The sequence below is a fragment of the Protomyctophum parallelum genome (genome assembly GCF_964188405.1).
Source record: "Protomyctophum parallelum genome assembly, chromosome: 9".
In the NCBI taxonomy this organism is placed as follows: Eukaryota; Metazoa; Chordata; class Actinopteri; order Myctophiformes; family Myctophidae; genus Protomyctophum; species Protomyctophum parallelum.
This window is the reverse complement of record NC_139706.1, coordinates 26,328,264-26,616,621: the sequence shown is the minus strand read 5'-3', so window position 1 is coordinate 26,616,621 and position 288,358 is coordinate 26,328,264. Positions and strand designations below refer to the sequence as shown.

The 288,358-nt window shown below is 41.3% G+C and overlaps 14 protein-coding genes across 21 annotated transcripts; 8 read left to right on the top strand and 6 right to left on the bottom strand.

Annotated features, from left to right (window-relative positions):
- Positions 1–28,688: 28,688 nt before the first annotated feature.
- apbb1 (amyloid beta (A4) precursor protein-binding, family B, member 1 (Fe65)) lies at positions 28,689–40,863 on the bottom strand. The gene is made up of 14 exons (XM_083773678.1): positions 40,715–40,863; positions 39,516–40,161; positions 38,745–38,950; positions 38,589–38,648; positions 37,652–37,728; positions 37,496–37,562; positions 37,180–37,326; positions 35,973–36,100; positions 35,010–35,124; positions 34,799–34,883; positions 33,686–33,766; positions 33,459–33,574; positions 33,135–33,311; positions 28,689–31,525 (listed from the first exon to the last, which is right to left on the bottom strand). The coding sequence occupies exons 2-14, from the start codon at positions 40,129–40,131 to the stop codon at positions 31,370–31,372; spliced, it is 2,031 nt and encodes a 676-aa protein (XP_083629804.1). The 5' UTR covers positions 40,132–40,161; positions 40,715–40,863; the 3' UTR covers positions 28,689–31,369.
- Positions 40,864–46,311: 5,448 nt separating this feature from the next.
- Positions 46,312–65,544, bottom strand: LOC310865108 (scaffold protein ILK). 2 transcript variants are annotated; one of them, XM_083774109.1, is made up of 13 exons: positions 65,414–65,544; positions 64,134–64,383; positions 55,761–55,926; positions 53,228–53,323; positions 53,036–53,132; positions 52,860–52,943; positions 52,506–52,591; positions 52,241–52,350; positions 51,888–52,015; positions 51,571–51,692; positions 51,162–51,261; positions 49,156–49,286; positions 46,312–48,932 (listed from the first exon to the last, which is right to left on the bottom strand). In XM_083774109.1, exons 2-13 carry the CDS (start codon positions 64,220–64,222, stop codon positions 48,783–48,785), a joined length of 1,359 nt encoding a protein of 452 aa, XP_083630235.1. In that variant the 5' UTR covers positions 64,223–64,383; positions 65,414–65,544; the 3' UTR covers positions 46,312–48,782. The 2 variants fall into 2 exon arrangements, with proteins under 2 accessions (XP_083630235.1, XP_083630236.1); XM_083774110.1 differs by having other exon boundaries at positions 65,410–65,533.
- Positions 65,545–66,907: 1,363 nt separating this feature from the next.
- Positions 66,908–69,766, top strand: rrp8 (ribosomal RNA processing 8). The gene is made up of 8 exons (XM_083772912.1): positions 66,908–67,076; positions 67,297–67,417; positions 67,506–67,782; positions 68,006–68,870; positions 68,972–69,101; positions 69,192–69,298; positions 69,393–69,489; positions 69,594–69,766. The coding sequence occupies exons 2-8, from the start codon at positions 67,310–67,312 to the stop codon at positions 69,705–69,707; spliced, it is 1,698 nt and encodes a 565-aa protein (XP_083629038.1). The 5' UTR covers positions 66,908–67,076; positions 67,297–67,309; the 3' UTR covers positions 69,708–69,766.
- A 41,440-nt stretch (positions 69,767–111,206) lies between these two features.
- Positions 111,207–148,474, bottom strand: nectin3a (nectin cell adhesion molecule 3a). Its single transcript, XM_083773501.1, has 6 exons — positions 148,325–148,474; positions 127,618–127,965; positions 121,614–121,913; positions 120,048–120,165; positions 119,596–119,747; positions 111,207–115,560 (listed from the first exon to the last, which is right to left on the bottom strand). Exons 1-6 carry the CDS (start codon positions 148,401–148,403, stop codon positions 114,917–114,919), a joined length of 1,641 nt encoding a protein of 546 aa, XP_083629627.1. The 5' UTR covers positions 148,404–148,474; the 3' UTR covers positions 111,207–114,916.
- Positions 148,475–153,988: 5,514 nt separating this feature from the next.
- diabloa (diablo, IAP-binding mitochondrial protein a) lies at positions 153,989–158,098 on the bottom strand (the record flags this gene model as incomplete). Its single annotated transcript, XM_083772934.1, has 6 exons — positions 153,989–154,664; positions 155,318–155,414; positions 155,636–155,746; positions 157,179–157,304; positions 157,506–157,638; positions 157,962–158,098. 6 exons carry the CDS (start codon positions 158,096–158,098, stop codon positions 154,456–154,458), a joined length of 813 nt encoding a protein of 270 aa, XP_083629060.1. The 3' UTR covers positions 153,989–154,455.
- Positions 158,099–169,310: 11,212 nt separating this feature from the next.
- On the top strand, positions 169,311–179,493 carry p4ha3 (prolyl 4-hydroxylase, alpha polypeptide III). 5 transcript variants are annotated; one of them, XM_083772679.1, is made up of 13 exons: positions 169,311–169,675; positions 170,082–170,236; positions 170,409–170,632; positions 172,161–172,310; positions 172,421–172,472; positions 172,764–172,924; positions 173,079–173,255; positions 175,242–175,306; positions 175,612–175,771; positions 175,886–175,948; positions 176,562–176,630; positions 177,248–177,344; positions 178,157–179,493. In XM_083772679.1, the coding sequence occupies exons 1-13, from the start codon at positions 169,488–169,490 to the stop codon at positions 178,225–178,227; spliced, it is 1,632 nt and encodes a 543-aa protein (XP_083628805.1). In that variant the 5' UTR covers positions 169,311–169,487; the 3' UTR covers positions 178,228–179,493. The 5 variants fall into 5 exon arrangements, 1 of the variants encoding a protein (XP_083628805.1); XR_014569714.1 differs by lacking the exon at positions 178,157–179,493 and having other exon boundaries at positions 175,890–175,948; positions 177,248–177,316; XR_014569715.1 differs by lacking the exons at positions 177,248–177,344; positions 178,157–179,493 and having other exon boundaries at positions 173,079–173,259.
- A 2,849-nt stretch (positions 179,494–182,342) lies between these two features.
- On the top strand, positions 182,343–197,744 carry c2cd3 (C2 domain containing 3 centriole elongation regulator). 3 transcript variants are annotated; one of them, XM_083773675.1, is made up of 33 exons: positions 182,343–182,485; positions 183,488–183,757; positions 183,842–183,999; positions 184,292–184,467; positions 184,597–184,763; positions 184,909–185,038; positions 185,137–185,298; positions 185,567–185,714; positions 185,840–185,925; positions 186,259–186,453; positions 186,563–186,678; positions 186,777–186,895; positions 187,000–187,131; positions 187,215–187,628; positions 187,773–187,924; positions 188,018–188,261; positions 188,659–188,842; positions 188,933–189,116; positions 189,246–189,418; positions 189,520–189,655; positions 189,829–190,097; positions 190,274–190,354; positions 190,465–191,088; positions 191,227–191,556; positions 191,651–191,789; positions 191,891–191,955; positions 192,049–192,254; positions 192,367–192,497; positions 192,607–192,747; positions 192,844–193,037; positions 194,330–195,248; positions 195,623–195,731; positions 197,148–197,744. In XM_083773675.1, exons 1-33 carry the CDS (start codon positions 182,434–182,436, stop codon positions 197,280–197,282), a joined length of 6,741 nt encoding a protein of 2,246 aa, XP_083629801.1. In that variant the 5' UTR covers positions 182,343–182,433; the 3' UTR covers positions 197,283–197,744. The 3 variants fall into 3 exon arrangements, with proteins under 3 accessions (XP_083629801.1, XP_083629800.1, XP_083629802.1); XM_083773674.1 differs by having other exon boundaries at positions 192,601–192,747; XM_083773676.1 differs by lacking the exon at positions 185,137–185,298 and having other exon boundaries at positions 192,601–192,747.
- Positions 197,745–199,262: 1,518 nt separating this feature from the next.
- Positions 199,263–205,650, top strand: LOC310864133 (dicarboxylate carrier UCP2-like). Its single transcript, XM_083772704.1, has 6 exons — positions 199,263–199,425; positions 199,887–200,091; positions 204,050–204,253; positions 204,382–204,483; positions 204,587–204,767; positions 205,117–205,650. Exons 1-6 carry the CDS (start codon positions 199,300–199,302, stop codon positions 205,229–205,231), a joined length of 933 nt encoding a protein of 310 aa, XP_083628830.1. The 5' UTR covers positions 199,263–199,299; the 3' UTR covers positions 205,232–205,650.
- Positions 205,651–212,277: 6,627 nt separating this feature from the next.
- Positions 212,278–217,069, top strand: camkk1b (calcium/calmodulin-dependent protein kinase kinase 1, alpha b). The gene is made up of 16 exons (XM_083773333.1): positions 212,278–212,509; positions 212,620–212,667; positions 212,754–212,807; positions 212,889–212,940; positions 213,044–213,177; positions 213,404–213,440; positions 213,541–213,562; positions 213,709–213,797; positions 214,018–214,217; positions 214,398–214,451; positions 214,541–214,614; positions 214,892–214,979; positions 215,143–215,271; positions 215,352–215,455; positions 215,925–215,957; positions 216,444–217,069. Exons 1-16 carry the CDS (start codon positions 212,309–212,311, stop codon positions 216,520–216,522), a joined length of 1,398 nt encoding a protein of 465 aa, XP_083629459.1. The 5' UTR covers positions 212,278–212,308; the 3' UTR covers positions 216,523–217,069.
- Positions 217,070–219,487: 2,418 nt separating this feature from the next.
- On the top strand, positions 219,488–220,831 carry LOC310864166 (rab GDP dissociation inhibitor beta-like; the record flags this gene model as incomplete). Its single annotated transcript, XM_083772749.1, has 1 exon — positions 219,488–220,831. The coding sequence occupies one exon, from the start codon at positions 219,488–219,490 to the stop codon at positions 220,829–220,831; it is 1,344 nt and encodes a 447-aa protein (XP_083628875.1).
- Positions 220,832–227,650: 6,819 nt separating this feature from the next.
- ywhag2 (3-monooxygenase/tryptophan 5-monooxygenase activation protein, gamma polypeptide 2) lies at positions 227,651–234,328 on the bottom strand. The gene is made up of 2 exons (XM_083772641.1): positions 234,125–234,328; positions 227,651–231,056 (listed from the first exon to the last, which is right to left on the bottom strand). The coding sequence occupies exons 1-2, from the start codon at positions 234,209–234,211 to the stop codon at positions 230,397–230,399; spliced, it is 747 nt and encodes a 248-aa protein (XP_083628767.1). The 5' UTR covers positions 234,212–234,328; the 3' UTR covers positions 227,651–230,396.
- Positions 234,329–246,511: 12,183 nt separating this feature from the next.
- On the bottom strand, positions 246,512–250,515 carry ca4b (carbonic anhydrase IV b; the record flags this gene model as incomplete). Its single annotated transcript, XM_083773193.1, has 7 exons — positions 246,512–246,538; positions 247,478–247,594; positions 247,736–247,848; positions 248,164–248,230; positions 248,672–248,764; positions 249,560–249,699; positions 250,461–250,515. The coding sequence occupies 7 exons, from the start codon at positions 250,513–250,515 to the stop codon at positions 246,512–246,514; spliced, it is 612 nt and encodes a 203-aa protein (XP_083629319.1).
- A 1,612-nt stretch (positions 250,516–252,127) lies between these two features.
- LOC310864021 (dehydrogenase/reductase SDR family member 11-like) lies at positions 252,128–254,746 on the top strand. Its single transcript, XM_083772555.1, has 7 exons — positions 252,128–252,316; positions 252,891–253,100; positions 253,235–253,329; positions 253,576–253,705; positions 254,195–254,287; positions 254,395–254,460; positions 254,597–254,746. The coding sequence occupies exons 1-7, from the start codon at positions 252,185–252,187 to the stop codon at positions 254,636–254,638; spliced, it is 768 nt and encodes a 255-aa protein (XP_083628681.1). The 5' UTR covers positions 252,128–252,184; the 3' UTR covers positions 254,639–254,746.
- Positions 254,747–255,822: 1,076 nt separating this feature from the next.
- Positions 255,823–277,276, top strand: LOC310864315 (transcription elongation factor SPT6-like; the record flags this gene model as incomplete). Its single annotated transcript, XM_083772958.1, has 36 exons — positions 255,823–255,928; positions 256,074–256,247; positions 256,638–256,708; positions 256,804–256,999; positions 257,373–257,457; positions 257,568–257,823; positions 258,022–258,123; positions 258,224–258,337; positions 258,461–258,550; positions 259,287–259,429; positions 261,049–261,194; positions 261,279–261,401; positions 261,674–261,803; positions 261,909–262,059; positions 263,073–263,227; positions 263,989–264,181; positions 265,896–266,041; positions 266,173–266,290; positions 267,527–267,603; positions 267,783–267,918; positions 268,391–268,528; positions 269,542–269,709; positions 269,829–269,956; positions 270,193–270,400; positions 270,726–270,873; positions 272,333–272,475; positions 272,600–272,740; positions 272,890–273,085; positions 273,811–274,049; positions 274,352–274,468; positions 274,646–274,770; positions 275,634–275,746; positions 275,840–275,917; positions 276,310–276,488; positions 276,595–276,797; positions 277,078–277,276. 36 exons carry the CDS (start codon positions 255,823–255,825, stop codon positions 277,265–277,267), a joined length of 5,226 nt encoding a protein of 1,741 aa, XP_083629084.1. The 3' UTR covers positions 277,268–277,276.
- Positions 277,277–288,358: the final 11,082 nt, after the last annotated feature.

The following is a 288,358-nucleotide window of genomic DNA, read 5'->3' as shown; positions in this document are numbered from 1 at the left end:
CTTGCACAATGTTCCTCTCAGCCAATCAGGGAACACGGATGTCTGGCCATGGCTTACACTTGCTACTTAGTTGCAGCTAACATGCCAATATTCTCCAGTCAAATAACATTTTTGCAGTTGCAGCAAACTTATTTTAGTATGCTTGATTTGTAAATAGCTGAGTTTTCAATAATTAACGTTTACACTTTACAAGTCACCAAATGTATAAAAGTAATCCAATAATGGCAAACAAGTACAGTATGTTCCAGTCAACTGTTGTGTCTTTCCATGCCTGCTCCACTGTGAAGTGACAGTAGTGGGGTGTCTGTGGTTTTCCTTGTGGCAAGCTCAGGGAGCAGCTCCAGATGGTAGCTCTATTAGGTGAGGCAGTGGAGCCACCCTGGCAATGTAAATAGCCATGTCAGATGCCCAGTAATTGATATAGATGATTACAGACTCTGTTTCTCCCCGGCTCTCAGGAATAAGGACCAGGAATATCCCACTAATTGTCAGTGAAGGATGCAAACTGCCTGTAGGTCATCATTTTTCCACTAGCAAGGCCCAGTATTCCCTGTAGCCTCTTGAGCTCCAAAACACACTCTTCGGCCCCAGAAACCAAGGTTAATACCGGGACAATGTTTCTGACAGGCTGCAATTACAATAGCACTGTCTACTACTCAAAAAGTACAGTTGGCGGTACAATGCCAAGAGACCCTGATCGTTTTGTCTAAGGATGCCTGGCCGATAATGTTTCTTTTTATCAGACACGGATCAGCAATCCCCTTTTAATCATATCAGCCCATATACACTTCATATCATACTGATAGTTTTTTTGTTTTTATTATACTAAAAAAAAAGAATATATATTTTTTAAGAATACTAGAAAAAAGTATTTTAGGTATAAACATTTCCATTTATATATATTTCTAATTGATCCTTATGTGATATTACTGCTGTGGGACACTGTAATCAACTCCATAATTACCGGTATAAAAGTGACACACTGTGGCAGCTCCAACTACCTGTACTTTTATCAAATGCCCAACTGTAATCTGATCTGATGACTTATTCAGCCATCAACAAGTTGTACAGATACAACTGTTAGGTTTGTAAACCCTAAACATCTTTACTCAGTTTGAAACGGTTTAATATTCTGTTCTGTTTTTTAATTTGCTGGGGAAATGAATTGTGCTTATAAGCAGCAGTGACACTAAATGCAGATTACACCACGTTCCCTCTGATGAAGACTCCGCTCGAGTCTGTTTCATCTGAGTTGTGATTAATTAATTTCACTCCAGCTTGCACAGCATAGACTAGCAGCAACACGAGAGCTAATTTGCTTGGCAAGAGGCAGGTTTATCAGGGCACCACAATGCATGAAATGGAATCATCCCTCAGGGTTTTATTAGTGACATTAACTTATAAAAGTAGCTAAATTATCAAATAAACAGCAAAATAAAGCATATAAAGTACAAGAAAAGAAACATGAACAAATTATTTACATAAAAAAATGTAAAGAATAATAGCCTACTAATAATTATTTTCAAGTGACTTTCATAAATGGGTATGTTACGTTTGAGATGTAACACTTAACATATATACAGAACCCACACACACACACACAACTACCTACTCCTACTGTAGGGCAAAATCCACAACTTTGATGGACTATTGTGTGTATGTGGACCGTGGGGTTGCTTTTTCACAGGGGTTCCTTTTCACAGACATATAACAGAGTAAATAGCTGCAGCCAATTCATTTAACAATCAGTCAATTCGACTTTGGTATGCCAAAGAGCAAGCAGAGAATAGTCAATAGTATTGTCAACATATCCATGTCATATCCAAAAACTAGATCCATTCTCTAAACTAAAGCGTTGCTAATGAGAACAGATAAATTAAGACATGCAGAATTTGTTCAGAGATAAATATCAATATGCATACCATGCTGTACAATGCAAGTAATCCAATTATTTTTTCTATATAAGTATAAGACCTGCCAAGCCATGAGGCCCATAGGGCAGGAGCATATCTCCTGTTTCTGTAGTGTGAGGCAGGTGAGGTGTACAAGTACACCCCCTGGACATGATTCTAGTTAGTATGTCGCAGGCCCCCAATCCAACCCTTGATGCCGAATGCCAAGCAGGGAGGCACTGGGTCGAATTGGTATGACCCGGCCGGGGATCGAACCCCGACCTCCCAGCCCACTGAGATGGTGGTATGTAATATATATACATGCAGTATACATACAGTATAATCTCACCCGTGTTGTCAAACGGATTTCACCATACGGCACTTTTTCTCATTTTGGTATTGCATGCTGACGGGGGACATGCTAATTCATGATTATGTCCTGGTACGCAATGTTAACTGGTGCAATAATTTAAAAAATGTTAAATTTCTGTCCGAATCCAGATATCACGTTTGTGACACTTCACATACATACTTCACATGTATGTCACATGTTACATCACAAGGGTAACATGCCCAATTTGCCCAGTAATGCTGGTAGAGATAGACCACTTCTCTCTTATAGGCTACTAAAGGTTAATGCATGGTTTTGCAGGCTTGATTACAGTAATGCTGTCTATGAAAAGTTTCAAGGGCTAGAACAAAAGGGCATGGAGAAGTAGCTCTTATAGTAAGCCATTATGGCTATTAAGGTCCCTTCTTACATGCTACAAAATAATCCATCCAAAGAAAAAGAAGAAAAAAAAAGATCCCTTCATACTACCAACCAAACTGAGAGACCCGCTTTGCTCTGAATCCACACTGACTGACGCTTCCCTGGGAGCTACCTTTCACTGTCCATCATTCCATCCAGAGAGCTGCCAAAATATGCACAGCGTCCTCTCCATCACTCTCCAGAGGTAAAATGAGCTCTATATTGCATCATCTTTGCATGGTGTGACGAATCCTGCGCAGTGATGGTGTATGGCTGAGCATCAAGAGACTGCACAAGAGAGTATGATGTTTAGCCTCGTTCCCAGCCTTTACTCACCTCCAAGAACGAAAGCCTGGTCACGACCTAAACAGTCTCTTTCTTCCAATCACAACACTTGTTTCATTCACGGAGAATGCAAACAGATTGGTACCGCCTCAACGTAATTCCCTCGGGTGGTACTTCATCTTCATTCCAGTGTTTCCGTCTGTCTGTGTCCAGAGTTAATCTCACATACCGCTGGACCCTTTTTTCAAATGTTATACATTTTTAAATATAAAAAGAAAATCAGCTGATTTCGGACTGAAAACCTTTTGGCATCATACGTCTGAAGATTTGAGGCATGTCGTTCTCATGTGGACCTCAGTCAAGATCTGTATTCAATGTATGCATTTTACTACATAGACACATTTGTATGACTACTGTCTGTATGTACTGTAGTCATACCAATCAGTCTACCATCCTTGGATGGTTTTCATCCAAGGATCATCATTTCACCAGAGGTTGCTTACTTTCCTATACCTGTAAAGCAACGCATCACACAGATCATATTAGCATATTGCTGTATTTTGAATGTCAGCCACTCACTGCACTGACTGCAAGTAACTCCATGTTTCGGAAGACAGTGCAACGTTTTTTGGCTGTCTGACAATTGCAGCACACTTTCAAAAGATTTACTTGACAGTTCGCTTCACTCGGGTGCATCACAAACTAGAAATGCAGCCTACCATATGCAAATTGTTCCCAGTGACAATTCTAAATGGCTTGCTTAAATGGCACAATTCTAAAGAATCTTGTGTACTTGGATATTATCTCTGACATATAATATCTTCTTTTTCAAGTGTGTCTCCCGACTCCCGGAGCACCTCCCCACTATTGGTGTGCGAGACTGTGCGCCCTTACCTCTTGTTTGTTTGAATATTTCTGACAGTAAAATAAAACAAAACTAGACAAATCTTGCTCACCATAACTCCTTTAGTGTGTTTAGTGCACTCATCCTTCCGATAGTAGCAGGTAGAATCTAAACAACAGCCTGCATCTTAGATAGGAGATAGAGTAGGATTAATTTTATGGCGAAGGCTAGGTGAGATCTGTAATCGGTGTATGGTTCTTAGCTGAATCGAGCAAGCTGGCAAGCTCACAGAATTTTTATTTGTAGCATTTTCAAATATTTCACACCAAACCTCGTCTCAATCTCAAGATCACTTTCTCGTTTCCTCTTAGCATCTTCTGGTTCTCAAGAAAATCAGCTTATAAATAAATCGATGATCGATCAATTAGGTGTATTAATTGATTGCATCCCTACCATTAACAGATTTATCATTCAGATCCCTTTCTTTGTCTCTTAGTATCTTATCTACCCATTGGTTTTATACCTGTATATACTGTATGTTGTATGCATTGCTTTGTACTCAAATTATTGTTTTTTTTTATACCTGTGTTTGTATGTTGTTTGTATGTCTGGCCTCGTGGGGAAAGATGGTGGGTGGGTGGGGAGGACTGGGAAAACTGCACATGATCTAACTCTTTGAATCAAATTTACTTAAAAAAAAAGATTTATCATTCAGAAAAATAATGTTATATGCTTAGCTTAACTGAATCCAATTGTTCAGTTGCCAGAAGCGTTGTATAGCAACAGTTCAAGATTTACATTACGATTTTTTAAATGGTTTATTTGGGCTAATAAATGCTCCCTTTAAGCAGACTGGTACACTGACATAGCAATGAGAAAATGGGCTAGTTAGGTGAGATGCTGCTGAGAGAGAAAGGACATAATTACGTTCTCGAATCAATTTTCCAGGAAGAGGAGAGAAAAAAATCAATGTCTGATTATGCAAGAGGACGTCATCTGCTTCCCCGAGATCCAAGTATCAATGAACTGATCTAAAGCATGAGGGATCAATCCATGCTTGATCCATACCACATGCGTGGAAATGGATAAGAGAGCAGTGTAGGAAGAGACATATACAAAGGAATAAATTGCAACTTGATATGTTAATGAGGACAACTTATCTTTACCCCGGAGGACATGAAATCATGTTGGCTTTTATCATCTCATTTGTAATCAATAATTCTGAAATTATCTGTGGAATCACTTGTCTGCTGGGAATCCTTGATATTTAAAAAGCAAATACAGAAAGGGAGAGCTGGGTCTTACATAGAACAGTGTGGTTTAACAAAAATGCTAACTGGTTGCTATTTGTATTGTTATCACTGGTGTATAGAAATGCATAGTTTAAATGTCCTTTTTACTAAATAAATGTATCTATCTTTATCATGAAGACTCAGGTGGGAGTCTGTCTATAACTGAAACAAGAAAACCATACAAGACCAACATTTGAACTTGAGGCTTGAGAGAAGAGCATACAACGAAAGAAATTGCCAGTGACACAAAACTTTGATTATTTATGAATTTCAAGGAAGCATATTTTCTTCTCCCCTCCGAGGTCAAAGGATTAAGATAAATCCTTTCATTTCCAGAGGAGGTGTAACCTGAATGTCATCAGTCTCGCGTTGATCCAGCCTCTAGCGGCCGCATACGGCTGCATATCGCAGTGTAAGAAATTGGTCGAGTCTTGATCAATCACAGAATACTGGAAAGCTCGCCTCAAAACACAGTCATCTCAGGCGTACAGCTGGCGGAACTGCTCAGCCTGGTATTCCTAGACGTAAGCCAAGTAAACCTTATTCCTAACCTTACCCTCAGTAAAACTGTGCCAAAAACCTAACCCTATTCCTAAACTTAACCACAGTAAAACTATGCCTAACCCTTTATTTCTAACCTTATTCTCAGTAAAACAAATACAAGAATACAAGAACCGCACCACCGAGTGGTCGGCGTGAGGTCGGCGGAAAAAACTAGGGCGAGCATTCCGGATACAGAGTCATATAGTCTAGTCTACACCAGTAAGACGCCTGAGGGCGAGATGCGACCTGGTCACGTGCACACATCCGTTCTGTGTGACAGCAGACTGCTTAGGCGAGCGCTGGTGCTTTGGAATGGGGGGTCAGATCAACATATCTGCCTGGGTGACAGCAGACTGCTGGGTGAGTGCTGGTGCTTTGGCATGGGGGGTCAGATCAACATATACGCCTGGGTGACAGCAGACTGCTGGGCGAAAGCTATGGTGCTTTGGAATGGGGGGTCAGATCAACATATTCGCCTGGGTGACAGCAGACTGCTGGGCGAGCGCTGGTGCTTTGGCATGGGGGGTCAGATCAACATATACGCCTGGGTGACAGCAGACTGCTGGGCGAGCGCTGGTGCTTTGGCATGGGGGGGTCAGATCTTAACTTTCGAGCCTATTGAGAACTATAGATTTCACCGGCTGCGGCTGCACTAATAACTTTTGGGCAGGCCTGTCTAGAGTTTAAATGGACAGGTATCAGTCAAAAGGGAGACATCGAAGAGGAAGAAAAAAAAGAAAAAAAGAATCAACATAGATTTTAACATTGAGGACTTTACAGTGTTCCAGACAAGGTGTTTCAGATGTTTAAGTGAGATGAAAGGGCACGTGCACCTGCCAAGGTCCACAGTGTAGCATCTTTGATCCACAAGAGGAGAACATCAAAGACTACTGAGTGCTTTGTCTGGAAACCATCCTATGAAACCACTCACTGCCAAGCACCTACAGTATATCTATGGTATAAAACAGCCAGCTCAACAAGCACCAATCTGTGGTATAAAACACCCAGCTCAACAAGCACCAATCTGTGGTATAAAACACAACTCATGAAGGCGTGAATCAGAGCTTGAGCCACAATGTTTAGTTTTCTTTAATAGTTTATTCATTTAGTCTTTTATGTAAAGTGCTTTGGGTATTTAGAAAAGCTCAAAAGCGCTATATCAATTTGAGCTATTATTATTAGTAGTAGTAGTAGCATTATTATTAGTATTATTAATTACAACAGTTGTACAGTCACTAAAGGCAGCATAACACAAAATTGATCTAGCAGCTGGAAAAAAGAGTACAATCTCACTGCAATTACTATGCAGGGCAAGAGCCTGTGTGAAAAATCAAATAGTCATGTGTGGTATGATGTGTTGCAATAGAGTGTCGCAGTCCCCTTGCAGAAGGACAAGGGCCCAGGAAATAATTCCCCATTCATTTTCCCCATAGACGTTTCAAAAATAATTTATTTAAAGAAGTTTACGCCGCAGACAGTGTTGTGCCCTGCCTTTTTTTCCTTCTTACTAGTTATTTGATCTGCCCAAAACATTGTGTTTATTGTCGTGATTTATCACAACAAGAGCTGGCTTTGTCCATGGTGAAAACATCTTTAGGCTAAATAAATACTTTTTGAAAAGTCTATTGGGAAAATGAACGGGGAATTATTTCCTGGGCCCTCGTCGGGGCGGGACTGCGACGCTCTATAGCCAATACTTTCAACTAGATACTAAACTTGTTATTTCGTATTTGTGCCCACCTCACAAATAAGACCTAGATTGGCACTGGCAGCCATAGCTCCAAACACCTAGCCATTCTCTGTCTATCATAAGCATAGCCTTGTATAATTGTCAGATCGAGTCTCCACTGTACTATAAGCAATAATTGATCAGGACTTTTGAGTACGTTTTTGTGCAGCATCTATGCACTGAATTAAACAGAATGTATTTATCAAAATATAAACAGGCCTACAAAAACCATAACAAACAATTGGATATTATTCTCACTCTCAGTCCCTGTCATTATAGAAAAGTTATTATTTACGGTACTTACCACCAATTTTGCCCCTCACTTAGTCACCAACCATCCACCCAGGTACTCAGATCCAGGTCTGTCAGAATGTGTAACGTCATTGTAGAGTTGACCGAGTGGCCTAGGCTCCAAAAATGAACAAGTTCAGGATTACCGGTTTTCTGATTCTTTATTTCTCTCAAAAATAAGACTGTGGAAAATAGACTTACAAAAACAAAGTTAACTTAAAGCACAACTAAAGACAACACAACATACAGTGACTGCACTAAAGGCTATCCCTTAACTAAGGGCCCTGGCAGCTCTGTCTCTTGGCTGTTAACGCTTTGCCTGCCTGTACTGATTGTCTGTCCCTTGCAGCCTCCCTTTATAGGGAGTGGATCCTACCACAAGTACAGATTCCAATCAACCATCAATTAGCTTTTACAGACATTTCCCATACCACAGGAATAATCTAACTATTAAATAAATGTTGTCCAGCATAATTGAATCACATTTCTAGTTGCCAATATAATCACAAATACTTTAACAACCAGAACACTGTTAAACCCATCATACACACACCCCTTCTCTTCTACAATACTTGGCACGTTCCAACCCTTCTTAACCAAATGGACTGGCCCTGCTCTGATGAGTGCCAGTACTGCAGAAGACAGACAGGTGACAAACATAACATACATTTCAGCTTGGTTCCAATAAACAGTGTTTAAATAAACAGAATGTTTGAACCCCTGAATTCTGTCATTTTTATAATTGAATGTAACAGGTAAAAATCATGTACTACTACCAAACCTCACTTCCCTCTTAGTGTGTATATATATAGGGCACGGGTTGGCCCGTGACAGTCATCATGAAGCTGAAAGAGAGCAATAAAGTGTTTATTCCCTGGATAATAAAACTTAAAGAAATCAATAATTGAAAATGTTATGAGCAAACCTTTTATGGTCATAATAATTAATTAAATTCACCGTAACTTTAAATGTAAATGTTTTCAGTTTGACATGTGGTGCAACGCCATGCTTAATTGTGCTACATTCCCGAGTCTGCCGGTGTAGAGATCTGATCGTGGTCCTGCGCAGAATAGATATTACAAAAATATAGATTCCTCATTGGTCGCTGCAGTTCGTCGTTACCTGTCTGTAATGGGAGGAAGAAGACAAGCGGAATCATGAAGGCACGTGCCTCTGATTGGCCTACCGTGCTTCCGTTTTGCTTCCGCTATATGCTGTGCAAGGAATCTCGGGAAAGCTTGTCAATGCAATCACGACATGCAGTGCAAGACCCACGCTGTAGACGCTATCATTTTATTGTGACGGAAGTTGCAGGATTTTGCTGGAAGTATCGCTCAAGGAAATTACGTTGACGCTTTACAAATCTGTTTACATCTCCGTGAATGAAACAAGTGTTGTGATTGGTCGAAAGAATATTGTATTATGGATGTTCTGACACTTCCGCCAATAGCTTCGCAAAACTAGTCTAGTCGCAAATCTGTCTATACTCTATGGCTAGTCTAGACGGTTCATAATCACTGTACTGTTCTCACTGCACACTATTAGGGCGTTCCACATTTTAGTGGTATAGGAGCGAAATGAATTTAATCCCTTGTTTGAGCCGAATCTGAGTTGCACGTGGTTTGTTGAACTCCCTCTGGTGTGGACTTCGTTGACATTAAGGAAGTATTTAGACACCTACATGGGTATCTTGGTGGTGTAGCAAATCTTTTAGACCAGGCCCATTGCAAGGTGCTGTACTCTGTTGTCAACCCTAAGCCATTCCAGCCTATCAAAATGTGCAGGGGTGAGGTGGGTCCTGGGAGTGAGGCCAAGTAGTAGTATTTTGTGGCTCCAGACAGAATTTTAATACTGTTTGGGCCAATAATGGCCCTTTTGATAATAAAGGTTGCCTACCCCTGGCCCAGTCAATTCCTGATAATGCTCCAGTGATGCGTTGCTCACTGAACTGAAAAATAAAACGGCTGATGACTGTCTCCAGTATAATTGGGCAAATTAATCAATTACATCAATACCAAATTACAACATTCATAATTGATCCCTGGGATAATGCACTATAGATCACCCAAGTGTTCGATGAGAATACCACAATATTCATGTTACACTGAACATAATTATTCAAGAACTAATTAAATCTTGAAGTAGAGGATCAATGCTTGAAGTCGCCATGAGAGCACTATTGATTGAAGGCTACATACCAGAGCTCTTATACCAATGATACAACCTATCTGACAAGACACCAACACCACATTTGATGAATTACTCCTCTGTCAAAACTAATGATACAATTGTGGACACAAGCCACAGCATTACTGTAAATAGTTACCAAACATAACATTTCTATGATATTATTTCCCCTGCTGAATTTGTATATTTGTAGTAGTATATGGGTTTGCTTTCTGATTCCCTTTCAGTCAATAAAACTTTGCTATCTTCATGTAATTAAAAGCAGCAGCATACGAATGTCAGCCTCACTCCTGAAATACTGCCAGTTCTACAAATTATATTTTCTTTATAACAAACTTTTCGGCAGTTGATTGACAGACATAATCATCTGGTATCTCCAATAGCACATTATCAAAAATGTACACCTGGAGCTTGTTGATTTTCTAAGAACAATCTTATTTGATACTGGTTGAAACAACATATTCATAATGTTATTCCACTGTATTTTGAAGAATAGATATGCATGGTGATAATTAAGGCATCTCCATGCCTCCCACTCCAATCGCACTGCCTCCTGCGACCCCTATTACTGCCTCATGCGACCCCTCTCTGCTGTCCATGTCTCACGGCCGGTGGAGAGCATTTTGGCCACACTCCATCTCTTCCCAAATGAGGCCAACAGAGGAAGTGAATCAATGTGTTTTTCCCGTGGTCATAGGAAACAGCTGTCACGCTGTCGGCTGGTACAGAGCTGGCTGACTTAATGCCAGAGACGGCTGGGGGAGTCAGCGGGGAGGACAGAGCTCCCACTCTACATCCATTCATACTAAACCCTCAGTGAATTGTATTTTGCCTCCCAGCAACATCCACAGCACAGACACCAAAAAAACTAAACAAAGCCCTGCTGTGGCAGTGCGTCTTCCTGGCACTGCTCATAATATCTGCACTAATTAAAGGAGTATCACATTTATGTGCCCTAAGATAATAGAAACTGTCATTATAAGCTGTCACACCGGTCCGATGCAAATGTGGGAGATATTGTGAAATTCAACAGTGTCTATACTGTGGTGAAATGGTGCAATATGTCTCCCCAGTCGTATAAGAGAAAGGAAACTTTCCGAAGTCGATAATGATACAGAGGGAATTAAATGGCTCCAAAAGCCACATACAATTAGAAAGTTAAGGGGGGCTGCACAGTACATGTAGAATAATTTAGTTCATCTTTCATTAGCAGGATGCAACCTTATCTCTCAGCACCCCAACCTTATCTCCGCCACTGATAGCATGCATAGAAGGGGCAGAGCCCAAACCCCTCTTTTGAAAAAAGACAACCCCCTTTCTCCTTCACAGACCAACCAAGCCCAAAGCCCCAATCAAATTATACTATACTATAGGATGTTTTTTGTATTGTTTTACTCTCTCTCAGTGTGTGTGTGTGTGTGTGTGTGTGTGTGTGTGTGTGCGCGCGTGCGTGCATGTGTGCATGCGTGCGTGCGTGTGTGAGTCTTTACGTGCGGTGGGAGGTATCCTGCAAGTGATATTGTTGTAGGCCTATGTACAGTATGATGATGGCTATAAATTAGGTGCACAACGCACACTAGGCTATATATCTTCAACCCTTTCCTGTCCTTCCTCCAAAGCTCCACTTTGTTTAAAGTGAGGAGGTGCTATTTGAGATTATGAACTGACTCTTTAGGAGAGAGATGGGCTGGGAGTGACCAGAGAGGCCCAAAAGGTTGTTAACTGAACAACCAGAGAGGAGGAAATCATGGAAATATATGCATGTCACCAAACCAAATGTAATTGTTTTAATTAAAGGCTGGGTGTGAGCAGGCGGGGTGTGTGTATGTGTGTGTGTGTGTGTGTGTGTGTGTGTGTGTGTGTGTGTGTGTGTGTGTGTGTGTGTGTGTGTGTGTGTGTGTGTGTGTGTGTGTGTGTGTGTGTGTGTGTGTGTGTGTGTGTGTGTGTTTGTGTGTGTGTGTGTGTGTGTGTGTGCTGTGTGCAGTGCGTGTGTGCGAGCATGGCGTGCATGTGTGTGTGAGAGGGTGATTGCGTGAATGTGTGTGTGTGTGTGTGTGTGTGTGTGTGTGTGTGTGTGTGTGTGTGTGTGCGTGCGTGCATGCGCGTGTGTGTGAGGGTTTGTGCGTGTGTGGGTGCGTGTGTGTGTGTGTGTGTGAGAGAGAGGGTGCGTGCGTGTGTGTGTGCCTGCATGTGTGGTGTGTGTGTGAGAGGGTGCGTGCGTGTGTGTGTGCCTGCATGTGTGGTGTGTGTGTGTGTGTGTGTGTGTGTGTGTGTGTGTGTGTGTGTGTGTGTGTGTGTGTGTGTGTGTGTGTGTGAGAGGGTGCGTGCGTGTGTGCGTGCATGTGTGAGTAAAGTATGCATTCGGTACATCATACATGCATTGTGCATTTGCTTGCATGTGCAGCTTATTGAAGAGCTGCAGAGGGGACCTCTTCCATATTTATATATCCCCCTGTAAGTGACCTTCCACTGTAAACAAAGCATATTAAACTCAGTAACTCCGAAGAAGCCTAATGAACACATACTGTACAAGTATCACTCTCACCGTGTAATGAATCGATAAAACTCTGTCTTTCATCAAATATTTATTGACGTAATATTCCTGAGCCCTTCAAATTGAAATGACTGTGCTGTGTGGGTATTTGAACAACATGCCTGTGTAATGTTTGACTGCAATAAAAATAGAAAGCTTTAATGGAATATATTAAGTCTATCGACCATCGCTGGCCATGTGGATCATGTTACTACCTAAACTAATATTTTGAGGGAAAATAGTTAGTTTCCTTTATCATTGTGTTGTAAAGATTTTGCAGTATCAGTAAAATACTGTATGCATTATATTTTGCCTGGTTTTGAATCCTGAATGCCACCAAACCTTCTGTCTACAAGCACATTCATCTTTAGGGGATGTGTAATGAGCCACCTACAGATTATATATTCCACATATAACTGTGAATGTGATAATAAATGGCAAAGAGCAGACACCTAGAGCATCAGTGTAGCATGACGGGTGTGAGGTAACACACTCTGAGAACAACTGTAGTCATGAACACTGTAGTAATAGAAAAGCTCTGTGGCCCTTTGAGACCCCATGTCTATTTTACAGGGCTGAGACAAACAGCTGACAGGTCCAGCCTGGAAGTCTCTGGAATCTCAACAGCATTTAAGTAGTGAGTTGTGTGCGTATACCTCCTGGCGCCCCAGACTCTTTCCTCCTACAGCCCTGGTGGAACAAACCTTTACTCTTCTTTCCCTTTGTCAATGCCTCTCTGTCTTTCAGGAAAGCGAACTTATGAAGTTATATAATTTGAACATAGATACATTAGCATGCAATATTATTTTGTGAAGCAACTTTGTATCTAAACAAATAATAGTATGGTTGTGTCTCAAGTTGAGGAGATATAGCTATTAGGCTCCCTCTATTGGTCAGGTCGGTGTCCATCAGCAGCTGATCAGGCCCAGTGGTAGATTAGGAGGGCTGCAGTTAGACTGAGTGTAAAGTGATATAATGACTGATTTATGGTGATTTATTTGACTCTCTATTAAAAGATGATCTAGAATAAAGCAGCCGGCTTACGATTCACTGTGGTGAATGTTGATACTGGGTGTCTTGCTCCATAGGGGTAAACAAATGACATGAAGCCAAAATTCTTTGTGTGTTTTGGTCATTAACAAAAATGTGTTGTATGCCGAAATGGCACAGCCGCACAGCCAGCTTTGGTCTTTGCCCAAAGCTGGCCTGGTACCATGAGCAGTGTGCTTAACAATAACATTGTTGGATCATCTAAATGATACACTGTCCTTGCTTGATTATGATTATACAATACAACTATCCAACAATACCATAATCATGAGGGTTGCAAAATTAAGAGCCAACTTCCGAAACAAATTTCTGTGTGATGAATAATGCATGGGTCAAAGCAGCAAGCCCACATTCATCCATCAGCACAATACAGAAGCAAATAAACAAAGTGATCTGAATATAGCAATGCTTTCATTTCATTTCAGTTCAATCATTCATTGTACATCATGGGCTATAAATGCTGTCCAGAATGCACCAAAATGTGCTTATTCATCCTTTTCATTGATTCAACTATTTTGTGATGCCAGCATTTTTCATTTGGTCAATTTGCATGTGGCTCAAGTATACAATTTCTTAAGAAATGTAGAGAAATGGCAATATTGAATTATGGTTTAGTCATAACTGTTTATATTGGATAGAAATGAGTCAGAGTTTGTTTATCTACTGAAGCTGCAAGATCTGGACAGCGCCAGCGGTTCAACTAAAAACACTGTAGAGCCCACTTAAGCTGTTAGGGAGACCACAAGAAAAGGAGATGTGGGCATTGGCATTCATCTCAGTATGAAGACCATCAACAACATTTCAAATGGCTACTTTTACACAGTCACAAAAAATATATAGCCACTAGTCTATGAGTACTAGATAGGATGACAGTTTTATAATACTTTTTTTGGCAGGTTGTAATTGATGGTTCTGATTTAACCATTATGATGGGAATGCTTTTTTTTTAATAGCAATAACTAAATAATGTAAGACCAAAACCTTAAAATATAATATTTCCAGACCACCAGAAAAATGTAGAATTGTTATGAAAAAGACCCTTTAAAATCCTTTAGTCACCAAGGCAGAAAATACTTTTCCCCAAAAAATAGTAATTTATATGACGCAAGAATCCAGACCACACCATAAATATAATATAGGGTAATTTTAGTGAAGATTATTTTCTCAAGAAATGTGTTGCAGATTCAGATGTACAATTACATAAAATCCATATAGTTTACAGAAATAAACTACACACACACACACACGCGCACACACTAACCTCTGATCACCAGGCTTTACACACGCACGCACGCACGCACGCACGCACGCACGCACACACACACACACACACACACACACACACACACACACACACACACACACACACACACACACACACACACACACACAGGCACGCACACACGGCTAGTCGGCTACCTGCTGGCTGTGAAAGCAAAACACCATACATCATGCTAGTCAGGGAGGAAGCCTGCATATGTGTGACTGTCTTAATTACATGAGCTATATCAGAGATAGTAAACCTAACCACAAGTTGTAGGCCAATCTCAGCTATCACATGTCCAGCATGACCAATACAACTCCATTGACCCTGTGTGTTTCATAAGCTATCATACAGAACAGGCCCTCAAAAGTGAGATTTAAAAAAAAGACTGGACTCTGGAACAGCCCTCCTATATTTAATAGGAGCTACATGAAAACTGGTTCCAGCTCTGGCAAGGAGCTGGAACTCTGCATCTCCCAGTGGGAAAACCAACTACTTCCAATTCCTTACTCTTTGTTTGACCTTTTCTGCCAGGATGAGTGGTGTCTTTTAGAGGGGCAGGAAAGGCAGAAGCTGATGGAGCGGTGTCTTTAATGAGCTGTGCCGGGGCCACTTTCTCTCCGTTTAATTAGGCAATTATGCACCCTCCTGGGGGAGAGGGAGCATTTGGGGTCACAGGGGAGGGGCACAAAGCCACTCTGCCACCCTGTCACAAGCAGCGGTAAGGGAGCTAAATCACAGGTGAGTCCCACACAGACCAAACTCTCATTTGGGAACCATTAGAGGAGTGTCCCATTTGAATTCAGCATTAGGTTCTTTGTCCATCCTCTAAACCCATTTAAATGTCATTATTCTGGCAATTGCTGTTGCTGTTCCACATGGAAATATAAGTCATCAACACATACTGTAGCTGTGGTCTAATGGCAGCATATATGATCTCTCTCTCTCTCTCTCTCTCTCTCTCTCTCTCTCTCTCTCTCTCTCTCTCTCTCTCTCTCTCTCTCTCTCTCTCTCTCTCTCTCTCTCTCTCTCTCTCTCTCTCTCTCTCTCTCTCTCTCTCTCTCTCTCTCTCTCTCTCTCTCTCTCTGCAGAGTGCAGGCACTGACAAAGATTGTGCTTTTCAGAAACGAGGTTGATTGCCCAACCTCTGGACAGATGAACAAAGACTGTTTGAAAGGGTAAAGCTTGAAACACTGCGATATTAAATTCCACCAGTCCCTCATTTCGCACCAGAGAATTCTGATTACAGATTCATTGCCATCTGGTATCCTTGCCTGTCTCTGCCCATTTCTCACTGGTGCCAAAGCAGGTTCCAATTTCTTCTGCACTGAATTGCTTTAACCTCATGTCTGCAGTCCCAAAGGATATGTCGCTACACCCTACAGGCTCAGACAAGCAAGACCTAAAACACAATACAATAGGTTTGAAATACTGAAAGTAGGTGAAGGTTCAGAAACCAGTTCCACTCAAACATACAGTATGACAAGTTGAAAATTGAAAATGTACAATTGATGCAATTGATGCACATTCTAAAATTAATTTAGGATGTATGGGCAGCTTTTGTTTGCACTGTTCGTACATTATTATGTCAGCAGTTGATTTGCTTTGTTTGTGTGAATTGTTTCCTTCAGCCTGTAGGAGATGTGGTGAGATTGGACATACAGGAGTGTCCTGCAGGGGAAAAAAACTACAATTTCAACCAGTAGAACAGAAGCTTGGAGCAATACTATGAGGTTTCAATATTCTTTGTGAAACAACAGATAACATTGTTACAATCATAATGAAAGATAGAAATCACAGAATGCTTCATTGAATTGTTTGTGGTCTCTCTGCCTAGAGGCAAGGTAAGAATGCAGGGGACAATACACTCTGAGAGTGAATATCATATCATATGAGTGTGTTAAATTCACACTCAGGATTTTACTGTGCGCTCTCCACATAATGCTTCTGAAAATCACAGCTGCAGCTTCCCAGTTGACCATAAATCATCATCACTCTCCAATATTTTCCTGCACATATTCATATGCAATTCAGAAAATGAGCGACATCTCCCAGGGAAGCAGTCACCCAGCAGAGAGCTCAGCTGTACATCATTTCTCATTGCGTGGCCGTGTAGTTAAAGCTAGGGAGAGAGAGAGAGAGAGACAGTGCTTTGTCCAGTACAATCTCCCAGTATGAAAACACTCACTCGGCTGACGCCTGGAAGACACACTCTGTATGAGACACAATTAATCCATCATGACACCTTGTTCATTCTCAAGACTGATGATAGTGTAACATCTCAGCGTGCCCTCTTCAGCAGTGAGCAAACACAACTGTGTTTGCTTGAAAGACACCACTCTCATGGGTGAGAACAATGGGAGTTCTCAATAGTTGCCACTTGCCAGAGCTTATCAAGCCAGCTGCCAGGCAAGATATTATATTTAAATTTGCACAGTGGTACTGGTAGTGTGTGTCACGTTAGGCAGTGAAAAGGAGAAGAGAATCTGTGCATTGATAACATTAACAACTGTTTGCCACCCAAATATGTAAGTGCTCTAGTTCTGAAACTCCCTTAACCTCTGGCATTTTACTTTAAAATACTAAATTACTATCCTTTTTCTTCACTGGTGCCATATGAGACTCCAGTGTGTATACTCAGATGGATCATTTCACAGTCTAACAGAAGTGATCCTGCACCTACACCTGTTTTCAGTGAATAATCATTGCTGTAAATGATAAGGTAAATATTTTTCAAATGAGTGCTTATAGATACATTTTACAATTGTATTGTATTTTATTTCATCTTAATTGTATCATGAGACAGTCATTTTTATTGAGGACTAAGGCAGATGTGTGTGGCAGGTATTGCAAATATATGGCTGGGGCATCATGCATTCCTAACTTAAATCGTTCCTGACTTGCATTGTTCCCTACCAGTGCCCATTTACTGTATAAAATGACCCTATTAACCCATGACCCTATTAACATTAATATTATTGTGGGTACTGGCTACTGTACACAGCGACTATTCTGACAAAATAGCGCCCAGGATTACATTAGGTAATTGACACTGGTTGAAAAAATGGGTTGCAAAATCGTGGGATAAAAATTATAAAAAAACTAAAAACATACTCTGAACGCCGCAACATGAAGCCGTATTATGTCAGAACCTTACAGCATCATCATCCAAAATGGTCTGGATGTTCCGGGGACCCCCCGGGGACCCCCACATGGTAACTGTCATTTCTCGACCGTTTCAGACACGGACCGGCTTGCCGGAAACGGACCGGCCCCCTGGCCGCATTTCTGGGGGTATGGATGTCCCAGGGACCCCCCACATGGTAACTCTGTCTTTCACGACCCGCCTAAACCGGGCCAGCCCCCTGGCCGCGTTCCTGTGGGTTTGGATCTTCCGCGGACCCCACGGGGACCCCCACACGGGTGTAATTTTTATTGAATGGACTAGTACGCTACACTATTACAAAGACTACACTATTATCAAAGACATAGTTCTATGTCATTTTATTTAAGTTAGTATATAAGCTCACAATGTTTGATCATTTGATGCTCAACATCCAGGCAAGGAGGCATGAAACTCAGCAGAAAGGCCAGTGCACGCGGACAATGTGAAAACATACTTTGTGTAGTTTGGAATGTTACCAACTTGCCACATATAATTTCTAGAGTGTGTCATGAAAACATTACATGCACCCTACAGCATTTCACATAAACACTATGAACTGCTGTTGTTTTCTGCAGTTTGTGGCAGGTGTCAAAATATAATTTTGTCACCCAAAATGGTGACACACAGTCAATATCATTTTGACCGTCCGTAAGCGTCCCATTGGACAAGCCAAATGGATTAAGTTGCATACAATTCAAAGATGCAATTACATGTACAAGAGGCTTTTACTGTTGGATTCATATAATATTAGATTAATAATTAGGTTTTATATCTAGATGGAAAGGGCTACAGGACAGAACAATAGCCGATAGCTAACAGGGAGAGAGAGCGAGAGCTGTAATGGTGATTAATAATCAAAATCAAAATGTTTTGCATTGCACTGAAACCATTGTGGAATATGAATCACCGAATGCATGAATATCAATTAAAGTGAGATATGATTCAAAAAATAAAACACTAATTTGTTTATCACATCTCTCAATGTTGCAGTGTAATATCCTGGGCATTCACAATAATTCATGAGGGGCTCAGTCTAATCCATTTTGAGCAAAACACCATATGCCAGTTGGTGCACACAAAACCAGAGCACGGGAGGCGGTGAGCCTATGTTTACATTAGATAGATTTGTGTGCGTGTGCATGCGTGTGTGTGTGCATGCTTGCATGGGTGCATGTGTGCATGTTGGGGTGGGGGGGGGGGTCTTTTCACAGCTCAAGGTCATCATTGTCTGGGGCTCTGCTTGGTCTGACTGTTCCTGCTGCTTATTGCTTTCTCACACAAGGCCATGCTGTCTCAGCTTTCTGTCCAACAGAAACAGCAAATGCTGTCCTTGCCCTCTTGACCTCCCAGAGCTCGGTCTGTCAACCCACGTGCACGTGCCCAAGCACCGTGCCGCAGAGCAGTGAGGGGGATTGGAGGAGGAGAGAATCGAAAAAGAGGAGAAAAATAAAAGTTTGATTAGGAAACGAGGGAACAGCAGGAATTGGTCAGCGCGTGAGACTGAAAACAAATGAGAGTTTGAATGGAAGAAGCTAAGCGTAAGAGATTGAAAGGCCTGCACCTCTAAGTTGCACCATATACATCACCTCAGAGGCTAGACACATCCCTTTATATTTATGTTCACCTCTCATCTCTTGGTGGCAGGTCAAAGGCAAAGGCAATTTCCCCTCAGCCTGTGTTCAAGCTGCTCCATTCTTTATGGATAAACTGTACTCTTACAAACACAGAAGTAAGAGCATTCATCACCAATGACTTGAGTTCGTCTGCGGTTATTCCCCTCTCAGTAGAATGTGTTATAGTTGGAAGAAACAAACACCTCTGATTAATAGCTTTCTCCTTGTGCAGCTAAAGACTGCACGGCAGGGCTACTGTGTTAAGAAGGGCGGGAGTTGGGCACACTGCCCAACCTAATTCGCTTACTGCGCACCGGGCACCTCGCCCACCTACAAAAGACACAGAGCCAACTGTCTCATGCTGTCAGACTTTTATCTTGGAGATTCACCATGCTGGGCATGTCAATGAAGATACCACGGGTTCATTGCAAATCTGCTCTCAAGACTCTCCCATGCACACAACTTCAGTCAGAAAGGAAGAGTTATGCTAAAGTCATGGGAAGGAACTTCAATAATTAAGGTAAGCTGTATAGTTTTTCTATACAGAATGATAAGTGTAAATGTGTTAGAGTAGACAAGTGTGAGATTTGTATTGTTTTCTTTCTTTCTTCCATTATACAGAACATAGAGAAATAATGTATTAAAATCAGTGAGCCGCACACACACACACACACACACACACACACACACACACACACACACACACACACGCACACGCACACGCACACGCACACACACACACACACACACACACACACACACACACACACACACACACACACACACACGTTTGCCTCTCTCTTTCTGTCTGTCTGTCTCACTCTCTCTCTTTCACACACAAAATTCTCTCAAACATCACTTCCACTTCAGAGAGATGGAAACAGTAGGGGATGGAAGTAGATGGATTATGATTATTCAGGGGCACCCTTTCTTCTCTTACTCCTCTCCCCACTGATCCTGTGCCATCAGAGGGACTATAAATATTAATAACTGGGCTTTGTTTTAGCAACCTGTATGAAGATCAGAGCAGTAGGCATAGAACAATAGAAGTATCTGGACATGTATTTCTTGCAGACAGACAGGCAGTGTCCTCGGGGGAGGGGAGCCTAAGGGAGAGCCCAGCCCTGTGCCTCAGGCTCACAGTGTGTTCAAGTCAAGGGCAGCTCAAGGGGAGCTGCTAATGTGTGAGACCTGAGTCTTATTCAAATTAGCAACTCAACTGGCAGACAGTGTTGCAGTGAATGTGGCCCAATTCTGATACTGTCCTTATTATAGCCCGACCAATATCAGTCAGATACATCAGGCATTATTCAACTTTTTTGCCAGCTGCTTGAAGTGTCTGGACAACATTTACACGTACCTTTAGTATAGTGACCGTAGTGGACACTTTTTCATGATTGGCTGCCTCTGGGAGATTTGCCCATAAAACCCATACTCTGTTGGCAAAAAGGCCTTTCTGTGTGGAGTCTGCTTGTTCTCCCTGTGTCCCCTAGGATAGGTACCCTCACGAATCCTGGTCTCTAAACTGCCTTCCCCTGGCCAGCCGGGGCGCCTGATGGAGGGGCAAGGAACTGGTTGGAATAGCGTGTTCCTCCCACGCACTACGTCCGGCCAGGGACACTCCCCCCTGTCAGGTGAAAAGAAGCAGCTTGGACTCCTCATGCATAAGGAAGCATGAGGTCTGCCCCCCCAGGTTGGCAGAGGAAGTGTAGCGCCCAGGACTACATTCGATAATTGACACTGGTTGAAAAAATGGGTTGCAAAATCGTGGGATAAAAATCATTAAAAAAACCTTACAGCATCATCATCCAAAAATGTGTTATCTCTCGGTCTCTGTATGGTTCTAATCCTTATACTATTACACACTCATTGAAGTCACAATCACAGAATATGTAGCATACTGAGATAAATGCATAGCCACCTCTGTGAATACAATGATAGATGGGACAGGGAGGGGGGCTCACTCCATTCCAAAAAAACGTCACTGCCCTGCTCAGTCTAAATTCAGTGAAAATGAAAATCGAATACATGGAGGGGACAGGTCAAAATTTGAGTCTCTGCGGTGGTTTTGACCTTCCATTCATCCTAGTGTCTTTCAGTGTATTGGAATAACATGCGTTGCATGTCATGTGACCTCTATTTTCTCATCTTGACCTGTTTGTAAATGCAGGGAGTGTAGGGTCAGCATGCGCTCCGTGCTGGGTTCAGTGTTTTAATGCAGTGCCTAACATATTGTGTTCACACCCGAACGCTGACAGTCCTGCATGAACCAGACCTTCCTGCTTCTGATGGCAAAGACAGTGATTGAAAGCCTGACCAGCTGAGGTTAAGGAGAACGACAAGGGAAACCAAGACAATGGTTTTCCCCCACCATTCAAAAAAAATAAAAACAGCCTCTTGTCTTGCAGCAGAATGGATTACTCTGGTTAATGGGAGTTTGTGATTTACAGCAGACGTTTTCCAACTCCTTTTCAATCTAGAAACAATAAGTGCGACATGGGGCTCATTTCTAGAGGGGACCAAATCGATGATATACAGTAGAATGTGTAGAGACTGGTTTTTATGAGCGGTTGGGTTTGCTCAGCTGTGGGGACATGACTGATGCAAGCCATCCAAGCTAATCCACAGAGCATGCGGTGACATGAGTAGAACATTTTAAGGCTAGGAGGCATGTTTTGATATAGCTTTTTAGGGAGACAGCTACAACAATCGGATTTAGATAGAAAATAAGAATGGGAGATAAAAGTATGGAAAATAAGTAACTTTGCATGTGAGGATTGGGACTCAAAAGCAGACATAGTCTTTAACCAATGTTTGCATTAAACAGGGGGACGTTAAACCTTTTAAAAAGATTATGTTGTGGAAGACAGTTAGGGCATTTTACATATGACATTTTAAGAAAATATGAATGAGTAACTAGTGACCTGTTCCAAGCTTATTCATTATTATTGAATATTTTCACCAAGAAGCTTGGAGCAATTCAGATTTTTGTCAAAGGGAGAGCATTCATTCAGGAGAAGGGTCAGTAATTACGTTTTTCAGCACAAAGAAACATGGGCTTCTGTGTCCCGGCATGTACCAAATCTTCCTCGAAAAGGTTAAAAGTAAAGTACTACAAAGAAAGGGAAAATGGTGAAAAATTGATGACCACATGATTTAATAATTTTTTTGTTCAGATTTGCAGGGTCACAGCACTAACAGGTGCCAGAAGACTGACTACTATACAATGCATTGCATACAAACTGACCCCTCTGGCTGCATAAGGGTCTGTCTGATGAAGCCTCTCTCGAATGCAAGCAAGGTGTGTGCGCTTGCATTTCCTTTTGTGCCACTTGAGAGACCCCCAAGACGACATGTAAACAAGGTCCTCCGCATCTCAGCCCAAGACTCAGGAGTGTGCCTCTGATGCCGGTCTGTGACGGTACGAGCAAAGCTTCACCCATGTCACACTCCAATAGCTCAATTTAAATGGAAATTGGATGAACTGCTTGGAAGTGATCCAACCATCCAGAACAATTAACCCATATTACTGGCAAGCCTTGAAGGAGTCATTTGACTTTAAATGAGTATGAGGGAAAGACAGTGGTATTTAATACTATGGAAAACACAATAGCCCGCAATGCAGAGATCCAGAGCCGAAGAGTTTGATCAATCCTCAAGGGGGCCCGCCCCCCCCCCCCGCAGCCCCGATTAGCACTTTTTAACACCTCTTGGACGGCCGGTGTCTCTCAAGACAGACTGTTGCCTGAGGAACAACAGGGGAGGCGCTGTTTTCCCGAATATTTGACGATGGGATTCTCAGATTGCCGGCGGAGAGGTCCAAAATGTTCGGAATTCCCAGAAAATATGTAATGTAAATGTGAAATGTCCACGAAAATCTTCATGGGGGCCGAAAGGGGCCCTAGGATTCTTCATGGGGGCCATGGCCCCGTGGCCCCCACAGACTCTACGTCGCTGCAGAGATCCAATTCATTTCCTCTGTTGCCAGAGGTTTAATGCCAAACAAAACAAAACAAATATCTTTCTGTGTTATTTTCCCCTTTCTTGAAAACTGCAATGATGGGAGCTTGTATGACAAGATTTTCTTATGTCAAATGGACTCGACAACCTATGTCTTGGACTTTGAGATTGTGCCTTAATTGTTCTAAATGCATTGATGTAGGCCTACATAACACGAGCCCTAAACTTGCCCTGTTCTGATTGGCCGGGGCCAAAAACCTGCCCTCTTCTGATTGGCCTGGCCCAAAAACCTGCCCTCTGCTGATTGGGCGTGCGGACCCTAAACCTGCCCTCTTCTGATTGGCCGGGCCCTAAACCTGCCCTCTTCAGATTGGCCGGGCCAAAAAACCTGCCCTCTTCTGATTGGCCGGGACCATTTGGGACACACCATGCTTACCCCCTGGGCACACTTTAGCGGACAGCCGTGGACAGAAGAAGTTGTGTTTTACGTCATTTCCGAGTTTTTAGACAGCTGGTGGATGGAAATTAAGCTCCACCCCTGCGGCTGACCACCACGGAGGAGAGCGTTTCCGGGAATCTGTCCGTCGCGGCAGTCAGCCGCGGAGGTGGAGCTTCTTTTCCATCCACCAGCTGTCTAAAAACTCGGAAATGACATAAAACACAGCTTCTTCTGTCCGCGGCTGTCCGCTAAAGTGTGCCAAGGGGGTGAGATGGTGCTAATCGGGGTTTTGTAGTTGCTATTTAGTTTTGTTTTAAACAAAACAAATCTTTTTCTGTGTTATTTTCCCCTTTCTTGAAAACTGCAATGATGGGAGCTTGTATGACAAAGATTTTCAACCACATTGTACACCTGTAAACCTACATACAAATTATGTCAAATGGACTCGACAACCTATGTCTTGGACTAAATGCATTGACGTAGGCCTACATAACACGTGCTGAAAAATAAATGGAACTTAACTAATAATGACCTTAGGGGTGGGCAAGGGTGGTGCTAGTATCATCACATGAGGGTATTAATAATACAGTGCAGAAGAAATAGAACATTTAACACCTTATTAGCTTCTCAGGCAGGTCATTCCAGAGTTGAGGAGCCTTAATTGACGCGAAAGACATGAGAACAGGACCAATGAAAAGGCTCTACCAGTGGTGTTAATGAGACAGCAAAAGAGGACAGAATAGCAAAGGTGGCTGGAATCCCCAAAGTCTGCGTGCATGGGACTCCAGTAGTATGGGACTTGTGAGTCCGTCAGGTAAAAGGTGAAATTGTGTCTGCTGCAAAGCTTATAAATTGCACTGCTGGCAGTATTTATCTATGTCTCAGACAACCCTGCTGGGAGATGAGAACGGTGAAATGAGAATCAACAGCATGCTCCTCCTCTCGTCACCTCCCATCAGGTTATTTCATCTGACCCTCTCAACAGTGAAGAGAAAATGATAAATGTAAAGAAACTCAAAAGCTATCTGCCACCACGCTCTGTATTTGATAGCAATGTCAGAGGTCATTTCAATGTATTCTATCCAAACAAAGAGCCTGTATGCAAGATAATATTTAAATATTGTGTGCTTTTCATAAACTATACAGTGTCCGTGGCCACCTCAACCACCTTGAGCGCCAATCGGGTCTAATTCCTCAATTCCACTCAGATCTTGCATATTTCACATCAAACTGAATTAAGGGCTTTTCCACTTCAGCGACGACTGCACTATAATGTAAGACTGCACTGGAGCTATTTTAATCAAGACAATTACACTCCAGCTTTGTATCTGACAGCCACACCATATTACCACGTCTACCAAGTATAGAATGGATGGGACAGTCAGGGGCACGGGTGACGGCTGGATAGGGAGAAGATAGGAACAATGGGAGGTAACAATAACACACAATTTCAAGCTTCATTGTTATTCCTCTCATCTACCTCCCAAGCGACAAGCACGAGTCGCCCAGGATTCTAATCATTCCTGTTGTCAGATTTCTACCCCCCAAGTGAGATCGAGTTGATTACTTGAACAAATTTGCAAAGTAACGATGCAATTTGCTGCAGCATGCCTTCGGAGGGTTGAAATGTGAGATTGGTCGACTCTTTGGAGTCAGGCCCACTGGAGACTGTGGAGTTGTTTCCCTCTCAGAGGCCATGTCTTTGACTGTTTATCGCACTGTTAATGACAACACCTGTAAAGCAATCAACAAGTTAATTTGTGCAGAGGAAAAACGTTGAAAAGCACATTGGATCAAACAGCTAAAAAAGAATCAAGGCTCAGAGGACCTTAGTGAAAATTGGAAATTAAACTCATAATGAACTCACAGGACAGAAAGTGATGCTCTAGAGGCATTATGTATCGCCTGTACTGAAGGAATGTGTCATCGTTAACTAGGGGAAAATATTAGAGGTTGACACTACACAATATGCTGACCATATATGAATTGGGTAAATGTCATCTCAAGTTTCATGATTCAAGATTCCACTGACATTGGTGCATCAAAAATAATATTTATTAGAATGACTATATTAGAAGTCTATATTCTTCATAGTAATAGAGGGAATGTGCATGCATAAAGTGAGTGCATGGCAAGTCGAGCGGCAAAGTGAGTTTAATGTTGTTTAATGTAATCAGATAGGACTTTTCTGTTTGGATGTATGGGCTGATGTATATAGGCCAGAAAGATTTTTTTTTACCACAGAGTACTAGGCGTTCCTGCATAACATATGATTATGTCATGCGCATAGTTCGAGATTTGGACCCTTTTTAAAACAAAACTAGTTGTAGATTAGAAGCCAACAGTCACCAAATAAATATTCACCTAATAGTATAAAATCATATTACAGTAAATAATTTATATAAATAATATTTATCCTGGAGCATAAATCACAGGTTAATGGCTTACTGCATGCTTTAATATATTTTGGATTGTTTATTTTGAGTAGCTGTAATCTTAATAAAGTTTCACATTGTTTTATTGCATTATGGGGAAAACTTAATTTTAACACAATATTCAATTTTCTTATCATGCACCTGTCCTCTTCTGTCCACATCTACCACGTTATCAACAGCTACTGTAGTATTCACCTCTTTTTGTGTTCTGCTGTGTCATTTTGCAAAGGCTTCGTGTAATTGAACTCACAACCTCTAGAGGTTGCTAGAGGCACATGTCTTGTGTTCACACTACACAGTACAATATCTTCGCTATCTTCAGTGAACCTTTGAGGTTGTATTGTATTGTATACCAACATCTTCTGCACCACAGGACGACTATACTAGAGAGAAAAAAATACCTCATATTCATGTTTTGTTTTAATATAAATTAGATTGTAGGATATTAAAGTATTGTTGGTCACAATGAATAGCGCTGAGCTACATGAGCACTATAGTTTACATTTCTGGCAACGCCACTTTTGGATCATATGGGTGGTTTTGGCCTCAACAAATTAAAGGTAATCTGATATCGTTGAGATAATTTGAGATTATAGTCTGTGATTTCAGACAATTTCACATTTTGACTGATACGTTTAACATCCTCTGACCTATAATAAAGGAAATCTCTATGTTCATACATCTCCTGAGTCCTGTGGCCATGTTTGATTTGCTGTGACCTGACCAAAGATTAAAGCTCTGCAGATGCTCATCTAATTAACAAGAAGTACACCACAGACCTCCCAGGTACCCAGGAGTGAGCAAAACCAAACAGTTGCATATATGTAATAGGTGCATACTGCTGAAAGAATGGCAGGAAATGATATGAAGAACAAGAGCTGTTTTGCAATGTGATTCGGCATAAGAAAGCTATGCACGACAGGGATTTCTATCACCTTTCTCAGACCTTGATACTACGTTTAAGATTAAGCTTGTGCTGGCTTCTTTTATCCACCCTGTTCTACTGTAGATAGGTGATTAGATTGAAGGGCCCAGCAGAGGAGATAGAAGTGTCTCCTCTGCACCGAGAGGAAAAGCAATGTTCCACAAGACTAGACATTCATTACTCAAAATAAACCTCCATTACGCAAATGCTGTATGCATAATTAGGCTATAGGAATAATTAGAATTGTGATTATTTTCTCCATGGGCCAACCTATCTAAATTGTGATTGACACCAAGCAAATGTGGAAGACTACCATGCATGCATGGGAATGAATAAATCCTGTCTGACTCGTGCACACACACAAACACAGAAGACTATCTGTGTTTAGCACAATGACAAACATGAGAAAACAGGGACAACAAAGGGGGATTTAGGGTGTGGGTGGCCTATAAATATGTCAGAGCACATAATCCAAAACCCATGTGAGACATATCTGCTGTGTACTGTCACAATAAAACTATCATTCTAGTACATTATCATTCACAAAAACAGTGAACTACTTAATTCAAGAAAATACAGGATTCAGTTAGTTTGGGAAATTCCTGCAGAATGGGCAGTATTCTTGTGTATAAATTATGATTTTTAAGACACTAATGTGAGCAATTACCAGGGCCCGCACCGCGTTGTTCCAAGGAGAACTCTGCTGAATTACCAGGTAATTTGAACAGGTTAATGTTGTTTACCCGGCATGATTCATGTGTTTACCTGAACGCATGCCACACTCACCCCCTTTTACCAAGATGCTACATACATAACAGACTTAGTTGTCAGACTTTGACAAGACTGATCTCTTATCAGCCTAACAGTTGCACAGAAAAGGTAAGGTTTCTGGTCTACGTCTTCTAAAGGAAGCCATTATGGCCAGAGCTTTGATCTATGAGACAGCGGCGCAATCCTGCTTGAAGGGCAGTCTTTATATTTGTGTTGCAATGTAGAGCCCATTACTACCAGTCCGGGATGGCTGAGGATTCCAGTGGATGTGCACCTTTCATCTCCAAAGCCATCGCTCAGGGTAACAGCAAGGATAGATACCATTCCATTTGAACTCAGCAGGTAGGGGCAGCAACACAGGCAAGAATTCAATCGGTGGACTTGGGGTTGTATTTTGCATTTTATTCATGCACTCCTCTGTCAATATATAATGGTACAACCAATGTCAGCAGCTTGAATAAATATGCAGAAGGTGCAGGCAGGTAGCGTCGCTTCTTTTACATTTTAATGGAAAAGGCTGCAAATGACAGATAAAGCTATTGATTGAAAAATGGAAAAAGGATTCCATGATTCCTGAAACATTTGGGAGTGATCTAATCTACAAATGCCCTTTGGAAGCCAATCTTCCAAGAGGTTAGGTATTTGATTCAAATGGCCAAAACAGGCAATTTGTGTCACAGACTCATATTCATAAATGACAAAACTACAGGAAAAATAATCATGATATGTTCACATTTATTGTGCAGACTTTTATATACATACATTTTATACACCTAATTTACATAAAACAGAAATAAATTTATTTGCTAGTGTTCTGTAACTCATTCTGTTCTAGTGATGACAGTTAAACATATCAGATAAAAACATCACATTTCTGAGTGACACAGGTAAGTGAGTTAAAGTGACAACGTATTACTTGTGACAATTCAATTTAGTCTACTATTATCAGTTAGTGTTTACATACTAGCACACATACTATGTAGATAAGCCGTTTGTAAGATTTTACAATATTTAACCATCTCCAGATGGTTATAAAATTGAGAGGAATCAATACATGAAGCTCATCTGTGAAAAACCAGTCCTCAAATTCCTTTCATGACTACAAGGCTTTAAAATGAGTATGTGTAAGACCACCACAGAAGACTACACTGCAGCTTGAAGCTACAGCAGTAAGAATCGTCTCTCCTGAGGGAGGTTAAGCAAGTGACGTGTGTATTGATGGCAGTATTTTCAACATATATATTTTAAATACACATATTTCCCCACTTCGTTTTCATTTCAGTTTTGTGTAATTTGTTTTAATCATATTTCCAACAAAGGATAACATTTTCAAGGATGGCCTGGCAAAAAGTATACAAACAGGACAATTTAATTTAAAATTAAAAAGGGAAACTTGAACAGCTCATTGCTGTTCTAATAAGCAGAGGGAGACAATTCCAAACAACTTATAATGCAGCCAGTCCATGAATGCATCATAAGGACTCAAATCAGTGGTGTTAGTACTTGTTTATACTAGTTATAAAGATACAAGGATCACAGTCAACAAATTTAGGTTGAAACCATGCCAAAATGAATGAATGTTTTTGGCTCTCCAGCCATCTGGCAAGTACTTACACCAGTCTGATTTGATTGGTTTGGATGTTTTAAAAAACAGTTTATTTTAGCAATGGCAAGGAACAATTACATTTGTTTCATTTAAATACATTCCTTTCTGCCAGTGTTTTTAAATGTCTATTGATACATTTGTGAAACCACCAGTACTTTCAATTTGTAGCAAACCACATTTAGGTCTGTTTGCGTATTTGATGTTCTTGTGTAGGTAGCTAGCAGCAATGGCTAAGACAGACTGGCCAAAGAAATGTCCTCTGGGGTTTCTTAAAAGCATACAATGCGCATCATTCATAATGGTAAGAGAGATGAAATTACTATTGTGCTAAATACTTATTACAAATACACACATCGCAAACATAAAATACAGTTTCTCACAAATTCATCTGTGTTCTTTATATATATAAAAAAATTATCTAATGAGCAAATGCGCAACTTGCTTTAGAGTATAGAGTACATTTTAGTGTATGCAAACAATAAAAAATATATTACTTGGTGTGGCCCACAGCAAAATGTGGCAAAAAAAGAAAAGAAAAACTAAAGGAAAATGTAAACTGGACATTTGAGAAGTTCTCTCAAGGTTACCCCTCTCCCACTCCCACAACTGTGAATTAAGGGAGACACCAACTTGCTCTCGCTTCTTTACCCTCAAGCAAGTGACAGGGAAGTATAATCTACTACTGCTATTTTATAATAGATCAACACTGATACCAACTAGAGTGACATGCCTTATAAACAACAACAAACATCAAAGTGGAGTCTCCTCCTTACCACACAGAAGCACATACAGCATCTACTATGATACATTAACAGGTCTTAGCACTACACTGCTGCAAGCAGCAATTAGCCCATTGTTATAACTCTAAGCTAGTAAAACATGCAGCTTGTGGCAAGTTTCTACAGTACAATTCAGTGGTGATGGAAAATGCCTATGTGCAACTCACTCCAGAGTTTGTGATTTCTGTTAATATTACACCCATCAACAGATATCCATTTCTAGTATGGCTGTGGCGTTCAGTAAGCCTTGCACCAAATCCCACCAGACTCTGAGCTAACGTGTGGCAGACCCAATAGCTACTTTTCACCACACAGGAAAAGTTGGATTATTGCACACAAGCACTGAACTTGCAAATGTCCATGCAGAATGTATGGGAAACACCACTACACTCAAATCAGTGGTTGCTCAATGCTCACTATGTGACAAATGATCGCACGCTTCTTTGGAAGACTACAATTGTTTGGGTGTTGGGGACATACAACTATCTGACAGGACACTTCAACAAGACTATTGTGACAACCGAAGTTGGCAAGAATCAAGACAGAGTGAAGGGCAATGATACTCAGAAGTTAGTTACATGATTGAATGGCTTAATACAGTTAAAAAAATGTGTTTGGGTAAGATAATTTTACCATGCTAGATTAATGGTAGTTAGTGATATTACATCCACTTCCGACATTCCTAGAATAGTTTGTTAAAACAAACATAGTTCATAGTCACAGATAAAATAAAAACAGCAGGGTTCGATTACTTGTATTTGAGAGAGCGGCTAAAGAGAATTACAGATATGAGAACAAGAAACGGAAAGAAATCATTGCATTCTCACTTTTTTTCCCTCGGTAACAACTCCATGCACTAGACCAGAGACTAGACAAGTGAAGTGACAGGATAAGGCAAAACAATGAGCCGGAAAGGAGAATTTTAGAGAGAGATAGAGGCGATACATACACGTGAGAGGGGCTGTTGTGATGGAGGTTAGTGCTCATTGAGGTGTGGATTAACATTCTTCCTGCTCAGGGGGACTGAGATCCTGACCTGTAGCTCTTAAAGCTGCCCAGCAGACTCTGCACTCCCTTCTTGACACGGCGAGCCACGGAGTCAGCAGGGGGAGTGGGCAGACAAGAGCCCAGACTGGGGGGTCGCGCATCCAGACACTTCTGGTAACGCAGCTGATACCAGAAATCACACAAACACCAACAGAACACAGATTATTAGCCACTGTAATCTATTATGTCGCAACACCTTGCTCACACATTGTGAGCTTGTAGATCTAATGTAATGTAACGATGAGGGCCTGGTGCTCAAAGAATGTAGGTCAATGGAATCTATGTTAGATAATTTGAGTGAACCTAAAAGGAGTCTATAAGAAGTTCCATGTGCTCCAGTACTGGCCTATTTGAAGGAGGCCGATTACAGTAACAAGATTCAAGGCCAAATACAGGCTTTTTTCAATTTTATCAATTGAAAATATACTGTATAGAGTACAGTTGCTCCGGCTGGCCAGAATGTATTGTTGGCAAATACTGTTATACCTCTAGGTGGGGTGTGTTTTAATAGAATATAGTCACCAACTAACGATTTCTTTATAAAATTAAACCAATTATTCAATTACTAATTCAAGATTATTATTTTTTATTTGGCACATACTCATACTGTACATGTATGAGCAGTGAAATCTTAATGTGGCAGACTCTGCCAGACTAATGTCCATGCACCCCAATGAAGTTGAATCTCTTCTCGTCTTAGGTTATCCATTTTGTAGTATAATAATCTGCGTATCTTCATGGAACAAATAAAAATCTACGGCCAACCCGAAACAAAAAATGCCATTCATGATTTTATCATGCCTAGTTTCTGTACTAGTATTTTACCACAATATATTTACTTGCAGTGCCATGTCATCACTGCACAGTTTTGTATAACAGCATAACACATCAAATGGTATCCGAAGATCCCTGGTTCGCCCCATGGCTCACCTAATCTCAGTGTCCTTGTAACAGAGTGGTCCTCTGTCACTTATTTTGCACAGCATATTGCCATTTTGTACAGTCATGATTTTATTGTTGAATACCGTTTCCTGTTTAGCTGAGATGGCCTCTCAGCCAATGAGTTCCACAACATTAGGGGCAAGTCCAATTTGGGTTATACACTACCTTGGTCGGTAACGAGTAATATAACGGTAAATGGTGAACGGTAATGGTGAATAAACAAACCAGTTGATTAACCTTTACCAATGCCTCTGTACTGTTTCTCCAGCCACTAACACGGTCATTCCAACAGTCCCTGAGCTAGAAACTTACCCCCCCCCCCCCCCCCCAACTGCTCCCTTGGCACTTTATTAACAGCGCCCAATTGTTCGGGTGATTTGAATGCAGAGGACAAATGTATTTGCAAATGTAGTGTGACAGACAAATAACTTAAAAGGCGTGGGGACAAAATTAGGTGGCATGTAAAGAAAATACGGGTGCTCACTGGTGTCTACGATCTAAACATGCAGAGGTCCCTTTTGGGTTATTAGAACCCATTTGTTTACTGGATCAGCGACGTATCTGCACATGAGGGGGGAAGAAAGCTCACCACAATCCAGGTGTAGTCGCCGGCGGGCATGTGCACAAACTAGCATGCGCGTGACAATTTCATGGGACCGGACTCGCTTACGTCAACGCCCCTCAACTTCTCTGAGTATCGGTTGAGCATGCACTGCTCCAGTGCTTGCGGTTATGGTTAGGTTAGGGTTTGAGGTAGGTTGTCGTCGTCGTTACTGACACCTTCACTCACCATGCAGGCAGCCTGTACAGCCTCACTCAGACTGGCAGCGTTTGGGTCACACCAAAACATGTGACAGATGAAATCACTGGGACCCTCAGCCATGATGAAGGCAAAGGTGCGGACGTCCTTCCCCACGCCCATGAAAGACAGGAAACGCACCCTGCATTCCGACAGCACCTCCTCAGTCTGGTAAAATAAGGGGGGGAAAAAGGGGGCGTTAATTTATGGGGGGCGGGGAATAACGGGGAAAAGATGTAATAGGGTTTATGCCCGTCAGAAATGATATGTTGCACATTATGGCCTTGGGAGACACATTATGTAGTGTACAGTTACCTGTCTTGCAAGTATGGTAAGGGTAGCAGGGGCGACATTGACAGAGACAGGAGTCCAGTCCTGTTTATCTTGGCCAGCTATTGCTTTCGCCAGAGCAATGTTGATTGTGTCCATGCCTGAGCAATGCAAAGGGGATAAATACAATTTAAAGAAATTATAGAATGAATCAAATGCAATATATGTTTACACAGTCAAATGAAAGCCTTTCAGATCCATGCAGTACTTACCTACTGGCTTAGCCACGCACTCATTACCAAGGTAGTACACATGGAAATGCTGGAAAAGCTCATTTTTGGGGGCAGGAAACTCTGTGGTAGATCATATAAAAGGATACGTTTGGAAAGTTTTATATAGTATTTACACATTTTAACCACTTATTTTGTTGTACGCCAATAGCAAAAACAGCCAGCCCACAACATATCGCAACCTAGATCTGTTATTTACACCAAAATGTGCATTTATTTTTTGTTTCCCGACATGCTCAGTATAGAGGGTATGCACGTGACATCATCATCATACCAGGAATTGGCAAAAAACTACTTTCTGGACTTAACAGACCGTACATCCAAACAGAAAAGTCATATTTGATTGCATTAAATGACTTTAAACAACATTAAACTCACTTTGCCACTCAATCTGCCATTCACTTTATGCATGCGCATACCCTCTATAGGGACACTAGGGTTAATGTGGTTAAAAATATATACCGGAAATCTAACTTGGTTCCATGCAAGTAATTCCATTTTTTTTGGCTATGCTCGGCTTCTCAGTTAAGCACACGGGTCTGGTTAGCCTATTATGGATTTATGCCGGCAGTGACGTGGCGTGGCACTCCGGCGATCTCCCTAAAGCTCTCCTCAGACCCCGCGGGTTGACAGATAGATATATTTCTTTTAGGTCCTCGGAAACCGTTGGGACCGTCAGAATTGCCACTCGTCACTGTACAGTGTACACTGTAAACAGGGTCAGGAGATCGTATGAGATCGTACGGTCGGACGCTATCCGAGTTACGCCGGCCACAGAGTGAACGACACCAGAGATTTGGTCAATTATAGTATATCGTTGCTGTTGATAGTATATCAAACTGTCTTGCTAAAGCAGCTAACTCCACCACCTCTCCCCCTCTCATGCAAGTAATATATAAAGTCACAACACCAACTTTGATGAGGCACGGAGGCAGTATTGCTTTTTCAAAATATAAGGTTTTCTTCATTTCCTGAACAATGTATATTTTTTTACTTTCTGAAAAATGAACATTTTGGAGTTAAGTGGTTTATTCCCGACAGCAGAGATATAGTATATAGATATTCAACCATGCAGGGATGAAAGCCTTGCCGTACCTTCAATCGGGATGCCCAATGGTTTACAAGGGTCGGAGTTCAGCCTACTCAGACCTGGCTTGGATGCCTTCCTCTCAGTCATTATCTGAGGAGAGGCGGAGTGGAAGAGGTAGAGTTCAGGAAGGGTTCATGCTTAGTGTAAAACACATAGCGTAATTAATTAAAAATGACACAGAAGTAAATTACAAAATACTCAGCATAGGTGGCTGACCTTTGAGCACATCTCATGCAGGCTGGTAGCAATGTTCTTGGCAGGTGAGTCACAACGGAAAACGTGACACTTGAGGACTTGGGTCAGGTTGTCTCGAGCCACGTATGCAAAGTCTCTGCAGTTGAAACGAACACACAAACAAATATATAAAAAGAGCACACACACACACACACACACACACACACACACTGTAGCGACATGAACATCACTTGAATCAAACTAGTACAGAAACAGGCAAATAATAGTACACATGCTAGTACAGGCACAGTAAGCACAATACTCCACTACTAATAACAACAACTGAAGTATACCTTTCCCTGTAAATGACAGCACAATGCAGCATGAAAGAAAAAAAGAGTTAGGTATCAGAAAGGTGGGCAGTTATGGAAAATGTGTACAGGCAGTATTTTGAGGAGCATCTGCAATACTACACATACTCCAGCAGAGAGCAGTAGTGTATCATGGCTGGGGCATGACTGCAACCAAGGATTTCAGAGACTAAAGTGCCTCATAATGACTACTACAGCTGGCTAATACATAGCCTACATTTTAAAGCGAAAATAACCACTGGGTTCAAATTTGCCAGGAGAAAAATACTTTATCCAGCAGTTTATGATAGGCATAAATATATAGTGTAGGCAATTTAATAGGATTAATAAATCTGACTAAATCTGGCTAATACAAACTGTGCCTAATATTTCAGTGCAAGATACAGTACAAGTTCACAACAAACGTTGTCTTTCTGAAAACTTAGGTTAGGATTTGTTTCTTAAATCGTCCTCTGGTCTAAATGGGCTAAACCATGACCATTGAATATTTCTATGACATAGTTACAAAGTGTAACTATTGTAGTGCAAACAAAAATAAAACAGAAAAACATGACTAAATTAGAAAGGAAAGCATTGTGGTCGGACAGTGACTAGCCTTGGTCTCCATTGGACCACATCCTGTGGACACACTGACCTGCCATTGTCTCTTCCCACCCCCCACACCCGGATGCTGGCAATGGGCTGAGCATGCAGCAGTGTTTGGCCTAGTGGGTCAATCAGGTTCATGGTGTCATTCTCCAGCACCATGCGCATATCTTTACCCTGTGAAAATACACACATACACCATTAATAATGAGCATACTATAACATGGTAATCAAATAAATATATACTGTAGCAAGCCCTTCCAAAGATGCTGTTGTAACAATTATTTGGTTATGGATCATTGATATCTTTTGTCCTACACAAACAATTCCCATTGACAATGGAGAATTTTATGGCATAGTGTCTGAGCAAATAGATAAATAGACGTCACGGTGATGTACAATGGGTGTGATTTTTTAAGATATATTTTTCTGCCTTTACCAGTGGAGGAAACGGGGAGAGAGAGAGAGAGACGGTGAGTGACACGCAGCAAAGGTCGGGATCGAACGAACCTGTGACACGCCGCCAGGCTGCATTAGAGCCTATGCTACAGTACTGTATGTGCCTGGACCGCGGGCGCCCCGGATCATTACAATTATTAGCAAAGTCCTGAATCAAACAGTGGTGCATCTAAAAATAAACAATGTATCAGTTTATTTTCTTTATTTTTGAGGGGCGCTAGCCCCTCCTATATACACAGGTTTAATGTTTCCTTAGACAAACATTAAAAACGCCATTTGACTATACAGTTTAATGTTTGTTTTGTCACTAACACAAACACTAACATTAACAATGAACAGAGTTTATCGTTTGTTTTGTCCATGTTTGTTTTGTCCTCGATGTTGTAAGTTGTATGATAAGAGCGCCCCTCACTTCACGCGGGTGTGATTTTTATTTAACATGCCATTATCTAAACAAAATATCTCAAAGCGGCTGAAAAAACATAACTAAATAATGTGATTTACTTAGTAATACTGTTGCTGCATGACCTCAAAAAACCTGGGAAGTAAATTAGGCTTCACGTGGACAGGGTGTGTCAATTCACTTCCTGTGTGGCGTGCAAGGTGTGAATACTGCCTGCAAATCTGCAATGTGGTGACAGCTGAATTGTAAGCGGCATGCAACAATAAAACCCTTGAACCTAAACACTAGCCACCTGCCAGACTCATTTTTGGACTGGCTTGCTCTTTCAGCAGTAAAATAAATAAATAAATAAAAGGTTTTCCATTGCCTACTGAAGGAAAAACACAATCCCTACCTCTCCCCAGATACCAGCTGTGTCATGAAGGTTGTGTTTGTGATAAGACAGCTGCCTGATGCAGTTGTTCACGGCAATACTGCTCTTTCCCGGTGCCAGGTCCTCCTCAGACATCTCCACCCAGCCCAGAGAGCGCACAGCGAAACACTGGAATGGTGTAGACAAGACAATGGAGAGGGGAAAGGGTGAAAACAAGCCAATTAGGAAACAGGTGTAGGAGCAGATGTGTTGACAGGCGGAACAGCCAACAGACTACCCTCTTCCTGTGGGAGTAGTGCATTCAAGTCTGGGCATCTATTAGAACTAGTCTTTATACCTTAGCCTCTAGGTCTGTGCAGAGTGGAGCAAGCTTTTCCTCTTCCTCAGACTGAGAACAGTTGTAGCTAGAATGACAAGAGGATGATGGCATCAAAACATAAAACTTGGTCCGAGAAGCAATATATTATTTAATTTGATATTAACCAATGCCTACTTCAAGTTAATGGATGCATAGCGCAGAGTTGCCCCTTCAAACTCCTTCAGGCTTTGGTCAGAGGCCGCATCACCCTCCTGCAAATATAACACCAAAACGTTAGACAAGGACTTCAAACATAGTGGCAAGCCACTATGTTTTAGTAAAGGATCACAGCAAATAATTAAACTAAGACATATAGCCACTTGCTTTTGAAAACATGATCATAGGCCTAACCAGTGTGTGGAGTTATACAACATGGCCAACAGAAATGATGCACATTGGCTGGAAAAATCTCCCTGATTATTTGTGTATTACTGGCTACATTACAGGCTTAGTGCCTCATAATGTTCCAGGGTTTGTTCAGTGCCTCACAGTGCATTTCTGCTTGAAAAAGAAAAGACATCTAGTTAGGGCCTAAACCTGCATCTGTCCCTTGTGGCCAGCAACATACATAACATTATCAAGAATATTTAGTACCCAGAGCTATAACCTTTGTAGATAGCCTACTTGAAGAGCATCTAGCGTTGACATTTGAAAAAAAAAAAAAGGGGAAAAAAAAGAACGGCATCTTCAAATGCTGCAATTTCCCCTTGGTCGTTCCTTTTACTTTTATAGTAAAGGCAGGCATTAGCAGCAATTTTATTTCTCTCTTTTGGCAGAAAGATTCCTATGAAAGGAAACCGGACTTAAGTTCATCCCATTAATGCCAAAAGGCATCACTACAATAGATGTGTGAAGGGCACTGTCATCCTTAAAATGTGGGTGCATCAGATTATATGAGCAATAATCCTATTGTAAACATATTATATCATTAGAAAAGCTGATGTTTAGCAACCTAAATGCCATCCTTTTGAGCAGAAACAGGACACCCTGGTTTAATGGGTTTTTAATTTACATTGCTCATCTATAAATATCAGCTCACTTGCTTAAGTAAACTAATTCAGTTTCGACTCACCTTCCACATCTCCCCTTCACTAGTTCCATCTTCTGGGTTAGAAAGTTGAAGCCATGATTCCTAGAAATTTTACAAAAAGGTGTTATTACTGCCTTTAGACAGTTTTGTTATTACATTATGATGTATAACATTAGAAGAAAAGTTGTAAGACCTCACCTCAGGTTCGTCACATGGTGTGGTCTCCAAGGACATACTAGAGGACATGATGGAGTCACCAACTTTATCCAGTGGTGAAGGAGGTTCCCACTGGGTGGTGCCAGTGGGTATGTGCCAGTAGTAGGTGCCTGATGTGTCTCGCACCCGCATCCAGCCAGCAGGTAAGTCTGTGTCTGTCTCAAAGGCATTGGAATCCCAGAATGACTCTAAAAACACCAAGAATGTGATGTCACAACTACTGTAAGCATCATCCATTTGGAAGCGATTCCGAGTCATGAGACCCTTGAACTAGAAAAGTCTACCCGTGTCATATCACAAGCACAACTATAAAAAATGTGGACACCAATCAAAACCTAATAGAACGAGGTGGCCACAGCCATTGAGTTCAATGGCGAAGTGGCACCATGATATATTCGGTTGATCAAGCGGATGCTCACACATCAACATATGTAGTTATAGTTGTCATGAATGGTGTCTCGACAGCCCATTATACTTTGTGTGAACAAGATTTTCAGTGGAAAATGACATTTGATGACAAGAGATAATTGTTGAAAAGATCATTAAATGATAAATTAAATGTTACCAGTCAATATCATGGATACCATAACATGTCATCTTTATTCTTGCCTCTGTGGCATAAAATAAAACAAAGCACCTTAGCTTGGCTGATGACGTGTGCAGAGCAACACTCATGCTGTACCACAAAATGTACTTGCTGACTCAATTCAGCATTTGCATGACCTATTATTCTATTCTCCTCCGGCTCCTTACCTCTGTTGCCATTTGGAGAGCTGTCATTTGTGCTGTCCTGAGACAGTGCTGGCCAGTTAGTCTCCTCATCACTTGGGGCTCCATTCACATTGGTGAACAGTAGACAGGCATTCCTCCCCACAACACCTCCATCTCTCTGAGACTCCTGGTCACTCGGGTCTTCTTCTTCCAACTCTTTCTCTCCTGCAGTATCAGTTGACGCCTCTTCGTCTTCTCCTGTTGTTTCCTCCTTCTCTTTGTCATCTTCTTCCCTCTCTTTATTTTCTGTGGCCTCCAGAGTGTCAAGGATGTTCTTGGACTCCTCATCATTGAGGCCTGGGGTTGTTATTACAGTTTTGGTCTTCTCCTCGTTCCCCTGCTGATCTTCCTGAGTAGTGTTCTGATGAGGGAAACCCTCCTTGTTCCCGTTCGTGATATTGCAATTGTGGTCCTGTTCTTGCTGGTTCTCGGCTACTTTCCGCAACTGATTCTGGCCTTCTTTGAGCCATTTGGTATTGTTGCCAGTGGTGTCCTGATCACCCCAATGACTGCTATCGTTCAGTTTGTTCTTCAGCTCTTCATCTTGCCTTTGTTTATTGATTAGATAGGCCGTATCGTCATCATCATGCCCACCCATGGTAACGTTACCATCAAACAGGTTACAGGTCTGAAGGAGAGGAAGATTCATTAGCATTAGCTCAGTGAGTCCGTAGCAGACATCACACAGAGAGAAATAACTTGTTGGGAGTGTGTAACACAGCGATTCAGTAATTGCAGTTATATTAGTCAAGTCAACAACTAAGTCAGTTTAATATGCGCCCTGATCGCATATGAACATTGACTTTGACCATTATTAAATGTCAACAAGACAACCACGAATACAAGCGTCTCTCGTCTCGCAGTAGTGAAGCCGTGGCCCCTTGTTTTGATTTTGAGGTCAGTAGTTATATCTGAGCTATTTCGTCGACCAACTGTATCAAATCATACTTAATTGGCTTAACTGAGCACTAAAAAACAAGATCCAGACAAACAGAACCAACACAATTCCAGTTAGGTAAACAGGGCGGCTTCAGCTAAATAACGGGCACGGTCCGCCATCATCATCATCGTCATTCTAGCTAACGTTAGCTTCTTAGCCCGCTAACTCCGACCTAGAAAATCACAGTAGGCTATTCGAGATATTCTATACTGACACAACAAGTGCATTGGTTTCAACTTACCAACTGTCAGACCCCGTGTTTTTAATATATTTTCGGATATGTCAGCTACATATTTCCATAAATTAAAGGAGGTCGTTTCTTTTTCAGATAGTGTTGCCACTGTTGCTGCTGCTATGGGCTCGTCTAGTAGTGATGGTGATGGAGGATCGACCTGCGTCACAGATCCGTCACAGCCAGCCAGCCCACTTGCCACCGTGGTGGGACAGGACAGCCAGTCACCAGTGGGTGGGAGAGTCGGGAGACTGGGAGTCGTGGGACAGCACTAAGCCAAGAAGACTGTCTGTCTATGTATATACATTTGAATATCTATGATAGATAAGTCAGATTTGAAAAATACATTATGACAGTCTTGATCCAAGGCTAGGACAGCCAGGACAACACAACACACACAAATACATCCAGCCCAAATCAGCTACAAGACACAAATGTCGAAAACATGTAATTGGTGTAGGCTACACCATGTGTGTAGTGTGTATTGTACACAAACAGAATCGAAAAAACGTATTAACAAAATGGCCAATCAACAAATAATATGTTCCAATTAGTTCAACCATCCTTGTTTTTAAACAATAAATGTAGGCTTAATAATCAAATGTCTTTTAAACAATTTAAATGTATAATTAAACAATTAAAGTCTGTAGCGAGAAAAGGCCTTGTGCACACCTACAAGGACAGGTGCGTAGGAGCCGGCAACCAAATGTGAATCATGAGAAGCGTCCCGCACACAGTCTTCACTTTATAGAGCAACAGTTTTATTCAAATGACAACGTTTCGGTCTAAACGACCTTCATGTATCCTGTAGTGATACCTGTATGTGATTAGCCTGGCTAATAGTAAGTGATACCTGTAGTAATGTAGTAGTTAACTGTAGTAGTGTGATACCTGTAGCCAAAACGTTAGTTCCTTTTCCTCACTTATCTCCTCGAGAGGACTTTCTATACATTCCTGCTTTCAAGCGTGCAAATTATTTTTGGAGAGGAGTCTGTCCGGCCTTAAATGTCCCACATCTGGTCTGTTAAAACAACTAACTAGTGCTCTTCTGTATACACGCAGCACACGTCTCTGGAGGAGCCGGTATGTCAAACCTCTATTTAAATATTTACAACAAAACAAATCACACCCGTGTGAACTGAGTGGTGCAACTCCCCCCTCTCTCTCATTAGCAGGCAACAGTGCAGCTGCAGCACTCTCTCTCTCTGTCTGGCACAACAGCGCCCCTATACTGGTAGTCATACTGGTGACTACCAGTATAGGGTATTATGTGTTAGTATGTGACTAACACATAGGTTAACACAGACAGTCACATAGTCAGGTGAACACGGACATTGCTGTTCTTTGGAGTGGTTGCACCACTCAAAAAAAGGCAAGGGCTATGTGGAAAAATGCACACATCTCATAGTCTCAGAGGTCATGTACTCCGAGAAGTTTATTGCGGCCTGTGTGGCAGGGAATTGGGTCTTGAGTCTTGACTCCCGAGTACGAGACAAACAGCGTAATTAGCGGCGTGGCTTGCAGAGGAGCCGTATCAGCTGGCCCTAGAAACCCGGGCAGCCTTCTATTGGAGGCAGAAGGTGGCCGAGGGGTCACTGCACGGAGCCGTCACAGACTGGATGGTGGTCCTCAGGATCCAAGACACCTCCCGCAGACACCTCCCGCATGTTCTACAGTCTTCTGAGAGCTGGCAAGGCCACCGTGTACAAAGACCCCCCTTCCTCCCTCAAGAATGTGACAAACGTACAAAGACCCCCCTTCCTCCCTCAAGAATGTGACAAACGTGCTTGTTAATCCGGTGTCGGATATCCCAGAGAGTTCCGACGAACCCTGTATCACATCATCCAGCATCTCTTTGGGGACGATTGTGCGGTGACTGTCTTGCCCAGTGGACCTTCCCACAAGACTAGGGGCGCGTTCGGAAATAGCGCACTGTGCAATGCAATAATAGGAGAGTGTGCTCCGGTATTTCCGAACACACCCCAGGTCTCCGATGACCTTTCCCCTCTGGGGAACGAGTCTTCCTTCTTGATGGCTAATGAGAAGCTCAACCTCTTCTGGCCTGTCCAATTCCTCAAGCGTGACCTCTGGGAAGAAGTTTTGCAGTTTTTCCAGATTAAATTACGCAATTTCATTCAAGCCATGGGCTCTCCCTGTTCCTTTTTTTTTTTTTTTTTTTGCGGCTTACGCCTTTATTGATTTTTTAAGGGATAGAAAGTAGGCTGACAGGAAACGGGAGAGAGATGGGGGGATGACATGCGGTAAAGGCCGTGTCGGGTCCGGGAGTCGAACCCGCGGCACACCGCGACTGGATCACCAGTCCGGTGCCCAGACCGTTACGCTACGGCCTGGGCCCTCTCCCTGTTCCTTTGAGTGTTTTTTTTTACTTTAAATTTTATCCCACGATTTTGTAACGCATTTTTCACCCCTGTGTCAATTATCTATTCTAATGCGATCCTGGGCTCTACACACCCTCTACCAACCTAGTCCCCATATATAGGGGACATGGGGAGAGCAACGGACTTGAACTCATGCCTCCTTCATGCCTGAGTGTCCAAGTTGCTCCTTTACACCTGACAGGGTGTAGCGCGTACACAGGGTGGTTGGACATTCCTTTTGGAGTCTTGACTCTGAGGAGATATCTGTGTCTTCACTTTCATCCACCAACCCCATGCATACATGACTAAAGTTAAGTTCGTCTTTTAGCAGCCTAATGGGTAATGTAGTTTATGTCTGATGCAAGGTCAATGTCCCAATCTTCTGACCTGCATTTGCTGTGACTTGCATCAGCATCATGATGACAGGAAGTTCTGAGAGCCCATGTTCAGCCCAAGAGGCAAGAACGCCCGTTGTTCCTCATTAGTATGCTTTTCCCATTTCTTCCACTTTTTCCCTCTTCACCTCGTGGCTTGACTTCTTTAGGGAAGAGGAAATAATGGGTCTGCAGCACTGCCTCCCCTTCCATTGCAGATAGGTTGGTTTGACACTACCGGTGCTGTCGGTTGGGGTGGTGCTTCCTCAAATTTCCGTATTCTCAGCCTGATGAGGGATTTTCTTAGGCCCTCGAGCCTTGCATTCATCTCATCCCTGGATTCCACAGGGATTCTCTCTCCCATGTGGACATTGTGGAGATCAACTGGTCTGAGATCTTCTAAAGTGTCACTTTTCACCGGCACATTGTCTGCTGCCTCATTTGCCCTCGCTTCAATAATTGCAGTTACTAGTTCCTCTCTACCATACTTGGACCACACGATTGTCTGAACAGTGTTTATTATCTCCGCTAGCTTTGTCTTGGCTTATCTTAAAAGTGGTTTCGATGTCGGCCTCTTGCTGCTCATCAAGCCTTGCTCCTTCAGCCCAATCCTGACATCTTCATTTGAATCGAGCACTGCTCTGAAACAGTCCGACAGTATATTGAACTCTTTCATTAACTCTGATTGCAGCATGCCGTCTGCTCCCCTTAAAATATGGTTGGCTTGTTTGGTGAAGCGGCTTTTCGCCATGGTCCTCTCCTTTAGTTCCTCAACGTCTTATCCAGCCCATATTCTGCCATCTTTATTTCCTTCTTGTCAACAGCTTTAACCTGGACTGAAGCCTTTAGCTTCGGTCCAGGCTGCTCACAGTTGGTTTACTTTGTTCCACTCCGTTTTCCAACTCAATTCAACTTTTCATGCACAGTTGGCTTCATTTGTTGATTTCTGTCAGGTTGTAAACCTTCGAAAACAGAAAGACAAAGATTAACAACATGGCCAATCAACAAATAATATACTTTAAACAATGTTCCAATTAGTTCAACCATCCTTGTTTTTAAACAATAAATGTAGGCTAAATAATCAAATGTCTTTTAAACAATTTAAATGTATTTTAAACAATTAGTCAAATAACAGGGACAAACGTTTCAGCTATCCAGCCTTCATCAGTGTGGAGTGACTGAATGTAGGTTCCTTTTAAAAAGGAGTGGTGACATAGTGCAGGTGCACAAATCACCGCTAATCACCTCACATCACACAATCAAACAATTAAAGTCAACATTAAGAGGTTGTAGCTCAGCTCTTTTTCAACTAGGTTTTAAACCCTTGATATAGAAAATTATTATTGTCCATATAAATCTTTAACTTTGTCTTATACTTTTGTAAAGTTATACTTCAAAACTTTTCCAACACAAATGAAAACTTCCAAATACAAGCTGAAAACAATACTGCATTGTGTTCCTTCCCCAATCCAAATTAGCAGTTAAACCATACTAAACACATTCGCTTTTAGATCAGGTTTTAACACATTAAGCGGTATTGCAAATATAATGACTGAAAATAAAACATCACCGACCATTGGCCTCCTTGAACTTGCTTCTTGTCTCTGGTTCTTTGTTTGTGAGAATGCTGAGTGCTCCCTCCAGCCTTTTCAGGTGTTCCAGCTTAGGCAAACGAGGAGCCATCTTGCTGGTGCACTCTGGGAGATGTAGTTACCTGAGGTCTGAGGTGTCATGCTCTGACCAAGATTCTTGCTCCATTTCAACAGTTATTTATTTATTTACAGTAGCCTACACATGAATGATCATTTCAATCAAACATGATATCATGTAATTGTGCCGGATTTAACTATAAGCTAATTTCCCAAATTCCTTCTGTAGTCCCACATTAAACCATAGCAACATGATAAAACAGAGAGAACTGCCTAAAAACATTTTTTTCAGAATATCAATTAAATCCAACAAAAAACCCACATACACCAAAGTCTATAGGCTTATTGTTAATATTTTCACAATACAATAGAATATCTAAAGCCTAATTTGAAATATCAACCTTTAAAAAGCATAACAATGGTCATCTAAGACATTTTAACCATTGTTGTGTCTTACAGTACAGTAGTAGTAGAGTGACTGGGAGGCTATTCCATTGTGGCCTAGAATTTCCAAAAGTGGTCGATGGACCTCACAGTCAACGCCGGTCTGACCTATATTGTCACCTCCAGTGTCTCTCTTCCTGTGGATAAAATCACACACTGGAGGAGCCGGCCAGTCCATGTAGACAAAGCTTAAAAAGTGATAATGAAATGGTATGAACCATGGTTTGAAGGTTTCTTTAAGCCAGCCCAGTGCCACAGTGGAAGAGCACAGCAACACATTCATCTTTGCTTACCAGTGACCTTGGAAATGTAATGGGACACAAAGGCACAGTTGGCTTGTTGTCTTACACAATCTGATTCTTGCATGTACACCAACCACATAATAAAACTAGAAATCTGTGCTCAGAACAGCGCATATCTTCGCCAGGCCGGATGGGCCTACTCAGAGCTACAGTACCCGAGGTCCAAGGAAGCCACACTTTTTGCATTTGTAACACGTACCTATGGTTGGAACTCGGAAGGGGAAGCCCTTTTGCAGGCATGCAATATGCCCCTCAATATGCAATTTAAATTGAGTTGATCGCATCCATAATAAGCCATATACCACTTTAATATCCACAACATTATCATGCAGAATTCACACGACCGGGAGGCGGGATGGTTTGGTTGGAGTCTCTATTTTGTGCCAATGTAGCCAATAATCCTCTATTGAATTCCGCATATACAATCACGTTAGACTATCACACAAGGTGCTCATCTTGTTCTTTTTAATATACTTTTATAAATACATTTGTTTAAGACATGCTTGATTTTGGCTTTTACCCCTTGTGTTTCAACACAAACAAGCAAGCTGTTGGAGTCACAGAAACAATGCAAGTAGAAAAAGAGAGGGGGGAAAAGGAAGGAAACAAAGTGACAGTTTGAACAATATTAATGCTACTATGCCTGTTGTGTGTGTAGGTGATCTGAGTGTGAAATATTGGCAGTGTAGCATCTGGCATGGCAAGAACAGAAAGATTAACAAATAGGAGCCTATGCTTATTACATTTATGAAAAAATTAATTAGGACCGGAGTAATCTGAAAACATGTCATGCTCCGTAGAAGTCTGTACAAAACTTTGTTCAGATCTTAGAATAATGGTTGAAAATGGTTGAAAATAATGGATGAATAAGAACATCAAAAGTCACTCTCACTGTCTATTTAACTATGGTCTTGGTGCAAATATACTGTAGATTTGAGTTAATTTAATTACAATTTAAAGACAGGAATTATTGATCATGATTGATTGATATACAAATTTGAAAGCAGCTTTGCCAATGTTACAATAATCAACTTGAACGGAAATATTCTGCTGTAGAAACCAGTTGTTTAGACAAACATTGCATTTTCCACACATCACATAAGATACATAGATAAAATAAAATATACATACAAAGGATTGAAATTTGTCCAGATTGGCAACTATCTGAGAAAACAACCGCCATCTCCTAATCAAATCCAAGCTAATCGTGCAATATTGTAAACATACTTGTGGGATCGACTCATTCATGACCATTTGCTTAATGTTACATTGTTTAGCAATGTTTAAATTAGGGCTGGGACTAACTGATTGAGATTAATTAATTACAGAAACAATAACGCAATTAAAACATTTAACACATTTTAATTGGGCATAGTTTTTGCACCACAGAATCTTTCTCACTGGACGAATTTCAGGCGTACCGATCATACCGGTGAACACAATGGGAGAAGGCGATCAGACAACTTTGCTTGGCCCAGTGGATGGGTAATATATATAGAAAAGAATCTCTCATTGATTCACTCGTATACCAAAATCTGTTTTAATTGACCATAAAGCTTCTCAGGTCGAAGATTTATATGAGAGTGAAATGCGATTAATTAGATTTTGTTTTAAATTGAGAACCAGCCCTAGTTTAAATGCTTGATGTCAGACAGTAGTCAGTTATACTTCCCCTTTGCATATCATTTGGCAAAAATATCAAACACTTTTTCAGAAGACAAGCTTTGGGTTAATACGGCATGTGTTTGTTTTTTATTAAAAGCTTCCATTTTAGGGAGGTCAATTACAGTGTGACCTTTGGATAGTGGGCCCTCTCCAGAAGTACACATAATGAATATGGCCAGGAAGCAGTGACAGGCAGTTATCATGCCCTCCACAGGTTATTCAGTCCCAACCCACATTAATGCTGCAACACATTTTAATGAAAACAGTATTTTAACCAATCTGTATGGAGTACATTAAGATACAACTAGCAGTCGGAGGTGCTCTCAACACTCTTCCATTGAAGAATTAAGACCCTGGTGTTGGGTAGGACGCATACTGGTGTAGTATCCCTGCCAGAAGGTCATAATAAGACCCACATCTCCCCTGTCAAAGTGCAGGGTCTCTTAAATTCTTTAATGAGTGGTAGATGGTGGTTTGGTCAGCCACACAGGAAAACGGTGTTCGAATCCCAGGTGTTACAGTTGCAATTTACTCTCATTAGGAGAATATTTACGGACTGCAATTTTAATGATGGGGTGCCATGATATTTTGCCATCCTAAAACATGAACAGGTATTATAAGGAGGAAGATTAAAAAAAAAAAAAGTGTATAGCATTTGTTAAAATGTAGTTTTTGTTGACAGTGGACACACCCACCAGTTCATTAAGTTTGGCATGTTGATAATGAGTAGTGATCCACCTTGTATGATAAAGGGGGAGGGTTAGGGGAGGGGATGATAATGTGATGTCACTATATCAGTTTTTTTCATTGGCACGTTTGACTGTCAAGGTTTCAGCCTCCGGGAAGAAACCCTAAATACAAAGGGAAGACATCATTGCACATAACCACACCAAGGGGGTTAATGAAGTACTGTCACCCCAAACACATGAAAAACTGGAAAAAAATACAAAAATCACGGCACTCCATCTTTAACACACCTTTTAAGTTTGAGCACCCAATACTTCACTGCTGTGAAGACATCATGTGACAGTGACAAAGATGAAGGAAAAAAATCACATTATTGATAACAAAAATAAACATCATACTTGAATAAAATAAGTGGCTGCTGCCAGAGACAGAAGCTACAGTGGCAATGAGTGCAACGGTAGTGTAAGAATAAGAGTTTAAGGCAATACTGGTAAGCACCACACCACCACATCTGAACGATATCACGAGCGAGATATCTTGGATTCCAAGGGGTTCATTCAAAGAGGGCAGAGGTGTTTTCATTTGTCCTGCATTTTCTCCAGAATAGGTACAATCATGTCAAATTTAGGCCTCTTGGCTGGGTCTTCGTTCATGCATATCTTCATAAGCTTGCAGATGTGGGGCGAAATCCCAGGAGGGATGGTAGGTCTCAGGCCCTCTAAGGCGATCTAAAAGGAAAAACAAACAGATATTAGGCGCTGTAGAGAAAACGACTCAATTTAAATTATACATTTGGAAAATACACATTTGCAAAAATCTGTCTTCACATTGTTTCTGATTTAAGTGTATTGACGGTTTGTAGTAAAAGCTATATCATATCAAGTCTCAAGCGTGAGTATATGCAACACAGTTTAGTACCCCCAGCAGCAATAGACCTGCTCTACAACATACTTTCATGCCTATCTCCATGTTCGACAGGTCAGCGAAAGGCACTTCTCTTGTGACCAACTCCCAGAGGAGCACAGCAAAGCTCCACATGTCAGATGACCGGCGGTTGATCTCCTCAGGCTTCTTCTGGAGGGCTAGACGAAGAGCACCAAATTAACATAACACTAGCAACATGTACATACAAGCAATGTTTTATTTTTTTGTGGCGCAGTTGACACAGGTATAGCATGCATTTAGGAAAAGAGAAGGGAACCCACACACTCATGTCACTTTTTTAACCCAGCACCTCCACGAAGTGATGTGCGTATTTTACTATAGTTTCTATAGCATGTATTTAGACCAAATTCAGGACGCAAAATATTTCAACAATAAATCACATAATACCTCATCATAGTATCATTGGTAATACATTTCCGCTTGGTTCTTTGGGTATAAAGGCCTTGATTACATTCTTCAGTTCTCAGGTTCATTTGTCATTATCCTTGCGTTTCAGTGTAGCACGATGGGATGTCCCAGAATGTTCTTCAATTAAACAAAGAAAACCGAAGGAATTGTTTTTGGAGGCAAGGAAGAATGATTATGATGTATTTTTTCTTACAGGGGTCCATGGATTATTTCCTTATTTTTCTAATGTAGCACGAAATGAGTTGCAATTCCAGGCATCATTTATTCAAACAAGGCATCTTCCATATAGTTACATCAGGTTACCAGCATAACAAAGTCATCTTTCCATAGTATAGCTGCTATACTATGGAAAGATGACTTTTAATGTGCTATACTATAGCACATTAACGCCAGGCCAAGCCTGTCCATCATGGTCTCCTCCGTTCTCTAACTCCAACAAATCTCCCCCCCAACTCTTCTGTGTCCCATCTCTTTATACATCTATAACATGCAGTGGGTGTCACCTTTGTCCCTTTGTGTGTGTGCAGTGGGTGTCACCTTTGTGTGTGTGTGAGTGTGTGTGTGTCAGGGGAAACAGCTAAGTCAAAGACCCCCAGCTGTGACAGGCATTGTAGTATAATACAATGCATAGAAATAAAAAATTAGCCTCCTAGAATGGCTCTGATCAACCAGTATAGCACCAGGTGGTCTTCCTGAGTGATAAACCCTCACAATGTGTTGCCTATAGCAACTTTTAGAGATAACCTGCAGATAGCCTTTAGAGCTTCAGTTCTAGTCGGTCACTTTGGTGAGACACTGGAGTGAGATCAGGGATAAATACAGAGTTAAAGTTATATGTACAATTATGACTAACCATGTAGTTATGAATATGCTATATATGATTCATAATACACCACAATTATAAGTCAGAATTCGGTTTCAATTATTTGATGTTAAAAACCACAACGCAAGCCAGAGAAATGTTGTAGTCATGGGATCAGACCTGAATTTCAACAGCCACATTAAGACAATTAAACTCAACCTGCTATCACCTTCAGAATTCATTAAGGATTAAACGATAGACGACCTGTAAAGACAACGATAGCATTGTCTTTACAAGTCTCCAACTGCAGTTGATTCAGAACGCTGCTGCTCGAGTCCTTACTAATACCAAGAATGTGCCCCAGTTCATAGACTTGCTCCCTGTCTGTTAAAATTGGACAGATCATCATTAAATAATGATCACATTATTTAATCATTTGTTTCAAAATACTACAGTTGGTTTATAAATAATTTGAAATAAATAAATAAAGCATTGAATTTATGCACCAGATATCTGCAACAAATCCCCAAAAACCTCAAGTGTCAGTTATTATTTCATATAATTTTATTCTTTTTTTATCCAATTTTTATTTTTAACTTTTTTATTGGATACTGTAGTATTGTATAATTCATTTGTTTTTCACTGTCTGGTTAATGGAATGTAAAGTTTGAATTGAACTTTTCTTGCCTTGTAGATTGCAATGCATACACTTGAAATACGCTGATGCAGTATAAAGTTCCCTAGATCCTTCTTTTATCTTTGAGTGTTCACTTCAGGTACTGATTTCACGAGCCAGGCCTACCTTCAGGGGCTACCCATGCAGGAGAGTACATCCTGCCAGGACACTGGAAGGAGAACTTTACATCTGCCATGCTGATCCTAGCCGTCATGTCCTCGTCTATCTGCAGACACATGAACAGAAGAGTCTCTTTGACATATAAACAATGTTACTAAGCTGCTCAGGTGGTGCAGGGGCAAAGTAGTACCTGTCCACCACAGCGGAATACCCCCGGAAGAGCCCCTCACTGGCATGTGAGCCAGTAGGGTACGATAGCAATGTCAACACAGAAATGTGTGTTGACGGTTAGTTGCCATATTCATCCACCCGGGTCCGATCGCACTTTATTCAGAGAAGATCTACAGCAACTTAATCGTACCATCATTATCATTACACATCATGCTCAGTATTGCTTTATTAAAAAATGTCTTACCATAACACTCTTGCTGTTGAGATAGTGGCGAGGAATCATAGGTTCAAGTGTGTGCAAGAAGGCCTGTCCACAGGCAATGTCCAGGGCAAACTTCACTGCCTGTGTCTGGTCCACCACAAAATCTGATTGCCGAACAACAAATTCACATGTCATTTATTTGCACTCATTTATTTGCACACATGCTCAATAAGTATTTTAATTATTACTACTCAACAAACAGTGATAAGACCATGTAATGACAAACATTAAGTGCTGCACTGTAATGTTCCAGCCTTGATGATGATTTGACTTTGTGAGCAGAGAATTACAGTACTCACTGGTGCCCTCATGCAGCACGTTGTAGAGCGAACCATAAGGCATCCAGTGTGTGATGATGATGGGGTGAGGGGTGGGTGGAGACTGACATGCTCCCAACATGGGCAGCACATTCGGGTGGGAAAATATCCTGGGATGTGCCAAAGAGGGACCGGGACAGGGGAGAGAGGTCGATGAGACAGAAAGAGGCAAACCCACATCTGATTCCACATAAACAGGAGGCTCCCACGTGAAGAGCAAATCCAACATAAAAATGATGAAATAGGCTTAGATCAATGAAATGCACACAGAGAAATGAATGACAGAGACAATAGAGGACAAAGACACCAAACAGAGTTAAATAGTCAATAATAACCTGAGCTTGGGATACTCCTCATTGAAGTCTCGGCTTTTCCTTGTGGTCCAGTCACGAACTTTTAGCACTTTAACAATTATTTCATTCCCTTGCCAGCGCCCTTGCCACAGCTATGGCAAATAAGTAGTGGACAAGGTTAATTACTAACTAACAAACAACACAAAACAGCTTTGCATTAATACAAACGCGAATTTGAACCGATTCATCCAGTCAGTAATATCAGAACATCACAATGAAACAAAATAAATGAAGAAAAGCTAAATACCTCTCCAGAATGGTTCTCATTTATCTTTGCCACAAGGGAGAGCTGCTTATAGTCAATTCCCGCATGTTTGTTCAAAGTGCCATTGCCTGCAAACACAGGATCCAGACCATATGAGTAATAAATAAAACCCTGGCAAATGCCCCATTCTTTACATGAAATTGAACCTACTACTTATTTAACATATTACTAAATACAGTGGAAATTCACTGTCACTTTAGGAACTGCCACCTCTAGCTATTGAGCACATTTTGAATGCATGTGTGCTGCACTCTACCACTCATCTAAAAACAAGCAATGGAAAGTCGCCAGCTAATATACACATACTACTGTATGTGTTTGTGCATCTGTACTTACGGGGTCGAGTTCTAGTGGTGCCTTTCCAGAATGTGTCCTTAAACGGAATCTTGGTCAAGTTCTGTCCCAATTTTTCTGCTTTCTCTGAGAGGAAATTGGATGCAAGTCAAAATACAAATCAAGGGATTAAGCTCTGAAACCTAAACACTGTAGACAAAACTAGACAATACGAGTACCTTTGAGAAGTTCTCGGAGGTGAGGTTTTGCCTTGTCCATGGGAGTTTCTCCATATTTGTTACAGATGCTTACCTGGGCTCCATTAGTCACCAGGTCCTAAAGGAGAGACATTTCAAGACTGTTCAAATGGCCATCATGGTACTAATCAACTGAAATATGTCCCAGTAATGACCACCAGAGGGTGCACTAACCTCAGCCACCAGATCTTGGCCCCAGAAGCAGGCATAATGCAGTGGTGTATTGCCATGCTCATTGGCAGTATTTGTGTCTGCTTTGCACTGGATAAGCTAAAACACAGAGAAACAATTGTACACAAAACAAGACTGGTCAGATTGTGTTTGGTCTGTATACAGCTATGGAATTATTGCCACCAATGATAAGACCGGATGATGACGTTCTTGTTGCCCGTGATAACATATCCACACTGTGCCATGTCTAATATTAAACTGCATAATGACCAGCAGCAGCAATTTATCCACTTAAGCCCTATATACTTAGTTTACCGGAGTCCCTCAGAGGTCTATACTACTTGATCCCCTCATGTTTCCCTCTACACACCAAATCTCAAAACAACAGACCAACAAGCTCACAACACGCCGCAAATCGTTGTGAGCTTGTAGATCGGCTATCTTCGCAGAATATTCGCCTATTATAACATGCCCAGAACAGTGACAATAGTAGCCTGACACTCGGTCTGATTTTCATTTAGTTTCACTTCATTGACAATAGGGTTTGTGTGGTTAAACAAACAAACTAAAAAATCAGGCTCACACCTTACTATTCAGTGAGACAGGAAAGTTAATAGAAGTTTTCTGAAAAAGACATTTGTGCTACACCAGTAACAAAATGTCATAAACGTATCATTAACCCATTTAACAAGTAAGACGCGCAAACGCGTGAAGCGAACGCAGCTCGTGTGTGTGTGGTTGTGTGTGTGTGTGCTACAGCTGCGCCCTGTGTGTGTGTGTGTGTGTGTGTGTGCGTGCGTGCGTGCCACAGCTGCGCCCTCTGGTGGCGGGCCGGTGGTGTAACAGCGTGACACCACACAGCGTGACACACACACACACAGACACTCAGCCCCTGCTGTCATAGTAAGTGGCTCACTGCGTTCGCAATAATATTGTATTCCATATTGCAGAGTAAACACCCTATATGTCCCAGGGCTATAAATATTACACAGGTACTGTATCTAATGATTTAGACCTCAGTGTCATTGTAACTTTGAATGTTTATAATATTGATTTACAATTAAGTATTCAATGATAAACTGCACTTCAAACAATAGGCATCTGAGCCTAACTCAAATGCACTAATCCTATTTTTATTTAATTCTTACTTTTAAAAGACTTTCCGATTAACTTGGGAGATTGTGTAAATGACTAAATGTTACAAAAAGAAAGAAAGAAAAATGGAACTAGATCTCCACCAGGGCAGGTCAGGTTGTGGCCTCCTGGTGGCGCTATAATAGGCCAATGTGAAAAGGGTGCCATTTCTTCTTACGCCGCAGCCTTGGATGGCATTTGGATGATTTGAGGCATTTTGTTCCAAAAATGTGTTTTGCAAAAATCCACCTGTTGGTGGAGCTATAACAGGGCAATGTGAAAAGGGTGGGATATATTCTGCAGCCTAGTAGGAAAGTCTGTGAAAGATTTCACGTAAATTGCACACTGCAGCTTTTTGTTCAAAACGGGCCAATCCTGCAAACTTTGAAAGCCAATGTTAGCCAATTAGGATGGAATATGAAATATCGGATAGATCAGTCTTGAACACATGACTATAGAGATACTGTGTAACAATTTGCGGGATTTTTTGAAAATCCCGCAAATCGGTTGGCATCCAGGGAGTGTGTGTGCAAAATTTGGCATCAACCGGGTTAACGGTGCCAGAGATTAGCTGGTAACAGACGGACGGTCGGTCGCACACACACACAAACTCACACACGGACACTCACACACACACAAAACATACTCTCTCCCCATGCCTTTGGCCTGGTGGAGACAAAAATACAATGTTTCATAGAATACTGTAATTGTTCTAGACTCTATTTTCCATCACAAGTAGTAACCAAGTTTTATAGCCTCTTTGCGCAACAGTCATCAAAATATTTAATTTATACTCCAGCATTGACAACCTCTGCCAGCACTTCCCTCTTTGTGAAATAACTTATTTAGTTATGAGCTACAAGAACAGACAAGACTTGTTGTTCAGTAGACATCAATTCCAGTTTCATAAGTTCAGAGGTTTCATAAGAGATACTTAAGAGATACCCATTTAGACCTGAGGCCGATTCTAAAATAAATTGCTTCTAATTCAGACAGTTTCCTGAAAAACCTAGTATAAGGTTTGCTCTGCTTACCTTTAGATGACCTTTATGTATTTTAGCGTACTGGACTGGTTAGTATAATATTAAATGAAAGAAATACAGACTTTAGACCAGAGATTTTATTCAATCCATCAGAACGTTGAAGAACGACTTTCGGTTGCCAGAACATAGGTCACAGGTGTATCCTTTTTCAATCATTACCGTCGAGAGGTACAAACACTAATAAGATGGATAATATTCCACTTATCATTAAATAGAGCTAAGCTGATGTGAGAACCTATGAACCTTATAGTCATGCATTCTGATTGGTGATCCTAGATCAGCACACCTCCTCCGCTGGAGGTTGTTACTGTACCTGTGAGGCAGTCTGCACATGCTTTGCGTGTTTGCACGGGTCTCACCTTGCCCACAATGTCACGATGGCCGTGGCTGGAAGCCAGATGCAGAGGCGTGTCATCTCCTCGGTTCATGACGTTAATGCGAGCCCCTCTCATGATGAGCATGTCCACCACACTGGAGCGTCCCTCCCTACAAGCCCAGTGGAGGGGACTGAAGCCATGGTCGTCCCTGTAACAACAAGAGAACACAGCACAGGCTAAACAGAAGCCTAAAACCAAAACAAAGTTACATGCAGTACTTTGCATCTAATGGTGCAGCAAATAACTTTTTTATTTAATTAATTTCATGAAAGGAAATATCACAGCCTCAATACAAATGGTTATTCTCGTTGAGAAAAATAGTACAACAGTTATCTTCCTCCAAGGTGCCTTTCTTTTTCAAAAAAGGAATTGTAGTAAGCCCTTTACAATTCCGAGTAGTACTAGTACAGAATGGCAATGCTCCCAAACGCATAGTCATAAAAGGTGCGATAAGCCTTTAAGTCCATCTGGTTTGAATTAAGGACTGGCCATAATTTATGTATACACACACTGACAGCCTTAAGGTAAGCCGACAAATAGTTAATAGGCTTTAAAGGAGGAGAAATTACCCTTCATAATTAAGTAAACTTTCACAGTAGGGCCACAAAGTACAGCTGTGTAAAAAAAATAAGGAAGGAAGTAGTGGGTGATGTCAGATTAAGTAATCATTCTCTCCTCTGTAAAAAAAAGTATAAATTAAATAAGGAAGCTGTAGCTGAATCAGGTGTATTGTGGAGGATTGAGCAAGTGTGATGCTGCTGGGCTGGGATGTCATTGTAATTCTGTGCAGCTGTCACGGTCATATCACTGAGATGGTGGCCCACTGGCCCTCAATACCTTTTACAGCATACATTCACAAAGGACCATGAGAGATATTATGCTACAGTTAAAAGACCCCGAGATCTGAGTAACAAAGGGAATCAGGAAAAGGGAGTGAAACAAACTAAGGATGATAGATTATCTGCCATCCTTATGGTCCAGAAACGTCCTTCGCCACAGTTACACATGCACACATAACATACATTATACAGTGGTGGAAAGTAATTAACAAAGTACATTTACTTAAGTAGAATTTTGAGGTATTGTTACTTTTGTATTTCCAATACTTTTACTACACTCGGATCCAAATATTGTACTTGTACTCCACTACATTTATTTGAAAACTTGGTTACTACTAAATACTAATAGACAATCTACAAGCTCACAATGCGTTGCGATGCGACACATTGTGATCTTTCAAAAGATTTCTGTACATGTCTAAACTTTATAACCGTGTCTCTCCTCTCCGGAGTAATCCTTATGATTTCTTCCTATGCTAAAAAGAAGGAGTCTGTGTTGTAGAACTGGTGATTTAATAAACAAAGATAATTCAAAGAAACAAATGCGATAAGCCAGGGTTCTAATTCTGTATCAACTGTCTGTAGTAAACAACAAAAATAATATATCTCTTCCTCTGATTAGAGTGACCGCTTCCCTCTACACACGAACTGAAAGTAAACACAACCAATCCCATAATAGTCCCGGTGGGCACGCTCAGCCCGCCAACCCAGTTAAAGGAACAATCCCCCTGTATATAACATAGGGTTACAACTTATGAAATGGGACATTCTGCATAATGAGCACTTAAGTACATTTTGATGCCAATACTTTTGTATTTTACTCAAACAAAATTTGAATACCAGACTTTTACTTTACGTAAAAGGAGTATGTCTACATTTTACTTAAGTAAAACATGAGAGTACTTTTTCCACCTCTGACTGCACATATACTATCCAGCTGCTCTGGACCATTATGTCGTACTAATGATCCTACATTTCTTTGGCTAATGATTCGTTCCCAATACCCTCCTCTCTGCCTGGCTTTTGTCCCACCCGCCACAATCGGAGCCTCTTCAAATCTTTTTCCAAGAGTATAGCTGGAAATTGCTGATGATTCGTCCCAGTTTCCACTCAATCCTGAATTTTGATATGGCTCTCACACAGGCTTACTATTTGTGCACAGTCCTCTGGCCTCCATATTAATGAAGTCATATTTTCCTGTAACAGAGAACTGTGGGGGTATTGTGACATGATAAGGAATCTAAACCCTCTGCCGCCGCCACCAATGCACAGCTTGCATTGATGCAGGCTCACACACATGCATATCCCCAGCAGTGATTCAGTGAGAACAGCCCCTGAGGCCCACAGAGACCCTCAGTTCTGGGACACACGTTCATCTGTGCATCTGGGTGACCTGCTGCAGCAATGTCGGACGAGCCCTGGAGTGCAATTTCCTCCAGGCAGGAACGTGGGGGTCAATGCCTGTCGACTCATTAGTTCAAGGCGAGAAGAGTGAAGGTCTTTTCTTTGCGTAGTAAATATGCCGAAATACAGACTCCATTATGCACAGTCACACACCCTCAAAAATATAAAAGGAAGTTTAACATAGAGCGGTTAGTAGTAGCTAATTAGATAGAAGGCAGTGTTGGTCATAGCTTATGAACGGACTTCAGTGCCTGGGTTTTCACCCTCTCCCCCATCAACTGCATGATTTATTTCAGGCACTCAGATTGGTAGACGGATGAGCCATGCAGAGACCCTATCTGCACTGTGTTTGGGCACTGACCATCACTGTCAGGCCACAGGAGAAAATGAGATGAACAGATTAATATTAGAGATGTCATCCATACAGAATAGCAAAGCAACAAAAATACCATAAACATAAGATGATATGATGAGTCAAGCGTCCCATTACAGAGTTGCATGAATGTCACACGAGCCTACTCAGTAACGCTTAATTTACCCTGTATACTATGTATGATGGTGTTGCTAGGCATAAAATAGCAGATCTACAAGCTCGAAATCGACAGTGATGCGACGGGCTGTGATTATAGATCAGGTACTTTCTGCAAGAGACACAGTCGTGCAACGAAGTATAAATCACGTTTAAGAGACCTTTAACTTTCCAATAAACAAAGCCATGGCTGCTGGATCAGATAGAGGCTGGAGTGTCCAAACAGACCCGAGTCTGACCTGTCCCTCACAGACATAGGGCCCTATATCTTCCACATCGCCTTACCCCTTATCCCAAAACATTGTAGCCATATTATACTATTTTTTTTAAACATTTTAAAATAGTTCAACTAGCCGATTTACATCAACACATTGTGAGCTTTTTGAGCCATTTTAAAATGTTTTTCAAAATAGTAAAACATGGCAAAGAAGTTAAGGGATAAGGGTTAAGGTGGTGTGCAAGATAGGACCCATAATGTTAGAGATGTTGTCCTGGTACAAGCCAAGCCCAGCGGCAACTCCAGTCAGTTCAGTTTTCACACCCAGCAAAATCATAGTGGAAAATGTAATAAATCTCGAATAGTCAAATCAAGATGGTACACCTGCGCGAGATCCTCTCTTGTGCCACACGTCGCATTTTTCTAGCAGTTTTTAGATATGCAATAAAGTTAAAGGTAGGTATACATGAAAACAAAAGGTCCAAGAAGTACTGCTTTGTTTCCCCAGTGGTACAGAAAGCAGACTAACAAGGAAAATAATTCCTACTCTGCATTCAGGTGATTTTTTTAAATAGAGCAGGGTATCAGGGTCTGAAGCGTAGGGCTACTTCCACATTTCCTTCTAGCTTAATTCCAGAAGCTCAACAAAAAGCCATGGACCATGGATAACACACACACACCTAGCCAACAAAAACACTACAGGAAAGAACCCAAAGGAGTTTCCACTATTAGAACACAACCAAAAAAATAAAACAAGTAGGGTATTATGAGGCAAGGAAGAAGGTTGGGCAATGGTCACAGAGATTCGCTACTTAAACACATTTCCATTTATCAGGACAAGACATGTGGCATTATTCAATATGATTCACGGCCTTACTGTTGACCAATTGAGCATACCATAGTTTGTTTGGTCATGGACGAAGCCAAATTGTCCAATATTTTCCATTTATTTCAGTAATACAACTTTCAGAGGGGTGCAGTACGTACGTACGTACGTACGTACGTACGTACGTACGTACAGTAGTTCAGACTAGTCATTGGTCCGACAAACGACAACCCACCTCAAACCCTAACCTAACCATAACCGCGGGAGCAGTCAAAACCGTTATGGTGCTCCCTAAACGAATGTCCCACAGATCTAGTGTTCAGTTAGGTCTCCCTGATGAGGCAGCAGCATTGTACATCTATAATATGGCCACCCTTTTTCCAAACATTACAATGAACTCTTCTCAACCAGGAGGAAATGCTATGGGGAAATGAGTGGTACTATCTAATACCACTGGGAGACGAATACCGGAAACACTAGAGTCAAACAGGGGAATGTGATATGCTCTACTTATACGTTCCTTCAGCTAAAAAGTCCTGACAGTTCACGGTTGTATGCATGCATAGATGCGAATTGTCTGCACCGTCATGGCCACGCAAATCCTCATAATTCTTTAGGTCCTGCCCATTACAATAATTTCCTCCCCCTGTTCCCTTGAGGCCTACGAGTATGTGTTTCTGTTATTCCTTGTTTGGAGATTTAGCATTCCACTACTACTATTCCACAGCATTGTACTACTACTTTGTCCTGGATTCACATTTGTGTCACACAGACAGAAATAAGTAGGCACGGTTGATAGTCAAAATGGTGGATATTGAGACGTCTATGCCTAATAAACAGCAAGGCATGGAATAGAAATGTATATCTTGAATCCTACTGTACTGTAATGTGACTGCAGCAGGGAAAAATGCTAGAGTTGCTGTGTTTACCCCACTGGGAAAGATATATCAACCAGGAAAAGGAACTTGACATGCAATCAGTTAATGGAAAATAATTAGGTCTACACACCCCATAGCAAAACAGAGCAAAACAATGATCATTTGTGCAAATTATTAGAGTGAAAGGGACATTCTAGAAATACTCAAAATTATTGTTGTAATTTGAGCATAATTCTCTCCAAGGCAAAGCAAATGACAATTCAATTAACTTAACCCACAAGAAAGTATTTTCCACAGGATAGATTAGCTTGATCCCGGCATACTGTTCACATTAGAGGTTGGAAAATAATGATTGCTGATCAGAATACTTCTGATTCTAGATGCTGCTGATAGCTAATGATCAAGTCCACATCGCAATGCACTTTCAGGGTGCAATGTAGACTTTTATTCAGAATACTTGGGGACAATGTGGAATAGCAAAGTCCAGGACAAATAACATACAATGAAAAGGTTCCTTTGAAAAAGTAATTATAATAGTTGCAACCTCATTCTGGCCTCTATTCAAGGATAGAGGCCAGATGAGGACTTCACACTATCAAATGTTATATTCTTAATAATAGCCTTATATAAGTCATATATATATATAGCCGGTCATGTTTTACAGCACTCAGTGCGGATTAGTTTCTGCTACCAAGGATACCTTAGGCATGACTGCATGGGATTAGTCTTCATACAGTAGTTCCTCTCCATCTAAAAGTCTTAACCAAAAATATACAACGAAATGCATTCTGTGACCGTAAAAATGGGAACGGTTATGAGCAAATTACAGAAAAACAGGGGACCTTTACCAGCATGATTTTGATTCCACTGAAATTACAAAGTCATGTGTCCATAAGGAAATGGGTTCACATCTCAGGTCAGGATCACATGAGAAATAGGGCAGGGTAGCCGGCACCAGAAATATGTTTAAGAATTATAATTATTTTGTCAAAATACCCATTGTACCTCTGTGTCTCCCTTTTATGCCCCTTATGTTGTTGGTTCTGGGGCCTGATATTGGAGGATTGTCCTTCTTTACTTTACTTATTTACTTTATTTATTATAATTACCAAAAAATATTAAAAATATGCAAAGTAATTAAAAAAACACAGCCCCCTAAAGCATTAGAACGACAATATCAGTCAGCAGAACCAAGAACGTTTGTTGTCAATGAATCTAACATGATTAAAATGCACAATTTAGGCAAGGCATGTCTGATCAAATGAATATCAAATAAAATATCTAAATATTGAATCAAGCAACAACAACAAAAAAAACAATGTAGGCATTAAAATTACTTTAAAATGTCTTTAAAAAGTGGAATACCACTTTAAATACCACAAATGCATGACATGACATGACACTTGGCCTCCCAAGCATAGGTAGTAGTGTTATAGAATTCTCAGCTGAGCATCATTGATGAGTTTATGGAACCACACAACAAAAGCGGCAAACGACAATTCACAGAATGGCTGAGTAATAGTAGCCAGCAGCACATGCTGCGTCTTCAAACTCCTGCTGCCTTCACTACACTGTTAGGAAATCCCAACTGGACTACCTTTTTGTTTGCTATGGCAGTTTTTCAGAGCAGTACATGAAATCTGGGATGTTGTTCAAGTTCACACAGCTGATTCGGGCATAACTTCAAGCCAACTTGGTGGAACAGGGGCCCAAGAAAATACATGTGGACAGTATTTGATTCTAGTGGTCATTGTTGATTAGTTTTCTCAATATGCTGTTCAGCAAGTAAACTGTGATAAACAAGTCACATTAACATTAGATCCATTTTCATATTATACAGACAGGTGACAAATGAAAGGTATATTCAGTGATTTCACTCAAAAAACCTTAGGTTTAGTTTTTGGCTGTGGGACCCAGCCTTTCGTCCAATCAGGATAGAGAGTCAAAAACGAGGTTTTTTGACCCCCAGGGGTTAACTGGGGACAGGGAGGAACTCCTTATATGGCCAGCACACTCTAATAGTAGGGAGGATTATCACAACAAAACAAAAAAATAAGTGATATTTGAATTAAGTGAAATCACTGAATATACCTTTAAAGGAAAAAAACGAGTGGCTTGCATTGTTACAGATGTACTGCAGTCAGAATAAAGTTACTGTACGGTCATGCTCTGTGGCATATATAAATCTGCATGAGCAGGCCCACCTGACCTTGATTTTGCATCAAGACAAATGGCAAGAGAAAACGTTCTAGCTTCCCTCCCTCAAACATTGCCAAACATTGGCCAATTGAGTTTGTGTAGACGCTCAACAAAGCTGGATGCACCACAGTGGATTCGAACCCACAACCTCTGTGGTGGTGGGCAGGGCACTTTACCACTACGCCACCAGCGTATATATTTTCTACGTCCGAGCATAGACATGGTAACGCCCCGCCTGCCTCTGATTAGCCTACCGACACTGCCGGCCGCACCAGTTTCCACCGAGGTGTCTGCTGCTGCGTGGTGTGAAATAAATAAATAATGCAAGTACGATATAATACAAGAGAATGACAGCTTGCATGCGCGACAGTAACTTTAATTTTTGTAGAAGAGGCAAACTAATATTGTTTTGTAACTACCCTTGCATCTCGGAGGACAGGCAAGACGGGCAGTGTCGGTAGGCCAATCAGAGGCAGACGGGGCGGTTACCATGTCTATGCTCGGACGTCAAATAGATATACGCACGCCACCCGAGTGCCATTTTCATTTTGATCAGTAAATACAGTTGGAACATTGTGATCGAAAGCACACTTTCAGTTGGCTGTTCTCTCTCCTTTAGCACTCCACTTCCGGTCACACCTGTCTTTGTTTACATTCCTAACTTTACACATTGTAACTGGAGTTGGTGACAGATTCTGTTGCGGAGCTCTAAATCTGAATCCGTCTTGAGAGATTACTTCCATGATATCAGTGCACAACTAGGGGTCATGAATGGTTTGATGAGTATGAAGATTATGTGGATCATATGCTATGGCTTTCGCAGTCACCGGCCTGATCTCAAGACAATGTTTCTGTTTGGGAGATTTTGGACCGACGTGTTAGAATAGACAACACATACCACTTCCACAACCGTCATCAAAATACAGAATAAGAGAATATCTTATATAGCTGAAATAGTCTTCCATCACTCCAATAGAGTTCCAGAGAATTGTACAATCTATTCCAAGGCACAAGCTGTTCTAGCGGCTCGTGCTGGCCCAACAACTTAAGCCTAATTTATACTTAGGCATACTGATCTACAAGCTCAAAGGACATAGAATGAGCTTGTAAATTGACTATTTTTGGTGCATGACATGGCACGCAAGTCGCAACCAAGTATAATTCATGCATAGCTACGGCACCCTTCATTTGTCACCCTCTGTATATTCCTGGTTTTAGTCTGTTGACTAAGAAATGAGAAGTAGGCTGACCATTATTTATTGAGCTAATATCATGAAAAAGATGTAAAGAAATATCTTGGATAAGGATTTGATCCTTATCCAAGATATGTCTTTACATCTACAGGCTGGGGTAGATATAGGCTTTGTGTTTGACATAGTTTTCTGCTCTCCAAGGAATAACGGAATTAACATTATAAATTAGCTGGTCAATTGTTTTCAAAGTGATGTTGACACTTGACTCACCCTTGATTGAGATCATTTTCTGTGTTGTCCAACCATAGACGAACTGCAACAGCATTGCCTTCTCTGCATTGTGTAAATATATCATCCATGGTAACTGTTATGTTGCACTTGCACTTCTGGGGGCAAGTAAGGGGCAGGGTTGGAATGACTGGGAAAAACAAAGGAGGGGCAACCAGAGGAAAATCAAATGTGGCCTGGCAGGCATTCGACCCTCATCTGGGATGATCACCTGGCAGTGGCACACACAGACCTAGAAGAGAAGAAGGAACATTCAAGTTGTATTAGATACAGGCAGCTAACAATCAATGTCCATTAGCCAGTGTACTTTAATAACAAATAATAAAATGGTTTATCTCAACTCATGCTAGAAATATATTTTCACATTAATGGTAACAGCAATGTTATGACAACACAGCCAGGAGGTTAACAAGAATCTTGGGAGTGTCTGTGCAGTAGTAAAGTGTTTTTTGTTTTAGTAAAGTCTGGTGACGTGAGGTTGTTTGTAGCATGGACCAGAGCTACACGAGCAATGCTATCTACTGTATAGTGTATACATCTACAGCCTACATGTATCGTTCTGGGTGTGTATGCAGCTCAGCTGACTGATCAGAGTTTTGCAATGATGTGATTCAACACTTGGTCAAGATTGCTATCACGGTGACTCACAACTCCTGTGCTGTACGATTTCTCTGACTCAAAGTGAGCTATTACGAATTGAACGTTTAGCCCAGAATGGACAATTACCACGACTTGTAGACTAGTCCCAGTATGTTCTCTCAGCACTACGCTCATTCTGTAGCTCGGGGCTACAGAATGAACGTAGTGCTGAGGGAACATACTGGGGCTACTTGCAGACCAAACTTTACTTGTCATTAACGTGAACCTACTTTTCACAGAAACAAAGACAATATAAGATTAAACATTTCGTATTAGCACCATAATATTACATCAGTTCTCATATAATTTATCCAGTTCTTCTACACATCTGATGGAAGCGAAGTGAACAATTCCAACATTGCCCATAGCTCGTTTTGAAATATATAAATGTATACCCATCTATAAAAAGGCTACCTATGCCCTAATAGTAGAGTGAAACGGTCCATAAAGTGGCTACTTTGGCCCCTGATAGGTTTGCTAACAACAAAAGCTATTAACTGACCAAATTGTCTTGACGCCTCGGATCTCTAGGACGCTTGATGAAAAACGGAAGCATATAAAACCATCCTTTCGAGGTTTTACAACAAAATAAGAGACAGCACATTCAAAGACAAGACACCTACCGGGTATATTCAAATGTGCGCGGCCATCTAATGACACAACAAGTTCTTCAATATATATATATATGTGTATATCCATAAGATCGAATGCAGAATCAGTCAATTCCGTGCAACGTCCACACCCTCGCCGTACGTGGTGGTAACTATTTGGAACTATACATCCCATAGCGCGGAGGGATGCTCGCGCCATTGGCTATAATGGGGGACAAAATAATTCGACGATTTTCCATTTAAAATTCATCAAATATTTTTAGGAGATGCATTTTATAATTCACTACATAAACAGTCTGTAATCAAAATCTATAGATTACAGACTAAAATAATACAAAATAAAAACATGATGAAAAACACAGTTCCCTAACAACCAACTAGCCAATCAGAGGCTTCAGAGCGCGACCAATCCTACCTTCGAGCTGTGGGATCCATACTATACACAGCATATGTATGTAGCGCCCTCTATCAGACAGCAATAAACTGCAAAGTATGCACTCCCCCAGGCTACATTTTTATTAGCCCTCTCCCACTCTCGTATTCATACGAGAGTCAAGGCTTAACTGCACCCTGTTTTTTGCGCTCGCTACATTTACAACTTTTACGTATATATAAACATTCGGAATTCAAATATAAAGTACTCACAATTTGTCCCACGGGTGTTAGTTAGTTGCTGCCCCAGCGATTAGAATTGCTGCATCCCGCGTTGTTTAATAAAAAGCATTTTTATCCGAGCTGTTATTTTGCCATTGGCTTTCAACTACGCGCCCCTATCGGTCGGGAGGAGGGTGGCACTCGGTGTGTTCGATATAGGTACGCTGACCGCCCTGCCAATACAGACTAATAGGCGAGTGCGCTCCCGGTGTGCAACTGTGGATTTCCCAAACGAACCCCGTTTGAAAAAAGTAGCCGGGGCGCTCGGATAAAAATGCTTTTTATTAAACAACGCGGGATGCAGCAATTCTAATTGCTGGAGCAGCAACTAACTAACACCCGTGGGACAAATTGTGAGTACTTTATATTTGAATTCCGAATGTTTATATATACGTAAAAGTTGTAAATGTAGCGAGCGCAAAAAACAGGGTGCAGTTACGTCATGATAATCATCATGGCAGTCATGTTTCAGGGCTACATTTTTATATGATTTTTTGGCATTACAGAGGACGATGTAAGCAACGGTAACATTAATAAAAAATAATAATATAATAATATAATAATAATGCTAGTAATTATTGCAGTATACCGATCATCTTTATTAATTATTACAATAATATCAGAATACTATTATTGTGCCTGGTGGTGGTGACCATAATCACATTCACAGAAGCTTGTGATTATGGTAAAGTCTGAACTTTACTGCATGACTCACGTCCGAATAATAAACTCGGTGTCCCATGAACCATCACTGTACTGCGTCATTCACATGCGCTACGGAAGGCAGCATGTTTGCAATGCATTTCCTGTTTTGGTCGCTGTGTACTGTGAAACTGCCTGGTGTGAACCAACGTGGCTTGAGCGAGAAATTAAAGTAATGTAACGCGATCTAGCAACATGAACATTGGTTCTGCTAAAAACAAATATATATGTACAACGAAAGCTGAATAAAGTCTGGAATAACTGGAATAACTAGCGTTAGCCGTGTGTAGTTATAGCGTTCGCCAGGTTGGCAAGTCAGGTAGGTTGAGATTTATCCCCTCTCGGAACCCTCCGTAAAGCTTTTCTGAAAAATGTCAGAAACTTCAGTAGCATTGGGTTCTGCTTGTAAGGCTAGTTGAGGTTCTGTTGTAGCCAGCAGCAGTCTTGCGGAATGCGGACTGTCTTGAATAGTTTTCTATCAGATACTGTCTATAATACAGTTACAAAACTGGTAACGCGTTACTGTACGTTCATTTCAGGTACTGGGGAAATATGTTTCTTGAGGATAAAGAGTGGAATGATGAACCAGATGCTCAAGCGCTGAGTAATGCTGTTCTCAGTATCACTCAGAAGTCTGATAATAACATCACAAATATTAAGGTATAATTGAATATTCATAAGTAATATGTTATTTACAATTTAAATGCTTGTTATTTGGGGGTATTCAATCTTATGCTCATCTGAACAGTCTAGGGGAGTTGGTAAGAAGACTCTACGTCACTGCCTGATACGGACCCTCGAGGCACTAGGATCAGTACCAGACTGGAGAAGTGATGCCCCTCAGGACGCTGAGGACGGCAGTGACAGTGATGTGCCATGTGCTAAGACTAAGACTAAGAGAAAGAAGAAAAGAAGCAAAAGAGGGAAAAAACCTGATCTGTCAACTGAAGATGGAGGAAATAATGATTTGGGTGCTCAGGAGAAGAAAACTGGTTCTAAAAAGTCAAAAAAGAACAGCAAATCTGGTGAGTAATTAAAAAGTTCAATGTCATTATCACATCGACCCCTAAAATGAAACTAATTTAATCTGGGATCCTCAAAGAGTTCAATGAAAGATGTCCCTTTATGAGAGCAGTGCAGTGATGATAACACAGAATTGATCTGTTCATAAGCCAAGAGAAAGAAACAAATACAAAGTATTGTGAGAAACATACAGTCATTAACATGTTATGAAACACTCTATTTCAGAGGCCAAGAACACAGATGAAGTTATAGGCAAAAGTAAAGAAATGAAAGCAGCTGTCCAAATGGAAGGACGGAATGCAGATCAACTAAGCAGAAAGCATTGGAAAAACAAGATGAAGAACAAAAAGAAATGTAAAAATAAATTCCGCTCCGATAACACTGAACAAGAATCAATTCAAGCAGTTATTCCAGGGCAACACGACCCAGAGGAACAACAAAAAGTGAACCCGGCTAGCAACAGCAATGAGAAAACATCAGTCCAACAAAAGAAAACAAAGCCCAAACCACAAAAAAGGAAATGTATAGAAAAGGTCTTGCCTTCCACAAAAGACACAAAAACACCCAGAGAAGATAAGCAGGGCATGATTTCAGTGGAAAAGTTGAAACGAGGAATTGATGCAAAGAAATCCTCAGTGCAAGACTCGAAACATGAAGCAGGTGAACGTCAAGGGGGGATTGAAGATGAACAACAAGCTTCACCCAGCAAAAGAATGAAACTGGAGTTGAGCAAAGAGCAGGTCTTCAAAAGACAGAAGTTACGGAGACTGCTCCAGGGCCATGGACCAGACAAAGAAGAAAATCCTTCAGAACAAAAGGATGAGAAAGAGGCGACGCACGCAAAGGAAGATGTCAAGGAGAATCAAGTTGACCACTCTACATCCCTCAGAGCCCGGATGGAGCAGCGTTTGGAAGCAGCTCGTTTCCGTTACATTAATGAGGTTCTGTATACAACGTCTAGTGGTGAGGCGAAGCGCATGTTCCAACAGGACCCTGCAGCATTTGGGGTCTACCACCGCGGCTTCACTAACCAAGTCCAGAGATGGCCATCTAATCCTGTGGATGTTATCATCTCATTCATTCTGCAAAAGTGAGACATATTGCAGCATTCTTTAATAAATAATGTGGTACAATGCTACAGATTCCATACTCTGGTCCTGTCTTTGCTTACATGTGGTGTTTTTTTCTCAGGTCTCCCTCTCAGGTGGTTGCTGACTTTGGTTGTGGTGACTGTAAGATTGCACGCAGTGTGAAAAACAAAGTGCATAGCTTTGACTTGGTGCCCATTTGTGACCTTGTAACTGTCTGTGACATGGCCAAAGTGAGTATGTTGACCGATGTATGATTCTGCTTAATAACTACTGCACACTGTCTCTGTTAAAATAAAACTTAACTCTCTCTCCCTGTACAGGTCCCTCTTAAAGACAAGACTGTGGATATTGCTGTGTTCTGCCTTTCTCTTATGGGAACCAACCTGTGTGATTTTTTAGCAGAGGCCAATCGTATCTTGGTGATGGGGTAAAATATGTTTGGCTAATTTAATGCAAGAATACCATTTAGTTTGTGTGCATATACTGTACATCTGAATAACTTTTCTACACAAATGTTGTAGGGGTACCCTGAAAATAGCAGAAGTGGCAAGCAGATTTGACAATGTGAGAGGTTTCTTGAATGAGTTGGGACATTTTGGTTTCAAGTCGGTGTCCAAGGCAAGTACTGATACAGGACACCAAACACTCATTGCATGGAATGGTAATTGTATTGTCTGTGGTTGTATTTTTGCTGTTGCTTAATCTATTTTTATTTTCTTTAGGATACAGAGAACACCCACTTCTATACCTTTGAGTTGGTGAAGACAGGAGATGCTCCAGAAAATATAAAGAAGTCCAGATTGGAGTTGAAGCCTTGTCTCTATAAGAAAAGATGATAAAAGAAATAAAAAATTGTAAATTATGTCCATTATTAAATGTTTTACAAAAGCTGGAAGCATTTTCTATTAATATCATTTTCCGCTTTCTACATGTAGATTTAAAGAAGTGATTAGTGATCCATGTATGACATGCTTTATATAGGTAATTTTCTGCTGATATTTCACTCCGTAATGTGAATACATACAGTAATCTTAAACTGCTAATTGGCTTTTCTTTTATATACACTTATATGGGATTATCTGCTGTGTACAGTTAATGCATAAACAATTCATGCATAGATGCATGTGAAAAATTAAAAGTTTCACTTTTTCAAGTAAAGATACAACTGGGAGCAGTAAATTGTGTGCAGACTTTTTTATTCTTAATTAAAAGTGACTAATGAAAGAATGAGTGACCTGCAGTATTGTGTTTCTTTCTACAAAGTATTTCAGCATAGCTGTCTAAATTACACTTTACCAGATCTAATGTAATATATGTTTTACACAATTATATTAAAGGTAGCACAAGTGATATGTTTTGATTAAAACAAAAAGCTTAAGTTTTACTGATAGTAATAGTTAGTTTCACTAATAGTACATTTTCAGGTGGGTTGCAATTTTCTGAGCATTGATTCAATAAAGTAATTCTTTACCAAAATAATTCCATAATTGCCATTTTCTGTCAATCAGGTGAGTGTAGCCTACTCATAAGTGTAATGCTTATGGTGTCGTCCACAGTTAACAGTTTTTGCGTTGAGTTGTGCTTGTAATGTACTGTAATTCTGCTAAATACTTCAATCAATCAATAAGATTATACATTCTATAGTTCTCAGTTCCAAATTTGTCTGATCGTTTCTTTGTGTCATCACTTTCAATTTCACTTAATTGATCCTGCATCCTATGTGAGGTCTCGCCTCGCCTGATTGGTATTCGGACCTGAAAATGCATTTTCTGTTTACTAAAGAGTAGGAGAGACGAGACCCTTACCTACTCTTTATATTCAGCAATGAAGATTACTATGAGAATGTTCTGTAGAGCTATAGATAACTCACTTACCCTTCAGTAGTGTGACACAGTAGAGATGGTAATAAGTGAAGATTAACATTCTGATCTGATACTTTGCTTAAAGCCCCCCCAGACAACGGCTCCATTATGTTATTAGCCGGTTTATCAACTGAAATGTAGCAAAAGCTTTTTACCTCATTTGTGTGTATACTCATGCACCACAAGAGGGCGGAATAACATTGCAGTTCAGCGCCGCTTGTCATTGAATGATGGAGACAGACAGACAGTGCACTAAGTGTATTGTCAGATTTTTGTGCACAGTTTAAATACAGATTGTATTACTAGTTCTGTGATGTGGCAATTGTTGCAACAGAATAGCCTACTAGTTTAGAATTGTGTTTCCCTGTGTGCTATAATTGCAATTTGCAACACTGTGTGTGGAAACTGGAAGTACATAGTTTGTGTGGAGGACCTGGAAAACAGGTGTGTTTTCAGCTGACATGTAAAATAAAATAAGCCATAATAAAGTAACTGTACGCAGTATAAATAGTAGGTCATTCCATAACTTTGGCAAATGCCAGTTCCTTTTGTTGCTATAGTTCTAGCAGACATCCAGACGCCCCTACACACAGTATACCTATACAGTACATAGAATGGGACCCAAATAGAGCCTTGAGGCAAGCCACATTTAGGTTAGTAGGGAGAAAACAGAATGTATTAATTTAACAGGGAACTACCTCTCAGAAAGATAAGACCAAACTAAATTAAAGCTAGGCAATTTATTATAAGTTTTGACAACAAAGAAAATATTGTGATCCAAATGCCTTTCAAATTTCAAATGCCTGCAGGTACTTCAGCTACCGGTATGCACTTTGAATTAAAGTTGTCAAAATAATATTTCCCAAAACGTGAAGAAGGCAACCTGCTTGCCGAAACGTTGGTTTATTAAAAAGTTCATAGCATCACGACTACGAGCTGTGCGGCCTCTTTTCTCATGTCAAAGTTTTGTCTCCTGTGGTCAGCACCTCGCCACTACTGGTGTGCGCTCCTTTCCGTATGTTCCAAAACTGTTGCTAGAAATAAAAAGCATACAGCTAAAATTCAAGTAAGTAAAAAAATATATAATGCCTTAATTAGGAAAAAGCTGCTGCCTCAATACATACAAACAAAAAACAATATGTGTGTAAGACAGCACCAGATGTTCATTTTACATAAAATGCATTTGACTATTGAAGAAAAACATTTTTATGGTGTGGTACCCAAGGGACCAGCCGTCTAGAACAGGGTTGGTTTGTACTGTATATGTCCCCAGAAATAGACCTATGTGTCCCAACAAATATAGACCAGTCACAGCAAACTACACAGCTCAGGTAAGCTACCGGTATATTGTTTTTTACAAGGATGGCTCAAGCCCTCGTTTTTGTCAGGTCTGGCATGCATAATATGTGCTAGCTGTTTTATAACAAATGCACAACTTTTTCATTTCATTATCACTCAACATCATGTCAGGCAATCCGACAGTGAGGCCTGAAGCTCTCCTCATGCAGCTCACTTTAGCACATCATTGATGGTTTGTCCACAAACTGCAATCCTAGTAACTTGCTATCAATTCAAATGACTGTAAACTGGTTTCAAAGTTCAAACAGTGGACTTGACACATCAATGACAATAGAGTAGCTGAACAGCTGGACATACTCACTCTTGCCCATTTCCTTCCCATTTGCCCATTTCCTTCAGTCTTTTTCAGCTCAGAAGAACAAGGCTGTGACATCAAATAGTCAAGGCTGCAAGGGACTCCCCTTTCTAAACATATATGTACACATACAAAGGAAAAAAGGCTAGAAGAGGAATTCACACAGGTTGATAACCTGGGGCTGCAGTATAAATAGTTTTGTTGACCAAAATAAGATAAACACTACGAAGATTTATTGAGAGTTAAAGAAGATTCTTTATTTTCATGACTTACCTTAGATGATGAATTCCTGTTCTGTTCTTTAGCTACATAGAAATGTCTATTTGTATGTCTCTAAATGTTTGTATGTCTTTAAATGTTTTGATGAATTGAACAATGTGGACCCTGTTGTAAACAAGTGTAATGCTTAATTGGGTCGTCCACTCACAGTTGACAGTCTTTGTATTGAGTTTGTGCTTAAAATGTACTGTAAATTCTACAAACTGTTAATAAATATTTCAATCAATCAATCAAAGATCGAACTCTGTTGTTGCTGTTACTGGAAAAAAGGATACAAAATTCTATATTATTTATCACATAATATGATATAGTTAAGTTTCTTCATTATTACATTGCTGAAGTACTGACAAACACCTATAAGTGTGATGATTTAGTCCAATAGATTAGTAGTCCCACATGCTACCTACCAGTGTGTGAATGTGAATGTGAATGTATCAATAAAGAATTGTGGTGACCACAGTCATCATCACTGATCTTCTGATGTCAGAAGCAGCAGCATACATCATGACACCAATGACTCCAACAATGCCAATGAAGACATGCTCCTGTCAAAAAGTGTGATGGCAAATCTCAAAATAGGTTTTCTCCTGGGGAGTCATGTTTACTCTGTGTATGCTATCTGACTGACCTTCCCAAATTAGCCTGACAGGACCCTCCCCCAAGAACAAGGGATAATGGGGCAGGGGCTCACTGGCCAATGGCACCTTGACCAAATGTTCTGACCAGAGAAAGAAGCCTATTGAAATAGCCTATGAACTGCTATTCCGTCACATAGTGGTTCTGCATTCACCATGTCTGCACTCAGAGTCCTGATGGTCTAGACATGTGTACATTCTTGAGAAGTTATAAGATGTAGCCAATCATGGGAAATGGAAAAACAGAAACCTCTTAATAAATAATGTCTTGGATCATTGGAGATATCCCTTATCTGGCATAATGAGACTCTTGTATTATTACTTCCAACAATAGTATATCTGCTCCAGTATTTATCTAGCTATGACTTAACCAGATGTGGAGTTGTTATAACACTTACCACAGGTTCCGTTCATCAAACTGACACAAGTAACTGTAAGATGAAGGGGAGACGGACTAGTGAAACTATATACTGTATATGTGTAACTCCGTAACACGGATAAAAGACTGACTTGTTCAGATTGAAATTTGGACAATACATCGGTTGCTGTTACCACAATATCAGGGTGAACTAGAAAAAGTGCCCTTCTGGGCACAGGTCTCCACCAGGATTTCTTCCTCAGCCTAGTGGGAATATGCGTGCACAGTTTCATCGCGATCGGACGCTGCGTTGAGGAGTTGTGGCGATTTGTACAAAGCGGGCTACTCCTGAAAACTGTAGGAGGCAATCGTGGCCAATCAGGATGGAATATGAGAAATAAAAAAGAACTGTCTTGATCACATGACTATGGAGATCATGTGTACCGATTTGCGTGAAATTTGGATAAAATCTGAAGGAGTAATAATAGAAAATGTGTTTTACATATGTTGGCCTCCTGGTGGCGCTATAAAGAGCAGATGTGAAAAATTCCAGACAAAGGTTTTTCCTTGGCCTCTAGGGAGTTGGCATACAAAGTTATCCACAGATCCGTGCAGTTAGAGGTAAAAACACTTTTCGGCCAGTTATAGCGCCACCTTGAGGCTGAGTTGAAATTGTTCATGTGGCATTTCGTCCTCGGCCTAGTGGGAATGTGCGTGCACAATTTCACGGAAATCACGCGATGTGTTCATGATTTGCAGCATTTTGTTTGAAACTGAGCACTCCTGTGAACTTTGGAAGCCAATCTTAACCAATCAGGATGGAGTCTGAGAAATCTGAAAGACCCGTTTCGTTGAATGGCTGTAGAGAGACTGTGTACCAATTTGCGTGATGTTTGGACAAAATCTGTAGGTGTACTGTGCAAAAACTTGTTTTGCACAAAGCGGCCTCCTGGTGGCGCTATAACAGGCCGTTCTGGAAAGTTTGGGGCAGAGGTTCATGGTTGGCATCCAGGGAGTGTGTGTGCAAAATATGGCATCGACCGGGTTAACGGTGGCCGAGATTAGCTGTTCAGGACACACGGACGGACGGACGGACGGACACACACACGGACGGACGGACGGACGGACACGCGGACGGACGGAGTGCAAAACATACTCTCCCCACATGCCTTCGGCCTGGTGGAGACAACAACATGCACCTGTGTGTGTTAGACGTAGGCTTGTGGTGCGCTGGCCACACTGAATCCTGTTTTTGAACACCAATGTGAAGCTTTGGCTTTGGTGGGTTGGTGTTAACGATTCACACATCCTGTTTGTTGATTTGATCACATTTCTCATGCTGGCTTGTCCTCATCATGTACCCATCAATATGTCACCTGTCGAGCTGCAACCTGTCACCCGCAGTAGCATTTTACTCACCATAACACCCATAGCGTGACAAGTATGAGAGCGAACACTGTGGCTGAACACATGCAGATGAGGATGACAATCACTGCATTATGAACATGCACACAGAGATGGATAGATGTATTGTTTTATTACCTTTCTGTTAAGGTGAAGACATACATTTCTTACTTTTATTTCTATTATGCTATATTAGTTTTGATGCAGATTTCCATAGTAAAATAAATATAAAATCCATATATATATTGTGCATACCATATGTCATAACACTGCTGTAAGGCTAGAGTAGATAGATGTTATTCATAACATTGTAGTTACTCACAATATTGCTTGTCTTCTGACACAACCTCTACTTGAATATAGAGTTTGGCTTTGTGGTGATGGAAAGAGGCAACGCAGATCTACAGACCTTCATCCTGCTCTGTGACTTCAGACTGAGAGACCAGAGCATCACCCTTCATCTGAACTAGCCAAAACATAATTTATGCCTTTTAATTCTGTGTTTTGCCTGAAACATTGTTCATCTTGGTTATCTAAATATTGTATCAAAAGAGTATATGTGGATTTATCATGAGAGGAAGTAACTGAGGATAGGAGGGTTGGTCTTTTTGGAGTAACTCATCTTCACTGATAAACGGTTTATTTGGTGCCAGTCTGTGTCATATCAATCAGGACCCTCACTTTAGCTAAATTCTGATGATGCCTTAATTCCATATAAGGATACATTTATGGCACTGCACCTATTTCATTCTCTTGAAATACACACATAAAACATGTGTGAAGCCACCTTTCCTCATTCATAATATAACTAATGGCTCCTTCGTTGAAGCAGAGGGGTTTAAAAAAATAATTCACAAACACAATCTCATTGTGAAGAAGGGACGGGACTAGAGAGATTAAGCTACTGCACCTTTGGCAGGTAAATTTGTAAACTGGCACATTGAACAATAACCTCTGGTTTACAGATTCTTTTTGGAGAACCACTGGCCAGTCTCTGGATTATATGCACTCGGCCATGGTGAGTTTGCAGTTGAGTTGTATGGTTTAGCATCCCTACATAGATGTCTACAAGAGGGATATCATACAGAAGAGAAGGATTATCATACAGTTTGGTTCAGTACAAAATAACTCCCAGACCTCCAGATGAGCCAAGGTAAATAGAACTGTCTAAATCCCACCCAAGGGTATTATAATGGATTTTTGAAAATGCTGAGTAAACAAGAAGTACTTAATTGCTTACTATAAATCTGAACTAACATCTGCATGATTTAAAGTTTTCCCGGAGTTTGTTTGGAGGATGTGTATCTGGGGATATGTATTGTCCTCCTGTCCATTATCCCAGAACGCTGTATCGCACAGGTCAGATCTTGACCCTCTAGAGCAGCCAGTGGGAACTGGTATGTCAGCCTGATGTGCAGTGTGCGTAGGAGACAGGTGAGGTTTGCCCCAACACCCTCAGCGTGTGTGTGTGCGTGTGTGTGTGCGTGTGTGCGTGTGTGTGTGTGTGTGTGTGTGTGTGTGTGTGTGTGTGTGTGTGTGTGTGTGTGTGCGTGTGTGCATGTGCGTGTGCGTGAGCCTGCGTGCGTGCGTGATTGATTAATTGAACATTTTATTCACAGTTTGTAGAATAGGTAGCCTACAGTTCAAACGATAGTACAGGTCAATAAAAAAACTGCTATACGAGTATAAAACAGAATATACCACTAAGACTTGTTTACATCAGTGTCCTCCATTTTCAATTCATCAGAACATTTAAAGATGTACAAATATACACTTCTATGAAAAAAGGAAATCATACAGTTGATGATTTAAAGTTTACCTGGAGTTTGTTTGGAGGATGTGGAGTCCCCCACACTTACAGTATCTGGGGATATGTATTGTCCTCCTGTCCATTATCCCAGAACGCTGTATTGCACAGGTCAGATCTTAATTGACCCTCAAGAGCAGCCAGTGGGAACTGGTATGTCAGCCTGATGTGCAGTGTGCGTAGGAGCCAGGTGAGGTTTGCCCCAACACCCTCAGCTCTGTAGTCACACTCTGCCAGCCACATAGGGGAGTTCTGCTGTGTCACTACAGATACACTCAGTATATAGGGGACTCTGAAAAAAGAAAGGGGAGGGGAGAGAGGAAATGGATTACTAGACCTGAGTTTCTGTGTGCGTGCGTGCGTGCGTGATTGATTAATTGAACATTGTATTCAGTTTGTAGAATAGGTAGCCTACAGTTCAAACGAAAGTACAGGTCAAGACAAAAACTGCTATACGAGTATAAAACAGAATATAGCACTAAGACTTGTTTACATCAGTGTCCTCCATTTTCAATTCATCAGAACATTAAAGACGTACAAATATACACTTCTATGAAAAAAGGAAATCATACAGTTAAAGAATGTTAAAAAAAAGGGAAAACGTGTACAGCATGGGAAAATGGGGGGAGGGGGTGGGGACTTTACAGCCACCCATAAGTGCTCTTTGAGAGCGGTTTTGAATGGGTCTAGGGATTCACATTTCTTAATGGCTGTTGGTAGGGCGTTCCATATTTTTGTGGCATAGGAGCGAAATTAATTTAACCCCTTGTTTGAGCGGAATCTGGGTTGCATGTGGTGTTGAGATTGTGATTGTGGACTTCGTGACATTAAGGAAGTATTTATTATTATTTTGTATCTTAGTGGTGTAGCGAATCTTGTAGACCAGTCCCATTGGAAGTTGCTGTACTAGTCAACCCTAAGCCATTCCAGCCTATCAAAATGGGCAGGGCTGAGGTGGGTTCTGGGAGTGAGGCCATATTAGCCTTATCAGTTTGTTTTGGGATGTCTGGACTGGAGCCTTGTTTTAAGGGCCTTTGAGGTGCTGTGGACCAGTGAGGAGATCCTGTACACTGTACAGGAATATCTCATCTATTCTTGTGATAATGTTGTCACCCACTTTAAATTAGAAGCCGTCGGTCTTGCTGAGATTACTATTGGATTCAGTTTTTCCCAGGTGTAATGTTTGTTTTCAGTGAGCCAGGTGCAGATTCTACAGAGTTTTAGAGCTGAATGCATTTTCAACCTGCAGTTTGTTCCTGTCTGAGACCAGCAGTGCCAAGTCATCCACGAACAGGAACAAATTGCAGTCACAAGTGTGTGTGTGCGTGTGAGTGCGTGTGTGTGTGTGTGTGTGTGTGAATGCACGTGTGTGCATGTGTGCGTGTGCGCATGTGGCAGGGGGGTGCACATACTTGTGCATAACATACATCTAGAATGCATAAAATACTCAGCATAGGCATGCGACTATGCGTATCTCCCTTAATTCTTTCTGGATGCTCCAGACTCTGATGCTCCACCACGCATGAATACCCAGTACAGTACAGTACAGTGCTAGAGACCATGGCTTGGGTCTCACGCTGCCTAACTTCCTTCAGATGACTCGTGTTATTGTCAGTCTCCCCAGTATGCCAGGATATGGCTGCTGCAGTTGCGACACTTTACACGTGGCACTGCACCACTGCATGCTCACCTCCTCTCCATTCAGTGCTGTACTTGGTGGTGATGTCAAGGGGAACTTTAGGGGAACACATGAGGTGAATGTTTGAGTAAACTGCATTCATACAGAGAGAACGTGGAAAAAGAAAACTTTATACTTTATAGTAGCAAGTGTATGTAGAGGGTGCGGACTGACATACAGACAATAGAAACTGTGTTTCCAGAGTGCACAACACACACCTATAGACTGCATAATGTGAGGATAACGTACTACTCAGCACAAAGGTATGTGTATCTCTCTTCTCTCTAGCTCCTCTAGACTCTGATGCTCCACCACGCATGTCAAATTCTGGCCAGAATACGCAGTAGATGGGAATCGTAGAGGCCATCACCAAGCCACTGTCTTGGATCTCACGCTGCGTCTCAACTTCCTCCACATGAGTCGTGCTATTGTCTGTGTCAGTCTCCCCGGTATGCCAGGATATGGCTGCTGCAGTTGCAACACTTTCCACGTGGCACTGCACCAATGCATGCTCTTCACCTCCTTTCCATTCAGTGCTGTACTTTGTGGTGATGTTAGGTCAGGGGAATACAATAGGGGAACACATGAGGTGAATTATTCAGTAAACTGGATTCCTACAGAGAAAGGGTGGGAAAAGAAAGCATAAAGGTACTCTAATCTAGGGGTTCTCAACCTGAGGGTCGTGACTCGCCAAATTATTTTGGGGGGGTCCCCAGATTATTAAAAAATCATGGCCAAAGCATTTCCAGAGGTCCCCAGTCAAAAACATTGAGAACCCCTGCTCTAATCTGTTAGAATAGGTCCATTACTCAAACACTTGAGCATTCATAGTCTGAGTTGTTAAACACACCACATAGTGGAAGTGTTATCCTTCAGTGCTGTGGCTTCTCGAACACGGGAGGATCAATCACACATTATACAGTACGTGCGCTCCTGAGGCGAGCGTGCAGGGAGGACTAGAACCGCTCTGACGGAGTGACTTCCATTATAAGTGAAATTCAACCTGGGGTTATCAGCCACACCCGGTAGGAGCCAGGACACATTGGCTGCAGGGGCCGCATTAGCAGCTAAGCACTCAATGACCCTGTCTACATGTCTGTTCCACAAATCAACTGTTATTGTAGGAGGAATTAACTCTGATTGAAAGAGAGAGCGAGCGAGTGGAGAGAGGTTTCAATATCAATAATTCATTGCAATATGATGGAGGAAATTCACAGTCATAAACATTTTAATGACAGCATTTCCTTATCTTAATGTATTGAAATTCTATACAAGCAGTCAAATTAACCATACATACAAGAGCTTTCACATACCATGGCTCTTCTGGTTTAACTGTGATATCAATTTGTACCAACACCCTGTGTCTGTGATATGAGGCTACACAACAGGCCCGCGTGGTGAAGACCCATAGGGTCATGGTGAATGGTATGGCAGTTTTCACACAAGAATCAACTGGCATTATTTCAGTGGATAGTGGTTCCGTTTGTAAATTAAATTGTCCAAACGGTAATAGAAGCTTAGAGGGGGGTTTGTATCACAGGAGCAGGAGGCCGGATGAACCAAATGTTAGGTAAACACATGCAGGGCCTGCAGGTCTGCAGTTTGGCTTTAGGAGAATGCTGACTTAGACTTATCACCTGTCCCATCTGCTGGCTGGGCTACAGCTGAGAGCAGATGTCAGACACAGCTGCTGTCTACAGTACATACTGTACAGTAGCCTATGTGGTATTAATATCATATGAGGACTATGAAGACTGTACATCACATTTGATATGTGTACGTATCTTGAGATTAATTAATGTTTTGAATTCAATACCTTTGCACATGTATGATGCAATGCACGTATTGTCCATGTGATATGGCCAGCTTGCAGCATGTGAAGCAAATGTGAGAAATGTGGATGTTACTGTAGAAATGTGAAGTCAGCTTGGTTTAAGGCACAATGCTGCTTATGCCCTCACAGTGACATGGTCACCGATGGGAGGAATACCATTGATGATGAGCCAGCTGATCTGAGGCGTAGGTCTACCGCTGACAGCAGAACACAAGACTGACTGATGGATCCCACCAACAACAGTCTCTTCTGTTACCAGTGTATGGATATCAGGCAGGGCTGCATATGCATGCATGTGAGTGAATGAATGTGAACTAGAAAAAGTGCCCCTCAGGGCACAGGTCTCCACCAGGATTGTTGTGATGTAACAGCATAATGCTTAGTAATGTTTTCAATAAATAGCTGGCATACGATACATTATACATGAGCGATCCGTCTTGATACATGACTATAAAGATCATGTGTACAGACTTGCGCGACAAAATATGAAGGACTACAGGTGTATTCTCCCTCTGCCTCGAGGCTTGATCATTTTCACTGTGAGGTTGGTGGCAGAGGCAGGGATAGAGAAGTCCACTTTGCGGCTAAAAGAGTTATTATTTTTAATACCTGCCTAGATCATTTACGTTTCCAAAGGGCGATTCTGATGCGGTCCTGTCACAAATACTAGTGACAGCCCAGGATCCCTATATGACATTATGTCCTGTCACTCTTGACGTCCGGATTTTCACCCCTATTTGAGACACAGACACATTGTTACATGTACAGAAACCAATAGCATACTGCCTGCCAGTATGCATTGGCAAAGATGATCACAATTGATTAATCACAGGTTATAAACACTGTCCATACCTACAGGCTACAGCTGACAATGGCAAATGTAATTTCTGTTTAGGGAGACAAAAACACTGTTGTTCCCATTAGCGAGAGAATAGAGAATGAGTTGATAGATGTCTATTGGTTTGGCTATGAAAGGAGACTCTGTCAAGCCCATTGTCTATCACCATTGGAGTTTTAAGCTTTGATCCATGAGGAACCAGCCAGAGAATAGGGCATAGTCGAGAATCTATACAAACAAGTGTGTATTGGACAGAACAGTGCTCTATTGTATTTTTCAGCATGTCACTGCCAGTCAATTCACTAAATAAATCAAATTGAGGCGCAAGGCCAATCTATCTATAAATGCACCATGCCTCTGTACATCTGTCTGTACGGCTGTAATGCACGTAACTCGAGAACCGTTAGCCCCACCGACTTCGAATTCGACACACGCGTTCCACACCCCCACAGGGAGTGCAGTGCCTGGTGTCGGTCGGACCCACTGTTGTCCAGAACCACCACAACTCGACACCGAGGGTGCCCCTGCCCAGGGTCCATATATGGAGCTGGCCTGTTCTAACATCACAACACTCCATATTTGGGCATGCCTGACACAGAACTCCATAGGAATAAAGGGACACAGAGACAGATCCAGAAATCTCCATATATGGACATAAAAGGGACACATTCCCTGATGAAGGCTTAACCCCCGAAACGTTGGATTAATTTGTCTTAACCCGATGCGTCCTAATAAAGTATTGGCACTCTGGCTATTGGCGTGTGCGGCCAGCTGGTCACTTTCTTGTTTTTTCAAGATTCCCTCTGCAGTTCTCTCCCGTGGGCCGGCACCGCTACAAGGACTTTGGTGTGCGTTAGCATCTTTGTGCACAGTATAAAAGGGACACAGACATAATAACTGGGAGGGGCATGCATTTCCAACTTTCATCGTTCCTAGTAGGCCACCAGTGCCCAACGGGCACCGCTCTAGTAACAGATAATTTGGTAAGCAATATAGCAATATAGACTGTACCCCCCACCCCCCAGCCCACCACCACCAAAAAGGTGTGTCATATGCTCATATTTTGTGGAAGAACTAATTTGATAAAATGTGGTCTTGTCCTAGTAGTGCAGATTTAATGGAGGAGACGGAGTCCATTATTGTAATGAAATGAAAACAGTCCAAAAGTGGAGCTCTGCTCTGTACCCAGCACTGCTCACCTCTTCCATTTTCACTGTTGAGATATCAGAGAGGGAGGTATCAGAGAGAAAAGGCTTTTAATAAATCCTGACAGTTTAACGCTTGGAGGAGGACAGTGTACAGACTCCAAAGCATACCAAGGACCTCTCATCCTGTTTCCTCTGCTGTTTTATTGTCAAGGTATGCTTGAGGACACAATCTGCGTGATCAATCAGCCCATTGAAATTGTTGCAAGGTCAACTTTTATGACATGAAAACCACATAATGTGAAAAGTGATGGGGTTATGGAAAGATCTCAGTCACTCAGTCACTCAGCACCAACATAACAGTATGACCAACATAACAGTATGAGGCTACTGGACGGGTCATTATAACACATGGAAACAATGTAGCAAGTTTTCCGTAACCACTTGAGGAAGAAAGAGAGAGAACAAGAAATAAATATCCTGCATGTAGTATATCATGATTTATGGACACATAATCCATAAGGAGTATTAGCTCTTACAAATTATTGCCAAAACGAAAGCCAGAGAAGTGTGACAAGGGCACACCTTAAGGATACAGGGCCCCTTATCACTAAATAACAGCCAGAAATCATACAGTCATCTACAGTACTTTGCTAGATTTACAGAGCCCAAAGGGCCACTTCTTCCACAATGAACTACCATGAACCAGTGACAGTTTGACAGAGAGCAGATATCTGTCAGTGTGGGTGCATTTAACAGGCAACCTTTACAAGTTGAAATCTAAAGGCCTCAATTTAATTATATAGACAAAAGAGAGGACAATTGTAAAGATAAACATGTGATCATCAGCTAAAATCACAGAATATCCCTGACCATAAAACAAATTACATTCTGAGGTATTGCCTCATTTTCAATAATAAGATAATCCATACCATTCAAATTACAAAAATGTCTTTAATAGGAGATAATTGCACGATAATAACAGTCTTTTTGAGACAAATCACTTCTACAAATTTGTTAATGTTAAAATTGTGTAAATTGCAGTTATGCTACTCTCTGTTATTCAAGATGCATAACAAGATATTTAAAATATATGTTCTGCTTGCAGTTTTATTACTTGCAGGCAATCATGATTAGACTAATCACCAAGGAAAGCCATTGCACCACTGTTCATTGTGAATGCTACAGGTTAAACAAGCCTTTAAGGACTAGTAAAAAAAAAACACCCCATAAACAACACATAGCACAGATGGATTGTAACTGTAAACGTACATGGATGCCAAGCAATGAGCAACATTTAGGACAAAACCCAAGATCAACAGCCTGAGCATCCCATGTCAGAGGCAACCGTGTGTGTTCTGTGGTTTGGGATTAGAGGTATACATACACTAAAATGACATCTGACTTTGACCACATTAGTACAAACATGCATGTGCAAAATCACACCCACTCACAAGGCCTTACAGTGTAATTAAGGCCTTGTGAGTGGGTGTGATTTTGCACATGTGACCTTTAGACCAATGCGGCCCTCACCCCAAAATGGGTTTGACAGGCCTGCCTTACACGAATGTGCACACATACGGTTGTTTTGAAAGCCACGTCTTTTTTGCCTTTTCAAATTAATATTTGGGCCCCTGTAGCTCAGAGTTAACATTACATTGAACACATGAATGTCACTGTTATCTCTCAGCGTTGAGTCACTATACTAGGCAGAATGCATGTTCTATTAAATCATGTGTAGAAGAACTACTCGGAAGAGACATAGTAATTCCACAATGTAGAAATACTCTATTACAAGTTCACAATCTACAAGCTCACAACAGCTTTTTTTTCCTTTTTTCTAGGGTTGATGTATTGGTTAAACACATTTAACACAAAATAGAATCTCCGGGGTGCCAGAGTTGTCTGATCGCTTTTACTCTGAAAGCCATGAACCGGAAACACTTTCCTAAAAAAGTTGACTTTACAAAGTGACCTCACATCCCGGATCATCTTAATTTATTTTTTTACGCTCCAAAAAGCGTTCATATTTTGCAGGAGAGACGGATGAGGAGCAGAAATGAAGCGCCAGCATATCGATCCATTCATCACCACGGAGAGCGCCCTGGATTAGGAGATACGAGTCATTCTTTCCACCGCGCTAACATGGGAGTCAATGACAAGCTAATAGTTGCACAGAGCGCTAGCGTACGGAAAGCGAAAAGCGAAATGCCAAAAAATAAAATAGGAAAAATTCTGAATATTCTTATCTCGCCCCGTGTCACTAGGACGTCGCTAGGACGTCCACAGACGTCGTAGGCACTAATTTTTCGGAATCCTTATGACGGCCTCATGCGTCGTATGAACTGAAACGGTTAATGTAGGCTGTAAATGTATGTTTGGTAATAATAATCTAAATTTGCAAAGCAACTTTAACAAAGTTTTTAAGTTTTCAAATTATCTCTGAGATGCAATGGAGTAGAACTCTAAATTGTCGAAAGTACCTCAAAATGAGTACAATTTAGTAAATGTACTTAGCTACTTTCCACCACTGTTCATGCAACGCCTTGGGAAGTGGTGAGTCCTGACCATGCATCATTCACCATTCTGAGCTGCTCGTCCCTTAGAGACATGCCTGTCTGCAACCCAGCTCACTATTTCTCACGCCCTGCTGTTTGGGAGATCGGTCACTTCTAGGGCATTGTTTTATAGTATACCGGTATTCGGTTTACAGCTATGTTTCATTCAAGGTTTAGTTTAATTTTGTTGTTGTTAGGGGTTTCAGTTACTTTAATTTGTTTTCGTCATTATCATATTTTATTTTCTTTCATTCCCATACCCATGTAAATAGTTCTATTGCCATTATTTCTTCTTCAAAAGCATATTTGAAACGTCATAATATATGTAAGATGATTCACTTCCAACATATATCTTCTGAGCTAAGAAAGAAATGAACATTGTAAAATATTTCTTCATGACATTAAAACAAAGCGGTGTTTGTCCTATTAGCCCCTAGACTTAAGAACAGTCCATAACATATTAATTGAAAAAAGATAGCGCTCCTCACAATTTCTATCCTGCATAGTCATATTATGACTATGCAGTAACTCTAAATCGCAGGATAAAAAGTAATATTATGACTGGAAGGTGAAATATATTTCAAATGTAAAAGTACACATTTGCTTTTATGGGATAGCATCTGACAAAGAGATGACTCTATCCTTTAAGACCCTGGTGAAATGTATATGATCACATTAGTAAAATGGCCTGAGTTGCTTTTCCAGAAAATGACGTTACCTACAGTGGAATTCCTAAATGTCAAGCAGAGGGGGAGAGTATAGCTGTGGGGAATACTCAGGAATCTGGACCTCACATCATATCCATTTAAAGTTGGGGTGTGCACACTGTTTGCAAGCTAATGCATTTTCTTGCAATAAAACATTTAGGAACAATGTTACATCTGTAATTTTACAGATGTATTATTGGCATAACTTTTACCTTGCAGTTTTTCTCTTTATACCATACTAGAGTACACTCTCTCTCTCTCTCTCTCTCTCTCTCTCTCTCTCTCTCAAACAAACAAACAAACAAACAAAAAGGTTTTGTTGTCACAATTGCTAGTTGCAAGTTTTTCAATAGGCCATATTGATTCAGAATATTTGAAACCGATTTAATACTCAGTTGCCACATTATTGATACCAGCCGTGCAATCTCATATATATCACATATCGTCTCTGTTATGATTTAAGGGCATCAAGATCATCTATAAGGCCTCTAGTCTTAGAAGTCTCCGTATAAACCTTGGGGTGGTGGGTGAGGATCCGTCGGGTCGCAGGCGCGAAGAACATACAGTATTCCAACACACAGCGATGTATTACAATTTACACATATCTTCTAGAGTTTATTACACACACAGAGAATATACAGTATAGGACAGTGGATCTATGACGTCCCTAGTAGATTATGGAAACCATGATAAGAACAGAATGAGATGGAACACGCCTGCATCTCATATCATATTGTACATACAGTCAGTCCCTCTGATGCAGTAAATCATCATGTCATGGTTATCAATATGATCATGCAGATAAATGTTATGTCACTGAGTCACTGTGCACAAGGATGCTAATCACCTTTTTAGCGGCGCCGGCCCACAGTAGAGAACCTGAAGAGGGCCGCACACGCCAATAGCCAGAGTGCCAATACTTTATTAGGACGCAGCAGGTTAAGACATATGAATCCAACCTTTGCTGCTGTTAAGCCTTCATCAGGGAATCATGACCCTGAGTCAGGCAGCTGAGGCCATATTTCATTACAGTCTCTGCCAAGTGTTAAAGTCAAGAAAACGACCTGCGTCTTTCTCGCTCATCAGCGACACAGAGGCCACACGTGCCCTCAATCTATAAAACCCCAACAAAGAATGGAATCTTAAACTATAGCCAACAACCCACTCATCATGGAGATGTGCACATGCACGCACACGTGCACCCACGCGCACGCATGCACGCACACACACACACACACGGAAGCACACACACACACACACACACACACACACACACACACACACACACACACACACACACACACACACACACACACACACACACACACACACACACACACACACTGTTGCCCACATAGCAGCCCTGCCTGCACTCAGCTCTCCAAACTTGACTCATCCCACACTGTCTCAGATAAGACAGTGCTATAATAACTTGCTGAAGATGACAAGTGTGCAGCAGAGCCTTTGCGATTTTTTTGTTTATAGTGGCAAATATGAGGCGCGCTGGACAAGTGATTGTTTTTCCCATTTTGCTCTTTTAAGATTTGGCTAGTTGTAACTTTAGATCAGAGCTGTCTCTCTGGGGGTGACCCGGTGGTTTGGGCCCATAGCATTTCCCTGACAGCAAGTCCCCGGTTCGATTCCCAGCCGTCCAGACCATTACTGCATGTCACTCCCCTACTCTGTTTCCTGTCTTTTTCTACACTGACCTATTTGAAATAAATCATAAAAATGTCAATGAAAAAGTAATAAAAAATAATCTCTCTCACACACACACACACACACACTGACAGAGAATTTGCCATCACCTAAAGGTAATTTGAATACACTGAATTAGTCTTGACGAGCTTTGAAGCTCTGAGCCATGCTGTGAGCAACAGAGTCCTTTTCACCTGTTCCCCCCCCCCTTCCCCTCTCACCTCCTACCCCCCCCTCTCTTCCTTTGTCCATGCAAGCCATGCTGTGAGCAACAGAGTCCTTTTCACCTGTTCCCCCCCACCCCCCCTCTTCCTGTGTCTGGAAGCAAATCGTCAATTCATCGATTCTGCGTCCTGCCTCTGGGTCCACCTTGTGGGTGGGACTAACAGTATTTAAACTGTACCTGTGTGCTTGTATCGTCATGCTTGCCTTGGAGACCGGCCTGTGAGCTGGAGCATCCGTGTACTGGTGTGCACGTTAAATAAACTTCAACAAAGGGAACTTGCTTGCCTCCTGATTCCTCACGCGTTTAGAGTGTGTAAAACTGCCACGTCAATTTGGTGTCAGAAGTGGGATCCTGTGTCGTTGAGCTCCGGAAGATCAAGCCACAACTGACGTCAACAAACCGCTCCAAAAGGACAGATCTACAGAAGAGTCATGGCTGCATCAATGGAGTTCAACGCCTGGATTAAAAAAAAACCCTGTGGCTACACTGAAAAACGGTGAGAATCTTCCAAATTTCAGACAATTGAAGTGCTAATTATAAATTCTAAGACCATATTTTGCCAAACCTATCTCTAGCTATTGTATAGTCAAGTATGTTTGATTCACAAAATACAGAAGTCTAGCCTAAGTAAAGAAAAGAAAAGAGACCTTGCATTAAGCCAAGTTTGCAAACACAAAGACACCTTGTTAAACCTTGTTGTATAAAAACAACATAAAGAAAACATAAAGATACCTTGTTTGCATTAAGTCGAGTAAAGAAAGAGACCTTGCATTAAGTAAAATTTGTAAACACAAAGACACCTTGTTATACTCTTGGAATAGCATAAGAACCTTCTTGTAAAAACAACATAAAGATCTTGTTACTCTCAGATAAAACATAAAGATACCGTGTTTGCATTAAGTAAAGTTTGTAGCACAAAGACTACCGTGTTACATAGACTAGATAGTCAGTATCGGAAATAAAAAAAGTGCGCCAGTGGCAGAAGATAAAAAAGAAGATGGTCTTCTCTTATGCGCGAGATGGTTGCAAAATATGGTCCAGGAGCATTAGACTGCCTTGATGAGTGGAAACTCATGGGCTTTCCGGAACAATAAAAAATTTGCTTGACTTAGACCGACTACTAAAAGAAGCTGAGAAAGAAAAAGTCAGTTAAAACGCACAAACTTGACAGATGTGACCGCCACAGAAAAGTATTTTCAATGTGGATGGAGGAAGCACAATTTAGACAACGGGAGAGTCATATGAAAGAACTTCCAAACATCTTTGAGGGAAGAGAGCAGACCACTGGCTCCTCAGAATTCTCCTTTGTCTCCTCCACAGCAGACCCTAGACCTGGGCTACATACAAGCCAGTCAATGCCCGGCATATTTTTGAGGGAAGAGAGCAGACCACTGGCTCCTCAGAATTCTCCTTTGTCTCCTCCACAGCAGACCCTAGACCTGGGCTCCATGCAAGCCAGTCAATCTACCATCCAGCTACAGCAGGCAGCTGTAACTCTTGCTACGGGCCTGCAACCCTCTACTCCAGCAGCAGTCCTGATATCCGCTGCGCTCAGCCTTTTGGAGCCGTCTACTCCAACGGCAATCCTGGTATCCACTGCACTGGGCCTATTAAAAGAAGCTCAACACAAGGAAGGCTCCGCTCGGTCCAATGACACTGCTAAGAGCCGACGTCCATCCTGCACTGGCATCCCTGGCCCAGAGCTGGTCAACAGACACGATGCGGACACGGCACGGAAACCACAGACCTTGCTTCCATCTGTGCATCCGTCCACCCCTGGCAGCCATGGGGGGACAGGGCCTCATCGCAGCAGTGTCGCCATCACCCAGGGCAGCACACCGCCACATGAGCAGGGAAGAAGAGGGCCTGGGACAGCGAGACGTGCACAGGGTGCATCAGAGTATTGTCGACTGCCGGGCGGGCCTGTGGGAGCCGGGAGTGCCTGGGAGAACCACGTGGACGGTCCACAGCCTTCAACCAAGAGGGAATCGTCGGACATCGAGGTGGGGAGAACAGAACCAGCAGGAGCAGAGCAGCTCGGGACCGGAGACAAGCCAGCGACAGACGTCGAGGGCAAGGGGACATCTCCTGTGCACAGCGCAGGAGGGCTGCTGACTACAAGGGCGGAGGCAGCAGGCGGCTGTCTAGGGACGGAGGCCCTGGAGCCTACCTACACGACCCTAATCGTCAAACCAGCGACGGACGTCGAGAGTGTGGCCAAGAATCTACTCGTTCAACAGGCGGTGGGAGAGGTTTACACACTTAAACGCCCAGGGAAGGCTCCGGCGGGCCAACCAATGAAGGAGAAGATGACCGAAGTACCGGCAGTTGCGTTCCGTAAGTTTTTACACGCACTGTCAGAGTTGGCAGGAGAGGAGAGGTTCACGCCTCCATTCCTTAAATCTAAGGCCAGAAAGATGCCTTTATTTTCCAATCCTGGTGGAAAGAAAAAGAAGGTGAAGTGGAAATGGAGAGACACTTTTCGGAAGTCTGCTAAGGAGTACCATGTGACTTGCCCACCATGAGACTCAACACACATACACACACACACACCTCCCCCTATCAGACAGCCCAATTAAAAAGAAAAAGAAAAAAGTGGGGGGATCACTCGACCGTATACCTGGAAAGAAAATATTGTTTGGAAATATGATGTTTTCTGTTTATTTGTTATGTTGCTGTGCTAAATACAGGTCAAATTGATTCAACAGGGTACTGTATTAGTATCATTGTTTAGGGATTTCTTGGTTTATGTTATAGTTTGCTGTGCTAATACAGGTCAAATTGATTCAAAACAATTTCAAATTCAAATTGGTACTGTATTAGTATCATTTTTAGGGACTTCTTGGTTTATTTGATTATCTAACCACGATTGTTAAACCCTTTTGACATTATCTTGCAGAAGTACTTCACAATTAATATAATTCACAATTATTGTTTAATTAAGTTGTTGTTTAATTAACAAGAGGAAGGATTTGACAGAGAATTTGCCATCACCTAAAGGTAATTTTAATACACTGAATTAGTCTAGACGAGCTTTGAAGCTCTGAGCCATGCTGTGAGCAACAGAGTCCTTTTCACCTGTTTCCCCCCCCCCCCCCCTTCCCCTCTCACCTCCTACCCCCCCCCCCCCCCCCTCTCTTCCTTTGTCCATGCAAGCCATGCTGTGAGCAACAGAGTCCTTTTCACCTGTTCCCCCCCACGCCCCCTGTTCCTGTGTCTGCAAGCAAATGGTCAATTCATCGATTCTGCGTCCTGCCTCTGGGTCCACCTTGTGGGTGGGACTAACAGTATTTAAACTGTACCTGTGTGCTTGTATCGTCATGCTTGCCTTGGAGACCGGCCTGTGAGCTGGAGCATCCGTGTACTGGTGTGCACGTTAAATAAACTTCAACAAAGGGAACTTGCTTGCCTCCTGATTCCTCACGCGTTTAGAGTGTGTAAAACTGCCACGTCAACACACACACACACACACACACACACACACACACACACACACACACACACACACACACACACACACACACACACACACACACACACACACACACACACACACACACACACACACACACACACACTTGGAAAGGAAGCTGGACAGAGGTAACCGATGCTCAGGCCAGGAATACAATCTACAGGACACATCTCTTACACTTGTCTGTCAATGGTTGTGTTTACCCACTTAATGCAATGGCAAAGATTGTGTTATTCTCATCAGAAAGGGAAGAATGAACAGTGCTCTGTTTCTCTGCTGTTTTCATTTGAGCCAGCCTCACTGCCAAATTCTTCTGCCTCTGCAGACGAAGGCAATTATATAAATACCATTGATGAGTGAAAAGCTGATTGATATATGGCTATAGCAATCTGAGGCATGCACCAAAATTAACTTATGACATTTGTTTGTCACAGCATGTTTTTTCTCACAGAAGAGTACCCAACAGGAACCAACAGGTCAAAAAGGGTGAAGGGGTACAAGATCCTCCCTGCACGCACAAGCAGGCTGAGGAACAGTTTTTTCCCCACAGGCTGTCAGGATACTAAATGAAAAGTGACTGTGAATGTGCAATAATAATGCAATATGCACTTTAGAGGTTCTGCACTATCCACTAAGCACTTTTGACTGACTTTTCTGCCTTGTGTTTTATTGTTTGAGTGTTTTAGGTTTTATCATGTTTATGATCATGTTTTTATTGAAGTATTTCACATGTATGTAACTAAACCGTGCATCTAAGTGACAATAAAGTGAATCTAAATGTATGGTCACAGAAAATACGATCTTATACCCACATCAGCTGCAAGATTCCAACTTTCAGGTGATGGGTGAGGTGAGGTTACTGCAGGTCTAGGGAAGACACAGCTCAACACCAATAAAGGGAATATTTAGAATTAAGAATGTCACTCGACCTAAGTGTTTAGCAGATTAGCACAGGTGAAATTTTTTATCTTGGCACTTTATACTTAGGGGTTTAGATTTATCTTCAAACTGAAGGAGACAAAACAAGCTACAACTTCTTTAGTCAACTTCTTTCTACAGTGATGCCGCAGTATTCAAGGTAATGCATCTCATGCATTATCTTGCTTTCTACTTGTACTCAATGGGGAAACTATTGAATTTGACATGCTGAGTGCTTAATGGTTATTTAGTAGAAGGAAATTACTCACACTCACTTATGAAGAGTGCAGTAGCAAATGCTGTTGACTCATCTGTCATTAGAGTAAGTGGTGGATAAGGATGAGGGTTTTGAGATGTCCTTTGCACTGAAATACAATTCAGTATACTTTTTTCTCTTCTTTACAAAGAAAGAATTAGCATGTTCTCCCCTAGCCTATATGGTAGGTAGGTAGTGGTACCCTCACTAAATAACATGCAGTAGTACTGGTCTCTATACTGCCTCCCCCTGGCCAGCCAGGGCACCAGACGGAGGGGAAAGGAAAGGAACTGGTTGGAAGAACGTGTTCCTTCCACACGCTACAACCAAACATTTATAGCGCTTTTCCAAGTGCTCAAAGCGCTTTACAATGGTTCATTCATTCATACATTGGGAGGTGAAGCGGCGAACAGTCGACAACAGCATCCTCACTTCCCACATTCACACACCAATGGTGGCCAGCTTACACCGACCGACTCATTGGAGGCAATGTAGCCCCCTTTCTGAAACCAGCTCGCCACTCGCCCTACACACTTGCCCTCGATATGCGCGTTCACGCGATGCTGCGCTATATTAAGTGTCGTCCGAAACCAAGCAGCCTTGAGTGTAAGTGGCTTATAAAGCCCTCAAGAGCGAGTCTGTGCCGATCTAGACTCGATTGCTTTGTGCAGCCCTGCTCTCTGTCCGCATGGAAACCGCGACCTACAAATGGAAGTACCACCACAAATAAATGATAAATAAACTCCTCCTAAACAATCTTCATCTGATGCAGAATAGACAACGCTCCAACTGATGTTCACAAGGGCTCTTTACAGTACCTCACCGTGAAAAACTATAAATGAAACCACACAAACAAAACAACTTTTAACACAATGATTTATAAACACCATGGATGTAATATGACATCTGTCATTTTTGACAGTCACGCTGTATTTCCTTTTTCCATATTAATGAAATCCACATGTCACACAAACATACACGATGCAATGCAATATAACTGTACAAACAAAATAACAGGTAACACAATTGCATGATGGTAACCATGGCAACGAATGGTGTCTGTTTCCTGTTTCTGCACAAGGAGGGCGAGTGTATTTCCAAACAGTTTTTTATACCCAGCACCCTAATCAAGGGAACTTGATTCAGCTGGAGGGGCACTTCCTGACGAGGGAACCTCCCGAGAGCACATCAAGTCAAGGGACGGGTTTCAGAAAGGGCCTAGGGTTCAGTGTCTTGCCCAAGGACACTTCGACATGTGGGCAGGAGGAGCCGGGATTCGAACCGCCGACCCAGGGATCATTGGACGACCTGCTCTACCTCCTGAGCCACAGCCGCCGTTGAATAAACAAGCTGTTGGCAGGGTGTCAAGTGGGAATGATGGAGAAATGGGCAGCAGATGGTTATGGTTTGGTTTGGCCACAGACTGTATGGTCCTAGCTGGGCATGGCTAGGCCTGTGAAATCTAGGGTGTAGCCTACCATACTTGGCATAAGGCCTGGCATCTTCCACCACAGGTCTCTTCAGAGCAGGCTGTGAGCCTATGATAATGCCAATTTTGCAAGTCAGGCATCGGAGGTGCCTCACTTTAGCTCATCGAAGAGTTGAGGTCATTTGCCCTGGGACAAGGTCAAAGCTAAATGTTAAAATGTTGTAAATGTTGTTTGGTGTTTCCTGCCTTGACAGTCTTATTCTCAACTACAATGTGTTGATGCTGCACAGTTACAGCAACTTCCACTTTTGAGTTTGAGTTAGATGTTGCCCTGAATGTAAATAACACTTGCAAATAATATGCTGACAGGTTTAATCATTTTTAAACCTGCTCTGGTCCATAGCCCTAATGCCCTTTGCTGCCGTTGCATTAAGGCTCTGTCACTCTTTGCTTCTAGCCCTCTCATGAAATGCAGACCAGCCTCTCCTCTGTAGCGGAAATATAAAAAACTTTTTACCTACTCACCAATACAAAAAATCTCATAGAGAAGATTTTCCTTCCGGAGAAAAGAAATCCCTTTCTGGCCAAAAAGTGCATATTATACGTGTGGTGGGGGGCTCAGAGTGCGTCCACTAAGGAAAGTAGGCTTTCTAATGACACAAGCCGCCTTTGTATTGGTGAGTAGGTAAAACATTTTTTTATATTTACGCTACAGACGAGAGGCTGGTCTGCATTTATGCAAGCGTAGTGATGCGTTGTTGTTGTTCAAAAGGTTATCTGATAGACCAATAAACAGGCTGTAAACATAAGTCATGGAATCATAAGATCTGTCATATTTTAATGATTGCCCGGGATACTTATCCCAAAATGAATGGTCATGTGATATGCATATGAACAGCAAAGACATAGATGAAAGCAAATACGACCTGTTACATCACAAATCAGATTCGATCATATCAGTCCGTTGGTCGGGGCGCCCCTTGAAGCGCAGGCCAGAGGGGTCGTCTGTCCTGGAGAATTCTGACGTGTCTTTTTCAGACACTATATAGAAATCTTTCTGTCTCTCTGTGACCTTGCTTGAGCACAGCTAGGGTGCACACTCTTATAAGTAATGGTAACTGCTTAAAAGGTCTACTTTATCCCAACAGTAGGAAGAGAACAGTCCCATAGCTATAATGAAGGCATTAGAGAGCTATACCAGAGCTATCCCCATGTCTACTCATAGTGTACTTGCATGCTGTTACTGGCTACACCATGAGTGGAAAGACTAGGGAGACTCATAAAACAACTCACGAATCTTCCTAGAATGAAGTAAACATGCAGAATATTCTGGCATTCAATTATCTAAAATTTGTCTTTTGCCAAGACTGCCATTTTGATCATTATACCCGAGCTGCCATTAGGATGTCACTTTGCCAGAGGTAAAAGATGAGTTAAAGATGTTGCTTTCCTTGACAGCAAGCTCTTAATTAAAGCAGTGTTGGCTAATTAGAGTTGCAGCTCCTCTCAGGCGAGTACTGCATGGTGCTGCCGCTTGAAACTCAGCTGACACAACAGAAAATTCACACGCAACCTTAAGACCTGGGGGACAAATTACTCCAAGCTGGGGCTGTGCAGTGAAGGCAAGCAGCAAATCAATACAGTTTTATAGTCCTGAATCACACATAAATGTTCCTTCTTCACTACGCTATAGTTTAAGTCAACTTTGATAGCCTCTTCTCAGTAGGAGAGAAGCTCACACAGACTCAGGGTTTTGTGATGGACAGCATTATGCTTTTTCTGGCGTTCCCCTTCCCATTACACACTAAATAACTTGAAGTCTCTATTCTCTGGACACTCATTGTGGGGTCCAGTTTTATAGCTTACAGTAGGCCTATATGTAAGGCTTTCTATATTTTAATGATTCCTTTGCCTGACGGTAAACAGAAAAACCACAATAGCATAATACATTGTAATGAATTATTAAAGAAAACAGTACAATGCATTGCACCACATGAGCAATACTTAGTGATTTAAAAATCCATTTCACAAGGCTCATGGCTGCCATCTGTAGGTAGGATTGAGTTTGCGTGATGCAAATGGTACCACATATTCACATGGCCTAGCGTCAGAAAGCTAATCAAACATTTCTGCTACAATGCTCCAAATATTGTAGATTTATTTGTAATCTGCAGTTAAAGAATGTAAGTGCTGTGTCATCCTGTCTGACCTCCACTCCAGTTCACATCATTAGCGTTATTGATCAGATCATAATTAAACTAAAATTAGCTCTAAATTGGTCATGCCTGCAATAAACCTGCCAAAGCCCTGGTTTATGACACTGTGTGTGTGTGTGTGTGTGTGTGTGTGTGTGTGTGTGTGTGTGTGTGTGTGTGTGTGTGTGTGCGTGCGTGCAGGCGTGCGTGTTCAATGCTTGCTCAGCCAATGCATTCCTACAAGTTGTACCACAAGCATGCTGATGTTGTTAATACATTTATCATCAGCACAATGACAATTCAGTCTAGAGAGACACTCTGTCCTATTAGCCTTTACCTCAGCAGAAGCAATGCAGGTGCCATGATGTCAGATCAATACTGAACCATTCAAACACTGCCAATCATGAAGCATTTCAAGCAAAGGCATGCACTTGTTGTCGCTGACCCAGATTTCCCCATGCGTTTATATAGTACCATCTTTGACTTTCTTGTTGACATCTGAATCAGCATCTGCCAGATGATGGCAAGTGACACCCCCCCCCCCCCCCAGTCTTTCCACATCTTGATCGCCCCTTTTTTGACACTTGTCTGCTTTGTTTGTTTGACCTTTATCAAATGACTTTAGCTCATAAATCTTCTCCACCAAGAGCCATTGTTCAAAGATCAGTCAACATCCTGTGTTTACTGTGTAGACTGTAGAGTATGGAATCAACACATTGAACACATACATTTTTGATGCTATGTACACTGTATATTAATTTAAAACTACATTACAAGTGGATGCAGTGACTGGTTTTGGGGTCACATTCTTTTTTAATATATTTTTTATCCCACGATTTTGTAACCCATTTTTCACCCCTGTGTCAATCATCTAATGTGATCCTGGGCTCTACACACCCTCCACCAACCTAGTCCCCATATATGGGGGACAAGGGGAGAGCAACTTGGGGTCACATTCTGATGTGACCCCAAAACCGACATGGCCCTGCAACAAGCCACCCCCCCTCCCCATCTATAATAAACCCTATCAAATCCATAATTATATATACTAGTCCACACCCGTTCAAATATATGAACACAAAATTATGTACAGCGTGAGTCATACGATTTAATTATAGAACATATTATTGATGTATGTTGAGGTCACGGTGTAATCAGTCTGGTCTCAGAGGCATTTGCCCGTTGGGCAATTAGTACAGGAAAGGCGGTGCTGGTCAATGACAATGTCAAGTCACTCCTGTGATCATGTGTATGTAATTTGGAGGAGAATTATCCCCCCAAAATCATGTTTTTTGCAAGAAATGTAAAAAGAAAAATCGCATTTGCGATGCCCCCTATGGATGAAAATGGAATTGCTTTTGGTTGTCTGTTGATTAAACCACCCTCAACATGTGATTACAATTTGGGTGGATTGGACATTCCGTTCATGATTTGTGACATTCTTTGTAAAATAGGCCCCTCCCAGTAACTTTGTAAATCAATCTGGATTAAGATTGATTTAAATGCCTAAATTGTAAATTGTAAACTTTGGAAGGCGATTACGGCCAAACGATACGGACTATCAACATTCTGCCTGTGGTGGTGTTTTAATCGGATAGGTCCAGAGATCATGTGTACCGATTTTTGGGAGATTCTGACAAATCGGAAGGTGGAAGACCAAAAAGTGTGTTTTGAAGAAAATTCACAATGGTGTAAAATCTATACAGACGCAAATGGGAGTGGCCCAAGAAATCCTGAGAAAATTTGATTAGATTTTACGACTTACAGTTCAATAGTTACGGTATAAGGCAAAACGTAAAGTGGGCTGTTATAGTGCCACAGTGAGGCGAACTGATGTAATTATTTTTGCACTAAATGTGTAATTATTGAATGTTCTCCAAGTAAAAGAATACTTGAATGGGAGTCTTTGATCTTCCCCATTATAAGTGAGTGGAGAAATGTAATAACTATATGTAATAAACAGCATTACATTTGTTAAATTGGAAAAAAGGGCTTTGAGAGGCCCTGCATGGAATGGTCAATGTCTGTGTGCAAATTCAGATCAACTGGGCAAGCCAGTGAGGGGGCTATGTCACACAGCAGACAGAAAGACATTCGCTTAATTATATGTTAGATATCCATTGCCGGTATTATATTTTTTGGTTTGATATTTTTTCAGCATAAATCGACTAAAGTAGGCTAAATCATAAAGTTGAGTTTGTGAAAGGAACAGCAAAGAAATCATTGCTATTAAAAACAGATAACTTTAAAGGAATTAATCCAAATTAAGCTCATGAAGCTAAAACTCAATAGGCATTTTATCAGTGAAAGCAGGACTGTTAGTGGAGCATCCTGTTCATGAAATGCTTGGAGCTCATGTAAACATATCTTCGGCTACTAAGTGTACAGTCCATTTACTTTCACTGCTGACTCCACGTCACTACGGCAAACACTAGATGAAAACCAATTCTGATATACTCCGTTTTTAAACCATCTACTAGCCAACACAAATATAGATGGTCTGGACCAGACTGCATTCACATTGACCCCTGTCCCTAGTGACAGAATTATGGTGTCTCGGTTTGGTTGGGATGCAGTCCCTCATTACAACATTGGCTATGACTCCCTCTCCTATATAATTAGTGAGTCATTCTTGCCCAATATCTGCTTAATGACATCCAACATTTTGTGCAAAAGAGAGAAAATGGCACTAAACACCTATTTTCACCCTTAAATTCCCCCTAGTGATATTGGGGGCTAAAAACTGTTTTTTTTTTACTCAATAAAATTGGTCAGACTGGAGCCAGACACGGGCCCAGACAGTTTTATTGCATTCTGGGATTACTAGCTGGCTGAAATGAAAGTGCATCGTCACAGCTACCAGAGCCCTGAAGGCTGAAGCTCATGACTGCAGTAGGCAGTGCCTACTAGGCACCATGAGCTCTCAGTACAGCCAGATGTGAATCTCTGGTAATTCCACCCCATGCCCCTTCTATTGTCCGAAAAACTGTTTTGCAGTCAGTCAGCTCAAATTTAATCAATTGGCTCTCAACCACTTATGCAACCGTAAAATACACAAACACACCTATCAGTCGACCCCAAACTCATTGGCCAACCATCATCCAAATGTATGTGCCCCCCTGGGGCCTCAAGCACACTGTTGCTCCAATCCACACCAAACTTGACACTGTTCTGTCTTGATTGATCATTCAATTTTAATACAGCGTTTGGAGCACTGGATAGGCCTGTCTGGTACGGCCCTGTCCTGGTTCACCTCCTACCTATCAAACAGAAGTTACTTTGTCAATCTAGCCGAGTTTGTCTCAGACAAACACGACATCAGTTCTGGTATTCCACAGGGCTCGATTCTTGGTCCTCTGCTTTTCTCCTTGTACATTCTGCCATTGGGCGAACTCATTACCAATCACGTCCAATCAGTCAATTTTCATTTCTATGCTGATGATACCCAACTATATCTTTCTGTGGCCCACATTAATCATGTTACCAAGATTGCCTTTTTTCACCTTAGAAATATTGCACGAATCAGAGACTATTTGTCCTTGGACGATGCAAAAACGCTAATCCACGCCTTTGTTTTTTCTCGGCTTGACTACTGCAATGCACTCTTTTCAGGACTGCCTAAGAAAACGTCTGACAGATTACAACTTGTCCAAAATGCAGCAGCTAGAGTTTTAACTAGAACTAAGATGAGAGAACAAATTACTCCAGTTTTGGCATCACTGCACTGGCTTCCGGTTGTTTTTAGGATTGATTTTAAAATTATTTTACTTGTCTATAAAGCTCTCAATGGTCTCGCACCTCCGTACCTCCGTGACTGCCTACCTAGATATGTCCCTAACCGCCCCCTCAGGTCCTCCAATGCTGGCCTACTTGAAGTGCCTAAAAGAATGTGCACAAACAAATATGGTGAGGCAGCTTTTTGCTTCTACGGCCCAACAGCCTGGAATTAACTTCCATTCGAGCTCAGACACGCACCCTCTGTAGACATTTTTAAATCTCAACTCAAGACTCACCTCTTCACTCTTGCTTTTAGTTGAGTTTTACTATGCACGTTCCTACCCTGCCCTGACTGATTTGCTGCATGTGGTGTTTTTATTTGTTTTTATTTATTTTATGTTCTTATATTAAATTTTGTTCTTTGCCATTGTTCTATCATTTTAACTACTTGTGTTTTATTGTATTATATTGTTGTGTCCTCTGTGTGAAGCACTTTTAGCTGCATTTATGTATGAAAGGTGCTATATAAATAAAGTTTATTATTATTATTGTATTGTAAGAGTTTCCTCAGTTAGCTGCGTTGGGGTGCCAGGTAGGCATGCACCTACCAGAGAGGAACTTAGCCTCTCCTTTTTCGTGTAGCCATGTGGTGTGAAGGAAATAGAACAAATTACTCAATAAAAAATAAAAAATATCCCATAAATTGATTGGATCAGTCTCTTTGTATTTGAACCAGTGGCGGGTTTGGTTTAATACAACATATTTGCTTTCAATGAAAATAACAAAAATCATCAACCAACATAAATTGCATTCAAAATTCAGTTGAAATTCACTTCAAGAACCAATCAACCACGAAAACTCCAAAACTAAATATATACGTAATTACAAACAATGTTTCAACTCAAAGACTGGAGGTACACATGGGGTTAATAAAATAAAGCAAAATTAGTTCAGTTCCAATAAAAAAAGAACACACAGATCCTCTTCAATGCTCAATGTCAATGAAAAAAACTCCTCTTGCTGTCAAGTATATTCCCTATAATGTTGTGGGTAACCTGTGTGTTGCTTAAGGCCTGAACATGGTCAGTCTCATAAGTCCAAACACAGGAAAATCCTGAAGGACAACTCCTCTTCTCCAAACAATTCACATCCTCAGTTCCAAGTCTCCTCCCTGGCTCCTGCCCTATGGGCCTCATGACAAGGCTTACTTAATTACTACTTACTATTGTTAAATGGTGATGGCTTGTTAATTAGAGTCAATTGTTACTCTGGTCATCACAGTCTGCTATGACAATAGACACACCAGGGGCCCCGTCATAAAATTATCTTTAGATCAATATTTCGCAATAACAGGCTACAGTGAGGTGTAGATGTTGTTGTTTCATTTCTATTTGCTTTGTAAATTGGCAGCTGGTTAGTGATCAAGCTTGTATTCATTCTGTTAGCTGTTTTTAGTAACACGCTAGGCATAGATGCTGAATCTGTTTGGAAGTAACCTATACAGTAGCTACAGACAATGTAGTTGCTGCAGCCCAGTAGTTCCCAATTAAACCTTTTTGGCCATGCACGGCCGCCTGTTACCTCCCGACCTGCTTCATCATAATATTTATACTGTGAGCTTTTGTTCCCCACAGTCAGACAGAGTCAAGACTATAGTTTAACTTACTTATCGCATTTTAAATATTGCATTCATAGGCAAAATGCCACCGGAATTTTGACTCATACATAATTAACCACATAGACTAGTGTCTACAAACAAAACTCTAATAGTGAGTAGAGCATCTGAATGTATTTCCTGACAAAAGCTGTGAGGTGAGGCCTTAATTATTATGAAGAAACGGTTGAAGATGGACAGGAAAGGAAGGTCATAGTTGAATATGTCCTCATCTCAATTCACACGTCACACACTTCATTTCTGTAACTAGAGCCCTCTCCCTTCTCCAAACAGCAAGCATTAACATGTGATTGGTCAGCAGGGAGTAACTTGCGATCATTATTGCCAATAAACTAAAGAGTGCATGAAGGTTCGAACTGACACAAGAGATTTGGTGAAAAGGTGTAACTTGTTGGAACATTCATGCATCTTATCCCCTTGACTGGCCAAGCAAGTCAGGTCAGGATGGTGCTGTACCGGTTTCTATCTACAAATTTAGACAACAGAATTATATCAACCTGTAATTTCCACTTTGTTGGCAGGCAGAGACAGTGAAAAGGTCCTGCTATGCCTGTGATTCCAAAACGGTAGGCTGTGCAATGAGACGTGACGACCAGAGACACAAACTGAGGGCGATGTTGCGTGCACGCATCCGCCTGGGTGACAGCAGACTGCTGGGCGAGCACTGGCGCTTTGGCATGGGGGGTCAGATCAACATATGGAATGAATTCTGTACTGGCCATATATGGAGCGTGTCTTGAGTGTACAGGGTTTGATGAGGTCAGATCAACATATGGAATGTCAGCTCCATATATGGAGATCTAAGGGTGGCAGAGGGGGAAGCTAGTGTCTTGAGTGTACAGGATTTGATGAAGGCCCAGGTAGGGCCGGGCCTTCATTTTCTGGCATGTTGAGAACTCTAGTTTTCGCCGGCTGCCGGGCATTAATAACTTTGAGGCACGCCCGTCTAGAGTTTAAAAAGACAGGTATCAGTCAAAAAGGAGACATCAAAGAGGAAGGATGGATGGGGAAGGATCAACATAATGTCAGGTTCTGACATATATCCATATATGGAGATCTGAGGGTTTGAGGTCAGATGTGGCCAATATTGATGACATGAGGGATCTCCATATATGGGCTTAATTGAGACAGCATGTGGGCACCATATATGGGGCTTTCCCATGTATGGGGATTTTGAGTGATACACTAACTGACTGACGGACTTGGAATGTACGATTTCATAGTAAATGCGACCTGTGGTTGCAATAATAATAATAATTCTTATTATTACTATATCTACTTGCGCAAGCAGAGCGTGCAAGTAAAGTTGTTTGTCTGGTGCTCCGATGCGTATGCCGTGGCTGCATGGTTTGAGAGTGACGAAGATATTGAAGTAATGAAGATATGTACCAATGCCAGAGTATAACTGGCTCTCGATGGTGACGTAATAAAGGTAGGTTTCAGATTACATATACGTACATGTATACATAGAGGCATTACCTTCAATCCACCCGACACTGAAACATATCTTTATTACGTCACCATCGAAAGCCAGTTATACCCTGGCATTGGTACATATCTTCATTACGTCACTCTCAGAATCATGCAGCCACGGCATACATATAAAACAACCCAAGTAACCACAGTATACTACTCATCAACTTACAAATGACATACATACAACTTACATATACATACATGTATATATGTAAGTTGTACTGTTTATATGAAGATATGTTCCAGTGTCGGGTGGATTAAAGGTAATGCCTCTATGTATACAAACTATACATGAATGTAATCTGAAACCTACCTTTATTAAGTCACCATCGAGAGCCAGTTATACCCTGGCATTGGTACATATCTTCATTACGTCACTCTCAGAATCATGCAGCCACGGCATACGCATACATCAACCCAAGTAACCACAGTGTATTACTCATCAACTTACAAATTACATCTACATATACTTACATAATACATACTGTACATGTATATATGTACTGTTTATATGAAGATATGTACCAATGCCAGGGTATAACTGGCTCGAAATTCGTAGCGGTGGACAGTACTTGCACGCTCTGCTTACGCACTAGTAAGCGCAAGTAGGCACTCGACAGAGTGCAGTTCTAGTTAAAGGCTGATCATACAAGCTGACAATGTGTTACACCGCGATGCGTTGTGAGCTTGTAAATCTGGTATTACAGTAAATACAGGTGTGTGTGCCTTGAGATTTTAGCTCTTCCAGTGTCATACACAAAAATGTAAAGGTTTTAGACTATAATATAATAAATATCAGCCTGTATTTAATTTTGACAGAGACAGTGGAAAGGTCCTGTTACAACCTGTCTCCACACTGAGAAGTTACCTCCACTGAGGCCAGGTCTCCCATCCTTCCTCCTAGCAGCAGGACAGCAGCCTCCATCTACTGACCATCACAGCGTGAGTGCAGCAACAGCCAGTATTAAGTCTCAGTAATTAGGACTTCACGCTGTGCGACTTTAAAAGCTCCTAAATGGGCCTCCTGCACCCCCCTCCCTTACTGTTGCGTGCAATTTATTAAGTTTGACACACGTTGTGCCTCACTTCACCCTCCCCAGTCCTGGAACACACGACTGTGTTGTTGTGAAACAATGGTATGTTTCTCCCCTTTTGTCTGTATTTGCCTTTGTCATCCACACTATGTATGCGATCTCGGACATGTTTAATTAAGTCCAAAGGGCCTCTATTATAGAACACCAAAATCTCAAGAAATACAACTTGTCTGAAAAGTAAAGTGAAGCTACAAAAGCAATGAGATAGAGAGAGACAGAGAGAGAGAGAGAGAGAGAGAGAGAGAGAGAGAGAGAGAAGAGAGAGAGAGAGAAAGAGAGAGAGAGAGGGGGGGGATGTGGGGGGGGGGGGGTAAATATACAGTACGTAATAGATATAGACATGAGAATATCCTGTGTCCTGACCCATACATCAGACATGGTCAAGCAAAATCATTTGTTTAAACAGAAAAGCATATGCACTCACTATAGACCCAAGACAAGACATACAGTAGTGATAACATCATCTGCCTAGTGCCTGGATCAGCTGAGTGAGACTCATTCATCTGTCCAATACAGATGAATGTTAGAAACGCCTTCCCAAAAAACTTTCTTATCAGAAAGCAAGTCAACACTATAAGGCACTATTCCTTTATCTATGCTTCTTATCTTGTTAACATAAAATGATTAATAAGACTGAAAGATGTGACCACTCAACTGTGGCGAGGACATGGAAATGACAACAACCTCAGGTGGTGGTCTCTTAGCTGGTTAGCTTTGACAACACACTGGGGCATGAGTCATATGATGTGTGCTGTCACGTGCACAAACGCACAGTTGGTAGCAACGAGAGCAGGGCAGAGTAGAAGCATGCATGCACTGTTGTCAAACTGCATCCACATATGTGTCTATCAGGTCTCTTGTCCATGGTTAGAATGCAGACATAGGGAGTGCCTAGTCGTTAACTTTCTGCTCTTTAGCAAATGACTGACAGTCAGCTGTAGAAAACAGATTTAAGTCAAAACATAGATTTTAAGGAATGCCAAACATGCAGACAGACCGAAGAAGTCAACTAGAACTGCACTTTGTCGATGTGCCAACTTGCGCCTTGCACAGCAGAGCGCGCAAGTATACTGCTACTAACTAATGTCTATTACAACTGCTGTTCTAAATCCTTTAGACTCGTTATTGACCTTATACCAACCTTGAAAGGTACCGTAGTTACGTCACTATCAACAGCCTATAAGGGACAACCATTCATACCCCAACGTATACATACATACACACACACACACACACACACACACACACACACACACACACACACACACACACACACACACACACACACACACTGTGGGCGGCCTTAAGGATCGGGAGGCCCCATTCATGACGTCATCATAATTCATAATTATTCATAATTCATAATTATTTAAAAATAAAAACGTTTGTTTTTGTTTTTTGTCAGTGTGTATTATCGGACTTCAAAGCATGAACAGCATACACAGCCAAGTAGAAAATACACAAAAGCAGCTTGCTTGATTAAACATTTTTTTACTTTTTACTTTAACTGGAAGGCAGAATAGGGTGCTAGATTATTTAAATTAGATTATTTTCCGTTACCCGACAATTAAAAACCATTTTATAATGCTTGCGCAAGTTGGTTACATTGTATTAGGGCTACTGCTAGCCCCTCTCGGGACCCTACATAAAGCTTTTCTGAAATTTTGATGAGTTTTATGTTGGGTCCCTGGTCAGAACTATATTTTCGTATGGAAATTTCAGAACGCGGAAGTAATCATTCTCTCTAAAATAGAAGCTGCGCCATGTGACGGCATTTTTTTGCCTTTGTTATTCTGAATTCGGTAACTTTAAGTACCTATACATCCCGCTGCGAATATCTCCTGTGGCACGGAAGCCGTTAAGTATTTTTAATCTTTGTTTGACCGATTTGGTCGCTTTATTTCTTCTTGTTTGTTTACCGTTTATTGTACCGCCTCCCGGTGTGCGGTTGGCTTGTGCGGCTATGTCCCTGCCTCTGATCTGCTGTGTCATAGCTATAGCGCCACTAGCTAGCCAGATAGGCGGTACAATGAGGTGTCAATAAACAAGGAAGGAAGAGAAGAATCCAAGCTTCCAAATCGGGCAAACATATATTAAAAATACTTAACGGCTTCCGCGCCACAGGAGATATTCGCAGCGGGATGTATGGGTACTTATACTTTACATATTCAGAAAGCCTCACACTGAAATATGTCGTCACCGAGCGCGGAGAGGCGCTAAACATGTTGTTTATGTTTAAGAATGGGTGCGTACCAGGTGGCATGGTAGTAGTGCAACAGGACCCAATGCTATCTGGGTCGTCAAAATGTCAGAAACTTCAGTAGCATTTGGGTTCTGCTTGGAGGGCTAGGCTACTGCCTACCGTCATTGCGCCGCATTATCACGGCCCGGTTAAAAACGAGAATGATACCATGAACTGACCATAGACAATATCCCCTTTACAGCTCTCTCTTTATTAACGAATATAATTCGCCACAATCGCCAGCCTATACACGTAGGACTGGACAGAAAGAGAGTGCAGAGAGTACAGACAATATGCCATACTATTACTAGGCTGTTGCTCTGCGCTCCGCGCACCGTGGCGCATGAACAACAACAACTCCACGTGGACCCACGACGACCCACGTATGAATTAGATAGTTTATAAGAAATGGCACGGCGGGCATCCTTGCAGGCAGTGACAGTAACAGAATAAGAATCATGTAGGCTGCCTGTATTGTAACATGTTCATTTTGGGGGGCAACAACAGCCTGTTGTTGATGATGAATGATACTATGAAACTTAACAATTCATTAACTAGTACTCACCTATACGCCGCCACGGAGGATATACCATGTTTAACGTAATTCCAAAGTGTTTAGCCTACATTGTTTAAGGCATGCGGTTTTTATGAACTTTGGCTAAAAGCATGTCGTTGTTATTATTCCACTACCACCCGGCACTTCTAGTCGGCTACAACCGAAACAACTTCCTCTTCCTCTTCAAAGTTACTACAATACTTTTATTTCTTAAGTGAATTACAGGATGTAGTAGACGCAGGATAGTGGGCTTGGAAGGATAAATAAATCACACAGAAGGCAGGAGAAATAAACTCTGCAGACAGTCGAGTCGGGGCTTTATTATTTTTAAATCTTGCCAACAAAATGGGGAGGCCCCTGGAGGCTCGAGGCCCGTTTCAATTGAAACGATTGAAACCTATATAAGGCCGCCCACACACACACACACACACACACACACACACACACACACACATTTGACCTAATTTCTCCTTTCATTGTCAATGGCAAATATTGAGACGTGTGGGGTCAAAAGCTATAGGCGCACCTCAAAAATCACACCTGTGTGAAGTGAGGGGCGCTCTTATCATTATAGCCTACATCATCTCATGAACAACTACATTTATATGATTGGTTGGTAACATTTACGTCATATTTGGTGGACATTTGACTTCATTTCTCCTTTCATTGTCAATGGCAAATATTGAGACGTGTGGGTACAAAAGCTGTATATCGGAGGGGCTAGCGCCCCTCAAAAATCACACCTGTGACCTGTGTGAAGTGATAGGGGTGCTCATATCATCATACGTCATCATACATCATCTCATTCTGCCCAATCAATAGTCTTTTAATGTTTGTGTTTACACAAACACTCAAAACTGGCTATTCATTATCAATGGCATTTCATGTTTGTGTTAGGACAAAATTTGTGTTTACACGTACAATAAAAATGTGGAATATAACATTTTTCTTTATTTACTTGGCTGCTATCCTCATTTTGTTATTGCATATTTCTAATGAGACAAGGCAAAAGCCATGCAATATTCCTGCTGAATCGATGGTGTTATTTCCTATTTTCCATGGGATATTTCGCTGGGAACATTGCATTGTTTAGGAGGGATTAAAATTCACCAAAGATTATATCTGCTCCAGCACTGAAGAACAATGAAAAGGGACGTAGGTGTCTCACTGTCACATCCTAGTAACATGGCTGGCCACCCATTCTGATCACAGCCCCTTGCATGCCTCAAACCCAATTAGAGGCTGATCCATAAGAAAAACGTTCAGTCTTATACTACGCAAACCTATGCAGCTCGCTGCCCCCATGCACCCTGACTTTTGCATGTTTTTGACTTGAAATAATGCCCTTTGCAGGCAATCATACCAGGAATGAGGGAAGGTCCATAATCAGTTTGCTAAAGGCAAGAATGATCCAGTAGATACTTCCTTATTCTCCTCACCACCCAGTTTGTATGTTGATACCTTATTTATTACAGTCCCAAAGAAAGCCACTCTGTCATCATAGTATAATTTCATTCCGCACCACAAGAGATGCTGTTTCAGTACATTCCTTTTAAACTATCTCAGGGTAGGCTACTTTCTGAGTCAGCAAAGAGAGAGCGAGAGAGAGACAGTTTTGTAAGAGGGGGAGAGACAGTTTTGTAGCTTTTCATCCTAGAGATCTAACTGGGAACATAGCACAGAACCTGTGAATGGCCCTCCGAGCAGATCCAGAGTAACAATGTGGCTCATCAGTGAAAACCAGCATTGTCTTTGCTTTCAGCCTCAGTTGAAGGGATGAGGACAAAGGAGCTTTTGTCATGGTGCCCAAACTTTTCAAAAAAATACAACCTTTTATCCTGCAATCAATTCCACCTCCCTAAATTATTCTTTCTCTAAATAGTGATTTAGCATAGTATGGCTAGTGACTTTTTGATAAGGCCTTCAATATCATTGTGAGCTGCTTTTGTTTTTATCAGCATCTCCATGAATTTCCCCTTTGGATTAAATAACTTAAGATCCACTAGTCTGGAATGGTTTGCTTAAATTTAGGAAGAAGGAAATTGAACAATCAGGAAGTCCCTTTTTCATTAAGTTTCACCATAAGATATCATTGAGAAAATCCTACACTCAGCACAAGACATGGAAATTGCGAACTACCTTCTTCTCATGTCAAAGCCAATGGGATACAGTGGGAGAGCACACTCAATTTTTAGAACAGCGGTCAGAGGTCTCTTCCAGGCTCATCCGGCTATGATTCCTGCCAAGGACTTGAAAGAAGAGGGATTTCAGTTTCACACAAGAAGCAAATGCTGAGAAACAAAGCATGGCCTGCGTCTATACCCTCTCAATGACTCTGCCTGCTTGATGGAGTGCATTGAGGCAAGTCACCGTGGAGACAGCAGCTCTCTGCTGTAAGAAGAACCGTGTCACCCCACTTTGTCTCTCTCCCACGGTCAGGGATGCAGCATTGGTCTGTGTTCATCCGAAAAAGGGGCTCCCCTCCCTTATTAAAGAGGGACTACACGAGTGGCTGACCAGGACACTGCACATAGACAGTGTCTCTGCCACAGATACTTTACTGCTCCGCAGCCTTCGCACCAAGACCAGGGCAGGCCAGATCACTGGCCATGTGACAACATTTTTGTTGTAACTGCTCCGTACTCTCCCACCCTCTGCAGCATTTCATTATTTCCAAACCCATGAGCTCAAACAATTTGTCTGTTCAGCTATGTCAGCTGTGGCCTTTGATGTTTGCTCCCCGGTGCTCTGGTTGTGTTCATTAGCTAACAACCAGTGTTTTGGGGGGGCTAGGGTGGGAGCACAACACAAGATACAAGTGTCTTTCTCACTCTACTCCCTTATACATTAATAAATCTATTAAAAGAGAACAAACAACATACTCCTGAGCTTTGATCCCTTTTTTCATCTGGACTGTCACTACATAACTACACATGCAGTATATTTACAAGAATAGTTTCTAAAGGTTAAGAGTTTTATTAAAATCTTTACCTTTGTTTAAAAACTAGACACTAACCTTGGGTGGGGTCCCTTTAAAGAATTTTGAAAGGACCTGCTGCTGTTTTACAGGGTAACAAAGCAAAACACATTTGCTGACTGATTCATTAAGTGTGAAAAAAAAATGTTCCTTGCCGACAGCTGCAAAAGACTTAAGAAGGAAAAAGGAGAGGTAACCCAAGCCCACCAACACAGAGTTATTTACCCATACAGCCTGCACAAACATGCAGATGGTAGCAGTGATGGATTAGGCCAGGTTTAGCACAGCCAGACAACATCATGATAATAGAGTAAGTGTGTTTGGCCCAGTGCACTGTGGCTGCCCAAGTGATGAAAATGAAGACAGAGAATGGAGTTTTGTCCCTCACATGCCAGAGAGGATTTGGTATTTGGTTTCTCCTCCCTGTTTTAATCTGGGCTGTAGGGAACGATTGTCACTTTGCTAAACAACAGATATTGATATCCTTCATGGCACCTCCAAAGCCAGGTTAACACCTGGGATTAAATGCAGCCACTTAGCGGGGAAGGGCGTGGATTGTAAATGCCATTGTTAATAGAGGGTCTATTTGGAAAAGATTTCAATTTGATAGACTTGTTCTACAATACATATCATATAATTTTATCACACAAAAGGCTAAAAAGGACATGGGGTTGGCGAGGCTGCAAGTTGTGGGTGGCCAACAGCCTTCAATCTTGGCACAGGTGTGACAGCTTTCAACCTCCACACTCCCTATTTTGTGAGCCATTGATGAAGAGGGTGCTGATTTGGACAGGACAGAGAGGTGGATGAGACGGGTCAGTTAGCTACAACCACAGGTGTGGACACTGGAGGCTAGTGACGATGACGGAGACTAATGGGCATTGAGCACTGAGCTGGATAATGGGATCTTCTGGCCTGCAGTGTTGAGTTCGTCGACTAAAACTGTGACAAAAAATGTTCGTCGACGACCTTTTTTCACTGACGAACAAGATCCAGTAGAACTAAAGGAGAAGTAACTTTATGTTTGGTTGTGCACCGCTCGGGTATTGCACTCTGAAAAGTCGATCTACAAGCTCACAATGCGTCGCCTGCAACAAGTTGTGAGCTTGTAGATTGGCTATTTTCAGCATGCAACCAACTGTAAAATCATGCAGGCATTACACCATCAAGGCCTTCCAAAATCAACTGTACATTTAGTTGACTAAAATCTTATATTTTGTAGACTAAAACGTAAAAATGTTTCAGATGACTAAAGGAAAGGTGACTAAAACTACATCAGAATTCGCTATCAAAACACTACTGGCCTGCCATAAGGGAATGGAGGTGAATTCTAAATGGTTAAATTAGTAACCAATAGATAAATAGACATGTCAGACAATGACATGAATGATGTAGATATAAAGGAATTTAATCTAATAAATTTGTAAATTCAATTCAGGGAACTTAAGAGCATAAACTCAGACATTTTGAGTGCAATAAGGATGCTCTTTTATTGCAAACAAGGAAACAAAATACAATCTACTGCTCTTTCATTTTTGATTCTTGTGAGAAAATCAGTCATTGACATGTCAACAATGTACAAAATAATTAGTCACAAACTCTTGAAAACTAATATAAAATGCTGCAAAAAGAGTAGCACTCTCAATGTAATCATCCAACAGTTCTTTAATGCTCAAAACATAAACTAATACTCTGTGAAAATAACAGACCTCATAGAAAAAATAATATTTTCTTCAACAATAATAACAAAAACAGCCAGCATATTTACAAAACAATAATATTTTCAATGACCCTGGCCTGCTTAGTATTTCCAAACTAAATTCCCAGTGAAACTTCACAAATCACAATTCTCTTCTCTTATACTGTGTAACTGAGTTGTTACATGTGTCTTCTTCTGCATAAGGCATAACAGTCAACCTTTAGTCACTTCCATTGTCTGGAATAAAACATCAAAATCTTAAATAACAAGATGGAAGACATAGCAGGTGACAGGAACAACTTTTACATGAACCCAAACAATATTTGTCATCTTGAAAAGTTTCTGTGCATTGCTCAGCCTGTGTAAGACACTAGCTATACATTAAAGGTTGATGTGAACATGTGAATAATGAATCTTCTGATCAGATGCTCACTTATTAACAAATATATACATGAACGTGACACAAATGATCAGGGGAAAGGAAGGCAGTGGGCAAAAACTCAAGCTGACCTCTTCCCAAATCAAACATGATAGGCCAGAATGTGTTACAAAAGCTAAAAAATATATATAAAATAAAATAATAATAATATCGAGGAGAGAGAGAGGAAACATTTTGCTCATTATGCAACTATATGGCCATCATAGTTATGCAACCTGCTGATGACAAGTGTGTTTGTACCTGGATCGTATCATGTATTGGGTGGATTTCAGAGAAGAAGCTAAGAATAAAGGCAGTTGGCACACAGTCATGGCAATGAATCAGCCTAATAAAACTAAAATAAAATCAAAAGCATGCAGACTGTCCTGTGCTATACACATCAATAGGTTTAAAACTTTCCAAATGCACCGAGAGAGGGGAGGAGGGGCGTGGGTTAATTAAAAAGCCAGGAACTTTGAGGTGAAGAGCACCCTTTGAATGTGGGCTGGACAGGCCTATGTAGCAGATGTGTAGGGTGTGTGTGTGTGTGTGTGTGCGCGCGCGCGTGCGTGGAAAAGAGAAGATATAGAGCAAAGAAAGAGAGAGAAGACAGAAAGAAAGAAAGAAAGGGAGGGAGAAAGATTAAAGTAGTTTATTTTCAGACATCTAACTCTTCACCCAAAGCACAGGGACTGCATGGGCACTGAGACGGAGGGTGGAGGAGGAAGGATTATAATATAGCTCAAATTAAAAAGAGGTGCCCCCGATCTATAAAACCCCAATAAGAAAGAAAGAAACCACAAGCTATAGCCAACATCGCCCACACGCCCACACACGCACGCACGCACACGCGCACACACACACACACACACACACACACACACACACACACACACACACACACACACACACACACACACACACACACACACACACACACACACACACACACACACACACACACACACACACACACACACACACACACACACACACACACACACACACACACACACACACACACACACAAACAAACAAACAAACAAACAAACAAACAAACAGAGTTCTTTCTTCTAAGCAGTGTATAGCCAGATGCCCTGATTGAGTAATAGGGATCTTTCCAGAAAGGATATTATACCCCTTTTCATGGTGAAGTTTTGCAGACCAGTGATACCTGATTTATACTTGGTTGCACACAGAACACATTGCGTCGTAGCTCGGTGCGTTGTTGTGAGCTTATTTTCAGTGCGTGCCACCCATGTGCAACCCAGTATACAGGAACCTTGTATCATTCCGGTGGAAAGAAACGTAGCTGTAGGTTGCACTCACAAAGTACACGGTCAAATCAAGCAATGAGAAAGTAGATCAGTGATGAGGTCCACTCATTAGTTTTAACATCGTGTCATGGTATTTATAAAAAATATAATTGAATCCCGAGAGAGACCATTAAATGGTTCATAGAGTCATATTTGGCTTTGGTTTTTTGTGTTGTTTTAAGCACATATACACATGAATTCCTGAGCAGTCAAATGTACCAATGTTGGCTGTCCCTTTAATCAGTAGTCTAACTGTGGTATACCTTACAGTAGTTTAAAATATGAAACGTCATACTTCATAACTACATATACCAACTTAACGGGCCCAAAGGATTGGATTTATTTTCAGTGTTCTTGGATTGCATTTGTTCATACTTGTAATTGTTAGAATCAAGGGAAAAGACCAAAATGCCTGTGGCTCACTTGGGCATTTTGGAGGATGATTGAAAAGCTCTAACAGTCGTATCAGATGAGCGCTTTGAAAGATACAAAATATAATACCTATGTGAAATATCGCTTTAGACGGAAAAAAATAAAATAAAAGTCTTCTATTGACCACATGGAAATCAGAGGACAGAAGAAGAGGATGGTAAAGACTCAGACTTCAGTGTCAACACAGCTAAATGTGTACAAATCCTTTGATCTTTAGATTAGGTACTGGTGTGTTTCCTTCCTTGCCCAAGACTGCTTTATAGCTGTGTGTATTACTCAAGTTTAATATATTATCAAAAAGTATTTGATAATAAGGACACTGTTCAAGATGCCAGATAGATGGACACATTTCAAATGAGCAAATCAACAAACAGTGATCTAATCATGTCATGAGCTCCTCTTTATGATACTGTTTTGACGATATCATCATGATGATCATACATTCCTGACATACCTGATCTGGTTTGCAAATCCAACATGAATATTCAAATGAAAAGGGTTAATTAGGTGGCCACCAAATCATTGCCTAACGCCAAATCAAGCTTACATTATTCAAACAAAAAACGAAATTTCCATATAGATACAAATCGTCCTGTAACTCTCCCTTTTAATCACGTGAATGGATAATCTTCCCTTTTACTTACCGAAAGGTTTGATGCAGCATGATTTCATTTTGAATACTCTTTGCAGCTAGGATAGAAATGTAACTTTCACGAGAAAGTTGCTTGCACACAGTATAAGCGATCAAGAGTCCAATTGGAAAACGCTAATAGATGGGTTTTTTAAATACTGTAACGTGTGGACGAAGCAAGGGGCCAGTGAGGCACTCCAACGTTGAAGCGCTGGGCCCTAGTGGTAAGAGGAAGGACTGCAGGCGGACCCGTGGATTCATGACGAGGAAACCCCGTGCAGCTGGGCTTTAACATTGAGCGCTCGGTTGCACTTCCGCATTGGATCACCAAAATCTGTGGTCCAATGCGGAAATGCGCCCAAAAAGGCGGAAATAGACGGTCCTTCCGAGTGCTTCAAAACGCCACTGAGCAACTTCCACTGACATGAATAGTGGAGGGTCTCTATCCTTTTAATACTCTATGGGACAAAGAGCTCAGGCATGATTATAAATACTTCCTGGGAGGCGGAGCCGGGAGCCTGACCCGAAGACCTGTGGCTGAGACGGGTGTGTATACACAGACAAGCAGAAAATAACAATTTTCACATCTGTTGAGGCTTCATAGTATGCGGAGGCCTCTTTAAGTTTACACAAATGATATCCGTAAGGCTACTCCAGCTTCTCAAGAAGCTACACAACCGTAATGCAATCTAAGTACATGTCCTTAAAGTACGTGGTTACAATCAAGGCAGCGCAACCTCCATCCGCCCATTGTAAATGTGTTATTGTTCCTATCATTGAACCGATATAACTTATTTGTATCTGTACTGTTTCTAAAGTATTCTGTGTCTTTTACTGCTTCGATGCCCCGCTCTGTTCCTCAGACATACCACTCCCTACGTGAAATCACAGAGCCATCCATATGGGACACATAGTCGCTGTCTGTGCCATTCTCAAAGCAGTCCTCCGGAAGGTAGGGGGAGCCGTTGGTCACCGCCGGACTGTGCACAGGAGGCCCGGAGGGGTGCATGTTGTGAGTATTGTTATAGTGCTCAGGGTAGTAGTTGCCCTCTTTGTGGCCCCTGTCGCCCCACTCCTCCCTGTCCTTGCGCTCGGCGGGGTAGTCCGGATAAATAATGTCCCCCCCAGGCTTGGGTTTCAGGTCCTGGCTGCCTTTGCCAGAGTTGTCCCCATAGACCTCCTGGAGCTCATGGGGCTGCAGCACGTCCAGCTGAGACTCCTTCTGCATGTCGGACGGCCCCAGGTACTGCTTGGTGTAGTAATCCCCCCGGAAGGTCCTACGCTGGCGCATGTAGCAGACCCCGCCCAGGACCAACAGCAGGATGAGGAACAGGACCCCTCCCACCGCCCCGCCCACTATAGTGCCCACGCTGCTGTCGGCCAGCGGGGCCAGGGTGGGAGAGGTGAACAGGGCTCTCTGGCGGTCCACGGCGGTGCTGGTGCCGAGGGTATCCTGGACCAGGACTGCAGTGGTGGTGGGGGCAGCCGTGGTGGGAGGCGGGTCTGTGAAATGAAACGCGTGACAAGGACATTTAGAAAAAGAGAAAGGACAGCGGCAGGGGGTGCGAGACATTTAAAAATCACACCCGTGTGAAGTGAGGGGTGCTCTTATCATCATACATACATCATCTCATTCCGGCCAATCACAATTTGCGGCCTCCTCACTTTTTGAGAGGCGCTAGCCCCTCCTATATACAGCTTTTGTCTCCTCATATTTGCAATTGACAATGAAAGGAGAAATTAGGTCATGTGCCCCAAATATGACATACATTTTAAATGCCATTGACAATGAAGGGAAAATTTACGTCATATGACGAGTAAATCGGCTAATAACCAATCACATAAATTCAGTTGTTCATGAGATGATGATGGTATGATGATGTATAAGAGTTCCCCTCACTTCACACAGGTGTGATTTATATCCTCAATACGTACTTTTCTCAGCCAATCAAAACTAGAGCAAAAAGGGGTTTAAGAGAGGGGGCATAAAAGGTTAAGTGCTTTATATGCCATTGTATGTGAAATACAAAGAGGGCAGATCGAGTATGATAAAGAGAGAGAGACTCATGAACATGCAGGTGAATTGTATGAGTTGTCTCCCTGTTTCTTGTTCACCCTGCTGTGAGGATGACATGTGAGAAGATGGAACACTGTGTGATCGATGGGAGGTTCCTGTCTGCCAGTATCTGGTGGTCACATGTGGCTCCTGGAGCCAAAGGAACGGGCCGAGCAGAGCTCAAGGTCAGGTTGAGTGTCTCCATATTGACCTCCGTCCGGTCTGCGTGATCACACTTCTAAAAGGGTGTGATGTGTTTTTGTATTTAAAAAGAAAATCTTGTGTGAAGTGAAGGGGGCTCTTATCGTCACTACATCATCATACATCATCTCATTCTCCGGTCAATCACAATTTACGTCTCGTCAATGTTTGTGTTACACAAACACTCAACGCTGGCCATTCATTGTAAATGGTATTCAATGTTTGTGTTTACACTACACAAACACTCAACGCTGGCCATTCATTGTAAATGGTATTCAATGTTTGTGTTTACACTACACAAACACTCAACTCTGGCCATTCATTGTAAATGGTATTCAATGTTTGTGTTAAAGGGGAATTCCACTTCCATTTCTTTTGAAAATTAGTGGAATGCCCCTTTAAGTCAATGTTAAAGCTAATGTCAAAGCTGGACATAGGAGGGGCCAGGCGCCCCTCAAAAAACATAGCAAGGTAAGACAGATCAAGGTCAGTGAAATAACATATTGGTCGATGCGTTGCGTCGGGGCCGCTTCTTGGGGCGGTGGCCCTGTCGCCTGGAGGGGTGGCGGTTGCCGCCTTTGAGTGGAGCATGCATGGGTCTGCTCTTGTTGTAATGATTTGGTGCCTATGATAACTGTTGTCTGCCTTTTTAATATATGTATTAATGTACTGTATGGATGTATTCCCTGATTGGGAGTCTATGAAAATTCGAAAGTCACTTGTCATTATAGTTCATTGTCCTTGTCATGTCTTTGTATATTCAATCTTTTTATTTATAATAGTGTTGTGCCTGAGCTGTTTTTCTTTTCTTTTCTTTTGTTTGTTATGTTCTTGTTGTGTAATGTCTGTTTATCTTTAAAAAACCAATAAATATACTTTATAAAAAAAGAAATAACATATTGGCATATCACTTCACTAGTCAGCCCCTCCCTACTGGAGAAGGACAACATGGCCTTACAGTAGCATCAGTGACAGCGTAGCTTATTCACAGACCCCAGCAGCCAAGTCCACAAGGCCACAAAGACAACTGGGAATGCCAAACAGTCACACCACGGAGGGAGGGGGGAGTGGGGGTGGTGGTGGGGACGCCATGGCTGTGCAGACCGCAGGCTCAACCTGGCCATCTCTACAGGGGAGAGGAGCTTCATGGAGGCATTGTGTGTCCAAGTGACTCATATTGGACAGGAGAAGTGGAGAGAGAAGTGCACAGTGCAAGTCCTCCCTGGACAGGATATCGTCGCTTTCGGGCAGTAACATTGTATCTCCATGTTCAATTTATGTTTTTTACACAAATGAATGAATGCCCTATTTATACTATTTATACTGTCTTATGGCAGTGTAGTGCAAAAGTAGTGGAAATAGCCGATCTAAAAGCTCATAATGATCAGAGTCAGAGGTGTGTAGGACAAAGCGCAGGACAAAGGACTAGGAAAATACACAGAATCACGAGGAGCTAAATAACACTGACAACATTTTATGAACGAAAAAAGCTGAAAACACAAGGGCATACTTATAGACAAGGGATAACTAGACACATGAACACCACTGACAATCAACACTGGGATAGGCTGGGGAACTAGGGGGACAAAGGTGGAAACACTGGCAATCACAGGACTAGTGAGACAAGACAGGAACAGAACTACAGGGGCAGACAGGAAGACACAAAACAAGACAACAAAATAAAGGTTCACAGTGTAAAGCAAAACTGCAACTAAGAAACAGGGAAAATACAGACTACAAAATCACAGTAACACAAAGTAAAACACTAACTAACTAAAACCAAGAACAGGGTACACAAGAAAACACTACACGTCACAGACCGTGACACATAATGTTTCGTCTTGTGAGCTTTTAAATCAGCTATTTTGCCTACTTTTGAACATATTTGGAGTTTTTTTATATTAATTTTGTCTCGTGTCTGTGGGAATTTATAAATATTTAGCCAATGAAAGGTAGAGAAAACAAGAGCTTATGGCAAATTTTTATCCATTGGAACACAGGTTATTCTTTTCCATTTTCCTGAAAAGTAACTGTTTTGGACATACAAGGTTTCTGCCCAACAGCAACGATATCAACTGTACTTGGAGTACTCCTAACTGGCCTATAAACAGATGGAGGCTGACAGAGCCTTTTGGTGTCCATCCAGATCGCTCAACAGTGAGGAAGGAGTGAGGAGGGGACGGTGTGTGTGCCGCGGAGGGAATGTGCGTTGTTGTGTTTGGACACAGATTAAAAAGGAGAAATGAAGGAGAATGAAAACAGAACGGAACGATGCAGAGTTCTCATGATCCATGCCCGACTTGTGAAAAATGCACAACAGGAACAAATCCCGCAAACAGAGAGCGGAGACAGACTGGAATGTTTCCATGTGCTGCGTGTGTGTTCTGTGTCCCACACTGACGTCATTGATAGGAGCAGGAGGCAATTTGAGAGAATTTGCCAAATTCTGAAAAAATAAAACAATTGAGAACAAAAACTAAATCCCCTTTGACAGAATTGGGGAAACCCTGTGTTGGATCGTTGATTTTAAACAGATGGTGGTGTTGAATTACAATAAATCACAAATCATATATTTGATGAGCATTACAACAGCAGGATGATTGACCCCAAAAAAAATCCCCTTTTTGTGGGATGAGAAAATCATTCAGTCCATGCGCTGTGGATCCCTGAATGTGAATCATAGTGTCCAACTCAGAAACCTGAACTTGAAGAAGTAGGGAAAGAGGTCTATACATTGGTTGCACACTTTGCTGACTGTGCTCTTGAGCAGCAGGGGAAAACACTCTCTGTCCTATCTGACAAATCTAATGTGGCCAAAACCACAATAGTCAAACGTTGCGGTACTGATACTGTGTATGTGTGTTATTTGCACTCCTGGTGCCAGGAATGTGTGAAAGTGGAGCTGGGCAGGGACATCTATATAGAGGCTTAACTCTGCTTGAATTGTTTAACCTAGGGTAATATTACATGTTGACGTATTGAGGAAGCACAATAAACAGCATGAGGTGCGTGGAGATTTCTCACTACTGGTGCACTGTAAAATCCTGAACGCTAACTTAACTCTGAGAAGGTACAAATGTATCCAAAATGGACCGTTAGAATCACAAATCCATAATGAACACTGAGGATTTGCCTGTGTAGCCTCAGGGTGATTTAGTGCAGCTCACATTGTAAAATAAAATACAATGGTGATAAGAGAGAAAGAGAGAGAAAGAGAGAGGGAGAGAGAGAGAGAGAGAGAGAGAGAGAGAGAGAGAAATAGATCTATTTTTTAAACGTACCTTGTATCCAAAAGTGCACATCCTCACTGCGCAGACCAACGTCATTCATCACCTCACAACGGTACACTCCTGAGTCATTACGTTCCAGAGGTCGCGTGAAGATGAAGCTTTTGTTGGCTATCTCTACACCCTCAGGCATCGGACTATCCATCCTGAACAAAAACGTTATGTTATTACTACTTAACCACATAATAAACAAAAATAAAAGCTGATCTACGTCTATTTTCGCCCCAAGAGATTCAGTGGAGTGGACTAAGAAGAGGCTTACAGTAGTATAGACCTTTGGGGGAAATGCATTATATAGGGTTTAACGACATTTGGCTTGTTTATTTCAGTGACTTTCAAAGTTGGGATTCCCCACAAAATAAGAAATACAGAAGTTTAATGTTTCAATGTTTTTTGATGTGCATTAGACACCTGTCGGATATGTGTTTACAAGAGATTCAACTGACCTGATCCAGGTGAAGTGATGGGCAGGTGGGTTGGCTTTGGCACCACACTCGAGCCTTACATTCTCTTGTCCCACATACCAGTTCTTCTCATTTCCCACTATTGACACCACTGGTGCAACTACAAAAACAAAACAAAGAAAAACTTTGTTTGTAAGCGATACAAACTAGACAAAACATGTCATACATTTAACTTGCGCTTCTGACATTCTTTAATCTTGTAAAAGAGTAAATTCACACAATGCGTTAACAAAAAGGTTATTTAGAAAAGGGGGGGGGGGGGAATGCTGTAGTCTTTATAACGTGTCAATGTCATCTCAGCGAGCAGGCTGACAAATGAGCTTTTAAGGAATGAAGAAACGTTATAAGCTCTAGTCTATACTGATGCCAAACCAAAAACAAAAACAGCTACAACTACTCGAGTGGAAAAATTGCTCTGCTGGTGGACAGAAGCCAAGATTACAAACAAGTTCCCTGACATTGTGTAGTGCTAGAAAACAACTCAGACATGCGATGTGTTGTAGATAGTGGCCTAATACCTTCTTCTGCACACTGAGATACAGTACAAACACAGAGAAGCAAGATGTCACCTAAATAAAGTGATGAAAATAAACTGATGCGACTGTAATAAAATTACATAACAACAGTGACTCAGATATCCAGTTTCTCCTTTTGATTTCTCTGCAGAGCAAATGAGGAACTTATTGCACCGAGGAAGAGGACATCTGATCATGAGCACCTTCTGACCTATGTTTGCACAGTTCAATGTTGAAATTGGACTACTTTTACACTTAAAATCCCCTGTTTGACATGATTTATTGAGCTCCAAAGCCTCTTTCTTCCTGTATTAACCATGGTTTTGTGCATTTCTCCATCCGCTTTCCCCTGCAACCCCTTGCTACTGTTGCAGCTGCTGAGGCTTGATCAATATTTCATAAAATACCTTCATTAGCCTGCACTCACGCAGTCCAAACAGATAATATCTCCCAGTTGAGCTGGCCAGGGAAGTGTGCATCAATGATTATAACATTAAGATGGGTCTTAAATGGCCCTTTTATGGGCGACAGTGGAAAGATAGGGAGCAGAGCGTTCATAAATCAAGCTACCAGTGCGGGTTAATATAGAGAAGATATACTGTACCTCTCACATCCACATCAAGGGGTGTGAGCAACATGAACAGAACCTGCTTCTGACAAATAACAGGACGACTGCATAAAGACTATCACAAAACCAAGAAAAAGGGGCTAATAGCTACTATTCTTACATACTGGCTCGTGTGCTACTGGCTTAATCCTGTGGTGTAGAGGTAGAATAAATTGGTCTTGGAATCTTGACCAGAACACTCACACTGGGGGCACCCGCTGGCCTAGCGGTCCAGGATACAGTGCATACTTAGTGTAGGCTCTAATGCAGCTTGACAGCGTGTCGCGGATTCGAATCCTGATGACCTTAGTTGCACGTCACTCCCAGTCTCTCTCTCTCTCCCTGTTCCCTGTCCATCTCCACTATATACTATCAATAAAGGCACAAAAGCACAATAAATATTTGAAGAAAAAAAACAACACTCACACTGCACGTTGAGCACGAAGGGTATGCGGAACTCCGTTAGCAAGGCCGGGTGGCGCACCACGCAGGTGAGGGTCTGCCCCTGGGCGGCGCTTCGGGGGGACCAGATGTAGCGCATCTGGGTGGTGGCGGTGCCGTTGGGCTCGTCCTGTGTCACCGCCTCGGAGCGTCCAGACAGCTCCGTCTCCCAGGACACCTGGGCGGTGGGCCGGCCGCGCTCCGCTATGCAGGTGGCCACCACCGTCTCGTTGCCGCCGTCGACCAGCGCGGCGGGGCCCGCTGACACGTACACCTTGGGCTCCACTGTAGGAGAGACAACAGAGCAGTGTTGATTAATACTATGACAAAAGATGTTCGTCGACTACTGACGACAACTAAATGGAATCTGAATGAAAACTACGCTATGATGACTAAAACTAAGACTAAATAAATTGACAATTTCAAATTGGACTAAAACTACAATCTAAATTTGCTGTCGAAATCAACACTGCAACAGAGTGGGGCTGTCACCATTACAACATTTAATTTGACCATTAACTGTCACACAAATTATTTAATTGGGTTTTTGGCATTGAACATTGGAACATAATGAATAAAAATGACATTTCTGCTTGGCCTTTTAGGCTTCGTAGTCAAGACTTCCACAGGGCAGACAAATAACTTTTTTATAACATAAACAATTTTATACTTTAAAAAGAAATAGCGGAAAAAGCAATGTGTCACAAAGCGACACATCACAGCTTGTAGATCTGCTATTTCTGCTATTTTAGAAAAAAAGGTTTGAAAATGTATGGACTTTTTTCAACATTGAAACGATTATGACGATTATGCAAAATAATTGCGATTATATCAAATTATTGCGATTAGGCAATTATGCAATAATTGTAACAGGCCTAGAACAGAGGAGAGAGAGAGGGGGAGAGAGAGAGAGAGAGAGGGGGGGGGGGGGAGAGAGAGAGAGATGGGTAATGGCCCAGCGAGAGACAGATGGGAACGAGGGAATGTAGAATAGATTACAAAATGGATATTGATCGCTTGTATATGTGTATGAATAAATAATAGCTATCATAAAACACAGACGAGTATATGGACAGAAGGAAGTGGCCTCGGTACACTTAGCTGTCAGAAACATTAGATTGATTTCCCCTATTGAATTGATATTTATAAAAAATTGATGAACCATGCCATTTGATCCCATAGGGGCACTTCCCTGGGGACTTGGCTGTGTGCATTGTTGTTCCTCTTGTGAAAGAGTAATATTGAACAGAAGCGTTGGCTCGCGACATCTCCATGGATATAGTGAAACATCTCTATAAACTTGAGCTGCGCTCTATTACTTGGACCAGTAAAAAACATCTCCTCTTAACGAATTTGGACGTTTCTTAAAGGCTACAGTGCATGAGCTATGCATCGGATTTCTGGAAAACTACTCAATATGGTGGGCATGGGCAATAAGTCAAGTCATGCTGTCATGTGCTGTGGTGTGTGTCTGTATTTGATTGTGTGGTGTTGTGAACTGAGGCGTAGGGTTACTGTGCACGTTTCAGTGCCATAGAGCCAGGGTAATGTTACATTGGCTTCCTGAGAAAGACTCCGAATAACTGGGGGGGGGGAACAGTAACACAGACTTTTTTCAATAGGAAGGCATAACAGATCCATGTGAGAAGGAAGTGGCCGATGTAACACAGCCCTGTCTACCTGTTGCGTAAAAAACAGAGCAGCAATTCCGCTGGCCTCGACTTTAAAAACCGACGTGACACTTTCACGACCATAACCTCTAAGCAGCACTGACGCATGGGAACGTTTGGCAGAGATCTAGCAGTGCAGTGCAGTGAAGAATGGTCCTAAGGGATGAGGAAAAAGTGTGTGCAGAGAGAGTAGGAGGCAACAATAGAGTGGCTGAAAAGCACACTCAGTCCAATGCTGGCTACAGGTTACATCCAGGACGCCGGGTGTAGACTTTCATTCTTTTCCATCATCAGGCTACTTCCCTGGGCTTTCCCTTTTTCCTCCGTCCTGTCTTCCTCCCACCTCCAGTCTACGTTTACCTCCGGTCTCCACCCCCATACCCTCCCTCCATATCTCTCTGCCTCTTACGACAGCACAAACAGTTGCTCCACTTACTGTAACAGTGACAATGTGGGGCACGCACACACGTCAACCAAGTCTTCAAGACAAGGCTGTCACCTCGCAACATATGCCCCCCTCCATCCTCGCCAGCTGGGCAAGGAAGCACAACAAATCTTCATAACCTCTGACACCCCTGCGTACCAAAAATAACATCGGAGTCTCCTGTGCTGCCTTGCGGGGGGTAGGGCTGCCGCCCGCAGACGCCTGCCTCACATTCTTTGGCCACTTTACTCGGGCCCCTCTCCCCGAGCCCTGCGACAAACCCCACAGTAGCTCTTCTGTGTCTGGAGGCCCACAGAATAACCAAATCAAAGGAACGTGTTAATTTGGAGAAGCTGTCATGGCTGGGAGGGTGCGGTGGCATTGGCTCTTATTTTGTGGGGCGTAGAGAGTAACGATTTCCCGTCAGACAGCCAACTGCCTGCATGGGCTCTTTCCCACCCAGCAACACTCTGTTCCACTTATGCATACAGAGCACTAATGCAGCAAGAGTGGGGGAAAACCTACAGTATCATTCTGTATAGGATTTACCTGCGTAGTCACGGGTGATACATTATGGTCTGGATATCGGAACTATTACTTGCACCAAAGGCACACTGCATATACCCATTGTGTTATTTCAAAACATTCAGGTATAATTAATACCAACCAGTAAAGACGTCCTGAGGGCGAGAAGCGACCTCACCCTTTAGGGCGAGGTCGCGTGCACGCATCCACCTGGGTGATGGCAGACTGCTGGCCGAGCGCTGACGCTTTGGCATGGGGGATCAGGTCAGAACATATGGAATGGATTCTGTACTGGCCATATATGGAGCGTCTTGAGTGTACAGGGTTTGATGAGGTCAAATCAACATATGGAATGTCAGAACAGGTCAGCTGGTGGCAGCGGAGGTAGTGTTGCTGGCCGGCTCCAACATGAATCTCCATACAGTAATGCAACTCTTGTGTTCTAACTATGCAACCGATTCATTCAATTTCATGACTCAGCAAGCATGTCAGACATGTATGGCGCTGACTACAATAAGCAGTGTATTTGTTAGAAAAGAGAGCGAATTAAGCCGTTTATGGCTAGATGAAAGGCAATTCTAAGGCTTGGAGAGTACTTGAAGAATATGCTGCAATATTAGTCAAAATAAAACCATCATATGCATCTTCTTTAATCACTGTCTGTGGGTATTTTGTTGTTGTTGCACATTTGCTTTTCCCCCTGACTTGGCACCAGTTCAAAACAAAAGGTCATTCTAATTCTTGCTGTATCAATGTTAGTATATTTCCTGCTCTAGTTCCTTCCTGTTGTTTAAGGGTGGGGACCTTTGGCTCATGAACCTAATGACAAATGAGTGAAAAAGTCAGACACGCAAATGAGCCTCTGTCAAAGCCAGAAACGTTATGTATGACATTATTCTCATCCATGGTTCTCATTCATTCATTAAATGTAGCTATACGGCAGCCTATTTTTGTCACCCAGGTGTTTCATGATTCATGAACTGCTGTGAACAAGTTCTATATCGTCGCTGTCAGGCTGTCGTAGCATGCCACCGAGTGGCACGCTACGAGCTTGTAGGTCTGCTATTTTTGACAAATCGAAGAACGACTGACATAGAAACATAGCTTTTTCAGAAAACTGCCAGGATGTAGAAGACATTTTTAGAATCTGATCTCAGGTCAGAATGGGTTAACTTAAGACCTGGAGGCGTAGTCAATGCTCTTTGGCCACTCAGAATAGCCAAATGGCATTGATCACGCCTCCAGGTCTTAAGTTAAGTAATAAGACCTGGTACTTAAGACACGCAAAATACAGCCCACAGGGTAGGAAATGGTTGAAGTGCTCCTTTAACTAATACTCAATGTAGTGATTATGGACAGGATGTAAACAAATGCCCAATATATAGTTTACAAACTATACTGCATGAATATCACATACAAACTGATATACTTGCTGAGTCACTGAACACTTGCTCTTAAATAACATGGCTGCATGTTTCTCATGTTTTAGGAATGCTGACTTATTATAAAATGGACACTCTATTAATATCATATTTCCCTGGAGATAAAACACTCTCAAGGAAGACAGCACAACTGAGCACATGTCTGTCAACATAAAACAAGTCAGCAATGAACGAGACACTGATGTGGGAGCATAGAATTGCTGAGTTGAGAGCTTCATAATTGCCTTGAACTGTGTAAGAAACATACCCTACGGACTTGAGTAACCTAATTACTCAATTGCCATGCGGCAGAAAATAATACATATATTTAAAGTAATCACATCTAATTACATCAGAATCTAATTTTAAGAAGCATCTATTTTTTTAATGTACACCACTGTAGCTGCTAAGAGCGAGGAAAGTAAGGTGTAATTGAACTCTGTGAGGTCCCAGACACTGTGGCTGTCACAGCAGCACTTAATGTAGCTCTCATTAGTCATCAGAGCTTCCCTGAGTCTCCGGAGGGTGATGTGAAACTACTGCCTACAGAGCAATCTCCAGCTCTTAGCACAGCCTCAGAGCAACGTCCTGAAACAAACTGTATGCTGACCACAGAACAGATTCATCATCAGATTCAAAGGGGTTCATGTGTGTACACTCACTGTAGTGTGTGAAATATGTACATGAGTCTATATGTGTATATACACCATGAATTATGCAATCCACTTGGCAAAAAGCAAGTAAAGGTGAGGCATGAGGGCCTGCCTGCCTGTGTATGTGTGTGTGTGTGTGTGTGTGTGTGTGTGTGTGTGTGTGTGTGTGTGTGTGTGTGTGTGTGTTGTATGTAGTCATAGCACGCCATAGTACACATATATAGCATAGTAGTAAAGATGTATAGTTTATATGTATAGTGTATGTATAGTTTCACTATATAAATATTCCACTGTTACTTTCTTAGCTTACGCATGTTTCATGATAAATGCTTTTTATGTGATGTATTCCCATGCTTTGTTCTTGCTTAAATGTAAGTCGCTCTGGATTAAGAGCGTCTGCTAAATGCCTAAATTGTAAATTGTAAATTGTGTGTGTGCGCGTGTGCATTTTTAGTTTACATTATGACTGCAAATCAGTATCATCCGGCTTGTACTGAGGCAAAGGCAAGCCACATGAATATTTATAAAGAACTCTGAAGAGCTCTCCCATTTTGCCAAGAGGCCTCCACACTAAAAACAGTATATCTAATAAGTGTCAACCCAAGGTATTTAACGGGAAGTTTCTTATCACCCTAAGATCCTTTCTTCCTAGTGCACTATTTCATCAAGTGTGAGTGACTTGGAGATTAGCGAGGTGAGTGGGACCACACTGCAGCGACTTGTGCACAGCCGTTGATTCTATGCAGGGATTTAGACGTGAATGGCCTGTGTCCAGGTAGTAATTCAAGAGCTTGTGGGCTTGGGGAGTAATTGATCCCTCCAGGGCGCATACACTTAGTGGCGACCTGTGCTACAACTAATCTCACCCTCAACAATGTTCTCAAACTGTGACTGAGGCTGTGAGATTCACAGGTGTGCAGGCAGGGGTCACTCAAGGTAGACAATAACAATGTAAGTTACCAAGGGTGGAGTTTTAAGATTTAACGTGTGTGTGTGTGTGTGTGTGTGTGTGTGTGTGTGTGTGTGTGTGTGTGTGTGTGTGTGTGTGTGTGTGTGTGTGTGTGCGTGCGTGCGTGCGTGCGTGCGTGCGTGCGTGCGTGCGTGCGTGCGTGCGTGCGTGCGTGCATGTGCGTGTGTAGAACATATCGTAAAGATTATGAAACTGAATGGAAAAACCTTTTAAGCTATAGACAGCTCAACTACTTTCAGCACTGTAATTCATCAAATATTATGGCTTGTAATATCTGCACAAAAGGCACTATCCAATGTGACTTCTACTCCTGTTCTACTCCTTACCGAATACGTTAACTGTCGTCGACGCTTGCGTGTTGCCCAGAGGAAAAGTGGCCACTTTACAAGTGTAGGAACCAATGTCTGCGAAGCCCACTCCTTCCAGAATGATGGTGGCATCGTACACCGAGGGGGACTGGAAGGAGACACGTTTGGCGTACTCTTTGGAGATGGAAATGCCAAACTGGGGATTGAACACGGCCAGGGTGATGGGGCCCGAGGGCAGACGTCGTTCCCATGAGCTCTGCGTCAGGCTGAGGTTGGATCCCACCTCTATCCTGCAGCCTAGTGTGATGTTCTTCCCCAGAACTGCGTTTACTTTTTCTGGAACCACCACCTGGTTACTGCTCACATCTGTGGGAAGATTCATAAACAAGTAGACATCATTGTTTGATACCAGAATTCATTTGGAAGGGGCTCAAAATTGCTTTTGGGAAAGTGGAAGGAAAGGGAAATCACAATTACTTCATTCACAAGTTATTTTATTAATGTACTTTAGACCTGAGTGTAATAAACACAGACATTTGTGTCTACCCAGATTCTCCAGATAGATATAAAATGAAGAATAACAAAAACGGCTCAGAGATATTACACCATATATACCATATATAAACCACAAATTGTTTTGTCTTCTGTGCTATGTCTACTTACCGTATATTGTTTTGTGTTGATAGTTATTGGCTCATTTACATTGATGTGAAAACTTAAATGTTGATTAATGTGCACTGTGTCTGGTAAAACAAATAAACCTCTTCTGTTTTTACAAATGTGACTCCAAATATCAGTAGCAGCACGTCTCTGCCAGGTTACATGGTTTAGCTTTAGCCTATGGGGTTGTTCACATGTTCCCCTTTCGACAAGCACATCATCAAAACCCCTAGTCATACAGCAGTTGTAATCGTCATATACTTCAGATATGAAGATGATGTTTTTCCAGACTGAACAATGGTGGGGTTTTCAAGGGGGCTTTAACTGGGATAACCAGACTTTGTCTGAGCCACCCCTTGGTGTGTTCTGCTCTCCCTAATAAGCAACACACTTCACCACAGGACATCTAGGTCGTCAGACTCGTCACATGTGCTAAGTCAGAGCACCTTCTGAGCAGGAAATAATAAATAAATAAAAAGATTAAACGCAACAAGCAATTGAATACATATTTTGTTTGTTTCGATTATGAGCCCCTTAAATTCAGATTCTATACCCAGTGCCCACTAAACTTTTTTGTTTGTTTCTTTTTTGGAACACATTGGGAGTTATTTTAAGCTCAGTGCAACACGTAAACTCGGTTTTGAGAGCAGCTGGCCGTTTGGACGTTATAATTCAGTTGAGGTAGAGAAAACCAGTGAAGAGGGGTTGAGCATCGGGTGATTTATGCCATGAGCTGCCTGTGACAGCTGAAAAACAGACTTTGGAACAAAAGAAAGGAGGAAACAAACACTGGAGATAAACAATGCAAGTCAAGGACTACTACATTTTCTTTTCACATGGAGGCTACATTGAGAGTATATTCTGCTTCATATTACAGCAGATATTTTAGTTTTGTTCTAGCACAAACAAAACAAACCAAAACAGCCCAGAGGAAATAAAATACAGTATCCTGGAAAATAAAATTGAAAAAACTAACCTGAAATAAATCTTAAATTACACGTTATGGATAGAGGATAGAGCCCTGAGTGGGGAAAAAGAAAACATCCCAAACTCCGTCTGTTTTTCTCTCTGTGTAATAACTCAAATGAGTCTGTGACTCACTGATACCCACATATATTTTTCAGCATTTCTAAATAGAGGCTATGTGAGCTTTTATAGCATTCTGGTCAAGACTGAGCTGTTGAGAGGGCGGGGGGATAATCCTCATTAAAACTACTGGAAATGTTTTCTTTTTTAATAAAAACGAATTCCAATCCAAATATTAAAAGAAAAAGTATAGGTCTCGGGTTTTGTTGACACAATTACAGTTAGAGCAGGCTAGTCTATATTTGTGAGACATACATTTCCACTTAGTACCTAGTCTCCAATGTGTATGGAGTTAAGCTTATAAAAGTGGTCCACTGGCTGGTATTTTAGGTCTTTGGCATGAATATGAGTGGTAAGCCACAGCTATGCTATCTTGGCTAGTGAGGAGTATAGCCAAGGCTGAGGTTCCCCATGCTCCCTTGCGTCCCCTGTAATTTCAGGGACCTCTCACACACACACACACACACACACACACACACACACACACACACACACACACACACACACACACACACACACACACACACACACACACACACACACACACACACACACACACACACACACACACACACACACACACACACACACACACACACACACACACACACACACACACACACACACACACACACGGTTACTCTCTTCCAAAACAGGGAAGGAGTGAGTGCGTATGTGTGATTCAGACATTTTGTTTTTGTAGATATGTAGATCCTAGTAGAATATTCCCTTGTGCTGCCCTGCATTGTGGTAATTGTCATGCTGTTTTGCATTACAGTACTTTTCTCTTCCCAATTCTTTTACACACTGTTGACCTACATTTGAAAGTGGTTGGTACAACTGAAGTTCAAGGGGGAAGACCAATCCTGATAACGTCACCTGTTAACACACACCTGTCAGAGTCAGATGACAACCCTGCCCTCAGGACAATCAGCGAGGCATATACGTATACCCAGCCATGTCCTTCTTCACTTTCCTCTGTCCTTTCTCTCCAGGTTCCTGATGGGAGGGTTGTTACGTATCTCACCGGATAGATGTAACATGGACCCCAAAGTCAAATGTACAACCTTCCCCTGGAATCTCTCTTTTTTTTTTAAATATTTTTTATCCCATGATTTTGTAACCCATTTTTCACCCCTGTGTCAATTATCTAATGTGATCCTGGGCTCTACACAGTACACACCCTCCGCCAACCTGGGGAGAGCAACGGACTTGAACTCATGCTTCCTTCATGCATGAGTGTCCAAGTCGCTCCTTTACACCTGACCTAGCTGTGAGGCGACAGCACTACCGACGGCGACTGTGCCACGTGCCCCCTTCCCCTGGAATCTCTATCTTTCCTCTGAGCTCTAGCCGTCTATGCCACACCCATATTCTGTATGTGGTTTGCCAATATTGCCACCATAACCTTTCTTATGTAAATTAACAACTTGAATCTATTTGTTTGAAGGCTTGGTCTATACTAAATAAAATAAATAACTAGAAGAAGTGCCACTCGGGGCACAGGTCTCCACCAGGATTGATATTTGGATCAAATCTGAAGGACTAATATGAAAAAGTGTTGCACATAAATGGGCCTCGAAATGGCAGAATTGAAAAATGCAGGCCAGACGTTTTCCTTGTGCTGTAGGGATTGTGCATACAACGTTTGACGCAGTTATATGTAAAGACTCGACTCGGCCTGTTATAGCACCACCATCAGGCTGATGGTGGAAAATGTCAAGTCGCATTTCTTCCTAAGCCTAGTGTATACACAGTTTCACCGCAATCGGACACTGCGTTGATGATTTGCATCATTTTGTACAAAACGGGCCACTCCTGAAAACTTTGGAAGCAAATCTTGGCATCCAGGGAGTGTGTGTGTGTGTGTGTGTGTGTGGCTGCGATCAAGCCAACTGTGCCAGATATTAGCTGTCCACAGACAGACACAGATCTTTAATTTAAACTGTAAGTCATTCCACGTGGTTGGGGCACTAAAACAAAAGGCTGTTTCCCCCAACTGTGTGTTTACATTTGGAACCTTTAGTGTGAGCCAGTGACTGGAGCGTGTCTATATGTTACTCTCCCCATGCCTTTGGCTGGTGGAGACAATAATTGTTGCATGTTATCGTCTACTCTAGGCTGATCCTGAATAACTGCCCCCTAGTGGGAGGCTTTTAATAACTACTAACATGCAGAGTTGGACCGTATAGCCTGCCTCATATTACTAGGACTTGGAAAGACCTAGTTAACTTTACTTTACATCTTTTTATAATGTGTTGTGTTGTTTGTGCATGTGTTCCAGTATGTTTGTAATTGTATTGCGTCTGTCAGAGTCCTGTGGGTGTACTCATGTGGCTGACCGTCAGGGTCAGAGGAGTGTATGCTATGCATTCTTTACTCCTCAGCCAGCCGAGCTGTCACAACAGCTGTTCCCCGTTCCCGTGTCAATGCAACAAAGTGCTTCTGCTAGGATACCTTGTGTAAAAATCTGACTTGCAGAATCAGAGCCAGACTACAAGCTGAATAGTCACATATATCCTACAGTAGGTATACAGGAACATAGTAACTGACTAATAACGATAGCAGGGCAATAAAGAGAAAATCGACTCCTTTTGGAGTAGCAGCTAGTAAACAGTCATGCTTGGCATGCATGACATTATGTTGATCCCGCCACGCGTCTCAGACAGGGCCTTCTCCAAAACATGCTCTACATACTGAAGCCACCTGACACGATACCCCAACTGCTGCTCTCTCTCTCTTTCCATGTCAGCTCTCCGAGCCCTCTCAAAGCATGCAACGTAACTAGACCCATTCCACACTACATTGTTTGTTTTACAGTAGGCGTTTGGGGGATGAGAGAGGGCGAGCACTGAAGGGAGAGAAAGAAGGGAAGTGCTTTGTGCGGCCTCCACCCTCACCATTAGGGGAGAAGAGACAGATGGCTTCTGCATGGGATACCCACAGCCGGGGCGGGGGGTGTGGTGAGGGCTTGGCATTGTCAGCTCAGACCATGAAGAACAGAAGAGCAGGAGCGCACAATCTAGCGCAGCATGAAACAGTATCTAAAATGCTTCAGGGAAATGAAATGTAAGCAGTGCGTTAAGGTTTTGCCATTTCACAAAAGAAAGTTGAGCCATTCTTCCTGAGTATACTACTAATTGTTGGACATCCATTTTAGCTGTCATAGCAACATGTAATTCAAGTAGGATGAAATGTATTTTTTTTTTTGCTGCTGTCATCTTTCATTGTATTGATATTTACTAACCAATATCCTACATTTGGTCGAGAGGTGATACCCTGGCCTGCAGCAAGAAAAAGAAAAGAAAACAGGATGTAGCCTAGCATGCATAACCTAATTTGACAAACAAAAGAGATGTGGAAAGAAAAATTGCACTTTTGCGCTTTATGGCAAAGACAATCCTTGAGAAACGCAGGGAAAGAATGAACTCATGGGAGGGACACGCCGGCCCTTTGAAAGCACTGTTTCTCTCCCCGCTGACATCACTAATTGCGACAAGCTGCTCAAAAGACGCAATGGTAAATCAAAACCTTCCTATTTGCTAGGCAACTGGCGCAAACATTCCCTGTCGGCCACTCAACGAGCCAGAGTCTCCACCTACCCAGCTCTGACCCAGCTTCAGCCCTGACCTCCCCAAAAGGAGGTTCGTCTGCTGGCCAGAGATCCTGTCAATGAAAGCTAAGTTGTGAGTGTAAGATCAGACCAACAGTGAAGGAACTGAATCCATGTGCAACGAGAAAATGGACTACATCATGGCCTGTTCATGAGACAAACTCCATGAATTGATTATTGTGTTAGGCATTGCTCACACAGCAATGATCTAAAGACCTCACAATAGAGGAATGTAGACATGAGATCCGCACAGTGAAGCAGTGTGGTTAAGAGCAAAAAACAGGATACTTTGAACAGTCATCCTTTAGAACTGAATACAGTGAAGCCAGGAAAACTAAGGACACTGTTCCAAAAAATATGAATGAACGCCAGTGACAAAAGGTCTGAGAATGACAGAAGATGTACAGATATGTTTGAGTAACTTTAAAATAATGCCAGGCTGGTTCCATCATACTACAGCCATCACCATGCATATAATGTGAGGTGTCACTGACAATAACAGCTCAGCCTTGGTTGCAGGCTTTAAGCCAATAGCGTGTTTCTAATTAAACCATCTCAATAACAAAACTACTGTGACATGATCTGCATGCTGCACTGAAAGGTTGTCATATTTTGTGCAGACTTAAGCTTTTTCATGTTTGTAATTTGCATTAGAGCACAACCACTTGAAGCAATGCTTTCGCAGCGAAGCTTTGCAACATTGTGACTGAAGGGCAAGGCCAAGGGCAATGTGTAGCAAAAATCTATAGTGAACCCAACTCCAGCGATACATCAGACAGAGCATGTTCATAATGTTTTGTGTCAATATTTAACAACTCATCATTGTTGTGTGGTCTTTATTTTACGACTTGTGCATCCTATAATATGTTACTTTGTTGTCCTACGTTAGCCTGGTGGAACCATTCCCCCTGCTGGACAACATTTGCATTCTGCCAGAAGGGAGAGTCTGGGCTCTCTCGGGCAGAGACCAATTCTGTCTGGAGCGATATGCTGCTGTATGTGGCCGCTAGACTCAATGCTAGACTCAACGCGAGACTTAGGACATATTGAAGCTGTGCCACAGCGCAAATGTAGACACAAATGAGCATTTGCGCCTGTCGTAGACATGCGCAGAGCAAGTTCAGTCAGGGAACCTCAGTCAGCGCGCCGGCTGTTAATTGGGCCACCGCAGCATCACGCTCTCATCCACATGATTCACTCAGCCAATCACACACTCACCCCATCTCATACCGGCTACTTGAACCAGAGGTTTGCATTCCTCTGCCTTCTTGCTTGCTTACACTGCTGCTGTATCAGCGTGCTGCTGTCATACAACCGGCGCTCAATTCTGCTTGCTTACTGCTGCTGTATCAGCGTGCTGCTGTCATACAACCTGCGCTCAATTCTGTGCTGCTATACTGTATACCCGTGCTGCTGTATACAAGTGCTCACCCACCTCCACCCCAGCTACCACCTGTCGTTTTGGATCTACTGTTTAGGTACGGGGGATTCAGAGTCCCTATGGTTGGGACTGATGCGCTTGACCTGAGTACCTAAAAAGCAGATCCAATACATCGCCAAACCATAATAAATATATTGCATTGATTATCTTATATTCAATAAATATATACATTACATCCTCCTTGAGTTGTCTGACTGAACCTAACAAAAACGAAATTATTATGGAGATATCAGATTTTCCCCCCGCTGCTTCCGGGTTCATCGTTTCTGCTTGAGAGAACCCAGATGCAGGCAGGAGGAGGAAACTTGTGAACTCAATACTGCCGCAATCTGGCAGTCAGGTTATAGTCCTAAGTGACACTGTAACTAAACTGAGAGCAGCAATAAAAGAGAAAATGTTGTGGGTTTTAATGGCTCAATTTCGCAACTGTCTCCTAACAACTTTCTCCTCTCAGGAGTCTGTTGTTTCACTCACTGTCCCAGTGAATGAGAAGGAATACAGAGTTAACGGAGTAGAACCCTTACAGTAGGTCACTTCCACCACCTGAATCAGAGAGGAAAACCCAGGTGAGGATTCTTTGTGCTGCTGCACTGCAATCATCCAATATTGCCCAGTAGTCAGAAATAATCAACGCCACCTTGTTTTGCATTGTTTGCAAAAAAAGATAAACTAGCATCATTGTAAACACAGAATCTCAGTGGATGATGCAGTAACAAGGATGCAGTAACTTCTCACGTTCTATAAAGTCTGTATTGCAAGGTGATCAGTAGTTAACTAAGTTAAAGTAGTTAACTAGCAAACGCCCCAAACACCCACCATGGGTAACACATCCCGCAATCTGTCGTTGTGTGCTCTCAAAGAACTCAATGGGCATTCAAAGGGCGTTCACTGTTAACCCTTGAGGAATCTTGAAAAAAACTGACAATGCCCACAGTAAAGTCTGGCTAGAACTTCTTTTTGCCTTTTGTGTAGGCCATAACTCTGCCTCAGTCAGTTAGAGACAGTGTCCAAGTGGCTGTGTTGTGCTGAAGTGCCTGCTTTATGGCATGTCTTTATCGTAATGGATATTTGTGCAGTGTGAAAAAGCCATTAGTAGCAACACCAGCTCCAATCTACCCCCTTCCTTCCTAGCATTGTACTTTGCAAGGGTGTGAGGCTGTTTCAGTCACTTAATTCATGATGGAGACAAATACCAACTGACAGGGCCTTTCAATGGGACAGGCCAGGCCTTTTTATACGTCACTCTGTCCTTTTCAAGACCCCATTTTCTCCTTGCTCCCCCTAGCACACACTCTGTGCCCCTCTCATCCTAGTCGCATTTGATTAAAGATCAGTGCTTGTCGGAAAAAACTGAAATCAATAGTGTTTGCATACAGTGTGTCAGGATAGGTTGCAACCTTTCAACAGCATGCACTATAACTACAGGATTTGTGACTTGTGATTTGTGACTACAGCAGTGGTTCTCAAGTTTTTCTGGATCAGGGCCCACTTGAAAATCTCCAAAGCACCCATCTGACAACATAACACGCACAGTGGTATTTTCAGAGCATTGTTTATTTTAATGATTAATCGAATGGAACTAAGCTCCTGTTTATCAGTATTTTTTTCAAGGTTTACTTTTAAAGAAGATGACATTGAAGTAATTGTTTTGTTTGTCGTAATGCCATATTATCATTGAAGTCTTAAGTGTTTTGCCAATTATTTGGGGGCCCACTTGCAATATCCTCACGTCCCACTAGTGGACCAACAGCCCACAGGTTAAGAACCACTGAACTACTGTACGTCTGCCAGCCTGCCTTTCTATACCATAGCAACACCAACATTGCTGCAGCATCCCACTTTGCAGTGTGGAACTTGGAGCTTTGAAGTCATGTGTTATTGGTTGGTTGTGAGGGGGGTAAGGTATTTGTGAAGGTATGCACACAACCTGCACATAATACTAAGGGCCTAGGTTTGGGCATTAGCCTTAATTTCCAGGCAGACAGACAATTTGTACATACATGTATTTTTTTTAAATAAATAATAATCAAATTCAGCAGGTAGTCAAGTAGTTTTGCACCGAAATCGTCATGCCAAGATAGTGATACTGTTAAGGGAAAACCACAAGAGGTTATATTTTTGAAGGAGCTACGCAGACATTTCTCTCCCTGTCGAGTGAACGAGATGATCTAATTTGGAGGCTTTCTTGTCAGAGGTTAGGATAGGATGAGAGTGTTCCTCAATTAGAGCACCGGTGTATGACATCCCTAACATGCTGATGCCAAAGGATAGAGAGCCTGCCTGCCGCTGCAATGCTGAACTGCTGGTGAAATTTACACTGGGGGTACAAAGGTTTGTAGTTCGTGTCCTGGGCTGATCCTATTTGGTAGATCATAGCCCAAAGATTGTGTCCTGTAGAAGTCTATTGTTTTATTGTGTCTTGACAGCCATGAAATATTTGAGCTCTTAACAGATTAACAAGATATCATAATACTTCAATTGCTTTCAGAAGAAGCAGTGTTTTATGGTTGTATAGCTACCCATTTAATTAATTTCAATGCCAAATAATTTACACAGTGTCAGATCGAGCCCACATAGACAGAACAAACAAATTAGGAGTACTTTGTTTAAAAGTCCTGGCAGCATAACTCGCGATGACAATCTTTGTGGCTCTTGTTTGTTTTAATGCAGCTCCTTCTGCGTGGTAACCTCGCCTGAAAAAACACCACAAACTGAAACAACCAATCATAACTCGTCCTACTGTGCTCTTTAACATTTGGGTGGAGAGCAGAGAAATATGTTTTTCATCACACCAGACTCCCTAACAATGCTCGAGTGTATAGCTAGCAGTGAACCATTCTTAAGGACACATACAGTACACTCCTATGGTCAGATGAGACTCTGGGGCACTGTATACTATTTGAGCTAACAAGGCTATATAGGTACTTCTTTCCCATACACACAAAGTACAGTATTTTCCTCACACATTTTCCTCACAACTCAGCTCAATTTTCATTCATTCAGACAGAAATAGATCAGGCCCTTTGGGAAGTAGGTGGGGCTGAGTGGAGAGAAAGACTCCTCTTCTAATCGCAGACTTCAGTGACCTTGGCTTGGTCTAAATGGGCTACTGTACTTCCATTAGGCTAATCTGTCATAGTGGAAACATAGTTTCCCACATGCCACAGCTAGACCCTCGGGGAAATACGTTTGTTTTGTTTAAAAATAATTCCCATGATTGTCTCATGTTGTTTTTTCTTTAAACAACTAACAACTGACACATTTTCTCAACATGACTCTCATTGTGTACTGTAAGTGGTCTACATGATCATTGAGGCTGTCACATAGGCCAAAGCCTCATTAACCTCCTATCCATGGGACAAATATTTCCCTGCTGGGAGATCCAGTGATCCATGGGTGCTTAATAATCCCACGTAAATCTGCCATGATTTGTAAGTAAATTGCAAACAGTTAAAATAATTGTGTCTGACCTACTGACTATTTTAGTATGACTCATCTCATTTGATGCACATCCCACAAAGGGTTTAAGAGCAGATTAAAAAAATTCAACAATCACTTTCTAGCTTAGCTTTTTGTCCAGAACAGATGACAAGGAAGGCCCCGTTTCTTAAAGATGGATGTGACTAGCCTCAGCAGCCACACCTACGATAGCCAAGTCTGGAAAGATGATCAGTAAAAATCTGTTCTAAAAATAACAGAACCCAAATGTAGGGAAGATAGAAGTAATACGATCCCTTGAAATATATTAAGAATTAATCAATAGGGCTGCAGAATTCTTCAAAATCTGTATAAAAACCTGTTATAACTTATCTTTTCACTGTTCCTAAGTTTATATTACTCATCTCAAGAGGTAAACATGCATTCAAAGATATAGTAGTCCTAGATGTTTAGATTGTGAGGACCAAGAGGAGGCTGAAATACCAATATAATTATGAGCCAATAACAAGGACGGAAGTGATCTCCATTTTCAGCTGAGGGAGTCACTCACAACCGCTTTACAATCATGCCTAGTACCACAAGTCTGGAGTCGTTACTAGGTCTTCATCCAATTTGCAAGATATTACAAAGCATATTTTAATTGATCTGTATTGATGGGGATCGTATATATTTACTAGAATGTCGCGCACCTGTGGCACACTTGTGTCTAACGTTGCGTGGTCCGTGTTGTTGTTTCTCATTATTTGACTGTGGCCAGACCAGACCACGCCTCCTGTCATCTAATGGCTGCATTAAACAATGTTAAACTCACTTTGCAACTCACTTTATGCACGCCCATACCCTACCCTCTATATACTGTGTAGACCACAATGGAAACAGTGGACCTACACACAAAGCCACACATTGGAGCTAATTAGCACTGCTCAAAAATAGACGGTGGGAGTCACACATATGTGTTTGTGACTCTACTCAGCTACACAGCTGAAAGATACAAACATGTAGCTTTGGCAGTGAAAGGCGATGCTACTTGTATACCAGAGTTTGTATAGTAAACGGTTGATGGTTACTACGGGCTAGTAAAGAAAGACCTGAAAGTGTCCCCAATGTGCTTGGCAAGACAACTAAAAGAACAGCAAACAAGCAGGCCAATAGGTGTCTACTGTCTCAAACAGACAGGCGTAAGTCTGATTTACACTTTGGCTTACAACGGCGTCACTCGCCGAAAAGGCTCGGAATGTGTTGTAATGAAGACTTGAGTAGTGTAAATACAGTAATTAGTGTGGTTGCTGATAGGCAAACAGACTATTGTTATTGGTCTTTATTTCTCTCTCCTCTGATTGAACGACGATTACATCCCCTGCCTATAATTTCACATGATACACTTATACTATATACCGGTACTGTATATATGGTAACATCCCATGATCCCAATATGTAATATAGATAGGCAACCACACTCGCAATTCCCCAGGATTGCATCTTTCTAGTTCCTTTATACATATACTAAAAGTCCTACTGTGTAGTGTGTACAGCCATTAGGCTATCATTTATGCAGCATTAATCACTCAGTGTGATACATAATTGTTTGCTAACCTTGAATGGAGCCAAGTAGTCGAAAACGAATTGTTCCAATTAATTGATTGATGAATGATGAGTAAGAAGAGTATAAATTAAATTAACCATTCCAAAGTTGCTGATGTGATCACTTCAGAGAAATGGCACTGTCACGTTCTGATATAAGCGAAAGGTCATCTTAACATTATTTATTTTTATAAGTTTATAAGGCAGAAGCTGGAATTCAGCATTCGCTCCAAGCTAAAGCGTTTCTTTCTTGGTACTTGAGAAATGATGCATTGTTGATAGTCTCCCCTTATACCATTCCTGCTAATCTCTTAGCAATCATTAGGCATTTCTTATCAAGTAGATTGCAAGTAGCTAGTAGATAGACATTTTGGAATATCTGAATTGAACATTAAGTCAAGTCTAATCATGTTTTCTCTGTAATGAGTCTTGTCACATCCACCCAAAAGGGTATAGTAATAAAAAACAATTTGGTCAAAGAGTCTCTTGCGTTCAGTCTCACTTCTCATAAGGTCAGTGCACCACACAGGAGGAAGTGAAAACAGCAAAACAAAAACAAATCTGAACTATGTGTAACATACTCCAGAGGTCCATAAAAGCAGTGGTTTGGTCTATGTGGCATTTTTCCAGCATTCTGCTGGTCAGTGAGAATTTACTTTCCCGTCCCTCCTCCTTTTCCTGGCACTCTCACCAATTCTCACCGTCACCCTCTTCCTGCTGATTCACTACACCTACTTTTAAAAATGAGATATTCAATGCATACTGCACTCTGTAGTGAATCCGTTGGGATGCAGAATAAGCAGACACATCTGTCTAGACCAGCACATGTCCAGGATAACTTCACAAGAAGACACGAGTGTGTGGGGATTTGACAATCTGCCAGGCCAAACCCTTGGACTTCACAGTTTATATTGTCCTGAATCCCACCCAATAGTCTGTCCCTAGATTATTTCTAAGGGAAATTCCAACAAATACAGTCTTCTGAATTAGTTATTCCCATGCCCTGGGAAAGTTGTAATTTATTCCCATATTAGTTAGCCGAACTGCTGCCTGTCATCCAATAGCCAGAAAAGAAAAGTTTGCCTAGTTTCTCAATGTAATAATCATAACAATAATGCACAATTCAACAGTTTAAATAGAAAACATTAAAATGGCGATGGAGACTGTGTGCAACTGTGCATCCTGCTCCTATCATGGGAGATATCACATTATATAAAACTCACAGTGTTTCTATCAAACAGTTTGATATTCCAGTCTGTCCCTCTGATGATTTTTCAGAAATGTATGTACACATCCTTATACAGTATACACTATACAGTATTGCCATCTGCCATAAGAATACATTTTAAGGAGTAGGCTAGTATTTTATGGTATAATTCAATCCACATGGAATATTATTTTCTTCAGCTCTAAATATAGACTCAGTCACTTGTTTTATTGATCTTAGTGATCTGCTTCACAATCAAATCCAAGACAAGTAGAGACAAAATAGAGAAACCAAAGCAAACTAACACTCATGTTAGTCATTACCTCTTCTATATATTGAATTACCTTTCTCCTGGACAAAAGAAAGTACCCTAGGTAGTAGGTAGGTATCCTAGGTACTCGGGTACCCTAGGTGCTCGGGTGGTGCAGTGGTAAAGACAGGTGTCTGCCTGTCCACCACCGTGGAGGCTAGGGGTTGAGTCCACCACAGTACCATCCGGCTTTGTCAGGCTTTGATACGAATAGAAATTTCGGGGGAGGGAAGCCGGGCAGGGAGAGGCAGGGTGATATTTGTCACTGCATGGAACGGCACCTGTCAGCAGGGAACGTTGGGGAGTGTTGGGAGGGAGGAGTTGGGCGGGAGGAGTTGGACTGAGGCTTTAATGTCCCTGCCAAGACTGTAAGGTCCCTGCACACAGAGCGCGTTATTTGGATTTCCGAAATAACTCGTCCAGTGTGCAACCACCTTTAGTCTCCATCCTCCTGGTGGGGGCACCTCACTGGCAGGTAAAGAACCCCACAGACATGTTCTATGAATCTCAATCTACCTTCATTAAGTATAGTAAATATATATATGCTAATAATAACAATTATATATAATTGATTTTATATATATATATATATATATATATATATATATATATATATATATATATATATATATATATATATATGAGGTCTACTCCAACTGTATACAACGTTTTTCCATCTCAGCCTAAGTGAAAAAGAATTATGTCAGAGATTATTGCAGATTGAAATAGGAGAGTGGAAACTTAGAACAGGCCACAGGGGAGGAATGTGGCCATGGGAGGCGTTGAGGTGGATATGGTGGCACAGGACCCTGTTGAAGCAACTGGCCATATTCACAGCCCCCCCCCCCCCCCCCCCGCCCCCCCCCCAAGAATGAAGTAATAGCCAAATGGCCACTGTGTTTACTCTGGTCTACTCTATGTAGCTCCGGTACGTTTGGGTTAACCCATTCTGACCTGAGATCAAATTCTAAAAATGTCTGTTTGAAAATGACAGTTTTCTGAAAAAGCTATGTTTCTGTCAGTCGTTCTTCGATTTTTCAAAAATAGCAGACCTACAAGCACGTAGCACGCCACTCGGTGGCGCGCTATGAGCTTGTAGATCTGCTATTTTTTTCTAAATAGCTAAAGCATAACGTAATGCTAACAACAAAAGGGGTTTCCGCCTAAAATGGGTTCACTCTGCAAGCCATCAGGCTCGTCCAACTTACAGGTCTTTCTTTCTTTGCGCAAATCTGAAATCTGGTGTTTTACAGAATTTGACAGACTATAGGCAAATGCTAAAGCTTGTGAGAGCTTGGCAGATTTAGCTCAAGCGTTGTATCGTGCATTACCTAATTTTCATTATACTTGGTGAGTCTGGAAAAGCAGCAGGATAAGCCAAAGAAATGCAGCTAAACATTTTCACAGCATTAATGAAGAAGTAAACATGCCTTATCCAATGGAACACTTTCAGCCTAAAAACCAGAGTCCAGATTATTCATTCAGAACAGCGTCAGCAATTATAGGAGACTATGGATTATCACAGTAACAGACCAGTTATTATTTATTTATTTTTCTGCAAAACCAGAAACTACATCCTTTCTGTACTGTAATCGGATTTCAGTATGTAGGGAATCTTTGGAATGTAGGATAGCTGATTGCTAGAATGTTGTCAATAGTATTAACTATTTTGTTCATTTGTCAATGACATTTGAGTTCAGCAACTTTAATAGTTTGTGCTGTAATTTTTAAAGTTTATTTAAAATGTCTGCTTATTTATTTTCATTTATTTTGTCTAGCGGTGGCACCATTTCTGTTGCTGTGGTTGAAAAATATGCCAATAATGTACCATTACTGTATATCGGGGCTAGCTCAGTGGCCTTGTGGTTAGAGTGTCCGCCCTGAGACTGGGAGGTCGGGGTTCGATCCCCGGCCGGGTCATACCAAAGACTCTAAAAATGGGACGGAGTGTCTCCCTGCTTGACACAAAGCATCAAGGGTTGGATTGGGGGTAAGTCCCTGCGACATACTAGCGTCATGTCCGGGGGTGTACTTGCACATCAAGCTGCCTCACGCTACAGAAACAGGAGATAGGCTCCTGCCCTATGGGCCTCATGGCTCGGCAAGGCTACTTACTGTATATCGGGGAGGGCAATAGCAGATGATAACAAGAGAAGACCAATGGCAATAATATAATGCATTTGGAATATATGTGCCTGTATTCAGGTAGGCTACTATGTACAATGTATACAGGTACTGTGTGCCTGTATTCAGGTAGGCTACTATGTACAATGTATACAGGTACTATGTACTATGTACCAATCAATCAATATATGGGAATGTCAATATATGAAAGTCTCATGATAACCAGTGATCCACATATGGAGCTGACTATCATCAACTGGATCTCCATATATGAAGATCACGACACTGACCTCATCAAACCCTGGATAACCATATGGTTTGACATACTAGATCTGCATATATGGAGCCGGCCAGCAACTCTACATCTGACATCCCTGACACCAGATTAATAGTTTAACTCCTGCTTCTCAACTGTGCCGTATTATGAAGCATCTGTTGTTTCAGTGCGACCTCGCCCTTTAGGTCGCTTTTCGCCCTCAGGGTGTCTTACTGGTATGTAGTATAGCAGTGATGTAAATAGGTTTTGACTGTAATGGGTCCCGGGACCCAGTCGTGGTTCCCATGGACATTTTATGAGTCCCGCTTCAACGACGTTAGGAGTCATATTTTGTCATTTTTACAAATTGCAGCATTTAACTCTCATTTCATCTAGTATGGTTATATTCATGTATAAAATATAGACTGAAAGAAATAAACACAATTCTAAATCTTCTAAAGAGTTATGCAAACAACAGTGCAAAGTATATGCAAACATAAAGTAAATTAAATAGCACCAAATTACAGTACAGTGCTGAGTACAGTAGTGTGTCCATGGGACCCCCAGAAAGGTCCACGGATGGGTCCATTATCAATAATCTGCGTTTTGGGATGCAAAATGCACCCTATTAGCATCACTGAGTATAGTGCCAGGAAATATAACTCAAAAGAGAAATACAGTAGTAATTTATTTAATTAAAAAGGGAACAGAATAAAACAAGGAAGAGTAAAGTGAACTTTTAAGGTTTTAACCTACTGGTCTGCTCTATAAGGACAATGTTATAGAACAAAATCAATCTAACCCTCAGATGACTGTCAAGAGAGACTACTACAGCCAACACCAGCATTTGTGGTATTTTCCTGCAGTGTTGTGCTTATGGTTATGAGTACCGTAAGTGTACAACTGACTGTCATGACTACATGACTTGTCCAAAAACACGTCATGACCACATGATAGTTGAATGACTAAAAACACATACGATTTGAGTGGTAACTTGGGAGTAAGGGACCACACCTGTTTCCCATAACCCTAGACGAGCTCCTCTCCTGTGGGGATTGGACTGCTGACGGTGCACATCCTGCCCTGTGCCACTCATTTAATACTTTACTGTGGAAGTGGACCTCAGTGTTTCAACCTCAGTGTGACCAGTATATGAGTTACATGCTGGACTGCATACTGCCTCCTCTACAGCCTGAATACAGCAGCAGGCAAAATAGTTTAAAGGGGTTCCCTCTGTTCATTCACAGTAGGCAATTAGCCATGAAAATATCTGGAAGCCGTTTCTGCCACCCAGTTTCTATCAGAGACTCAAGTGAGTTATGATTGAAATAGCGCATTTACGACTATGGTATTTTCTGGACACAGCCATAGATAATTACTAATGGACGCAAAGTACTAAATCAGACTGTATAGCAAAATAAACACATCATCTTTTTTATTACAATACAGCTTATGATTACTCTTCAATGGGAGATTACATTTATAGAGGTAATTTCTCAGTCTAGCCAGAAGTAAGACCAGAGACACTGCTGTTGAGTTAAGTACTATTATTTAAATTTTGTTATTCTTAACTTTATAGTTCAGACATCTCTGCGTAAAATGACTGCTTATAATGTAGTGATCTAGCTCACATGAGATGTTCATTTGATGTGTAATATGTTATTTTAAATGGAGAAAACAAGAGCCAAATGAAGGAATAAAAGTATTCATAAATTTGTGTTATATACTGTTGCCAATGCCTATAAACATACCGGTAGTTTAATAGGTAATCACCCACCATAAACACCATGATTAAAACAGGGTAAGATGTGTAAGCCTATAATAATCAATACAAGCTACTAGTATTGGACTGTCATGAATGGGTCAGGCACTGATGTTGATTTCTTTCTAGGGGCAGTGGATTGAAAAATGCTGTGTCACTAGTGACAGTTTCCTTTTTTTCCCCATCAGAGTCAACGGCTGAAGAGCCAAGTCTAGGTGCAGATGTTTAATCCCAAGGCTGGAGGTCACCCTGTAATACATTCACTAATGGACCACAAGGGAGTAGCTTGTCCCGACTCCTGACAGTCACATCTGCCAGGAGAAAAGGAGGCAAAGGGTGGAGCCAAAAGCAACAGTCTCAGAAGCCACAGCCTGCTGCTCCCCAATCCTCCAATCCCGCACACACAGTCACCATGTCCCACAATAAAGCAAAACACTCATCTGCTGATGGGCCCCTTCCTTTTAAATATGATTAGGAGCTTTCAGTCTGCTGCCTCACAACTGAGATTTAAGATCAAACGAGAGGAGTGGATAGATATAACAGCTGCAAGTCACAGCTGTCCACACTACTACTACTACCTAGTCCTGAAGCCCTTCGGTTGCATAGCATTAGCCTAGTAATTGCAGCAAATATCCTGAATGGGAAATGGAAAAAACACCAGCCACCAGGCAAATGCTTTACAAAAGTTTATAAGTCATTTGTATATGAAAATCACACCTGTGTGAAGTGAGGGGCGCTCATATTGATTTGGTGATGTAATGATGATGTAAAACAAACGGTGTCAAAACACTGTTTGTCTTCATTGTCAATGGTGTTTTTAAAACAAACAAACATTAAGCCTGTATAGCGCCCCTCAAAAATCACACCCGTGTGAAGTGAGGAGCGCTCTTATTCATCGTACATCATCATGAGGACCCTCTCTAAAACGAGATACTGTATCTCAAGGGGTATTCCTAAATAAATAATTTTAATAAAACATAAAATAGACACTATGACGTAAAATTGTCCATTCATTGTCAATGGGAATTTAATGTTTGTGTAGGACAAAGTTTGTGCACATACACCAAAAGCTGGACATAGGAGGGGCTGGCGCCCCTCAAAAAAGAAAAAAGAGAATGAATTAATAAATAAACAAACAAGCAATATTTTGTTTAGGCCCAGACCGCTGGTGTGACGTTCCGGTACTTAGACTACAATGTAGCCTGACAGCGCGTAGCGGTTCGAGTCCCGATCCCAACTGCCTTTGCCGTGTGTCACTCCACATCTCTCTCCCCATTTCTTGTCAGCCTACTGTCCTATCTATAAGAATAAAGGCATAAAAGCCCCACAAAAAAATCTTTAAAAAAATAATATATATACAGTATATATATAATATATATAGCTTATTTTGTTTCTTCTTTACATATAAGTGTCCAGAACTACTATTACAGACAACTGTCCTGATAAGGTCCATCTTGGGTAAATGTTGACACAAAGCTATAGCCAGTTTGACAGTTGGGATGGTAGACCTATTTGACTTACAAAGTGGCCATCACTGACACACAACAACTTCCATTAGACCTAAACCGTGCAAGTCAGTGCATTGCTTCTTTTTCTTTTTTCAAAAATCTATTTCTGTATTGAGTCTGTAATTTAGGTGACTCCATTACTACATTATTTATTTAGATTGCGAATCACACAGCCCCAAGAGTAGAAACCACAAAACTATGCTCCTCAATTACAGACCTCACAGTCTGTAACCACACCTTAAAGCAGTCCCCTCCTCACAACGCTGTCTACACACTCCATGCATTCTGAAAATCACACAGTCAAGGAAATTACACATTAAATCTCTTGTTAAGAAAAGTGACCCCCCCACCCACGCACGCACACGCGCACACACACACACACACACACACACACACACACACACACACACACACACACACACACACACACACACACACACACACACACACACACACACACAACTTCGGGTAAAGGGAGATTTGACATGTTGCCATGTTGCCAGACAAAAGACCCAAGGTTATACTTACACCAACAATACAATGATTATCCATACAATAAAACAATGTGTTTATCAATGCTAGTTTTCTGACTTGATTTATGAACCTATATTTTGTGGTTATGCAGAAGGGAAAAAAGTTACAGAGGGAAAATGCTTGTGTGGGTGAGTGTGAGAGATTACAATAGCAACAACATATTTGTTTGTACACAGTACAATCCTCAGTGTTCATTTCTCCAGTTTTGTAACTCTGGATTTTACTACAGTATCTGTGTCTGTCCATTCCAATTCAAAGGGCTTTTTTCCATAACTGGCTTAACTAAGGCATGCACCAGGTCCTGTGTAGAAACTAGAAATGGGTACAGCAGAGTTCCCCTGCTACGCTATTTGTGACAGTGACACTGGAAGGTACTTTGGCATGTAGCCCAACTGCAGGTCAATACTTCCAGACTCTGCGGCTGCAATGCCTTTCCTCTCTCACTCACTGAAATATGTCTTCATTTCCCCAGCACTGCCAGCAGCCACTACACACATTCAGTCACAAAGGGGTTCTCCTGTCCTGCATGCTCCACCTTTTTTCCCCACGTCATCCCTGTACAAACTTTATTTTAAGAGATTTTACTTCGCATGAAGAGTTGACACCCAGATCATTACCTGCACAATAAATACACTTTCTTTGTTTTTCATTTTTTCAGGCCACAGGCCCGTGGCAAGAATGTGTGGCGATCATGTCAAGCCAAGATTATGTGTGACTGTGAAGTAGTACTAAAGTAGTAATATTGATGCTTTGTTGCCGGGACAAGAGATCCAAGGGCTCCAACGAGTCCCGGGTCAGTTCATTGAGCTGCTGTGGTGTTATAATTAGCAACGGTTCAATGGGGTGCAGTTAGCATTCAGTTACAGTGGGAACAAATGGAAAGATGCCAGGCAAGGAAAAAACTACTCAAATTACCTCGTTAACGTTCGCCAACATTGGCAGCCTGATTCATCAGTTTTTGTAGATATAATAAGCATACAATAATGTGCAGGACGTACCGTTAGCTTATGGCTACAGCTAACGTAAGTGACCGAAATCACAGCACCGAATTGAACAGAACAGGGACAGCCAAGGTTTGACTGCTTGCTCTGTGGGATCTAACGGAACGACATAGAAGCAGCCAGCCAGCCAGCAGCCAGCACCGAACTTTTGCAATGGCCACGAAAGTCTTAGAAAAAATAGTTAAAAATGAAGGAATAACTTACATGTAAATCCATATACGACGAAATATAATGCAGCTCGCAGTCCAGTTAATCGCAAAGAAGTGTTCAATCTTTTCGCCATGATTCCCTGCGTGCGCAATGGCACTACTTCAGCTCTGTGCTGCTCCTCTCTCTGGGAACTGTGCTGCTGCTCTCTCCATAGCGACCGATCCGCGTGGGATGTACCACCGGAGGACAACCACAACACAGGCGCGCGCGCGCCCACGCACGCACGCACGCACGCACACACACACACGCACACACACACACACACACACACACACACACACACACACACACACACACACACACACACACACACACACACACACACACACACACACACACACACCCTCACACACACACACACACACACACACACACGCACACAAAACATGTACACTTTATGCTATTAAGTATTAGTATTCTGGATATTTCAAGGTCAGGATAATATTGTTATGATATCAATGTTACCTAACTATAGTAACAGACTAACAGTAACGGTAATAGTGTGCTGTGTGTGCTGCATATAGGCTATTTTAAAAGTATCTAGGCCTATCACACACATTTAAGTATTATAGTAGGTATGGGAATCCTATATAGATCCTAATAGACACATTGACATAAATAATATGGTATATAATGTGATTAGCTAGGCATGCCAATTGCCAATACATCTTTTTTTTACCTGCAATTGCATACTTTTTAGAAAAAACACTAAGATCTACAGTACACGTGATGCCATGCCTGCCTGATAGATGATTAAACCAAAATAGAAAAAAGTAAATGAATGAGAGAGTTAATATAAACCTAAAGAGTTCAACCTACCAGGCACAGAGCAGTCAAATGCCAAGCATTCATGCCCTTTCAATTTTGAAAACATGCAAGATATTGTTAAACACAATAGCCTACAACCTTACCCATGTTCCTATTGTATGCTGTTATTATGTCCTTAATTCATTTAGTATCATTATGCAACTATGACCATATCAATTCCTCTACATTGAGAAAGAAAGAAACCCTTTACTCACATTGCATTCTACAGTGACATCTTCATTACCCTGTTAGTTCTGAGCCCCTGTATGAGGCCATACTAACTCAGCAGGGGTTCCCCATTTCTTTGCCAACGTTAACCCAGTCCACAGCAACAGTGTCATGACTGAAGCTCATGGTGATTAAAACTTAGTTAATAATATGCCACCAGCCCACCACCACACTGTACCTTCTTCTACATATTACATCGTCTGGTCTGGTGGTTAATTTATATCCTCAAAGAGTGACAAATCCCCAGGTGAGAGTGCTGCCCTTTTCACCAATCGATGACCCTTCCTGTGACACGTTGCAATCATTGTGTCTTGGTGCAATACAGACTTGTGAGACTGTACTAATAAGATGATCTAGCTAATTACTTATTTCATAGACCAGTTGGACAGAAATATTTATTTTTGCGTTGTACTTGCTAATCCAAATGATCTAATATTCAATTTTGAGGTAAATTCTTCACCCAATATACAGAAACCCTTTGGCACCATTAATGGTTTATGAACATTTATGACATGTGACCTTTGTCATTGTGATGGTCTTATTGAGGGTTCATTCTAGAAAATGTGTTATTACAGTTCCTTGCGGGTAGGCAAGACTGCATTGGCACCACCTCTCCTGTGACCAGTGGGTCCACATCCCCATTGCCTGTCTGGGGCATTTGGTTTTACAGTCTGTGAAAACAGCCTTTGTTAAACACAGCATTCCTCTCCAGTCACATTTGTGTGCCAGACGCTGCACACCTCGACTCCCTCCTCACTCTAACACCCCACCCCCCATGGGTGCATCACCAGGTCTGAGGATGAAACGTTAGGTTATAGGCTATCAGTGATCACCAATAAAGGGGAAAAAAACACAATGGGAGAAGCAATCTTAATCTGGTGTGACGATTTTATTGTCATTTCATGCATGTCAAGGCATGGCCATCTAGAGTTGGTAGAGGTCATTTCACTGCTGACACACTTGTGTTTACAGCTCCAGAGAGGCCTTCCTTCATAATGAGCTCTCTCTGAAATGACCCACTACGACCCAAACTGACCTTTGGATGACACATGTAAAGATAATCAAACAGCATACATCTACCTTGAATAGGCTAGGCTGTGTAGATTTGTGCATTTACAGGTTTAGTTTGTTTGTTGTTTGAGATTGGGTAATTTATCCCTTACATGGTAGAAAAGCAAAAAGATTGAAAGGGGTTATAAACATAAACTTGAATTCAATGTATCAAAATCAGTGGCTCTGTGTCTGACCTGCCTCAACTCACCAATTAGTCCACTCATTCCAATATTGCACTTGTAAATAACTCTGGATAAGAGCATCTGCTAAATGCCTATATATATTTGCTAGTGAATTGTCTGATCTGGTAAATTCATGTAGTATTTTTGAGATAGACAGATTAATGACTAATCACAATCCAGGATTTCAGTACATTTTATTGTAATGGGTTTAGATCGCCATCTGCTGGATCCTAACTTACATAACAAAACAGACTACAATTTGAAATCTCCTGCCTGCCATTTGGTATAAAAGGCATCACTGGATAATTTGGATAAAGCATTTCCAACTAATATGCATACATGATGTGTATGTACGTACAACACACACACACACACACACACACACACACACACACACACACACACACACACACACACACACACACACACACACACACACACAGGAAGTAAATACAATCAACAGCCATTCTGATAAAATGATTCAAAAGCATGTTGGCCTTAAACAGATTTTAGTTATTGTTCACAAGACTTTGGCATACTCACTTTCTTTTCGGTCAGAATGAAACAAGGGGAGGGAGGGAAGTAGCCTCGGTACCCAGGCTTATATTTTCGTTCGCATCACCTAGTAGTGCAGTTGAAAGACTGAGGACATGGGTAATTTGCTGGAAACACAAGGTGTTGAGTGCATAGATATAAATATAGAAGGTGAAGGAAGGGAAACGAAAGAAAGGAACACCCCACTGACAGCAAGACTTGTTCTGAGAGCAATAGGGGAAAGGTTAACACAAACAATATATCTTAATAGGAGAAAAACACCTGACAATACAACCGCATTTGATTGTTAAAGGCATAGATTTTGTGCCATAGCAACCAGCTAGTCTTCCAGGGGTCCACATAAAAAAAATATACAAATACTACAATTACAAATACAAAATTATGAAATCTCAGAACTCAAACACACAATGCAGATAGGAAACTCGATCTAACAAATACAAATAGCTGAAGTTACATGATTACATGAAGTTAAAAAGCACAGTAAACAAAAATAAAAAACACTTCACAGTGTCAAATGCAATTTTAGATTATTATTAAAAGTTAATTTACTGTAAATGCAGCAACAAATACAATAACTCTTTAAAACATTGTTTTTTGGGCCTGGTAATACAAGCCCATTACTGGAAGTGGAAACATAGTGTTATGATCATGCACAGTATTACTACAAACAATTTGTCTATGTATAAAACAGGAGTTTTACTGCTTATGACCTATGACTTGAACAGTACAAGTGTATTAAAAGATTCTCCACTGTAAGCCAGGAGAGGCTGGCATGCACGTGGCTCACATTACATTAGACCTTAGTGACCCTGTTCTGGACAACCTGGAGCCTGCTGAGGTCGCCACTGGCGCAGCAGATGACCACACCGCGTAGACGTAGAGCAATAGTCAAGATGACTAGACTTTGAACTATCTGACATAAAAGGGGACGGGCAACATAAGAAACGCATTTCCTGGAAATGCCAATTGCTCTTACCATTTTCAAAACAATATAATTAATGTGGTTTGACCAAGACAGAGTGCAGTCTAGCATCACTCCAAGGAGTTTAGTACTTTTAACTTGTTGAACTGCCGAATTACACAAGTTTAAATCAAGCCTTGGTCAATGTAGATAACCTGTGCCTTGTACCCAGCACCGTACATTAGATGTTAAGAGGGCAAGTCTATTACATAATGTAGGAGCTTAGTTATAGTAATTTTCACTTGGTTGGTGATGGGTGTGGGCACCGCATTGACGCTCCATTATTGGTGGGAGCGTCTCTGTGGGTGGCCACCGGTAGTTGACAAGTACAGGTGTCTGTACCAGCTCAGCTGTTTGAACTTGGAGGCAGGGAGTGCGGGGAGGATACATTTTGTTGACCGCACATGCACTTTATTTGATAGTTTGATTCATTCACGTTTTGTTTGCTCACTGTTTGATTGTTATATGTTAGATTCTTTGCACATATTTATTGCATATATATATATATATTTTTATTTATTGTATTGTAATATTTGGTGCACTGAACTATATAAACATTTTAAACTTATGAGCTCGTTTGGATATGAATCATTTTATCATTGTTTTATTGCGCGTCATACAGTTTGTTTTTAGCTCCCATGTTTAGCCTGCCGGTTGAGTAATTTAATGGAAATTATTATCAGCCACAACACATATAGTCATGCACAACTTTTAGTTCTCTGCTCAAGACCTCATTAAGTACATTGTGCAGCGTAATATAATGTCAAATCATCCGCATAAATAACTGTTGTGGCACATTTTGTAGCCAAAGATAGGTCGTTAGTAAATATTGAGAAGAGCAAAGGTCCTAGGCAGCTTCCCTGTGGAACGCCACACTTGACCTCTGCTACTGGATAGACTGCCATTAAGATACACCTTCTGTGTATATTATAGGGTATAAACTTGAACACTATAGAATTTCTAGAAATGTAAGCATTTAAGCAGACACTGTTATCCAGACTGACCTAAAATGGTCAGTAAGTAGCATGAACTCAACTAATGACAGGGTCAAATAAATAGTGCAAAGAAAACAAGTACTATAAAGTAACTACAGTTAACTACTGTAGGATAGCAGGTAGACATAAATCCTATAGGATGTGTCCAAATCACAGTCCTACTATCTAAAGCACACCGGTGTATGTAAACTATATATCTATATCGATCTATCTATATATATATAATCAATCATGTAATTACATGTAGGCCTATAACAATACATGAATGATTATTATAATTATTTATACAGCTATGTATTATCAATACAATCTTAAGTATTTTTGAGTTTTAGTTTTTTTAAGATCTTTTTTGGCTTTTTCTGCCTTTTTTTATTGAGGAAATGGGGAGCGAGATGGGGGGGAAGACACGCGGCAAAGGCCGTCAGGATCGGGAGTCGAATCCGCGGCACGCCGTCAGGCTGGCTCAGCAGCCTACGTAGGTGCCCAGACGGTTGTCTGAAATCACAAACTTGGAATTTGTGGATAAGAAAGCACCATACATCTGGGTAAGATTACATGAATGAATGAATAAATACATGCTAGGGCAAGTGTCTGGAGGTAGTAGTAGAAGAAATATAATACATAATTAATATCTATATTAATTATTTGAGCATTTTCCATGAGAACCACAGCGAGTTCTTTTAAGGTTGGCAAAGACACTTCCTGGACAGGTCTTCTGCCTAATACCTCATCCATTCTAATCTGCCTTTCCTACTATTTTACAGATTATCAAACATTTGTATAATTGTGACAAAATTAGGTTGAAATACACTTTCAAATGTACTCAACAAGATACGTTTTAATTCCAGATGCAAAAAACAACAAACAATATTTATATGAAAGATGTTCTTTATTACAATGGAACATAATCCAACATACACAAAATAAACTGTGTATGCTGGCCAACCATCACCTTAACACAGTGAATCATTCCAGACAAAGGTTTACAAAATAAATAGTTTGTTAAATAATCGAATAACAGAAAATGGGATTTACAAACAAGTTTGTTTGCAAATTACTAATTCACTATTTGCAGATTATTTTATGCAGAGATGCAAGTATAAAAAATTAACAAAATTAAATATCCAATATTTCCCTCAATACTTCATAACCACTTAACATGTGCTACTGAGATGGAGAAATCACCAAGTAAATCACCAAGGTCAAAGACAAAAATAGAACTCAACACCACTGAAAACAAAACAGTGAATATTATTTCCCTCTGCTACAACAGAATTCAAATACGTGCAAAGGAAAATCTTGCATGTTTATATTTCCAAACCCTTTTCCTGTGGGTTTCTCCTCTTAGTCCTCTCGTAAATAAGCCTCATGTATCTCATGCTCCTCGCCATTCTTGTCCAAGAAGGAAGCATATTCTGCCATCCGTTGGATCTCTTCAGCCTTTATGTCCGCTAACTTCTTTTCTGCATCCTTCGATATTTTCCGTGCCTCCTCCACCTGGGACTGGGCCATCTGAACATTCATCCTTACAGTGATGGATGCCTGTTCAGCACCTGTGAGAACAGAAAAACAAACACACGCTTAGACACATTGCTGGGAGAGCGGGGTGAGAATGGATAGATCTGCGAGTCAAAAAGGCATTAGGTGATGTCAAGCAGGTGCATCTGTTCATCATCTCTGTTTTGTTCTAAACCACGGGAACTGGTGTCCACCATGATCTGAGGCTCTTTCTCAAAGCTACTACTTGGCCATACACGATCTGAAGAGTGAGACTGACAGCATTTGAAATGGAAGTGGCATCTTCTAAGAATTGAGGGGATGACATTACTTGCAAACAACAAATATTTCAAGTATGCTTCTAAGACTTTGTTTATGACCATACTGACAAGTCAATGTCTTTCTTAGAGACATTGCTGCCGGCTGTGATCCTTACTGTTTCTTGAGGCTGAGAATATCAAGTTAACCACTTGAACCCTAGCATCCCTCTTCTGGGAGGAACATTTGCAGAAAATAACACATCTTCAAGCTCACGCGCAAGATTTGGAGTAGAGGGATAAAGCAGCCATGGGGGACCCAGGTCAACTCAATAATCAGCATTAGTTTACCAAGTATATAGGATTTAAGTTGTTAAACTCTTGACAATCATTCCTGAGAAATGTTAAGTTGCAGTTCAGTTCTTCAATGACATTAATCTTCATTTACATACCTGAAGTATAGGCTGCCTCAGATGCCATTTCACACAGGCTGACAGCATTCATCCAGGTTGACTCAAAGCGCTTGCATACATCGAGTCTGTCATCAGCCTGTCAGGCCAGGGAAGTAGAGATTAGGTTTCAAGACCTGCTTCATGTTTAAGACTCGTTTGAGATAGTTCATGCATACATGTTTAAGACAATACATGCATACATGTTTGAGACATTACATGCATACACTAACGGTATAAACGGCATGAAATGTGAGTATAAGTTCACATTACTTTCAATCATGATATCATTTCTGGTTTGTGAGACAAACGCATACATACCCCTGCACGCTGGCCAATGATCACTTGCCATATGGAATCCTCTTCTGCAGGGGTCAGTTTTCCCAATGAGGCCAAATACCGTCTCTGGAGGGCAACGAGAGTGTGCACAGCCTGTGAACAAAAAGAAAAATGAAATACAGCTCTTGAAGATCTGGATCCGGATTCAGTCCGGGTTTTCTTCCTAATAAAAATCACACCTGTGTAAACCGAGTGGTGCAACTCCCCTCTCTCTCCCCCCCCCCCCCCCCCCCCCCCCCCCCCCCCCTCTCTCTCTCTCTCTCTCTCTCTGCTCCGTCAGATTAGCTTTATTATGGATATCAATCCGCGTCACTGAGAACTATTTTTTCATTATTATTTTGGCTCGGCCTTTCCTTCTTTAGCGAACCTAGACTGTCAGAAGTTGGATTTGTGTCCAGCAGGTGGCAGCCATGTCACATACTTCTCTCGTTCCAATTTCACATGTGCACACCACTTGTGCTCACACAGGTAAACGGACATTGCTGGATGTAGGAGTGGTTGCACCACTCAAAAATCAACAGGAAGTTGACATTGCCCTTTAAGACAGGTCAGATGTATGCTTCTTTGAGAAAATATTGTGCAACATTTCACTTGATAAGAAATCTGACCTAGATAGATACATCTTCAATCTATCTATGTAGGTTTGATGTATGCTTTCGTGATAAAGTATTGTGCAATGAGTCACTTGTGGTGTTTCCCCTAGCCAGAAGCTGATAGTGTGGGGGAGCTTTCATGCGTGCACAACAGATTTGAAGGGACCAAGAAGTCACTTTGGTCACTTATTGTTTTTTTTCCTTCTCCCGCCAAAAATAGCAGTTCTGGCTGAACAGTGTAGTCGGTTTTCACGAAACGCAGGAATCTGGTAGAGGGCCATGCCAAACGGTGACTATGCGAAGCCCATGACCATTGGCCAAAAGGTGGCGCTATAGCACTCAATTGAAAATGCAAACTTTGCATATCTCATGAGTCATGAACTGTTTGACCATTGGCAATGACACTTTGATACACATTTGTGTCTCCTCATGCCGAACAACTTTTGACCTCTGGCCTTTAGATCACCCGCCATTTTGAATTATATGAAAAACAGTTAAAAATAAAATGTATCTCCTCCCAGGATCTTTGATCAAAATGCACAAAAACATCTACACGTGAACTTTGGACCTATACGGACAAATAATCGTAAAAAATTGCTGTCTTTTGCGGTTATTTGCCTTTTTTGGCCTATTACTGTGGTGGTAGTCATGATTATATAATAATTCATATAGGGGAAACACTGCACGTGACAGAAATAACATTGTTGACACAACTTTCTTGTCCCAAGACTCTCTTTCGAGGTTGTCTAAGAGCAGGGTCTATCTCTGTATTTATGAGTGGTTAGTGAGCTAACATTGTTGTCACAAATAAACCCATGGCGTCATCATAGCATTGGATTTTCTTCCCACTGACAAATACAGTGAAATTGACAGCACTAAAATGCCAGATTATAACTTCAGAGAAATGTTAACCATTGAGATCAAAGACTTACCTTGGAATACTCTGCAAGGGCATCTATAAAAGCCAGGGTGGTCTGGGAGAGGTAAATGCATGAGCTGTCTGTAACCATTGAAGCTGCTCTTCTGATGAGGGAGTCATGCGAGAGGTTTTCCACTTGCTGCACAGAGAAGGAGAGAGACAGCAAATTTATAATTATATTTCAGCTTTATGAGTGCTGCTGCTCTTTATATAACGGAGTACAAGAACAATGTATGTCATAGGAAAAGTTGAGTTCTCCCCCCCTTTCTCCCCAATTCATGCCAATTGATTCCTCCGCAAACACAACAAGTAAAACGTATAACTAAAATTATTAACCCACCTGGGTGAAAGGGACAGCACACAGTCCAGTACCGACGGTCAATGACGCCACGCCAGGGCGCACCACATCTGTCAATCTGCCCAACCTCTGGAATGTACGCCTCCTGTTACTAGCCAGGGCACTAGCAGTACTCCTTTAGAAAGAACAAGACACAATGTTGTTAAGTATACAGCATACGTCATGTCATCCAATCCTCATTTTACTTGAGTGCCACTGTAAATTGATAAATGAATTAACACTGGGGATTTTCTGCGTATGATTATTTTTCTTCACGGGGTAGCGCGTAGCTACTACTTCCTTGTTATAAGACGAATCTTTTGCAAAGTTGGCAAATCCAGACACTTAGACAGCGGCCGATGTACATTATATTTTAATTGAACCAGTCAAATCACTCAAATGGTTTTAATAATTCTAATCTATTAAGAACTGTCTTTTTTGTTGATTCAGTTAACCTACCTCAAAAAGCCGAGACAAACAGCAGCCCTCCTGAGCGCAGCCATGTTGGTGCGCAGCAATAAAATGTCCGTTCGACTTTGCAGAAGTCCTCCAGTAGCACGAGTGGCGCACATAGTACATTGACGGGCAGATTGCATTTTTGCGAAATGAAAAAGTGAATACGCAAATAAAGTATTAAAAGTAAAATAAATAAATATATATAGGCCTTATATATATATATATATATATATATATATATAAAAAGAAATGTCAACTCCCCGTAGATTGTTAAAAGTTACGTATTGTTTTTAAACTAAAACAAAAAAATAATCTGTTGCCATCTACCGGTGAAATCAGCAGACTCGTTTTGGTTCCAGGAGTAATGTTCCCTTGAAAGGTAGCTGGAGCTTTATGCTGTCTCTGTTGTGGCCCATTGGTATTTAAGGCATTTGCAGAACCTTAACATACGCAACATGCATCGATCTGTTTACGTTGGCATGATGGGACGGCATGGGCCGGTTCAAACGGTTCAATATTACGCACGAACTGACGATTGACTCTACTGGTTGAACTTGATAGTAGGACTACAGGCGTGTGTGTGTGTGTGTGTGTGTGTGTGTGTGTGTGTGTGTGTGTGTGTGTGTGTGTCATGTGTCGTCATGTGTGTGTGTGTGTGTGTGTGTGTGTGTGTGTGTGTGTGTGTGTGTGTGTGTGTGTGTGTGTGTGTGTGTTTGTACAGTAGTCTGTGCATACAGTATAGGTTACGTGCTGGTGCGGCTTAACCTGACGCTGCCAGATCCAAGAAGCTTGCTACACAAATTTGTTTGGGGAACATGGTTACCCAATACCGCCCTCATCTGGCAGCGTCAGGTTAGGTGCGGCTAGCTCTGGTCCAAAGCAGTGGCTATGGTGTTCGAATGCCCCCGCCCCCCTGTCAAAAATAGCTAAAATCACTAAAACGAGAAAAGCAGCAAATGAAAAAAAAAATTAACACGCATCTTAATTTTACTTTCTCTAATAACAACCTAAAATATGAACCTTTGGTTGAAAAAAAACTAAAGTTGTCCTTGAGTTTTTCTGGATAAACTATTAAAATAGTCCAGAGAAAGAAATGCTTCTATTTGTACCAAAATGACTGCAAAAAAATACTGCTCTTTGTTTCAAAAAAGCTTTATATAGCTGTATAACATGTAGCCTATATAACGATGCAATGTGACATATAGCTCTGTTTACAAAATGCTGTACCCCCTTCAACTGTATATACTTTCCCCATTTTCAACTGTTTTTATTATATTTTGACACTTGCTTTGGCAATATGACATGTTTTCTCATGCCTCAAGCTCCTTTGAATTGAAATTTGGAAGAGCAGGAGAAGGTGTGTGTGTGTGTGTGTGTGTGTGTGTGTGTGTGGGGGGGGGGGGGGGTAGTATAATTTCACAATGAGCAGTTCTGTTTGCACTGGCATAGTTTTGCAAATAGGCTAGATAAATATGATGTGTTACCACTTACCACCAGCCAGGCAGGTTACTATGGGTAATGGGACTCATTAACTTGCATTGTGTTAGAAAGCTTTTGACACTTTTGGTGTTTAGTAGCTCAAATTTGACCCGTGATTTAACACAGCCAAAAATACGGTACTTCGGTCAAGATTATCATCCATTTTTTCCCCAACCTCATAGCTGACCTGTAATGCATTCATATATCCATGTTACCTTTTAACTGACCTATATGCATTCATATCCATGTAAACACTGTTTATTAAAATATTATTTTGGTGGCCCCATGGACATTTTATCTTTCAATATAGCACACAAAATATAAAAATGATATAAAAGTCACTCATTATATTTCCTATAATGAAGACAGTGTATAATGATCTGCCTATAGTTATCTGTTATCTCCCTATTGGCTATTACTGTTTTTCACTTCACTTTCAATGTTTTATTTTGGACATCAGTTATTGTAACAGTACACTCCAAGTGTAGGCTATAACAAAATAAACAATTAATTATAGATATTGTTATGAGAAAAAAGGTATAGGCTGAAGCTAATTAGCGTATTATGCCTACCCTTACCTGTCTATAGAAAAACAGGAGAAAAGAAAACAGAAATGAAGTTTGTTTTGCTTCATATAATCCATATAATAAACATCCTCAATTCCTTTTCACAGCATTTCCACATACTTACCCCTTTCACATACAATGTTGTTTGGTATTAGTTCTAGCAAAAGTTGTTTCAAATCATCATCATTTCTAAGATCATATTTGGTGTAAGTAGAATGTTGTGAGCTTTGAACAGAATCAATAACGTTTGAAGCTCTCTTCATTATTTATAACTCTTTTCTGTAAAATAACAATTTGTTTTAACGTTGGTTTTATATACAGCATTACGAATATAATATCCATCAGTGCAGTTTTTGAGACACTTTAGACAACTGTCTAACTGCAGGGGCTCCGGAAGTATTATACGTATTATGTATGCTGTAAATGTTTTTGTTGTAAATAAACATAAAATAACCAGTCCATGGCTTATCCTATATACAATCGCCCCTGGATAGGTCGAGCAAAAGGTGTCAAATTAATTTTAACCTGGAAGTGAAAAGGCTTGTGTTGGTCATTCTATATCAACATACTGTACTTCCTCATTCTTCATTAACAGATTTGATAGTCTGAACCTAAATGTAAGACCAATAACAGTAACCTCCTCCAGTATCTCTGAGCTAACGGGCCAGTACAGTACATACTGACTGCAGTCACTATCAAAACAAACAGGCACAATCAGAAGCAGTTCACTCCAGTTTTATGCACGTGTGCCTGTGGTGTATCCGAGCAAAATTCGTAATTTCTGTATAGCCTACAGTGTAGGCCCTACACAGTACATTGAATTATAAAATCAATAAAAACATGTTGTTCATAAATCATAATTTTGTAAATAACTGCACAATAATGTATTTTAGATCTGAGCCTTTTGTACTTTGCAAGTTCCCATATTGAAAGTTGTTTTAACAAAAAACAATAACAATATATTTTTACATCATATATATCATATTTCTAATATATTGTCTCAAGAGTCAGGCAAACCATGCCCACAACAGCATCTCTTGTTCTATATGTCTCTCTGACAGAGAGACATGTAATGTTGACCTTGATCTTAACTGTGACCAGTTCGACCCCAAACAATAATCTCTACGAGGGGCCCAGGTGGAAGTGGTGTGTGGTCCCTCCAAGTTTCTTGAAACTGGTGTGCGAACTTCATATCCTCTCACTTGAAAATCCTCACATATTAATACAGCGCTGTATTTATAGAACCCCACTGCCCCTCAAAGTTAGGATGAGTAATGCAAATTGCACGTACTGTACAATGACAAAAACATCAACTTCTATCGCTCTACCATCCTGACCTACGCCTGCACAGCCTGGTACTCCAGCTGCACCGATGTGGAGAGGAAGGACCTACAGCGAGTGGATCAGCGGCTCTCCATTACCACACCTGAGTGACATTTACTCAAGCCGTCTCCACAAGCGGGCCTTAACCCTTAGAAGGGCAATAACTAATAAATGCGTTATTCAATAACGTTCTGAGTGTGGGGGAAAACGAATTTCTTCGTTTTTTTTATTTTTTATGAATATCGGTAGATTAAAGATCTCCAAGGACCCCTCACACCACCTGTTCGAGACCCTTCCATCCGGAAGGCTGAAGGTCATCAAGGCCAGAACCAACAGGCTGTCCAACATCTTTTTTCCAAAGGCTGTGAAAACACTGCTCAGTTCACATACGCGCACGCACACATGTGCACACACACGTGCACAGTGAATACAATACACTACTCGGACTATGAGGGACTAACAGTTTTATGCCATGAAGTTGCCCCATCAGTGTTTTTTATTTTATTTTGTCCTTTGTGTTCTCTCTGTTGATACTAACAGTATCAACAGAGAGAACACAAAGGACAAAAGAAAACTGTAGATCGTGAAAGCAGCTATCATCCTTCACATAATACTATTACTTAGCAATTTTTGTGTAAAATGTGGAGTGTATCAGACTATCAAATATGACTATTGTAAACAATAGAGAGACATCTCCCCTACAATATCGCTGATATACCGGTATGAGACGATTTTAAGAATCCCAATGTTCTCCATCGAGAAAATATGAGCGAGTCACGTCAGGACAAACTCTATGGTCAATTGGTCAGGATGTCTGTACTATATGCTTTGTTGTGAATATTATCTGACACAGCACCCATTTCTAGTTAGACTCTGAGCTGGGTGTGTCTGCATGCACACCATAAAATGATTAAGGGGTCATAACATCCGAAGCAGGTGTTTTTGTTCCTACACAGTGCTGACACCACAAAAATAATCGAATCACGTGGTTCTCAGTATTCACATGGGAACGGCGTGGCTCCATTGTGCCGAACTGCGTGTGGTCATGATATCAATGTTCAAGGTTCAAGGTGCCTTTATTGTCACAGCTTGTGTACAGTTTTTTTCTGGTTTCCTCAGACTTTGCTGCAGCAATAATAGTAATAAACATATACACAACAAGAACATAAAAAGACGAATAGTCATAGAATCCAAGAATATAGCAGTATAAAGGCAGTTTGTCTGTTGGTCTTTACCAGTATCCTTAAGCAATATTACACGAGAGGATGTGCTTTACCGTCATTAATGGCACGCCTGCATTGCTGCAGGCATGAGCCGGTAAACACAACCCTCTAGTCTAGTGTACTATTGCGATTATACAACAGCCTGCAAGCCTGACTGTCCAGGGGAAGTATTTAGCAGCCTACTGCCAGTGGCCTTAAATGGTGCATTTATATAGCGCTTTTATCCAAAGCGCTTTACATAGATTGTGCATTTAATTCATCCTTTCACACACACACACACACACACACACACACACACAGCGAGCGCTGGCGCTTTGGCATGGGGGGTCAGATCAACATATGGAATGAATTCTGTACTGGCCATACAGTATATGGAGCGTGTCTTGAGTGTCAGGGTTTGATGAGGTCAGATCAACATGTCAGAACAAGGACAGGTGGGGAGGGATCAACATAATGAGCCAAATTCCAATACCCAAAATCTCGGCCACCGCTCACTCACACTCGCTCACTCCAGCATGGTGGTGTTACGGTGAAATTGGTGACCTGCTGAAATATGTACAATCAAGACATCACATAATGTTAGTGTCCGAACGTAAATCATTGTGGTTTGTTTATTAGCAGAGTATTTAGGCCACATATTTAAAGACCTCCATGTAAGTTATGTGTAGTCCACAAGATGGTCACATATTTCGGCAGGTCACCAATTTCACCGTAACACCACCATGCTGGAGTGACCGAGTGTAAATGAGCGAGTGGCCGAGATTTGGGGTGGTAATTTGGCTATGGAATGTCAGAACAGGTCAGCTCCATATATGGAGATCTAAGGGTTTGAGGATTGAGGTCAGATGTAGAGTTGCTCCATGTAGATAGATGATGATCCAGTCTTCTCCATGTATGGTTATCCAGGGTTAGATGAGGTCACAGGTCAGTGTCATGATCTTCAAATATGGAGATGGCCATATATGGTGGCATGACGTGTCACGAGGCGTGATGTGTCACGAGGCGTGATGTCACGAGGCGTGATGTCACGAGGCGTGACCTATATGGAGGTGTGATGTTGCGAGGCGTGACCATATATGGAGGCATGACTAACACACGGATATGCAGGTTTATTTTTTTTATATATGTTCATTGATAATAGATTTCAACAATTTAGTACAATTTAGACCATACCATTTTTGTTCTCCCTCACCCCATCCCTCCCCCCAGTTATCGTCATCATCAAAACAATATAAAAAATAACATTAATAATTTAGTACAGACATACCACAAACAAACATACATACAGACATATGATATAAACAGTAGGATACAAAAATAATAATTTAAGCACAGATAACAAAAACTATAAATAAAAAATAAAATAAAATAAAACAAAATAAATACAATTATGTTGGGTTATTCGAGTTCAAGAGATAGTCAGTCACAAGTTATGTCGGAAAAGATTGTGTTCGGAACGTTGTCATATATCACCCTCTATACACAGTTCTATCATTATGAGAATGCAAAAAACACACATAGTATTGATTCAATTAGTCTGTCGGAAGTACTCTCAGATTCTCAAAGTAGGTAATAAATGGTTGCCAGCTAGATAGGAACCTTTCTGTTGAACCTCTAATTGTAAACTTAATTTTTTCCAATTTTAAAAATCCCATAATATCCTTAAGCCACATAGCTATAGAAGGGGAAGTTGGGGATTTCCATCCCAACAATATTCTACGTCTTGCTATCAGTGTGACAAATGCTACCATATTAGACTGTTTCTGGGCTAGAAGTTCAAAATCTGATGGCACTCCAAAAATAGCGATATGGGGTGACGGCTCCAAACGAGCCTCAAATATATCAGACAAAATCTCAAATATTTTAGTCCAATAATGTACCAGCTTCGGGCAAGACCAGAACATTAGCTGGTGAGAGAACACATCTATCACATTTATCATCAATTCCAGGATATATTGCAGCAAGTTTAGATTTGCAGTAATGAAGTCTATGAAAGACTTTGAATTGAATGAGGCCTAGTCTAGCACATGATGTTGATTTGTTGACTCGATCAATAGCCACATCCCACCATTCATCAAGAAATGTTTCACCCAGCTCGGTCTCCCACCTATTCCTATTTTTGTCCATAGGGAGGATGTTTAATCTCATAAGAGATTGGTAAGTAACTGAGATTTGGCCCCTTTGCCCAGGATGCAGTATTAGGAGGTTGTCCCATGGTTTATTTGCTGGTTTCTCAGGGTAGGAGGGAAATTGATTTTTAACAAAATCTCTATAGATCATATTTGGTGCGAATTTTCTCAAAACTACTGAATACATTTCTCTCATAATAATAATAATAATAATAAAACTTTATTTGTATAGCACCTTTCATGACATGAAATGCAGCTCAAAGTGCTTTACAGAACAATGGAGAATAAAAGAAAAGCAAGGCAACGACATTAAAAAACAAGCAGTAATGCAAGCAGTAATGCAGTACAGTGAGGATTGTGAGGACAATAAAAGATCAATTAAAGGCAATGTTGTAGAAGTGGATCTTGAGCTGAGCTTTAAAAATGTCTACAGAGGCTGCCTGACGAAGGTACAGTGGGAGCTTGTTCCATGCCGACAGCCCGTAGAAGCAAAAAGCTGCTTCCCCGTATCTTTTAGTTGCCATTTTTTTGGGCAAAGTGAGCAGGCCGGCGGTGGAAGCCCTTAGGGGGCGGTTTGGGACATATTTAGGCAGGCAGTCATGTAGGTAGGAAGAGATCTGAGAATTTGACAAGACCTTTATCTTTCCACTGTTTGAAAGCTAAGTCTGACATAGAGGGAGGGAATAGGTGATTGCCAAGTATGGGACAATTTATAGAGCCATCCTTAATTTTAAAGTGGGAGCGCAACTGTGAACAAATCTTAATGGTGGCAATCACTACTGGGTTTTGGGTAAATTTAGATGGTGATAGGGGTAATTTAGAGTAGAGTGCTACTGGGAGAGACATTGAGTGGCATGATTTAAATTCCAGTACACACCAGTCAGTTAGAGGGGAGTGGAACCAGTAGGCCATTTTATTTTCTGAACATTGGCTGACCAATAATAATAAGTAAAATTGGGTAGAGCTAACGCCCGATTAGCTTGCATGTCCATTGACTTCCAAAATGTTAAATCTGTTTAATTAAGTTCTTAAACATTTCCAAATGTTGCCTATGACCTGTATCATAACACATCAGGGGGCAGCGGTGGCCGAACGGTTAGCGGAGTGGTCTTGATATCGGATGGTCGCTAGTTCGTATCCCCGGACCGGCACGTTAAAATTACCACCGCTGAAGTGCCCTTGAGAAAGGCATTGAACCCCTACCATGAAATGTTATATGAGCAGGGCTTGGCTGTAAACAAGTTCTTGAGCTTAGTTCAGTTACCCTGGGTCTCTAAGCCAAGTTTCAGCCCAATCCAAACTGGGGTATGGGTGTGCTTAAAAGACAGACAGACAGACAAACAGACATAACTTCAACTCTGTCTAAATGTATTTTCCTAATTAATAAAAAAAATGTTTAAGAGAGCCAGACTAGCCTCTAGCAGTATTCAGCATAATATAAATGTTAGGGTAAAACAAGGTGAACATTTATTACAATATATAGACTGATGAGGAAACACTGTTGCATTGAAACAATTGCATTTCACATGCTGTAATTATGATTGTCTTATCGTGATTTCAGTATAAGGTAGAAAGCTCTTTTGAAATGATGCTTATGGGTACTGCAAAAATAAATCATTGCATTAGTTTTAGTGAATAAAATGAAATGTTGTCGAATCTGTATGGTAGAATATGGTAGTTTTATTTGGACTCAACTCTCGACCTTTGCGTATGAGAGATGTTTATCATTTGAATCTTCAAGACTTTATGCTTTCTAAAACTCTTCAAAAAAATTAGGCCTGAAGAAAAAATATATAGGCTACACAATAATTGAAAAATACAATTGGGGTGGAAAAGGTTTTCAAGAATGACATGAATGATGACAATGGATTTACAGGAATACAATGTCAGATGCTACATGGTAGCCTACTTTTGTATACATGTGTATAATGAGTCAAAATGTTTGTTTTACGTAGGCTACAAACATTTGTTTAGATTTGTGTGACTTTTGGTATTTCACAAAAGGTTTACTGCCAAGCATTAGGCAATATAATAGCGTTTACTCTATTTGATAGTCTGCAAATAATTACTTGCTGATGTAACGTTTTTGGCCCAGTGTTTAGTGTGCCCTTAACGGTCCTGAATACTGACGTAGGACTTGCGTACAGACCAGACGAGCCTCTTGGAGCTGCTCTCTACAAAGTCAACTTGTTTACCAAACAAAGGGAAAATTCAGGGTAGACTCAGGAGATTGATGTTAATAATCAGCTAGTCTGTTAATTACTAAGCAGAGGACAGGGGACATGATGTTCTCTAACTGTACACTGGGGACCTTGGTAATATGTTTATAATGGATATTCAACTGCTTAATGACATTTTTTGATTGATCCGTCTTTCTAGATCATTGCAGATGCAATTGCGTAAGGTGTTGTAATTAGCAATTCGGCAATTCTATCAATAGATGAAAGGATATTTATTCCTAGGTATAAGGTTGAAACCTGAGGTATTTCCGTTTGCAGTCCTGGATATGTAACGGCCTTACCTAGGGGTAAAAGGGCACCGCAAGTCATTCATAAACAATACATAATGTTGTATTTAAATCTTCATTTTATTCAAAAACAGACTTCAATTCATCTCATCAAATTAATCATAATTATAATAATATACCGGTATACTGATCAGTGATATGTAAATGTTTATTTACCATTTGCATTTACAGTAATTAAGACTAGCCATGCAGTTTGACAAGACTATTATGCTTTTATACTATTTTATTATTTATTTATATTACATATATATTACAAATTTTACATTTATTAAGTATGGCACAGCCATTGAATTAGGCCTTGATCATCACCACCACAACACAAGACTTAACAATACTTTTCACTTTCTGTGTAAAGATGTACACTTCAAGTTGACATGATTTGTTTATGTGTCTGAGCTGTACAGAGGATATTTGGGATTCATCAAGGGAATATCTTATCTGGCTTCTGTTTCATGACGGGTTTGTATTTGATCAAATTAGAGCAAGATGCAGAATATAAAATATGAATATTTGTTTAGTTCTCTGGACCAGAGCTGGTAAACATGTTCTATTGATTTTGTCAGTGGGCTTTATTTGATATTAAAATACATTTTAAAAACATATAATTTGTATGTTGTTTGATTGATTGATTGATTGAAATATTTATTAACAGTTTGCAGAATTACAGTACATTCCAAGCACAAACTCAATACAAAGACTGTTAACTGTGAGTGGACGACCCAATTAAGCATTACACTTGTTTACAACAGGGTCAACATTTAGAGACACGAATAGACACTTCTATATAGTTAAAGAACAGAACAGGAATTCATCATAAAGGAAGCAAAAGGGGAAAATGGGGGGGGGATTCAGATTTTACGGGGGCCAGTTTCGAATTGCAGCCGTCCGTAGGTGCCCTTTGAGAGCGGTTTTGAAGGAGTCAAGGGATTCACATGTCTTAATGACTGTTGGTAGGGCGTTCCACATTTTGGTGGCATAGGAGCGAAAATAATTTAGTCCCTTGTTTGTGCCGAATCTGGGTTGTACATGGTTTGTTGCACTCCCTCTGGTGTTGTGGGTGTGGACTTGTATATTACAAATGGCATCCATGCACATGCCACATAGGCCTATAGACTTTGGCCAGACAGCGCTTCGCGTGTTCGAGTCCCGTTCATGACGGCCTGCGTCTCTCTCTCCCCTTCTCTCTCTCCCTCTTTCCTGTCGCTCTTCACTTGATACTATCAATAAATGAAATGAACATTCAAACATTAACAGATACTCAAAACATTTACAAGTAGGCCTACAGTAGGCTACTCAAGTAGCCCAAATATACTGTCACTGTTTATCAACCAAGACAACTATACCTTGCGACCATGGTATGATCATTGGTGCCGGTTACAGTAGTGGCTCTGCAGTAGCCTACAGTTTCGCCATTAGATGTCACTATAATCCCAAACTATGACCGTATACAGCCATACATTGAACATAATAAAGATGGTCAAGTAGGCTATATAAGATTAAGAAGTAGACTATAAGTAGGCAGCAAGGCTATATAAGAAGTAGGCCTATAGCTCTTTGGCCTTAATTGCCATTAGAGGTGTATTTACACGGGGGATTGCCTACATCGTGAACAATCACACCTAAATCGTTGATGGGCTATAAAATGTGACATTTGTAGCCTGTTCATTAAAGAAGATCACACTCGTGTGAAGTGAGGGTCGCTTTTTGTTTTATCATAGGCATCATCACATCACATTCCGTGCTCAGACAATCAAATCATTGTCTGATATCTGATTATATTTATCTGATTATATTTGAAAATGGACACCATATGCACCATATTGTTTTGTTTTTTAATATCCTATAGCAGACCTCGTATTGAAGTGTGCTTTCCTGTGCTTTAATATTCTACAAACATAACGTAATCAATCAATCAATCAATCAATCAAAGTTTGGACCAAATCTACACAGGTTAGCCTAGCCCTAGGCAGGCCTAGGAGGTCTAGGATAGGCCTACATCATGTCGACTGTCGAGTCGACCCCCAGGGCGGACAGCGACAGCCGAGCGCCTGAAAGCTGATCAGGCTGCAGAGCTGAGAGCTCTCAGCAGCGGCACAGACATACTCGAGGCGCATTTGATTTGCACAAGACGGCGGGACCAAGCGCAGCTGATAAGCTCTCCAAAACCAGATAGAATTAGGGACTTAAAGCTATCTGTGTCTGTGACCAAACTTTGGAAATCACTTCATGCTGACTGGCAGTAGGCTATCACGGATTCACGGAATATTTTTTGCGCACTCAATATGGATTATTTTAAATATATTTATTTTATTTGGGGACTTCTGAATTTAGCGGTGATTCCCAGAACCTTTTGTGAAATGTATACGTCGCTACTCAATGTTAAACAGGCTATTGATGTTGAACGAAAATTGATCAGTTATTTAGGAACGTACATCAACAACGAGTTAGAGAGACTGGAGGACGTAAAAAAGTGAGTATTAATCATGCATTATGCTTGTGCAGAATGTTTTGCAGAAGTTTTGCGTGTGTGTAAGAGAGAGAGAGAGAAAGAGAGAGAGAGAGAGAGAGAGAGAGAGAGGAAGCTGCGTGCGTGCATGAGAGTGATACTGATGCATAAATTAGCTTGCAAGTTGCGTGTTGGTGATGGGGGTGTTAATGTGCAGAGTCGAAACAAGAGATCTACAGGGGTCTAAGTTAATTAATAATGTTAATTAAATTATTCAATTTATATCAAATAAATAAGATTGCAATATCAGTATGTTCTTTCAATAAGGACTCAAGGAGATGATCATGATGTTTTAGGGTAGGAGCAGTGTTATCATTGGAATAAGGCTTTTTAAACCATTCCAGTTCCCTGGCTATGTTGTCTTCTGCAGGTTCTATGCAAAGGTGTCTGATCTTCACCAGCATGTTTATGATGAATCATCAACCACAATGGCAAACCCACTGTTAGCGTTCACCCTGATCAAGAGGCTCCAGTCAGAGTGGATGAATGTGGTCTACAGCAACGAAGCCCAGGAGAATACACAAGGTTGCTTACATAAAGGCTTACACTATACCTCTTAAAGACACATCTGGTGCTCATGTCTGACAACACCTCAGACTAAGGTTTTTACAGGGATCCATCATTCCCCTCTCCCCATGTGTCCTCTCATGTCATCACCCCCAACCCCCTAACACCCTTTGCCCCTTCTGCTGTTTAGCTCTCAGGTCCAGTTACACGGAAGAGGAGGGCCGCCTTCCAAAACTGGAGGACCTTCAGGGGGCTGCTACGGGGCTGATGAGGCTCCAGGATGTGTATGCTCTTCAAGTGGGGAGCCTCGTACAAGGTCGTTTCCAACGAATTACTAGCGGCAAGCCTATTGATATCTACATGCCTACAATATCTATTCCTCTATCTGGTGATGACTGCTACCTGGTTGGAAAGGTACACCTCCCCCCTCCTTGCTTCCCCAATGTTTTTCCTCATACTGTATATACTAGAAGCTTGCGCAACCATTGCAATTTGAGTGAGACACACAAACTGTACATTTTGAACGAAGGCAGACCTTATCTTTGGCCACTGACCGCGCTTCGGTCCATCGCATCACGGAAGCAGCCACAGCCACAACGCTGGGTTGAAAACGCGGAGGTAAAGTCAGTGACGTATCACCACCGCAAAGCACAGGCGTAAACGGCACTTCCGCAAACTCTGCATACGTCACAGTCTATGACTTGGCCACCCGAACTGCACATAAAGTTGTTCACACACAACTATATTATCTATGCTTGTACATTGGCACGCACATGGCTCTAGGCAAAATCAGAAACACTCATTATTATTTGATTAGTTGCATTCTAGCCTGCCATGTTTTAAAGTAGTGTTTAACCCTCAGAGTATATATTAATAGAGACGGCACCCGGAGGAAACCCTGAGGCGAAATGGACATAGTGGCCGAATTTGGTATTGCAGCGCTGGGCCAGAGCTGGTCCGTTGATTATCATTACGCACGTTCATGATGACTGACACGTGAGCGCTGTTTCATACGAATGCATGCAATGATAGTCAACGGCCAGCTTGTTCATGTGTTTGGCCCAATCCATCCCAGAATGCACTCTGAGCAACTTAATGCAAGTGGATGGGAGGAGAAATCCGATGCCGTCTCTATTAATTTATACTCTAGGTTTAACCTGAACTGGAAAACAAACTACAAAATCAGCCCGAGTTTCATGACCCTTTAAGGCATGATTTAAAGGAGCTGTGGATGAGTGAGGACATTTGGCAGATGGTGTCATGTGAATTTGTTTCACTGATTAACATCAGTGTAAAACTAATTTGTACAATGCCTGTTGGTAATTCTGTGGCAGTATTCCAGAGTCTAGACAGAGAGGGGAATGGTGAATTCTTCCCACTGTGGAACTTTTCTTATACTAAAACACATTCTTCTATCATGCAAATATGAAAAGTCAATCTATCCTTTGTTTCCTTTTCTTTTTTCTTTGAGTGCTTCTAGTAGGGAAGGGCATTGTGTGGGAGAGGCCTTGTATGGAAAATGCATTATCCCACTCTGGAAAAGTCAACAGGAATCTAGAGACTGGTAGCTGAGATAATCTCTGACTATCTTTAAACAGATGCTTAGTTACTTTGGGAGGGTGTTGTCAGGCACGTAGTAACAGCTGGCTGCAACTGCTTTTATATGACTGTTAAAACAGTCTTTAAAGACAGAAGTTTTTTTAAACTGCTGTGCTTATTAGTAAATGTTTCTTTGCAAAAATGCAAAACAGTTGTAAATGAAAATGATGGAATAGATTGTTTGAGGTAAGCATCAGCTAAATCTGATGATTCGCCTTTGAATAAGATAATACTCACTGTCCTGCTATTTGTGTGGGGTGTTTCACAGGAAAAGTATTATTGCTCTGCTTTAGTGTTGCCTACATAATGACATGTTGGAATAATGGAATGTGACTATTTGCAGGTTGCCTATGAGCAGGAAGATTACTACCACTCTGTTCAGTGGTTGGAGGAGTCAGTGCGTTTGTTCAGAGGAACAGGAGGGGACTGGAGCCCCGAAAATGAAGGCACGTTAGAGGATGCATTGGACCACCTGGCTTTCTCTCACTTCAAGGTGGATTTGATTTGAAAGACTCACTCACTGCAGCACCAGATGTACTGTAAGCCAGTCAGCCTGATGTAATGCACTACGTAAATACTAAACTTGAGTCACTGTTGTTTCAGACAGGAAATGTTTCCTATGCTCTCAGCCTTTCCCAGGAGTTACTCCATCATGGTAATTCTTTCCAGTTATAAAACAGTGCACTAATTTTTTACTAAATCCAACAAGTCTAAACTAACACCATTTCCATCAAGCAGCAGCATTATCTACAGTATGTCTTTGTTGCTTTGTAAAGGTATACTGTATTCCTAACAAACTATGCATTTACACTTTTCCATATGGATTCCAAGAATCATGTATGATTATCATAATAAATGCTTGAAAAGCATGTGCCTACCCATTTGATTGCATTTTGGGATACTGTTGCCTCTCTTAAAACTGTCTGGGTTATTTATTTCCTCTCAGATCCAATGAACGGGAGAGTTTTGCTGAATGTTGAGAAATATGAGAAGTTGCTCATTAGTCCACCGTTACCTATGAATGGTGATGGATTGAGGAGACCCAACACCACCTATCTAAGAACAAGGAATACCTACGAGAGACTCTGTCAGACCCAAGGCACTCAGGTATCCATCACTTCATCATTTCTTGAATTATAGAGAGAGGGTATACCTTGCTTTGTGTGAAAGTTTAGTATTCTTGTATATAGAAAGGAAAAGGAAAAGGCTACTTTCTTGGTTCACAACTGACAATAAGCTTCAAATATACTTTCTTCTTCAGCCAAATCATTATAAAAACCCCAGACTGTTCTGCGACTATTTCACCAATGGAAACCCTGGACTGCTGCTGCAGCCAATAAGACGTGAAGTGCTAAGCCTACAGCCATATGTGGTCCTGTACCACAACTTCATCACAGACTCTGAGGCAGAGAAGATCAAGCTGTTGGCCCAGCCAGGTGTATGTATGCACAGTGAGCTCTCATTCTCAATCACATTCAAGAACATTGATCTTAAACATTGAGAGTTGCTGGCAGACTCCGCATATATGCAGATTTAGGATGATTTAGTCTTCACCATGTATGGTTATCCAGGCTTACATGAGGTCAGTGTCGTGATCTTCAGAGATGGCCATACATGGTGGTGTGATGTGTCACGAGGTGTGATGTCATGTGTTGTGATGGAGATCTAAGGGTCTCCATGACGTCGCGTGTTGTCACAAGGCATGATGGATTGTCAAATATGGTGGTGTAACGGACGCGAGACGCAGGCTTTCATAGTAAATGTGACCTTTGGTCACAATTATTTTAGGAAGTTCCCCATCAATCTTTCTGTTTCCTTCTCACGGTAAAACCTTTTGGACCTGTGCTAAAATGTTAGATGTTTTCATCTGCGTTACAGGACAACTTTGCTTACATTGGCAGGTTATAAACAGCTTCCGTGTCAGAACATTAATGACCGGATTACCAATAGAATTGTTGGAATCTCAAATAGGTTGTAATGCAAAGGCCTCAGTCAGGCCTAAACTTTAAAGCTGCCTTATCGGTTCTTGTTTATCTAATACCTGCAGGGACAAACAGTAAAAGCACCATCAGCCTTGCACAAGCAAAGATCATCCACACTGTTGGGAGTGCCTTTATTTTGTGATGGCATTCAAAGGAAAGTAGAACATTGCTGAATGGATTAGACATTTCTAAGAACTAAGAAACTCATTTGAAAAATAGTTGTATTTGTTCCAACAATTTTGTGGGGCTTAGAAGTAATATGGGATACATTACTATTAAGACTTGTCCAAGTCCCCCAGACTGCCAGACTGTGCAAATTACCACAGGCTCCACTGGTATACGTTTATCCCAATATTATAACATATCACTATAGTAGCTATTGGACGGTTTATTGCATGGAGAGATACAATATTGCTATAAGAGAAATATATGCTGACTCAGTTGTTCTGGAAATATCTGGTAACTCAAAATATGTCCTATAGCTGCTGTGAGTTTTTGGCTTCCATCCCCTGCTCAGTTAGAAAGCCCTGTACTTATTCCGTCATTATGTCAGCTTGTGGGTTGATTAAAAACAGGCCCAGTAGATTAGTCCTTTGGAGCAGGAAGAAGTCAACTGTGTCATCAGCATGACATTCATTTTGCTCTTGTTTATTTGCAGGATTTCAGTTTTTAAGTCTGAAAGTATAAAGCTAAAGGTAAAGATTTATTCCTGCATTTTCCATAGTTCCATAGTCAAGGCTGGCAAATGACGTCATGGGGTGCATGATTCATGAATAAGACAAACATAAAAAGTCCATATACTTGGCTTCCACATGACTTCACAAGGCGGGCATGCTTAAAGCAAGAATTAAAAAGTCCATAGTCTTGGCTGCCACATGATGTCACAAAGAAAAGCTAGGCATTGGAGGGGCTAGTGCCCCTAAAAAAAACCTTTAGGTGGTTTGAAGAGTAATAGACTCAATTCCTTGCATCTAGACTTGTGTATTCCTTTTTTCTGTGTACAATTTGTTTTTAAGTTTTTAAAAACTGATCTTTTATATTAGCCATGTTATGAAGTGATACCAAAATATTATGGCTACCCACACAATGCAAGAGAATTGCACTAGAAACTATGGTTCAAACTTCAAGGTGTATATTGTAATTTACACATATTGTCCAATACAGTTTGTAGCAACATTATAGGTGGTGAAATTCTTGTACATCAAGCGTCTGGGTATGATCAAAAGCGAGTCAGATAAGGCCATTCCATCAACTTCCATCATGACAGCTTGTGTGTGTTCTTGCCTTTTGTTCCTCCACATTCTTACCTATACCTACAATGCATCTGTTTTAAGTTTTCATTTTGGGCATGCTCACATGCCATTAATCATGTTGTGACAATGGGTAGATGGAGCTCAAAGCTTTGTGAAAGTAAAATGCTGTTTTCTAATTTTATTGGTCAGTTGCAAAGATCTGTGGTGGCATCTGGAGAAAAGCAAGCAACAGCAGGATATCGCATCAGCAAGAGGTACAATATGTCATGTTTAATTCCACTGTTATACTGTCTTACTTTAAAGTACTTTGGAGTTTCTCCTCAGATCGTATGAAACGTGCTTCTGATTGCATAGCCTATGCTTAGACCCTTCTTTTAAAAATAATAATAATACATTTTATTTGTAGAGCAGCTCTCAAGAATAATGTCACAAAACGCTTAACAGAAGAATACATGAAATAAACCAATAAAACATAATAACAACAATAGCAGATGAAAGAAGATAAATTAATAGGGTAAAATATTTGTTGATAAATAACGATGTGACTATTATTTTACAGTGCATGGCTAAAGGACACTGTGCATTCCATTGTTGGGCAGCTAGACCAACGGATTTCCAAACTCACAGGTTTGAATGCTCATCAACCATATGGCGAGTACCTTCAAGTAGTGAATTATGGAATTGGTGGACACTATGAACCCCATTTTGACCATGCAACGGTAAGTGGATTTCAAAGCTAATTTTACAGGTATAAAAAGTTCCATTATGGTTTTGCTGTACATAGCTAACTTTTAAATTACTTTCTGTTTCCATGCAACATGCAATGCAACCAGTCAGCTTCAAGCCCTCTGTTCAAGCTTAAAACTGGGAATCGTGTGGCAACCTTTATGATATACGTAAGTGAATTATTACTAAAACAGTTATACACTATTAGTGTATGTGGACTTTGTGGAGTGTGTTTGTGTTACAGAACATCACTTTTCACACACACACACACACACACACGCACACGCACACACACGCACACGCACACGCACACGCACACACACGCGCGCACACACACACACACACACACACACACACACACACACACACACACACACACACACACACACACCAGACAAAGAGTCAGGTGAACTGAGGGGAGAGATGACAACAAGTCTATAAACCTCTTCTGACCCTGATTGTGTTCGACAGTGTTTTTGACCCCAATCTGGGTGCCCATTGGCAAAACAGACGAAAAATAGCGCCCTCTTTTCCTTTGAATTTGCCGTTAGTCAACAGTCTGTCTCGAGAGACTAGATTGACCCTTTACTCTGATTATACAGTATATAGTGTATTTTTTTCCCACTATTTTTCTATTTGAGATTGTTGTATCGTATCGTGTATTATTAATTATCACTATTATTATCAAGATATGCAGATGAGTGAATGTATTTAATATTTTTTGTGTTTATTGCATGTGATTATTTATCTTGAAGTAACAGTAATTGGCGTTGTGCTACACAGCTCAGCTCTGTTGAGGCAGGTGGATCCACAGCCTTCATCTATGCTGACTTCAGTATCCCTGTTGTGAAGGTAAATGCACCACTTACAGAAGTGGGGTCTGGGCGGCCCCAGGGGTCCTTGGGGGTTCCAGGGGTCCCCAGCAAATTGTGTTAATTTAGAATCAGTTTAACCACTTCAACCCGACAGTATATTGGCTATTTGAAAAGAGCCAATCCATGTGAGCTTGCAAAAACAACGCAAATCTTGTATGGGGTCCCTGGCATAACATATTTTCAGATGGGGTCTGCAGCCAAATACATATTATTTTGGGGGTCCTTGACATGGAAAAGTTTGGGAACCACTAACTTAATAGTGTCAGGCATTACAAAGTTTCCCTTTTTGTCTTTTTACCTCAGTTATTTTACACTGCCCTGTTTCTGTGCACAATCACATTCTAACATGAATGTAAAGTGGCTATTGTTTAAAGTTAAATTAATTGTTGTTGACACAATGACACTTTACTGCTCCCACTATGGTGTTCAGCCTTTTATTGGGGTTTCACTTCACTGTCTGGGAATTCAGAATATAAAGTGACTGTAGAAGCTCTCAGTCGCAGTTCTCTCACAAACTGCTTCTTAATTATACTTGGAACACAGAGTTTCACAACATAACTGAGGCTATTCTTTCCACTGTTTCTCATATTCCAGAATGGTGCCATCTTCTGGTGGAATCTCCACAGGAATGGCCAAGGGGATGGTGACACCCTGCATGCTGGCTGTCCTGTACTGGTTGGGGACAAATGGGGTAAGAGACAGTACTACAATGAAGTTATTCTATCATACAGGAGTCATTGTATGAAAGTTAGACAACATCTGTACTGTATTATAGTGCAAGTCAGTCATAGAGTGCTGCTCTGGGATGCTAAACATATGCTACTGGTTGGCTTCTACTCCACACCATTTCACCTCATCCTGGATACATGTGGCCAGGACCAAACTGATGGTCACAGACCACAGACGTGTGTGTGCTGTGTAGTCACAGTGGCAGGATTAAATATGGGAAACATATTGGATTGCATTTGCATATAGGTTTCCAGTTTAGTTTGCCGTGGCTTTGTTTGATTGGCTCGGCATCAGCAGCAGATTTGAACTGGGAACCATGCATGTGAAGGTGTCATGTGTCTTTCCAGTTCAAATCTTCTGCCGAGCAAACCAAACGAAGCTATGGGAAAATTAGCTGGAACAGGAAACGGGTATGCCACCCTCTGGAAACTTGGGGCCAATTACCTGTATCTATTCCCTGCACGTTCATCCATACAGCAATAGAGGGTATGCGCATGCTTAAAGTGATCGAGTGGCAAATTGAGTGGCAAAGCTACAGGCAAAGTGAGTTTAACATTGTTTAATGTGGTTAAATGCAGATAGGACTTTTCTGTTTGGATGTCTGGGCTGTCAGACCAGAAAGTAATTTTTTGCCACTCATTAGGCATTCCTGCATAACTTCTGGGTTTGATGATGATGTCACGCGCATACCCTTTATTAAAAAGAGAATGTGTTCATTATTAATTAATTATTCTGCTTGGATGGCTGGGTGATCGAGTTCATTTTTTGTTCCAGTGGCGAATAAATGGATCCATGAACACGGCCAAGAGTTCCTGCGTCGCTGTAGTCGTGATCCTGAAGAGTGAGAGGGGTGGAGCAGTATGTGAGACCGCTTGGAGAACAAGACACAGCCTCCTAGGGGCATGCTTGCAGGCGGAGAGAAGGAGGGAGCGTCTATTCACCGTGTGAATAGACGGGGGAGGTTAGAGCTATTACGGAACAGCCTGCATGTGTGATTGGAGCTCCAGGCTGCAGGCTCCAAGAAGCAAGGATCATAGAGCGGGCACTGCTGGAGGGGCAGGAACAGCACAAGGCTGCATTGGTTTTGGGAAGGTGGGGAAGAAGGGTAATCAAGTCTTTGGCAGCTGGTCTCTCTAGCTCCAACTGCTCGCTCCCTGCAGATGGAGAGAGGCCTCTACCCTCACACACTGGGCTGGTTTCAGTTAACTGTGTCATGCTGTTTGCCTCAACACTGAAAGTGTGCTGTTCCTGAACTATACAGCCTTCAAAAACAGATGCAAATAATTTGCAAGTTACAACATGCAAATTGCCACGCTGATGATTCAAATATTCAATATTCAAGGATATTGTTTCAGAACCCTTCTTATCTAATCAGTTAGATCAGAGTTGAGGAATGTAGTTTAGACCAGCACGCCCTCAAGAGTTAAATTATCACTCCGGATTTTGCTGTGTGCTATGAGTCCAGGGGAACTATCAGTGTGAGTGCTGACCAGAGGAAAAGATGTGGTCATCATTAGTCATAAAAGACGGTTTAATCTTGTTTACACTTGACTCACCGTCTTGTGGCTTGTGGAATTGTGGAATTGTTGAGCCAATTCTGTGAGCTTATTCTTATTCTTTCAGCTGTGGAGGTCAGGCACCATTAATCATGTACTGACTGTAAATCAAATGGGAAACTGGGAAGCCATCTGCTCTAATGTTCATGTCTGAACACTCACGCTGTCTGCATACCAGTCAGTTAGATGCTCGTGCCTATAAGTAGGTCAGAGAGGCGAGCTCATCTGAAAAGAAAGTTCATGTTTACTGTGTGTTTTTGAACAGAGGGTGAGCTGGAAGCTAGACTGTAATGTGGGGGTTTTCAAACGTTTTGGTGACCAAAAGGCACAACAAAGGGCAAGTCAAAATCCCAAGGCATGGCCTGTCTAGTATTCAGAGGTGCTCTATCAATTCTAGATATAGATTGATTCAATTTAAAGTATTGCACAGATTTCATTATACTCTAAATCTAAACTTAGTCAAATGTACCCCTATGTGTGATAAATGTGATATTGCAGAGGGTTCTCTGTCACATCATTTTGGTTTCAAGTTCAAGTTTATTGGTAATTTATCAGTGGACAGTGTAATAACCAATTTTTGCCGTTTAGCAATATTTGGTTGCTCTGATGAGACACTGTGGCCCTTCCTTCCCACCAAGGACAGATCCTTAAGGCAGGTATGGTTGCTGCAAAAACAATGTATAGGCTACAGATAAACTGGAAGTCTCCAACTTCTCCGTGTTTCAAGAGATGGCTCAACGAGATGCTCTCCATTGCTAAGCTGGAACAAATTCATCATGACGGACAAAATATACAAGCTACAGTTCCAAAAAATGTGGATGCCATTCCTTGCAGTACAAGTTGAGTAGCCCATATGTTCTGTATATCTGGCTGCTATGGTGCAACATAACTATCCCTGCTCTCTGATGGTCATCAATCCCACCCATATGTCCCCTTGTTTTTGTTTTGTGTGTGTTTCTTGTACTTTTCTGTCATTTGATGTCTTGTACTGTTGTGTTGTGTCTTGTAATTGAATCTAAATAAAGTATGTAAAAAATATATATATCCCATCCCAAGCCACAACTGTGTAGTCTGTATTCAGAGCGAAATTAGAACTACAAGCTTCTAGATCCGCTATTTGTCACTGTGACAATTTATCGAATTAGTTAATGCTTTATGCCTAGGACCTATAATAGGTTTGCTTCCCTTTCTGTGTATGTTGATGAGGTTTATTTGTAAGTGAAAGTAATGTAAGAGAGTGCTGCTCTCTAGTGGTGAAGAAAATGAACAAATTGAGCCTGTAAAAGAACACCAGCTCTGGTCCATAATAATAATAATAGCGTTAGAAGGAGTTGAATAACGGTATTTTTGATTGATTGATGAATACTTTTTTAACAGTTTGCATGGACAAGCATAGGGAAGTACAGTACAATAGGGGAGAACGGGGTAAGATGAACCACTTTTTGCTTAAGTTGTCCTGGAAGCAAGGCAAAATGAGATAGACAGTAAAATCTAATGATCTACCCATATTGCAGGATCTATGACAAAGGGCCATGAAAATATGACCTTTTTGGCTCAATTTGCCCCAGGTAAGGTAAGTTGATCCAAGTCGAGGGGTAAGTTGAACCACATGATATTTTAATGTTAAAAGCTTAAAGTTGAACAGATAATGTATTCACTTATCGATAATAATATAATAACAGTTTTCCCTTTTGCAAATAGTCTTATTTATTTGTTTATTTATTATTTAAACAATATTAAGACAATTAAATAAAGTTTGTTATTCAGAACCTTATATTTGCAATATTGTTATTACAATATTGAAAACTTATAATTTTAGTAGAAAAGACTTAATGAAAAAAAAATATGAATAATGATTCCCATTGACTCAATTTACCCCCGGACATTGGTTCATTTTAGATTTTACAGAATTTGCTACTTCAGACAATTTATTTGCTAAATGATTCACATGGTTCTATCCATTGGCAAATCATCAACATGTATGATATTACATTTTAGACCTAGGTACATTTTGCTTTGTATAACAGTAATTTTACATGATGTTTCGAAATTTTACTTTGACCGACAAAAACTGTTTTTTCTACTTTCACTGTGGACTTTTTATCTTTCATATAGCCCACTAGCCTTTACAAATGACCTTTTTTTTTAATACCATACCATTCAGTGAGTAGGCTACTCTTTATTTTTAGGCAAGCTGCTGTATAATATAGCATTCTAATTGTAACATAAATTAAATGTTATTTGATTAAAGTTAAATACAATTGAATGCATTGCTTGAGAAAACAGATATTCACTTTACTGTTTTTAATTGCGACTGTAGGTCGCAGTTTACTATGAAAACCTGCATTTGCATGTCTGTCAGTCACGCCTTGTGACACGCACCATATATGGCCGTCTCTGTTAGAGTTAAAGATTTAGGATTTTTTTGGCTTGGGAAGCCGTGAATATCCATGGCTTGCGATATCCGTGGATACGCCTAGGATCCGCCTATATATTTATTATATCGGCTCAGATCGTGGAGATTGTGTATATGGTGTATTTTGCCCTGCTACTAAAAGAAAAAAGTAGGACAGGTGACTTGTTGTATTTATGCATAGGTACTTTAAGGTGTATTATGGATGTTGTATTTGCTGGTTCAAAATGTAACATTGATGATGTGGTATTGAAGTGTAATATTTATTTCTGCCTCTTGGCCAGTTCCCACTTGTAAAAGAGACGCAGTCTCAATGTGATTTTACTGGTTAAATAAAGGTTAAATAAAAAATATCCACGGCTTGCGGTGAGCCGTCTTCACTTTTCGAAAAGCGTGGATATCTCGCCCCACAGCGTGGATATCTCGCCCTCGCCCCATTTTATTTCATGTTTATTTTACCTTATTTCTCAAATTAGAACATTTAGAATCAATGTTGTTTGTCAAAAAGGAGAACATTTAGAACCAGTTTTGTTGTTGTTGGTCAAATGAAAAGTATGCATTGTTGTACTATTCTGCTATGTCGGATTTAATCGGATTTAATCTGTCAATCTTTGGTCGTGAGTGAATCCACAAAAATATTTAAATAATTTCTCAACCGCACAGTAGGCTACAGATTAGAGCATAATAAATGTGCATGTGGTGAAAACAAACTCATTATGAGTTGACGGAGGAATTTCCTAGCTGTCAAATCATTATTATTAAAGATAAACGTACATAAATATAATTGCATCAAGTCAAGTGCTTTCATTATTTCAATTAGTTTTTTTAATTATATTTCGGCACTTAAACTCAATTTCCCACAATTCCACAAGCATAGCGGCAGTGGAGGCGCGACCTATGGGCGCGACGGACAGACGTTAGAGGGACGCTGTTGCTCCGATCAACAACACAGCAATCTGAACACAGTGAACACACACAGTTCGAATCACTTTTCGCGCACCAGCACTACTCTTTGAAACAGAGATGCAACAAAACGATGCATGCGGACAACAGTTCATCCTGCATATTTACTCAACTAAGGAATGAAGGCCAAAAAATCTAGGCCTGCCAAAGGTGGAACCAGCAAAAAGAAAGGTAAGCTCGTGTTAGCACTTTAGTAGCCCTGAAACTGCACGTAACGTAACTGCACCCTGTTTTTTGCACTCGCTACATTTACAACTTTTACGTATATATAAACATTCGGAATTCAAATATAAAGTACTCACAATTGTCCCACGAGTGTTAGTTAGTTGCTGCTCCAGCGATTAGAATTGCTGCATCCCGCGTTGTTTAATAAAAAGCATTTTTATCCGAGCGCCCCGGCTACTTTTTTTCAAACGGGGTTCGTTTGGGAAATCCACAGTTGCACACCGGGAGCGCACTCGCCTATTAGTCTGTATGGGCAGGGCGGTCAGCGTACCTATATCGAACACACCGAGTGCCACCCTCCTCCCGACCGATAGGGGCGCGTAGTTGAAAGCCAATGGCAAAATAACAGCTCGGATAAAAATGCTTTTTATTAAACAACGCGGGATGCAGCAATTCTAATCGCTGGAGCAGCAACTAACTAACACCCGTGGGACAAATTGTGAGTACTTTATATTTGAATTCCGAATGTTTACATATACTTAAACGTTGTAAATGTAGCGAGCGCAAAAAACAGGGTGCAGTTAAGCCTTGACTCTCGTATGAATACGAGAGTCAAGAACCAGGGCTAGCACTTTAGCTAAGTTTTTTGTAGGCAGCAGGCAGCAGCTGTCAAGCTGTCATTCACCTAGCTCTGATCCATAGCTCTAATGAAACGCATTAGAGCTATGGACCAGAGCTATCATTAACCCAATGCTTTAGCTAATGTGTACATAATAGGCTGTTGTGTAGGTGGAAAGCCTGGTGAGTACGAGTATGTACACGATGCATGTAGCCTACTTTTTCATGTACACAATGCATGCTGTTTCAAGATTACTCACCAAATAATGTGTGATGAAGACCACCCACTTATTCAAAACTTTATCTTATACATTATACACTCATCATACTCAAGTGTGATGTGTGTCATCATCATGTTGTAATGGGTACTTCTACGTCTTAATTATGCAGTGCCCAGTGATGTGTCCCCCTCTACTGGTCTCCCTCCTTTGGTCGAAGGCCAGCTGAGATGCTTCCTACGTGTGACAATAAGCAGAGTATTATGGACAATTCACAAGCCTCCACTTGTGACATTGGTCAGACTGCGCTGGTGGGGAGAGTCATCCAATGGGACCTACTTTTGCCCTCGAGATGGAGCACAGATATCACAGAAGGCTGTCAAAATCACGGCTCGCTTCCCCATTCGCTGTGGTCCAAAGCAGTTCACCTCATACTTGACAGGTAACTGAGCAGGGTTTAATACGTTAAAGTTTGATGTAACACTCAGCCATATAACCGTTTAACAAATCTGTCATTGTTCAACAGACATGGGCTCTTTGGTGCTGGAAGTTCAGACAAAGCCGGAACATTTGCCAATTGCACGTGCAGAAGTTGCCGGGATCTCACGACTCTCTCTGTCACATTCCATTAATGGGTTTTATACCCTTGTGTCGCCAACATCTGAGAAGCTGGGAGAGTTGCAGGTACATTTATCATCACAACACATGTATCACCAGGTTTGCAATGCGAATTCGCCTGAAAATATTTTCTTCCCCCAAACTGGGTCATGAGTACAATTTTTTTTATTTGGAACAAAGTCGATTATTCAATAAATGCAGCAACCTGTATGGAAGAGGCATGAACTATATGAATAGTTTGATGGGAATAATTTAGCAAAATATTTTGCATTAGGATCATATTTGATAATATGCTCCCAAATGTGTCTTTCAGTATAATTAATTCAGAGAATTCAACTTGTGTTTTGTTCTACCTTAGGTGTCACTTTCTTTGGAGGCCCTGACAGAAGCCTATGACAGCAGCAGCTCTGTTCCCACCACAGATATTAGTATTGAAGCACCTCAATTAACCACACTGATGCCATCTTCATCTAGACACCTGTCTGTCAACAGTGAGAAAGAGTCAGCTGGGAGCAGCAACGGAAACACACCAAGGTTTGCAGTATTGAACATAGTGGTAGTGTTGTTAGAAATGAAATGCTTGTTGTCAAAACAGAACATCTGCAGTATTAATCTTTGAATGTATTTTCTGTTCCATGTTTCATGTTGATTTAATACTTTCAGGGGTAGAGATTATTTATACTTCCAAAGGGCGCAGACGGATAAACGGAAAGAAGAGTCAATGGAGAATCAGATGCCAGCAACAGACAGATCTCAGGAGAGACGACCTGTGGTGTCTCCTTCAAGCCAGCGGACTCACCATGGCCAGACCTCTAATGATATCCTCTCAGGTTTGTGCTACAGCATAATTTCACACAAGATGTACCGAATCACAAGATATCCAAATGTAACCTCAACCTCTACACAGTAAAAAAGAGTATACCGTAAATTATTCAAAATGGCCCTGTCTTAACAAGACCTTGTTCTTGCTCTCAGTTATTTTAGAACGTGGGAGCAAGCTCAGGAACGCCATGGTGGTGTCTGCTATGAAGTATGACGTGGATGACATGGCACTGAAAGACACTCCTCTCCCTCTCCCAAAGGATAACATTCTACCATTCTCAAAGTATGTGTTCCACAGAAGAAACCCCCCATATAACATATGTAAATGCTTATGTTAGTTTTTCTTGTACTTTCATGTAAGTACTGTACACTTGTGTCCAGGTCATTTCCTCCTTCTCGTGGGACATTTCTCCAAAACATTCTGCATGCTGAGCCTGACTCGGGTATTCTGCACTCTCCTCATGCTGCCATGTTCTCCGGCAACCTCAACCCTGATTCCTTTGCTGATTACGAGAACAGGGCTGTGGATCTGCTCCTTGGCAGGTGTGTGTGTGTGTGTGTGTGTGTGTGTGTGTGTGTGTGTGTGTGTGTGTGTGTGTGTGTGTGTGTGTGTGTGTGTGTGTGTGTGTGTGTGTGTGTGTGTGTGTGTGTGTGTGTGTGTGTGTGTGTGTGTGTGTGTGTGTGTGTGTGTGTGTGTGTGTGTGTGTGTGTGTGTGTGTGTGCGCGCGCGCGCGCTTGTGTGGCTTGGAATTAATTTCCTTTCTTCAGTGATGATATATCAGAGCTTTTTCTGTTTGTTAGTTTCAACAAGTTTCAACACATCACCCATACTGATATTGGATGGAAATAGCTCGTTGCCTGAATCTCTGTCGGGGCATAGCAGCGTCTGTGGAGATAGTGATCTCAATGACCCACAATATGACCAGAGTCTCCTGGAAAATCTGTTCTACAAAAACCCTGTGAGTAGAGTTCCTTCAACATATCGTGTACGGCTTGTTATATCAATATCAGATGGCATGTGTCAATGTGGCATGTGATTTTTACTGACAAAGGCCATTCCCACTTTTACTCGCATGTCTCTCAGATGTTAGATGTTGGAACAGGTGCCACTGACATGGAGGGTGAGAAGAGTATATCCAAAAAACAGATCACAGCCAAAGAAATTGAAGTGTAAGTTAATCTCAGTTCTGCTGATCTTCTGTTTTCTTTAATCAGAAATAAAAAACTATGAATGACCAGTTAGATTTTGTTTTTCATTGGCACAAACACGAAACACAATGCTACCGACAAGGTACTGCATGGACATGCAGGATGATGCAGTACGACATCGAATCGAATAGCAGTAATTCGGTTATATAAACGAGACAGCAGACATGAGTCTCAAAGCTTAGTATTTTAGATAATATGTCGCATTAACAGATTGCATCGTTATTCCTATGTACAGTATGTGTACGACACTGTAGCCATAATATTGCGTACTGTCTGTTTTGTGGTTCTTTGTAGCCAAAAATCAGGACGTGGGCATCCTCCAGAAGACAGTGATGCTCTATCTGGCTTGGGTATGGACCAACTGACTGTGCTGGGCGGAATCCGACTGGCCCGAGTCACTATACACTCCCTGACCCCACCTACAGACAGTACCGCCACTACGACCTCCATTAGAGATAAACCTCCAAGGCCACTCATCAACAAGAAATGGTAAGCTAAACATTTGACATTATATTTATCTATTTTCCATGACGATGATGATGATGTATTATTACGACGACGAGTAACAATCCTTTCCACACATTACTTCCCTTTGTAGCTCATACTTTGTGGAGTACATGCTCCCTGTGGCTTCCACTTCCAGCAGACATGATCACAGTCAAGTCATGGCAGGAGAGGTGACGAGAGTTGTCTCCAGTAAAGTTACAGGAGGAGGTATGTGTCTGATATAATATACAGTACATCTTTACTAGGCCATTGACTAGTGGTAGGTTTTTATATGGGATCTAATGTAGTATCTTCTGTGATTTAAGTGGTGAAGTTCCAGCAGAGCTGTATTTTTCCTGTTCGCCTCAGCGGAACAACAATTGAACAGTGGTGGGGAACTGACCTAATTTTCAAGATCTATTCCAGAAATATTAACCAAAAGAAGGTATGGTGCGTTGCAAATATTGACCATGCATATTTATAGCCCTATAGTAGTTAAAGGATATAATTTACGTTTTGAGTCATTGACCATGTCTTCTGTTGTTGTAGCCTGTTCCTGTTGGTAAGGCAGTGTATCCACTCCGTTCTGTGCTGCTGAGCAAAGAGCTGAGCCAGACCATTGTTTTATCCGTGGAAAGTCTAGAAGGGACTAATGTATCCCAGGACATTGGCCCCCTGAAGGTAATACTTTTCACACAGACATTGTTCTTGGCCACCGTCTATCGAAGTCGTTTTTTTAATATTCATTTAATTCTGTTCCACAGGTGTCACTAGAACTTGCTACAGACAATAGAGACTTCTCCTCCTCGGTCAGAAGCAGGTTGGCTGAACGTGCTAGATCCCCTTCACATGCCGTTTCCAATCCACAAAGAGAACCCAGCCCCATACCCCAACATGTTGAACATCCACCTAATTCTCCAAGAGTCTCCAGGTTGGATGTAAGGACTGTCCAGAGGGACCTAGAAGGACACACTCTTAGCCAGTCTTGCCAGCACTTGGAGGAAGCCACTGTGGTCCTTCTACATGCCTTGCTTATGGTGCCTGATGGAAAGAACTTTAACTCTGGATCTCTGCAGGCGCCTAACTTCTACTTAAACTGTAAGCTCTTGGGGTCTGATGAGACAGCAAGCTCCGCAATCAGCTGGGGGCAGACAAACCCTTGTTTCAACTTTGTTCAGGTTAGCAAGCTGTTATCCCAAAGCAAATGTTTAAATTTGACACAAATGTCGGTAGTAGATGATGAATACTCCATAATGGCTTTATTTGTTTTTGGTAGTTCATCTCAGGCACATTTGTGTGTTTTTATTTATACGGTTTCTCAGGTGACTCCTGTGGCATTGACCACTAAGCTACTAGAACGGACGAAGAACAATGTGGTGGTGATTGAGGTGTGGCACAGGACAGGAGGCTCAAGGGAGGACCGCCTCATTGGCCTTGTTAAACTACCTCTCCACCAGTTCTACATGTCCTTTAGGTACATGTGGTCAGTTATAATATTATAGAATCTGCTTGCCATGCAAAAATGGTAGATGGAGGTCCTACTTATCATTTTGTCTGTTCTTTCCAGAGACACAAAGATCACAGACCTTCTTCTCCAGGCACAGTACCCTGTTTTAGGGGTAGATTGCTTCATGCCAGTGATTGATGTGTTCTCGGGCAACTGCAAGGGAATGCTCAGGGTCCTTTTGGCTATGGGCAAATCAGAGCAAATAGTCTCTTTGCAGCGTATGAGGGATGAAGAATTTGGCTCCGTGTCTCATCATACAAGACCAGTCCATCTGCTTGATCATCAGCCATATTCACAAACAAAGGTTATTGCGTGTTCTGTTTGTTTATTTCCATACACACGTCACCGCCAGACACGTACAACTAAAGGTAGCTTCTATTCATGCATAACCGTAGAGAAGAAAGTTTGCGTCCTTATTGTTTTCAATCAATTCAAGTTGTTACCAAACATTTCTATTTTTATATTAAGCTGACAGTTCTTTGTGGAAAGACCTGTGAATTGCATTTGTTATAAGTTAGTTACCGGTAGTTATAAATGCATGTCCATGCACAAGTATACCGGTTGTTGTTGTTCTTGCTTAATGTAAGTCGCTCTGGATTAAGAGCGTCTGCTAAATGCCTAAATTGTAAATTGTTGTCTTTATCAATACATCACCAGGTTTGTTCGCCTTTGTTCATAATGTTGTCTATTGTATTCCCTAGGGGAGCATGCCTCCACAGCACGCTATGAGAGAGCATCTGTTTGTGTTAAGAGTGGAGAAGGTCCAAGGTCTGACACCACTGCAGTCCACTGTCTGGGGAGAGGCTGACTGTTACATCCAGTACTCCTTTCCCTCCCAAGAAGGAGACAGTCTTCAAAATATGGACCCAAACCTTATAGAAAGCAGTAAGGCCACCTGTTGGAAGAAATGTAATAATTTTCATTGTGTTGCTGCTGCATTGTATTCCATGTGACCCTTAATTTCATCCAAACCAGGTGTGGACTTGATGCAGTTCCGTACCACCACCACCCTCTGTGTTCCTGACCCAATGTTTGACCACAGTGAAACCCACATACTCCTGGCTCCTGCAGGGGTCCCTGTCCAGAGGCTGCTTCTCAGCTCTCTGTCCAGTCAAGGCCTGACCAACGGAGGGGGGATCCAGTTTGAAGTATGGTGCAGGTCAGTGGTTGGTTATCATAATTTTAAGCTACCTTAAGCCCTATTGCTTAATTGAATCCCCTTTTATATTCTGAAATATGTGTGGCTGGCTAGTTACCAGCTTCATGTGAATGATGACTGTTTTTGTAGATACTATTATCCAAACGTCCGAGATCAGCTTGTAGCCAAAGGAATGCTTCCACTGTCCAAGCTGTGCGCCATGGTGACCATGCAGAATCGACAGCCTGATGAAGCTCAAGTCTTCTCTCTTCCTCTGGTGCCCAAGATTGATAGTCCCTCTGGACGTCAGCCTCAGCCCTCTGGTACGCACGCACGCACGCACGCACGCACATGCGCGCGCACACACACACACACACACACACACACACAGTTAAATGGCTTATTTTTGTGGCTTTCCCTAAAGGCTTGCTAGATGTTTGCATTCAATACAAGCACCGTCCTGCCAGACCTGAAGGACAGAGGGTTGGGGGAGTTGCTTCCCGGCAGGTGACGTTGGTGGTTCAGATCCACAGAGTGTCTGGACTGCAGGCAGCAGCAAGGTATGAGGGGAGCTGTGTTTAGGCCTTTATCTAATATATTTTTCATTTGCTTTTATACATGAGTTACTGGGTAATAACTTTGTGAAAACCCAAGTGTTGCTATTGTGACAAAGGTGTACTGTAAGACTTAATAACACTGCCTTTGCGGTTTATCTCTGCACTCTCCTATGCAGGGCATTGTCAGAGCGAGATGAAAACTTCCAGTATTATGCTGATGTAGGGGTGAACGCATACGTTACGGTCCAGCTCTCCCTCCTGCCCAATGGTGAAAAGAGAAGCACCCGTGTGGCAGCCAGGACCTTCTGCCCGGAGTTTGACTACCACACCGAGTTCCCCTGTGAGATACAGCTGCAGAGGAGTAGTGGAGAAATCTACAGCCTGGCTGAGCTGCTGCAAGAGGCATCTGCCATTTTTAATGTCTGGAACAGAGACAGTCGCAAAGGTCAGCAGTTAGAACGGGGCCTGTTTTGGGTGATTGAGATGCCAGTCGCGACTATATACATTTAAAAATAATGTTTTCAGGTTGTCCACGCATCTGTAAAAGTCTTAATACTTGAAAAAGACCTAAAATGTGTTACAGAATAAATGTACTAACTTGTTTTGTGCCATTTATTTTAGTGACTGGGTCCCTTAAATCTGAAGATGCATTGTTGGGCACAGTGAAAATCCCATTGGCTGATCTTGTCTATAAAAGAACTGGTATGTTGCACTTCATGACCGCTTCATGACTCACACAAGTACAGTACTGTAGACAGATCAAATCAACAAGTTCTCATGGATCCACTGTTTATTTTTGGTTAAATATTCAGGTATTTCAGGCTGGTTTGGAGTGTATGTTACCCAGGTCTTGGGTTCATCCCATGACCATCATATCATGGTCGGGGGCCTGGAGATCTCCATCAACTTTGCCCACCATTCAGACCGGGAGAGGGTCAATAAAGTTTCACAAGTCCTGGCCTGGGAAGTGGACCAGAGAGAGCTTGACAAGCAGGTTGATGATGATGAAGAACAGGCCTGGGAAACCTCTAAGAGGACAATGTCACTAAGCATTTCGATGCCTAGAGCATGGCTGCCAGTCCGCTGCCTTCTTCTACCTGGCCACAGTGAACTACAGCGCTCCACTTACTGCTACTTCAGATACAAGCTCTATGACCAAGAGGCCTTCTGCTCCAATATGAAACACCCCTCTTTAGAAGAGGATGGCAAGGAGGGCCTTGCTACGGTGGAATTCCGGGGCTCCAGGACTGTGGAGCTGAGGGGCAGCCAACCTCTGCTGTGGTACCTCAGAGAGGAAAAGCTAGAAGTACAGCTGTGGGTTGCCTTTAGGAAAGACCGGACATGCAGGCCTCACGACACCGACCGACTGGTGGGTTCAGCATTTGCCGATCTGTCTTCTCTCGCCATGAGGCCCGGGAAAAAGATGACAGTCAGTGGTATGGATAAATAATGAAACACTAAGCTAGTTGATGAAAATTTATTAATTTAGTTATTATTGCCCCTGTAAAATTACAGCTTTGTTGCGTATTTCTTTTAGATCAATAACAGCTGTGTGTATTCTTTCGGTCTTAAAGGAGTGTACCCTCTGTTCAGTCGCTCTGCACCAGACTTCTGCGGAGCCACCATCAGGGTGCACATCGCCATGACCACAGGTTCACTCCCAGAGGAGCCCAGTACTGAAAACGACAACCAGGGGGAGCTCTCATCAGGTGAGGAAGATCAAATAGTTGAAGGTCTCTCATCTACTGCTGCTGCCTCCAGGCCATCATGCACGCAAGAAAAGCAGCAGAGCAAATCCTTGATGAGCGAGGACCCCATAGCGCCACAGTGCACAGACATCAGCCTGGAGGAGTCGTTCGCGGTAACCATCACAGTGGACAGGGCCATGCACCTCAGTCTGAAAGGTAAGCTCACAATCCCAATGTTCAATGCCCCTCTTGAAACTGCTCTTCTGCGTATGTGCGATAGCTTGACACGGATGTCTTGTTTCTCTGACAGGTTGTCCTCTAGCGGAACGTGGTGCTGGACTGCCATGCTGCTTTGTGTCCTATAGCACGGATGACTCTGATGTGCCTGTTTCCACTGCTGTTGTAGCCAACACTGACTGCCCTGTCTGGGACCACCACCAGGAGTGCAGGTAATCTTATCATGAAGAAAGTATGAAATGTTTGTAGATCACTCCAATCCATTGAAATGACTCTTCCAACATCTCACTATTATCATGTTTTATGGTCACAGGCTATCAAAGCAGCTGCTTGTGGATCCACAGCAAGCTCTGGTGTTTAAAGTCTGGCACAAAGGAGGTATGGTGTTCTAGTATGATGTCTAGTAGAACTATGTGGTGCTTTTTTTTTTGTTACATTTCTCATCTTTGGTTCTTTGTCTCCTTCCTATAGAGATGGAGCGAGTGATTGGATTTGCCTCTGTAGACCTGTCCCCCTTGCTGTCTGGCTTCCAGTCAGTCTGTGGCTGGTATAACGTCACAGATTTCAGTGGCCAGTGTCAAGGCCAGGTCAAAGTGTCCATCATGCCCCTGGTGGGAGTCCAGACATTTCGGGCACAGAGACGGGCTATGAGCGAAGAGGACTCCAAAACCTCATCGGTGAGAATTATGTATTTATTATTATGTAGAAACCCACACTCACTCAACATGAATAAGTACCTCAATTGTGTGAGACCCTTTCATATTAACGGTGAATGTATTCCATGAACAGGCTCTATTTCGGGCCCACCCTCTCAGCTATCATACCACAGCCACTTACAACAGCTTCCCTTCACACATCGGCATCTACACCGAGCAGAAGATCCGTTCTCCAGAGCACATTGACGGGCTGTTCTGTGAAAGGTGGCTAAAGCGCTAAAAAACTATTCACACACTTTTCATCTAAGTGCTGTTTTAAATGTCATTCATTACACATGGTTTTATTTCATATTCCTAATGTTCCCAGGAACAGTGAGAGTGACCGCCACGGTGAGCACATGGACAATGTACGTCTTTACCACCAAAGTCTGCAGGAACAGGCAGAGGCTCATCACAGTGGCAGTGGTACTACTGACATCCGCCCTTCCAGCTCAGTTCTCTTCTCAGCTCTCAGGTATCACATCATCACTCGTGTGTAGTTTCGGTTACGGCCTAATATAAATTCTCAATTTTATAGTCTGTTTTCATCACAGCGTTTTTTTCCCCCCAGGAAAAACCTAAGTGAGCTCGACGACATCCAGAGATACTTCAGCCGTAAGCTGTCCACTCCCACGTTCCCCCCTCCGAGTGAGCAGCAGGTCTGTCGCTCCAGACAAGAAGAGCATCAGGACTCTGATACCCACTCTCATCAGCTTCTGCTGAAGTCCAACCAACTGGTTGGAGAGGTCAACAATATCATTAGCAGTGAGTATTAAAGGCTGAAGCATACTCCTTGCAGAAATGAAGATCGCAGAGGTAATACGAACAAATTTGCATCGTTGTGGGGTAACCCGGTGCATAAGCCCAGTGCATACAACTTGGGCGCAAAGTGTTCAGTCTTCAGTGTGTCCCCTGTTCAACTCCCTGCTGTATCGTTCCCTTACCCGCTGTCTGCTTTTCCTGTGTCACTCTCACTGTCACTATCAAAATTAAGTGCCAAAAGAAAGCGAACAAACAACATTGCCTTGCTGAGTTTGTTTCGGCAGTTCTTGCACCTCCAAGAACTAGCCATCATGACCGCAGAGACACTAATGCGCGCATAGTGTATGAAACTCAAGGTGCGCTCGTGATTTATATGATTTTATTTCTGCAGTAGGCCAACAACGTAGTCTACCAGCATTCCTGTCCATTGTGGTGCTTCATGTTGGCGTAGGTTGGTCTTCAAATTGTACGGAACTTTTAATTTGGGGAAATCTTTTGTCTTAACATGCACTCTTAAATATTGATGTAATTGGCACCCACTCAACAATATTCACCTCTTTGTTTTGGCTAAATTTGTCTGAGAAGTAGAACTGAACACACACACACACACACACACACACACACACACACACACACACACACACACCCTTCCCTGCAGATAACCAATAAACCAGTTTACGTGATTTCTCATGAATAAGTATGGAAATGAACTTATCCCTGTAACCTTTAGCAGTTGTCCATGTCCTTCCAGGAATATACAGTACTGTCATTGTAGAAACAATCATGCATTAACAGTCTTTCAGCAAACTAATGCAAGGCACAAAGTAAGGTATTTCCTGTCAATATGTTCCCTTGAGAGCTTGAACAAACAAAAGTAATATAAGGGAGAGGTTAATTACACACAGGTGTCACTGTCTTAACTGAGCCCTGCCTCTCTGTCTCCACACCAACCGTCGACCGCACTCCCACTCGCTGTAATAACAAATGGACCTTTTCATGGCAAACATTTTGACATGACAGAACGGTAAACAGAAACTATCAAACTAAACGCAGCTGAAGCCAATGACATTATATGGGGGTCTATTTTATTTGAGCTGTGTGTGTGCCAGGCAGCATGAAGTTAACTGCAGGAGTTGTCCATGCTTGACACACAGTAACACCTAAATGTTACTACCTTCAGTTGTGTTTATAAATATTATGATGTGTCAAAATGGCTGCTGTAAATTCATTTCACAGCAGTCATTTTGTAGGAAATGGTGCTTTGACCTCACACACTGTTCCTTTTTTTTTACTAGGTCTACCTGGACCCTGTTTGGAGACAATATCCTTTAACTCCCATAGCGGATCTAAAACTCCTCCCAACCAAGAAGACCACCGTCTGCCCATTAACTCTCATGACCTTTTATCGGAAATTGTTGACTGTCAACACAGTGTTGCAGAATCTCCTCTAGAGGCTGCTCCTCTCCCCTCAGTGCTGCCGAGGACCTCCGAAGACAACATAGACTCTGATGAAGAGGGAGAACAAACAGACAGCCGAAAGGAGGTGGAGGAGGAGGAGGATGTAAATGGTGATGGAGATTATGAGGAGACGGTGATGGAACAGAGACCTGTAAATGAGGTGACCTCTTTAACGGATAAAACCAGTCCCTGGACCAGTGTCCTGTCAGACCCTGACTCTCAGGAGAACCTGGACGAACTCGAGGAGCAATCGAGCAGCCATCACTCTGACCTAATCCAGGACGGGAGTGGAAGGAACAGGCCGTTCAGTCCCCAGAATGATACTCCATGTCCCCAGAGCCTGAATGAGGCACACAGTTATGAGAGTCCAAGTGAACAATTTGACTGTTCTCGTGGGTCAACGGGAGACGTTTCAGACACTGAGAGAGGTGGCCAGGTGACGCCTGTCTGTTTGTCTGACTCTCAGGAGAATCCGGGTGAACTTGAGGGGCAACCGAGTAGCCATCACCATGATCTAACCCAGGATGGGAGTGCATCACTGGGAGACGTTTCAGACACACACAGAGGTGCACAGGAGACGCCACCACAAGCTACAGCCAAGGAAGAAAGACTGGAGTCTGGCATCATAATAAACAACACAGGTGACGGAAGTCCTCATTTAGAAAAGGAACCTCCAAGGTTGTCTCCCGACCCGCTGGAGGCCATCATTGCAAACGAGTCCTGTCCTCCATCCTGCGTGGATGCACAACCTCAACTGTATCCTTTGGAACAGTATTTGATGTTTGTCTTTCTTCTGTTTGTGTCTATAAAGTAGGATTATTATTAACAATTATAAGGTTTTACCAATCAAATACCTGTTGTATACTGTACTGGCTATCAAAGTGTACTAATGCCCGCCCAGATTTCAGTGTACTAAGTAGTCCAGTTAAATCTGGCCATTTCCAACCATGCTTATTATACTCAAATGTCTTATTATAACAGGTGTTTGTCACATACTTACAATATTAGGCTACCATGTTGTTTTGTTTTTCTGACTTTTGCATTTATTTTATATTTGCATGTATGTGTTTGCAACCCTACTTCTATTCATGCACAAAATGAACAGTTTTCTTTGACAGTCCCAAATGAAGCTCTGCTCATGTGGAAATCCCCAATTTCTTTCTCCCGTCTCACCACCTGGAGGCATCTATGAGAGCCTTGCGTTTGGCTCCTGCCTTCGCCCATGCCTCCACCAGTCAAGTGAGTATCATCACTCATCCCTTCAGTCTGCCCTCCCCTTGACATTCCAATTCCTCATCTCAGTTCACACTGTTCTTCATTTAGAGATGTTGTACAGTAATATACGTTATTATACCTTTCAAACCGAGAACTACCTCTGTGTCTCATTAGTTGCTGCTATACATGCAGCAACATATGTTTCAGTATTGTTATTAGTATTTTTTTATATAAGAATTTGAAGGTTTTCAGAAATCTTAGAATCAGCCTCAGTCTAAAATCACTTCATCTCAGACACTCAAAGCATTTCAAAGACGAATGCAACTGTCTAAAGTGGAATTTACAGTCAGCGGGGCTGCATCATCACAAATTATAACTTTATTGCAGTGGGGTTGTGTGTATACACTACAGTATAAATGTATTTAACTGAATTTAGTTCATAGGAATTTTTATTTTGTCTTAGCTTGAATTTTCCCATGATCATTTCCGGGTCTAGATTTAGCTTGCTCACTCTTTAACAGATACATTGCTGTTGATGAGGTTTGAGGTATCATTTTCATTACAAAAGTTAAGAAGTCAGTCAGTTATACCCTGTACATTTTTCTTCCCATTTTTCGAATGAGTACGATAATTCGACATTTCCCATCTGGCAACAATGCATACCTGAGGAGATATATCTCCTCGGCGGTGGCTCAGGGGTAGAGTGGCTGGATGGTGACCGCAAGGTTGCCAGTTCGAACCTGGACTCCCCCAGAGTTTGTGTCGAAGTGTCCTTGAGCAAGACACTGAACCCCAAATTGCTCCTGATGTGCTGGTTGGTGCCTTGCATGGTTTCTGCCGCCATCGGTGTATGAATGTGTGTGTGAATGGGTGAATCTATGTAAAGTGCCTTGGATAAAGGCGCTATATAAATTCACCATTTACCATATCAACAAAATACCTGCAATACACTAGCATAGCTGGATCCTATTTCAAGAATGGGTGTGGACATACTGCTACGTTGTAACAGCTATGTTACAGTTTAAGAGATTGATGGAGGTTGGGCTTGGTAGGTTGGGCTCTTTTACAGTCTATGGTTGGGCTACATAGTTTGTAGTACCTTTTGAAAAACTGGTTCCAACTTGTTCACAAGCTTGTACAGTGTGTACTAGGCTGACAGATAACAATGAAGCCAATTTCAGAGCTAATTATTAATGATGACTCATACTAATGTAACCATTGTTTTGTTGGTTTTGAGGGCGAGCTCTTTAGTCTGTTTGTTGATTTAAATGTTTTGTATCTATCAAAGCAGTGCCAAATGTCTGTTTATTTTGATCATACTGTAGGTCCTAAGGTATAGAAAAGATTTTCCTAATGTTTAGAAGATACTTTTCTGAGAATATGTTAAATACTAAAGTGCAGGAATAGATTTGTCATTTGCCTTTTTTTTCTTTCTTTCAGGGATCTAGCTTTGTAAGGCATGCTATTCCCTATAGGCGAGCTCCCCGACCAAGACCCAATATACCAGAGAGGACGAGAGAGGAGACTGAAAGAATAGCAAAAATATTTTCTGCTCATTTTAATGAAGAAAGTTAACTCACTGCTCTTCATTAGATCTGTCTTGAGTGGTTGGCTAAGCATGTATGATGTAACTGTATAGTTGATGTAGATAATGCTTCATGATGTCAGATTTTGTATTAATATTAAATATTTATGTATTTTTGAAAATAGATTTGTTTATTATTTTATTTGTATATGTATCTCTGTAGGGGATGTGTTAAATTATGGTTAAATTATATGGCAGCTCGTATTGCCTTTACCACTGAGTTTTCTTGTCTTTAAACAAAATTAGACCGGTGCCCAGCTGTACAGCACCGAGTCTGTAACGATGGAAGAGATCCATGCCCCACCCGGCAATGCAATACCCGTTGTACCCGTGTCATCTATCTGTGTCCCTTTTATGCTCATATATGGGGATTTCTGTATCTGTCTCTCTGTGTCCCTTTATTCCTATATATGGAGTTCTGTGTCAGGCATGCCCAAATATGAAGTGTTGTGATGTCAGAACGGTCCAGCTCCATATATGGAGATGCAGTATAGAGGTGATCAGGTCCAGAGCCCAGGCAGAGGCTTTTGTGATGGCCCGGATGGTTAGCGCAACCATCTGGTCACCTAGGCTGCTGATCCAGATGGCCTTTTCCGCGTGTCTTCCCCCCATCTCTCCCCATTTTCTGTCGGACTACTTTCATCCTAATAAAGGCAGAAAAAGCAAAAAAAACGAAATCTTTAAAGAAACATGTCTACACACCTTGCAGTGTATGTTACACCATCAATTGACACTTTCTGGATCGGAACTGGCCATATCTGGTTAATTTGACACTCATGATCATCTGTCATGTTTCAGGGCTAGATCAGATCAGAACCATTAGTAATTCAACTGGGCCATAATATAAACACATGTTGTTTAGGCTAATATAGGCTTACCATGTTCAGCATAAAGAGACAATGGCATGCATTATCCTATACACAGCTTTCTGCCACAAGGCACTCTAAACTTCGATTAGATCATTGCTGCCCATTGCTTCCAATTTGATTGATACAGAAAACTACATTGCCCATGCAGTTTTATTGATGTGCCATATGGCATACATGTCTGAGTCTGTTTGACTTTGTGTGAGTCAGACAGTCCTGTTTTTGTTTGACGACATAGGTGGACCTACACACATCTTTAATAAATACTTTGCAATGCAATAGAGTTGCGCAAATATATGGGCTGTGAAATTCGTGTGTGAGCTTCAAGAGATGTTGGCTAATTAATATTGTTTAACATACCGGTACACATTGGATAGAGAACGTCATGAATTGCTTTTGTCTTTCTTAGATTCTGTCTTGAACTTGAAATGTACGTAGTCAACGTAAAAATAATTAAAAAAAAATACATCATTTTTGTCAAAAGTTGACGAGCAGGCGTGCGCCGTACGTGCTGCTCACGCAGTGGAAGCGGAACATCTAGGTCAGGCCAGCCCAGGACCGTCAGGTATTTTAACTCAACTTTCCAGTTCATAGCTAGAAGTTCTCAGTGACTCAATGGGCGCTCTTGGATATAGCGATCGCTGGCCAGTTTTCTATTATCATATTTTATCTAAGTAAGTAACCAGACTGCTTATTATTCATGCATTATGCACCATTTCCACTTGTATGGGCTATCATTTGACTAATTATATCATACTAATTTATATTTTACATTTACAGTGGTGATATGGTGTTTTGGAACACTTATGGCCCACAGCGAAACGAAAAATATTCGTTTTCCAAAACTTCAATCTGACGTCAGTCTTGGTAAGTAGCTGTGAGTCTGACCACAGTCTATCGGAGTCGGAGATCAAGCGATCTACACCAGCTTGTTCCTGTGTTAATTATCATCAGTGTCGCACTCGCAGAGCAATATTAAGATCGGTTCTATAGTCGGCAATTAAGTATAAATGAATCCTTATAAGCTTACAGCTGCCATCATGCACGTGGCCAGTTTTTCAGGAATATGGAGTTATTTAACTTTTCTGATGCAGGCTACCTACACGATTTTAAGTGAGAATCCATCTGTGCCCAATCCATCATGGTTGGTGTGAGGTCCACTGAATTGGCTCCTACAACTACTGTCAAGTTCTTCGGAGCCGGATCTGCTGGTTGTATTGCTGATCTGGTCACATTCCCTCTGGACACAGCCAAAGTTAGACTACAGGTGAGCATGTGCTATCCTAATAATGTCCCTGTTCACATTCACAAGCATGCTTCTTATGACTGTATTGCTGACAACTATCGCATTTATTAGTAGCCTATATTTGTAGGCTACTGATCAGATTTCCCCCCAAAAAGGCCTATGCCACACTGGGTGATAAGTGTCTCATTCTCCTCCAAATACACACATGTACACAACACACACACAAACTGTTCTTTCTGTTTATGATGCCAAGTGCAATATGGGCAAGTCAGTGCACTATTTTATGGTTCCCTGTGGTCCCCCTTATTTTAATATTCATATAATGTATTCATAAAATTGTATTATATTATGGACTATTGACTATGATACAGACTGACTATGATGGACTAACTATCTGTATTTCTTTGTTGATAGTACTGCTATTTGTTTTAAGTGGATGCACAATAAATTACAAATCGTATCTACTGTGATTGCTTCTTAAGATTCAGGGTGAAACTAAGTCATCAGGGAGCCAGAATGTGAGATACAAGGGAGTGTTTGGCACCATCAAAACCATAGTGAAAACTGAGGGACCAAGGGGCCTCTATAGTGGCCTGGTGGCAGGGCTCCACAGGCAGATGAGCTTTGCTTCAATCCGCGTTGGCTTGTACGACACAACAAAGCAGCTCTACAGCAGAGGAGCAGAAGGTATGTTTTCGAGCTACACCATACACTTTCACTAGGACGTCTTTCTTTATTTCTTGCTTGCCTCCCCCACCGCTCTCACTCATATTCCCTACACTTATATTCCCTACACCTCCAGGGTGAAAGACATGTTGTTGAATTCCTTTTGCCTGGTAATTATGCCTGCAAATGACATAACATGCATATCGTTGGTCCGACTTACTAACAGTCCGACACGCAATACGGGCCACGGGTGAGTCTTAACCGGCCACATATGTGTCTTAACCGGCCACACATGTCGGAGCCATGAGTGAGTCTTAACCGGCCACGTATGTCGGACTATTGGTATGTCAGATTAACGTAAGCATCACGTTGCATGCTTTAAGGTCCTGGGCTATTACATCCAGGGCAGCCAGCGGGTGCGTGGGGCGCCTCTTGGTCGTCTCCAAACGGTTTGCTGGGGATTGAAGGCCAGGATGGTGTGTGTTGGGTGTTCCTCTGGCAGGCGGATGACGTTGCCATACCAGCACACTCGCCGCATTGATGCAAAGCAAGATGCTGGGAGCTGTTGGGTTTTCTCTCTTTAATGCTTTGCTTGTGACATGCTGGGTCCACGACACGTGATGCCTTTGATCCTCCTGAGGGCTCTGGAGTCAAAGCCATCGAGCCTGGCCGCCAGAGTCTTGTTAAGTGGTCATGTTTCTGAGCCAGGATGACGGGCATTGTATACTCTGAGCTTTGAGGATTTAGAAGGTGTTTTTAAAATCAGTTAAGTTCTTGAGAAAAGAGCCTGAAACTAACAAGGGCCCGGGTTGTTTCTGAATTCTTTTCTGAACCAGATATACCAGAATATTCCAACCATTCCTAAACGGGTTTGCTTGTGTCCTACCTAACCTGTGTAGCTTCGTGAACTCTTTGAACTTCACAATTCACAATTTTGTTAAGACCTTGAAGCTCACAGACTTTAAAGAGTTGACGTTATGATGGTCAAAAACTTCAGCTTTCTATATGTTTCCTAGCATACAATGAATGCAGTAGCATGCATGGCTCAATAATATAATGGAAATAAGGAAGTAGCCAGCACACAATGAATGTCACATTTATGTGTAATTGTGTGTTTACCTCATGGACAAGAGAGGTAAATAAATCATGTGAAAAGGACATTCATTGTGTGCTGGTTACTTCCTTATTTTCATTATCATATAAAGTAACAGGTGCTTAAAACTTCAACTTACACATAGAACATCCCAGTAGACTGGGAAGGAGAAAGGGGGTTTACTCTGGGGGCCCAAAGACAGTGGTCCCATGGTTAAGTGTAAAATAGTGGAATCATTTTTTTTTTTTAATTTAATTCTCACATATACATACAGGCCCTTCAGTTCAGCAGTGTACGAAACGGTATTAATTAACGATCTCAGCATCCACAAAATAAAAGCCGTGACAAAGAACAAAACATGGTACACAAGCCAAACACAACAAGAGCACTAAAAAACACAACCACTTGACAGGCAGACACAACCACCCTGTCACCCCCTGTCACTCGTATCCACCAGGGACCCCAGCACCAATATCAGCCAAAATGTCCCACATTCTGCTGCCCCCCCTATGGATCATTGCTTACCCTTGCAATCATACCCTCAAATGCAGCCTTTTCAGTCATAATATGCATCCATTTCCGTTTGAATCCATATGCAGACTTTTCCAGTTACGTAGAATTAGCATGGCTCCTACAATAAAACCTGCTGTTACTATTATTCTCTACTTTATTAAGACCTGGTGGCATATGGGATTAAACTTTGTTTAATGCACCTAGTATCCACTTGTATTTCAATACAGACTTCCAGGACGGCAGTAACCTCCTAGCAAGTGGAATGACATAAGACATTCTGGTACAGCTTGTTCATGTTGATTTGCATACTGCATGTTATTGTAGAATCTACAGTAATGCCATGTCATCAATATATGTACAATATGTACAAAGCTATAAAGCAACGCAGCATTTCTTGTGGAGTCGCTGTTGAAGTGTTGAACAGAACACTTGTTGACGTCAGGCTAGCCCTGAAACATGACTGTCATAATGCGTCATGTGAACCATGGCTAACGTCAAGCATGTGCCCAAATAGCGAAAAATATATAAAGGAAAAATAATAAAGCTTTGTTTACAAGCAGGAATTGTGTGAAGCCAGCCCAACTGTTGTAGATTTGTAGATTTTTCGCAATTATAAAACGTTGGGTGCTGCTTTGTATCTTCATGTCACTGGCTTTGATTGAAAATTAATGCCTGTGACTTTGTAGCTGGCAGTGTGAAGTGTCATGTAAAAAAAAGAAAAATGCCAACTTGCAGCCACTAGAGGGCGTGCTACTCCTTAAACACAACCAGACCAAACTTTGTGTACTCACCAACAATCAACTATGTGCATAACTATTGTCTCAGGTTTTCAGTATGTGGTACTAATTTCCTCCAGTTCATTTTCCCATAGCTTTGTTTGAGGGGGAAACTGCTAAGCCAATCAAATCACAAAGCTGTTAAAGATATAGGAAAATGTCAAAATGAACAGTAACAGGAAATTAGTATGCCACTTTATATAGTCCCAGAACCTGTGACTAGAGTTATGCACAGGGCCTATTTCCATCCTTAAAGATGTGCATGTGTCTATGGAGTCTAATAGACCCACAGGTGTGGTTGTAATATTCAAATATGTCTTCCCTGTGTATCTTTTGTTTCTTCTTGAAAGCTGAAAGCCTTTGAGTCAAAAGGCCCAATCGAAATAACACCATTTAGTGTCATCATAACCCTAACCCCTCCCACATTATCATACAACAACATCTGTGGGCGAGGCTTAAGTTCAGGTGGGTGGTGCTAAGGTGAAAACCAGGTATACTTAAAAAAAGAAATAAAAAGAAATAAAGTCGTTCATTGACTTCCATTGTAACGGGGAGACAGCTCTCAAAGTCGCTCTTTTAGCACATAAACCAATGCAATAAAAGCTTATTCTGACAGTTTATGACACCAGGAAAACTTATTTTCGTATTTTAAGATAGATTTATAAAGTTACTATTTTAGACGGAGATAGACTGAAACAGTAGCCTACTACGGCGTTCCCAACTCTCGTGGTGAGATCTTGCGAGGTTTCGTTTGTAAACAAGTCTCCACGCTGTTTGAGATGCACACAGCTGCAGCCTCGCATATGAGCAGTCCCAGACACAGACACTTCTTCTAAAGTCTCCCTCAAACACGTCCATTGTGTATGTTTTTAGTGACAAGCAGATGAGATCAAATCTATTTGTTTACATCCCCGTCGTAAATCAACGGCATTCCAATAATACGCTTCAGGGGTGGTGTACCGTTTTGGTCCAATCAGATCGTTTTTTACTTGTCAAAACAAGACAATTTTTCATTTAAAAAAAAAGAAAAAAAAATCCTGTCAGAAACTGTCAGAATCAGCTTTTGTTGCGTTAGTTTATGTGCTAAAAGAGTGACTTTGAGAGTTGTTTCCCCGTAACAATGTCAATGAGCGACTTTTTTATTTATTTTTTATTTCTTAAATTGCTAATAAACAACACAACGGAGCGAAATAACTCATGGAATGGACTAGTTTAGTCCAAGGTAAGAAAACAACCCAAACCTCTCAAAGTGGTCTTACCCTTTAATGAAACACTAGGATACTAGGTAAAAAGCCTAGCATCTGTCTAAACATCATCCTATCTAAATAACATTCTGTACGTTGAAACGATAGGTCTACCAGGTAAACAATTAACCTATATCTGTCTAAATAATGTCTATTTCACATTCTCAAGATGCATTTGTGGATGAGAAAAACATAAATTTTATTATATCAGTGTGCCAGTGATCACCCTCCCCTGTGTCAATGCTGGCACTCATTCCTATACGTTTGCCTACCCATGATATAGACTATTATTTACCTACTCATTATGTATTGTATGTGTTCATTATGTTCTGTCCCCGTCATTGATGTTACAGATACTGGAATTGTGACTCGATTAATGGCAGGCTGCACAACAGGGGCAATGGCAGTGGCTGTTGCTCAGCCTACGGATGTGGTGAAAGTAAGGTTCCAGGCACAGATGCGGCTTCCTGAAGGAGGTTCTGCAAAGAGATATAGTAGTACCATTGAGGCCTACAGGACCATTGGCAGAGAAGAGGGCATCAGAGGGCTCTGGAAAGGTAAACCAAATTAGGCCATACCATACTGTATCTAGTCAGTTCCAAATTTGAGTAATTTATAACGGGGTTGAATTTCCTGGAGGTAAAATATTGAGAAATACAATTCATGTTCTGTTTTGTCTTTTCAGGTTGTCTGCCAAACATAACTCGGAATGCCATTGTCAACTGCTCTGAGTTGGTCACCTATGACATAATTAAAGAGCTTATCCTTAAGCATGGCCTCATGACAGGCAAGTTATGTCAATCAGCAAAAGAAATGCAGTGCAAGAGAGTTAATCTTGTTGTTTTGCGTGACCTCTGTGGTCCTAATTCATATATTTTGTGTTCCAACAGATAACATGCCCTGCCACTTCACAGCAGCCTTTGCAGCTGGCTTCTGCACCACTATTGTGGCATCTCCAGTGGACGTAGTGAAGACCCGCTTCATGAACTCTGTACCTGGACAGTACAGCAGTGCATCTAACAGTGCTGTAACCATGCTGATTCAAGAGGGGCCATTGGCTTTCTATAAGGGGTATGCAACTATTCATTAACATTTCAGAATCAGTGTTCTAATTGAAATAGTATTATAACACAAAAAGGTGAATACTGTAGTCTTTGATTGTTTATTACAGTATGAGAGAAAACATGCATAACGGCAGTATACGAATGGCCAGTTTTGGCATGTGTTTTAGCCAGAGATATTGTAGCTGCCTCTAGAGCCTTCTCTCTTCTATCCTCTGTTTTCCTATACTGTAGTCCTATCATAAGAAAGAAAAGGTTTAAATGTTCATTCTCCAAATATTACTTTAGTTACTTATATGTAGGCCTACTAAGAATAGTTAGAAATGGCTTTACTTTTTTTGCATTTTCTTCCCTTTTAGATTCATGCCCTCTTTCCTCCGTCTGGGTTCCTGGAACATAGTAATGTTTGTCACATATGAGCAGATCAAGAGAGGTATGATGGGATTTCAGCAGTATCGGGAATCTCCCACCTGAGCCATTGGGCAACTATCACATTGCTTAGTTTAATGGATATGGAAAGTTGTGTGCGGAGCATGTCTTTTAGTTTAAAGAGAGCAAAGCAAGTTGGAAATAAAGATAGCAGTGTGGAAACACTACCTCCAATGAGAAGTGTACTGCAATCAGCATGAACTGTAGGACAGTAGGAACTTGTTAAATGAAGTGAAAAGAAACAGGAAATATTATGAAGCCTGGTCATACAACCGTAGCACCCATAGGCCAAGAATAAATTAGGCTTGAGTCAAAGATAAATGATAAATGAAATGGTGCATTTATATAGCGCCTTCATCCAAGGCACTTTACATAGATTGTGCATTAGATTCACCCATTCACACACAGATGGCAGGGGGAACCATGCAAGGCACCGACCTGCACATCGGGAGCAATTAAGGGTTCAGCGTCTTGCTCAAGGACACTAACTCTGGGGGAAGCTTGGATCGAACTGGGAACCTCATGGTTCCCATCCGGCTGCTCTACCGGCCACTCTACCCATTGGTTTGAGCATCGTGTCATGCACTGAAAATAGCCGTCACACCACAACAATTTGCCAGCTTATACAGCTGCTATTTTCAGTGTGTGACACTGGCACGCAACCACGTATAAATCAGACATAAAGTTATAGAATATTCTACCATGATGTGGGTGTGAGTCTCCACCCTTTCTGAAAAATGCACTTGATGTTATCATGTCTAGCAGCGCAAACCTGAAAGTTCAGTTAGTTCAGACATTGCCAATAGAAACCCTGTTTTTATATTTACCTCAACTTGAACTTAAAGGACCACTTCACCACTTTTCAACCGATCTTCATATTATAGGTCCTCACTAATAATCATGAAAAAACGGCGCAATTATTTTCTACTCTGTCTGTGTCTCATAGGAGGGCTGTGGGTAGTTCAGAAACCGTCCTCCAGTGACATCATCGATGGGGAATACAAGCTAATAGAAACTGCAGGCTTTCTAGTCCTGAAAAGTTGCAATGCGAAAATGGAAGCCATCGTTCTCACGATTTTTTTAAAGATTTTTTTACAAAAATGTAAAAAAATCTTTAAAAAAAAGAATCTGCCTAATGATGATGTCACTGGAAAACTGCCCACAGCCCTCCTATGAGACACAGACTGAGTAGAAAAAGATCGTGCCATTTTATCATGATTATTAGTGAGGAGAGGACCTATTAAAAGTGGTGAAGTGGTCCTTTAACTGATTACATTTAAACTTGAACTACTGAAACTACTGAAAACTTGAGCTACTGTTCTTTCTTCTTCTTTTTTTGTTGGGGGGGGGGGGTGGGAGGTTGGGGTGTCTTGCAGATCATGCATGTCTATGATCATAATACTAATAACATGTACATGTTATACAGTATATCTTTTACTCTGAATAATCTGTACTATAAATTGTATGGAAATGTATAGAAAGTAATTAACAGTCAGGTTTCGGATGGAAATTGGTATTTCTATGTTTTTCTGACTTTTGTACACGATAACTGTTACATTCCCCTTTGTATGTCTAGGGGTATATCAAGGAGAGGATGCAACACGGCTGACATAAGAGTTGTTATTTATTCAACGTTAAAGTGAAAAGGTATAATAATAATAAACAATAAAGAATACAACTGGAATACAACACAAAAGTCAGGCTATATGGGGCAACTTAAATAAATCATCAAAACTATCTGTCCCTATTCTAGTATCACACAACACTCTTACCTAACTAACCAATAAATGAAATGTTACATGAATTCAATCTACCTAAACTGTCTACACTAACTACTGCCCTAACAAAGATTTACAAAAAGTACGCACCCATACGCCATATTTATCTATATTATATTATATACTATATATCTCTATATATATATAACTATAATATCAGTTGTATCTTTAGCTCAGGAATACAGATCAAAATATATTATATACTATATATCTCTATATATATATATATAATTATAATATCAGTTGTATCTTCATTAGCTCAGAATCAGCTCAGGGGCTCCACACAGATATAGCCCCTGGCCTACGCTTTTAAACAGTTCTGAAACTTTGAGCATTCCCTAGCTCCTCTGGACAGTGTGCTCTCAGTATGGGGAGACTGAGAGACACTGCCAATGATTGCATGTCACAGGTGCTGCTAAGTAGTCTTCCCAGGCCGGTCCTCCGAGCGCGGATTGGCTCCTGGTGACGAGGGGGTGGGCAGACAGGTTGATGGGTCTCCGCCTCCACGCACCACAGCAGATCAGACCTGTGACTGAAAGTGTTGATCAGCACTCTGTACAATGTAACCTATTCACGATATATTATAAGTATATATATATATAAGCATAACCACGTTATCATATAATATATATATATATATATAAATACAATCATCACGTTATCATCTCATAAATATATATAATCCCCGATTATGTAACAATAACATTTCAGTGTGCATATATATTTGTACAATGTCTGTCTGTGTAAGCATACTCTTGACATTGGGGCGACTGTGGCTCAAGACGTAGAGCAGGTCGTCCAATGATCCATGGGTCGGCAGTTCGAATCCCGGCTCCTCCTGTCTACATGTCGAAGTGTCCGTGGGCAAGACACTGAACCCCAAATTGCTCCCGATGTGCTGGTTGGTACCTTGCATGGCTTCCGCCGCAATCGGTGGATGAATGTGTGAATGTAATGCACAATCTATGTAAAGCGCCTTGGATAAAGGCGCTATATAAATGCACCATTTACCATTTACATTGTACCGTAAACATACAGGGTACATACTGTATACAAAGCCCAAATAAACAATCAAATAAATTAGCAAATAAATATATAAATAAAGGCTTAAATGAATCCCATATGATTTGTGTTTGTTTTTACTCAGGTCTTTATTTGTTGGAAAGGATATTTTCAGAGTAGGTTGACCAGTAAAAATAAAGAAAAAAATACATTTTCTTAACTGGTACTTCTTCATAATATAAACTACTATTGAAAATAGCTGCTAAGAAATAAATGCATTAAAGTCCTCATTTACCAAAAGGAAATGCATGAATTAAATTCAGTCTGACAAAAGCGGAGGTCAGACATATTTTCCCATAACATTTTCCCATCTTTAAACACTGCCATTTGTTAGATGAACTCTACATAAATACCTAAAGACAAACCTGCAATATCATGTTAAAATAACTTCAGCGATGGGTCAAATGTTTCATCTAGCTATAATTCTCTGTGATTATTTGGAAGCTCAATGTTGTATACAGTAGAATGATCGTCTTTTACAATTACAAATGAGCAGCATCTCACTCGGCTCATCACAGAGCAGAGACATAAGGAGCTCAAAGGCACTCAATCACGAGCTGACAGATGAGAAAATTGCCCAATTTGAGTCACTTAGGAGAATAGGGTTTGCTGACATAAATGTAACTGTAGTCTCTCGTGTAACAAAAGCCTTTTTACATGCTCTTCATTGCTAATCATCTCCTGTAAAGCTACTTGGCTTTCTTCATGCCTCAGTTAGTATGGAGAGCTTGACAAGGGCCATATGGCACTCTGGCTAACCCTATCCTATGGGTGGTCAGGCGAAACCTGGTGAATTGCTTGCCAAATTAAGTACAAACTGGTGCTAAACAGACAACCAGAGTTTAAGCTTGAGGGTTTTCTTGTGACAATATTGGTTTCAGTTTATGTATTACTGCAGACAAACCGAAACTAGAGAATTACATTCATGGTCCTTTGTTTACCTTGACAGGACTATACAGACGGATAATCACAGCTATTGTATCAAGTGTAGGTGAGCAGTTCAAGTTCACTCTACTGAGCCAATATACTCAGCTGGTGATTTTTATAACCCAAGGAAAATAATATTGCAAAAATCACATCAATATGATGTTTTGGGGTGGCTAATTTGTGTAATTACTTTGTGTTGTTATCATGTGTGACCATCATTATCTGCTGCAACCAGGCAACCCAGTTATAAATGTGCATGGGATTTCAGTTAATCACAGCAGTTAAGCTGTGATGTAAACAAATTAAACCACATTGAGACTTAGAGTGGTTCTTGGGGATGTGTCCTGGGCTGCACCTTGAGACGCTGCAGACGGAACGGTCTGGCCGGCCATCTGGGAACATGTCCATACGTTCTGGGACATACAGGCTCAGCAGTATCAAAATTAAAGGCTGTGTGCTGTAACGGTTGGATATTACTTACATGGTCAACAAAGGGTAGCAGGACAGGAGGGTGGCATGGAGCAGAGGCAAGAGAATGGTGGTAGAAGGCAGGTATAATGATGGGCGTTACGCTGAACAAAGGGTGCCAGGTGTTGGGTTGTTCCTCAAGAAAACCCGCTGAGAAATATCCTGTGCTGTGAATCTCTGTGGATCTTTGTGGTTCCTTTTCATACTTGATAATTTCCTGCATTTTATTCACCACGACCACCCTCACGTGGTAAAGCTTCCTGTAGTTCTGATAGTGCCTCAAAAAATCTACCAGTGATGTTTTCCCCTCCACACATCTTTGAAAGAGTATCTGTTGTTGGAAATAATTACTTTTTCAGTTAAGGGGGAAAAAACCACTTAAAATTCAATAAACAGAACAAATAAATAAATGCATACCGGTATATTCAATGGCATTTTGTAGGTACAATAATTTTGTCCCAGCCAAAATGTTTCAGCACACAGATTATTTATGCCTGTTTGTTGAACCATCCATGTATAGTCTCACTATGAATCCTTACCTCACACTCCTCCTCAGTATCTGTTATCTTTTTCAGGAGAGACCGCTGAGCAGAATGGATGGTGTAGTTTTCTTCTGAAATTATTTATAACGATGTGTAGTTACAACAACCTAAATTTATGTTGATATATGCATGTATATGGAGAGAAAGATAGAGAGAGAAAACTCACCAAATTGGTCTTGTTTGGCTTGGATGATGCTGGCAAGGTTTTTCATTTCTTGGTACTTCATTCCAAGAAGCAACTTCGTATTTCTAAAAGCTGGTTTCTGAGAAAGGCTGGACTCTGCCAATATGTGATTTGAAACTAGCATGTTCTCTATAGCCCTCTTCAGTACCTGAAACTGATCATTATTATTATTGCAATAACCAAATGATAAGATAATAAAGATCACATACATTTTTTTAAAGGTTTATTTTCGTAAATAGTTTATAATACTTTAAGACCTGGTAGAAAGGTAGAAAATCATATACTTAAAAGAAGGGAAAAAGACAGCCGAGCAAAATGATAAATTATAACACCAAGTTTACTTTCATTTGTATTTCTCACCTTCTGACTATATCTTATTATTTCATTTAGTTTCTCTTCATCCTCTAGAAGTTCCCGGAGTTCGATGGTCCTCAAAGCATCAAAATGAGCTAGTAATGTCATCACCGCACTCTTACAAGCAGCGCAAAGCTATATACAGTTGCTTTCTAGTTTCTACCCTTCCCAAAGCCCACTTTCTCTAACGGGTGCGTACCGGGTGCTCATCATTTGTGTCTGGTTGCCTCCAATTTTGTTGTCATTCAGAGATATGGCCAATACATTTTAGCTAGATGGCAAATGGGCGGGCCTAAGTAGTAGATGATGCCGGGGCAGGGCCTGTACTACTGCCAAAGGTATTAGAAATAAATGAAGAGATCTCAAATCTCAAAAAGACTGGGGGGGGGGGGGGGGGGGGGGTCGTGGGGGTGGCTGCCCCTGGGCCCGGGGGTCACATTGACCTTTATCATATCTGTTATCACCTGGGCTTCTGGCCCTGTAGATGCTGTGTGCGAGTTTGGTGTCAAATGTGACAATGTCCTGTGTGTGTGTGTGTGTGTGTGTGTGTGTGTGTGTGTGTGTGTGTGTGTGTGTGTGTGTGTGTGTGTGTGTGACGCTGCACGTGTACACACACACGCATACACACAACACTTAGTTTATAGCCTATGCTGCATTTATTTTTATTTTTATGAATGCTCCACGACTGCAGGGTGGAGCCTAACAATATCATCTACTGCACAAGTAAACACTGAAAGCTGCCCTCAAAATAACCCTCCCTGACCAGAGTTACGTTAATCCATAAGACTAGTGATCTTGTATAGTCAGTCCTTGGCTCATTAGTGAAAGTCCTGCCTTGAGAGTCGAGACACAAAGGAGGACAGCATGCAGATAACCCACGCTTGCCTCCAATTTAGAACCCTACAGTTATGTGTAAGTAAAATAAGAAAAAATCATTTATTTGAAATGTGTCTTTTGTTACATTATCAAGGAACTAAGCTTGTACATACAATTACGCGTTTATGTTGACAGGAATCTAAAGGTTAGTTATTTGTTCCTTGTTTGAGGATGAAATGATTGAATTTGAAGATGTTTTTTTTTATAGTAAGACATTTTAAAGACTTATTTCATTTGCACGCAAAAGCTTTACTTTTCACCTGAAAGCTTTTCCCAGGTTACATAAGGAGCTTTTCAGTCCTGTTTTGTACTGTACTTGAGGTAGCAGCATGTCATGTCAAAGAGACATTGAATGCCAGGAGGTGTTGCTAGAACATAATCTCATTGTTTATTTGGTATCTGCCATCGATAGCAATGGTGGAAAGGAACTAAGTACATTTACTCAAGTACTGTACTTAAGTACAATCTTTATTGACTTTTACGGTACTTTGCTGGAGTATTTCAAAATTTTTATCCACTAGAATACATTTTAAACTTTAGTTACTAGTTACTTTTTAGATTTTTATGATTATTACAAAACATAAATTAACCACTTCAGCCCTATATACATTTCGGCCATTTGAAAATAGCCAATCTACAAGCTCACTATGCAATCCATCGAAACAATCTTTATGCATTTGAAAACTTGTGAAATGGGACATTCTGCATACGTTCTTTCTACTAAACGTACATTAAGTACATTTTTAATACTTTTGTTATAAAATCTTTTACTTTGTTCTCATCTGAGGCCTGTTTCATTCCAGCATTATGCTGTTTGGTTCATTCAAGACACTGGCTTCTGTGACACCAATGCCATTCCAATGGTGAGTGACTACTAGCTACCATGAATGCTAATGAAGTGTACAGGACAGAGCTGGACTCTGAGTGTGAGATGGCGGATATGGTGGCAGCCATGAACACGGCCTCCAACCCGATGACCCCACCGAATGGCTTCAGGTCCGGTGCTCCAAGGAGCACACCTCAGCGTCCCTGCCTATCAGACAGGAAGTTGTCACTCCAGGAGAGAAGTAGTCGTATGGCCAGGCAGCCCACCATTGAGACCAAGCGCGTATCCATCTCCGATGGTGCAGAGGTGAGAGGTCTGTACATGGAAACGTCAATCAACATGTGACATCAATTCAAATGTTACAAATTTACTCATGAGATACTTTACTGGATTAATGAAACCTGTCCACTCCACAGGGTTGTATTCAGCTCAACCAGTACAAGTTGAAGAATAACATTGGAAAGGTAATCAAGAATATGAAGCTGAAACATTAATCTGACTGAAAGATATTTCACATTCTTGTTAACCTTTGGGCATTTTACACCCATAGGGCTCATATGGTGTGGTCAAATTAGCTTACAATGAAGATTCTGAAGAGTACTATGTAAGTTCCACCCCTTTTTATGTAGCTTTGTGTATTCTTTGACCAATAGTGTACTTACTATAGCTATCTCATTTTCTTTAGGCAATGAAAGTCGTTTCAAAAAAGAAGTTGATGAAACATTGTGGATTTTTACGTGAGTGAGAATTTGATTTTGTAATAGCCTACTAAAGAATATTCAAATTGCCCCTGAGACCTGGCCCTGATGTGTGTCTGACTGTCTATGTGTGACATTTTAGGACGCCCCCCTCCTCAAGGACCAAGTGCACTGCAAGATCAGCTACCTAAAACTGCAGGCCCACTAGATAAAGTGTATCAGGAGATCGCCATCCTGAAAAAACTAAACCATCCTAATGTTGTTAAATTAATTGAGGTAAAATGATTCAACACTTACAGGCTTTTCCTATTCTAAATTACATTGTGTTAAACTCTAGCTGACAATGCTATCACCTGTGTTTCGCTTTTTTAAATTGTTCTTACCGGTACTTTTCTTAGGGGTAAAAGTATTGTTGTAGGCCTACTGCTTAATGAACATTACACATTTTTATTTCATACCTTTTGGGTTCATTGAAAGAGATTATTAACACACATTTGTGTAGGTGCTTGATGATCCTAAAGAAGACAGTCTCCACATGGGTAGGGCTTCATTCATGTCTTTCTTGTTGACTCCATCTTTTCATCATTTTAAGGAGTTATGATTTGAGGAGTCATTACATTTTGTTTATTTACCCTCTAGCTTTCGAGTTGGTGATTAAAGGGTATGTTTTTACCTTGCGTTCTCTCCATGTTTATATTAGACTAAAATTGCAGATGTATGGCGTAGTGATACTGTAGTTGTAGGTCCTGTGGTAGCTATACAGTATCTTTGTCTCAAATTGTCTGCCTTCTTTTACATGCTTGTCAGTCCAGTGATGGAGGTGCCCACAGACAGCCCTTTCACAGAAGCGCAGGCTCGTTTTTACTTCAGAGACATCATCCTGGGAATTGAATACTGTGAGTTTAGAAGCACAATCAGATTTGTACCTTGAGCCTGTGGTACAATGTTTAGGCCTACATCATCACACAACCCTTTTGACAAGTGTCGTTGGACAACAAAGAATATATATTAGTGACAAAGTATATATGAGCCTTCAGTAGCCTGTAGTAAAATAAACAAGCTTGTTCCTGCTCCCATTCATTATGTTTTTGTGTGTGTTTTCATTTACATCTACAGTGCACTTCCAGAAGATCATCCACAGAGACATCAAGCCTTCCAATCTGTTACTGGGGGAGGATGGGCATGTGAAGATTGCAGACTTTGGTGTCAGTAACGAATTTGAGGGAACTGATGCCCTTCTGTCCAGTACGGCTGGAACCCCAGCATTCATGGCCCCAGAGGTGATGTCTGAAAATGAGCAGAGATTCAGTGGCAAGGTTAGACAAATCTATTGTTTCTCAGTTTTAAATTCATGAACTGTTCAATAGAATGTTAAATAAATAATTATTAACGACTAACGATTATTATCTAACGATTTTAGATTTTGAAACATTTGAAATGGTATTCCATGATTTAACTATGAACCTTTCATTATACCTAATAATCCTGTTTAACAGGCCTTAGACGTGTGGGCGATGGGAATTACACTGTACTGCTTTGTCTTTGGCATGGTAAGTAAGAATTACAAAGTAACATTTCAATGAAAAATGTATATACCACATATATAATCTAAAACTATTTTATGATCAATTCATTGCAGTGTCCTTTTTATGACGAATTCATTGTTGCGCTGCACAATAAGATCAAGAATAAGGCTGTGGAGTTTCCAGAAACGTAAGAGTAACAGTACTGTACATACCTGAAAGTTTTGTATTTCCCCAATTGCATTTTGTTGTGCTTTCTTTATATTGTTATTTGCACAATATGACAGTAGCATGATCTGTCAGCCTGTTTGCATGTCAACATTGACACACTGTATTTAACTCTCTGCTGCCAAATGACATGATGAAATGAAATATATATTTTTGCACTGGTAAAATGTCTTGCTAGTTAGCTGTACCGCACAATTTATCTGGTGAATAGGACTTCATTTCAGTGTTTTGTTACACAGACCGGTCAGAAGTGAAGACTTGAAAGAGCTAATCCAATTGATGCTTGATAAAAATCCTGAAACAAGAATCATCATCCCTGAAATAAAGGTAAAACAGGGAGGCAAGTGTGTAATGAAGATTGTTCAAGTTCACATTCTGATTGTAAATGAGCACTACACACACTTGGTGTGTGTAGACACTCATTCTTCGGCCAGTGCCGTCTATGTTGCGTTTCATAGTAAAGGTGTTCTATGTTGTGGAATTGTCACAGCTCCATCAGTGGGTCACAGAGCATGGTTCAGACCCTCTCCCACTGGAGGAAGATCACTGCAGTGTCGTGGAGGTCACTGAAGAGGATGTCCAGAACTGTGTCAAACTGATCCCAAGCCTTTCTGCTGTGGTATGTCAGCAATACTCAAGTTAATAGAGTAACTTGATGAAATGGAGATCTTCATTTTAACATGTTGATGCTTAATACAGATTCTGGTTAAATCAATGCTGAGGAAGCGATCATTCGGTAATCCATTTGAGTGTCCACCTAGAAGAGCTGAAAGGTCCATGTCAGCCCCTGGAGGTCTCCTTACGTAAGTACCATGCAAATCCTGTTGAGACTGCACTGCCTAACTGCCTGATATAGGATTAGTTCTCTACCTGGACAAAAACAAAAGGCAGCCTCTTAGGTTATAAATAGCTAGAGTCAGTTACTAGTCTCGCGAGCCAGGATCTACTGTATTTCACTCTATTCAGTCCATTACAAACTGTAACAACTCTATGTTGTGTTTCAAGATTTACCATTGTGCTGTATACTAGTAGCAATATATACTATTGTCGGGAATATCATAATAGGGGAACATTCAGCAAAATGTACAAACTGACAACGCATAGCGTCTATAGCTTGTAAATCGATTATTTTCTGAAAAGTGTTTTTGGTGTAGAGAAAAACAGGAGGGGGGGGGGGGTATAGACTCCAGTCAACAACATATGGTTTAAGTGGCTAATTTGCCATTAAATACACTATCATCCGTGATCTTAATAATTTTCCTTTTATTGCAGGGACATGCTGAAAACTCATTCAGCTTCATTGAGGTAAGCATTGTGTTGTCTTATTTACTCTTCGTTTGTGTTCTTTAAAGGTTAATTGAATAAAATAAACAAATGAATTGGCACCACACATCATATCTGATATGCTTGTCAGTTATAGCTTCAGCAACATAATACTTCCACCACCATGTCACACACAGGAAAATCACTAACAACATAATACTTCCACCACCATGTCACACACAGGAAAATCACTAACAACATAATACTTCCACCACCATGTCACACACAGGAAAATCACTAACAACATAATACTTCCACCACCATGTCACACACAGGAAGATCACTAACAACATAATACTTCCACCACCATGTCAGTGATGTCACACACAGGAAGATCACTAACAACATAATACTTCCACCACCATGTCACGCACAGGAAAATCACTAACAACATAATACTTCCACCACCATGTCACACACAGGAAAATCACTAACAACATAATACTTGCACCACCATGTCACATACAGGAAAATCAGTGATGAAAGAAGCAGAGAAGGGGAGTTGGAAGACCTTTATGAAGATGATGCTTTTCTGGAGACCAACTAGAAAGCATACTCTTACACAGTTAAATTACCATACTAAAAGTAGTATCTTTAGTTTAGATTTTCAGTACAGGACACCTTGTCTGTGAACATTCTGTAATATGGAAGTGGCAGTGGCTCAGGGGTAGAGTGGCCGGATCGGCTCCCCGAGAAGTAGTGTAGAAGTGTCCTTGAGCAAGACTCTGTCCCGATGTGCAGGTTGGTGCTTGCCTTGCATGGTTTCCTCTGCCATCGGTGTATGAATGTGTGTGTGAATGCCTGAATGGGTGAATGTAATGCACAATCTATGTAAAGCGCTTTAGATAAAAGTGCTATATAAATGTACCATTTACCATTTATGTTTGCAGCGGCGATCATATACTTTAGAAATGTGCAAAAAGGTGAAAGTATTCTCAGTAGATTCCATGATCAAATTAATGCTGTTCATTCAGTGACCACTTATTCCCATCATACGCAGAGAATATGAGAATATGGTGCATTACTGTATATTGTAATACAGTAGTCTTGATCTTGAATATGTTTTTCAAACGTGTCATACAGTGTACTTTTGATGCTGTGCCCAGAGTCACATTGGTTTTCATGCATTTTTTGTTTGCTATGCACAATTTTCATGTATTTTATTATTTTCTACCAAACGCTATGAGTTTTCTAGTTATCTGCTGGACTATATGCCATGAGAAACCAGTTAGATACATGTGTTGCTATGGCAACAGGCAGTGATTGTGAAGCCCCGCCCACAGCTCACCTGGCTGATGGGGTGAGGGGCAATCACATTGTTTGAGCCACCTGGAGAGATTGATTCTGTCAGTCCAGAGAGACAGACAGTCTACTGAGGAAGTCTTGCCATATAGCCATTTGGATTATTTCCCTGAAATCGGATTCTACCTTTGGATTTAAAAACATTCTTTCCCTTCCTGGAGTTTGGATTTTGATCGAGGACGGACTTTGCGTAATGGTGTAAAGGGTGGTAAGAGGAGACTTACCACTACACAACATTGACTGGGTTCCATTTTGGATTTCCTTTTGGACATTTAAGTTAGCTTTGGACAGTGCCAGGACACTTGAGCTTCACACCCATCCCTTTTGAGGCGGTTTATTTTATTTTGATTTCATTAAGTGACTATTTTGTTATTGAAAACTTTATTTTGTTTTGAGTTTATTAAATCACAGTTAAACTTATTTACTGATTTCTGTAGTGATTATCATTCTGAACTGACCCACCACCTCCCTCATTTTTGCTATAATTGGTTTATTTAATTGTTATTATTGTAACCGTTATAGCTGTACTGTTTTATATACATAATTATACATATACCGGGTATACCATTATAACATATATTTTTTGCAAGCTTTCATAAGTGATGAAGATAATACAATTATACATTTTCTTTTTGTTTGAATGACAATAAAATGTATTTTATAGGTAGAGTTTGTCAGATTGTGCTGAATGTCCAACACTAGATGGCATGCAGGCCTTTGTATTATACTAGCCTATATATTCAAAGCTCAGTCTTTTGTCAGGTTGGTCATGTATGGTCATTGGTCATGCTTTTTCAAGTATTGCAATGCACATTTTACTAATTGAAGCTCATATTATAGGCTCTACCTTAAAAACTCTCGAGTTAATTTGGTACCTGGTGACCAACCCCTCACTGCCCAGAATTGGCGGGCACGCAAACATACTGCTTGAGTTGTAAGAAAACACCTGTTGACATTTTATTGTACAGGATTCTATTACCAACATTATTTACATCATATTTATTTGCATGTAAAACCAAAATCATAAAAAGAAAATTCATTATGAACTATATAGTTAATTATAGTATTACTAGCCCTTACCCGTTGTGAGATATTTCCCCCCCTTGTGGCCGTGGGGGGTACTGCGCCCGGTGCGTTTTTAATTCACTAATAAATTAATTAATAATCATGAATGTGTCAAATCAAAAGGAGCGATTGGTGCAGGCAATGAGGAGCTACGGCGGTGTTTCTGACACACAGACAGACACACACACACACACACACACACAGACGGACAGACATTGTTAGAATTATAGTATGATGATGATGATGATTAGATGCTGACTGAGGAACCCACATACAGTAATTTGGGTTATTAGTGTCGTTGCCCTAGAGTCTAGACTAGTATAGTCCTTTCTCGGCTTTATTAATATTTTTTGAGCAATCCCCAAAAGTTTATTATTTATTCCTATTCTGCCCCTTGTGACGGGTTAATGGGTCTATATGTACATCATTGTCATACATCATAATCAAACTATAGGCCTACTTAACAAACTTTACTCGAGCCCACACAGAAACTATACACACTGGTTCCACACACTTCAGGAACCAGACAACACACTTTTTATTCGGTGCAACCACACTTGCAGTTTCCCAAAGTTGCGCATTTTCTAGTTTTTCAATCAGAGCTTCCACTGTGAAAAATAAGCAATTATTACTCAGATATTCCCTTTAACGAAAAGACCTCTGGAGTTAAATCTCCCCCAGCACACATTATACATATTTTCTCATTTTTAGTGTGTGTTCTACTTTATTTTGTTGTCTTTCGTTATCCCTCACCCAAATATGCTGTGGCCGCTTTTCCACCAAAAGAACATTGGTTCTAGAACTGGTTCCGTTCTAGATTCTTGGAACCTAATTTGCACTCTGAACTGGTTCAATATTAGGCAGGGGAAAAGAACCTCCAATCCCAGGTAATATTTCTAAACATGTGCCAACAATGTATTCAAGAAAGGCACAGTGTCACAAGATACTAACGAGATAGCCAGATGTACACTGAGGATCAACTTATCAAGATGACTGGAAATGCCATTTAAGGATAAAGGACGACCGAGAGTCATCACCTATGTCATGATGAGTTCATGTTGACTATATTAGGTTGTAAAACAGCCCAGCTGTTGCGGACTGCCATTCTTGCCAGTCAGAAAACGGCAACTCCTACTGGGGCAAAGATGAATGAAGATTATGACATTATTGTTTTGGGCACTGGACTGACAGAATGCATTATGTCAGGGATCATGTCTGTGAGCGGTAAGAAGGTTCTCCACATGGACCGTAACTCATACTATGGAGCTGAAAGCGCCTCCATTACACCATTAGAGGATCTGTACAAGCACTTTAACATCCCTGGCAGCCCATCTGAGTCAATGGGAAAAGGCAAGGACTGGAATGTGGACCTTATCCCTAAATTCCTCATGGCTAATGGTCAGTTGGTCCGTATGCTGCTAATCACACAGGTGACACGTTACCTGGACTTCAAAGTGATCGAGGGCAGCTACGTCTACAAGAAGGGTGCCATCTACAAAGTCCCCTCAACTGAGGGAGAAGCCCTGCAGTCTAGTCTAATGGGGTTGTTTGAGAAAAGGCGCTTCAAAAAGTTCCTGGTCTTCATTACCAACTTTGACAAGAACAACCCCCAATCCATGGAAGATGTGGACCCCCACAAGACGACGATGCGGGAAGTCTTCAAGAAGTTTGACTTGGGTCAGGAGGTTATTGACTTCACAGGCCACTCCCTCGCTCTCTACCGCACAGATGAATACCTGGATCTTCCTTGTTTGGATGCAATAAACAAGATAAAGCTTTACAGAGAGTCTCTGGCGAGATACGGCAATAGTCCGTACCTTTACCCACTGTATGGCCTGGGAGAGCTGCCCCAAGGGTTTGCCAGGTTAAGTGCCCTCTATGGAGGGACCCAAATGCTGAACAAACCTATTGACGAGATCGTGATCGAGAACGGGAAGGTGGTGGGAGTCAAGTCAGAAGGAGAGATTGCCCGCTGTAAGCAGCTGATCTGCGACCCAAGCTACATCACGGAGCGCAACACCAAGGTGGGCCAGGTGATCCGGGTCATCTGCATCATGAGCCACCCCATCAAGAACACCAAAGACATCAACTCATGCCAGATCATCATCCCTCAGAACCAGGTCAACAGGAAGCATGACATCTATGTGTGCATGGTCTCCTATGCTCACAAGGTAGCAGCCCAGGGCAAGTACATCGCCATCATCAGCACCACAGTGGAGACCTCTGACCCGGAGTGGGAGATCAAGCCAGCCCTGGACCTCCTGGAGCCTGTCGAGCAGAAGTTTGTCAGCATCAGCGACCAGTACGCACCAACTGACCTCGGCTCCAATAGCCAGATTTTCATCTCCCGTTCATTTGACGCCACAACTCACTTCGAGACCACCTGTGATGACATCAAGGATATCTACAAGAGAATGACAGGCAGAGAATTTGACTTTGCTGAGATGGAGCACAAGAAGAATGACATCTTTGGTGACACAGAATCTTAATCTCACAGAGATTACTTACATTAGATGACTGACATCATTAAAACACTTAGACCGCTAGCATTTATTGATAAATTATGATCTAATTCACGCCAGCATTTTTCACAGTTGAGCTCTTATTTTGAAAAGCCACATTTCCAGACTACCGGAAGTGAACATAACCTAGTAAGTGGAACAGGTCCTGGACAGGCCTTGTTTACTCTCCAGTGCCGGGGCACTGGAGAGCTCCACATCGTCGGCTCTGTGCCATCAAAGAAACATTGTTTTGACCAAAAATGCCATCTGGGAAATGGAATAGGAGATACAGGCGATTGAAAGAAACGGATAGAATTATTATTATGGTGAGGGAGATCTAAGATGGGCGATCCATTGTCATGACAACATGAGGCTACCCGATGCTAACGCAAGTAGCATTATGGCTTGATCGATCAAAAGCGCTATAAAAGCGCAATTGCCATTGATCTATGCCAATGGCGGTTAACTGGTCAAGTAGCCATATGAAGTCCCAGATCCACATGGAAACCACCACCACCCTATCTTTTATTAATTATCTAGCCTTTATAATGTTTGTAGCCTTGAGGCCGAGGCATTCACACCAAGCACTATAATAACTATAACCATCTTCTCTACTATAATTTATCACCCAGAAATCTGTCCCTGGCATAACTCTGAAAGCATCCGTCCGCTCAGTCTCAAACTCTCCACTTAATTGTGTCTCATGACCCTGATGTATATGCAAAGCCGAATCATTTGATAATGGAAGTCAATGGTGTTGCGCGTGGCCATGACATCACACACACACACACACACACACACACACACACACACACACACACACACACACACACACACACACACACACACACAGTCATTCAATCATTGTCTGTGCTAATTCTCTGTCACTCCTCCCCACTCAGACTGACACACCCAGGCTGGCACACCTGCAGCAGATTCCCCTAATTGTCTCCACCAGGCCGAAGGCATGTGGGGAGAGTATGTTTTGCACTCCATCCGTCCGCGTGTCCGTCCGTCCGTCCGTGTGTCCGTCCGTGTGTCCGTGAACAGCTAATCTCGGCCACCGTTAACCCGGTCGATGCCATATTTTGCACACACACTCCCTGGATGCCAACCATGAACCTCTGCCCCAAACTTTCCAGAACGGCCTGTTATAGCGCCACCAGGAGGCCGCTTTGTGCAAAACAAGTTTTTGCACAGTACACCTACAGATTTTGTCCAAACATCACGCAAATTGGTACACAGTCTCTCTAGAGCCATTCAACGAAACGGGTCTTTCAGATTTATCAGACTCCATCCTGATTGGTTAAGATTGGCTTCCAAAGTTCACAGGAGTGCTCAGTTTCAAACAAAATGCTGCAAATCATGAACACATCGCGTGATTTCCCTGAAATTGTGCACCCACATTCCCACTAGGCCGAGGACGAAATGCCACATGAACAATTTCAATTCAGCCTCAAGGTGGCGCTATAACTGGCCAAAAAGTGTTTTTACCTCTAACTGCACGGATCTGTGGATAACCTGGTGGAGACCTGTGCCCGGAAGGGCACTTTTTCTAGTTGTCCTCTGCAGCCCTCTGCTATAAAAGCCAGCCAGCTCAGTGTCATGGCAGATACAGACCCAGCAACATCTCAGTCCCAGCACTGTCAATACTTGTTTTCAGTTAATCTTAATTTAGTTTAGTTTGGCCTGGAGATGGCCGGCAGTCATAGTTTTCGTATTATTTAGTTGGTTGTAAGTTAGGGGAGGGCGAAAAACAGCTTCGATGTCCCTACAGGGGGTGGCCTGGGCCCCCCCTCATTCTCCTGTTTTGGCCGGCATCTCCAGGTCTCCTTTGTTCTTCTAAGTTGGTAACGTACCACTGAAATGTATTGTTTGATATTTTGGTTGCTCACATGTACCCAGTGATTTAATACCTCTGTGGGGAAGTTGGTTAATAAAAACCGTTAAACTTGTGATTTTATGTTGAGGTCTCCAATTCGAGCCACTTGTATTTCTTACATACTTTGTTTGGAGACCGCAAAAATGGGGTTTCGGACAGCAAACAAAAGTGTGAATGTGAAGCAACAGGTGATATGTTAAAATAGAGAGATTTATTTTACAGTGTGGCTCTGCAGGAGTCTGTCTGTCTGTGTTCTTTATATTGTAGACATTTGGCTATTAATCCCTTAGGGGAAATTCTGTTTTATGTCTAGTTTCTGATGGCTGCTCAAATGATCATGAATCATCATGCCCGTTAGGGGGAGAGCAGTTGGTCAAGTTAAGCAGACACTTGACCCCTAACTGCTGTATTCCTGGGTGGGCAAGGATTTCTCGTCATGAAGATTTTAAAAATATATTATCTATATCTTTATCATTTGTAAAGTTAAAAAAAAACTATTCTGATATTGACAATATCAATCAGAAAATGATTATTTTGAAAGGTCATCTCCTTCTGAGTTAAGTCTATAGTTTTAGCATTTAAAGTTGTTTAAAATAGACAGTTATTTTGGCCAATCCTTATTAATATTAGTCCTTTTACTATAAATGTAGCTGTGTACAATCAGACAAAATGTTACAATTATATGCCTTTTAGGAATCTCTTCTTTTTTTTTTATCAACTTTTGTTCATCATACCAGCCTTGCTTGTCTCCATACAGTAGGCCTACACTACTTCTGGTGTAATTAAATCACAATCTATTGGATATCAGTATCAGGCTGTAATTCTTATATTATATATAATATCTTAGATTTTAATTCACTAAGCCATGGGTTGTTTTAAAGGTTTCATGACCTTCATTTTCATTGATTTTAAGGAGTGTGTGGGATTAGTGGAATCACGAACCTAATTATTTTGAAAACCCCAGACCACAGAAAATCCATAGAATGTTCAAAGTTCAGGTTTATTGGGCGCAATTGAGGTCAGAAAACCTAAAAAGAATAGTAATTTGGATGTCTTGACCTTTAAGAGCAGAATGTATGGGGCCTGAACCCAACCATGAGTAGTGTAATGTACATTTTAATGTTGAGAGACAAGAGGTATCTAAAAATAGTTTCTTAAAACCCTCAGCTGAACATTGTGGTATTTTTGATAAATAATACAACATCTAAATGTAATTCTGAATAATTCATTTGGCAGCAGTCATGCATAATGTTTATCTTTTATAGTACAACAGGAGTCCATATACCCCCCCCCCCCCACCTCCCATATCATAACCGTGTTCTGCATAGGAAGAAAATAATCATGTGAAAAATACTTAACATTAAGAAACAGTACATTACATGATGTTTTCGGCCAGCATGAACTGCTTAATGGAGAGAACAAGGAACCTCCGGCTCAAACACAGAACACAGTCTCACAGTAAGACAAGATGTTCCCTGATCTTCTATTATAGAAGTATAGTCTTTAGTGGGGAGCTTGTCACATCATGTAGTCTCTAGTCTACAGTAGACTCTCATGCTGCAGGGAGACCTATTTATAGAGATGTCCCTGTCCTCAGTATCGATACAGTCTCCTTCATGTCTTTCTTTAGTCTAATGGATAGATATTTCTTGAGCTATGCAGCGATTATGCTCCCTTATGTTTGCTTGCTTGCTTGTTTTTTCTTTTGAAATTATATTTTGTCAATATCGTGATGACATTTTGGGATCACATGTGAGATCTTAAGAGTTCTGCTTCCCCACTCCCTGGTGCCAGCATCCAGTGTCCACCCGTGGCCGTCGTCACTCTTGCCCCAGGACAGAGCACCAACATCCCTGTCAGCTTCTAATAGCAATGAGGAATGAGTGTGTCAGTGACTCAATGTAAGAATGACCCTGTAGGGATTTGAATGCCTTTTAGTACAGTCATTTTGTAAACGGTGAGACAAACTACAGTCACATTGTTGAGGGGAGCTAGGCCCTCCTATGTCCAGCTTGAATTGAATGCCATTGACAATGAATGGCCAGTTTTGAGTTTGTGTAAACACACATTGTGTAAAGTAAACACAAACATTGAAGACAAAAGTAAGGACACAAATTGTGATTGACCGGAATGATGATGTATGATCATAAGAGCTCCCCTCACTTCACACAGGTGTGATTTTTTATGATGAGTGTACAAATGGACATGCATTTAAACTTTGACCTTTTTGTGACCACCTCAGAAACAACCTTGACCTCATAAAGCTATTGATTTCCCCAAGAGAGAATAAATATTAACTATAACTATAGTTGTAAAACTGCTGAAGTGCACATGTCGGGTGGTTAAAACAAAAATGATGCTGTTATGATGGTGGGAAATAATGGTGCAGTCTCAGATTCTCTATAAGATGGGGTCTAATAATTATTTGGTAGAGCTTTTTTGGGCAGTGCACAGGTTGCACAACACTGATGAAGGCCCATCTGAAACGTGTCTGTTGTCTGTTCGTCAGAGGTAATAAACCATGTGAAAAGGACATTTATTGTGCTTCCTTGTTTCCGGTTGCACCTTCTCCAACTAACTTCAACACACTCACGCTGACTGGATGGGGGCGGTCCCTGTAATGATCTCTAACCACCACTATTAAACATACAAAATAAATGATAACACATTCCTATTGTAAATTCTAACTAAACCAAAAGACAATAAAACAATTCACAAAAACGGATGCTGGGAAGTCCCTCTGTCCAATGCACACGCGGGGACACTATAGTAGGCTACATGCATGACTTCTGTTGGGAAAGAAATCCAGTCGAATCCATGTTATTATTACTAGACCTGTACGTGCCCGTCGCAGTCGGCCACCAGCCTACTTGGAAACGATGCAACTTGGGAACCTGGCTATGTAACGATGGCTTGTTGTCAGCCTGGATGCAGACACAGCACATAGCTGGATATCTCTGTGGCTGTGTGCCTGTGTGTGAAGAGTGCAACCTGGCTGTGAGAAGTGTACTTTGCAATCAATTCGGCCCACTGATTGGTTGAGCCTCAATTGGCTGAGGCAGAGGCTGGAAATTGCACAGGTGAAAGGAGTTTGCCTCATTAGGCCCACTGGCAGAGCCTGGCCCAGGTGAAAGGAGTTTGCCTCATTAGGCCCACTGGCAGAGCCTGGCCCAGGTGAAAGGAGTTGGCCTCATTAGGCCCACTGGCATAGCCTGACCAGAGACTTTTGTGGTGGTTCTGGAGAACTGTGGGTCCGACCGACTCTATACCTGTCACTGCACCCTACGGGGGTGTTGATCGCGTGTCGAATGTGAAGTCGGTGGGTCAAACGGTTCTCGAGTTACGTGCATTACACACACGCGCACACACACACACACGCACGCACGCACGCACGCACGCACGCACACACGCATGCAGACAGAGACGTGGTGCATTTATAGTTAAGATAAGTTATTAGCTGTCTGGGATGTCTACCTAAACCGTTCCAGGAAGACATGCATCAGAGCATCAGAGTCAGTGCCTCCAGGTGGGAGTTTATTATGTTGTCCTTATCCTGTATCCATGTCATCCTCTAGCTCTAGCAGCTAGCCTGAAAGCTTTGGTCAGTGATTAGCCATCAGTATCATTGAATATCCTTGGATGCCACGGTGAATATAACCACACATATACTTGCTCCTTTATTCTTTTATGAAGGAAGTAAGTTTTCAAGTACAAATTCATTATTAAAAAAAAAAACCCTATTTTATTTCACTATTATTTTCATAGCCTTATTTTCTTTCAGACATCTGAAAACAGTTGTAGATTGCTTTTGCTTCTTTGCATTTGCTTCATTGCAGTCAATTGTATACTGTAATTAAAATTATTCAATTATAATTCCACTCATTAGTACGTGTACATTGTATTGTTTCTGTTGCCCCGCCAGATACCAATGAAAATGCAAACCTATTGCCAATGTCCCTGAAGAGATAGCAATGCATTCAAACACAGTCTATAAGATACATTGGTATAGAATACTAATGTGTCCTGTGGCTTGATCTTTCTTTTCTTTTTTTGAGGATGCAATAGGTATCTGAGCAGTGCAGCAAGGAGCTGGCTAATAGTGGTATACTTATTATAGCCCTAGCAACAGGAAGGGGATTGGTGGTTGTCGTGAGTGAGCCTATCAGCTATTGGCTAGCGAGAAGGACTGTTCAAAGCACAGAAATCCATCTCATGAAAGCTTCAGTGCAGAAAGCTGCAGCAAGAGGCTGCAGTCTAGGAGGAAGACCCAGCAGCTTTATACCTGGCTTATCAATCACACTCATCTTAATATAAACAGATGGGTAGGGGTAATTTAGAGATAACCTTGTGTGTAGAAAATATTGTACCGGTAATAAAACTTCAAATGTAATTTCCCCCTAGGCATTTATGACTCCACGTACATTGTGTAACTCTTTTCTATAAATGAACAATCATTTTTGCTGCATTCCTAAATTTTACATTTCATGCCTTAATTGTGTGGATGATTAGGAAAACATCCATCTTAATGCTTTCCCCCCGATGAGCTGGCAGTGTCTGTGCTCTGCAATGCAGTTATCTAGACTACAACTCCTGCTCCCTGCTCTCTCCCTCTCTCGCACACACGCACGCGCGTGCACACACACACACACACACACACACACACACACACACGAGCACACACGCGTGTGCGCACACACACACACACACACACACACACACACACACACACGCTTCCGCATACATAATGGTCATGTGATCCACAAAGGGGTTACATAAGGTTATAATTGCTTCCTCCATCAATGTGCTTGGTATGAACAGTAAAACCTGCTCCCGCCAATGCATTAATGAAAGGGAATGACTAGCATTTTTTTTCTATGATTATTTAATGCCTCCAACACAAAGATAAATAAAGATATAGAATAATATTGAATAAATAAACAACTTTAATGGACAACAGATCCTCAAACAGACAAAAATCCTCAAAGCATACAGTATATTCCACTTTCATCTATCGATACCTCATTCCTTGGTTTTGAAAGGTAAATGATTAAATACTGATTGTGTTTTTAATCAACATTTTTCCCCCCTTTTGTTAATGTCATAATAGGAGGATCAACGTCAAATAAAATGAAAACTTAAAAAAAGGAAATCAATGGATAACAAATAAACAGGGAACACAATGCATTCTTGAGTGAAATCCTCTGGACACGGTATTCAAACATATATGTGGGGGGGAAAATAATAGCTCTCATCTTCCCATTCAAAACAACTCAATTTTCATTCTATTATATTTCACTATGACATAATGACTTAATAATAATGACAGGAAGCAGCATGAGTGTTTGAGCAGTTGCGCAATAGCAGGATGGCAATAGGCTTTAAGCCATTTAAAAGAAAAACAAACTTTTAAGACCATTATTAACTGACAATCAAAAACCTAAAATAAAATACATTTAAAATAAATCAATCATCATACAGTGAGTTATGGAAGCTGACTCATGATGAGTTTCAATACTGGCATAAGTTTTGAATTTACAAGGTTGTCTGACTGACCTTGACAGCAAATGTATGCTTTGACGAAAATGTCATGCAATGTCAACTCTATGGAAAATACCACATTTGTGTAAAGTTGCACAACACGTTTTCACCAAAGCATGGATTATTAGCCTTAAGGCTTTTGGTTTTTCTCTTGAGTGAAGATACAAAATAACGTCTCAACAACTAACATTTGAATGAAATATTATAGAACTAGCAGCACTATGGAAATAAATCCTTTCAGCAGCTTCCGTGTTTGTAAGCAGCTCCTTAATGTCCAAGGTTTGCTATGATGTTAAGGGTTTTGTCACACTTGGTAAGAAATAAGTCTATTACACTGACTGTGTTTTTCTTTGATTTGATTTGTGTTGTGGTGTTGAATATTCATATGTACTGTATCTTGTACTGCATGGAAGGAAGTGCCCACACATATGAAGACAAGATTGACACACATGCTTGTAGGAACTTAAAAAGGTTTAGGATGAATCCTTTTCCATAAACGTTAATTAAATTAGCAAATGAGGCATATTAATAATTAAATAATGATAGAGGCACAAAAATAAAACCACATACTGTACTGCAGGGCACAAAACAAGAGGTTAAAATATTTTTCTTAAAAAAGCAAATTTCCATATGTGTGACAGTACAATAATACACTAGACCACAACGAAAATGGTGCATTTATAATTTAGCCATATTCTTTTTTTTATTATCATAGCTATTATTTAGTATCTTGTGCAACTGCTACATAATATGACTCACATTCAAGATATTTTGTCACTCAGGTACAGCTAAAAGGTATAAAAACAAAGAAAAATATTATACTGTCAGAAATAAAATATGGTCCATGTTGTGAATTCATAAAAGGAACATTGCATCTGAAAACGTCACCATTATTAAAACATGATAGCATGACAGAAAAAGTACTTAACTGTTGAAAGAACAAAGTATATCATAGGCTAATCATACTTCAATGTGACGGCCACCAGCAGGTAAGATTAAGTGATCCCTGGTGTCACTATTTTACTTTTTTTTCTCTTTTCTTCATTAACAAATTAAATACACATATTGCATGTCACTATAGCAACGCCCATTACAGTTAAAATTTTACGATCACCATTTTGGTATAGCAAATGAAATCCAAACAAAACAAAAATAAATTAGAAATTAACATCAAACAAAGGCTGTTTCAATCATATGAATACTTAACACCCACAGTATAAGTTAATAAAGTCAAGCTACTGTATATAAATACATCACCAGCATGCACAATATTGAATAATCGGTATTATTGTTGTCATCATCTTACACTGAAGAAACAGTATAGTAGGCAAGTGCATTTAATAAAACAAACACAGAAGTAAACCACAAACTCTGAAGCTGCTTTTAGTTTTTTAGTTTTTTTCCTGTTTTATATTAAGTCTCTGCCTGTATATTAATCCTTACCTCCAAATAATCTATGGTTCCAGTGACAGAGTTGGAGTTGATAAGACAGTGCTATTCTGTGAAACGCCAAATACACTTTGGACAGAAAGATAGAAATATGTAATTGTGTTTCTCCATTCTGCCTTTTCACAACATAATTTAATAATCCAACTTTCAGTAAATTGGGAAATTCATCTGTACTGTTTGTTTAAAACGTTTATTTCTGGTTGATATCACGATCAACGCCACTTTTAGGGCCCTTTCTCATACAGTCTAGTACTGGAACCAATGCAAACAATTTTTTTGTGAGGCATTCCCATTCAAGCGTTTTGTCTTCAAGTGTCTCAAATGCACGCAAAAACCTAACTAAGCAGCTTATCTTGATACAACAAGATCAGTTCCTATGCCAGTGTGAGGCTGCCATTTCCAACCAACAACGACCACTTCAGGCTGATTGACTGACATATCAGTGGTTTTGGCAAAGGTCAAAGAGAAAATCAAGAAGACAGAGGCCCTTTCAACGGTATATATATTTCTATATATATTTAAACTAAGCTTTAACTTCCATTCTCACCTCTCTTTTGATTCTTTTCTTTTAACACATGGAAAAATAAAGAACTGCTGCTGCGGTAGCGTCATCGGCAAAAGCGGTTGCCAAATTCCACCGGCTCGTCGTTTTTTTTCTTCTTTTTTGGGGAGTGTGGTTTCTCTTTAATTGTTGCCCTCTCCTCCTGCCTCGTCATCTTGCTGGTCACTTGTCCACAGTGTCAAGTTGTCTCGTAGCAGCTGCATGATGAGAGTGGAGTCTTTGTAGGAGTCCTCGTTGAGGGTGTCCAGCTCGGCGATGGCATCGTCAAAGGCAGTCTTGGCCAGATGACAGGCCTGCTCCGGGGCGTTCTGGATCTCATAGTAGAACACAGAGTAGTTGAGAGCCAGGCCCAGGCGGATGGGGTGGGTGGGCTGCATGTGCTCCTTGCTGATCTCGTGAGCCTCGTTGTAGGCCTTCTCTGATGACTCCACGACCCCGGCCCTCTTCTCCCCGGTGGCGACCTCGGCCAGATACCGGTAGTAGTCACCCTTCATCTTCAGGTAGAAAACCTTGCTCTCGTGCTGCGTCTCATTGCAGTTCTTGACCAGGAAGTTATCCAGGAGGTTGAGCACGTCCTGGCACACTGCCTCCAGCTCCTTCTCAATCTTCTCCCGATAGGCCCTGACCATCTCAATCTTCTTCTCATTGCCGTCAGCTGAGGTCTTCTGCTCAATACTGGAGATGACCCTCCAAGAGGACCGTCTAGCCCCTACCACATTCTTATAGGCTACAGACAAGAGATTCCTCTCCTCATTGGACAGGGCCTCATTTAACTCTGTTACCTAAAGGAGTAAGAAGGAAGATGGTTGGTCATTAGTTGCTCCAGAACATAATTCTTTATTAACTTCATCACCATATGCAGCCCATTCAAACACATATATCAGAACTTAAATATCCAAGAGCATATCTGTTGTACATGCCGTGGCATATGTTTAAACAAGAACAACAGCATCAGCCGCACAACACACAGCTTTGTCGGATGATCAAGATTGCATTTGTCATGTGCAATTCCCAGTTTCCATGGCAATCTGTTCATTTAGTGCACCAGTAGATCCAGCTGCCAAGTGGATGGCTAATGCTAGCTATAGTGCAAAGCCATATTCAAGATATTCGGGGTGGGGGTTGGGTACGGGAAGGGAAGGGAAGCAGGGGGAGTTCTAGAGATGTCTAAAATGTTCCCACGAGCGAGCACTCCGGGGCAGCTGCACTGTAAGTGAAACCATCACTGACCCAGGCAGTTCTCATGTCCCTGTGACCTTCTCCTATAGCTAATTCTGACCTTTTCACCAGTCCAAATGGCATGTTATGATGTCACTTGTTATTACGACTTTTAAAAGGTATTTTCCAATACAATCCTAAAAGTAAGGGTGGAAGAAAAAAAAGACAAATTATATACTAAAATGGTAGATTCCCAGAAATTAGACAAATGCCTGAAATATGTTGTTGCCTAGAACGCCACACCTCCTACTGTGGAGGTACAGTACATGTTTCAGGGATAACGTACAAAGTTCTACGCTAACTTCATGCTCCATCACGTTCAAATTAGATACAGCATGCTATCGTAAAACAGGGAGTCATCCCCGTTAGTCATCATGACTAAATTCCCAAACGAAACATATTACTCAGCATGACGAGTCTACGACCTATCAAATGAACCGTGCATCATTCAGAACCGGCTTAGACGATCAAATCAATAACTGCAAAATAATCGGAAGATCAATCCACAAATAGTCAGCTATGGTTCAAAAGACTTCTAATAAACGACTAAATCTGCGTTCAACAACTGGGCCAACAACTTATTTCTCATGAGCTGCTGTTACTGTCCCTGCGCAGGCAGCATCACTGACGTCACAGCCTCTCACTAAGTGCATCATGCATGCTGCATATAGAAATTAAAGGGCATTTTCTTTTGCTTGATAAGCCTACATGCATATACACAACTTCATTCACAATCATTAGGAGTGGACAAGTTAATCAGTTGTATTTGTCTGTAATTGTCTGGATCTATCAACTGTGTTTAGCTGTAGTATTGTAAAAAGAAACAAATAGGTCAATAACAGGAACAGAATGGTGTCCAGAACACCTGCCATTGCATTTACAATAATGCTGAATTGCTGATGTAATTAAATTCACTGACATACATCACACTGACACAAATATCTCAGTGCTAGGTAAAATTGTACATGGGCGATACAATATCACTGAGATAGCAGTAACCACTAGCTTTACTTTTAATGCCACTATAAAGCATATAGTGTAGAAATGTTATCTAGGATTCTAAATCATTTTGCATCCTACTTATTATGAAGATTATAATGGTGAATGTTTATAATAGATTGTAATGGGGTTCCCTTGCCATCACGAAAAGACTGTCTGCAAAGGCAAGGGATTTCCCCTTGGTTAGGGAGTGAGCAACTGAGCGCATGTACTGTACACACCCCTTGCAAAAAGGCCTGGTTGGACTGCACTGGCATGGCAGGTTGTTTAAAGGGAAAGGAATACCTCCATCCATGCACACATCAAGCAACCTCTTGAAACCAGAACCTGTCCTTGACTAATGGTCTATACAAGGGCTACGAAAATATTGATTAGACTCAGCAATGCTGCTGATTTTCATTTATTAAAGTTTGTGCATGTTTTAGAAAAAAAGAATAGACTGCTAGGTAGTTTGTTACTTCCTTCACAGATCAAAACCAAATTAATTCAATTAAATTCAACAATCATTTGTGTCAATGTCCATGAAATACTGTGGCCTTTAATTCAATGCTGGCCAATCCGTTTTGAAAGGTTGTATGAGGCAGGACATCCAATCATCCATGCCATCATACACAAGTCAGAGACAAATATTCATCAATAGTCAATAATCAATAGTCAGAATAATACATGTGCATGGAACGAGGAATTTGTCCTGACTGAGAAAGAACACCTGGCAGAGTAGGCTAACATGCACAGAATACGAGAATAGGACTCAAATGTATACAGAATTATCTTTTATGAATCATAAACCCCATTGCAACAATATAAGAATACCCAAAGCCTTTACCAAATCTGATATTGTCTCACTGCAATATGACAAAGAATATTCTAGAGATTCTACTGCCTCCTACGTTTGTTTAGTGTAAAGAACTATAGATACTGTGATATATAGGCTATCAATTGTTCAGAACTCTCATGTATCAAAAAAAATATTAATTCTACGTCATATTAACAATTTGAAATATTAGTAGCCTAATATAGATTATTTTTATTCTATAAAGGGAGGGGAGCAATTTGACATTTTTGACCAGCCTCATATGGTTCTACTGCATAATGTTCGGAAGAATTATGGCAAAGCATTATAGAGCAAATACAACAGAATCATAATATAGCCTATATACATATGTTCAACGTACGAATAAGAAAATGCATGCTCTCTGTACGGTTGAGAGATCAATAGGCCTGGCTCTAGGGTACCATTGGCTATTGCATTGATTGTAATAAACCATTGTAGGATAGTATGGGCAAGAGAAAGGCACCGCCCAAGGAGACCAACCACCTTTATTAACAGCTTTGAAACCACTGAGCTCTCCGAATAACGGCGATTTTCCTAAAACAATACAATAAACCAACAACCACATTATCACACATTATATAATTGTTATATGAAATGTTGAAGTGAAGATATGTGGACTGTGGATATGTAACCGAGAGACACCTAACGAAACAGAATTGTCCCATATAGTGAGAATATATAGGAGCTATTTATGAGATGTGAGTTCAGAACCATGCAGTCTAATAGTCTATAACAGACGCGTCGCGGACACTGATTTATATAGGCTACTGGCTACATTATATCAAAGAATCGACTTACCGATTTCATTGCAGCTGCCATATCATCATATCTTTCAGCCTGTTCAGCCAACCTGGCTTTCTGCACCAACTGCTCACGATCAACCATTTTTATATTTGGTTGGTCTTAACTTTATTCTAGATTTAGGAATAAACGGACTGATATTTTATTCGCAATGCAGTGAGATTGTGCTAACCTAAAGCTGCAGCTGTTCCCTGCTGTCTGTGCTCGTGCCGACGAGACACCGTTTCCCCCTCCTCACACTTTCCCTCGCTGCGTCATCACTCACAAAAGAGGGTGTCTAGTTAGTGATGTAACATTCCATACATGGAACCCTGGACATGGAAAGACAGCAAGCTAGCTAGTTTCACTCTGGACAATGGCTTTGTGGGAAACTGAGTTCTATCATTGAGCAGTCATGGTTCCTAAATTTAAAATTGGCCTGAACAGGCCAATAGGTCCAAGGACAGTACACCAATCTGGGTGGAAAGGGGGGATCCCTATAGCACCAGGATCCCATTCCCTAGCATATAAACGATTTGTGTTTCTAAATTATTCAAACTATTTTCTCAAATGGTTAAACTTGTTGCTAAATAACTAATTTGGCTGTATGGAGACCCCTGGCCTGGAACCCCCTCAACCTCAAGGACCCCTGGGCGTCCACAGACCCCACTCTGAAAACCATTGGCCTATAGTTCTCTTTTTTAGTCAATGACCCCCAAATTAATTTCCATTAGGCCCACAGATTGCTATTTGATGAGACTTGACTCTTCTTATGGCCCCATGAGAACCATTGTAGAACGTTGATTTATTTTGATGGTTGCAAACTGCTCATAGGCACACACTTTGAAGGAGTTTAATAAAATGTGTTAAATACATTTGTTTAACAGTGTCCATTTGGGAACCAGAAGATTCACGGTTTAATCCCATGCTCCTCCGGCCGGGCAAGACACTGAGCCCCAATACTCTCCAATGAGCAGGGTGGTGCCTTGCACGGTTGCCACCATCGGTGTGTGAATGGAGGTGTGAATGGAGGAAGATGCATGGACCATTTTTTACGTCATAGTGAGTGACCTTGACCTTTGGCCATGCACCAAATTCGAATCAGTTTCTCCTTGAGTCCAATTTGTACCAAATTTGTACCATACAGACACACGCACAAATTTGTACCATACAGATGCACGCACAACCCCAAAACCTACAAAATGCCTCCAGTCACACCAGCTGAGACAGCGGAGACAGAACCGATTGTGTTTGGAGCAGCTCAGACAATTTAGGCCCTTAGTTTAGTTTGTAAATACATCAAAGATGCGAATATAATGCCTTGGCCTTCCCCAACAGGGAAGTGCGAAAAACCTGCCAGCCAGGTGCAGCAAAGGCACTGGGAGGTCTCTAGGACTATGTTTTGCCTCCTGCCTAATGTCCTCCTACGTCTCACCAGACTGTTCATCTGTGCGGTGTGCATGTGTCTGTCCTTGTCCACACTTGACCTTACTCTGGTGTATTTGAGTCAAGGGAGCCTTCTCTGCGTCTGTGTCACTGTCATAGTTGTTGTCATTGAATCTGTCCTATCGAGTCTCTCTTCCTCCCCTCCTCTCGGGAGACTCTGGGGTATTGCTAGCTTGCTTGGTGCCCTCTTGCGAGTGCTGCAACAGAGGTTGCTAACCCCTGTTGCCCTGCCAGACTTTCCTGGAGGTCAGCTGTCTCTCCAGTGTCACTGACCTTCCTCGGTTGCCATCCAGACATTCCTGGAGGTCACTGGATGAGATATAGAGTAGAAGTTGTATAGGCTACTTGAGTACAGAGACTAGTATGGAAATGTACAAAAGAACACTATATTTAGTTACTTTCCACCACTGCTCAACAGCAGAAGCAGGTGGTAAAAAATGCCCCTCGGGCCTCGGTGCACCAGGATAGATGAAAAATGTCTGGTATTTCTTCCTCAGCCTAGTGGGAAAAATATGTGTGCACAGTTTCACCGCAATCGGTCCAAACAGGTCCATGTGCAAAATTTGGGGCAGAGCTTCAGTGTGTGTTCAGTTGGCTGCGATGGTGCCAGAGATTAGCTGTCCATTGGAAATGAGGGTCCTGCTCTCAATGTGAACCCCTGCATGGTGTGTGATACAGCAAGTGCATACTTTCTGTGTGAATTCAATTAGGCCTGCTGAACTGAGTTCAGTGAGCTGTAGGAAACTAGGAATCCAAAGCAGAAGAGATGAATAGACAGCTTACTTTAATACAGCTCCCTCTTCTGGCACAGAATGGTAATGATGAATCATCATCTTCGAAATGCTTGCTTTTGAAAATTAACTATTTAATTTTAGATGTGATTTAATACAGTCAAGAATGTATTACTTACCGGTGAAGTAAAGTGTACAGTACACGTTAATCTAGGGTTCCATAACTGGGAGAACAATGATGAAACAAACAGGGAGGAATAAGGTCTCGACACAACTGGGTCCAGATGGCAGCAACATAAGAAATGTCTTACATATTTCCTACAAGAATTGACTTTCAATGTGGGTCAAGTAGCCTACTTCAAAACAAAATAAGAACATTGCCTCCCTGGCTCCCTCACACGTAAGTAAAATATTAACAAAGATGACAAAGATTTCATTTAATATGACTAAAATAAGTTATTATTAATATAATTGCTTTGATGTTGTATTGTTTTAAAGCCAGGTTAATAAATAAAATCCTAGATGTATTTTTCCCCAATCTACCGAAACATCCTCATTTGACTTTTGACTCCAGTTAATCGGCCTCATTATTTTCAAGCACGGACCCATTGTTGTCGTGTTCTTCTGCATGGTACAATCTCACTGTCCAGCAAGTAATGCTGAGGCATTGCCTTTATCCACAGTCCACCCATGTCAAAGAGGATTAGCTGTACAGTACTTGAAGCTTAGCTTAGTTACCTCACATAAGGATATAGGTCCTCTGTGTACAGTGACCATCTGTCTGCCAAGTGCAGCTCTTTATCACACTGGTGTAAATGGAGGAAACGATTGCGTTGGATGTATTAATTTACCCCAATGGAATACGGATTGCTACACCAGAAGATATCAGGGAATGGGAACTTGAGGCTGCAAGCCAGTTGTCTATACCCACCACAAGGCTCTTTGTTGCTCTCTACCCATACAACCCAGCTGCAATGTCTCCAAACCTGGAAACGGCTGCAGAAGAACTGCCTTTTGTACCCGGCCAGATAATCAAGGTAAAGAATTTTGGGTGACTCTCTCTCTCTCTCTCTGTACTAATGCAGTGCAACACTTTGTTCTGTAACCTTTCATATTTTGTTAGTTTAAAGCTTCTTATAGGCATCGTCATACAGTTCTGCTGCTTTGGCACCTGCTTGGATGAGGAGTTTAAAACGTTTCTTACAAGATGCTTAATGGTGTTTCCTGTTTGGTGTTATTTCCTGTCAACTGCCATTTTTCATTCACCCTGATGCTGCTTTCCTTTACTTCATTTGTTTATTTAGACAGGACACCGCAAACAAAACAAAATACATACAGTAAATACAAAAACAGAGGTACGAAACAGGTAAAAAGGTGCCAAGAAATGGCTAAGACTAAAACACATTTTTACTTGGCTCATATATTATTGCACTTAGAAAATTGCAGAATTTTAGAGGCCAATATTTACACACACACACACACACACACACACACACACACACACACACACACACACACACACACACACACACACACACACACACACACACACACACACACCATAGTTAGGATGATGAAGATCCCCTCCAAGACCAAATACTTCTTGACCTACTTCTATGTGTACATTTGCTAGGTGTTTGGAGATCAAGATTGTGATGGGTTCTATCATGGAGAGTCTGGAGGCCTGTCTGGTTATGTGCCAAGTAACATGGTGGCTGAAGTCCCAGTGGACGATGAGTATCTCAAGCAACTGCTCGTTCAGCAGGGATTCATTCCTATGGAAAACACAGGTATTGCCCCATTTTTTATTGTCACTGTGCTTCACTTTAAAAAACAATTAATAAAGAAGTAAAGCTGTTTAGAAACATGAACAAAAGAATGTTGGTGTTGCAGAGAAAATAACAGCTAAGCAACTTTGTGCAATATTATACAATGGCATCCATAAACTCATACAGTACACAGTACAATCCGGAGAATTAACACTTCACATTTTGCTATGTAGATTCATCTGAAATCATATGTTATTACAGTAGCCTAATGACAATCGCCTGATATCGCAAAACAAGAATACATGATGTATTGTATGACCCACAGGTGAATCAGATTTAGATCTGAGTCTGACTGATGCAGCCAACACTCCTGATGATGTGGTTGTTCACAGAATGGTGGCCAAATTTGATTATGATCCATGGGAGAGTTCCCCCAACATAGACAGTGAAGTAAGCAAGCATTACATGCATGTGTCAAAGTATTAAAGGACCACTTCACCACTTTTCAACCTATCTTCATAATTGGTCCTCACTAATGTTCATGATAAAATACCACCATTTTTCCCACTCGATCTATGTCTCATAGGAGGGCTGTAGACAGTTCAGAAACCCACCAGTGACATCATCGTTAGGCAGATTTTCTTTTTAAACAATATAATTTTGACTTGTATTATCGTGAGAACGATGGCTTCCATTTTCGCATTGCAACTTGTCAGGAATAGAAAGCCTGCAGTTTCTATTATCTTGGAATCCCCATCGATGATGTCACTAGTGGACGGGTTTTGGAACTACCCACAGCCCTCCTAAGAGACACAGACTGAGTAGAAACAAATTGTGCTATTTTACCATGAACATTAGTGAGGAGTGAGGATCAATTATATGAAGATAGGTTGAAAAGCAGTGAAGTGGTCCATTAAGTAGTAGTATGTTTTGTCAGTATTTGAAGAAATAAAAGCAATCATTTCTTGTAGGTAGAGCTTTCCTTCCATGCTGGGGATGTCATATATGTGTTTGGTGGTGTGGATCAAGATGGCTTCTATAATGTAAGTAACTCAATATTGTGCTGACTGCTAACCAGTTTTTCTATCCTACATTTCTCATCAACTTAATATCTGATTATGTCATACAATTCAATTTAGGGGGATCTTCATGGACGACAGGGCCTGGTGCCATCAAACTTCCTGGAAGCCCTACCATGGAATTAGTGTTACCAATGAGTTACCCTATTGTGTTGAATATAAGATTTTTTTCCAAAGGAAATATCCTAAAAAAAACGGGGTAGAATTATAATCGGGGACTAGACTATTTGACATGTCATTACACATCTGCGCCAATGGATGAGGGTCAAAAATTGGGGTTGTCTTATAATCAGAGTCGTCTTATATTCAACACAATACGGTATTACATTTTTCCCATTTTATCTTTTTGTGTGGCGGTTTATCTTAAGCCCAACATTACATGATTATTACTTTTAAATGCAGACAAACTCAACTCATACACGAGATACATTTATTCAGAAAGCACAGACAAAATTAATGGTAATGTTTCAGTGTGTATGACATTCAACAAATGTACAGTTATTTATTTTCTTTGCTAAACAAAATATTATATTTTATTTTCTGATACACCTTTCTTTCATAAGTATACTGTATGAGCCAAAAGTTATGAATATAACATGTAATGCCAGCCAGATATGATCTGTTATTTAACAGTTATTCCTGATAACAACTGCTAGGTTATGTTAGCCTTAAAAGCCCACCTGCAAGTCTCAGATGTTTGCTAACCAGCTGCATGACCATAGAATGTCTATAATTGCCTTATTATCATATTTATAAAATGTTTAAACTCTGATTAGAGTCTTATTTTATCAAGAAATTTTAAAACTTTTGATACACATATAAAAGCTTTATACTGTACGTAGTTTATATTAGTTTATATTATAGCAACAAAAATGGTATGATTTATATATCCATGGATGTATGGAAATATCAAAAGCTGGGTAATAAATAAAAGGTCTTATTTATTTGACAATTCTAATCTGTTTTGTAATAGTTCTAGCAGTCTGAATCTAGAATATTTGTCCGTATAATTCTGGTCTATATGCTTGTACAGCTATGCAGCTTGTCTGTATGATGTTGGTTATCTAATTGTCCTACAATAACCAAGCTTGCAGCTTCCATAACAACAGCTTTGTCAGATCAATATTTGATGGATAAATACAACTGATGATTGACCTGACAGCAACTGCAGTTAAAAAGAAAACTCCTCTTTGGAGTGTTGACTGGTGCTGGAAGGCTCCATCTTTGAATTCCCTCAGTAGCCAACAGTTTAGTCATCCATAAAGTAGGAAACACTACACTGTATAGTGAAGTTTAGTAGTGCTTAATACTTTATGGGTGACAACACTGTACATCAGTAGACTGGTCTCTCCAAAGGGCAGGTTTGAGTTAAGTGTTTGTGATAAGTGACAAGTGGAATATGCAAAAGAATTTCATGATGACAAAATATAGTGAAAGTAGACTTTCACTCTCTATGACAACATTTCATCTGATATAGCTCCTCAACAAAATGTTAATACAATACATAATTGAAGCACAGATCAAGGCATTTCATCAGCATCTTACCATTATACATTGTCCAAAGAAAGCACAGGTTAAGTTTGAACATGGTGTAAAGGTCTTACCAGCTTCTTGACTCCCAGAACCCAGAAGTGAGTGTGATCTTTTTATTAACCCTGTCTCACACCCACGTGGTTTAAACAGGAAAGGGTCTACAGTTACTGTCTTTTCTCTCACACACACGCACGCACACGCACACACACACACACACACACACACACACACACACACACACACACACACACACACACACACACACACACACACACACACACACACACACACACACACACACACACACACACACACACACACACACACACAGTGTTTTTACAGAGAAGTCAAGTCAAGAAAATTAAAGAAACATCCATTCCAACTATAATAACAGATATGGCCAGTAACTCCTTTTGATCGAAATAAACTAAACTAGAAAAAGTGCCCTTCTGGGCACAGGTCTCTACCAGGATAGGAATGTAGGACATTGCAGCTTGCCTTCATCTGGTGGTTGGATAAAAGGCCAACAAAAGTAAATTAGAGGTAAAAACACTTTTCGGCCAGTTATAGCGCCACCTTGAGGCTGAGTTGAAATTGTTCATGTGGCATTTCTTCCTCGGCCTAGTGGGAATGTGCGTGCACAATTTCACGGAAATCACGCGATGTGTTCATGATTTGCAGCATTTTGTTTGAAACTGAGCACTCCTGTGAACTTTGGAAGCCAATCTTAACCAATCAGGATGGAGTCTGAGAAATCTGAAAGACCCGTTTCGTTGAATGGCTCTAGAGAGACTAGCTGTGTACCAATTTGCGCGATGTTTGGACAAAATCTGTAGGTGTACTGTGCAAAAACTTGTTTTGCACAAAGCGGCCTCCTGGTGGCGCTATAACAGGCCGTTGTGGAAATGTTGGGGCAGAGGTTCATCGTTGGGATCCAGGGAGTGTATGTGCAAAATTTGCCATCGACCGGGTTGTTTTGCACAAAGCGGCCTCCTGGTGGCTCTATAACAGGCCGTTCTGGAAAGTTTGGGGCAGAGGTTCATCGTTGGCATCCAGGGAGTGTGTGTGCAAAATTTGGCATCGACCGGGTTAACGGTGGCCGAGATTAGCTGCTCACGGACACACGGACGGACGGACGGACGGACGGACACACACACACACGGACGGACGGACGGAGTGCAAAACATACTCTCCCCCCATGCCTTCGGCCTGGTGGAGACAACTAAAGTAAACTAAACACTCAGCACTGATGGCTACTCAATCTCTAATGTTGACCACTGTATTTCTACCTCTACACTATACATAATTATGCAACAAATAAATGATGGTAAAGTACAACATCTCATTTACATTTTTGAATAGTCATCAGAGGTAGCCGGAGGGGTGTGTGTGTGTGTGTGTGTGGGGGGGGGGGGGGTAGTGTAAGGTTCTGCAGTAGATGTGCAATATGCAACAACAGAAACTTCACAAATAGAATAGACATAGGTCTGCGTCCTCTGTTGTCAAGGAAACCCAAACCTCAGAGCCACACCAGTGGAATAAGAGGAAGTGGGGGATGGGTGGCGTGCACAAAACTGGATCTTGTGAAACAACACTGATCTGACAAGAGTGGGCTGTTGGCGATAGATTGCTGTAGGTTGATAGTGTTGCAACTGTTGCATTGTTGATTCAAGAATTATTTTAGCTTGCCTCATATGCTGCATTGTGACGGAATAAATGCACCCCTCTCTCCTCTCCCCAAACACACAATGTAAATTAGTTAATTAATTAATACTAATAATGAAGTTGCATCTATCTCTCCCTGACAAAGCAAGGGTATGTTGCATAATCTAGCATGACTGTGCAGCATGCAGATTATCTCCCTACTAGTCCCTAGTCACCTATGACAGTGACTCACTCTATTTGGATCAGATGTCTATTTCTGTGTCCTGTTCTTAAGGTGATATAGATAGCGTGACGTCAGTGTTGCAAAACAAGTCACTGCTGGGTATAATCACTGGGTATAATGCTCACAGGTCATTGACTAGCCTAGGGTTGATTGTATTATCTGATCTTTAGCTGACAAACAAGCCACTTGTTCTTAAGCCCAAACCACACATGATTCGCCTTGCAACTACTTGCAAGTTTACAACCATTATCCCAATGGCAGTTGCAAGGAGTTGCATTGGTGTGGACGGCCTTAAAACGGTGTTGTTGCAAGGAGTTGCGACTAGTTGCATTGGTGCGGTTTGGTCTCTACAGTTCTGTAAATCCTGATACCATGTGAATTCACATGTACTTTGAGAAATGTAATGTGTATACGGAAGCTTTTCCACTACAAAAGGCCTGGTTCTAAGTTTGCATAAGGCTCCCTGAGATGAGATATCAACCCCATTATACAAATACAGGAAAAGAAACATTTGTAAATCTTAACATTCCAGTTAACCTTGATTCACTACTTCTGGTTGTCATGGAAAATGCTGTGGCTCATGTATACTCTGTTAAAAGAAAACATAATGAGGAAAAAACATGCCAATGTCAGACTTAAATCCTAGAGATCTTGGTCTGTGCAATTCCATCTGTATGTGGTGTATGTCTTTTGACAGGCAGACCTCATTGTTACCAAACATTAACAATAGAACAGCATTATGAAATGCGCAGAGTACCTGGGGCAATGACTGCAGGACTGATAAATGATAAAGAATGAGGATGCCTGTAGTTATTGGAAAGTGGTGGCAATCAGACACTATTCACAACAATGGTGTTCCTGTTGACATTGTGAAAAACTTTATAATGATTGTGCTAAGAATTCATTATTATTTGTATTATTATTATTAGCCTACTTGGTGCCCTGGCCTACTTGGAACGATGCAAGTTGGAAATTCATGCCCCACCCATTTATTGTGTCTATGTCCCTTTTATGCCCATATATGGAGTTATTTGTCAGACATGCCCAAATATGAAGTCTATGCAGATGTCAGAACATGATTGTTTCAACCTGTCTTCCTCAACATTGTTCTCACTCCTTCCCTCAGGGAAACATTAGCATTGGAGGAGCTCAGACCAGCCACCTAAAGACCGTTTTGGGGTGCATATTTAGTTTAGACTAGTCATTGGTTAGACATACGGTTGGTGAGGGGTGCATTAAAACGACGGAATTAAGGTTGGTGAGGGGTGCGTTAAAACAACCGGATTAAGGTTGGTGAGGGGTGCGTTAAGGGTTGGGAGAGGGTTAAGGTTAGGTTTAGGTGTGCTGCCCGTAGCTCTGATCTGATATGTTTTTATGTACTGTAGCTGACCAGGTGATATGGCTCCTTGATAGTGTCAGCTAGGTATGTAATGCAAAGTTTTACCTGAGAAAAGTTAATACCATATGTACACAGTACACTCCTGATGTGGGATTTCTCCTGGATTTGCTATCAAAGTCCCTAAATTCACCAGAACACAGGTACTAAATTAACTATAACAATCTACAAACTAGCAATCATACAGAGATGTTAAAGGTGCGTCTTACATATTGCTTCAGTTTTCAAGTCAACTTCTGTAGCCTATATGCCTACGCTTTGCGTTTCAATGGCTGAAACTGTACTCATCATTTTCCAATGCTAGTAAAGCAAGTCTCATCAAAGTATCAAGCTTAAATAATTCACCACATGCAGGAAATTACATCTACTCTGTTAAAAAGTTTCTGGGGGAGGACCCCAAGACCATAGGCCTACACCTTGTGTATGGTCAATCAGGCTAATGATTGATAACAGATACCATTACCATTATAGGCCTACCAATAATGCAGGGCTTAGTTGCAGGCACACTTTGGTAGGCCCTGTACTCAACATTGCAATTTGCACCATTAGCATTAAAGTCACCTGCAGTAGGCCTACGTGTGTAGGACTAAGCTAAATAAATAGTAGGCCTATCCTCTCTAAAACCGCACGCACGGCACACACAAACATGCACGCGCATTTTTATCCTATTAACCATTAATTGATTAATCAGACCCATCCCATACCTCTACATTAGGTGGCCGTCAACAGTTAGACAGGTTTATATGCACTACTACTACCACACTGTGGTTTATGCTGGAACTGACACCAAGTCACCAATAATAGCTGTATGAATGTGAATGGACACTCAAGAGGCGAGCTGCCTGTATCGATAACTTTACAAGTCACACGTGTGTGTGTGTGTGTGTGTGTGTGTGTGTGTGTTCGTGCGCGCGCGCGTGCATGCGAGAGAGAGAGTGAGAGAGCAGACAGAAAGTGAGAGAAAAGACAGTTAGACCCTTTCCTGTTTAAACCACGTGGGTGAGACAGGGTTAATAAAAAGAGCAGACTCACTTCTGGGTTCTATCTGTCCTCTGGGGAGTCAAGAAGCTGGTAAGACCCTTATACCATGTTCAAACTTAACCTGTGCTTTCTTTGGACAATGTATATATTTTTCTTATTATACGTTTATAATTGTATACTATGCTGATGAAATGCATTGATCTGTGCTTCAATTATGTATTGTATTAACATTTTGTTGAGGAGCTATATCAGATGAAATGTTGTCATAGAGAGTGAAAGTCTTGTTTTCACTATATTTTGTCATCATGAAATTATTTTGCATTTTCCACTTATCTCAAACTTCATTTGTCAGAATAATTCTTCAAACCTGCCCTTTGGAGAGACCAGTCTATTGATGTACAGTGTTGTCACCCATAAAGTATTAAGCACTACTAAACTTCACTATACAGTGTAGTGTTTCCTACTTTATGGATGACTAAACTGTTGGCTACTGAGAATAATTCTTCAAACCTGCCTTTTGGAGAGACCAGTCTACTGATGTACAGTGTTGTCACCCATAAAGTACAAATAACTACTAAACTTCACTATGCAGTGTAGTGTTTCCTACTTTATGGATGACTATACTGTTGGCTACTGAGAATAATTCTTAAAATCTGCCTTTTGGAGAGACCAGTCTACTGATGTACAGTGTTGTCACCCATAAAGTAAAAATAACTACTAAACTTCACTAATACAGTGTAGTGTTTCCTACTTTATGGATGAATATACTGTTGGCTACTGAGAATAATTCTTCAAACCTGCCCTTTGGAGAGACCAGTCTACTGATGTACAGTGTTGTCACCCATAAAGTAAAAATAACTACTAAACTTAACTAATACAGTGTAGTGTTTCATACTTTATGGATGACTATACTGTTGGCTACTGAGGGAATTCAAAGATGGAGCCTTCCAGCACCATTCAAACACTCCAAAGGATTTTGTTTTCTTTTTAACTGCATACTGCTGACCATTTTGAAAAACAGATTAATTGTCATCTAGTTGTTGTCAGGTCAATCATCAGTTGTATTTATCCATCAAATATTGATCTGACAAAGCTGTTGTCATGGAAGCTGCAAGCTTGGTTATTGTAGGACAATTAGATAGCCAACTTCATACAGACAACTAATCACATGAAATGTTGTCATAGAGTGAAAGTCTACTTTCACTATATTTTGTCACCATGAAATTCTTTTGCATTTTCCACTTGTCACTTATCTCAAACTTAATTTGTCAGAATAATTCTTCAAACCTACCCTTTGGGGAGACCAGTCTACTGATGTACAGTGTTGTCACCCATAAAGTACAAATAACTACTAAACTTCACTATACAGTGTAGTGTTTCCTACTTTATGGATGACTAAACTGTTGGCTACTGAGGGAATTCAAAGATGGAGCCTTCCAGCACCATTCAAACACTCCAAAGGATTTGTTTTCTTTTTAACTGCAGTTGTTGTCAGGTCAATCATCAGTTGTATTTATCCATCAAATATTGATCTGACAAAGCTGTTGTCATGGAAGCTGCAAGCTTGGTTATTGTAGGACAATTAGATAACCAACATCATACAGACAACCTGCATATCACATGGAATGTTGTCAGAGAGTGAAAGTCTACTTTCACTATATTTTGTCATCATGAAATTCTTTTGCATTTTCCACTTCCACTTATCTCAAACTGTCAGAATAATTCTTCAAACCTGCCCTTTGGAGATACCAGTCTACTGATGTACAGTGTTGTCACCCATAAAGTAGAAAGAACTACTAAACTTCACTATACAGTGTAGTGTTTCCTACTTTATGGATGACTATACTATTGGCTACTGAGGGAATTCAAAGATGGAGCCTTCCAGCACTATTCAAATATTCCAATGGATGGAATGGTCCCCACCTGTCTCCAGCCCTATTTAATGAGTTTGTTGCTCTGTGTTTTGTTAGCCCTGATGAAGACCGTATAGGTCGAATCATGTCGGTTGAATAAAGTTTTCCTCCTTTTTAAGTGTGCCCGAATCTCCGCTTTGTTCTATTCCAATGGACTTTTTAACTGACCATTTTGAAAAACAGATTTATTGTCCTGTAGTTGTCAGTTCAATCATAACTGTTGTATTTACCCATAAAATATTGATCTGACAAAGCTGTTTATTGTAGGATAGGTATAGCCAACTTCATACAGACAAGATGCATAGCTGTACCATCATATAGACCAAGATTATACGGACAGTAATTTCGAATTGTCCAAAAATAAGACCCTTTATTTAAAAAACAGTGTTTACGTTATTTCATATTTATATTAAACTTGGTAATTTTGAACATACAACATTGGACAAAATGCATCTCCATTTCATCTTGACAACCCATAGATTGATGGTACACTTGACACATGATTTTGATGCATGAAAAAGGATTATATTAGGCTACATCAAATGACACTGTGCACATGGACACTTTCAGCTCTGAATGTGCAGGGAATATCCAATGGTTGCTAAAATTGAAGCACTGAGTAATGTAGAGCTTACTGAAGTAACATGTCCTTCAGAATAATACACCTTCCTGCCATTCAAGGGCTGAACAGGTCGATATATTTCTGCCATTTGCATGCCATTAGCAAACTGAAGCTGGGAGAATGCAGCAAGCTGTGAAAACAGTAAATACCATTCAAATCCGATAATAATCAAAGTACACAGAGTAAACTAATAAAGAGGTACATTTGATATGCTTGTTTAAAAGAGTCAAAGTTCTTCTTTAGAATGAGGAGAGGATTGCATGAAAAGCACCTGTTTTTTGCTGAGTCGAATGGGGTTTTCAAACACTGTCCAAATGATCGCTTCGTCACAATTTGGCGTTGTAAGGGAGCCCTGGTAGCGAAAGTACCTTGTCCTGTTATGCTCTGGTGGAAGGAGCATGTCTAAGGACACACTACTTAATGTAGAATTTCCAGCTGAATTCAGAAATAACAAATCAGTAAAGGCATATATCTTTTTGCGTAATGTTCAGATTGACAGTTCTGATGCTATCTTTTATTTAACTTATTATTACTATTATTTATTTATTATTGTAGATGTTTTATTGCATTGTAAAACATCAAATACTTACCAGTTGCACTTTACCCCAGAATAATCATTGACACAATAATAAGCGTCTATTGTCCCACCAGATTTTGATACACAATAAGGGTTTCTTCTTACAGGTAGATATGACTTACTAGGATGTTTAATATCTTCCAGAGCCTCTATGATGGTGTCATATTTCTTATTTGATGTCTCGGATTCCTGGAATTGCAGATATTAGATTAAACTTAAACCTAAAATTGTCTTGGCAAATTGAAATCACATTTGTACATTACATCAATAAATTACAATGTTACAACAATAAATGTGAAGAGGGTGTGCTCTGTTTTGATGGTCAGTCATCAGGTTGGGCCTTGAGTGGTACAGCAGAAGTGGTGGAAGAAAGTATCAATATTACGCAAATGTACAAATGTATTGGCATCAAAATATACTTAGTAGCAAACATACAAGTACTCATTATGCAGAAGGTTTTCAAAATGTGTCAAATATGTGTCAAAAGATCTTTCAAAAATCTACAAAGTAACTAGTAACTAAAGTAAATGCACTTAGTTACTTTCCACCACTGAGACTAGTATTAGCAGTAGTAGTATTACAACAGTAGGCTATTAGTATTGTTTTCAGTGAAAGAAAACCAAACAGCACCTGGAAGAAAAATCCAAGCACTGCAACACCTGTGCGGTCTCCCAGAGCTTCAGGTATAGAGTTGTATTCTTCTTTTACATGGACAATATGAATCTATTATAAATAGCATAAGATGAACATCATTAATTAATTAATTAATTAATTACTTATTGCTTATGATTGAATAAATACGTATTTCGGTTGTATAATTCAAATAATTTATATTTGATTCAATTCAATGGCGGTTTTTTATCACATATTTTGTCTTCTGGTCTATTGAGTGCAGGTACCTCCATTGGAAAGCGTTCTCCATCGATGGTGTGTTCTGCGCCCCAATGCAGATGAAGTTGCATTGCCTTGTAGGTTTCTGGCAGATTTCCACCTTTGATCATTGCAGCAACAGGAAGGTCAAGAAGAACTTCAACTACAAATGAAATTCAAGTCATAAAAGATGAGAAATCTTTGATCAGAACCGCCATGTGAACTTAAAGGACTAGTGAGGCCATTAAAAAGGTACAAAAGGATGGCAAATGTGTCAGGATATTTTAAGATATTAAAAAGCTGCATTGTAAGCAGTTACTTTACAAGGCTTTATTGTGTTGCATTTAATTTGACTAAGCATTTTTAAGTTGTTATGGCCCATACAGCATGATAAACATTTTATACTGCTGTTTTGATCAGTTCAACATCTTTGCCTTGAATTATTAATTAATTGTATTAAATGTGCCATTTTAACAAATAAAATAATAGCAGAACTAGAAGCTCACAATACATTGAGCTTGTACTGTACATCAGCTTTATTTTGTATGACAAATTATATACAGTTTGGCTAATAAATACAGACAAACAAACATTGATATTAATGTATTTTCTTTGTAAGATACCATTGTGCCCGGTGTTTTTAATTACACCATGGAACGTGTCTTGATAGCCAGTGAACTGCAGTGGAGAGAGACGCTCATCTAGAAGTCTATTCCTTGTGACAATATTTATTGGAGACTGGAACAATCCGTTACATTGCTCTGACACCACTGCCCACTTATCAGGTTCTGGACAACAAACATGAAATAACTGAATGCACCTGTAAAGGCATTTAGTGTACTTTAAAATGTATAAAATAATAATAATATGAATTCATTTTTTTTAAAACTATGTACTGTATGCATGAATAGATTTTTACCTGTGCATGTGCTGTTGCATGCATACTGGGACTCATAGCACCAGTCTATTACAGATGGATAGAAATTGGTCAAATTACTCATACATCAGAAATACATGTGCAGTAGGAAGACAAATTAGTTTGTTTATATTTTCAATAATGCTACTTTATAAGAAATGAGAGTTAACTCCTTTTGTATGCTAAATGATTGCGTTTCCCTGATGTGATGGCACAATTAAGAAAGAACAGTTCCAATAATGTATTCTCTCCTCAACGCCTCACCTCTCTCTGTAATTCTGCAAACTGTTAATCAATCAATCAATCAATTAATCAATCAATCAATCAATCAATCAAACTCCAGGAGAGATGTGATTCACACTGGTACACCCTGATTTACCAATCACTCACTGGAGATACTTTGGTCATCTACTTAGTTGAAGTCCCAGATCTAACTGCCAAATCACATGTACTTTTGTGACAGACTTGCACTCTGCTGCTGCAACAGTCTGGAATGGTCTCAACAAACCCCTACAGAGTCTGCTGATTTGGCTGCCTTTAGCCAATTTAAGTATTTATTCCTGTCAACTAGATGCTATATTGTACAAGATAATTGTAATTATTGTGAAGTGCAATCTAGCAACACCAACTTACCGGCTCCTGAAATCTTCACCAGAGTTGCACAGACAAATAAAGTAAATGTAAGCATTGCTATTGTATAATTTGCCTTGTCTACCTGAATTATAATTTCATTATAGATGCTGCCAGGACAGACCGACTTATATTTAACTGATTTGCCTATCTGTTAATCCCACCTACTTTATTTATTTGATTCGTTGTTTCATTATTTCCCAATTTATTATAGCCCTCAATAACAAAGGATATAGTAGATAGTAGCTATCTTACAATCTTACAGCCTATTTTACAGCCTTTATCTTATATATCTTATCAGAGAACTGTTTGTCTCTTATCTAGTCAATAGCCTAATAATGGAAGCTATGGAATGTATTTGGCACGCTCAAGTATTAGTGTGGCCTGCTCCACCAGACTGTGCTAACAATACACATACATACAAACAAACAAAGGAGACTGGAACATTCAAGCAAACCTTAAAAAGATTTGGATACCACATGACCTCACAATGAAAAGTCAGGAGTTGGAGGGGCTATTATAGCGCCCCTCAAAAATGAAAGCAGTCTTTCCTAACTCACTATACGACGTGGAATGATCTGTGTCTGTGCGAGCTTGTTAGATTAGATATCCTGTAGCAGAAGATTAATAGTATGGTATGGTAGATTCCGGCCTTATAAATAAATATGTTGGTCTATGATACGAAAATATATGGAATACTACTAGTACATGCAATAAGGCTGGCCTGTAGAATGTATTTGTAAAACAGTCAACAAATGTACAAAAGAGTGGTTCCCAAATTGGGGTCTGGCTGGGGATCCCATGGGGGCTCCAATTGGGAGGGTTCCAGGGGGCTCCCAGAAAAATCAGTTAATAGCTTTGCTTTAGTATCAAAATCAGGTGAATTATTGAATAACCACGGCTACGGCTAAATACAAATCAATTTGGGGGTTCTTGCGGAAATGTATGAGCCACTGGCAGTCTGGCACTGCTGGAAGCCTGCCTACATAATTGAATCTCTGTTGCTCCACTAAGGAGCTATGTGTGTCTGTCCCAGTGTCCCTGGCTTGCCTGGGTCTTTTGGTTGGTTTTCACAACTAATTAAGTGTCACTGTTGCGCAGCCTAACACACACACACACACACACACACACACACACACACACACACACACACACACACACACACACACACACACACACACACACACTTACCGTTTCGGACGCGGTCGGCTTGCTGGAACCGGGCCGGCACCCTGGGCACGTTCCTGTGGGTCGGGAACTTCCGGGGACCCCACACGGAGTTGCACCACTCACTTCACACGGGTGTGATTTTTTCTTTTCTTTTGGTTCTGGCTTTCCACTGCAGCTCTGCCAAGACCCGCCTAGGCGCCTACGAAATAGCAGAGCCATAAGACAGAGTTAAGACAACTCCGTTCACTTCATGGGGCCAGTCCAATGGCGGCTCTTCTACATAGACTTCTATTCTTAGAGTATAAGCTTCTATTGGCGAATAGGGACACCAGAAGTTTACGGAACCACGTGACCGGGATGTTTTCTGCCCCCTCAATGTCGCAACTCTGTCTAGAGTTCACTCTGCGAAATACTAGGAGCGCTGAGCGCTGGGGTTGGTCACAATTTATCACGTGGTGGTGGTGGTCAAAGTGCCTCTCTCAGCAAAGTTTTCACAGATGTCAACACTAGTGGTCTCTATAGTCACAATATTGTAGGCATAGTCGTTTTTCGCTAGAATGGATCGCTGGAAAGGCAGAGTAGCTCTTGTGACCGGTGCTTCTGTTGGAATCGGGGCGGCTATAGCCAAGGAGCTTGTTCAACACGGCATGAAAGTCGTAGGCTGCGCTAGGGACGTCCAGAAAGTAGAGGTGTGCAAAAGATTGAAACTGAAACAAACATATTTAATTGGATTGGTGAGGTGAATGTTACTGTACAGTGTGTCTGTGTGTGTGTGTGTGTGTGTGTGTGTGTGTGTGTGTGTGTGTGTGACGGGGCTGCGCATATTGCCTGCACGTATGCAGGCTGCAGTGCAGCAGAGCATGCGTTTGTAGGCTACTCCTGTAGTAAAACATGCTGGAATCTAGCCCCTTTCGGGAGTCGGGACCTTTACCTTTCATACGCCTGGCTCTGCGTGTTCCCCACACGCCGTGACCGTGACGGCATGTGGCAGCCAACCCTATGCAGCCAACTTGGGCCTGGACTTTTCTTTTTTACTATGACGTTGTTTTTGTTTTTTAAAGGTCCCGAAGAGGCTAGCTGGAATCCAGCTCAGTGCTCACATTTGCTTAGCCTTCGACCAAGACTATCAGGTGTATTTAATCGAATCTGACTTTTACTACTAGATAAGAAAGTAAAAGTCAGACTCAATAAAATACATCTATGGGATAGCCTTGATCCAAGGCTACCTTTTACTTGCTGCAATTAACTACCTCATAATTTCAGAAACTGGCAGCAGAGTGTGTAAATGCAGGCTACAGTGGTACTCTGGTTCCCATCAAGTGCGACCTGTCCAATGAAGATGAGATTCTGTCCATGTTCTCTGCCATTAAAGCCCAACACCAGGGTGTGGATGTCTGCATCAACAATGCTGGCTTGGCTCATCCAGAACCACTGTTGAGTGGCAAAACCAGTAGCTGGAGAAACATGACAGATGTAAGGTTTTATCTATTCATTTATTTACATCATCCACCATGTGGAATGTCGAATGCATCCTCTGGAACTTGGAAGTAATCAGTTATGTTACATTGTGTGTCCCAGCCAGGGCTGATCATCTGATATTGTTGCAGGTGAATGTCATTGCTTTGTCTATATGTGTCCGTGAAGCATATCAGTCAATGAAAGAGAGAAATGTTGATGATGGGCACATCATAAACATAAACAGGTAATGTTAGAGTTACTTTCAGGTCAGCAATAGAATGTTTACAGCCATCTCTGGTTAATCAACACCCTTAAGTCAAATGAATGTCACATGTTTGTCACAATATTGTTTACAGGTTAACCATAAAATGTAGTATGTGATGAGGCAACCAGTGTTAGGCCCACAGATTTTGGCATTCAGGAGGCGAGCTATTGATATAGTGTACTATTGTGCCAATATATTTTTGATATAATCCATTATCTGTTGCAGCATGAGTGGACATCGTGTAGTTCACAATGCTGACGTACACTTCTACACGGCTACCAAATATGCAGTGACTGCCCTAACAGAGGCCATACGGCAAGAACTTTGTGATGCAAAGACGCATATAAGGGCGACAGTAAGATATACTCTTCGATACTCTTGACTTCGATATCTTGTCTTCGTTCTAAAGCGCTCATAACACATGCATAACCATCACCCTAAATATGCTGCAATCATATAGTCAATAATCCTATATTTAGATTAGGGATGTGAATTATCTATATTAATTATATATTAATGTGAGGAATACAATTAAATGAAAAGTGGGGTTTCAGGGGGTCTTGTCTGTCACATCACATGCAAAAGCAGAGACGTTTCTGTGGCTATACCAAGGTGGGGGGTACTTTTGTTAACCGGGCACGGGCCAACATGTGTGTTCCTTGCGTGTGCACAGATAGCATTACATTCACAGAAAACCACCCAATGATGGAACAACAGAATTAAATGAATTGTATAATCGAAGAATTTCTTAACGATTGATTACATTCCTAGTTTTTTAACTGGTTATGTGTACCACCATGATAAAAATAAGTATTCTCATTCTAACAATCAATTTCCTTTGCAGTGTATATCTCCTGGTTTAGTTGAGACTGAATTTGCTTTTCGGATGCACAGCCTCAGCCCTGAGAAGGCTGCTTCACAGTATGCAAGTCTAAAGGTGGCATATTCCATACATCTATAACGACTATAATCTAAACATGGTGAAGTTTCAGCCACCCCAAAACAGCGTCTTGAGTTTGACTCTTTTATTTATTTATTTTACAGTGTTTGGAAGCCAAAGACATTTCAAGTGCTGTCACTTATGCCTTAAGTGCACCTGCACATGTGCAGGTATACACAACACAATCACTTTGTTTCATGATGCCTCCATTGCTTTATGCAGTGTGAGATACTTTACTTACTCACTTACTTCAGTAGGCTAATGACTTACAAACATTTTTGTCTTGTCTTTATTTTTTATTTTTAGATTGGAGACATTCAGATGAGGCCGGTGGAACAGTACTTTTAGAAGAGAGAACCATGCAAGACTGGAAATTTGACTTCTCACATAATTTAATGATTTAGCTACTTGAGATTAAAAAAAAACATGTATTTCCACATTGACATTGTTCTATATTGAGTGTAGGCTATATGCACACACTGAATAGCCTAAGTATAAAACAAATAATTTCGCCTGTGTGTGCAAATGGACAATAAAGCAGTATTCTTTGATGTTTGAGTTGAAGCATCTGAAAAATCAAGCGCGCGTGTGCGTGCGTGTGTGTGTGTGTGCGCGCGAGCGAATCTGGTGGCTGAAGGTTTTCAGGCGGCACCTCTACCTGATATTGTGACGTTTTTGCGTCACCTCTCCTACATTAGTGTTGTGGGTTCTTTACTGCGTTCATCTTTTGCGTCTTCCTACTGGTAATGTGCCATTCAGCCTTGCAACACCCGAAACAATGACAGTTTTAGTTTATAAACGGGACATATTCAAGGGATTACGGATCTAACACCAAAGTCAAAGGTATGTTAATGATTGGGTATCGCATGAGGGAATGCGACGTAGGGGGACCATGTCACCTTTAGCATCTGTGTGGGCTACTGTACAGTACTGCATGTTGTATTAGCCACTTAGCATGCCTGCCTGAGCAGCAGCATCCCTGCCCAGATCAACTGCACTGTGGCTCACTTCAGTTCCCTGTTCGCGCAAAAATAGGCTACGTTGTAAAGTAGCCTACATTGCAAGATTTGCTGATAAATATCAGTGTTGTCATGCTACAGGATTGGAATAAAGTGCATTAAGGTTATCACTGGCGAATTATTCCAGCTACATCTGCAGTAATATGAAATCAATAGGGATGGATACGCCAAATACTGCATGGTAGCGCTCTGGCCCTTCTTAATTATGAATCAGCCTGGTGGACTATAATGGCTATATGAATTAAATAAAAATTAAATGAATTGTGTAGTGTATGTTTTAACAAACCCAGTCTGCTTGTACAGTGTTTTGATATTATTTAAAATATAATGAAACAGAAAATAGGTTGTGATTTATTATTTATTTAATAAAATAAATGGTGCATTAAACAAAAAATAAATTGGCCACCTTATTCACAATGCATCATATAGGAATTTTATGATGTGACTGAGCTCAGTGTAAGTAACCGCTGATCATATCAACAGACCCTGTATCATATCAACAGACCCTGTGTCATGTCTGACTTCATTGAAAGTGAGGCAGAGGAATCCGAGGAGGAATTACTTGAACAGTCTGGTGGTGAGCAGAAAACACCACAGAAACGCAGAGAGGACAATGATGGTAAGATCAGCCTTATGGGTATTCTGTAAATTATATTTGGTTCCATTTGATACAGTAGTACTAGTATCTCAAGGCAATACTGGCCTCATGACTGCTGACGGTTGACGGTAAAATGTTTACAAAGAAACTACATTTTTCATCTTAGATGATGAAGAGGAGGAAGAAAACGCAGAGGATCAAGATGAGCATGGAAACCTTCGTGGTCTGATTGATGATGGCTTAGAGAGAGATGGTGATGAAGAGGTAGATGAAGGCAAGCCGGATGAAGAAGGAGGAAGTGACTCTGGGGAAGAAATTGGGCACCGCAAGCGGAAACGGAGTAAGTGACTCCTCATTCCGTGGTCCCTTTCCATGTGCAGTCTGGCAATTACATTTTCATGTATAATTTTTTTTATATAGGGCGGCTGTGGCTCAGAAAGTAGAGCAGGTCGTCCAATGATCCCTGGGTCGGCGGTTCGAATCCCGGCTCCTCCTGTCCACATGTCGAAGTGTCCTTGGGCAAGACACTGAACCCTACATTGCCTCCAATGAGTCGGTCGGTGTGAGCTCGCCACCGTTGGTGTGTGAATGTGGGAAGTGAGGACGCTGGCGTCGACTGTTCACCGCTTCACCTCCCGTTGCTCCCAATGCATGAATGAATGAACCATTGTAAAGCACATTGAGCACTTGGAAAAGCGCTATAAAAATGCAATTCATTATATGTTTGCAGATTATGATGACCGCTTAGACGACGATGACATTGATCTCATTGAAGAGAACCTGGGAGTAAAAGTGAAAAGGGTAAATGTTCAGAGGCTGTGTTGTATTACAGTGACACATTCTACTACATTTTCTAGCATATTATCTCACATTCTCATTTTCTTTCCTGTGGCCAGCAAAAGTTCAGACGGTTACGAGATATGTCTGACGATGATGATGAGGAAGGAGACAATGAGGTGCGTGAGGCTCACGAGAAGGACATGATAGCAGATGAGATTTTCATGGGTGTGAGTGGCCTAGATGATGGAGAGGCAGCAGTCAATGTTCCATTACATCCGAGGGATGACGAGGAAGAGGAGGAGGAAGAGTCTGGTAGGAAGACGCTCCTTAGTATACAATTATTTTGACTGGTCATGTTCATGTTTACCTTACATCAGTGGTTCTCAAAGTGGGGTCCGGGGATTTGATAGGGTTTCAGCCCCAGCAAAATGAGTTAATATTGCATTAAAATCAGTTTAACCATGCAGTTTAACCCTATATTATACTTTGGCAATTTGAAAATAGCTGTTGTAAGCTTGTAGATTGGCTTTACTTTTTTCTTCTTTTTTAGTATTGAAAAATTCTTCCACCTGGCACAAAATCTTTTTATATAAGGGTCCGTGGTCAAATGTATATCAATTTGGGGATCCTTAAAAATGTTTTAGAACCACTGCCTTACATAACCTTTTATTTATTGAATCCTCAGACATTGATGACTTCATTGTGGATGACGACGGGCAGCCTTTGAAGAAACCCAAATGGAGGAAGAAATTGCCGGGCTACACGGACGCGTGAGTGATTCAGACGGGAAGCCCACCTGCTTCATTTGAAAACAGATACCGGTATTGTGCAAGAGACGTATCATTTGCCTTCTCACTTATCATCAAGGTCATTTCCACAGAGCTCTTCAGGAGGCCCAAGAGATATTTGGAGGTGATTTTGACTTTGCAGACTTTGACACGGAGGCCTATGATGACGGAGAGGACGAGGAGGAGGATGCAGAAGATGAGTCATGGGACCGGCCTAAGAAGCAGGTTAAAAAGAGGGTGGGCCGTCGCAGCATCTTTGAGATCTATGAGCCCAGTGAACTGGAGAGCAGTCACATGACAGACCAGGACAACGAGATCCGCTCCACAGATATGCCTGAGAGGTTTCAGGTGTGACTGAAGACTTGAACTACTTTTGAACAATGTGGTTGTAGAGAATTGAGTCATTGAGTCATCTTTCACATACTTTTTTATAGCCATAATAAAATGCATGGAAACATTTGTATGTCATAGTTCCCAATTATAGTGTGCTTTTGTGAGCATGTTACAATTAAGCAGTAAATACCTTGGTATCTTTGTTGTTTGCAGTTGCGCTCCCTCTCTGTGAAGCCTGCGGAGGATGATGAGCTGGAGGAAGAGGCTGAATGGATCTACAGGAATGCCTTCTCCACTCCCACCATCTCTATGCAGGTAAATCTACAGTCTAGGTATGAATGTTCACATTGATCTGTCAATATAGCAGACTGGTTGGCTTTCATTCACTCATCGGTAAGATTTGCTTTAAACTCAGGAAAACACAGATTATTTGGAAAGAGGCCCTGCTACTAATTTCAGCAGAAAAGGTCCCAGCATGATTCAGAAGATCAAAGAAGCTCTGAATTTCATGAGGAACCAGCATTTTGAGGTATTTATTCTTTGTGAGTGTGCCTGAAACAAAACCAAAGAGCGTAGTATTCAGGATTCAGTATCATTGTCTGAAAATACCAAAGTAAGTAAGTAATTTTAATAATTATTAATGTCTTCCTAGGTTCCATTCATAGCATTCTACAGGAAAGAGTATGTGGAGCCAGAGCTCAATATAAATGACCTGTGGAAGGTCTGGCAATGGGATGAGAAGGTGATTGATGGGATGTATACCTTTAATAATAATAATATTTTTAGACTATTACACTTACTTTATGACATGTCATTGTCTATGTACAGCTTCAGTCATTAAATCATTACAGAACTTAAATAATTGAGTCAACATCACTGCGTTAGATGTTTGAATTTTTTTGTAAATCTGTATTTCTGAATTTCTCGACTAGATGTTTTTACAATCTATCCGTGCATAACAACAACAAAAAAGCTCACAATTGAAATTAGGTGTGTTAAATCACTACCTAACAGTCCTAACTCAACTATATTGTAACTGTATACTGAAATTAATAGTCCAATGGTTTCCTTGAAAATCAAACAAACAGCATTATGCAAAGATAAAAAAGGGGTCCAAGGCACTCTGTTCCAGTGAAGTGAAAAAGCCTATATTTTATGGCATGGCGAAGATCATTCAAAATGATTGAATGATTTTTAATGATCTTTGCCATGCCATAAAATATAGGCTTTTTCACTTCACTGAAACAGAGTGCCTTAGACCCCTTTTTATCTGTTCATGTTTGAACCCTCGCCAACAAGCACCTGTATTCAGTTTACAACAAAGGACCACGGCAGTGCTTCATTCCTCTATTCAGCATTATGCTTTGGATAATGGTCGGCAGTAATGTGAAGTATTCAGTGAGTTGTCAATGGAGAATGGACTAAACATGCCAGACCACTGGAATGGCACTTTAACACCAGTCTAACTGTCTTTGCAGTGGACTCAGCTGAGGACCCGTAAACAAAACCTGAGGCGCCTCTTCCAGAGGATGCAGGCCTACCAGTTTGAGCAGATCTCAGCAGACCCAGATAAACCACTGTCTGATGGGATCCGCCCACTAGACACTCCAGATCTAGAAAGGTATATCCTAATATCCTGATACAGATTATTAAAAAAGAGCTGCAATAAATCCATTGAATCTGTTATTCACGCATGGCTGTTTTACCGGAGTTGAAATGCTGATGTTTCTGAACCTTTTATTACAATTTACAATTTACAATTTAGGCATTTAGCAGACGCTCTTAATCCAGAGCGATTTACATTAAGCAAGAACAAAAGCATGGGAATACATCACATAAAAGCATTTATCATGAAACATGCGTAAGCTAAGAAAGTAACAGTGGAATATCTATATAATGAAACTATACATATATACTACTATGCTATACATATGTACTATGGCGTGCTATGACTATATACAATGCAATTATAGTGCTGTCTACATCAAATGCTATCTAAGTCTACGGAAGTTATTCTTACAGGCAGGGTTGGGAAGTAACGGATTACATGTAATCCGTTACTGTAATCAGAGTAAAAAAAAACGTAACTGTAACGTCTTAGAGTACATTTTAAAATGTGTAATCTGGATTACAGTAACGGGGGTGTTGTAACGGGGGTTACAGGAGGATTACATTCTCCCCTTCCCCTCATTAATTTTTACAAACAAGTTATAAATTATTATAACACCAAACAGAATGGATTGGAGTGTAAACTGTGTAAAATCCTCACAGTGGAGGCTGCTGATGCGTCAGGGCGGTGTTGCCAATTTGCGAGAGAAATAAGCAACCAGGTCTATGAAAACAAGCCCAAAAGAAGCGACTATAAAAGGCCACACGAGCACTTCAAAGCTATATATATCGTCCATTAAACAATGTGCATATTTATATATATATAAATATATATGAAAATAGACGATCTACAAGCTCACAACCTTTCTACCATCATTTACAAGCAACTTCAGAAAAATAAGCCCAATGTGGCTTATAATAATCAGACCAGGCAACACTGCAGAGACACTAGATAGAAGAGCATATATGATATATTGGATTGGGGATATATTATGGGTAGCGCAGTCTTCTCTTTTAGGTCAAATACAGGAGGCTTTTTATTTAAAGAGTAGCCTACTCTTATAAATATAATTGTATAGGGCTGAGTTCTTTGTAGACTATATAAATGAATCTTTACTGTCTAGTCAATGTTTTAAACTCATGCCATGTCTATCTAAATGAGTGTCAGCCAGGAATGTCAAAAAGAGTTTTTATTTGCCACTTTGACCACACATGGATGGAGTTGTTGGTTGTCAAAGTTGTTGGTTGTTGTCAATCAAACAATCAAAATGGTTCTGTAGGTCAAGATGCATTTTTCTTATGATCTGTTATAAGTTGACACAATGACTCTACTACAGTAATGTAAGTGTTCAGAGAGGTCAAATTCTTAACAATTAAATTACCTTAACCATATTTCAGTTGTCCTTATCTTAATTTCATAGGCTCAACATTCTTGTCTATCAATGGTAAAACTTGTATTATCTAATTAAATTGAGTTTTACTTAAAAGTAATCCAAAAGTAACTGAAAGTAACTTGCAGTTACTTTTTTAATGGAGTAATCGGGATTACGTTACTGACTACATTTTTTAGCAAGTAACTTGTAACTGTAGGGGATTCCTTTTTAAAAGCAACCCTCCCAACCCTGCTTACAGGTTGAAGGATGTCCAGTCTGGTGAAGAACTGGGTGATGTCTACAACCACTTTCTGCTATATTATGGTCGAGACATACCAAAGATGCAAAACGTGGCCAAATTGAGCCAGAAGAAGTCCAAAAAGATTAAAGAAGTGGATGAAGATGGTAGGTTCAAGTTCTCATACTCAAATCTTGCTTTATTATTGTTCGTTAAAAGAAAACCCTCTGCATCATGTGTTACATTCACAGGAGAGCAAGAACCAAATGATGAGGAGCAAGAGGAAGAGGAAGAGGAAAAGCAGATTAAAGGGCCTGACCTGAAGTTGGCATCTCGTAGGGACATGTACAGTATCTGCCAGATTGCTGGGCTGGGTTAGTGCCTTACCAGTAATGCCCACTAGATGTCACTGTATTCAAACATAATTAGGCACTGGCAGCAAAAGGCATTTAATGTCCTACCATTTTACTTGCAGTTTCTTGCATGAAATGAAACTCATTACTTTCAAAATTACACCAAGCCTATAATATATACAATGATAATTTAAAATTATTAGTATTATTAATACTCTGGAGAAAATAGTTTAGGGCACTGTATCACTCTAGTGTAGGCTACAGTATATGACTCTTTGATCTGGTCTCATCAGATGGCCTGGCAAAGAAGTTTGGTCTGACTCCAGAACAGTTTGGAGAGAACCTGCGTGACAGTTACCAGCGTCATGAGACTGAGCAGTTTCCTGCTGAGCCTCTGGAGCTCGCCAAGGAATATATCTGCAGGTAAGTTATATAGGCATTGCTGGTGTCAACTTATTTTCTATTGCATTCAAGCTTATATTTATAATTTAACTGGCGAAACCAGCTCATGTGTCTGTTGTCGCCCAGTCAGTTCAGTACAGAGGAAGCAGTGCTGGAAGGCACGCGCTACATGGTTGCTATGCAACTTGCCCGGGAGCCCCTGGTCAGACATGTTTTAAGGCAGACATTCCAAGAGAGAGCCAAGATCAACATCAAACCTACCAAGAAAGGCAAAAAGGTACACTTGAAGAATTAATCGTTGGTTTAATCATCAAGTAATCTAGGTAAGGTTTAACATGTGACATAACAAATTCAACAATAAAAGGACACTATTTTATTTTCATCCAATATGGATGTGTATACAATAGTCATCTGCTATATAAAGTTCAAGTTGTGGTGGGGGCGCAGATATGCCCATACAGTATATGGACTGAACATTGGCAATGCGAAAACCAGGGCAGGCACACATCTGCGTTATGCCCAAATATCGTGGACATAGTGAGAGAGTATGGGAGAAAGAGAGAGACCTGGAACCTGTTTGTTTGTTTTTTCTTAGTTTTTTCTTTTCAAAAAACCACCTCACACATTAGATGTTCAATATCAGTCATGAGAACTAGGGACTTGTGTTTTCAAAGAGTCTAACATGGTTAAAATTGAGTTTTAATGGGTTTATAGAGGGGAGGTGTCTGATAAAATTAATATCAAAGTAAATATTTAACCAAGCCACTTAAAAACTGTCTGGGGTGCAGTGGTACACAAATGCCTGAGCAGTAGTAAATGACCACTGAAGTTAAAAAATAAATAAAAGTGAAATACCCCTTTATGTAATTTAATTTAATGAATACAAACTCAAACCATTTTGACCAGATCTATAAATTGTTTAGTTTAGTGGAAGTTTAATATTTATGGAGATCTCAGTATCCGTCAATCTGACTGATTTGATTGCGCCTGATGCCATGATGGCACATTGAGGTTAGACAACCCACGGTTATGGCTGAGTCATAGAGACATGGATATTCTCTGTGATTTTGGATAGTGTACTATTGTGATATGGCATAAGTGTTCTATAAAAATGTTAATATCTGATCTGTAAAAATCGGTATCGGCAGATAAATCAAATGATCAGAATTGGATCGGGAGCAAAAAAAGTATGATCTTAAGCACAACTATTTTTTATATATTTTCGATGCAGTAAAACAAGACCTGCACCCAACATTTTAAAAACATTAAGTGTATTTGTTTATCTTACAGGATGTAGATGAGGCCCATTATGGCTACTCATTCAAGTACCTAAAGAACAAGCCAGTGAAGGAGCTGAATGGAGACCAGTTTCTCAAAATGTGTCAAGCTGAGGAGGAGGGCCTGCTTACCATCAACATTTGTATTGATCTGTTAGGAGTGAAAGGGTAAGAATGTCTTTCAGTACACACCTTAATGTACTTTAGACCATTGTTACACTTGAAACCCACCAGGCACACAAGCACGTGCAGACACCGATATTTTCAGCTCCCATGCACGTGACGTTGTTTTCACGCTCCAGGTGGAAAAATAAGTTTTCCCGCAAGCATTCTCATTGAAACGCATTGACCAGATGTCCCGCTGTGGCCAAATTTGGCGACAAGAGTCGTGCACAAACCTCTGAGTCTGTGCACTGAGTCGCTCACAGCATGTGGGCAACGCTTTTTTGATGGGTTCCCAGCGTCACACAGCCTCGGAGTCAGAACTATAACCTAAAGCCCAAACCACACCAAAGGGTCTCCATGCAACTCCTTGCAAACAAACGATTGCGAGTAGACGCATGTAGTTGCAAGCAACCATTGAATTGAACCAATTGAATCACTTGCGCCGACATGCGCCACCATGTGCCGACGCTAAAACCGTTTTGTGGCATCTCAACCCATTGGTGTGCTTAATAAGTAGGACAAGCTCTGATCTTTCTCACTGTTAGGTGACAATGTTTCTGGGAGTATCTATTACAAAAGTCACAGACTAATCTAACTTCTTGGTTCTTATAAAGCCTAATTATAATTATCTTTTTTCTATTAGTTGATGGGAAGATATTCAACATCATACTCAATATTGAGCAGTTGACTGATGTAATTATCGCTCTTGATGAACCTCTGTGTTAAACTGCTGTACTGAACCATTGATTATGCTTATTGGGCAGGTATGGTGACCAGACTTACTTTGAGGAGATCAAGCAGTTTTATTACAGAGACGAGTTCAGTCACCAAGTCCAGGAGTGGAATCGCCAACGCACCTTGGCCATTGAGCGTTCTCTTAAGCAGTTTCTCTACCCACAGATGGCTAAAGAACTAAAAAACAAGCTGATTGCAGAGGCAAAAGAAAACATTATCAAGGTATGTGCACGTTGTCTGATGGGCCAGCACCATGTTATATAACTAACACAACCAACAGTTCTTCTAGTACAGCGCTACTCAACCCGCGGCCTGTGGGCCGCATGCGGCCCGTCCAACATGTCCGTGCGGCCCACCGGCCTGTCATGGTCATACTAATACAAAATATGTTTGTTCTGCTTTCAGTGAAGAAAGGTCATTTCTAGCGTTTGTAACCACACGATGCGATCATGCACTACTGAGCTGTTTGTTCTTACTGCTGACAAAAAGTGGCTGTGTTGTTGTTGTCGATTTACAAGTCCACAAGCACTGCTGCAGCATGTATCCACGACGCGTTGTGCAGTTGTATATCGGCTCGCGTTCGGACCGTCATGAGGAAGTGCAAACAAGTTACGGGCGCGGACAGAAAGCAGCATGTTTTGTGCTTGTGCAAAGAACATCTTCCTGGCTTGTTTCGGATCTGTGAAAGTGCAATGGGAATTATCAAGTAAAAACAGCGCAACGCTTTCATTGACGAGACCCATGCATGCATGCATGACTGTCGGAGGCGTGGGGAAAATGCAGACTTAAGTGTCACATTAAGTAAGAAATCTCTCACTCTCTCCCTCTCCTTCTATCTCTCCCCCTTCCCATCTCTCTCTCTCTCTCCCTCTCCTTCTATCTCTCCCCCTTGGCCCCTTCCTTCCCTCTCTCTCTCTCTCTCTCTCTCGTCACGTAGTTGTGGCGTTTACTGTTTACCGTCCCCAATGTACAGTATATGTCGTCTCTCTCCTGCCTCCTCTTTAACAGATGTCGCCCAAATCAAACCTGATTAAGAAACTATTCGTTTTAATTTGTAGGCAGTAATTAGTAAAGAAAAGTGTGAATGAATGTCACTGGAAGATATTCATGATTCTCTGTTGTGTTTGTCAGCCACTGACTGAAGCCAATCAGCCAATGACTTATTGTACTTACATTGTTGCACTTTTACTAATTCACACTTGGTGAATGAAGCCTGATTCTTGATTTGGAATCAAGTATGTCCAGAGAGCCTTATCATTATATCCAGAGAGCCTGAACCCATTAAGTAGGAAACATATGTTTGTTTCCAAAACTGTAATTTATAGGTATGTTATTATTTGTACCAGTCCATGAGACTGTGATATGGCTTATTAATTTCAGTAGTATTGGCCTCTTGGTTATCTCTGATATTTGATTTATATGCAACAGTAGTCTGTTCATGTTCTCATCACATTTTGTGAATAAAAGCCTCATTTTGTAACTTAATTTGATTAATAATCATTCCATGTCATGACAATATTTTTTTTCAATGAGGTTTGGCCTTTCCTAGATGGAAATGTCGTCCGTGTGTTTCCTCAATTTCTAGACAACTCATAATGTGTTAGAAAATCACGGACAAAAATATAGGACCGACATTATTTGGACTTGCGGCCCTTGGACTTTTGGTATTTTGCTGAGTGGCCCCTGAGCCATCAAAGGTTGAGTAGCCCTGTTCTAGTACAACATTATGCATACAAACAAAGGCAAAACTGAAGGTGATCATGTAAAATATTATGTCGATCAAAAGCAATCTTTCTTTCTTTGACATCCCAGGTATCCCAGGTGTTGATAACAATGTTTCTTATTTTGGCACTGACTTTCCAAAGCAGGCGGCTCAGAGCATTGATGTACTGTATATTGAGCCCACAGTTTTGTGATAGTGGTTGCCACTCCTCAGGCCTGCAGCAGGAAGCTGTACAACTGGCTGAAGGTGGCGCCCTATCGTCCTGATCAGCAAGTAGAGGAGGAGGAGGAGGAGGAGCTGGTGGTTGAGGCTCAGGGCAAGGGCTTCCGCGTACTGGGAGTAGCTTTTGCATCCGGCAGGTAGGTCATTAGGTCAATGTCCATATTGACACAGTGGACATTTAGCTTTTACATCATGGAGGCTATAGGCTTTATTAGTCTATTTATCCCTGTAGTGTAGCACTTTTCCCCATCTATCTCTTGCTCCTCAGGGACACACCAGTGTTTTGCGCCCTAGTGAACGGTGATGGAGAGATGGGGGATTTCCTGAGGCTTCCCTATTTTCTTAAAAGGAGAAATGCATGGAAAGAAGAAGAACGAGATCGGAAGGTGAAACCCTTTGTATTTAAATCAGGTGCAGGTTACATCAAGCCAGTGGTTTTCAAACATTGTATGCCCAAGTCACGCCAATGAGCAAGTCAAAATCAGGCACACCTGTATTCATAGAGAAAATAGCAGATCTACACTCACAATACGGCTATTTTCTCTATTTCTGAACACGCCAATAATGTCATGGGCAAAACAGGGATGCCAGATTGAAAGGGGTGAAAAAAATTGTACTTTTATTAAAGTTAAATAAATTTTAACTTAAATTAAAAAAGTTTAAAAAAAAAAATACAGTTTTTGTATACAGTATAGTTGTATATATTACAATAATAATTTGTGATTGTCACAAAATCCCAAGGCATACCTTGGACTTGACACACCAGTTTGGGATCCACTGAATTAAGGCAGTGTTTCCTGCAGGAAAAAGCTTTGGCATGGTGCTTTAAATTATTAATTAATTAATTAATTAGATTAATAAATTAAGATTAATTTGTATTATTGCTCTTGTATTGCTATTGGAGACACTGGGGGACACTGGGCAGGCACTGGGGAGGCACTGGGAAGACACTGGGAAGACACTGGGAAGACACTGGGGAGACACTGGGGAGGCACTCACACTGGGGAGGCTCTGGGGAGGCACTGAGGAGGCACTCAGGGGAACACTGGGGGGACACTGGGGAAGCACTGGGGAGACACTGGAGAGGCACTTAGGGGGACACTGGGGAGGCACTCGGGGGGACACTGGGGAGGCACTCGGGGGGGACACTGGGGAGGCACTGGGCAGACACTGGGGAGGCACTGAGGAGAAACTGCAGCCACTGGGGAGACTCTGGGGAGGCTCTGGGGAGACACTGGGGAAGCACTGGGGAGGCACTCAGGGGGACACTGGGGAGGCACTCGGGGGGACACTGGGGAGGCACTGGGCAGACACTGGGGAGGCACTGGGGAGAAACTGCAGCCACTGGAGAGACATTGGGGAGGCACTCAGGGGGACACTGGGGAGGCACTCAGGGGTACACTGGGGTGGCACTGGGGGAGGCACTGGGGAGGTACTGGACATTTCATATCACACACACACCATGATTCACTAGCCCCCTCTTTTTTTTGGCAGCTTGGCATGGCGCGATTTATTTCAAGCATGGCGCAGCGCCATGCCAACAACATTGTGCAGGAAACCCTGCAAGGGATGGCATCGTTATATGCACTCTAATTCTGTGCAACAATATGTTATTACTGTAGCTCCACGATATTGACAGTCTGAAAAAGTTCCTGAGCTCCAAGAAGCCTCACATCATTGCTGTTTCTGGAGAAAACAGGTTGGTCCCTCAGTTTCCCCTTTATACTCAACCCTATCTGAATCATTTGTAGATATGCTCCAATTTATTGTGTGTGTGTGTGTGTGTGTGTGTGTGTGTGTGTGTGTGTGTGTGTGTGTGTGTGTGTGTGTGTGTGTGTGTGTGCGTGTGCGTGTGCGTGCGTGCGTGCGTGTACGCAGGGACGCCCTAATGGTCATTGATGACATAAAGCGCGCAGTCAGTGAGCTGGAGCAGGAGGCATCTTTTCCCGCCATCTCTGTGGAACTGGTTGATAATGAGCTCGCCATCCTCTACATGAACAGCAAGAAATCAGAGGTCATCTGCACGTCTCAGATTTCTAAACCTCCCTTTACTGTACTAAAACATTCTCTCACTTTGTATATTTGAGGGGCGCTATCCCCTCCTATACACAGGTTTAATGTTTGTCTTTAGATCAATGTTTGTTTTGGAAAATGTACGTCATAATGTAACTCATTACGTCATATTGTCTCTTTATTGTTAATGGTGTTTAATGTTTGTGTTGGCACAGTTTGTTTTATATCACCATTGCATCACCTAATCAACATGAGTTAGACTTTAATATATTAGCGCCCCTCACTTCACACAGGTGTGATTGTTTTGGTTTCTAGCTCTCTGTTCTCTCTCTTTTTGTTTCATGACTATGTTTAATTAAATAATCTCATTAGCATATCTGTCTGCAGCACTGACTCCCACACTTTATCCCTGCCCTCTGTTAATATTAATATTTTCGTTCCATTGCAAATATGCTTATACATACACTGTACAGGCAGATTTCCGGGATTTCCCTCCTCTCCTGAGACAAGCTGTGTCTCTAGCCAGGAAGATTCAGGATCCTCTGGTGGAATATGCACAAGTGTGTAGCAGTGATGAGGACATCCTCTGTCTGAAACTGCACCCCCTTCAGGTAGTGACATCTGACTCAAACCATAGTTTTGACGAAATTCAACCAATAATAATGTTCTTCAAGATGCTAATTAATGTGGCACCGTATAAACCAGACTCATGCAAATCATCAGTGATCAGTGATTGATGAACAGTGATTATTGAGCACATTGGTTTGATCATTTACACATTGTGATGGAAACTATACTTTGCTGTGCTTATGCCGACCTGTAATGATATTAATGTTGTGATATCATTAGCCTTAGTATGCATGCAGCAAAACATCGATCCCAAACGTGGGAACATATTTCTGACACATGCATGGTTGCTATCCTGCAGAAACCTTGTATCGCCATATTTAATCTTTTTATACGTTTTCTTAAATTAATTGCCTATTTGTTGCCTTTGTTGTATGGCATGCAAACGTTTTCTCACCCTGGCATACCTGAATAATAAGTACAATGCAAGGTTGGAAATGGTCCTTTGCCACCATTATAGCCAAGAATAGAAAGGAAGAAATAGTAGATAGACACAATAGTGGTCCCCAGGTTGATTCTTGGTCCCTGGTTGAAACCAGTTGAAACCCCCTACAGCAGTGGTTCCCAAAGTGGGGTCCTTGAGGGAGTTCCAGGGGGTCCCTAGCTAAATTAAAGAATATATTTAGGAACCAAATGGATCCTTATGGGTCTTGTAAGAGTGTACAAATGGAACCAAACAGACCTAAATGGAACCAAACGGACCTAACGGGTCCGTTTGGTTCCATTTGTACACTCTCAGAGTTAAATTAACAGTGGTTTTACAATTTAAATTGGGTTACCAGAGATAGAAATTCCATCAAATAGGGGTCCGTAGACTAATATGCATGTCAAACTGGGGGTCCTTGAAATTAAACGGGTTGAGAATCACTGCTAGAGCCGTAAAAATCTTCTCTTATGGGGCGCCCTGGCATATATTTTCAAATGGGGGTCTGCAGGCTGATGAGTATCATTTTGGGGGTCCTTGACATGAAAAAGTGTGGGAACCACTGGTCTACAGGATCACGTGGTGAAGGAGGAGCTGCTGAATGCTCTGCAATTTGAGTTCATCAACCGGGTGAACGAGGTGGGCGTGGACGTGAACCGGGCTCTGGCCCATCCATACACCCAGAGTCTGGTCCAGTACATCTGTGGACTGGGTGCTAGAAAAGGAACCCATCTTTTAAAGGTGAGGGAGGCAGCATTTTGCAATTGGTTTACCTACATCTCTTTTTGTCCTGCTTTCAATGTGTTGTGTGAAAGTGTAAACTTGCAGCTGCCTGTTGTTATTCACTGACTGATTTTCAGATCCTGAAGCAGAACAACACTCGTTTGGAAAATCGTACTCAGTTGGTCACCATGTGTCACATGGGTCCCAAAATCTTTATCAACTGTGCCGGATTCATTAAGATTGATACAGCGTCTTTGGGGGACAGGTCAGGCATAGACTGTTGAATCATGTGCAGATAATAGTGCATGAAGAAAAAATGCTACACAGGATTCAGACCCACCAACATTAAAAACTTGAAAAAACAACAACAACATGGAAATAATTACTTATTTTAATATTGACAGGACAGTACAGTCTTAAGATGTCAAGAATTACACTTGCATTATTGCTGAAGTATTGGGTAATTATCTTAAAGCATCTCATTAGCATCTCTTTCTGCAGCACTGACTCCTACATTGAGGTTCTGGATGGCTCACGGGTTCACCCGGAGACCTATGAGTGGGCTCGCAAGATGGCTGTGGATGCTTTAGAGTACGACGAGTCAGCTGAGGATGCCAACCCTGCAGGAGCTCTCGAAGAAATCCTGGAAAATCCAGAGCGGCTGAAAGACCTGGACTTGGATGCTTTTGCAGAAGAATTGGAAAGGCAGGTCTGTAAGATATAAGTAGCCTTTTATTATCTTAAATATATCACAAACATCTGGTCGTTTTTTTGCCTTGCTAGATACAAGAAAACCTCATCCAGCCTTTGTATTAAGCCAACTAGACTACTGTAATGAATTGTTCTCCAGCCTCTGAATCCTGGAAAAGAGAACACAACTCTTGGGTTTGAGATTGAGTTTAACATTTTAGTGACTATCTCTGAACGTTGAACCTCCCCATGAACCTTCTTCCAACCTCAGACAAAGTATTTCTTGCATTTCAGAGGTTCAGAGGATGGAAATCTCCCTGTCTAACAATGACTGTGTTTAATAGGGCTATGGAAACAAGGGTATTACGCTGTATGACATCCGGGCTGAACTGAGCTGCAGATATAAAGATCTGAGGTCCAGCTACAGAAGTCCTAACACAGAAGAGATCTTCAACTTGGTCACTAAGGAGACACCAGAGACTTTCTACATTGGTGATTATAATGCACACAAACTTGCAGACTAAACTGATCTCTCAATAGCAAATGTACGTAGGTTTGAATCTGACATTCATTGTGGTGTGAATATTAAATGAATACAACGTTTCTCATATTGCCATGAATTGTAGGGTCCTATTACATCCTGTACAGGCAGAATCAGACAAAATCTGTAGGAGTTACTGTATATTTAAAAAATCACACTTGTGTGAAGTGAGGGGGCACTCTTATCATCATACATCATCACATTCCGACCAATCACAATTGGCCTCACCTTTCTGCCCTCACTTTTTATCATCAATTCTGTGATACACAATCTGTGCTCAGCCAATCAAATCATCGCTATGGGGTACACACATTGCTCAGCCAATCAAAACATTGCTATGGGGTACACAGACACACAAAGCTGGGCATAGGAGGGGCCCTCACAATCACACTTTTGTGAAGTGAGGGGCGCCCAGTGTGGCTGCCACATGACGTCACTGCTTAAAGCAAACATAGACTCGACTCCCACATGACGTCACAAGTGGGGGCCTGTTTTTGTTGGGGGAGCATGGGATCAAACCCATGAACTTGTGGTCCAAAGGCGAGAGCTCTGCTCTACCGAGCTACCCGGACATGAATAAGACAAACAATACAAATAAATAATAGACTTGGCTGCCATAGGACTTCAAGTCTGAAAGCCAGACATTGGAGGGGCTAGCCCCTCGAAAATGTATTGCAAAAATCGGCCTCCTGGTGGCACTATAATGTGTCTTTCTCGACCTAGTGGGCAGAGATGGAGCTGTCTGATTTTTCAGGTTTGCAGGGTCAGTGTGAAACTTGACACGCACACTCCCTTGAGGCTAATAAATAACCTATTTCTGCAAAACACATTTTTGGGGGGCACCAGCCCCTCCAATGCATGGCTTTTGAAATTCCGTCATATGGTGGCCAAGTCTATGGACTTTTGTTTAGGACACTAAATGAGGAGGAGAGATGTCATGTGGCCAATATAAATACATCTTGTGACTGGTTTTGTTTTATATGTAATAACACACTGCATGTGTGATTTTTACTCCTACAGATTTTGTCCAAACAGCCCGCAAATCAGTACATATTATCTCTGTAGTCATGTGATCAAGATGGATCTGTCCGATTTTTCACATTCCAACCTGATTCAAGACTGGCTTCCAAACTTTGTAGTGCCTTGGATAAAGGCCCTATATAAATGCACCGGCCCTGGGTAGGCAACCCGGCCTGGCGGAGACCTGTGCTCTGAGGAGAACACTTTTCTAGTTAAGGCTCTGTTCCCTTTAGTGTAGCAGAGCCTGTGCACTTGCACAAGAGCAGATTCCTCATTCAATTTGACTTGAATGGAACAGAGACTAATTAGTGGCACCCGTACAGGATGTAACATTAAACGTTAAATTTATGTCAATATGGCTGCCATGAAAAGGTTTATTGCTTGCTCTAGGTAAACTGATTACCAGCATGGTGACAGGCATTGCTCATCGACGTCCGCAGGGAGAAAGTTATGACCAAGCTATAAGGAATGATGATACGGGTCTGTGGCAGTGCCCTTTCTGTCATCAAGACAACTTCCCTGAACTCAGCGAGGTAGAGATATCACTGTAGTTACTTAGTGTGGTGCTGCATTACTGTATGTTAATGTTAATGTTTGTAACAACCGTAGTAGCTATTAGACTGCAAGACTGCAAGTGATTCTATATCTTCCATCCAGGTGTGGAACCATTTCGACAGTGGCTCCTGTCCTGGACAAGCTATAGGCGTACGCTGTCGCTTGGACAATGGAGTCAATGGCTTTGTCCCCACAAAGTTCCTCAGTGACAAAGTGGTGAAGCATCCAGAGGAAAGAGTCAAGGTTGTATTTTTATTTTTATTAAATTTCATCTAACTGTTGTGTTTGTAAACACCAGTTTGGTACTGTTTGTCCAGGCTTTGTCAAATATAGAGACTACCACTGTATGCTTCTATGTCACTTGATTGTAAGATGTGTGCTCAATATTGTAGGTTGGCATGACTGTGCACTGTAGAATCATGAAGATTGACATAGAGAAGCTCAGCGTAGACCTGACCTGTCGGACATCGGACCTGTCAGACAAGAACAATGACTGGAAGCTCCCCAAAGACACTTACTATGACTTTGATAATGAGAGTGAAGACGTGAAGAAAGAGGAAGAGGCAAAGATGAAACAGCACAGAACAAGTTTGTATCCCTTTGCTTTGCCCTGTCTTCACACACCCGGGGGCGTGATGAATAAATTATATGAAAATGTCTTATTTATTTTCAACTATTCATATTGCTGTCTGTCCGTCTACAGCTAATCTCCGGCACCGTTTTCCAGAACGGCCTGTTATAGCGCCCCCAGGAGGCCGACTTTTGTAAAACACATTATTTTATATTACTCCTCCAGATTCTGTCCAAAAATCCTGAAAATCGTTACACAGTATCTCTATAGTCATGTGTTCAAGACGGATCTGTCCGATATTTCATATAATTCTAAGCCTTTCAAAGTTGCCTTTCAAGATTGGCCCGTTTTGAATTTATGTGAACTCTTTCACAGACTTTCCTACTAGGCTGAGGAATATATCCCACCCTTTTCACATTTTTGGAACAAAATGCCTCAAATCATCCAATTGCCACCCAAGGCACCCTTTTCATATTGGTCTATTATAGTGCCACCAGGAGGCCACAACCTGACCTTGCCTGGTGGAGACCTGTGCCTTTTTCTAGTTCATACCCTTTGATGCTTTTGCTCAACCTCACTGTGTGTATATACTCATGACACAATCACATTTCTAAAAATATATAAGCATGAAAAGCGCCCCGGTGTGAAGACCTTACATCCTTACTTGGAGAATACAAAATGGAGAATAATGTACTATATTTTATGTTGCTTAAATATTGGCCATGCTTCTCTCTCTCTGTAGCCTACATTAAGAGAGTAATCGCCCACCCGTCCTTCCATAATATCAACTTTAAGCAGGCGGAGAAGATGATGGAGTCCATGGACCAGGGAGACCTGATAATCAGACCAAGCAGCAAGGGGGAGAACCACCTAACAGTCACCTGGAAGGTAGCTGAAGGAATCTACCAGCACATTGATGTGCGGGAGGAGGGCAAGGAGAATGCCTTTAGCCTGGGTCACACCCTCTGGATCAACAATGAAGTAAGGCTCTGTGACTTACTAGGTCTCTACATAGATGAAATATATAGAGGGTATGTGCGTGACATCATCATCATACCCGGATGTTATGTGGGCTACCTACAGAGTGGCAAAAAACAGTAAACACTAGCCTTGACAGCCCAAACATCCAAACAGAAAAGTCCTATCTGATTGCATTTAACGACATTAAACTCACTATGCCACTCAATTTGACACTCATTTTATGCATGCGCATACCCTCTATACATATGCTGTATTTACATTAAATTCATTCTCACTTTCATACCTCACCTCTGTTTCGTAAGGAATTTGAAGACCTGGATGAAATCACTGCACGATACGTCCAACCGATGGCTGCATTCGCTCGTGATCTTCTTGGTCACAAATATTTTCAAGAATGCAGTGGTGGTGACAGAAAGGGAGTAATATGTGTATAATGTAATTTATTTACAGTTGTATCAGAGCAAATGCCCATATTTTAGTTTAGTGTATAACAACATGTTATTTTCTCTGTGTGCTGGTGGGAATGTCAACACCACTTTGGACCAATTTTGAAGTATTGTTTAACAATCATCAGCTACTGTTTTTCTGAATTACAGAAGATGGAAGAGGTCCTGGTGAAAAGCAAGAAGGAGAAGCCTACTTTTATTCCTTACTATGTATCTGCCTGTAGAGAGTTTCCAGGCAAGTTCCTGCTTGGTTACCAGCCCAGAGGAAAGCCAAGGTTAGACTGCCAACCAACACCCACCATCTTTGTAATGTTAATGACCCATTCATATAGCATGCTTGCATTTTGTATACAAAGCGAAATGCTGCAGAGGGACTTGGCCTAGTTTCTATCCATGCGCCCTGGCCCTGGCCTGGACTTCCTCACGGCCAAAGATAAAATGTGTGTCAGGACAGAAAGGGGGGGCATGACGTGCTTTTTTGTCTGTGCCAGGGTGCTGTTTGCCAAGAGAAATCGTGAGCATTGGAGACGTACTAAGACCGGATTGAACAAACATAGTAACCTTTGTAAAGTAAAGTTTTTGGCAATAGAGTTATTGTATTTACAAACTATCTAAAAAGGGTGTTTTTTTGGGCACAAGCACATCTTCAGTGTGTGTGTGTGTGTGTGTGTGTGTGTGTGTGTGTGTGTGTGTGTGTGTGTGTGTGTGCGCGTGCGTGCGTGCGTGCGTGCGTGCGTGCGTGCGTGCGTGCGCGCGCCTTTGGACCACTGGGTTAGGTCTAGGTTCGATCCCAGGCACTGCCAACTAAGTGTATGAGTAGCATGGCTTGGGTAATTAAGACAGGAGCTGATAGGTGTTGTGCTCCACCTCAGCAATCCATCTCCCAGGGGTCTAGCAAGCACATTGAAAAGGGGATAGCCACCCTCGTTTTTGGCCGATACAGACAATAAGTCATCATGCCGACGTGCTACCTTTTTGGATTTTCTTTTATTCTTATTTTTTGATGTATACTGGATTTGGGTTTAGCACTCACACTGAAAACCATTGCTGATGCGCAACCTCTTTTTCTCATATACTTATACCTTGTATATCTTTGCTGTTCCAATACCGTAATCATTGAAAGAATCTCATTTGACAGGGTTGAATTTGTGACCATCACGCCTGAAGGCTTCAGATACAGAGCCCAGATGTTTCCCACGGTCAATGGACTGTTCCGCTGGTTCAAGGACCACTACCAGGAACCAGTGCCAGGTCAGAGACCTAGAGATAAAAAACTCACAACTAAATGAGACTCTAGCCATCTGAACCTATAATGATATATTTCTCTTTGTATTTCCCCGATAGGGATCACCCCTAGCAGTTGTAGTAGAACACGAACTCCTGCATCCATCAATACCACACCAGCCAATATCAATATTGCAGGTTTGTTTTCGTCAATCAGTACAATCTGTGTTATTGCATTGAGATCTGAAACGTTTTACTTTGTAGATGTGCTATTTTCAGAGCGCAACACCCAAGCGCAACCAAACATAAAATTACTTGTCTTAGTTCTACTGGATCTCTTCTCCACTAACAATATGGTCTAGTTTCCATATATTATTTAGTCTTAGTTTTAGTCATAATAGCTTTGTTTTTATTTCGTTTTTGTCGTAGTCTGAAAAAAAAATTCATCATAGTTTTAGTCAACGCAATTAACACTGAAGTTGAACGCATTCTTGAAGGAATGAGACACCTCCATAGTGCACTGCATGGTATTCAGTGTCTCACAGTAGGGGGTACTGTGCTTTGTGTGTTCCTCCCTCTGTTCTATTCAGACCTGACCAGGGCGGTCAGTGCCCTCCCGCCCAACATGACCTCTCAGATGTTCAGTGCCATTGCTGCAGTGACGGGCCAGGGTCAGAACCCCAACACGACCCCTGCTCAGTGGGCATCCAGCCAATACGCATACAGTGGGGGAAGCACTGGGGGAGGGGGCAGCAGTAGTGCCTACCATGTACGTTACACAACCTTCTTGACTCCTTTGACACAACTACAGTAAATTATGCTACAGCAGACTTCTTTTAACAAAACCAATCCCTGGATCTCATTTGCATTCGTAGGTGTTTGCCACTCCTGCCCAGCAGCCTCTTACCACTCCCCTTATGACACCCAGTTATTCCTACACCACCCCAAGTCAACCACAGAACATCACCACCCCGCAGTATCCTAGCAGCACCCCTCAGTCCTCACAGGGGCATCGACCATCCTCCTCCACGCCATCTTCCTCTTCCTCCCGGAACAGGACACCACAGATACAGCCAAAGTAAGTCACATCAGTGTTTCTAACCAGCCTTCATATGGTTAACCATTATTAGTTAAAAGAAAGGTGAGGATACCACCTCGGTCATTCAGCCACAAAAGAGATCATATACAGTAGTGTGCATACATAATAACCACTTCCAGTTTATACTTTATAACATTGACTATAACACGACATGAGATAAGAATATTGCTAACATATGCTTAAAAGATGGACCACATTTCTGTCACTCTTGGGTTCTCTGGTTTGTTTACTGTTTTGCTTTCTGCTCCCAAATCCTCAGAGCGACTGCACATACCGCAGTGGACTGGGGTAAGATGGCAGAGCAGTGGCTCCAGGAGAAGGAGGCAGAGCGCAAGAAGCAGAGGCCCAGTAGGATGACACCGCGACCCTCGCCGAGTCCCATGATTGAGAGCACGCCCATGTCTGTCACCGGAGATGCAACACCACTGCTTGACGAGATGGATCGCTAGAGTTGCACAGTAAACCAAATAGAACCAAAAGGGGTTAAATTAAACTACTTTAACCCTGTGTCATTGTATCAAAAAAATGTATTACGTTTTCAAACTATTCTAGTAGTAATATTTTGTTGAAGCAGTTGAGTGGTTAAATGGTTAAATTAAAACTAGCGACTGTACTGGCGACTGTGTGTGTAGCTTGGGCTATTCTGAAGTGGGTTAGGGTCGTTATGTCTACCGGTATCAGTTATCAGGACAAATAACATTCTGTTTACCAACACAGATATCTCTGCTGTCGGGAAGAAACCACCTAACTATAAATTTTTTAGGAAATAAAGGAAACCTTGTATTTTTGGTTTTGGTTGTGCGGTGTGGTGTGGTAAAGGTTTCCCTAACACATCACATCAGCAATGTAGCGTTTAACATATTATTTAATTACTGGATGCATTGCACAGGCCTATTTCAGCGGAATAATCTTAGTTAAATTAAGCTTAGTTAAACTGTCTCAAATTAGCAAAAAGTAAGCGCTTGTTGATGTGATGTGCCTAGAAAGAAGTTAATGCATGTTTCCTTCTTGTCGACACCACAATGCAAAATACAAATACTTAAACAAGCCAAAATGTAAAAGAATTCCTCACATACTGACATACGGTATACCAATTCCTAATGTATACATGTCATCCTTTTATGCATCTGTTATTGCACATGGTCTTATACTGGAAATGTATACATGAGCATCATATCCCAGTAGGCTACTTGATGTTATGCTTCTTGCAGTGCTTGTAAATTTCAACCAGATTTGTTTGTATTCTGCATAAAATACAAGGCCTACTATAGTAACCGCATGTTTTGTTAAAATCAGGCTTTAAGCTTATGATAATCAAATGCATGCAATAAAAACAATGAATGAATTAGACATTTGATGTTGAATTTAAATTAACATTGATGTTTATAAGGTTTAAAAAGGCAAGCTTTTAGCCTTTTATAAGCCTTGATACCAATTCAGTATTGTTGACTGGATTATATCATATAGCCTACAAAAGCTGAAAAACTGTACTGTACATGTTAGACGATAGTAATTAATTCATACATAGTAGTTACTGTCAAACTAATATGAATATATTTAATATACAGTATGTACAGTATATGTCATTTGAATTACACCTAGACAGTAACATACATACACACAAACAAAACGTGCTTGTCTTTTTTAGTTTTTGATGTGTGTCAAGTAATAAAAATAATTAAAACAACTTTGAAAAAGAACATTTTAGTGCCATTGCGATTTTATGAATTCGTTTTCTGAAAACCTCAAAAATTACTAAAGAAATGTATATGTTGCTATAGCAACAACTACCCCAAAGGAGTTTCCCGTCCTTAAAAGTATACAAAAACGGGTTCACGAAATGTTGTCTTGTCTTGTGTACCTTCCTGGAGATTGTGATGATCACAGCTGGCTCGGATTATCACAATCTACAGTACCTACACATTGTCCTGTTTTGATGTGTGTAATTGTACATCGTTGTCTTGTACAATTACACACACCAACACAGATTGTGAAATGTACAATCATATATTTAGACACTTCAGATGCCAAGACCTGTTTTCTGGTGTTTGTTAAGCCCATACCAAGAGTGATTTGTGTATTCATCTTTTTATTAACGTCACAGGTGTTTGTGACAACATTAGCCTATTCTATGATAAGCAACATTTGACTGTCAAAGACTCAATCCGTTATTTAACGAGGATGGTAAATTCTGGGTATATACAGTATGGGTAGGCTATATAGACACATCTATGCTGGAACATGTGTTTTTCTTCAACGTTTTAATTGCCCCCAGCAAAATAGTTTGAACCACTTACTTGTAACTTACAGTAAGTTCCCATTACAGTTCGTTGTGTCCCCCATGCCAAATCTCCTCGTCACTTGTCAGATCATTCTCACTGTTTACAGTACTGCCCATAGGTGCAACCTATACATTGTTCTACCTTTGATGCCGGCGTGCTCTCTGTGTCTCATCAGCTATTGCTATACATGTAGCAACAAAGAATGAATCAGAATTTGAAGGTTTTCAGAAACCTTAGGTCAGGCCCTAGAAGGCGTTCCCAGATTCGGCCTCAGGCATAAATGGGTTAACAACTACAGTACAGGGATAATCTTCTGCACACCCACAATTCCAAATCTCCCCTCACAGTCCACCCTAGAGCAGTTTAAACTGCTAATGCTGTGGTACTTCTGACATCCTATTCTGTCAAACTCATCCAGACAAAATCGTCTTGGTGCAAGCATGTGAGAATCAGCTGACTTGGGATTTTGGCCTCTGCACTGGATGTTACAACCCTGATTTAAAAAGGTGTGAGAATAATGTGCAGAGTGAACACATAATCCTTACCTAAGAATGTGACCCCCTTCCACACTGCCTCAAATCGCATTGCGGGGTACAAGCTAGGCCCTAGTTTCCTGGAATGCGCTCTAGGTTTTCTTGGCATGGATTCAGTGCATACAGTATGGAACAAATTGTTCACACAATGTCCAGCTAAGCAGGTTAGTGATAAGCTGATGAATAGCCTTTGTATTCACCAAGTAAAAATGTCCCAACTATGATTAAATATTCTGAAACTCATTCATATGTTTCTTTATTGAGCATAAAAGTATTACAAAACATGATTCAGCATTTCACAATCAAATTACATTATTATTGTTGATGCTGGCTTATATGGTGAGTAAGAAAAGATTATACTGTAAAATGTTTATTTAGTATGTATTTAATTATTCATGAAGAAAGTAATAGTCAAGAGCTAGAAGATGCACCTACAGTTAATATCACTTCATATTAATACTATGCTTGTATCAAAGTGTCAATGTTGCCTCAGAGAGAATGCTGTTTTCCTTCGCCTTTTCCTATTAAATTGCTCTCTTGCTCTCTGTATAGACAGCATCATTGGACTCATAAATGCAGTTATTGGAGTGGACAAGTACAGCCCTTGCTTGGTGTTTTCAGAATTCTGAGAAGTCACCTCTCCCATCTCATCAACTTTGGATACATTTTCTGTGGTTTGTGCTATAGCTAAAGTCACTGTTTCATGTGCAGGTTCATTGTTATGAATGCCAATGTGATCTGTAGGAGCACTGGGCATGACATTTTTTATTGGTTTTCTAATTGTTCTACCTTTTGCCCTTTGTCTTTTATGGGTGACAACAGGAACAGGGCTGTCAGTAACAGCACTGACAAGCCACTTATCCGTATAATGAGGTAGTACTTCTAACACAGGCCAACCAGTAGGCTTACTAATCACTGTAGTTGTTGTAGGGCTACTCAGTAAATCAGTGTTCGCAGGGGTAGCGAGAACAGGTGCTAAATCCTGAGAGGTATTCTGGGAGGTCGGGCTTTCAAAAGAAAGAGGTAGTACTATCTTGCCCCTTCTGTTTCTTTGCCCTCCGTCTTTTGACCTTTTGGTTTTAAAAACACTGAAGTTAGAGGACATGGCTGATGTTCTTGTTCCATAAACTTTTGGTCTCTGTGAAACCTGCCTCTCTATGGCTTTGGACATAAGAATAGAAAGGGCGGTCGGAGCACCAGTGGCAGTGATCGCTTTCTGATCCTCCACAATGGAATTTCTGAGTGTGAGCTCCACAATAGGACCAGTGTTGCTGATTTTGCTCCTGATTTTGCTCCCCTCCCCTCCTGCTCTCTCCTTTGACCCGCTCCTTTGGGTTTTAAGGATGACAATGGGGGAACTGCCAGCAGCCACAACAGGTCCCTCACCAATGTGGCTTTTTAACTTCTGATCATGCTGGACCATTGGAGTTATGGTAATGGCTGTAGGAACAGAGGCGTAACTTAAGTCTCCTGTTGTATCGGAGTGGGTTTTCTCTTTCAAACTGTTTTTTCTTCTCCTGCCCTCACCCTTTTTTGACCCTTGAGGTTTAGTTTTAAGCATGGTCAGAGTAGCTCTGCTGGCAGTTGTGGAGACAAATACTACTTCTTTGCTCCCTGTTACTACTCTATTTTTTTGCACTATTGGCACCTTCAAGACAGTAACAGGTGACGTGACAGAAGTGTCAGTGGTCTCCTTTATTGGCTCATCCTTCATGACATCATTAGAGGGTTCGTTTTTCCCACCCTGATCAAATGCACCGATGAAACTGTCCATCTTTCTATGCATCTTTCTATGGTCATTTTTTGCTTCATCATGAATTAAGTTACTCTTGTTAATGACTTCCTCTGCTTTGTTACCAGCGGGACCTAATGTGGCTCCTTCCTCTAATTTTGCACCTGTGTCTACTTTCTGCTTTCTCTTTCTCAATTTTCCCTTTCCTTTACGACCTCTGGGCTTTTTCTTCCTCTTCCCCTCATTCTTCCTCTTTTTCTTGTCAGACGACTGCGTCTCGCCTTTGGTGGCGTCGGCAGTGGAGCTCTGAGAGGTGGAGACAGTAGCAAGCACCTTGATGAAATCCTCGGCAGCCGTCATCACATTAGTGAGTGATGGCTCTTCTGGGTCGCCGGCCTGGGAGCTGGACCGTGTCACACCCTCAGGTTTCTCGTGCTCTGTGTTTTCCTCCAAACCTTTTGGTTTTGAAGGAGCCACGGTGAACACGTCAATCACAGCAATACCACCAAAGTCGTATGGGACAGACTCTCTGAGCACAGCGACTGGCAGCTTCTCGTACTTCTTACATCTGCGAAAGAGAAGGCAGATGGGAGGAGGGGTGGTCAATGTGTGGAACTTGCAGAATGTAATGCAGTTCAGCTATGCTGCAAAGCCACTTAGAAAAGAATGTTTATACTTACACCCCGTACCAGTGGCGCTCCACACACTGATCTTCATAAGAAAACTCAAAGCAAGGAGCCTCTAAGACATTGAAGAACGCCTGACCAACCACCCTGGAGGCTGTGTCATTGACTTTCCGTAAACATGCCTTCAACCTGCATTAAATGAATAGAGACACTATTAAGTCCAGTAATCTTAAGAACAGTAATCATACTTTTAGGGAATAATGTAATCATTACTTTACATGATGAGTAATCACATATAGGCCTAATAACGTTTGTGTGAATATTTTCTATAGGATGTCATTGGTGTTATACACAAGGCACAGCAGGCTCTAAATAAATAACCAGAACATAGAATATATGATAACGTGTTCTCCAACATACAAAAACAGTTTATGGGAAATTCTGGAGAAAAAAAACTTCTTTGCCTTAAATTTAGTAATTTGAGTGTACATGCAGGTAACAAAGTGTCAATCTGTTTATTTTACTTGAAAATGTAGGCCTATTTGAAAATGCAGAATGATCATCTCATCATTGAGCTATTTACTCACGCGTTATCACAATCACAGTGAGAAATGGCATGCCACTTGAAATTTGTGTATCCATATTTAGAAGAGAAGGGATGGATGACATGAGGGCAGTGGTCATGGACACGGCAACAGCTGTCGGCCTCTGCAAACTCTCCTGTGTATGGATGTCAATAACCTCGTTAAATGTATAGACTATATGCATCATTCCTACGGTTAATTTGTCAAAAGAGATATAGGCTATAATGTCCCATAATTAACGACAAAAATAAACCCACCTAAATGGCCATAATGATCAGCCGTATTGCCCGCTCCACACCAAAGCGTCCCAGGGTATGTAAAGCCCCTCTTGGATCGTTTTAAAGTCTTGTCCACGGAGACAGAGGTGTCGATTCTCTCGGTGCGCTCAGATCTCCTGTGAAACTCCTGACATCTGAATTTGGCGTCTTCCATGTGCGTAAAACGTGTCTCCAAATCTTTTTGTTTTTCTAGTCCAAGTCTGCATGCATGCATAAACGATTTGACCTGCATCTGGTTTACAATCACAGAGCAGTCCAAAAGTTCTCCTGCGGGTTTGACAAGGGAACGTACCTCTTCAATTCCGTCTGACAGTTGGTAAAGGTAATTCTCCTCTATGATGGACACTTTTGCACATAAAGTGCTGTTTCTCATGGAAAACATTTCTTTGCGCTCTTGTTCTGCGTCAAAGGGAATTCCGAGGGGTTCGCCCCTGACCAAGTTTCTGTCCAAATAAGACAGAAAGACCAAAAAGACAGACCACATTGCTGCAAGTGGCACTTCAGCACCACCCGTGATGGAGACAGCTCCTCTCCGGACTCAAAGCAACCTCCCACTTTTAAAGCGCCGCTCAAGTGGTGTGGTACGATTAGGATTAGTCTATTAATACGATATAAATGACAGCGTTGGGTTGGGAGGAGTTTTTGTTGCCTTATCCTTATCCCTTCATCAAACTGTAAAGATATTGTTACAGCGTTTATATCTGTTTTTTTTCTCTCGCGACTGTATACAGAGTACAGACACTTTAGTCGTTGGTTGGATTTGGAATTACTGCCATTCTTCTCCACTGCAAGAAACCCTGGAAGGCGCTGCAGGGTTAATGTGCAGGGCACTGGCACTGGCAGCCCACTCTGAGGAGGAGACAAATGACCGCAAGTTACCCCTCGTCGCTCCCTTTCTTCCCCCCAAAAGTCGAGATTTACTTTGGTGCCACGCATGGAGGAGGTTCCTTTCTCCGCTTCCCATGGTAACATGGGGATGGGGTGATTCTACCAACAGTGCAGAGATTGGACACCTTTCAAATTCCTGTTCCACTAAAGGGATTGCATTGCTGATGACCTAAATCGCGATGTAGGGACAAAAGTCTTTCATTGTTCAGAATGAGCATGGAAAGTTTTGCGTAGGCCTACTCAAAGCATCATGACATTGAAATGATCAGTCGCGTTCAACAGATTCTGTTTATTTACGCAGTAGGCTATACGCACAATCAATGTGTTGGCAGTGGCACGATGAGGCTTCTGCTGTTATAGGAAAGAAAGAAAGAAAGAAAGAAAGAAAGAAAGAAAGAAAGAAAGAAAGAAAGAAAGAAAGAAAGAAAGAAAGAAAGAAAGAAAGAAACGTTCCCTTGATTTAAAAAAAGTTTAAATTAAACATGAAGAATAGTCACAGCCAATAGCCAATCCATTTCACACTCCATATAATAGTAGGCTATGTGCAGTTTACCTTCCCTGCATTCGCCAGGTTAGATTAGCCTATAATCACTGCAGTGCTTTGTCACATGCTGGGCTAACAATGAACTCTAGGCCCTAGAGGCGGAGATCCAACCTCAAGACACTGAAATCGGATTGTTAGAAGGCGGAGAGAAATTATGTAAAATCACCAGAGGCAACATTCGACAAAATTCTGGGAAAACTGCCATTGTGAACTTCTAGGCTTTATATTGGACCATTTGGTGACACTCAATGGTTTTCAGAATGATTGTAGCCTATTTGTAAAGCATTTATTTAAAAATATGTTACCTGTTCATAATGCAATGTAGCCTATGTTGTCAAAGCAAAGCAGGCTACAGCAAAAAGATATATACATCCCACATGTTTGCAGATGCAAGAATACATGCAGTGTTTTTTCTAAGAGCGATTATTTGGAGCTGACCTGTTCTGACATTCCATATATTGATCTGACCTCATCAAACCCTGTACAATCAAGACTTGCTCCTTATATGGCCAATACAGAATTCATTCCATGATCTGACCCACCATGCCAAAGCGCCAGCACTCGCCCAGCAGACTGCTGTCAACGAGGCGGATGCGTGCACGCGACCTCGCCCTTTACCCTTAGGCGTCTTACTGGTGTGGTGTGTGTGTGTGTGTGTGTGTGTGTGTGTGTGTGTGTGTGTGTGTGTGTGTGTGTGTGTGTGTGTGTGTGTGTGTGTGTGTGTGCGCGCGCAGTGCGCGCGCAGTGGCCTATATGAAGGCTACTGCAGGCTGCTGCAGGCTGCTTGCTGTAAGAAGCTGTCAATTTGGCGGAGAGATTTCATCCCTTCATTGTGGTGTGGTTATAGGCCTCCTTGTCAACAATACAATACTAAAAGCCATTTTCAACCTATTGTTTTTTAACAGTTCTTAGTTTTTAACCTTTTTAACATTTTTTTTTATAGTTTTGAGTGAAGTTTCTGTTTTTATAAACGACTTTGAAAAAAAAATCACTATAAATATCACTATCTTGATCTTCTCACTAATCTATACTATAGAAAAGGAAGACAGGGCTGTGGTGCTGCAGGACAGTTCAGTAACCTACCAATGATGTCACTGGTCGGCACCATCATTTATAGGCAGATTTGATCATTTCAAACAAGATTTCAAACTTATTTTTAAAATTAATGTAAGAACAATGGCTTATGACTTCTATTTCAGTGCTAACTTTCCAGGAAGAGAAAGGCTGTGGGGAGAACGGGGTATATGAACCTGCTTAAGCTGTCCTGGAAGCAAGGCAAAATGAGATGGCAGTCAAATCTAATGATCTACCCATATTTCGGGATGTCTTCTATCAATTGAAATGATGAGTAGGCTAGGCTAAGCATGACAAATGTAACGGACCCCGGTCCCCGGAGCTTGCTCACTCACCAGAGTCATACTGACTGATAAAGACAGCCCAGCATCAGTCAGAGAGAAAATGTTTGTTCCTCATGTGCTCCAAACCATGATCAATGAAAGCTAAGCCTAACATCACCAACAGGAATGAAATGGAACTGCCAGATTTTAATTATTGATTTATTGGTTTTAGTGACTTTCCTGAAGAATGAGTGACATCATGATATTGGGACACCTGGTAACAAGTTAGCACCTAGCTGGAGAGGGAACAAGGTGAATGTCAATTTTTATGGTTATTGGTTTGTGTCATATTGTTGTGGGATTTTGTTTAGTTGGTATTTTGCTCATGTTGGTATTATGGTTTGATATGTACTACAGTACTGTAGGACTCGGAGCCATTAGAAGAGAGGCATTATTTGTATTATTATTATTATTATTACCAGTAGGCCTATTATTTTTGACCACCTGGTGGCAGGCTTGAGAAACACAGCTTTTAGAAGGTGACCGCTTATAAGGTGACACAGGTGCGCTGAGAAGGAACTAGACACAGGGAACCAGGGAGCAAACCGTTCTTTCCAGTAGCAGCAGCACTAACCTATAACATCTACTAATAACATCACTGGATCACTCACATCACTGGTATGTTCATGTTCATGATTTCTGACTTCTGATAAATAAATACTCAAACTGGATCAAAGACTGGACATCCATCTGTTGCAATTTTCTGTGTGTGTACTGCGTATAGGATCACTCCCATACCTGTGAGTGAGGTAACTGCAAAGGAGACTGGAAAAAATGGCAGTTACATGTACCTTTTATTGGTATTATGGTTTGATATGTACCTTTTTATTGGTTATTTGTAAACGTATTTGTTTATATGAATGCCTCATATTATTGGATGTGTCTGCCTGTGTTGATTATATGTTTGTGTCTTGTTTTTTAGTTTTCACGTTGATCTATTAAAGAAACTTCACATCATCAGTCGGCTTCAACCTCTTTATCCAGCCTGGTTCGCTACAGTGAAAACTTCATCCTTAAAAGGCCAGCTGGGTCCACTACAACAAAGGGCCATGAAAATATGACCTTTTCAAAAAAAGTGGTCATGTGGCTCAATTTGCCCCAGGTAAGTTGATCCAGGTCGAGGGGTAAGTTGAACCACATGATATTTTAATGTTAAAAGCTTAAACTTGAACAGATAATGTGTAGCGGCTCCTAGCCAGCAGAAATATGACAACGCTCCAACAGATGTCTTTAAGGTAGTTTTATTTTCCTTTTGGACACCGTGAAAAACTGCAAAACAAAACATACAAATATTCTCTTAAACACAATGCAATATGAACTATGAATGTCCTTGTTGTCTCCACCAGGCCGAAGGCATGTGGGGAGAGTATGTTTTGCACTCCGTCCGTCCGTGTGTCCGTCCGTCCGTGTGTCCGTGAGCAGCTAATCTCGGCCACCGTTAACCCGGTCGATGCCAAATTTTGCACACACACTCCCTGGATGCCAACGATGAACCTCTGCCCCAAACTTTCCAGAACGGCCTGTTATAGCGCCACCAGGAGGCCGCTTTGTGCAAAAAAAGTTTTTGCACAGTACACCTACAGATTTTGTCCATGATGTTTGACTTGGCGTTCTGCTCTGCTGCATTTTCTCCCTGCTCGGCACGATTGAACACCATCATAAAACATTAAGAGCAGGGAGATAGATATACAATAAAAACCCCATGGGGAGCATAAATAATAGAGCCCACTGGTGGTGCTGGGGTGGTGGTGGGAGCAAACATCACATAACAACCAGGAACCATATGCAGAGGAAGGCAAGGAAGCTCTTAGAAGGAAGTGAAGTGGTCACGTGACTGGGCTGCGCCATGACACTTTCATGGACACTTCCATGGGAGCCAAACTCACACCAGTAGTGCAATGAATACATGGCAGTGAATGGAGCCGGCTGGACCAGCTCATAACAAACATTATACATGAACGTTTGCAAGCTTTGTCATATAATTGGTTCAGGAATATGAAAGAAGACATAAGTGATATCACACGTTTTTTGTGGTTGTTTTTCGACTTAATAACTATTTATTTTTATTGAGGTATTTATAGAAGAGCACATAGTAAGTTTTCTGCCTGGGCTGCTCTCTGCTCTTTGAAAAAATAAATCACATTAAGTAGTATGCACATCAAAAAATAAGACAGCCTAAAATAACGTGTTATATATATTATTTTATTTTCCAGAAGCATCACTTTACAAAAGGTCTCAGCCATTCATAAATAATGTTTGTTCATGAGCTGGTCACTGAGCTCTCATTGACTCCAATGCATTCTGCCAAACTTCCGGGTGTAGTTTGGCTCCCATGAAAGTGTCCATGAAAGTGTCATGGCGCAGCCCAGTCACGTGACCACTTCACTTCCTTCTAAGAGCTTTCTTGGAGGAAGGCAGGAAGAGCATGCAGTCTAGTCAGTGAGCTTAAGTAGCCCGCCCAATTGGTCAGTTGACTGCCACATCAGCGAATTACGTGTGGGACTTGCCACACCCACATAGTAATGCAGCATATTAAACCCTTGAGTATAGTATGCGCCTTTGAGCACGGCATGAACCCCCTCGAGTATGTCTGACTGAACTAACTCTGCGGGCTACGCATCATTTATTTTGTCTGAAATAAAATATTTTGGCTCAATTTACATGAATGTGCTAAAC

Excerpts from the sequence above, each read along its gene's own strand:
- apbb1 (XM_083773678.1), bottom strand. The coding sequence starts at position 40,131 with ATGGGTGGGCATGATGATGACGATACGGCCTATCTAATCAATAAACAA. Across the intron at positions 37,729-38,588 it reads GTGAAGGGGAGATGTGGAAG|GAGGGTGATGCGGCCTCTGA; the intron begins GTGAGTCGAAAC and ends TTATATTTGCAG. Across the intron at positions 33,767-34,798 it reads ATTGGGCATCCCGATTGAAG|AGTTTCCTGCCCCCAAAAAT; the intron begins GTACGGCAAGGC and ends GATCTACCACAG.
- LOC310865108 (XM_083774109.1), bottom strand. The coding sequence starts at position 64,222 with ATGGATGATATATTTACACAATGCAGAGAAGGCAATGCTGTTGCAGTT. Across the intron at positions 53,133-53,227 it reads GCCAAGATCTGGTGGCTGAG|GACCTGGTGACTAATGGAGC; the intron begins GTTAGTGCACCC and ends TCTCTCCTTTAG. Across the intron at positions 52,351-52,505 it reads ATGAGAACCATTCTGGAGAG|CTGTGGCAAGGGCGCTGGCA; the intron begins GTATTTAGCTTT and ends TATTTGCCATAG.
- rrp8 (XM_083772912.1), top strand. The coding sequence starts at position 67,310 with ATGTTTCTTGAGGATAAAGAGTGGAATGATGAACCAGATGCTCAAGCG. Across the intron at positions 68,871-68,971 it reads ATCTCATTCATTCTGCAAAA|GTCTCCCTCTCAGGTGGTTG; the intron begins GTGAGACATATT and ends TTTTTTTCTCAG. Across the intron at positions 69,490-69,593 it reads GTTTCAAGTCGGTGTCCAAG|GATACAGAGAACACCCACTT; the intron begins GCAAGTACTGAT and ends TATTTTCTTTAG.
- nectin3a (XM_083773501.1), bottom strand. The coding sequence starts at position 148,403 with ATGGCGAAAAGATTGAACACTTCTTTGCGATTAACTGGACTGCGAGCT. Across the intron at positions 127,966-148,324 it reads CGTCGTATATGGATTTACAT|ATGTGAGCAGTAACCAGGTG; the intron begins GTAAGTTATTCC and ends ATCTTCCCACAG. Across the intron at positions 119,748-120,047 it reads CATCACTTCACCTGGATCAG|GATGGATAGTCCGATGCCTG; the intron begins GTCAGTTGAATC and ends GTTTTTGTTCAG.
- p4ha3 (XM_083772679.1), top strand. The coding sequence starts at position 169,488 with ATGGATTATTTTAAATATATTTATTTTATTTGGGGACTTCTGAATTTA. Across the intron at positions 172,473-172,763 it reads CCAGGAGTTACTCCATCATG|ATCCAATGAACGGGAGAGTT; the intron begins GTAATTCTTTCC and ends ATTTCCTCTCAG. Across the intron at positions 175,772-175,885 it reads CCCATTTTGACCATGCAACG|TCAGCTTCAAGCCCTCTGTT; the intron begins GTAAGTGGATTT and ends CAATGCAACCAG.
- c2cd3 (XM_083773674.1), top strand. The coding sequence starts at position 182,434 with ATGAAGGCCAAAAAATCTAGGCCTGCCAAAGGTGGAACCAGCAAAAAG. Across the intron at positions 190,355-190,464 it reads TCTTGTCTATAAAAGAACTG|GTATTTCAGGCTGGTTTGGA; the intron begins GTATGTTGCACT and ends TTAAATATTCAG. Across the intron at positions 195,249-195,622 it reads GTGGATGCACAACCTCAACT|CTCTGCTCATGTGGAAATCC; the intron begins GTATCCTTTGGA and ends TCCCAAATGAAG.
- LOC310864133 (XM_083772704.1), top strand. The coding sequence starts at position 199,300 with ATGGTTGGTGTGAGGTCCACTGAATTGGCTCCTACAACTACTGTCAAG. Across the intron at positions 199,426-199,886 it reads CAGCCAAAGTTAGACTACAG|ATTCAGGGTGAAACTAAGTC; the intron begins GTGAGCATGTGC and ends TTGCTTCTTAAG. Across the intron at positions 200,092-204,049 it reads CTACAGCAGAGGAGCAGAAG|ATACTGGAATTGTGACTCGA; the intron begins GTATGTTTTCGA and ends TTGATGTTACAG.
- camkk1b (XM_083773333.1), top strand. The coding sequence starts at position 212,309 with ATGGCGGATATGGTGGCAGCCATGAACACGGCCTCCAACCCGATGACC. Across the intron at positions 212,808-212,888 it reads AAGATTCTGAAGAGTACTAT|GCAATGAAAGTCGTTTCAAA; the intron begins GTAAGTTCCACC and ends CATTTTCTTTAG. Across the intron at positions 213,441-213,540 it reads AGAAGACAGTCTCCACATGG|CTTTCGAGTTGGTGATTAAA; the intron begins GTAGGGCTTCAT and ends TTTACCCTCTAG.
- ywhag2 (XM_083772641.1), bottom strand. The coding sequence starts at position 234,211 with ATGGTTGATCGTGAGCAGTTGGTGCAGAAAGCCAGGTTGGCTGAACAG. Across the intron at positions 231,057-234,124 it reads TGGCAGCTGCAATGAAATCG|GTAACAGAGTTAAATGAGGC; the intron begins GTAAGTCGATTC and ends TTACTCCTTTAG.
- LOC310864021 (XM_083772555.1), top strand. The coding sequence starts at position 252,185 with ATGGATCGCTGGAAAGGCAGAGTAGCTCTTGTGACCGGTGCTTCTGTT. Across the intron at positions 253,101-253,234 it reads GCTGGAGAAACATGACAGAT|GTGAATGTCATTGCTTTGTC; the intron begins GTAAGGTTTTAT and ends ATATTGTTGCAG. Across the intron at positions 254,461-254,596 it reads GTGCACCTGCACATGTGCAG|ATTGGAGACATTCAGATGAG; the intron begins GTATACACAACA and ends TTTTATTTTTAG.